This window comes from Mauremys reevesii, linkage group 9 (genome assembly GCF_016161935.1).
Source record: "Mauremys reevesii isolate NIE-2019 linkage group 9, ASM1616193v1, whole genome shotgun sequence".
NCBI classification, from domain to species: domain Eukaryota; kingdom Metazoa; phylum Chordata; order Testudines; family Geoemydidae; genus Mauremys; species Mauremys reevesii.
Window position 1 is genome coordinate 44,251,441 of NC_052631.1, and position 241,238 is coordinate 44,492,678.

Genomic DNA, 241,238 nt, shown 5'->3' on the forward strand with positions numbered 1-241,238 from the left:
GTAATCAATAAACTTATTTTATTGTTTATCTTTACTAGTGAGTTTGCCTGAAGTGTGTGGTAAATCTGCTCAGGTTTGCAAAGGCTAGTGTATAGCCACTTTCCATTGATGAAGTGGTGAACCAGTTAATAAATTTGCACTGCTCGTCTTGAGCTGTGCAAGATGGTATGTTCCTGAGGTACAAGGCTGGGGGCTGGGAGGATTTGGCTAGTGCCTTTCTCTGTGTGATTCATGAGTGACTTTGGAGCATTCATGCAATCTAGCTGGGTGTGGGGCTCCACATGCAGTTGTGCTGAGTGATCGCAGTGCCTGGAGGGGTTTGCTGCTTGTCACTAGCAAGACATTGTGAGAGACAGCCCAGGCTGGAGAGAGTTAAGGGGGCTCAGTGGTCCCACAATCCCAGGCTGTACCCTGGGGATCCTGTCACAAGATAAACTAAAGGTTTCATCTGATATGGTAAATTTTCTATTCCTAAAGTTTCACTGCACACCTATGCATCACTGATTTGACCTCTTCGGATATCCACTTAGAAATAGATTATTGCTTCCTAAAACGAGGTTCCTGTCCTGTTAGCCTTTAACGATATGATTTTATAGTATATAGATACTTGAACCTAGCCCTGTAAGTGTCAGAATTTTACAGAATTTTACAGCCTGGTATTTGATATAGTGTGGTGACCTACAATGATGGAGTATATCATTACAAAAATTCTGTATCATAAATTGTAGCACGATAGTATGGCCTGTAGCCACTTATTACATAAGATGTTAAATTCTAAAAAGACCAAATTACATCCCTGATGCAACTCCACTGAAACTGATAGAATTACATCAGGGATGTAATTTACGGTCACTAGCAAGCCCTAAATCACGTAAACTGCTGCATACAAAGTATAATACATTACATGTTTAGATCTGGTTTATAGGCAAGTATCAAAATATAAAATGCAAACATGTTATGTATACTATGAATAAAAAACCTATTCTTAAATATTTCACTGAAACACATTGTAAATTAGGAAAGGCTAGAAGGCAGTTCAAAGATGAAAGAAAAAGGCGGTGGGCTAATGGCTATATTAATTTTACTATTCCATTTGCAGGGATCTCTATGGCAGAAGTGGTTCTTTGTATAGTGTAGCATGTCAGCAAAAACCCTGGATTAACAAGAAATGGCTCTTTTTGTATGCCCAGCTATTGTTTATTCTCCGTATGATTTCATGCATATTATCATAGTTATACAGCAAATAACAGTGTAACCACAGATTATAGCCAACCTAACATTGCAGGGAAGCAGTAATAGTGAATGAGGACGGGTGGAAGCACTCACTCCTCGTTACACTGGTGTCTGGGATTGTTTGCATGTTGGTGCCGATTGAGTGTTCGGGGGGAGGGATGCAGGGGGGGCTCCTATTGATTAAAATCGGGGTTAAAGCTCGAGGGGGTCTTTTTGCGGGGGAGGGAGGTGGTGGTGACTCGGAGAGGCGCTGCAAGGGGCGGGCAGGCGGGCACTCACGGCGGAGACGGAGGATGCAGCAGGGCAGGGTGCTTTCCCCTGCCCCCGGCGGGCTGGGACTCGGTGCGGGGGCTGCAGAGCTGCCGCGGCAGGCCGGGATCACGTGTGCGGGCTGGCAGCCCGAGCCGGGGCTGACACTACCCGCCGGGGCCGGCTGGGAGCGCGCCGCAGCGGGCGAGCGCTGCCCGCCGCCCAGCCCGCTCCATGGCCTGGCCCTGCATCAGCCGCGTGTGCTGCCTCGCCCGCTTCTGGAGCCAGCTGGACAAGTCCGACCTGGCGGTGCCGCTCACCATCCACAGCTACTCCGACCTCGAGCAGCCCGAGGAGGGGACGAGCCCGGCGCGGGGCGCGGCGGCGGCGGACGGGGGCTCCCGGGCAGGCGGCGGGCAGCTGCCGGCCGGGCCCCCGCCCTCGCAGGCCAACCTGCCCATCAAGCGGTCCTGGAAGGGGGGGAGCCACAAGCGGGGCCCGGCGGCGCCCCCCGGCCCCCAGCCCTTCGCCGCCGAGACCCAGTACCGGCAGGACTTCCGCGCCTGGCCCCTGCAGAGGCGAGACGGGCGCCCCGCCCCGGCCAGGTCCGTGTACGTCCTGCCCGCCGGGGGCAGCGAGCAGCGGCCGGGGGCCGGCAGCAGGCTGAGCGCCGCCCCGCCCGGCGCTGCCACCACCACCACCTCCTACAGGTAAGGTGGGGCGGGGCCAGTGCCCCGGGCTCCCCCCGCCCCCCGCAAGGGGGCTGCAGAACCGCTGTCAGGGAAACATCGGGGGGGCGGGGGATTTGGGGTGCCCGGCTTGAAACCCCTAAGAGCGGCTGTTCAGAAAGGGCTGATGATCATTACAAGGTGGCTCAAATCCGCCACCCGGAATCTCTAGTTGCTCTTGGAAATGTGGCCCTGAAAAATCTCAGGGTTTTTTTAGTAACCTCCCCTCTCCTCTTCTTCCAGGCTTTGCCAGCCCCATCCTGCTGGAACAGGGTGCTGGGGGTGCAGCACCACCCCCTGGCTTGAAGTGGTTCCCATCATATACAGGGTTTACAGTTTGGTTTAATGGCTCTCAGCACCCCCCACTATAAAAATTGTTCGGGCACCCCGGCCAGCCCTGTATTTATTTATTTTGCAGTGCTAATGTGCACTGTCCTGAGGCAGTACAGTATGTGTAGTACGATCATCCAGAACTGCAAGTCAAGTCACTGTGTGTATTTGATTTTGGCTTTTGCCAAAGAATAACAGGAGTAAGAAAAGCACTAGTATAAACAGACGCAGAACTCATAATGCCAGCTACAATTGCAATACCGTAAGTGTTGTACTGTAAAATACAATACCACAGTGAGCATAACCAGGACCCATAGGTACCATCAACAAAATGGTTACACTGAACTACGTTAGGATTATGACATCAATAAATGTTGGAATTGTTTAACTCCTGGGGCTCTGCATTTACTGTGAATTTGGGGGCCACAAGCTGTATCCCCAAAACATTTGTGAAACATGAATATAATTGGCATATGTCTAAAAGGTCACACAAAGTGATATTTAAACTGTTAATAGTTAAGCCAGGAAAGTTCACAATTATTTAAAATGATGTTCCAAACCACCTATATTTACATGATTTTAAATGATTGTTTTATTTTATTTTCCTTTTGTCTTTCCTGAATTATTATAAACATTTATTGACTGGAAACAAGAGATGAAACTGGCTACTTCTGAGTTCTGTTCTACTCTGGAGTTCTCCCTCCATGTCTATCCCTGGGGTATATGAACCTTTAAAAATAACGTAGGTTATTAAATAATGTACCAAGTTCACTAGAATGGCGCTGAGGAACTGTTTCATGGCCTCGAATAATCACAACGTATGGCAGTTTTTAAACATGCCTTTTAGGTATATTGATAGAGCAATTAATCTTATTATAACTGGGTAACAGGTATTTATACATTTTTCACTGTGTTATTTACCCACCAGACATATCGCTTTCTGTTACAACTGATTAGATAAATATGCCATGAAATGCTTTTAAGACAAAAATATTTGAATCCCTTGGAGTGATTATAGTCCAGCTTGTGCATTTATATTGGTTACCTTATCACTCCATACCCTGGAGAGCTGTCACAATATAGATGTGGATATAAAAAAATTGTCTTTAAAAACAACTGTGCAGCAGTTGACCTTAATCATGCATCTTTTCTTGCTTATTAAAAACAGCAAAAAGCCTAGCACATAATCTAGAAAAAAGCCCTGCAAAATGACAATTGTTAATAGACAAAGGCAATTTGAAACAGAACAAAAAGTGCCTTATACCAGCAAACACTATAAAATGACATAAGCAAGGTTGACCAATTAGAAACTCATCCATCTTCAATTTCTGTTTTTTAAAATATCTTTCTGGTTATTCTATCTGATCCCAAAACTAAGGGCATAGTAAGCACTCATTACAATCACAGATTTTGCACTGTTTCCAGTTGTCAGTGCATTTGTACCTTTCACACCATCCTTCCATCTGACTGCTTCATTCTTGTGCAGGGCCCTCAAATAACATCCTCCAAATGCAGAAAAGCGTATACATTTTAAGACTCAGTAGGTAGTCAGGGAGCAAGGGGGATAGACCAACCTGCAAACCAAAACAGCAATATTATAAGAAATCCATGTCTAGGAACTTCATGACAGCTGCAGTGATAAACCACACTGCCCCAAAGCCACAGCTTCTTACTGTAGTAAGAGGCTTGCATCAGTATGAAGACCTGTGAAATGTTTAAGCAGTTCTAGGGTTATCCACTAGACATCAAATGGTACAAACAGACCTACCCATACATTAGCCAGCACATTTATTTTCCAATATAGTCCTACAGCAAGTTTATATATCCTCTTCTTAGTTTTACTCAGGGAAACACTGCTCAGCCTCCATCCTGCTACAATAATTTTCCCTATAGTCTCCAATTGTCATCTGCACAACAACTGATTACATATTAAAGTTACTAGGTATAAGACATTCAGATCATATTAAAGATAGCTACGTGCTTTCGAAGATAAATTATAGGATTCACAGTAAATGACAGTAGGAGAGAGAATGAATGGTTGCTTGACAGCAGAAAGTTTACTAGTTCATGAATGTCTGGTTTTTAAAGCTAACAGGATTGGGCTTCATTAGCTTGGATGGGTTAATGACTAGTGGTCTAGTCTGACTGTTAGACTCTGACTGGGGCAGTGCTTTTTGTCAGTGATTGGTTGTAAAACCAGGGGCGAAGCATGTCCAATTCATAGACAAATAGTGAAATCTCCTTCAAGCTTTGAAATACTCCCCTTTTCTCCCAGTCAGGAGAGTCTGCATGGAATAGAGCAGGGGTGGTCAAACGTGCTGGCACTCTGAGCCACATATGACAATCTTCAGAAGTCTGAGAGCCAAGGCACATCTGCCAGGAGCCGGGGTTAGGGACTGCAGCCCCACTCCTGTTGAAGCCTTGAGCCCCAGCAGGTGCACCCCACAGCGCTGAAAACCCGAGATCCCCCTCCGCACTGGACAGAAGCCCCTACTTCACCACCCCACTGCAAGGCAGAGGTCCTGAACAGCCCCCTCCCAGTCTGGTAGGTGGAGAATGGGTGGGGGACGGCAGGGGAAGGGCTTACAAGCTTCACTTTAACTGTAAGAAAGCTGCATGTGGCTTGCACAGTTTGGCTACCCCTGGAATAGAGGAACCCCTCTGCCATACTGCCCAGCCCCTGATGCTAGGTTATTTTCACCACCATGACTCTCCAGTCTCCTACACCACATACTTTTTATAGTCGGTTGAGGGCAGCTTGGTGGCCTTTTAACTCCTTCCCCGCTATTGTCTTCAGGGCATGGCTGGCAAGCCTCATTTCCCCACTCCTGACCTCCAAGATAGCCAGGTGGTCTCCTGCATTTTCTTCTTTTAGGGAGGATGCTAAGGTCAGGTTTGCTCCATCCTAGTTCATAGGGTTAATTTTCATGGCAGCACCCCCTCACCTGTTTCTCCATCCTGCTATAGTGGATCCAGCCTCCTGCTGGCTGCTCTTACTTCACTGCGCTTTGTAGGCTCCGCTCAGGAAAGCCTGCCTAGCAGCTCAGCCCAGTGGGTGAGGTTACCTCTAGGCGACAGGAAGCCGATGACAGTAGTGTTTCCATAGTGAAGTATGAACGGCTCTGCTGTAGTGACAGTGGGCTGAGTCAGAACACATTCCTTGTTTCTGCTGAATGGGGAAGCAGTTCGGTGACCTGGTCACCTGATGGAGACTGACCTTGCAGATTAGATGGCACTGGACCTTATCTTCCCCCAAAGCGTTCAGGAAAGGTGAGTATTTCCTGCCCAAACATAGACAATGGGAGTGAGGGGGAACTGAGGATCACTAAGCCACCCATAGAAGAGGGGAAGTGAGGGGAAGAGTCAGGGGAGAGTACAGGCCTGGCCTGGGAGGGATCAAAGGAGAGCCACTGACACCTCACAGGGAGGGGCTTGCCCAGGGGAATGGGGAGAAGAGGACTTTCTTCCTAGGCTCAGGGTGGGGTTTGTCTCTTGTCTCATATTTCAAGGATGGGTTCCTGGCAGGGCCTCTCTCTCCTCCTCGGCTTTGAAGATGGGGGTCTCTGAGCAAAGTTCTTCTCTCTCCTTCAGGGGCTGGGGATCTCAGACAGGAATAATCCCACTTCTCCCCCACTCAGAGAATAGGGTCCCTTTCCATAGGTCTCTTCTTTCTCCTCTTCCCTGCAACCCACAGTGAAGACTATTTTGAATCATCCCCATGATAGATGCTCTAGCACAACTCTGTACCAAACCGGGTCAAACTGAAACAGACTTCACAAGGTGAGCACAGATGGCTGCTGTAAAGTGAACAAGACAAAGTCAGTAACCTGCAACCATATTGCCATTGGGAGTGACTGTCAGCTCTCAGAAGCTGAAGGCAGCTGGCTGGGCCTGCTCAGTATTGAGAGAGAAGCCCTCCCAAGGAAAGAAAAGTTGATTTGAACAGATGCTGTAGAAGAGTTCAGATTCAGCTTGTTTTATTCCCTGTACTCAGTGTGCCCTGCATTTTCTGGTTGGTTGATTATTGTAAATTTTGAAATTTTAGTTATTTTTGAAGATTCTGAAACTTTGGCTTCACATTTCAATGGGACTTGTGGAATTTTCACTGTAGATTAGTTTTCATACTTTTTTCAAATACATGACAATAAACCTGAAATATTCTACAGTTTGTTTTGTGTGCACCAGGCTGATGCTACTATTTCATCTCCTGAGGAACTTTACTTGGCAAATTCTGCTTCCATGTCTCTCCCCACATTTTTAGGAGCAGACTCTTACTGAGTACAGAAGGAAATTCAGCACCATACCAACACAGGTTGTATTCTTTTCCTTACAGTATGAACCAAGTCATCCTGACCTATTATTTTGCAGAACAAGTCAACCAATGGAAACAATGATCAATGGAAAGGCCCAATCCAACTCAGACTGACTTCTGTGGGAGTCTTTCCATTGACTTCAGTTGGCACTGAATTAGGTCCCAAATGAACTCAAAATCAAATTGAACTTCCAGCATGTAGCTCAAGCCAGATCAATATAAACCACATATAAAAAGGCAGGAGTGGGACATGCCTCTCTGTGTCTGTTCCCCATCTCATCTATTTAGATTATAAACTCTTTGGAGCAGGGATTATCTCCAGGTAAATATAGTAACGAGCACATGGAGCCTCTTGGTGATACTGGAAGACAAATAATAATCCCCACAACTCATGGGAACTAAATGTTCCATCATCCTAGAGTTGGTACTTATCTGCAAACTAGCATCACAGAGAAGACTCATGCATGGGAGAGCAGGGCTGTGTGGGATCCCAGTATCGGCATATACTGTTGCCTGTTTAAAGTGACCAGCACTGAGCAGGAACTGCCTTTTAATTTTTATATTTTTATCTTCAGAGAAAACAGAAATTATATGCAGAGAAGTAGAGTAATGAAAGGCTAAGCCTGCTGCACCAATCACACATACGTCAGGAATGTCAGGGTTAAAGGCCCGTTGGGTATCTGAACCCCTTCCTTCTAGTGTGGGAGTATTTAGAGTATTCTGTCACTGCACTGTCACACAGAACAGAGCAACAGCACAAGCTCTTCAGCAAATGGGATGGAATAGAATGAAGAGGAAGGGCTTTTCTCTGTAACTATGGATGCACGGGGGTAGCATATTGTTGTACTGACTATACTATTCCCCTGCATTTGAATACTGCTCCTGCAGTATGGTGTAAACAAGGTGAACTGTGGGGGCTGTTTCATGTTAAATAGAACATTTTCTTTTAAGTGGAAAAACACACACTGTGTGATCAAGACAGATACCTGAGAAGCAGCATTAACGTAGCTGGGGTGGGTGGGGAATTTTAGCCTGATCCAGCAATACACATAAGCATATGAATAGTCCCATTATAATCAATGTTTAAAGTTAGCTTTACTTGCTTAAGTCCTCTGCTGGATGGGGCCATAATACTAATAGCACCAAAGTGAGGGCTTCAAAGATGCAAGCTTTCAGGTGCTCTGTTGCAAGGGTTCTCAGACTGTGATCTGGAAAACCTTCCCAGTAGTCTAGGTGCACATGATTTCAGATCACAGCAAGGCACTGGGAGGGCAGATGGCCACAAGAGGATCTTTCTGTTACAAAGTGGTCTGCAGCATGGAAAGGTTGGAGAACTGGATTCTATTTCATGCTGTTGGGAGGAACAGATCCCTTCCCCATTCTGCACACAAAACTATGGCCTGGATTAGCCGTGGGGCGTGGGGATAAAAGAACCATTACAGAAACCAAACAGCAGGGGTCATCCACCCACATAGTCCTTTCATACAATCCACTGAGAAAGGTAATGTAGCTCGCCAGCAGCTAAATCCACTTGCTGATTCAACATCCAACAGTGAATTCAAGGAAACTACCTGGTAACCCATGGGATGATGCTGTTGTGATAAAGGTAACCCTTCCCAACCATTTCTAGATAATATTACATGGCCCCAGTTACGATAGTGTCTGAGTGCCTCACAATACCCATGTGAAGGTGCTCAGATAGTACGGCTCTGAGTGCAGTATAAGAACCTATATGAAATAGATAGGGAAGTGCTATTAGCCCCATTTTACAGATGGGAACTGAGACACAGTGAGGATAAGTGACATGATCTAGGTCACAAAGGATGTCTGTGGCTACACAGGGGCTTGAACTCAGGTCTCCTAAATGTTAGGCTAGTGCCCCAACCACTGGACCATCTTTCCTTTATTGCCATCCATTTTTCTCTTCCTCCCACTATTGTCTTTCTCTGCTATTCCTTTTCCTTCTTTCCCTTCACCTCTCCTTCCCACCTCCTGTATCACTCCTCCTTTCTCTCTAGCCAACCTCTGTTCCTTAGGGTTAGATTTCTTTGAAGATTGCAGCTCTATGCTACAACCACTAGAGGGCACCATGATATTTCTTACTGGAGCTGGACTGACATTCTATCCAGAAGAGGGCAGCGTTTAAGATGCTACCCAGAATCCCTGCATATTATAGGTGGGTTTGCTACCACTGTCTATTATTAAGGTTGCCTGATACCTCCCATTATCAGACACTGTTTTCAGTTGCTTATACTTTGGTTATGGTTGCCAGAGTTTAACCATTTGGGCTGAAATTTTCCATGCTGGGTTTCTGCCTCTGGTTGATTTTTATTTTATTTTTTTTTTTTTTGGAACATGTTAGCCAAACTGGTTCAGCCATTTCTGAGAATGAGGCTAGGGGTAAATACATTGTTTTTTCAATGTTACAAACATTCTGGCAACCTTTTCTTTGGAAAGTGCTAATGCCCCCAATGCTTTGGAACAAGGACTTGAAATTAGGCAGGGAGATGGTCTTACTTTGTCAGGGATGGGCTTTTTGCCAGCCCTGTGAAAATCTGCCCACATTTGGCCCAATTATAAGCCTTTGAAAAGTTGAAGTTCACACATGCTTAGTAGAGAATTGCTAGAGTTTAGCAGCTGAAATCTCTGAAGATTCCCTCCTCACTGAGCATGCTCCAGCCTCTCATAGCTCGTAGGTGTGATCAGACTGCACACAGACTATCCTCATAGACTGACTGAGCATGCTGCAGCCTAGGGCTGGAGGGGCGAAGCCAAACTTTCACTGCAATAGCTGCTCCTATTTGCTCCAGGCTGGGGTGGGGCTGAGCATTGGAACTGAGAGCAGGGAGCCGGATCCCACATGCTGTCAGTAACCCCTGGCTGACATCCTAGCAGTGTGGAGGAGGAAACCATCTGAGTTAAATGCAGAGGGGACAAAAGCTAGGCCTAGGTAGTTGTAAGGTGGACTGGGGGAGTAGCTTGGAACAAGGAGCATGGGGGTGGAGGCTGGGACCAACTGGGTGAGTAGACTAGATCTGGGAGCAGGGGAGGGGAAGATTGGGACTGATAGAGCAAGAAGACTGAAAACCAATGAGGCAGAAGGGACATGAAACAGATGATCTGGGATTATTTGTTTTTTCTTTTCATAGAATATCAGGGTTGGAAGGGACCTCAGGAGGTCATCTAGTCCAACCCCCTGCTCAAAGCAGGACCAATCCCCAGAGAGATTTTTGCCCTAGGTCCCTAAATGGTCCCCTCAAGAATTGAGCTCACAACCCTGGGTTTAGTAGGCCAATGCTCAAACCACTGAGCTATCCCTCCCCCCATCTTTGGGCTTATCTGGGCAAAGAAACTGGGACAAGGTGCTGAGAGAAATGTGGACACTGAGATTGGTTGAGAGCCTCAGGAATGCATGGAGATGGGGAATGTGGGTGTGGACAGGTGATTGGAAGACAGAGAGAGAAAAAGAGACAGATCAGGGAGCAGAGGAAGGACCTGGGACTGGGTTGGCAAAGAGACTGGGGCTGAGATGGGGGTTGGGCTGCAAGGACCTGGGAATGGCTAAGCAATAAGATTGGGAGCAGGAGATAGGGGGAGATTGAGAGTGACTAGGATGGGAATCTGGAGGGTCGAGACTACAATTTACTGGGCAAGGAGACTGGGACTGACTAGGTGAGGAGAATGGGACTGGGACAAGGAGCCAGTGGTGGGGTAGAGACAGGAGTGGGATAGATTGGAGGAGATGGGGTGAAGCTTGTGGGGGAATGGGCAGAAGAACCTGTGCCAACTGGAGCACATTCCCATCCCCAGGTATTGCTTGGGAAAGGAACCCAAGCCAACATATGTGAAACCCCCTGGCAAAGTATCTTCCCCCCTCTAATGCTGGTCCACGTAGAAGATAATCTACTGTTGCTATCAGTTATTCTATTAGCCCCAGAGGCAGGGATATGTGCGGTTGATATGAAGGTTCCAAGCCTGCTGATGAACTGAATATCATCAATATGTTGCCACATGATGGAATTTCTGTTTTTCAGTTTGCCTTTTTAAAAACTTAGCAAATTACACACAAAAAACCCTGTGTTAAAAGAACATTACTAAGGCTGCAAAGACAAACACTCAAAAGTTAGGAAATGCCAAAATTAAGGTACTCTATGAAACCTTAATTTGACCCTCCCTTGTGCATATGCATTCTGATACAGTTAACTCTAATTACACTGTCACATACTGTTTTTTCCACAGGATCCCTGCCTCTTTCAGTGCACTGGAAGGACCTGTTTTGTGGATGCATCAGGGTTGTGTAGTGAAGTGGACAGTTGTCTGTAGGACCCCTACCTCATTTGTTGCAGCAGTTGGAAGATATACACTGAGTGAGGCAGGGGATTTCAGGAAGAGAAAAGAGGGTCTCATGGTTAAGGCAGTTGAATGATGATGCTCTGGAGAACTGGATTCTTTCCCTGCTTCTGCCACAGAATTCCTGTGTGATGTTGGGCAAGTCACTTAAACCAAACTTTTCATAAGTGGTCACTAATTGTGTGTTCCTCATTTTCTTGAGACCCTGGGGACTGATTTGTGGAAGTTCTGAGCACTCAAGAGATGCAACTGAAATAACTGGGAACTCTGCTTTGAACATACAAAGGGCTATATACTACTCTGAAAAATCCCATCCTATATGTCACAGATTGGGCACTCAAAATTAGTGGACACTTTTAATCTCTCTTTGCCTCAGTTCACCATCTGTAAAATGGGGATAATCTCCCCTCACCTCACAGGGGTGTTATGAAAATAATTTAATTAATATTTGTGATGTTACGATAGTGATGAGTGCCATAGAAAAGTCCACAAGGGAATTAATACTTGAGTCATCAGAGCAAGGTTTGAATAGTGTGCAATAAATAAGGTCTGGGGCCACACATTGAACAATGAGCCAAAACCAAAATACTGAATAGCTGTTCATTAAGTGAGCACCATCCATCCTGTGCACTGAATGAGGCAGGGTCCTGGGATTTATGTAAGTCTAGTCCAGGCATAGTCAATTATTTTTCATCAAGGTCCATATTACTTGGTCAGGGTACAGTCAAGGTCCAGACTCCAGAGAAAATAATAAAAAACAATAATAATAAGAAAATAAAAAGATTTCAGGGTCCATTCAAAAGCACCTGACAGGCCGGATTTGGCCCCTGGTCTGCCTGTTGACTACCCCGATCTCCTGTATATCACAGGCAACCCACACCACCCAGCAGCTGCACATTAAACCCAACAGCCAAAATTAGACCCGTGTTACAGCTCACAGGAGACTAGACTATTATGTGTCCCAGGGAGAGAACAGGAGGGACCGAGGTATATCGGTGCCTGACCCTCCCCCACGACAAAGGCAGGGAAGTGATTAAGTGAGCTATAGCCAGATAATCCTGGCAAATGACCGGCACTCCATGCTGCAGAAGAAGGCAAAAAACCCTAAGGTCAGTGCCAATCTGACCTAGGGAAATATTCCTGGTCAACCCCACATAGGACGATCAGTTAGATCCTGACTATGTGAACAAGAACCAGCCACTCAAGCACCTGAGAGAGAGAATGCTTGGTGCCACTTCAGAGTACTGGCCCACTCCACCCAATGTCCCATGACCAGCCTGATGCTTCAGAGGAAGAAGATTTAAAAACTACTTCCTGGGTATACAGCGTGTGGTGGGAGGGACGTCGCTTTCTGACCCCGGTAGGATGACCAGATATCCCGATTTTAAAGGGACAGTTCTGATATGTGGGGCTTTTTCTTATCTAGGCTCCTATTACCCCCCACCACCTGTCCCGATTTTTCACACTTGCTGTCTGGTCACCCTAGACCCCGGCAGGCGGCCAGTTAAAACCCTGAAGCATGAGCTTTTAGGAACATAAGACATAAACCAGAAGTGAGCCCTAGGCTTTTGGGCCCTGCCCCACCATCACAGGCAACTTTGTCATACAATCCCACTCAAACTTTTGAGTGTTCAACTTTGCAATCTTAATAATGGTCTTTTAAAATAGGTTTTTTTGTGTGTAATTAATAGAGATTTTGGCAAGTCTCTTTAAATTTTACAGGTATTTGAATTAGCCTGGAGAGGAGAGCATGTTAGCAAGTCTATAGTTTAGGAGTGCTCCTGGATTTCAGCAGCATCAAGGAGTAACACTTTCTATCATCACCAATGGGCTAGGAGACTGCGTCCAATCCTGACAGACAGCAACCTGACCTCAGTTATACATGCCTTTGTCTACCTCCTGTCTGGACTGTAGCAATGCAGTGTACCTGGACGTGAAACCGTCAGCCTTTAGGAAATGCCAACTAGTACAGAATGTTGCAGCACGTCTCCTAAGCAACACAGGCTACTGCCAGCACATCAATCTCATCCTCTGCTCTCTACACTGACTCCCCACAGAGCGGAAGATCTTGGTCCTTATCTTCAAGATGCTCAATAGCCTGAAGCCAGCATATTACAAAGATCACCTAAACTCCAGAGTGAAGACCATGGTTGCAGCTGTGCTGCTCAGGCACCCTGGAATTTCCTATTCATACCATAAGGCAAAGCTTATCTAAGCAGAAGACGGAGCTCTCTCAGGGACCAGTCTGAGACTGTGGAATTAACTCTCCCCACCAGACATGAAGGACCATCACAGACCTTGCCATCTTCCATTCCAAGTACAAGGCGCACTTCAACCTGCTGTTGCTAATATAAACAAAGACCAGCGTGTACATTTAAAAAACAAACCCTACCAAAACAACCCCCTATACAATTCTTCCTCTGTGGACAAGTTGAGAGAGAATGAACCACAGGTGACAGATTCTAATCATGTCACTTAGTGCTCTGCTGGAAGGCGCTCAGATATTACATTGATGAGGCAGTGTAAGATCCTATGCAGAAGAGAACAGACATATTGCAACTATTTGAGTGTCACATTCTCCCATCTGGTGTGATCTTTTCTCTTTATTCCTTAGTTGAGCAATGCTAATTTTAATGAGACATTTGTGAATGACACCGGTAAATTATTCATGTCAAGTAACCAGTGAAACAAGAACAGTGTACCTGGCATACTACTGAAAACAAATGTAAACTGTGAATGGTGTGATAGGAATGTAATGTGTCAAATCTATGCTTCAGATGCTACAGAAAAGCAAAGTTAAAAAAAAGACAACCCCAGCATCACAATAATAGAATCCATGCATAAAATATTTCAGCGTTTTGTATTTTTTTTAAACCAGCAGTAATATAAAAAATGCTCTGCTCCCAAAAAGAGTGAAAACAAAAATAGTCTTTACATATAGTTTTCACAGCATCAGTTTGTAAACCTTCAGGCAGGACATACAGTAGAGGCACTGTGTCTAAAAGCAGATGTGTAATTATGAATATCTAACATAATATTTCAGTGGATTATTATACCTGATAAAGAAATTTCATGATGCCCTACATTTTGAGCAAATGGTAGAACCTTCCTATGTATGTCACAGCTAAAGCCTGTTTATTATTTCAAAAGCATATGGTGAAATCTTGCAGACTGTTTACTAAAAGTGCACTGGTATGCAGCCACTTCCCAGGGTGACTTTGCTGTGTCAGCTAGTGTTAAAAATTCTGTTGCGTGGCCACTAAATACACTGCTCACAAAGACAAGAAGAGATCATAAGCTATGCAGCAGGTATAGAAGTTGGCAGGTTCTCATCCTGGGAAATCCCTAAATGTGGGGGTTATTGAGTTTTCATTTGACTTCATAATGGTCATCGCTTCCTTACTTGGTTCTCAAATCATTCTGAGTCCAACACACAGCACTGAATTTCCGGTATGACACAGCTCCAAATTCCTGTTCAAATTATGCCCTGGCTGAGTCCTGCTACTCCTTGTGCTAGCAGGCCAGGTTAAGTGAAATGGGATTTGCCAGGTGAGAAAGGTGACAGCTTAGCCTTGGTGACAGCTGATTTCCAAAACTGCCCAGGACACAGTGAAACTAGCTACTAATAATACCACTTATTTGTGGGCTACAGACAGCCTGCTTCCTAGCAGCATTAATGGCTAATCTTGCCTACACATAGGGCCAATCTGACAGCATATACTGTTCTACTGGCTATGGAAGGGTTTGGACCAGATAAGTAAGAGGGCCTAATCTAAGTCAAATATTGAAATACCAATGCAGAGATGATTTCACTCATCCTTGTGCTATATATCACCCCATCTCCCACCCCCATCAGAACTTCATGACAGTAATAGGGGGAAAACGCAAATCCCTTCTTCCAAAAGCAACCACCCCTCTCACGTGGGCTATAGCAGGTCTAGTAGGTGTTAGCACCATAGAGTCCTATGACTCAAGCTGTGGTTGTTCTAGCCAGTAGGTGGCAGTGGTACGCACTAACCAGTTCATTGAAACATTTCTAATCAGGCTTACAATTGGAATTCACACCAAGCCTTATGTAACTACAACAGTTTCTATATACATTATATACGCTAGATCCCTCTCCGCTAGCCCATCTTATTGCCCATTCAGTCACTAGAGTGAGGATCCTTCAAACAGAAGGATCCTATTTGAGGTTTCCTCCCTGGATGTAGGCTTAGTCCATAGAGGGCCTTTCACCCCTTCAAAGTGCATTCAGGGCTTCCCTCCACAGGTAACTCATGTCCTAACACAGTGGCTCTGAAACTTTTTTACTGGTGACCCCTTTCACATAGCAAGCCTCTGACTGTGACCCCCCCCCTTATAAATTAAAAACACTTTTTAAATATATTTAACACCATTATAAATGCTGGAGGCAAAGCGGGATTTCAGGTGGAGGTTGACAGCTCACGCCCCCCCCCATGTAATAATCTTGCGACCCCCCCTGAGGGGGCCCGACCCCCAGTTTGAGAACCCCTGTCCTAACACATCATGACAGTACTAGATGAGTCTTGCAGATTCCCTTCCCACAATGTGTGCTAACCAAATTAAAGGATGAAGAGAGGGATAATTGTGACAGAGCTACAATCTGTCCAGAACTCCTGTTGGATAACCATTTGGAAAAACACCAGACTGGTCTCCTGAAACTCCTTTGTGGAACAACCCTTAATTCCACTGCCTGATAGCAATTCAGCTGTCAAGGAATGGCAGGGAGACTGTGTTACATTTTACAGGTGAATCCAATTATTTTAAATCCTTCCATCAACTCAAGAGCCAGTTTTCTATCCCTAAACGCAAGTTTTTAGCCATGCCTACAAATATGGTTTTGGATCATTTCCATTTATAGAGCTCTGAATACCTCACCCTTACTCCAAAACAACAGAGAGTAAAACTACTGATGTTAAAGCCGCTGTGATTCTAAGGCCCAGATCCTCAGAGGTATTTAGATGCCTAATTCCCATTGAAATCAATGGAAGTTGGGCACCTAAAGGAGGCTCACTGTCTCTGACACTGCTTCCTGCCTCCCCCATTATTGCTGTCACCGGTGTTTACTTTGCAGGTCTGGCTGGTAGTAGCCCCAGAAAGGTTGACACGTTATTAGAAAATACATTTCAGCGTCTCTAGGTGATGAGCTGCACTTTGTGCAGAATGCTGCACCCAGCAAAATTAGATAGTGCAACCATTATTTTGTATTTGTGAATGGCTTGTTTGCCATGGCCCACTGTCAGGGATTCTGAGTGTATGCTGATGAGTTAAACACAAAAGAGTGAAGTGACAACACAGAGTCAGCCGAACTTGGAGAGCACACACACAATACAGGGACTGCTCTCACTACCTCCTTTCAAAAGCACATGGCCAAGTAACCATTTAATGGCCTAACTAAAGCAGGTCAACAATTTTCAAATGTATTTAAAAAAGGAAAAGGAAGGATGCTTCAAAAAGTGTTTGCAAAATGTCCTCCCTTTTTTCCAACCAGCTCTAATCCTAACTAGCGAGGAGGCAGCCTGGTTCCTGGGAGCTGAGCATGCACTGTATGTTATACCCATTCCCCTACCCTTTGTGTGGTGTGTCTATTTCAATTATAAACTCTTGGGGCAGGGACCGTCTACTAGTCTGTGATGGTGCAGTGCCTAGCACAATAGGGCCTGGATCTGAGTTAGGTCCCAGGCACTACATGACTATTAATAATATCCCTACAGATCACAAGAGATCACCTACCATGATGTCAGTGTTTCCAGTTTAACTTAGAAAAAAAACAAAAAACCCTAACAGACTAGAGGCTGCAGGGAGTGTATGTCAACTGTCACATTGCAGTGGCTTAGCCAGTAAATTTCTGCTCTCTTGAGTGTGTCAATTGAACTTTGCTTAAGGAAACCCTGGTCTGGCTTTGCAATCATTCATGCTAGATCCAGGGGCGGCTCTAGACACCAGCGCGCCAAGCAGGCGCTTGGGGCGGCCGTTTCCCGGGGGGGCGGCATTTGGTTCCGGTTGAGCTCCCGCCGGCATGCCTGCGGCAGGTCCACCGGAGCCCGGGACGAGCGGACCTGCCGCAGGCATGACTGCGGCGGGCCCCGTGTTCCCCCGGCGCGGGTTGAGCTCCCGCTGTCAGGCCTGCGGCAGGTCCGCTCGTCCCGGGCTCCGGTCGACCTGCCGCAGGCATGCCGGCGGGAGCTCAACCGGAGCCGCGGGAAGAGGGGACCCGCCGCGGGACCGGGGAAGGGCGGCGCAGCGCTCCGCGCTGCTTGGGGCAGCCCGATTTCTAGAGCCGCCCCTGGCTAGATCAGTTAGTTCTACCGCATGAGAGCTCAGATAATTAGATGTACCAATAAGACAAGAATAGGCTTGGCAGAATTTGATTTTTATTTTTTATAGTTTTGATGGATAATATCCATGGGGCTTTTTAAGCATTTTTTATTTTTATTGATTTAACAATTTTGTGACATCATGGGTTTTAAGAATTTTTTTCTGAGTTTTATCTGATTTAAATGTTCACAGTTGTGGCAAATCATGTGGGTGTCAGATAAATATTTAATAAGAGTAGATGTTGAGTCTAAAAGTTAAAGCTTTATAACCATTAAAATATAAATTGTCAACATCACATATCAAAATATACAAGGTAAATACCCTCAAATGAAATGCTAAAAAGTTCTCAAGCAGCATTTTTTCCACTTTGCTGGTCTGTAAATTTTTATCATCATCTATGGAAATATTTTTTCATTGGTTTGTGTGTATACAGTGAAATCTACATGTAATGACATTTTTACCAATAAAATCTAATCTTTCCAAGCCTAGACATGAGCTACTCTTTTGCAGTACAGTGAAACCAATTATTTTGCAGTACAGGGGAACCAGTTTATCATTGTCACTACACAAGCTTCTATTTCCTGTTTAGGTGGCTGGTATAACAGGTGGCTGCATAGTGGAGAGACATGGATGGAGAAGAACAGACAGGCAAGCAGTGTGAATTAACTTTTATTTTCTTAGCACTGAAGGAAAAGATTCAGATTTAAAGAGCAGGAGTAAATGAAAACTCCTCAGCAATTCTCCTGCTATTTGTTCCACAATCATCATCAGGCCAGGGCCGGCTCCAGCTTTTTTGCCGCCCCAAGCGGCAAAAAAAAAAAAAAAAAAAAGGAAAAAAGAAAAAGCTGATTGAGCTGCCACCGAAAGCAGAGCGATTGACCTGCTGCCGAAGTGCAGCCGAGGACTAGAAGTGGAGCGATTGAGTTGCCGCCGAAGAAGAAGAGAGGGACCGAAGGACCTGCTACTGAATTGCCACCGCAGACTGGGATGTGCCGCCCCAGTAACGGACGGAGGTGCCACCCCTTTCTATTGGCCACCCCAGGCACCTGCTTCCTTCGCTGGTGCCTGGAGCCGGCCCTGCATCAGGCAAAACTATTATTTTATTTTCTAGACATGGTGCTTTCCTAGCACTTGCCTTGTTCTTTTATATACTGCAGTGGAACATTTCCAGTCACTGGAACAGACTGATCACATGTGTTTCATGCAGCTGGGCCTGTCAGTAGGTGGGCTGTTAAAGCATTGCACTCAGCTTGGTTTCAAACAGGACACTGACATCTTGAAATCTAACCTAATGCAAAAAATAAATTACAAAGGTACAACACCTGCTCACCCAAAGCACCCTGCTAATTGGTGTCTTTTTACATCCACATTTGCCTGTTTTTAAAACTGTATTTCTTTTTCCTGTTCCTCTGGGGAAAACCCATACGTACAACCACAGGAAAAACAGCCCCACACATAGCTTTATCAATTGCAAAAAGTACATAAACTGAGAAAAGATAGAAACAATATTTGTACTTAGTCTCTCAGTTCTTCTAATCAGAGTGAATGTTTAGTTGTGTTTTAACCTGCATTGACTGACAGGACAGTAATTGCTAGCACACAAACGTTTGTTTCTCATCATGTTTACTGCTAGGCTGCACAACTAGTAACAAATGTGTGTCCTGGAAGCTGAAAGTCAGACAAAAGGCAGCCAGGGAGGGAAGGAGGGAGGGAATTTTTGGATCAACCACTGTTTGGGACTGGGCCATCTTAAAGCCAGTGGGACCTGTAAGAGAGATTCACCCAGGTCTGATGAAGACCTTTCCCATCAATGTGAGCAAAGGACATAGTCTGAAATCCTGGTTCTAATTACAGAGGAAAACCCCTCTGGAGTCCGATAAGTGTCTGAGCAATAGAAAAGCGCCAGGCATGGGATAGTTATTCTATTTTTGCTCACCTTTCTGATTTGATGGATGAAAACAGAATGTTGCCCACACACCATCACATTTTTTGCTCCTCGGACATTGGCTCAGGTGTACAGACTGAGCGGCACGTTATTTGGTTTCCAGCCAAACTGAGGATACCATGATGTAAAGCCATACTTCTTCAGAGATGCCAAATCAGCAGATCATTTATTATAAAGTAATGAGACAAACTCGATCCTGGAAAGAGGAGTCTCATATACTTATTCAAAGCTGGGAATACACTGAGCCTCTTTTCTCTTCTATGGTGTAATGGCATAGGGCCATCATTAGGCCAGATAGGTTAAGAATCAATGCAATCTGTATCCTTAAGGCAAGTCAGCCTTATGTGAGACAACAGGTTCAAGTACTTGGGAACTATTGTGACATAATTAATGGTTAAGTAAGAGCCCGTTGGTACTTTGCCCAGTATGTCCTATGTTCTCCCCTCTGGCTGCAAAGCTGTACAGAGCTTGAATTCCGCTAGCCCTTCACAACTGTTTGAGATTCCCTAGGGAAAGTTCTGATTTGTTTTGGCTGTTCTTGGCTAATAGCTTTTGTTTACGATACATATTTAAGCTTTCTATAGGGGACCTCTCCAGAGGTAACAAAGCACCAAATACAGACCAGCAACTGTCTAAGGCCTGGTCTACATTGTGGGGGGGTGGGGAGGGAATTGATTTAAGTTATGCAACTTCAGCTACGTGAATAACATAGCTGAAGTCGAAGTACTTAGATCGACTTACTGTGGTGTCTTCACGGTGAGTCGACTGCTGCCGCTCCCCCATCAGGAGTACAGGAGTCGACGGGAGAGCACTCGGGGATCAATTTATCATGTCTAGACTTGACGTGATAAATTGACCCCCGCTGGATCGATCGCTGCCCGCTGATCCAGCGGGTAGTGTAGACATACCCTAACAGGAGAACAGGCCAGCCCAAACACACAGCCAGGTATCATCGAAATATCTGCCACCAGGGCAGTCCTGTTAGGTAACTGGTGCTAGGGCTGTGGAAAAGGGGTGGAGTGGGTAATAGGTGCTAAAACAAGGCAAAAGCCCAAAATCTAGTCATCAAGACCAGACCAGTTGAAATAGATGACATATGCAGTGCACACTAAACTCGGGCTCTGACTCAGGTTTGAGCCCAAGCCCCAGTTCCATCCACACACAAATCAGTGTGACTCAGGTCAGCATGCACTCAGGACCCGGATCCTAGGACCTTACTAGGGCGGTTGGTCAGAGCTTGAGTCTGTATGCAGCTCAAGCCTGACCCAAGTCAAAAGGTCTGCGTAGTGCAGCCTGGATGCATTAGCATGGCTGTGAGATGTGGGTCCAGCAATTGGAAGCCTAAGTTTACAAGACAGTGTGGACACTCAAGCATGGGCTTGGAAACAGAGATTCCACAGACCTAGGCAGGGCCGGCTCCAGGCACCACCTTAGCAAGCAGGTGCTTGGGGCAGCCACTCCGGAGAGGGGCAGCAGGTCCAGCTATTCAGCGGCAATTCGGTGGAGGGTCCCTCACTGCCGGTCCTGCTGAATTGCTGCAGATCGCGATCGTGTCCGTGGCCTTTTTTTTTTTGGCTGCTTGGGGCGACAAAACCCCTAGAGCCGGCCCTGGACCTAGGTATCCCTTCCCTGGGAGGGAGTTGTATACCTCAGGATCCTCTATTGAACAAGACCCACCACTGGTCCTGAACAGACTTAAGAACTCATTGCAGAGTTACCTCCTCTGATAACTGCCAGGCAATGAAATGTAGGATAGCACAGCACTGAAGTACCTTGGACCCTAGGGCTTTATAGCATGCTGAGACTAGGAAAACATGCAGTGTTTTAAGGCTGTGTCTAGATTTAAAAGTCTAGTGTAGACCAGGCAGTGTATATTTTAATCACATGCTTAGCTGAGCAAGATAATCTACACATTCTAAAAACACACCTTTAAATCCTAATCTAGACAAAGCTTTAGCAACGCGTTTTATGTATCAGTATTTTAAACAGCACTTCCCAACTACTATCAAAAGGGCAGTCATGTTGAAAAAAAAGAGTTGGCTGGTTGTGATCAAACCTAGGCTCCCTGCTAAAACACAATCTATTCTCCAAACCTTTGCCGCAGTAGCAGTTAGCGTAGTTTTTGCTTATGACTGTTGTATTGATTTTGATAGAATAAATGGGCCCAGGGAGTCCATGACCATGTCATTGTACAACTTTAAATAGTTCTGCAAGGCTCAGGGTTTTGAGTACAGACATTTTGGCCTGCTTAATATTATGGCAAAAACCACTAGAAAATCCATGCCAAACGTTGGCAATGTATTGAGCAGGACACACAAGGCAAGGGGTGATGAGCAGAATAGTCCATCCTCACATTATTTTATTCACCAATCAGGCTTAATTTATTACCCATCAATTTTTGGTCCGTTGACTTCCAGTTTCCCACTCCTTTGTTTACCAGGCACAGTCTCAGCACAGTCCATGAGTTATATCAGTGGCCCTTTTGGTTTGGGCTAATTCAGTCTGTGTTTCCCATCACTGTTCAATGTTATGTAGTGTTCCAATCACCTATAAGCCTTTAGCTGCCTTTCCACAGTTAGACACACAATTGGGACAGGCCAGTGATCTCCCATTATTACAGCAGGGGACACACAGCAGACTCCCTTAATCCTATCCCCAACAAGCAGACACATTTGGCTACTTCTGCAGCCTCCAGAATGGCTTAACTGAGAGCACTAGTTAACCCTGTGACAAAGGTGCAGAGGCCCACGGTGGAGGGCCAAGTTACTGGATAAGCCAGACACTGATAGCCACTTTTGAACACAGTTGATCACTGCAAGCAAGGTAGGGAAGCCTCTGCACCCATCTTACCAAACACAGCCGTACCCCAGGCTCACATAATCTCTTCCTTCCTCTCCTTCAGTCTTAATGAGCCGAGCTTTCCAACCTCTCAGCCACATGAAAATATCAGCTGAAGCATCAGATAGTCCATAATGGGGAAAGAGGAGGTGCAGCTCTGACACATGAATAGGTAGAACAGTGCACACTGGCAGATGTGACTGACGGCAGCCAAGAGGGGTAAAACCAGATAAAGAAACATTAAGAAAATCATTCACTGAAAGCAAGTGAAACGCCATGGGGCTGAGATCTAGAATCAAGATGTCAAGGCATGAAAAACAACTTTTTGTCCAGGAGGAAATCAGCAAACAGCTCTAAAAGGGAGCATGAAAGCCCCAGCAAGTAGGTGCAGGATGAAACCAGTACAGTCAGAGCTAGTCCATCTAGGGGCTGTTCTATACCCTTCATTGAGCACCAGCTTTCTAAGGAATACAGCATGCAGAGCTGGCCCGAGATGAGTCTACTTTTATTAGGTGTTGGAGTACAAATGGACTTAGCAGATTTGGTTTGATTTAACTGTGTTGGAAATTGTAAGTAGGGTGACCAGATAGCAAGTGTGAAAAATCAGGACAGAGGGGAGTCTTATATAAAATAAAACCCCTAATTTTGAGACATCTAGTCACCCTAATTATAAGCAAGCAGTTCCCAAACTTGCCTTTTGTATTTATTTGCTCTCACACTGAGCAGAGGTGCCTGCTGTCTGTACACTGCATTAATTCTGTATTCTGGGTCCTTCTGTTTTTACCAACTCGTTTCAGGCAGGAATATCGTCCATGGACTGGAGCCAAACCATCAAAGCCCATAAAGACAAAGCAAGGCTTCATTATTCCAGAAGATCATTTTGTGCAAGAGACTAGCTACAGGGCAGATTTTAAGGTAATTATACTTTTTTTTTTTTAAACAAACTCTGGAGGCCTTTTGAAGAGACCCCAAAGAAAATTCCATCCCCCTTACATATTACCAATGCGTTGTGGTTAGAAACCAAGCCATGACTTGAGCAAATGCTCTTCCCTCATTGCACATCAGTCACCTCTACGGTGACCAGACAGCAAATATGAAAAATCTGGACAGGGGTGGGGGGGTAATAAGTCCCTATATAAGAAAAAGACCCAAAATCGGGACTGTCCCTATAAAATCGGGACATCTGGTTATCCTAGTCACCTCTTGTTTTCAGAGAGATCTGGCAGAGGGTCTTCATAACTTTTAATTCAATGCTAAGGACAAGATTTTAAATTACATAGGAGTCAGGAAGTTCAAAATTATGGTTCCCACAGTAATCTCGACTCACACATCTTCTTGGTCCATAGTATTATGTTACTGTATACAACCAATTTAATACCATCTGTACATGTGCAGTGTAGTCAAATTATGCTAACGATGATGTGAATTGCTTTATCTGTTAATGTTAGGGGTTGCTGTGAAGCACATCTAACTCTGAACCTCCTGATTTGTGCATTTAAAATCTCAACCCTAACATTAACACTGCATTGTGTGCACAAACCTATGTTTGTAGGTATGCATGAGAGTGACTGTGGACACTGGGGCCACTACTAAATAAATAAATAGAACTGAGCATCTCTCGACAGAGATAGAGACTTCAGTCTCCAGCAATATCAAGATATCTGTTCTAAGCAGGGAGTGAATATGCAGAGAAGCTGGGATCATAGAAATGTTAGATTCCCTGGGCTTTTTCATCCTGTTTATAAGACACTGTACTATGCTATATAACAAGCTTAAGCTTCCTTGCCGACAAAGCAATTCCAAGGGATGCTGAAAAACCTACAAGCAAACAGTCTCTCTGTTCAGGACTTTTCCTAAGTCTCTCCTTAAATGTGCAAGGCAAACAGCATCCCACCAACTGAGAACAGCTTACATGTGAGCAATACCCTACTTTGCAGCCTTCTGCAATGCTGTAGCGGCAAAGCTGGCCACAAGCTGCACCATCGACCTTGAACTGTAGGTGGACATGGTCTAACAGGCAAGACAGCCTCAACACTGCTGCAAGGCAAACCCACTTGGTCAACTTCGCTCTCTCCCGTTTGCTCTGAGGGGTATGGGAAGGTTTCCTCTGGTTTCTGTGGTGCGGCAAAATGGGAAGGACCAGTGATGCAGACTCATTAAAATGATACATTGTAAGGCTGGAATCCCTCCCATCTCACGGATGGGAGAAGATGAAGTTACTTTTTTCCTGTTCACCAGAAGTCCTCCCTCCACCAAGCCTTGAGCTGAGAGAAGCCCCAACAACTAGAACTAGAATTAAAAGCCAAGGAGCTTGGAAAAAGAAATTTCAAACTTCAGAAATCTGCTCTGTGTTTTATTTCTGGAGGAGGCCCAGATCCATATTTCATCCATTGCTGTTGCATTCAAATACAACCAGCACTGGCCATAAACTTGAGACACTGGCCGTACAGCGACAGCATGTAGAGAAATCTAAACCTGGCAGAGGTGGTAGGGGTGCCAACAAGTAGTGCTGCAGGGCATATATCTATGTCTGCTCTTCTGCTGAGTCCACTGCCACGGGGCATCTGATCATCTTAAACACAAAGTGGACCCGAGCAGATCTCCGCATGGCTCTCTCTCCCTTTCCGCCATTTGAGGAAGAGTTATTTGGCAAGCTAGGTGAAGAAATGGCTGGTGCAACATTGCAGAATCCAGCCCTGGCCACAGAATTGCTCTCCAGCTTTGATTAAAAGTAAATAAATACATATGTTCCTAGCCCTAATCATTGCAAAGAGAGCCTTCCAGCTGGGAACCCAATTAAATAACTGCTGTGGGGTCTCGCTGGTGGTGACAGTCCCATTCATCTCCAGGGGATGTTAACTTAGAAATCAAATGGGGGCAATTTAAATGTCAACACGTAACCATTTCACTGCAGATTATTTTAACAGGAACATACAGCTAATGTGCTTATCTTGTAATCGCAAACTGCCTTTCCCTTCCCCTTCCCCTTCCCCAGCCGCCTAAACGTCCAGCTTGCCTCAGACAACCCCTGCAGTGCAGTTATATGTTTGCAGTACAAAATTCTGTAGGACATTGAAAATGACAAATGTAGGAACAGCATAAAATTGAATTGAATATCAAGTCCACACAAGGGACACAGTACTGCTTGCATTATTCATTTTCATATTTAATTCAAGAGCAGCCTCCAGCCCTTTAAAAACTTACTTGAAGCTGCCACTGAATCTCCAGTCTGTTGCACTGGGGTGCTGCAGAATGAACAGGCATTTCAGCAGAATTTAGGTCAAATTGGACATGGGAGTACAAGGAGCCTGGACTACAGAATCTGTCGGAATAGCAGGCAAATGGTACCACAGGAAGCACTGTCATCACAAGGGGCTGTGCTATCAATGATTGAGCGGAAAAGAGAAGAAAGCATTACAGCTGAGCGCCACAGACTGTTGATTTTCCCTAGCAAGAGCTTAGCAAGAGAGAAGAGAACAGCGCCCAATACGAAGGTGAAGATTTTCAAAGCCACCTGGAGGATTTGGACTTCCAGTTCCCACTAATTAGCTGATTCCATATCCTAATTCTTGCTGAATTAGACCACCTGGTGCTTTGCTGAGAACCAGATTGAAGCTGAAACAATTTACTAACTCCCAAAACATTTAATGGGAAGTTGAGCAGGCTTGAAAATATCTCAGCCTAAAATGTCAAATAAAGTTGTGTTAGCGTCAATCCTGTTCTCGGCAAAGTACAAAGTGTTTCAATACAGCCAATCTTTTTTTGGAAGGGAGAAGCAATGTCTGGGATGTGGTATCAGCAGTAGGACTCAAAGAGATTAAAGGAGAGAGAAAACAAGTGGATGTGGAATCCACAAAACTCTCCAAAGGAATATCAGAGTTGTTTGCCTGGTTTGAGTCTTTCATAAACCAGAGTTCAAACTCATGGTGTGTTTGAATGTTAAACTTTGGCCACAGCTTGTGTGATCCCCACCAGATGTTATTACAAGAGTTGACATTCTTATGGAATGCAAAGATAAAGGGGCATAATTTGCTGAACTGGAGAATTCTGAGCCTGGTGAAAGAAGAGGAAAGAGATGGACAGAGACAGCAGGACTGTAGGTGGGGAAAAGACCAGTTAGAATCTCCCTGCCTGCAAGCATAGGTTATAATACTCAAACAAAGCACAGAGCTGACCAAAATGTTGCAGTGAAACAAAAAAGAACTTCCAGTGCTTCCACATGACCTATGGATGTCGTGGAAGAGACCAGTTACAGACTCAAAACAGCACTTACTCCAATCATAGGCGCCAACTGCGTGGGTGCTCCAGGGCTAGTGCACCATGAAAAAAAATTAGCAGCTGCTTAGTACCCACCAGCAGCCAACTCCCCTGTCCCCCAGTGCCTCTCGCCCACCGGCGGCCACGCTGATCAGCTCCCTCTCCCCCCTCCCCAGCACCTCCTGCCTTCTGCAATCAGCTGTTCCATAGCATGCAGGAGGCACTGGGAGGGAGGGGGAGGAGTGGGGCTGGGGCGCATTTGGGAAAGGGGGCGGAAAGAGGTGGAGGCAGGGTGGGAGTGGGGCCTTGGGGGAAGGGGCAGAGCGGGGATGAGGTCGAGGGTGGAGCAGGAACAGGGTCAAGGGTGGAGCGGGGATGGGAAAAGGCGGGATGGGGTGGGGGCTTAGATGAAGGGGAGGAGTGGGGGCAGGGCCTGAGACCGGGGGGGGGGGTGAGCACCCCCCAGGTAGAGGGGAAGTCAGCATCAATAACTTCCGTCATTGATCTGAGGCAAAGATAAAAGTTGAAACACATATGCATAGAGAGAAACCACCAAAGGCACAGAATATTGACGCTCTCCAGACAGACAGTAATGGCCCTGTCTCCCAGAACAGCAGAGTACAGAGGCTTTTCTATCATACCCAGCAAAGCAAACAGCATTACTGCGAGGAAAGCAATAGGTTGGCATGAAGATGCTGCTTGGAAACAGCTAGATCAGACAGAGTGAAGATACATTTTGAAGTCACTCGTGTTTACTAGGCCATAGATGACCTTTAAAAACCATTCAGGCTTTTCCTTTTGCCCAAGCCCCAGCTGGGTTACACGTGTGTGATTTGGTAACATAAGAACAGCCATACGGGGTCAAACCAATGGGTACATTTAGTCTAGTGGCTTGTGCCAGATGCTTCAGAAAGAATTAACAGAACAGGGCAATTATCGAGTGATTCATCCCATCATCCAGTCTCAGCTTCTGGCAGTGAGAGGTTTAAGGACACCCAGAGAATGGGGTTGCATCCCTGACCATCTTGGCTAACAGTTATAGAATCATAGAAGATTAGGGTTGGAAGAGACCTCAGGAGGTCTTCTAGTCTAATCCCCTGCTCAAAACAGGACCAACCCCAACTAAATCATTGATGGCCCTATCCTCCATGAACTTGTCTAGCTCCTTTTTGAACCCAGTTATACTTTTGACCTTCACAATATCTCCTAGCAATGAGTTCCACAGGTTGTTTTACAATAAAAGACGGTTACTCACCGTAGTAACTGTTGTTCTTCGAGATGTGTTGCTCCTATCCATTCCAGTTAGGTGTGCGCGCCACGCGTGCACGGCTCTCCGGAACATTTTTACCCTAGCATCTCCGGCGGGCCGGCTGGGCGCCCCCTGGAGTGACGCCGCTATGGCGCCTGTTATATACCCCAGCCGGCCCGTCCGCTCCTCAGTTCCTTCTTGCCGGCTACTCTGACAGTGGGGAAGGACGGCGGGTCTGGAATGGATAGGAGCAACACATCTCGAAGAACAACAGTTACTACGGTGAGTAACCGTCTTTTCTTCTTCGAGTGATTGCTCCTATGCATTCCAGTTAGGTGATTCCCAAGCCTTACCTAGGCGGTGGGGTCGGAGTGAGATGTGGCAGAGTGTAAGACTGCGGAGCCGAAGGCTGCATCGTCTCTGGACTGCTGCACCAACGAGTAATGGGAGGCGAAGGTGTGGACAGAAGACCAGGTGGCCGCTCTACAGATGTCCTGGATGGGAACATGGGCCAGGAAGGCGGCCGACGAGGCGTGCGCTCTCGTTGAGTGAGCAGTGAGGCGGCATGGTGGCACGCGAGCAAGCTCGTAGCATGTCCGAATACATGCCGTTACCCAGGAGGAAATCCGCTGGGAGGAGACCGGCTCACCCTTCATGCGGTCGGCGACTGCCACAAACAGCTGGGTCGAACGCCGGAAGGGCTTCGTCCGCTCGATGTAAAAGGCAAGGGCCCTGCGGACGTCCAGGGTGCGAAGCTGTTGCTTCCGAGGGGAGGCGTGCGGCTTCGGGAAGAAGACCGGGAGGAAGATCTCCTGGTTGAGGTGGAAGGCCGACACCACCTTGGGGAGGAAGGCCGGGTGTGGTCGAAGCTGCACCTTGTCTCCGTGGAAGACGGTGTATGGTGGCCCAACCGTTAGAGCACGGAGCTCAGAGACTCATCTCGCTGATGTAATTGCGATGAGGAAGGCCGTCTTCCAGGAGAGGTAGAGCAGAGAGCACGTGGCTAGAGGCTCGAAGGGCGGTCCCATAAGCTTGGCCAGAACGAGGTTCAAATCCCAGGTCGGGGCAGGACGCCGCACCGGCGGGTACAAGTGGTCCAGGCCTTTAAGGAAGCGGGAAACCATCTGGTTGGAGAAGATGGACCGACCTCCCATAGATGGACGAAAAGCGGACACTGCTGCCAGGTGTACTCTCAAGGAGGAGACCGCAAGACCTTGGTCCTTAAGGTACCAGAGGTAGTCGAGGATGGTAGGGACAGGGACTACGAATGGATTGAGTCCTCGTTGATCACACCAGAGTGCGAATCGCTTCCATTTCACAAGGTAAGTGGAGCGAGTGGAAGGCTTTCTGCTCTCTAGCAGGACTTGCTGTACTGCCGCCGAACAGTCCCTCTCTGCGTGGGTCAACCACTCAGGTACCAAGCTGTAAGATGGAGGGACTGCAGGTTCGGATGGCGGAGTCTGCCGAAGTCCTGGGTGATGAGGTCCGGCCATAACGGAAGGGGGATGGGATCCCGAACGGAGAGCTCGAGCAGCAGGGTGTACCAGTGCTGCCTCGGCCAGGCCGGAGCTACGAGTATGACGCGGGCTCTGTCCCTCCGAAGCTTCAGTAGCACTCGGTGCACTAGCGGGAACGGAGGGAAGGCGTAGAGGAGGCGATCCGTCCAGGGGTAAAGGAAGGCGTCCGACAGGGAGCCTGGCGAGCGACCCTGGTACGAGCAAAACAGGTGGCACTTCCTGTTCTCCCTGGAGGCGAATAGGTCTATCTGGGGAAACCCCCACCTCCGGAAGATTGTGTGGACGACATCTGGACGGAGGGACCACTCGTGGGAGAGGAACGACCTGCTGAGATGGTCGGCCAGCGTGTTCTGCACTCCCGGAAGAAAGGATGCTTCCAGGTGAATTGAGTGGGTCACGCAGAAGTCCCACAGGAGCATCGCTTCCTTGCAGAGCGGGGAGGAGCGGGCTCCGCCTTGTTTGTTCACATAAAACATCGCTGTCGTGTTGTCCGTGAACACCGCTACGCATTGGCCTCGCAGACGGGCGTGGAAGGCGTGGCACGCCAAGCGAATTGCCCGCAGCTCCCTGACGCTGATGTGGAGGGAGAGCTCCTGGGGCGACCAAAGGCCCTGGGTGTGTAGGTCGCCCAGGTGTGCCCCCCATCCCAACGCCGAGGCATCTGTTGTCAGTGTCACAGACGGACGAGGAGGGCGGAACGGGACTCCTGCACATACGACCTCTGGGTTCAGCCACCAACTGAGCGAAGCGAGGGTAGGCTTCGTGACCGTGACTACTCCGTCTATGGAGTCGCGGTGTGGGCGGTACACCGACACCAGCCAAGATTGAAATGGGCGAAGGTGCAGTCTCGCGTAGGCGGTGACGAACGTGCACGACGCCATGTGGCCCAGGAGGCGTAGGCAGGACCGAACCGTCGTAGTGGGAAAAGCGTGCAGGTCTCGGATGATGGAGACCATCGTCTGGTGCCGAGCGCGAGGGAGACAGGCCCTGGCCACCGTGGAGTCGAGGACCGCTCCAATAAACTCCACTCTCTGCAATGTAGTCAGTGAGGACTTCTCGGCATTGACGAGAAGGCCCCAGTGCCTGAAAAAGGGAGAGTATCTCAGCAATTTGGTCTGTTACCAATTGGTGGGATGGCCCGCGAACCAGCCAGTCGTCGAGATAAGGGTAGACGTGAACTCGACGACGGCGGAGGTCTGCAGCAACTACTGCCATGCATTTGGTGAAGACCCTCGGCGCGGTGGATAGGCCGAAGGGTAGCACCGCAAACTGGTAGTGCGCACCGTTGACCACAAAACGCAGGTAGCGTCGATGGGGAGGGTAAATAGCGATATGGAAGTATGCGTCCTTCATGTCGAGGGCGGCAAACCAGTCTCCCGGATCCAGGGAGGGAATGATGGTCCCCAAGGTTACCATGCGAAATTTGAGCTTGATCATGTACTTGTTGAGCTCCCGGAGGTCCAGTATGGGTCTGAGGCCTCCTTTCGCCTTGGGGATGAGAAAATAATGGGAATAGAATCCCCTGCCCCGCCTGTCTTGCGGCACCTCCTCTATGGCACCCAACCTCAACAGAGTCTCGACCTCTCGCAAGAGGCATTGCTCGTGAGAGGGGTCCCTGAAGAGGGACGGGGAAGGTGGGTGGGAAGGAGGGGGCGAAATAAACGGAAGGTGGTAACCATACTGGATAGTACGGAGTACCCAGCTGTCCGATGTTATTTGGGACCACACCGGGAGGAAGCGGGAAAGGCGGTTGCAAAACAAAGGGGTTGGATCCTGGGAATAGACTGATGAGCCGTCCTCGGGCGTCCCATCAAAACTGTTGTTTGGGCCCTTGCGGGGCCTTGGACGACGCCTGGGCCTGGTTGCGCCTGCTGCCTGAAGGTCTACGGCGGTTGAGGCCGTTGCGCTGACTATTATAGGGCCTTGACCTGGCCTGGGTAAAAGGCTGGAAGGGCTGCTGTTGGCGGAAGGAGCACCTCTGGGTAGCTGGTGTGTGCATACCCAGAGTGCGGATAGCTACACGACCGTCCTTCAGGGTCTGTATCCTCGAGTCCGTTTTCTCTGAGAACAGGCCGTGAGTCTCAAAGGGCAGGTGTAATCTGGCGAGTCGGGGCTCAACCCTCCTGCAGACCGGAGGGGAGCCACACCGACTCGCTCCTTGTTCCCTCTAAAGGTGGGCGACAAGAGTCCGGGGTTAGCTCAACCCTACGCCTCGGGCCCTCTGGAGCAGGGGCCGGGCGGCAATCAGTCTCGCGAAGGTCGCAGGGGTTCAGACCCTCAGGCAGGGGCTGACCTCAAGGCACACAGTCAATAAGCATACGCCCCGACCCTCGATCAGGGCGGGCAGCAGGACAGCCGTCCTTGGGCCCAGACCCTTCTAGCAGGGGCTGGACAATCGCACGGGCAATGTAAGCCCCGGGCCTCTGGAACAGGAGCGGGGCGACAGCAAAGTCAATATGAGCCCAGGCCTCTGGAGCAGGGGCTGGGCAACAGCAAAGTCAATATGAGCCCAGGCCTCTGGAGCAGGGGCTGGGCGGCAACAGAGTCAATATGAGCCCAGGCCCTGGAGCAGGGGCTGGGCAGCAGCAGAGTCAATATAAGCCCAGGCCTCTGGAGCAGGGGCTGGGCAGCAACAAAGTCAATATAGGCCCAAGCCTCTGGAACAGGGGCTGGGCAGCAACAGAGTCAATATAAGCCCAGGCCTCTGGAGCAGGGGCTGGGCAGCAGCAAAGTCAATATAAGCCCAGGCCTCTGGAGCAGGGGCTGGGCAGCAACAAAGTCAATATGAGCCCAGGCCTCTGGAGCAGGGGCTGGGCAACAGCAAAGTCAATATGAGCCCAGGCCTCTGGAGCAGGGGCTGGGCGGCAACAGAGTCAATATGAGCCCAGGCCCTGGAGCAGGGGCTGGGCAGCAGCAGAATCAATATAAGCCCAGGCCTCTGGAACAGGGCGGGGCAGCAACAAACAGAGGGCTCAGACCCTTAGGCAGGACTGAGCAATAGTTCAGGTAAGCCTAAGCCTGAGCGCTGGGGTGAGGGGGAGACTGCCACCCGTGAATGGGGTGGCAGGGGGAACACAGGCCCGCCCACTCCACTGTGTTCCAGCCCGGGGCCCTATTAGCGGCTCTCATGGCCGCTGGTCGGTGGGGTCCTGACCGAAACACACCGACATGGGCACCTCAATGTCCGTAGCCTGACAGGGGTCGGCTATCCCCGGGCTACACTCCATATCCCCCTCGGGGCCTACCTGCACACTTGTATCCGGTTCGGGCCAGCCAAAGGTCCTTGACTCCTCCGGGTCTGGGCTTGGGGGGAGGTCTGGTAGTGCCTCCGGAAAGTCCGGCCAGGTCTGCTCCGGCGGTTCCTCCAGGAAGCAGGGCCGGGGAAGCCCCGGCGGCTCCTCTTCGGGGGGGGCGCAGGGGCGGTCCGGCGGGTGGTCCCAGTACCTGTCACGGGGCGGCTCGGGCGGCTCCTCCTCCTCGTAGTGGGCGCGGGGAAGCGGAGGCCAGTCTGGGCAGCTGCCTTGGTTGCTAGAAGGCTCCCGGTCAGGAGCTCCCGCCGGCACGTCTGCTCCCGGCGGCTGCTGGCTCCTGACTGAGCTCTGGTGTCTTCCTTTTATACTTCCTGTCCCGCCCCTTGACTTCCGGGGGGCGGGGACAGGAAGTGGTGTCTCAGCCCACTTGGGCGTCTGGCAAGGAGCTCCCTCTGCTGGACCGGAGGGGAGCCACACCGACTCGCTACAGCAGGTCTTGTAGGGTATACTGCACCTCCGGCGGCAAGGTGGAGGACTGTAGCCAGGAGATGCGCCGCATAGTTACTCCAGAGGCCAAGGTTCTGGCCCGAGTCCGCCGAATCCAGAGCAGCCTGGATGGAAGAGCGGGAGGCTGTCCTGCCCTCTTCGACCAGAGCCGAAAACTCTCGGCGGGAAGCCGTCGGGATCAGTTCCGAGTATTTCATGAGGGACACGAAAATGTCAAAGGCGTACCGGGCTAAGAGGGCCAGCTGGTTTGCAATGCGCAGCTGGAGACCCCCCGCCGAATACACCTTGCAGCCCAACAAGTCCATGCGCCTGGCGTCCCTCGACTTTGGCGCTGGGGCTGGCTGTCCATGCCGCTCACGGTCGTTAACAGACTGGACGACCAGTGAGTCCAGAGCGGGGTGAGTGTACAGATACTCGTATCCCGTGGGGGGGACCGAGTATTTACGTTCTACGCCCCTTGCAGTAGGGGGGACGGACGCCGGCGACTGCCAGATGGTCGTGGCATTTTTCTGAATTGTTTTGATAAAAGGCAGGGCCACCCGCGTCGGGGCCTCCGCGCCGATGACGTTGGTCACCGGGTCTTCATCTTCCGGGACCTCCGCCACCGGAAGGTCAATAGCCTTTGCCACCCTGCGGAGAAGGTCCTGGTGGGCCCGCAGGTCAATCGGGGGAGGGTCCACCGTAGCGGCGCCCGCCACCGCCTCATCCGGAGAGGAAGATGAAGACAGAGTCTGTACCACCACCTCTGCCGGAGGCTGCTCAGGGGCTTGGGAGGTTGACGGAAGCACTGCGGGATCCGACGACGGTAGGGTCTCCCCCAGTGGTGTTGGGGGAGGGCGGCTCACCGTGGCCTCTGGTATCCTGCGTTCAGCACCCACTGGGCGCTGGGACAAGGGGAGCCCTTGGGACTCATGGCAGGCCCAGGGGACCCAAAAACCCCACTGTTGGTGTCCAAGGTGTTGGCTCTGGGTGGGAGCCCAGAGATCTGTCTCGCTGTCCGCCTGGGAGACGACCGATGGCTGACGCGAAGGCCAGGGGGGTGCAGAGGCTGGGATCGGTGCCGGGATCGGGACCGACGTGATGGTGACCGTTGCCTGGATCGGGACCGGGTCCGAGGCTTGGAGCGTCGCCCCTCTCTTCCGTCAGGGGTCTGGGGCCGCATCATTGCAGGCTTGCCCAACGACTGAACAGCCCGCACCGGCGGTGCCGGGGGCCGGAGGCTCGGTGCCTTTATGAGCTGAATAAGCTCTCTCGCCGTCACAAATGTTTCAGGGGTGGACGGGAGATGCAGCTTTACCGCGGCTGGCGCCGGGGAGCAGGGAGGTACTGGACTCGACGGCTCTTGAGGTGCCGGAGTCAACGGAACCGTGCACGGCTTGTGCACTACCACAGCCGGTGCCGGAGGTGCCGGAGGTGGCTGGGTAAGCTGTCCCAAAGCTGCAGGTTTAGGAGCCGGGTGCGCCATCTTCCGCTTCCTCTGGGGGGAGAGGGAACGGTGCCGGGACTTCGGTGCTGTCTGCGTCCCTTTAGGAGCCTCGGTACCGGGACGGCTCGGTGCCGCTGGTGCGCTGCGCGCCGAGGATGGTTTCGGCAGTGCTGGGGACGGAGCGGGGGGATGAAGTGCCGCCTCCGTAAGGAGCTGTTTAAGGTGAGAGTCTCGCTCCTTTCTTGTGCGCGGCTTGAATGCCGTGCAAATCGGGCACTTATCTGTCCTGTGCGATTCCCCGAGGCAGCGCAGGCAGGAATCGTGCGGGTCGCCGATGGGCATAGGCCGCTGGCAAGCCGCACAGGGCTTAAACCCCGGTGTCTTGGGCATGAGCCCGCACCGGTTGTGGAAGAAGAGGGGCTAACCCCTTAAATTCCCTACTATACTATTACTACCACAACTATAACAACTAACTTATTCAACTAATCTAACTACTAAACTAAGTGAACCAACTATATACACTAAAGATATGGAGAAACGCTAGGGCTGTGGAGGTGAGAGAGCACTCCACTGTTCCAACTGGCCGTCACGGGCGGTAAGAAGGAACTGAGGAGCGGACGGGCCGGCTGGGGTATATAACAGGCACCATAGCGGCGCCACTCCAGGGGGCGCCCAGCCGGCCCGCCGGAGTTGCTAGGGTAAAAATGTTCCGGAGAGCCGTGCACGCACGGCGCGCACACCTAACTGGAATGCATAGGAGCAATCACTCGAAGAAGAACCTGTACGTAGGATTTAGCTAGGGTTTTCCAGCTGTTGATCTCCACAGTGACTTTGTTTGTGATATTATTCTGTCCACCAGCATTTAAGACTCATCCCCAGAAGAATGTGAAAAAAAAAACAGATCAATAGCTAATTTCCTTTTTTCCATGTCCTGTTCTTATGGCCCTGCTCCTCTTCCTCGCTCCTCCAACAGTTCTGTTAGAGCAATTAGGACCAAACAAAACTTACATAGTTATGCTTGAGGGCAGCTATCGTCTGAACCCTGGGCAGGAGACACAAGTAAAGACAATTCCATTTAAATTCAGTTAGTCTCTTATTATGCTAAGAGACAGGCTCTTCAGCTACTCTGCGTCAGTAGGTACCATCTGTTCACCGCAGTGCTACACTTAGGGTGAAATCCTGGCTACACTGAAGTCAATAGGCATTTTGCTCTGGAGTCATCTCTGCCATCTCTCTCTCAGTTCCTACTTGAAGAGCATACAGAATATTCAGTATAGTTAACTTTTCTTCCTGTGTGCCCAGGTTGCAATACATACAGTACAGTTGCTATTCCATAAAGCACTGAGCTCAGACATTTTTAGAGAGGTTTCTTGTTCGTGTTCTCCAAGCAGTTCAGACTTTGCACCATGCAGATCTCTCCTCCAGTCGCTTACTTTAATCAATCACTAGTCCAGTGATGTATTTGCCTTTATGTTTGTGTGAAACAAATGTTAGCAAGGATTTGTGAAAGGGTCAGCAGTTCTCTCTGTGCACATCGGCTGGGAATCCATTAGCAACCTGCCAGCAAGAATCGCTCAAACATGCTTGTCTTGCTATTGCAGACAGTGCCTCCAGTCCTACCTGCACCTTAACCTTTAACTGTGTTGAAGGACCTAGTTACAACGAAGCAGCCCATCCAAACTGTTCTGGTCTTGCAGTGTGGCTCTGATTGAATGAATTTTTTACAGTGCCCTGGAACTGTGCTATAGAAATGGTTCAGTCTCATCTACAGTTCCAGATCAACGTGTGTCAGGGGCCTGTTGTATGACACAGTCCTCCAACGTGTTTTATTTTAAAGTAGAGAGGAGACCAGAGACATGTGGGCCAAGAACCCCCATGATTACTGTACCCAGAAGTGGTGCTAATGCATATTATTTTCCCCTTTAGATTCCTGAAGCGAAGACCAAGTTTTCCCCCAACCCTTCTGCGGTTTTCCAGGCTCCTTCTCGTATCCTCAACGTGTGAACTTGGATCTGGTTCATGTCCAGGCAGCTTAAATGTGGGTTGTTAGTAAAAATGTCCTGCTATGCAACTTTCATGCAGTGTGTTAAGATCAAAGAGACAATATCAAAAGCAGCTACAGTGAGTAATGATATATACATAATATCTGTGAATACACAAAGCGCGAAGCACTTGATTTGGAACTGGCAAAACAGACTGCAAGGGATGACCTAGTTTTTGTAGAACCAGGCTCATTACTATGCCAGCTGGTATCACATTAGGAGATTGACTTTGGGCAGCAAAGACAGTATTGCAGATAATGCCCCTACACTTAGCTGCATTTGGGGGGGGGGGGGGAGGGGGAAATCTCAAATGGAAATAACTAAAACTAAAGCCAGCGCTATCTAACAGACCTGTCTACAGTAGGTCAGTGAAAGAGCTGGTGAATGACCCAAGCTGACTTTTGAACTTTTTTTTTTTTAAAGTTTGAAGTACACAAGCAAGCATCTCACTAATACACTGGAATACTACAACGAACAGTGTAGCATTCGTGGCTGGCATTGATTTCACTGGTGTTTTCGAAGTTTTTTGGCATGATAATACTCTCTAAACAAATCAGACAAAAAGTCACTGGGGCTTCACGGCTGAAGCTGAATATTTCATAGGTGGAGTTTGAATTTCTGAAGAACAAACAACAATAGCATGAGAGAGAATCAAGAAAGTCCTGACAAAACAACGCCTCAACTTGGCTCTTGGCTGACAGCAAACTCATTAGGTCAGCTCAGATAACTACTGTGGATTGTATGGACCAGAAACTAAAATGTTTATGGATGTAATTTGTAATGGTCATGCTTAAGGTGTATGTATATAGCGTACATAGATTTTGCATAATGGAATCTGAAGATTCTTTAATAAAAGGATATGCTTAGACTTTTATTAAATGTTAACTATTTGCTTATGCAAGATGAAAAATATATTGCCTTGAAATCTTGAATTATTGCCTGTATATTGGTAATGCTAGTGCTAAAAATAACCAGAGATGAATGTTACATGGATACTCTATTTAAAAAAAAAAGTAGAATGTAATTCATACCTTCATTTTTAAAGATGCACCATTTTAAATTTAATTATTCTAAAGATTACCTTTTAAAAAAGATAACTGATGTGGATTTAACTTTTACTCATTCTGTTTTAATAAACCATTTCCTAGTGCTCGTTTATCTAGATTGTGATAAACTTAAGAGTTTTTATCTAAAGGGTTTATGCAATATAATAAATCTATTTCTAATTTAACATTTTTCCTAATTTTCTTCTGAAAATGTCACACAAAAAAGTTATAGTTTGTGTGTTAGAAATTTGTCTATTAGAATGAAAGGAAATGTTACCCTCAAACTTGAACAGTAATCAGTTATTCATTCATCTGTAATGAGAGTAACTTTGATAAAATGGGAAGTTACAGACATTTTCCTCTTAATCTTTTCCCAGCTCAAGTCAAAGGCTGGTTTAATGATCCTTTGGGCTATACAAACACACTCACATTGCTGATCATCTCCGTAAGAGCGATTCTTGAACTGGGGGCTGGTGGACTATATTTGAAATTTATCTAGAAGGTACATTGCATTACATAGGGATTTAAGGGAGCCGCTTCCATTAAAACTGGTACGATTGAGCCACTGAGACTCAACCATGAGTAAAGATAATATGCCCATTAATGTGTGTTTCTTTGGGATGGGGGATGACATTTCTTGAACTCTTCAGATTTTCTGTTGGGACTTATTATTCGATGAATTTGCAGTATTTAACATCAGTACTTGCAGAAAAAAATCGATATTTTATATATATATATATTTGTTAGGGTTTTTTTTTGTGAGAAGAAATCATATTTTTTTCTGGAAACTGATTGAAATATTCCAAACTGCACTAAATGTTTTGCATGTTAAATGTTTCTAAGGAAAAAAAATGTATAGTCTGCTTGATTAATCTGTTTATAAAGTTTTTAAACAGTTCAGTTTCAACAGTTCAGTTAATTTCACTCTTGGATTTTACTATTAGCAAAAAAACTCAACACATACTGCCTACTCAGTTTCTTTTCTTAATTTATTATATTTCTACAAAACAGTTGTTAACAAACTGGTAATTCATGAAGCTTGTATTTTATCAAATGGACTGAAAGTTAACTTAATAAAATGTATTTTGGCTACTGGCTCTTTTTCTAATCTTAATTTTGATGTAAAACATAGCATTGCACATTGACCTTCAACAAAAAGATCTGTAACTATTTTTGTGTAGCTGTGTACTTAGACACACACTGGTCCAGAAGGCAGTCACACTAGGCTGTCTCCTAAATCACTCAAAACAAAGCGAGAAGTCGAAAATAATAGAACTGAGCTGCCTGCCTAGAACAACAACACTGAGTACTAGACTGGTTGAGAGAAGTGGAATCACTCAGTCGATGTTATCATTGTCTTTGGAGGCTGCAGTTTATCATACTGGGAAAGATTAAAAAAAACCCTGCACCACATCTTCAGAACCCCTCAGAAATCCTCAAGGGGAAAAGAAAAAAAAAAAAGCCATCACAACTTACATGGGCAGTGGGAACAAAATCACCACTTTACAAGTCACCCAAGAGCAACCACACTGAACTAGCACTGAGGACAAAAGTTATAATTTCTAGTAAGCAATATTCAGACTTAATTCTCTGCCCTTTTTGTAACTGCATTGAGCTAAAAATTGATCAGATGATTGTAAATGTGTTGTTTGTTTGTTTTTTTAAAAAAACACCTTGGTTAGTTCACACTCAAGTTCAATTATATTCAGGTAACATGTTCCCATGTAATTCAGTTGCTTTAGATATTTTATACCTCACAATATTTACCGGTGAATGAGCACTGGAATACTTGGCAGTTCAAACACTATGGGAATAGTAATAAGTTTAATTTTTTTTGCCAGTTTTGATTACCTTGAAAATTAGCTTTGTTAATGCAAAAGTTGCAGCTGCAGAGTTCAAAGTCAGAAGATGCAGAAGTTAAGATCCCCTGATGTCTGTTAATCTGCCTACCTTGGCCACGGATACTAGTTTATTGCAGATATTTAACACAGCTCTAAAAATACCGCATGTGTACAGCAAGGCCAAGTCCACATGCAGTAGGAAACATCACTTCTGCATTTCTTGACTTATTTTAACTATGCAACTTTTACATCTTATGTATCAAGTTTCTTTGAAAAAAAAGAGAGAGGTGAAAGTCCCACCAACTTGCTATGAGGCACCAGAGAGCAGAGAAGAGGCACCAGAATCCCTAGGTCAGGGACGTACTCAGGACCTGCAGTGTTTGGGGCTGAGGTAGGGGTGTGTGTGTGTGTGTGTGTGTGTGTGTGTGTGTGTGTGTGTGTGTGTGTGTGTGTGTGTGTGTGTGTGTGTGTGTGTGTGTGTGTGTGTGTGTGTGTGTGTGTGTGTGTGTGTGTGTGTGTGTGTGTGTGTGTGTGTGTGTGCGCGCGCGCCACTAGGAGAAGAACCCTGAACAGCCTCGCCTCCCCTCCCCTCTCTCAATGGAACGATGTGTGGGAAAGTCCATGACTAGATCCTCATGGCTTTTTTTCTCTTATGTCTTCTCCTAGGGCTATTTCTGCAGGAGGGCTCAATGTCACTAAGATGTGTACATGCTTAAAACAGACACTAACAAATGTTCCATCCCTCCACTCCCTAGGGTTGCCAACCCTCCAGGATTAGCCTGGAGTCACCAGGAATTAAAGACTAATCTTTAATTAAAGATTATGTCATGTGATGAAACCTCCAGGAATCCATCTCACCAAAACTGACAACCCTACCACCCCCACAAATGAGAGAGCACACGCACAAGCAGTGAATCCTAGCATAGCATCTCAGGATCAATGCAATTCTTCCCTGTGCATTCCCAGCTGATTTTCAATCATTCATAACAATCAACAGCCAACCAATTGTTTCTCAAGCTCAGATGCAGACCCAAGGCCGCTGGCAGAACTATTTACATGTTTCAAGGCTGTAGCATTTGTGTACTAGGTGTGGTGGGTAACAATTCTTTTCAAAAAGGAAAAACATTGAGCTGCAGAATTCGTGGCAGCTTATGAGATTTTCCTCAAATCTACTGGTGAGCTTTTCAGAAAACAACATGTGTGAACTGCAGGATTATCCCTGAGATTGGTTTGCAGCCTCAGCTACAGCTTTGACAGCCAGACTCCTGCTGATAGGGAGAGGGTAGAAGGGGGCCCAGCCAGGGCCACCCCTCTGCCAGAACCTCTCTGAACCCAAAATTGGGCAAGGAAACCCTCCCCCCACTCTGAGGGCACTAGGATCCAGGCAGTGCCCCCCACCATGTGCTTTTGGGGGAGAAGTGCAGAGAGGAGCCAGCCAGAAACTCTCGCTGGCAGGAATAGAAGCAGTGGGAGCCAGGATCTCTGGCCACACGACACTGTTCTCTGTCCTTTGCTGATTGCTCAAGCCTCCTTCCTCCCTGCCTTTTTACCTCAGCTTCACTCCACAGCTGTTCTTCCTCCCTCGCTCTCTCCCCCTTACCTTCCCCTTTAGCAGATCCCCTATTAAGTAACACCCTTCCCCCCACTGCAAATAAATAAAATCACAAAACTAAGTTTGCCACCACCACATTGTTCCCTCTACTTGTGTGTTCGACTCTTCCCCGACCCAGTGTCTGTCTGGTCTAGCTAGGCCATATTGTCTTCTTTCCTTCTACTACCTGGTCAGTCGGTCTGTCTGTATCCAGCTGTTGTCACTTAGACTTGACTCTTTAGGGCTGCCTTTTTGTTCCATTTGGGGTCCTGGCCTGTGGCTCCTAGGCACTGTGAGAATATAAATAATAGTAGATCTAGCCCTCTACACACGCACGCTCCCGCCAGCACCTTGTCCACGCTAACTACAGAGTATCACATTCCCAGTAAGAAAAAAGCTGCTTAGTTTTATCTCACAGACCTTGTGGTCCCACCTGCGTCATGAGAGCACACTACCACATGGGAATTTTACAGTGGTCATTGCTTTATAATGGCGGCCAACACCACCAAACTCTTACATAGGACATACCCACACTGGAACAAGCTCTTGGATATTCTGCTGGGTGAGGCTCACAATACACCTTTGAAAGGCCAAGCCTTTCCATTGACCCCAGGAGCATGCTGAAGGTTCCCCTACTTGTCTTAGCAAGGTTCTTCCAGGTGCACAGTTGCTAATTGCTCTTGGGCTTTACACCTAAGCCCTACCCCACTGAATGGTACATTTTGCTTTGAAGCCATTTGAGGTTCCATGTTCTCACGGGCAGCAGGTGCTGGCTGAGGGTGAGTGTGGAGGGAGACCCCCCCCAGAGCAGCGCACCTCATGGTGCTTAGAATTGTAATGCATACTGATGCCTGTAAACGAGCTGCTGAGAGTTGCCACCTGCTCACAGCCTGAAGCATACTCAACAGCAGAGCTAGTGGGGGACTCCATGGGGTGTCCTTCCAACCTGAGGGAAAGCCCACCAAGGAGGGGGAAAGCCAGGAGAAGAGACCAGAGGCTCTTTGAGAGGGGGCGGACGAAAGGGCAGGAGCAAGGAGAGAGTGGCATGGGGGACAAGGTGGGAGCAGGAGAGGATAAAGAGTGCTGTTTGTAAGAGGAGGGATGCAGGGGAGAGGACAAAAGGGGGCAGCTGTGCTGGTGTTATACATTATGCCACAATATCCAGATTATAAAGTCTTTAACTATAAAACCTGTGATGGTCTTTTCTCTCTGTGAATCATATTGCAAGAGTGGTTTATTTGAGTCACACAATAATATCCCTTAAAAACAGATTTTATAGTTATGACCTATTATAATCCATGCCCTATAGCATGATGTGCAATGAAGCACAGGTGTTCCACATTCTGCTGGCTTGTCACCCAACCTGTCTGGAGGTTGAGAGGTGTATTTCCATTTTGCAACACTGTCTCCACTGTTCTAGTCAGGAAGCCAGAAACATTTGCACTTCTGCATGTCTGAATAGAGACTTTCTTGCATGTTCAGTTGTTTAATTGACTTCTGGTAATTTGATCTGATCACCTAAAAAGTTGAGTAACATTTTAATGATCTTTGATGTAAAAAGGTTTCCTTATAGCTAAATTACTTTCCCTGTGTATTGTATGAGAATTTCTCATTTGATTGGCAACAGGATATGGGGCATATTATAGTTCATATTTTCTCCATATAGGGCACCATTGTCAGGTACGTTCATGGGATCAGTCCAGTTCATGGTTTTAGTGCAAATATCTGTCTAAGAGGAGCCTTGTTTGCTTTCGTAGCGCAGATGGCAAGGACTGAATGTCCAGAGGAACTGAATTGCCCATGTTTGGAGGTGATCCTTCCACATCAAGGAGGCGGCACACTGGAATATGTACACTGCTGGTGCCTTGCTGTACCTGTTCTGTACCAAAACAAAGGACTTATTTCTCAAGGGCTAGCAACCTAGCACCCTTTGCAAGCACCACAGTCACTTTAAGGGGTTGGGGTAAAGCATCAATTAGAAGTCAGCGTAATGATTCCATTGCGATGTCAGGCTCTTGCCACCTGGGATATTCACAGTGTTGTGAATATCACATACAATTGCAGCCAGATGGCTGGTATTTGGGAAAGACCTTCCTTGCTGGAAGGGATGGATGGTAATAATAGAAAATCAGAAAAACGTGATCAATACAAACATGTGGCAAGTGTTTTGCATGAATGCATTTTCCATCTTCTACAACTGAGGGTTTATTTCCTGTAAATATGTTTACAAATATGTCAATCAGCATGTGGGAAGGCTTCAGCGAAAATATTCCTAGTGTGTTAATAACAGAGACTGGTAACCTGACAATTTTGTCCATTTGTTGGTTAGTCTTCCAGGGCCTGATTCTCATTCACACTAAAGACTCTACTGTAAATGAGAATCAGGACTTCAGTACTCTGAAAGACAGTACAAGGCTCTCATCTTCTGAGCTACATAATGATTGACAATTTTTACCATTCCTGTCAAGAAAATTCATAAATATCCTGCTCAAAGCCAGTTTGATTTCTTCCCTTCTCAGTCAACTTTCAGGGCTTGTCTACACTACAGGACTATTTCGAATCTACTTAAGTCAAATTTGTGGATTCGACCTTAATAAGTCGAATTTGTGTATCCATACTAAATACACAAATTCGAAACTATCCCACATTCACAGGGCCAGCTTCTTTTTTTTGGAGCGGTGCACTGTGGAAAACCTATCCTTCCGCCGCCGCCCGCTGCCCATTTTTTTTGTGGGGATTCCAATGCATGCTCCTGTCTTCCTTGAAAGCGCCCGGGAAATCTGTGAGAAACCGGGCGAGGGGCTCGGCAGCACGTGAGAGAGAGTGGCGCAGACCTCTCAAAAAGCAGAGCGCAGTGGGCAGAGATCATGGTGGCAATGGGTCAAGTTCATGGTGTGGAGCGGGACCGCATAGTGCTGCAGGTCTGGGATGACACAGAGTGGCTGCGAAACTTCAGGATGCGTGGGCACTTTCCTTGAACTGTGTGACTTGCTGTCCCCCTGCTGCCAGCGCCAGGACACAAGCGGAGCAGCCCTGACTGTGCAGAAGCGAGTGGCCATAGGAAACTTGCCCGCCAGACAGCTACCGGGTCAGAGCGAACCACTTTGGCGGCGGCAACCAACCGTGGGGGATTGCTGTCCATTCAAGTAGCCCACGCAATGCGTGAGCAGCCATTCGGGATGTCAGGCACCAGGACCCTGCACAAGCATACACCTCAAGGAAAGACCGGGCAGCATATACACCACACAGACTGTCCTGGTGCCTAGTGTGACCAGTCTGTGTGTGCCCTGCAGTGACCCCTTTTAATAATGTAATACACAGTGGGGGTTTGAACTTGGAGTTGGGACTGGTTGATGCTGTAAAGAAAGAGCTTGTACAAATTTACAGCGACGACAGTCTCTACTAATTATCGGTGTGCTGCGTGCGGTGCAGCAGTTCTTCTCGGCCCCCTCGCCCCTCCGTCTTGTCACTTTGGGTGAGGGGGGAGGACTTCTTGGCGTGGAGCGGTTGCAGATGCAGCAGCTCTCTCCTCCTCTCCTGCTGTCTTGAAACATCTACAAGGAGGCGGGCGCGCCGCGCCTCCGTTCCATCTAGACCAAGCAGCGCTGAGCGCAGCGTTTGCTGGCGCCTGCTGCCCCTTCCTCCTCCTCCTCCCAGGTGGCTGCCTGCTGGCACTGGCCTCTCCTCGACTGTCTCTGCTCTGCCTCTGCTCTGCCGCCTCCTGGCCATCAGTTCCTGGAACATGTCGTCCCTTGTCTTTTTTCTTTGTCTTAATCCGAGCCAGCCCTCTGTGAGGGGATGGCGGCAGTCGGGGAGGAGGAGCGAAGTGATGATGTGTGAAAAGTAAAAGATTTCTTGAACACATACATTTGCAAACACAAAACACAGTCTAGTTAGTTTCAGTGAACAAGACCAAAGAGGGAACCAAGTCTCAGGAGATCTAGTCCGAGAGTTGGAAATCGCTCAATACGCTCATTATTGCACTGCATTGCACTGAGAGAGCGATAGGCGAGGCAAGATAGCTGCATCCTTTGCACAAAGTAGTAAGCCTTACAGTTATCAGTTAGTGTAGCTGTGCTGTCCTGTGCTCTGCTCTCTGTGCAATGTGCAAAAAGCAAAAGAGATGAGCTCCCGCCAGCATCTCCCGCCAGTGATGAGAAAAGACCCCTGCTTTTTTCCTCTGAGGCCCTGTTAAGGTGGCTGTTAGCATTCATTTCATTCTTAAAAAAAAAAAAAAAGTAAGAGGGTCATTCTTAAATTAAAAAAAAAGTAAAAGCGGGTAATTCTTAAAAAAAACTTAAAGTAAAACTAAACTCTGTTAAGCAAAGTCAAAGTAAAACTCTGTTAAGCGTAAGTCAAGGGTCATTCTTATGCAGTAAAAGTGCACACCAGTAACAGCACACTAATTCCACTAATTAGATAAAGCACTTCAGCAACAACACCACCCTGAGGCGCAGGCAGGCACAGAGAGGCGAGAGAGAGCAGAGCCCTGCACAGACACCTGCACAGACCCTCCTGCCATGCCTGATGAGCTCCGGTCCCCTCGCGAGGAGGTGATGGCTGGAAGAGCACCAATAGCACCCAACACCCAGCACAATAGCATCAAACCTCTTGCTGAGGCTTTTCCAGCTGCTCTCTGAGAGCTTTTGAAATATCCCAGAGGACTATTGCTCCATTGCTGTTTGTGTAGACCTGCTGTTTGTTTAGTTTTCATATTTAAAAATTTTTATAGTATTTTTATTTTTTTATAAAATCCTGTCTTAAAAAAAAAAAATTTCCTTTTTGTTGTACTTACTTTTGATGATCCCTCCCCTGATTCCTCCCCTGGCGGGGGGGGGGGGACGGTTTGGTAGGGATCTCTGAGGTGATGAAGAGATCCTGGCTGTCTCAGGAGGAGTGGGTCGTCGCTCGCCTCCGCCGCCCTCTTCAAAGACCTTCTCATCTTTCCCCCATCGCACAGGAGAGGGGGAAACTCTACTACACCTCCCTCCCTCGGAGTCGTCACTGGTGGGTGGGGGGTGGTGGCAGACCCACCTAGAATGGCCATGCAGTGCTCAGGCATGCATGTCTGGGGGCTGGGCTCCGGGCGTCGTTTTGCCGCTTGACTTTTTGACCCCTGGTCTTAGTTCTTTCACTTTCTTCGGCACTACGCATCATCATCCTGTATCCTTTGTCTTCTTTGGCTTTAGAGACTTTTCTCGAGGTTTCTGCTCTTGTGTTGCGCAGCTCGCCAGCTCGAGACTCCACGTCACACACAGCACAGCAGATCCGATCCTCCCCTTCCGAGTCCATGCTTGGGATTGCCCGGACTCCTCTGCTGGAGCCTCTGCATCGTTTGCAGGTGCTGGAGGAGCTTCCGATGTGCAACAGACACAGCAGATTCAACCCGCCCAGACAGGAAAATGAATTCAAATTTTTTCGTCATTTCCTGGCTGTGGGCTGGCCAGAAGCTCGGACTGACTGTCAGAGCGCAACAGACAGGTGCACTGTGGGTGTGCTCCCGCTCTGCTTGTTTCTTAGCATCCACACCCATCAGCACAAGAGCTAGCAAGCGCGACTTAGCGCTTAGCGTCCACCCGGGTGGGGGGTGTAAACCAAATCCCTCCAGTTCCTAGTTCAATTCAATGGCTTCCTGGTGGTGTGTTGAGACGTGTTAGTTCATTAAAGTCCTAGTGTAGACCAGGCCTCACTCATTTCTAAGGGCAAATAAGTCTGCTGCTGTTTGCATGGGCACATCAAGGGTAGCTTAAACTTTTTTTGCTCAGTTCCTGGCTCCCTCTTTCAAAAGAATGAAACCTTCATAATAAACCATAAAAAAACCTCAAAGGCAAAAACTACCTTTTGCTTTGGCCAAGTTTAAGAACTTTCAGGTTTTCTGCAGAGCCAACAAAAGATAAAATTCCTGTTTTGCTTCAGGCACAAAACACCTGTTTTATGTGACATGCAGTGCAATGGGGTATGCTGCAGAATGATAGTTTAGAAAAACTGTATTTGGGTGACAGGTGAAAGTCAGACAATGTCATCACAACTAATAAAAGAATTTATTGTAAACTTATGTATATTACACAATTTTACATTATAATACAGAATGTGGAGGATTTAACACTCAACATTTCAAATATGGACAATGGTTGTAAGGAGATCTTTGACTGACATTAAGACTTTTTAAAAAGCCACAGAGCATATAGGGGAATATTCTGAAATATTCCAATTTCTTTCACACTTAACTTGGTTTACCAATTTTTACACCCTCCCCCTTGTTGTGTGACATAACTTTCTTCCCTTCAGTTCTGATGGAACAGATTATCTTCTCATGAAGAAATGTCTCTCTCACCACTCTTGAAAATTCAAAAACCTGTTTGCAAAAATGTCCTGCATTTGGACGACTAAACAAATATTATTGGTAGCTGCTTTGGGTTTCAATGGATAGCTTGTTCTTAGCAAATTTCATGTTGGATTATTCTCCTAGGGGTAACGATATTAACCTGGCTTGCTTAGAAATGAATCAAGAGACTCAATCATTGTAGCTCCTTCAAACTACTACAGAATAGATGCCTTGGTTTAGGGGACTTTTTAGAACTCAAATGCTGAAAATCATGCGGCTCAAGCAGTTGGGGCAAGATTTTGAATGGCAGGTGCCCAAAGATGGGCTCCTACATCCATAGGAGCTGCTGGGTGCTCAGCACTTTTGAAAACCAGGCAACCAATGAATCATTTAGTACTAAGGGACGGAAGTGCATGTGTCGCTCCAGAATACCAGTGCACTGGCTGCCCCAAAGGGCAACTAACTGCCACATAGGGAAGAAGGTTTTATGCAGCCTGGGATGGGACTACAGAGCCTAACTTACAAATTGTGTACAAGTGTATCTAAAAGGTGTAGGTGTAGAGGCTTGACTTCCCTACAGTCTGCAAATCAAACATCAAGGATAAGAGGCTGCCAGGCCCCAACAGGGAAGCTAAGGTAGGGCCTGATATTCCTAAATTAAACTGATTCCTCTCCACTCTCAGCACTGGCCCAGCCCCTGTGCTCTAGCAAGAGTCCCCACAGCAAGAGTACTTCAGACTATTGTAGAGCAAGGGCCAGATTGTGCAGCTGCTCCTCAAGCCAGCGAGTGCTCTCTCAGGCAACTGCCCTTGCTGGGTGCTCACCAGCACAAGTAAGAATTCCACAGCTGGGCCCGAGTGTTTAAAACATCCACGGCAATGCCATCAAAGCTCTTCATCTCAGAGCCCAACTCAAATTCCCTCTCATCAGTCCCATTTTCAATGTTAAGGGCAAACTGAGTAGTACTGTACTCCAGTCCTGGTGATTTCAATGGGACTATCTGCAGATGAAGGTCCTCTTTGCGGTGGGCACCAATGGCCGATTCTGGCCTGAGGAGGACAGTGTCAAGGGTCTATAGTTTAAAAACTAATTTAATTTTATTCTGGTTTGTACCTGCTCCTTGAAAGCCTGAAACCACCTTTTTTCAGCTGAATCACTCTCCCTGGAGCGTGCACATAGTTGTGTTTAACTGCAGAGCTCCTGGTATCAAGTTTATTAATTTTCTAGTGAAGAAAGCACTCAAGTATTAGTTTTGAAATACACCCTATTCCCCAACAAAAGAAGCTTATTTAGCACTTCTAAAATGCTTTACATTTTGAAATTGCAGCACAAATATTAATTAGGCCTCAGAACATCCCTATGAGATAGGTATCCTTATTCCCAATTTTCCATATGGGGAAACTGGGGCACTGAGCAGTGACACAACTTCCTCCAGGCCAAGCAGCAAATGAGTGACCCAGATGGGACCAGAACTCAGGAGTCCCCGGCTCTCAGGCCCTCATTCAACCTATTATGTGGTACTGCCTCAAAAAGACAAGGACTTTGAAAGCCTGGTAAAGTAATAGTCAAATTTTGGGCCCCTCAACATTGACAGCATGTTTACATACCAGGAAGATTTTTATATTGCTGGTTAGACCTTCTTACGTCAATAAGCATTCGCAAGGCTGCAGTGTGCCCTTCAGATGTGGCATCCACAAGGAGGAGAACATGGCAATACCTAAAGCAGGTGAGTGGTGGGACCGGAAGTAAAGGTTCTACCCACAGCCACGGTATCAGATGCTGCCATGTCCAAAGTACCTGTGTTTTCCCCAATCCTGCTGGGCACCTTTCTGCTATACAGAGTTTAAACCAAAGCTTTGTTGCAGTCAGTTCCTCACAATCTGTGCTGATCATGGACTAATGTTCTCCAAAGATTTAAACAAGTATTACAGAGCTAGTGGCTTGCTCTCCAGCTCAGTAATCGGAATTCTTCCAGCAGCCAAGATCAATATTTGCTAGAGAAGCAAAGGATCTTGCCAATTAACGCCCAGAAATCTTGACACAATCCTCCGTGAAATGAGCCACGCATCCAAGTCACTTTACTTTTCCCCTCACATAGGTCACATGCTCAGTTAGTCTCTTTAAATTTGACGTTATTCATTCATCTTGGCCATGCCCCCAACCTACCATCACCGGGATGTCTGAGGTGCTCACTCAGACCCTCCTAAAGGAAGGAAATATTTGTTACCATTCAGTTAGCTGCATGGTTGGTCCTGCTGTGTAACTGGAGCCATGTTCATGGCGTTCAACTATATCTGCACAAGTTGCTCACCACAAGCATCAGCCTCCAAACAAACCAACTTCCAAAGCTGCCTATTGCTTTGCATGTATTCGCAATACTTTGGGAAAATGGTCTCCAATGGCCCCCCAGCTCACAGCAAACCTGTACTGGTCTGTGGATTGCCTCAAAGGGAGCTGTGGCTTTCCATCTTAAAAATACATCACCTCAGCAAGCTATCCAGTCATCAGCTGGAGGAGGCCTATTTTGCTGCCAAGTCTTTTTCAGCTAGCAACTGAACGCAAACTGACAAAGTTCGCTCATCACTTACTGAGTAAACAACACTGCAATCTAACAACTTGATTTGGAACAGAGCATCATTTTGTTGCATTAAGGTGCATCTTTAATTGGAGGTAATGATCTAGTAGCCCAACATTATAAAATGTATATAATAGCGTCCTACAGAGTCAGTGGAATTGTCATTAAATACTTCACTCTTCAATCCATTGTTACTACAGCGTCTTCAGGTTATTTCACTGTTCCTCATTTAATATCCTCATATGTTTGTTTGTGAGGAAATCAAGAAAGGGAATATTACAGATGGCTTGGTGAATATTCATCACTGTGATCTCTCTTGGAATCCTGCAGAGAACAAATCAAAGAAACTATTACAGTATGCAAAAAGCCAACTCTCTCTGAAGTGCCAGGCCAATAAATTGACTAATGGGGGGGAAAGCCAAAAAATGATAATAGTGTTACAGTTACAGAGACAAGGTATGAAAATGCCCTAGCACAAAATGGATGCTATCAGAAAATTTGGAGGAATACTCCTTCGGCATAAGCATATGAAAATTAAAGGGAAGTTCTGAAGTATCAGTTTTGTGGAACAGGCAGTATTTTAATTAAGCCATTTGCTTGCACATATTAAACACTAAGGTCTTGTTTTTCAATTTCAAGTTCTGCTAGAACACCATGAAGATAGGGTGAAGAAGTCCCTAAACAAAAGGAGAATAGCATTTGGATCAGGAGTTACTGTAAGAACGACTTGATTCCTATGCTACTAAGTAGGCTACTGGGGTCTTGTCAGGCCACTGGCAGAGCATTTGTAGGTCAACTCGTTTTGATCAGGGTGGAGAATATTCCACATCTATCCCAGAACCCTGAAGACAGCCGCCTCCCACTTAACTTTCATCTGTAAGTCCTTGCGTTGCAGCAATCCTTCCAAATGGGAACTAGAGAGGACTTAGGAGTCAGTCGCTGCTGCCCCTCACTTGGCTCAAGGGAGGAAAGCAGCACTTTGCTCATTCTCCCTCCCCGACTGACTGAGGATGAATTTGCTGCTTCTACAGAAAACTCGCACCCCTGCCAGCCCAGGAACCATGAGAATGGAATGCAAACCATTGTAAAACTGAAGTGCTTCTGGTGAAAATACTGGGCCAACACTTACAGTCTAAGCTGATCACTTTAAAGTTAGTTTTCAGGTGACTAATAATTTTACATCATCATATGTACTGGTCATCTTTAAAGGAAGACAGCCTTCAACAGAAGTGGGACCCCTTACACAAGCCAGCAACGGAGTGAAGATTTTTGTTCAGTAATTCTTCTAGTAATAAACTATTTATAATTTTATTTTATTAACAAAGGTAATAGACATCCTGCAAAGACCAAAAGTGTGCATGCTATAAGACAAAGGAAAGCGTAGGTCCTCTACGTAGCGGGGAAGGAGAGCTAATAATTGATGACATCAAGAAGGAGGAGGTATTTAATGCCTAAAAAGGTTAATGGTGACTTGTTACTCAACACAATTAATATTAACAACACAGGAGAAGGAACACAAGTCAAAATAGGGAAAGAATAAAGGTTAAAGAATATTTAGATAAGTTAGATGTAGTCAAGTTGGCAGGGCCTGAACAATTCATCCAGGGTACTTAAGGAACACGCTGAAGCAATCTCGGAAGACTTAGCAATGATCTTTGAGAACTCACGGAGGATGGGCGAGGTCCCAAAGGACTGGAAAAGGGCAAATATTGCACCCTTTTTTAAAGATAGGTACTAAGATGATCTGGGTAATTTTAGACCAGTCAGCCTACCTTCAATACTTGGGAAAACACTAACAGAGTTTTAAGGAATAGGCAGCATGGATTTGTCAGAGCAAGTCATACCAAACCAACCTAATTTCCTTCTTTGACAGGATTACTGGCCTAGTGAATAGGGGAAGTGATAGATGTCATGTATCTTGATTTTAGTAAGGCCTTTGTCACAGTCTGACAGGACATTCTCATAAGCAAACTGGGGAAACGTGGTCAAGATGAAATGACTGTAAGGCGGGTGCACGACTGGTTGGAAGACTGTACTAAACGACTAGTTATCAATGGTTCACTGTCAAATTGGGATGGCGTATCTAGTGAGGTCCCTCAGGGATCTGTATGGGTCTGGCACTATTTAATATTTTCATTAATGATTGGATAATGAAGTGGAGAATACACTTATATAAGCTGGGAGGGGTTGCAAGAACTTTGGAGGATGGGATTAGAATTCAAAACCACCTGGACAAATTGGAGAATTGGTCTGAAATCAACAAGATGAAATTCAATAAAGGCAAGTACAAAGTACTACACCTAGGATGGAAAATACCAAATGCACAACTATGAAATGGGGAATAACTGGTGAGACACCAGCACTGCTGAAAAGGATCTCGAAGTTATAGTAGATCACAAATTGAATACGAGTCAACAGTGCGATGCAGTTGCAAAAAAAGCGAATATCATTCTGGGGTATGTTAACAGGAGTGTAATATACAAGACATGGGAGGTAACTGTCCTGCTCTATTTAGCACTGGTGAGGCCTCAGCTGGAATATGTCCAATTCTGGGTACCACACTTCAGGAAAGATGTGGACTAATTGGAAAGAGTCTAGAGGAGAGCAACAAAAATGATAAAAGCTTTAGAAAATCTGACCTCTGAGAAAATTAAAAAAAAAACAAAAAAACCCTGGTCATGTTTAGTCTTGCACAAAGAAGACTGAGGAGGGACCTGGTAGCCTTAAAATATGTTAAGGGCTGTTATACAGAGGATAGCGATCAAATGTTCTCCATGTCCACTGAAGGTAGGACAAGAAGTAATGGGCTTAATCTGCAGCAAGGAAATTTAAGTTAGTTATTAGGAACAACTTCCAAACTGTAAGGGTAGTTAAGCTCTGGAATAGGCTTCCAAGGGAGGTTGTGGAATCCCCATAATTGGAAATCATTCAGAACAGGTTGGACAAACACCTGTCAGGGATGGTGGTCTAGGCTCACCTGGTCCTGCCTCAGCACAGGGGGCTGGACTTGACTTCTCAAGATCCCTTCCAGTCCTACACTTCTGTGATTCTAGACACCGAGGGTTCATTGCTCACAGAGTTTGAATCTTGTGACATTTTAACAAGTTCTTAAAGCAGGTAAAACTTTTGTGTAAATAACAAATGATAAAAGGGAGGTCGGTCACTGTACCTGTTGTGAGGAGCGGTCTGGTACCCAACAGCCAGTGCTTGTCTTAGGACATCATTCACAAGTTGTTCAGTGGCCTAAGACAAAGGCAGTGTTAGGGGATGACATGTGAAAAGACTAAGCAATGGATTTTATTTTTATCTGACTTCAATTTCATTAATAAGCAGCAGCTCAGTCAAAAGTTTGTTTATTTTTTTTAATCTCCAGAATCAGTTAGCTTTTATAAAACTGATCAGCCAAGAGACTATAAACGTTACCAACAACCTGAAAAAGATTCTGTTGTCCTAAGACCAGCAAAGCTCTGCTACAAGTGATTTGTATGAGTCCTAAATATAATACCACTAGGACTCCCCAGTTTCAAGTTGTTAAAGGGCACTGGTGATCAATAGTATATTCTTTGCTTTAGCCGAAGTTGCAAATGACAGATACTGGTATCACACTCTTGTATGAAGAACTACCACTCATTTCAGGTATCCAGCAGCCTAACATTCAGACGGCCTAACACCGCAGCCAAAAAGGGGACAGCAATACTTGGGGAAAAAAATATTTAGCTCTTTTCACACACTAATTAATCCTCAACATCTCTATAGGGTAGGCAGGTAGGTATCTCTCCCTCTCTCTTTTTCTTCTTCTTCCAGATTGGGAAACTCAAAGTGACATGTTCAATGTTACAGAGTGATTCAGTGTCAGAATAGAGGATTAGAGTTTAGGTGTTTCTAGATTATAGTACTGTCTCCAGCCCACCAGACCATAGTTAGGAGGTTTTAAACACATGCAACACTTGATTCTGTGCAAGTCTTCTGAACTGATCATTATTCTGTATTACTGGGTCTAATACAATTACAGAAATGTAATCGCTGTCGGATAATAGCTTACCTTTAAAACCATATCTTCTATTACTGATGCATAAATGTTCTTGTGCAGCTCAACAGGCTGAAAAGAAATCCCTATCTATAAAATAGGAGAGAGAGAGAGAGAGAGAGAGAATTTTTAATCTGACAGATTACTACATCAAATAAAATAACCAATAACAGATAATGCTTTGTTATGGATGACATGACAGTGAACAATGCTTCAGGAATAACCAGTTACAATGAAAAAACAAGCACTGTAAAGTTTTAGTACAATATAATTTCAGGACTTAGATTTGAAAGAATATCCAGTGCAAGTGAAACCTGATCATACAAATGGCTGTGGGGACATATCTAAAACACAGAAAAAGTTAAATCAATTTTGATTTGGGGGCACTCTGGGGAGTAAGTCCCCCTGCCGTTTGTTAAATTTGTACCTATGTTTACTTGACTAGTTTCATGTTCTGCCCCCTTGGTTGTGAAGACTGAATCTGTATTAAATAGTTTTGTTTCAGCCCCTAACATCCCGCCTTTTGTGCTGGCCATGGCTTGCACGTGGTATGCATATGGAGTTCTGCTCAGATACTGGCAAGAAGGAAAAGTTTTACCCTCTTCCCCCTCTGGCAGATGGGACTGGAAGGAGAAAAGCTCTCTCTTCTCCTCCGCTGCTACACAGAGGATCTCCCCTTTCTCCCCAATCTGCTACTATGAAGAAATACATTGCTTGCTCTTCATCAACTAAGCCCCACAGGATCCATCTGGACAAAATACACTATTATAAATATAAGGTAATTACTAGCTCAGTAGCAGTTCATTAGCTTTGTGAATCATGTTTCACTACCTTCTGTGCCATGTCCCTCACAAATTCTGATGCAGGCAGGGAGGCCAAGTAGAATTTCATCTCCTCTTGTTTCTCTTCCTGTTCCTTTTTAATGTTTATTTTCAGTGGCTCAGTAAAGCTGAGGATATCCACTTCCTCATCATTCTCTGGTTCTTGTTTCAGAAACCGCTGCAGCTCCTCCAGTTTTCGGCAGAGTTCTTCACCACTGGTGTAAGAAGATGGGCATTCTAAAAGAGAAGCATTCAGTCTTACTTAAGACACGATGAGAAGAGCACTTAAAAATGGATACATGCCCAAGGTCTAGTGAGACATTCAGGTAATTAAAGGGTACACGTTGGTACTCAACGCTTAAGAACACAAGGCTGAAGAAAGAACAAATATTACCCAAGATTTTTCTCTTTAATGACATCAAATGCAAGTTTACAATACAAAGTGTTTTCACTCACCAGTTCCTGCTAATCATGCCACTTAAAGAGGCTGCACTTTAAATATTACCAGACTAATGTGGATTTACTAGAAGTCTTCCAGCAGTTCTTTTATCAGACTTTTCTACAAACTAGCGGATACTCCCCTCACCGCTTTGAGAAATGGAAATGCCACACAGCTCTGAATACTAATCATGTTGCTGAATGTAACGATCTAATTAAATAAAGGTAAACAGAGGGGCAGATTCTCAATTGGTGTAAATGCGCATAGCTCTATTTTCTCCGCATGAGAATCTAGCCACAGCCCTGCCGAAGAGGACAGTCATTTTTGCACCCTCATTACCATTCCTCTGAACTATCCAGTCCCCTTCCAACATGTATTATTCCCCCTCAGAGCCAGTCCTTAGTAACTGAAAAGGTTGCATAAATTTTTGACCTTTCCTTTTCTACTCATCAGATGCTTTCCAGCCCTACTCAACATTGCTCACAGCTCACTACTGCTTTGATTTTTGTCTGGAGAGATTGGAAGTCATGCACAGTTTCACAGCTGCCTCTCTCTCTCTGGTAAAATCCATATCTTCATTCCATTCTTTAATCCCACTGCCCTTCTACCTCTTAAAAGCCTGACACTTCCAATAAACCCTCAGAAGTATCACAAACGTGTCATTTTGTTAACTGGAGAATATACGCGTTTTCTGAAAGCAATTAGATGTCCAAACTGAACTCAATTCATAACTACATGTGGAACTGACACAAAAAAGCCCCATCATAGGATTGTGGTAAGAAAAACCCTATTTTCCAGCTCAAGCACAACACGTTTCTCTCCATGAGCACAAATTTTACAAAACATCAAGTTGTAGCTGCCAAAGCTGGCTCAACTGTGACCTGCTTCAGAGTGAGGAACAGAACAGTACAACCTTGCTCTTTTATTAGCTCCATGAACGTTACTGATGAATAAGGCTACGTTTTAGTCACAGGTATTTTCAGTAAAAGTCATGGACAGGTCACAAGCAGTAAACAAAAATTCACGGCCATGACCTATCCATGACTTGTACTATATACTCCTAACTAAACCTTGGGCTGGGGGGCCGCGGGTACTCTGGCAGGGGCAGCGCGGGTGCTGAGTTGGTGGCCCAGGACCGGTGTTGGGGGGGAGGGTTGGCAAGGCTGGCTGTCTCCCTACCCAGCTCCACGTGTCCAGCAGCTCCTAGGGAGAGGGAAGGCTGGGGGGCTCCGTGCACTGCCCCGTCACGAGCTCTGGCTCTGCAGCTCACATTGGCTTCAGTTCCTGGCCAATGGGAACTGCAGCCAATGGGAACTGCGGAGGTGGTGCCTTTGGGTGGGACAGTGTGCAGAGCCCCCTGGCCCCTCCTCCTAGGAGCTGCAGGGATATGCTGACCATTTCGAGGGAGCCCCTTCCTCCCCGAGGTAGATGCCACCCCATACCCCAACCCCCTACCCCAGCCCTGAGCCCCCTCCTATACCCAAACTGCCCCAGCAGCGGCTGGCCCCAGGGCTGCCTGATCTGCTCAGGCAGCTCCGGAGCCAGCTGCAGCGGCCGATGCAGAAGTCACGGAAAGTCACGGAATCTGTGACCTCTGTGACAGACATGCAGCCTTACTGATGAGCGAAGACAGGAGTCACAGTGCAAGCATTTACGTGACTAAGATGGGCAGTGGTAGTTTAATTGTGGGACGGCCATGGAGAGATGTTCTGCGGTAAATTACAAATACTGTATGCTGACCTGGTTATTGGGATGTTTACTGTATGAGTGTGTTGATTTAGCTGAACAGCAGGCAGTAAGGAAAAACAAGCAGGATGGGAAGAAGAACTGCTCAAGATACACTCCCCACGCCGCAAAGGCTTGAGGACTGTCACAGGAACAATGGCAGAGCCAGTCTCCGAGGCAGGCAGAGTCAAATATTTTTTGTCAAGATCCAAATTTCTTAGTCAAGATATTGTCAAGGTCCAGACTCTACAGAAATATTTTTCACATCACAACAATAATAAAAGTAAGAGCAAGGAAATAAAAAGATTTTGCGGTCCATTCAAAAGCATCTGTCGGTCCAGATTTGGCCCGCGGTTTGCCAATTGACTACCCCTATTCTGAGGAGTGTCTCGACCTCCTGCTGATCCTACCAAACTGGTTTTGATAAGTACGACCAAAGCCTGGGAGCTGACAAGCACAAAGGAACTGTGGCTGGATTAAAAGGGACTCGCTCTCAAGAGAAGAGGCAGCTGCTGGGGAGTTGTTTCGGGGGATCAGACTGACACGCAGGCTCTGTGGGGGTGTCTGAAGAAGTTAGGCCTGCCCAAGCTACCATCAGGGGATGGTAAGCTGTGAGGTAAGATAGACACATATGGACTCTGAACACTCTCGCTCTCTCTAATGCTGTGCGTCCTACTGTTAAAATAAACAATACGCTGGTTTTGAGAAGGCTGTCCTGGTCACTGTATACCACTAGTCACAGACTCCCAAAGGGAAGAACCATGGTGTCTGATCCCAGTAGGGCCTGCCAGACAAGCACAGCTGATACACAGGATACTGTGGACAGCCTGGTGGCAGAGAGGTGGAAGGCTGATTTCTGTGTAGGTGTAAGCAGTTCCTCTCCCCGAGGCCTCTCCTGAGTTAGGCCAGTTTCATACTCTCACCCTGGGTTTATTTTCCAGCAGCAGAACAGCCTCCCATGCTCTGAACAAATCTCCTTTCAAAGACACAGAGTCTAATTAGGCAAATTAAAACCCTCCATGCAGTTTCTTTAAACCAAGAGAGCTGGCTCTGATATGTGGCGCTTGCAGTCTGCTGAGAGAGAAAAGAGTATAAAGATTTATTAACACTCAATTTCACTATTTGTCTTGCCACCATTGGTTGCATCCTTGCTCTTAATGTCAAATAACGGACTATTGTTTCACTGATTTTTGGACAGCTTCTTCTTCCCTGGCCCACTGTAACTGTGTCTCACTCACTCCATGTTGGAAAAGCATGCTCCATTCTGGAAGGCAGAACCAGTAAGGTCTAACGTCCTCAGACTACTGTCCCAGAATCATGCTGGCCAACAGGAAGTGATCGGAAAGCAAAGATCAATCTGAAGACCCTTCAGTCTCTACTCCCTTTATTCCACAAGCACATCACTTCTGTAACCTGCCTGATCATGAATGAGGCCAGGGGTCTCAGCTGCACTTAGCCAGGCATACCCGATCCAGCACAATGCACTGCCAGGGGCGCAACCCAGGATCAGTCTTTTCACAGATCAATAAAATCGTAAGATCAGAATGGGGAGGAATCAGCTTTAGGGGAGGGATTATTTGAAAATGTTACAAAGGAGCAGCACGGGAAAGAGTGGTATGAAATTCAGAAAAAGGAAATTTTGCTCAGTTGTAAGGAGAAGATTCCTGACAGTGAAATGTGTTCAGCTGTGGAATACTATCCACAATGCAGCGATGGAAGCCCCAGCATTCCCCCACTTTGTCTTAGACTGTAAACTCCTTGGGGGTAGGGACTGTCTTTCACCCTGTGCTGGTACAGGGTCTAGTTCAATGGAATCCTGACATTGGTTGGGGCCTCTCCATGCTATTGTAATGTCAACAACTAGGCTGCACAAAGCATTGAAAACAAACAGCAAGGAACAATTTGGTTGGTAGGAGGAAGGGCCAGATGTACTATTAGGCCTTTCTGATCTCTAATTTCTGCAATTCCAACAGAGTGAAAATAGCTTCAAGAATGTACTGGAGAATAAAGTGGGAAAGAGATGGGGGTTGTTTAACAGGCAACGTCTTTTAGGGGTAAGGGGCACTGGAGCTGGCCTCCCTTAAATGCTCACCTGGCTCGCTGTCTATTTGAGTCAGGACATCTTCTATTGAATCTTCCTCGTTCCTTAGGGCTTCAGGGTCGGGCGGAGTGTAGCCGTGGCATCGACACCAATGCACCACATGCTTGGTTTTCAGGGGGCTGATGTTGTGAAATCTGGGATGCTTCTCTATGATTTCTTGTAGGATTTTTCTCACAGTCATTGCTCGTTGCCACTGTGGGAAATCAAAGTGAGAGCTTTGTTCAGCTGAGGTGTTTTATGTTTGAGTTCTAGGAGACCAAAACACGGCCAAGTGCAGTAATGCAGGGTCCTAAGAACATGGAGACTGCGACTACACCAGGTACTTCCTCATGTCCTGGAAGAATGAGCATGGATTGGTGGGCCTGATTCTGAGTCATTCTGAAGCCTTGGACAGGTAATTTAAACTCTGCTTCTGTTTCCACCATCTGCATCAAACTGAAAGATCCCTACTTCACAGAACTTCAGCCTTCTATTGTTATAAGCAATACCTATAATTACAGTAACTGAAAGCTATTAGAGGGAAATATGTCTCTCTACTATTTTGCAGCTTGTTTAATTTTGTGCACCAGAACCGAACTGCATCTAGTCAGCCTCAGCGTTTCCTATGCAGGTCCTTCACACAGCAACAAGGGAGAAAAATTATGTAAACAATAGGAAAATGCAACTGCAACACCATAAAAATAGCTCCAAAACAATTATACAAAATATTTCTCCACAATGAAATAAGAATCTAGTTGAATAATGGCTCTGCCTGAGGCCAGATCTCACTCAGTCCTTCCACAAAAAGAGTGAACATGACACAGAGCAATTATAATAGAAAGGCAAATGCGGGGATAGGGAATATAGTGAAAATATATTGGGGGGAAATTAGAGACAATATTATGCCACACAATGATATGGAAACAATGTGTAAGAAGGAGGCTATGCAAACACTGTACAGCCCAGCAATTTAAAAATATTCCAAAAAGATTTTAAGTTGAAGCAACTGAAAATTGAACGTTAAGGTTATTTAAATTTAATTTATTCTGCAACAGTAAATTGGGGTACTACATGGAAAGAAGCCAGTGCATATTACTGTGAAACATGCCTCCATTTCCAATATATCAGAGTGCTTTTTGTCATAGCTGAGAACTTCGGAGTGGCTCCAGGTTTCACCATGCAGAATTTTCCCCAGTTTTAATCACCAGTGCTCATCAAACATGTGAAGAGCGGATTACCTCAGCTGCCCTTCGTTTTCCAATATTCCAGCTGTAGTACTGTTCCACTGAACTGGCACGGAAAGAACTGACATCTTCACCTAAAGAGCACACAGTAAAAAAAACTGGAGTTAAATTTTAATAACTATAAAATCTTTGCTGCTGGCAATTTCTGAAAACTTCAAATAGGTTTTTGTTGGATACATTGTGCTTGGTGGGGACAATGGGAAAAATGGGCTCTCTGTGTGCAGTCCCCAAAGCACAAAGAATTCTATTCTCTTACAAAGAGTGGGTGCATTTCTTGTGCACAGCCCATACGATCTTATTTGTACAATCACTCTCTCTTTGTCAAGGTATCACATGTGTCAGCCTAAAAGACGGTTACTCACCATTGTAACTGTTGTTCTTCGAGATGTGTTGCTCCTATCCATTCCATGTAGGTGTGCGCGCCGTGCGTGCACGGCTCTTCGGAACATTTTTACCCTAGCAACTCCGGCGGGCCGGCTAGGCGCCCCCTGGAGTGGCGCCGCTATGGCGCTGGATATATACTCCAGCCGGCCCATCCGCTCCTCAGTTCCTTCTTGCCGGCTACTCCGACAGTGGGGAAGGAGGGCGGGTCTGGAATGGATAGGAGCAACACATCTCGAAGAACAACAGTTACAATGGTGAGTAACCGTCTTTTCTTCTTCGAGTGATTGCTCCTATGCATTCCAGTTAGGTGATTCCCAAGCCTTAACTAGGCGGTGGGGTCGGAGTGAGACGTGGCATAGTGTAAGACTGCTGAGCCGAAGGCTGCATCGTCTCTGGATTGCTGCACCAACGCGTAGTGGGAAGCGAAGGTGTGAACAGAAGACCAGGTGGCCGCTCTACAGATGTCCTGGATGGGGACCTGGGCCAGAAAGGCGGCGGACGAGGCATGTGCTCTCGTAGAGTGACCGGTGAGGTGGCGTGCTGGCACGCGAGCAAGCTCGTAGCATGTCCGGATACATGCCGTCACCCACGAGGAAATCCTTTGGGAGGAGACCGGCTCGCCCTTCATGCGATCAGCAACCGCTACGAACAGCTGGGGCGAACGCTGGAAGGGCTTCGTCCGCTCTATATAAAAAGGCTTCGGGAAGAAGACCGGAAAGAAAATGTCTTGCTTGAGGTGGAAGGCCGACACCACCTTAGGGAGGAAGGCCGGGTGTGGTCGAAGCTGCACCGTGTCCCTATGGAAGACGGTATACGGTGGACCAACCGTTAGGGCACGAAGCTCGGAAACACGTCTCGCTGAGGTTATGGCGACGAGAAAGGCCGTTTTCCATGAGAGGTATAGCAGGGAGCACGTGGCCAAGGGCTCGAAGGGGGCTCCCATAAGCTGGGCTAGAACTAGGTTCAAATCCCAGGACGGGGTAGGACGCCGTATAGGCGGGTACAAGCGATCTAGACCCTTAATGAAATGGGAAAACATCGGATTGGCAAAGATGGATCGATCTCCTACGGCCGGTCAAAAGGCGGACAGGGCCGCTAGGTGTACTTTCAAGGAGGAGACCGCGAGTCCTTGCTCCTTAAGAGACCAGAGGTAGTCCAGGATCGTAGGAATAGGGACCACGAAAGGATTAAGGCCTCTCTGATCGCACCAGAGTGCGAAACGCTTTCATTTCGCGAGGTAGGTCGAGCGAGTGGAAGACTTCCTGCTTTCCATGAGGACTTGTTGCACCACAGCCGAGCAGGCACGCTCCCCATGTGTTAACCACCCAGGTACCAAGCTGTAAGATGGAGGGACTGTAGGTCCGGGTGGCGGAGCCTGCCGAAGTCCTGCGTTATCAGGTCCGGCCACAACGGGAGGGGAATAGGATCCCGTACGGAGAGCTCGAGCAGCAGAGTGTACCAGTGCTGTCTCGGCCAGGCCGGAGCAACAAGTATGAGTCGGGCCTTGTCCCTCCGAAGCTTGAGTAGCACCCGATGTACTAGTGGGAACGGAGGGAAGGCATACAGGAGGTGATCCGTCCAGGAGCAGAGGAATGCGTCTGACAGGGAGCCTTGGGAGCGACTCTGGTAAGAACAGAACTGGTGGCACTTCCTGTTCTCCTTGGAGGCAAACAGGTCTATTCGGGGAAACCCCCATCTTCGGAAAATTGTGTGCACCACATCTGGACGAAGGGACCACTCGTGGGAGAGGAACAACCTGCTGAGATGGTCGGCCAGCATGTTCTGCACTCCTGGAAGAAAGGACGCTACCAGGTGAATCGAGTGGGTTATGCAGAAGTCCCACAGGAGCATCGCTTCCGTGCAAAGCAGGGAGGATTGGGCCCCGCCCTGCTTGTTTACATAAAACATCGCCGCTGTGTTTTCCGTGAACACCGTCACGCAGCGCCCTTGAAGGTGGGCGTGGAAGGTTTGACACGCAAGGCGGATTGCCCGCAGCTCCCTGACATTGATATGTAGGGAGAGCTCTCGGGGCGACCAGAGACCCTGGGTGTGTAGGTCGCCGAGGTGAGCCCCCCACCCCAACTCCGAGGCATCCGTGGTCAGAGTGACGGATGGGCGAGGAGGGCGGAACGGGATTCCTGCACACACGACCTCTGGGTCCAGCCACCAGGTGACTGAGTCGAGGATAGGCTTCGTGACCGTGACTATCATGTCCAGAGGGTCGCGGTGCGGACAGTACACCGACGCCAGCCAAGTTTGAAATGGGCGAAGGTGCAGTCTCGCGAACGTGGTCACGAACGTGCAGGACGCCATGTGCCCCAGGAGGCGCAGGCAGGCCCGAACCGTTGTCGCGGGAAAAGCGTGCAGGTCCCGGATGACAGAGACCATCGTCTGGTGCCGAGGTCGAGGGAGGCAGGCCCTGGCTAAACTGGAGTCCAGGACCGCTCCGATGAACTCCACTCTTTGTGATGGAGTTAATGAGGACTTCTCGGCATTTACGAGAAGGCCCAGGCACCGAAACAGGTTTAGGATTTCGGTCATTTGGTCTGCTACTAGCTGTCGGGATGACCCGCGAACCAGCCAGTCGTTGAGATACGGGTGGACGTGTATGCGACGACGGCGGAAGGCGGCGGCAACTACTGCCATGCACTTGGTGAAGACCCTCGGTGCGGTGGAAAGGCCGAAGGGTAGTACCGCGAACTGGTAGTGCACCTTGTTGACTACGAACCGCAGGAAGCGTCGATGGGAAGGGTAAATCGCGATATGGAAGTACGCGTCCTTTATATCGAGGGCGGCAAACCACTCTCCCGGATCCAGGGAGGGAATAATGGTCCCCAGGGTGACCATGCGAAACTTGAGCTTGAGTAGGTATCTGTTGAGCTCTCGGAGGTCTAGTATAGGTCGGAGACCTCCTTTCGCCTTGGGGATGAGAAAGTATCGGGAGTAAAATCCCCTGCCCCGCATGTTGTGCGGCACCTCCTCTATGGCACCCAGGCTCAACAGAGTCTCGACCTCTTGCAAGAGGAATTGCTCGTGAGAGGGGTCCCTGAGGAGGGACGGGGAAGGTGGGTGGGAGGGAGGGGGCGAAACAAATTGAAGATGGTAACCATACTGGACCGTACGAAGTACCCAGTTGTCCGATGTTATTTGGGACCACGCCGGGAGGAAGTGGGATAGGCGGTCGCGAAATAATGGGGAAGGATCCGAGAAAGAGACTGGTGGGCCGTCCTCGGGCGTCCCATCAAAATGCTTGTTTGGGCCCTTGAGGGGCCTTAGAGGGCGCCTGGTTTTGGTTGCGCCTGTTGCCCGAAGGTCTACGGCGGTTTAGGCTGCCTCTGCGACTATTATACGGCCGTGACCTGGCCTGAGTAAATGGTCGGTATGTCTGTTGCCGGAACGACCTCTGCTGGGTAGCCGGTGTGTGCATACCCAGGGTGCGAATGGCGATGCGACCGTCCTTGAGGGTCTGAATCCGCGAGTCTGTTTTCTCCGAAAAGAGACCCTTAGTATCAAAGGGGAGGTCTTGCAGGGTGTACTGCACCTCGGGCGGCAAGGTGGAGGACTGCAACCAGGAGATCCTCCTCATGGTCACTCCCGAGACCAGAGTTCTGGCTCCTGAGTCCGCCGAGTCCAGAGCGGCCTGGATGGAGGACCGGGAGGCTCTCTTGCCCTTCTCAAGGAGGGCCGAGAACTCCTGTCGGGAGGCTGTTGGGATCAGCTCCGAGAACTTGGACAGGGACACCAAAATGTCATAGGTGTAGCGACCAAGGAGAGCCATCTGGTTGGCAATCTGGAGCTGGAGGCCACCTGCCGAATAGACCTTGCGGCCTAACAGATCCATGCGCCGCGCGTCTTTGGATTTTGGCGCTGGAGCGGGCTGCCCATGTCTCTCCCGGTCATTGACGGACTGCACCACGAGCGAGTCCGGAGTCGGGTGGGTATATAAGTACTCATAGCCGGCGGGAGGAACCGAGTACTTGCGCTCTACGTCACGCGCGGTGGGAGGGACGGACGCCGGTGACTGCCAGATGGTAGTGGCATTCTTTTGTATGGTGTGGATGAAGGGTAGGGCTACCTGCAGGGGAGCCTCTGCTCCAAGCACCCTGGTCACCGGGTCGTCATCCTCCGCGACCTCCGCCATGGGGAGGTCAATAGCCTGCGCTACACGGCGAAGAAGGTCCTGGTGGGCCCGCAAGTCAATCGGAGGGGGGTCCGCTGTAGATGCCCCCGCCACCGCCTCGTCCGGCGAGGAAGACGAGGACAAACCCTGGACCACAGTCTCTGGAGGTGGTTCTTCCAGGGGGTGTGAAGCCGCCTCGGTTAGAGGATACTCGGCCGCTACAGGTGGCGGTGGGGCCTCACCCTGTGATGATGGAGGGGGCCTGCTGAGCGTTGCTTCCGGCACCCTGCATTCGGAGCCCCTGGGGCACGGGGGGGGGAGGGGGGGGAGTCCTTGAGCCTCGTGGTAGGCCCAGGGGGTCCAAAAGCCCCACTGCTGCGGTCCGTGGTCCTGCCCTTGGGGGTCGGCCCGGAGATCTCCACCGCTATCCGCCTGAGAGGCGACCGAGGCTTGGCGAGAAGGCCATGGGGGGGCAGAGGCGCTCATGGACTGCGCCGTCGATGCCGCCGGTCTGTCCCTGGACGGTGCCGGGGATTGGTGCCGGTCGTCACGGTGCCGGGAGCGAGAGCGGGACCATCTACCGTGCCGGTGCCGGGAGGTCGACCGCGATCTCGACCGATGTCGGTGGGAGCGGCTTTGCGAGTCGCGGTGCTGGGAATGGTGCCGGGATCCGGACGTCCTGCGGTACCGACGGCCGGATGACCGGGACTGGGTTCATCTCCGGGAGTGCGACCAGTACCGTGATGCGGAGCGGTACCGGGACTGCGACCGGCGCCGAGAAGGGGAGCGGTACCGAGATGGTGATCGGTGCCGGGACCTGGAACGGCGTGAGGGCGACCGTCTGCGGGATCGGGACCTGGAACGCCATCTATCCCGTATGTCAGGGGAAGGGGGCCGCATCATAGCCGGCTTACCCGCTGACTGAACAGCCCGCACAGGCGGTGCCGGGGGCCGGAGGCACGGTGCCTCTGTGAGCTCGATGAGCTCTCTCGCCGACGAGAAGGTCTTGGGCATTGACGGGAGAGGGAGCTCGACCGCGGTTGGCACCGGGGAGCATGGAGGCACCGGACTCAACGGCTCTCCGGACGCCGGAGTCGACGGGACCGTGCACACCTTGTGCACCACCACAGTCAGTGCTGGAGGAGCCGGCGGAGGCTGGGTGAGCGGTCTCGGTGCAGGAGCCTTAGAGGCCGTCTGCGCCGTCTTCCGTTTCCTCGTCGGAGAGAGGGAATGGTGCCGGGACGCCGGTGCCGGCTGCGGAGGACTGACAGTCTCGGTACCGGACCGGCTCGGGACCGCTGGTGCGCTGCGCGTCGAGGAGGACTTCGGCACCGCTGGGGCCGACGCGGCCGGGCTAAGTGCCACCTCCATAAGGAGCTGCTTCAAGCACGAGTCCCTCTCCTTTCTTGTCCGAGGCTTAAATGCCGAGCAAATTGGGCACTTATCTGGCCGATGGGACTCCCCGAGGCAGCGCAAGCAGGAGTCGTGCGGATCCCCAATCGGCATGTGCCGCTGGCAAGCCGAACAGGGCTTGAATCCCGGTGCCTTGGGCATGGGCCCGCACCCCCCTAATTTCCCTCACTACACTAACTAACTATTTAACCAACTTAACTATACTTAACCAACTATATACACTTATCCAATGGAGAAACACTAGGGTTGTGGAGATGAATGGAGCACTCCACTGTTCCAACTGGCCGTCACGGGCGGTAAGAAGGAACTGAGGAGCGGACGGGCCGGCTGGGGTATATATCCAGCACCATAGCGGCGCCACTCCAGCGGGCGCCCAGCCGGCCCGCCAGAGTTGCTAGGGTAAAAATTTTCCGAAGAGCCGTGCACGCACGGCGCGCACACCTAACTGGAATGCATAGGAGCAATCACTCGAAGAACAACCACCATGTTTTAAATTCCCAAAAGACAAAACATGACTGAAGAAGTTCAGTAGTGCTTTGCTATTGTCAAAAGTACCAGTAATTTCCTTCTGAAAACACTTATTTGGCTAACAATTAGAAATATAAACATTAAATAGAAAAAGAAACAAAGCAAAGGACATCTCAAGAAGTTTTCACTGGCACAAATTTAGGAGGAGGGTATTAACTCCCAATCAGCAGATCCGTGAGTGTTATATAGGACTCCTAAAATAAGAAGCACTGAAAGCTTTACTGCACAACCCACTACCTCCGTTTTGCTCATATTACTGATTTTATTCAGTCTGTCCAAACCAGTCTCCAGCAGCTTCTCCTCACTGAAGTATATTCGTTACTAGGGAAACATCAGTTGCATTTTGTTTCCCAACCACATATATGGGTGGTGTGTGGGTGTGCAATTAAAAAGGATCTTTTCCTGATCAATGACAGATGGAAACGGACTGATGGTTGCCTAAAAGCTGCCATCACTGGTTAGATAAGTACCAATATTCTAGTGTGAACTACCCTATATCTCTCATACACGCAAGACAATGAATGTTAGGCTTGTCTATACTTACGGCTTGATTGGCAGTGCTGCGATCGATGCAGTGGTGTTGATTTAGTGGGGCAGGTGAAGACCCACTAAGTTGAAGACAGAGCGCTCTCCCGTTGACCTCCTGTACTCCAACTCCCCAAGAAACGTAAGGGAAGTCAGCGAGAGCGCATCTCCCATCGACACAACACGGTGTTGACACCGCAGTAAGTCGACCTAAGTTACGTTTACTTCAGTCACGTAATTTACGAAACTGGAGTAGCATAACTTAGGTCGACTTACAGCTGTAGTTTAGACTAGCCCTCAGTAACTGCCAACAGCATTTTGTTGGCAGGACTTGGCTGATTTAGATTCCTAAGTATTTTGCTACCAACACAACCCGAAAGGAAGCTTTCTGGGGCATGGGTTTCACTTCATTCTGTTTTGTGTAATTTTCCCAGCTGCAGAGTGCCATGCATATCTTTGGTGCTATCAGAATAACAAACTGATTGTTTTCATACAGATCTTACTTTTCTCAGCAATTAATGGAACTTTCTTCACTATCGCTGTTAAAAGTTGCTGGACATTCTCCAAATGTTCTATGCTGCAAAGAAAGATCACAGTGAAGAGTAATTACTTTTTAGAAGAGATAAATCAGATCTACAGGATTCTAACATCCTTATCAATTTAAAAAAAAGTCCCACTGAAATCAACAAATGGGGTCTCAATGTGGGCATAAAGTTCCACCCACCAGGATCAGGACTCAAACAGGTCATTGTCTCTTTTTGGTTTGCATCCTGCCGGGATGGAATCTCAGGAATTGGCCTTGCAGTAATGCCTAAGCAATGTCTACTAACAGTACAGGAGCTGTATGACACCATTGCTTCAAATATGTATGATAGCAAGATGCTATTTCTGTAAGTTCTCACAGCAGGAATGTGCTAACACTATTGCAAGTTTTATACTTTATAAAACTCCTCGATGCTGCTGGTCCTCATATCCCTCTTCTACACTGCTTTATTACAAGGAAAGACAAGGGACATCAGGCACATGATGATCAACACCAGGATGTGAGGTACAAACTTAACCGGTAAAATTAAAAACAAAAAAAAACCCCAAACCCCAAACACCTTTCCCTAGTATTTCCTTGAAGTTATTTAAGACCAACTGGTGAAATTCAAAGAGAATATTGGCTTCTGATTGATTTATATATAGGCATCCCTATGGAAGTCTCCACCGGAGTAAGAGTGTACTATGACATTTTAAAAAATGGTAACAGGAAAATTTAAGTTATTGACAGGATTGTGAGCAGAGGAGATATTTCCTACATTCAGGGATTTCTAAGGAAAGTTATTTTGCTGGTAAAGCTCTGGGTGAAGAACTTCCAAAAAGCACTCGTGATGGCATCACATAGAAGTGTTCAGATTCTTCCACAATGTCAAAAGTGTAAATGCTGTTAAGACACAAGGAATCAGATACCACATCCTCAGGCCCACTCCCAACTTAGAATGTGGAAAGATCTCTTGACAATTACAGCAATATGTGAGTAATAACATTCACAACTAGACAAACATACAGAGAGGTAACACATGCACAGAGTTTACAAAAGAAAAAAGTTGAGGGAGGATCAAATTATCCCTTTCCCAATTATTTTCAGCTGTATTCCAAGGACCATAGCCCGGCATTGATCAGAACACGCAACTGCAGTGGGAATTATGAGTGAATAGATGATATGAGATTCAAATGTTTAGCAAATCCTCAAAATGATTAAGCACCATTAAACAACTTCATTTTTAGCTGTTCCGAGTACAAGCCCATTCACAAAATTAGTATTTTAATACTACATCCTGGAGATATGGATGTAACTGAGGTCTGAAAATGAATGTCAACCAACAGACTACCTAGATTATAGTATGCTACAGAATGTATCAGTGTCTGCCAGATTTTAATCACTCGATTCCTCAGCCAGTGTTCTGATATTGTTGTGTACTGTCCTATGACCTGCCCAAAAACTAAACTATATAGTTCTTTAGACAAGAAAGAACAATTACTTGATAACATAATTTCCAAGTTCTGAGCTCTCTTCTGTTTTTACTGCTGCTTGACCATCTTGGGAGACCAGAGAGTTGCAGTTCTGTCCCGCTGAATCAGGCTCCATCTTAACTTCAGAGAAACACAGAACAAATTTTTAAAATGACAGAGTTGTTGATAGTCAGCTGGGCAAACTGATAAAACTCAGCAGAGTGCAGTAAAACTAGTGCTATGCATTTGATCAGACCGGCTCTATTTGGGAGCAGGAGGGAGGGGGGAAAGAATGATTAAAACTGCCTGAAATACCCACATCCACATTCCAAAGACAGGTACTGAACAGGGAATAAAGTCAACCTGTGTGTGTGGATGAGCTCTCCCCACACATCTGGCAATGCAACCCCACCTTGAGTGTGTATTCTACACTTTCAGCACAATCCAACCCTGCCCTGTTGGCAATTCATCATTTATCCAGTGGAGGGAGAGCCACTGAAATAGCTTCACTCCATACCCAAAAACACTTAGTTGTCTTCTTGTAAGAAATATTCATGTCTGGAGCATCAGGTGCTTGTGGGTTTTGTGGAGGATGATCCAATTTCAATTGAACTGCTTGCAAGTGTCCCTTGGCTTTCTGTCAGTTGCAAGGCCTGGGATGGCACAGCCATTGACATTTAGTGCTGCTGCAAAGCACTGCCCAATGATCCCACCACTGAATTACCATTCGTAGGGCAGCGCTCATACTTTGATTAACACACACTGCTATGAATAGTGTAGCACTGCATACGTTTCCACAGTGGTGGGTTGGCACCATGCAAGTTTTACTAACTATGGGAACCTTCCAAAGTATCCTCCTTTAAGTTTTTTTATGCTCTTCTGTACATGTCTGTCCCATGGACTATGCTGAGGGCATAGCGTCTTTGTTCACTTTTCCAACCCCTAGATTCTATTCCTGTAACAACTTAATTGATGGACACAGTAGAAAACAGAATCAAACACAATGGGATTTATTAACGGGGTCAGAACACTTCCATATGGCAGCCATGTTCATTCATGCACAATTGGTTTCTTTGAGAGTGCTACTGACAAGTGATAAATTCATTTTTTTACCTTTAGTGACAGATGCTGTGGAGGAGATGGGTACAACCGTACTGGCTGAAGTTACAGCAGTCGCAGCAGACACTTTGCTGGTAGACAGTGACTGTATCACTGAAGGACAACAGGAAAAAAAAAAAAAAGATTTGTTGCATACTTCTAAATACTCTTCCCAGTTAGTGTGTCACCCTTTTTTTTAGATGGATAGTTTTATTAACCCTGGATAGCAAGTTATATTGTATGTGCAACATGAAAGCTTGGGAACAACTGAAACCCACTACATGCTTTCTTCTTGGGTATTTATAAACCTTGTATTGTTGTATGGCAAGAATGGATGTGCTCTTTGCTATGTCAAACACCATCTAATCCCGCTGCATTTACCTTTGTTCACAGGCATCAGTATAGTCTGAACACCTCCAGGTGCTGTATTTACGCTGAGCTGTTTGATCTGGCTAGGTACTGTCAGCACAGCCTGCTGGGGACTACTAGACTGGTTTGAGTGGATCTTTAACAATCCTAAAAGAAGGGGGAAAGAGACACATTAGATAATGCTTAGTTCAGTCTATCCCCTACTATTTCTCTCCCTTTCTGCACGAAATAAGGTGATATAAGCTAAGCTTTGCTATCCTCTTAGCAAGGCCATGCTCACACTGAATTGTTAAACAAGTTTTTCGTTGAGTTGGATGGCTGCCAACACACTCAGACACATTATATAACTATATTGCACAGGGCTTTGATATTTGTGAGGTAAGATTTAGAAAGAATACAGTAATCTTAAACAGAGACTGAGGTGTTGTGTTAATACTTAGAGTTTTAAAAGAACACGGCCAGATACTCAAAACAAAGGACTCTTGTCAGAATAAGACAAAAAAGTCTTGACTTACATGTTTCCTGAACTTATCCTTAGGGATCTGATAAATGTAACCTGTAAATGAAGTAAACTAGATTCTACCAATATAGCTCCTATTACAGTAGATCTGAGCACATCAGAGTCTTCCTCAAAACATCCCTGTGTGGCAGGGCTGTGCTATTATCACCATTATACAGATGGGGAACTAAGACACAGAGAGACTATGTGACTTGCCCAGGGTCACAGGAAGTTTTGTAGTGAATGGACCTGAACCTGGGTCTCCCCAAGCCCCTTAACAATAAATACTAACTGCCTTGAGAAGCAAAGCTAATAGAAGCATATAGCATATTTACAAGGGAGACTGATTTAAATTATCATTTTAATCATGATTTAAAGTAAGCAAGCAGGAAACCTTGATTTAAATAATTAATTTTAATCTTGTTTTTCATTTGAATTTTCCTAAAGAGAAGTCCATTCTCATTGGTTGGTATAATCATTAAAACATGTTGATTTGTAACTAAGTATAGCTTTTACATTAAAAAGTCGATATTTCTGTCTGCTAACCAGGAGAATACACTATATCTATACATGTTTATTTAAGCAATTCTCTAGCTTAGAACACATTTTTTAACATTAGAAAATGGTGAATGACTCCTTCCTTATTTACTAGATGAGAGTTTTCTTTTTAATTAGGATTTGTGTTGGGCTGCATTTGGATGGTAACTGGAGTTCAACTAAGAATGCACAAAACTGTCAGTTTACATTTTTTTTTTTAAATAAAATGAAACTACCTTAAATGTGCTGGGATGCATAAGAAAAAAATTGTTTCCTGAAATGTTTTGCATTTAGGACTAACTGAATTACGAAAGCAAGGAAATACAAGCCGTAGGTAGTGAACTGATGGTTTGGATACAAACTGTCCTATGTCTGCAGTATCAGTGTTCAAATCTCGTCAGTGTTTTCCCTTTGATACAACCATGTACTTGGACAAATGGGATGCATCTTTGTAAAATGAAAGTAAACTTGGCATCCAAACAGAGATTCCTCACTAACCACTAATGGAAAACTAAAGTCATTACTCTAACCAGAAACACTCAACATGCAAATGACCTAAGAAGTCAAATTTCAAAATTGTTCTTTTTGCAACCTTCTTTCTGTTAATCAAAAAGTCGTTTTACTAAGACAGGTTTTAGAAACCAGAGGAAATTGCTAAATCTACAGTTAATTTTCTGGTAAGAGCTCTGAATTCTACTGTTTACTGTACAAGGTATCTGAAGGAGTTATAGTCCAAGTCAAAATTTTAGTAACAAAAAGGCAGAAAGGAAGTTTATTACCTGATACACCAGCTTTGCCAGAAACAGGGGTTGGTGTAGTCATCAAGGAAGCAACACTAACAACAGTAGAAGTAGCAGTTTTATTAGCTACTGACGAACCAGACTGCCCCTGGTTTATACAAATTTGGTGTTGCTGTCCTGATGTCTTTGCCACAGGACCCACAGTGGAAGATGAACTGGAACCTGCACCATCCACTTGCTATATTAAAGAGAGAGACGTTGCAGTGTCAAATTCCTTTTTATTTTACTGAGCATTTAAAATAATTTGTCATGCTGCTAGAGAGGAGCATTTAAGAGAAATAAAAGCAACTGCATAAATACCTAGCCACAATCTTACTGTCTTTAGGTAACTAACTGCCATGCAAAGCAAAGCTCTTAAAAATATTTCCAAAATATACGCATTTTGGGTCAGTTTCCCTGCAACTGCCCTGGAGTTCTGAGCAGGAATGAAACAGACCATACACATAAGAACTACTGTGCTGCTATTGGAACTTCACAAACAACGTTCTCAGGAACCAAGTCCCCTATTCACACAGGAGGTTTACTTCCTTGTTGAGATGAGTTAGCACAGCAAATAAGTTTACAAGAATCTTGAATATTTCACAGCTACTCAGAACTCTAGAGCAGTGGTTCTCAACCAGGGATATGCGTACCTCTGGAGGTACACAGAGGTCGTCCAGGGGTACATCAACTCATCTAGGTATTTGCACTAGGCACTAGCGAAGTCAGTACAAACTAGAATTTCATGCAGACAATGACCGTATACTGCTCTATACCAGTGCTTCTCAAGCCGCGGGTCATGATTTATTTTATAATTATATGGTAAAAATGAGAAAGTCAGCCATTTTTTCAGTAATAGTGTGGCTGTGACACTTTTGTTATTTTATTTCTGTGTCTGCGAGCTAATAGTTTTTAAGTGAGGTGAAACTTGGAGTACACAAGACAAATCAGCCTCCTGAAAGTGGTACAGTTATCTGGAAAGGTTGAGAACCACTGCTCTAGAGCCATCAATAGAGAAAGGGAAAACATTTTGTCAGTTACATCTTATAGCTGCCTCCACTGGCTCAAATGACAAATAATGGTTTTGTTAATGCTTTATCCACGTCTTAACAACAGCACATTGTTCAGTCAGGTGACTCATTTAAAAAGGGACACTGGTAACTTAGTAGTGGGTAAAGAAATTCAGACAGAAGTGTGATTTGTTCCTTTTGTGATCTTAGGGTTTTGTACTGCCACCATTCACCACAGTAGCTGAGCAGCTTCAGAGTAAAATAGATGGGCAACAGCACTGTCCTTAGCAGACTCCATAGAGTCTCTGGCTCTTCTTCCTTTTGGAGACAAACTTTGGGTGGTCTTGTGAATGTGAGTCTAGCAAAGGTGGAAAGTGCCACCTAAGATTATTATAACTGAAAGATTAGAGGAAAAACATTGCTTTTTCTTTGTGCATTTGACAACACTTTGCCTGTGGCCAGTTTCACACCTTTGTGAAGTTAGTTTGCCTTGCTTGCGTGGATCTTTCACACAGCAAGACAGAAGAGAAATTTTTTTAAAAAAATAGGAAAATGAGATTCAAAACACACACACACACACAGAATACTAAACTACAAAATGGCAGGGGACTTGGCTCAGGGGCAGGTGAAGAGTTACTAAACTTTTTTTTTTTTTTTTTTTTAAGTGACTTGATTGCCAATTGATTATGTCTCTTTCACTAAGCTTGCCAAATATCTCCCTATTCTTTCCCCAGCTAGAGTTATCACTGCCAATTTTTGCTTCAGATTTGATGTTACTGGGGTTCCACCTGCTCAGCTATATCATGTAGTACACAACGGGAATGGGAGTGTAAGGGACGAGTCAATAGAGTGGTTAAAGTTTATTTTCCTGACAGGACTATATTAGGACAGCTTTAAGTGTCCTTCTTAGCACAAGTACTATAATTTCAGCAGGACTGAAAGAAGAATAAAAAAAGAGGTAGAGTACAATTTTCAGAAGCACCTAAGTGATTTAGACGGCTAAGTCTCATTTTCAAAAATGACTCCGGCAGTCAGAAACTTAAATCCCAAAGACTTTTAGTGAGATCTAGGCTCCTAAATGCCTCACTCATTTTTGAAAATAAGGCTTAAGTGTTTTTGAAATTTTTACCAGCAGTGTTTAAATTACATAAATTAGAATATTACTGGCAGTGGACCACAGATACTTGAGAAAGTCCAGAGGGAACCCCAAAACGTTCGGCCATCTCTTTCCCAACACTTTTGGAATTTAAATGCCTTATTTCAGGCTCACTGTGCCACTATGGGATGCCTCTCTTGACAGGCTGCATTGTTATCACTTTACTTAGGGACAAACAAAAGGGTCAAACTTCAAATACTGCCAAATTCACAGGACCATAGACTTTGCAAGCTTCCACCCTCAAGGTGATCTGTTCACAACAGAGTAGAAACCAAAAAGCTCACAGCGAGTCAAGGATGTCAGATGACCAATACTTAAGTAACAGCTTCTGTTTCTTTGTTGCCCTGTTGTAGAGACCTTTAAGCACTTTGCAACTTCCTGTCTCCTCTCACCCACAGTCAGTATGTGTACTTGAAAGGAGAGTAACCCAAAGTCTGACCTTTTTCAGGGCATGCTGCAAGATCCTTCTTTTTGACAAACCCTTTCCATTATGACTGGATTTATTCTATATTTCAAAAATAGATACATTTAACCTATATATCCCTAGAACCTACAAAAGGAAGAGAACAAATCACTTCATATCAGTCTTCTGGGGACCTCAGTATGCAGCTCTAATTTACCTGTGTGGTGCTCAGATACTACAATGATGGGTATTATAGAAAACCCCATGATAGAGAAGAGATAATGATTAGCACTGGAACACTCAAAGGAGAGGCAGTGCAAGTTTTAACAGAAGCTGGATTAGTTACAATGACTTCTGTCCATCTTTGTGCTGTTTTCTTCCTCTTTTGCTGTCCACAGAGAAAATGACAAAATATGCCCAAATGGCAAAAAATCCAATAGAAATTAGTTGAGTTTCCTGTAAAGAATAATATTGGGCAAGGTCACAAGCAGATGTCAGAAAACACAAGAGAGCTAATAACGTTGAATAAAAAAGGTTACTGATGGGAAAAAAACAGCAAAATTATTTCTTTAAGAGTGTATTGGTTAGGAACTAAACATTACAGATCATTATAGACACCTGCATCAACAGAGACCTGAATGTAAAGTTTTTCATCTTTGTACCAACACAAAGTTGGTTAGGCATGTACGTCAGTGCACACGCGTTGACAAAACACCAGGTTTGTTTCTCTTCCCATTAGAGGTCATGAGCAACTGAACTAGGAGGAGTCCACATGCATAGCATACTCCATGCCAAATTCATGCTCTACTCACGCAAGCACACAGACAACGATAATTAGAGCAGAAGTGTCGCCAAGCATCACGCTTGCCCCTTTCCTGTGCACATTTCTTGTATGTATGCGTCTCCTGGACATTTTGCTTTGACTTATAGGTTCCTGTGACCATGTACTAGCAATGCTTCTTCTCACCTGTGAAACTCCATTTGCAGGGAGGGACATGGCTGGGGTCGTGGCCGCAGTGATCACCCCTCCCGAAACTCTCAGCACGGTGGTGCCGGGTTTGGAGAGCTGTGAGGAAGCTGGCACCGATTTCAATGAACCATCTGATATTTTCATCAGCGACGTTTGTCCACCAGGAGCCGCCTTTGAAAGAGTTCAGTTTAAGGGAAAGCATTCCAATGAAGTCATTTTTAAAACATCTGTTTTTTGTACCAGAGCAGCAAAAAATCAGAATATTTCTGAGGGAAGAAGAGGTTTTTGAAGCAAGATCACTAAGCTTAACTTTGAGACAATTGTTTATAAGCTGCTCATTTTCTACATTAGTGTCTACTTTTTCAGAAGTGACCCAGTGATTAGGGGTCTCTCAATTTTTGGGTCCCCGACGTGAGAGACCTTAAAAGGACCTACTTTTCAGGGAGAACCTGAATTTATTTGCACCTGCAATTTAAGTTACTAAGAAGTTTCTGAGCAGGTCAACAATGCAGGAACATGGGACATTTGCTAGACTCAACCTGTGGATCCAAATAAAACAAGGTGCAATGTTGTGTCCAATTATTTGCACTATGCATATGCAGGGGTCACTGTCTGAAAACCTGGCCTAATATTTCACACACAGTACAAGTATGGTTTCTGTTTGTTTGTTTGTTTTTTTAAAAAGGCTAAGCCTAAGGTTGGAGTTTTTTCTTCTAGTTAGATTTTTTTTTTAATAACCAATCTGTTTCAGTGAAAATATGAAATAAATACAAAACCTGTTGCTTGCCTAACTAAATCCAAAGGAGGGCTGAACTTTTTGTAGAAGTGGTTACATTATTTCCCCCCATCACAAGACAATACATATAGTTTGAACAAGATGGTATTTGAAAGTTACCTGGGCAAATAAAGCAGTCTTCTGTCCAGTTATTACTTTTAATGCCTGCTGTCCTTGAGTGGAAGATGCTCCGACTCCTACACTGCCCTGAACAACTGACGCTGGTGTCAACTGCTTTCCAGAATGCTGAGGAGATGGCTGACCAACTAAAAATGTGCCCTGGTCAAAAATAAAAGTTACCTCAGTTAGGTTCTCTGAGTGGAAATCAAATGGTCTGAAAAAAATTGAATTCTGCACCAGTAACATGTCAGTGACAATTGTAACTGCTCTCTGTGATCTGAGATTTTATTTTAAAACAAAGATTTCTTGTCCTTCAGGTTGCACACACTAATCAGATTTGCTACTGTCATTTGGAATTAACAGAAATATGAAAGCCCATATATCTTGTTTGCTGACCTCAAAGGGTCTTAGAGGAAATCTTTGCTCTCCACAGCAGTGAGAGAGAGTACACAGGGCTCAAAGCACTTCCTATCACCAAGATTATTTTTTAAAAAAGCGCATTTTGCAGTTAATTACAGTAGATGTTCTTGCTAGAGGCAGTGCTCTCATCTCACTGTAAAGAGACATTAAGTGACACATCGGAAGTGAGAATCCCAGAAGAAAAGGTCACAAGCCAGGTTCCAATCTGCTCAGACACGTCCACTGTAATTTAATAAGCCTCACATACTTCAGTTTATTCACTGTGACAAATACAATTTGTCAGAATGTTCAGACAGCTGGGCAGAGAGAAAAGGAGTGGGGGGCAGTTTTCCCTTCAGCTCTGAAGCCTAATTAATTCCTCAAAGGCCACATCTAGAGCAGAGTTGAAGCCATTCTAGACCCAACAGCAGCTGGAGACCCCACTCTAACAGACTAGCCTGTGGCCCCCATAGTCCTTCCCCACATACCACAATTCCATAATTGCCACCTCTCACCTGTTTTGTTTGTCCATTCTCTGTTAGCTTTTTTCCATTGTCCTCCCCCCCGCCACCAGCTTTGCTTCCCATGACTCACCCTTGCTTTTTCTCCCCAATACCTTCCTCCTCCATCTTCCCACCTCTAGTGCTCTCCCTGACTACAACTTTTATTATCCCCTAGTGCTCTCTCTTCTCCCTTGGGGCTGCCTCCCTAACCTCTAGCTCTTCTGGTGTGTCCCCCTCAACACCCCCTGCCCCACCTCTGTTTTGGAGGTTGCCTCTACCCCTCCTCTCCCATTTTTGGGGAATATGCTTGCACCCTGCAGTCATTCACTGATGCATGTTCTCTCTCCTCCTCCTACTCCCTTGTACTACAACAACAGTGTTCTCTGCATCATGTAGCAGCCCACAGGGAGCAGCAAGTTGCACCACACAACTCGCAGGGCGGGAGTGGCACAGAACATACCGTCAGCTGCAGCAGACATGAGAAGAGAGTGAGTGGCCAGCAGGGCAGAGAGGTTGGTGTGCAACCCAGAAGGGTCTGGCTCCCCCTTAATTTGAAACTCATCTATTACAGAACCACAGAAACTAGCACAAGGTCTGGTTTTCCCTGGATCAATTAAAATGCTGTACAACTCTGACCTGTGGTGTTTGTTTGAGGATGTAGGACGTGTAGGTGAGATGCTGGGATAAGCCACTACTTGTGCTTTGGGCAGTGGCTGCTGCCGCTGCTGCTCCTCCTCCACCTCCTCCTGCACTTGTAGAAGAGCCTGACTGGAGACCTGTAACAAAGATCAAAACAAATGACTCTGCAGAGTTCGGCATCAGAGGCTGAGCAGCCACACCATTTCAACAGTGAAACTACACAGAAATTCACTTCTTTCCAACGACACCCCATTCCTCTTTTATGCACGTCTGTCCTTAGACGGGTGGGTTCTGTGGTAGCTCTTCAACAGGTACACAGAGGCAGCAGCTGAGGTATCTGTGTGCACATAACTTTAAAGACCTTGTGCAATGCAGGCTGCCATCTGCTTCGTAAGTGAGCAGCAGCTATGCACTAGTTTTCCAATGCAGCGGGCACAGCATGGTTCTGGGGGTGGTATTGTGCTCTCTCACCTCAGCACGCGCTGGGAACAAACTGAAAGGGATCGAGGCTGCTTGTGGGCACACGGAGGTCTTTTTTGTATTGCTCTGCTGTCTCTACAGTCAGAGGCAGATGCAAACCAGCAATTTAATAGCTCTTTCAAAAGCCTCTTATAGATTATGAATATGTGAAATCCTACCAATGACCCTGCATGCTACTGATTTTGCTTTTACAACAGATACACTTCACCAGTGTTTGAATATAATTTCAGAGTCGTTACAGAGCACTCACCAATGATTACTTTGCAAAGAGCGATAATCTAAGGCTGCATTTGGATACTCTTACTAAGCCTACACTGAGAGCAGCGTGAACTCAGTCTTATTTTCAGTCTCTTATCTAGCAACGAAGTGAGCAAAATGGTTACTGTTTTTCCAAAGAATCAGACATTTGCTTTACTTAAGGCCTATGGAGGTTATACTGTCCATTTCCCTGCTAGTGCAGGATTGTGCCCAACCTAGTTCTGAGAGTCCCAAGCAATGGGGCTCCCAGCAATACATCACGGCCCAAAACACCTCAGTTAGGAAGGTCTATTTCAGCATTGACATTTATCTTACTTTTTTTTAATATATATACTTCATCCCACTGTTTCTGGTTATAGCCTCATGTATTGCACTCAAACTCCTCCTCTGCCTTCATGGTGTCAATACCAAAGCTGATCAGAAAATGGGCAAACACTCCTTTGGAAAATTTTGATTTTTTTTTTTTTTGGGTTTCCCAATGAAAATTTGAAAACTATCAAGGAAAACAGGCACTTTTCTGCAAAAAAAATTTCATTTAGTTAAAACCCCTATTTCCATTAAAAAAGTTTTTAACCAGCTCTAGTCAATACCCTTCATAAACTTGTCAAGCTGATCTCCCCCCTCGCCGACACCAGGCTCTCTTAGACATTGCATAGCTAAGATACCCCTATGTCATCCCTTTGAGCTTTCTGTATAATTTGGCCCCTTGAGCTCCTTGGCCATTTTTGTTGCCTGTTGCCAATTCCCTCTAGTTGTTCTCTTTCTGTTAATTTTGTGTTCAAAACTGAAGGGAGTATTCTAGGCAAAACTGTTCCAGAGTCATATACATTATGCAACATCTTTGCATAAGCAGCCTAACAGAGCAATGGGCTTTTCTATAGCAGCCACGAGACACTGCTAACTAATATCTATTTAATCATCAACCTAATACTCTTTGCAGTACTGCATCCCAGCTTGTTCACTATGGCTCTGATCCAAAGCCCACTCAACTGAATGGGAATCTTTCCATCAACTTCACTGGACTTTGGATCAACCCCTATCTGAACATTTGTGTTTTAGATTATTTCCCCCTCAGCCAGAAGAGCCTGCCCTTTTCCAAGATGAATCTTCTTTTTGTTATTTTCTGCTCATGTTTCCAGTTTCTCTCAGTCCCTTTCTAATATTTGTCAATGAGTTTTCACAACTGCTTTCAATTTAATGTCAGCTGCAGGTTTCAGGAATGTGCTGTATACTCCCTTTCCCAGATTACCAATGAAGGGTTAAAACAGCATGCTGACTGGCTGGAATTTTCTTACTTGATCACTATTTGCAGTTATTGCTTTAAAAAAATCTGGGGATCAGGGGATGACTTATATGAAAGAGCTCTCATGGGTCCCCTCACTGAACAGTACCATGCTGACTTTTTTTTTTTTGGGTGAACAAAGAAACTTGTCCTATTACTAACTGCCAAGGTACCAGAATAAAAGGCAAAATGCTTAACACATTAATTACAAAATGATTACATTATTTAACTCATTAGATTTCCCTGCAAGACTAACTAGCATTGTTTGTGGCTCGCAGTATGGCTCCTTGGGGTATCAGAAGCAGTTTTCCTTTTCCTGAAGGGTTCTTGCTGTTGGTGGTAAGGTACAGTTTGGTGCCAGGTGGTAAATTTGCCAAGTTTGCCAGGTTTGTGGCTGGCAACTGCAGCGTAGCCATCACTAGAAATGGAATAAAAAACAGAAAACCATGTTAAAAATTCAGTTTTGCAGAGTAGGATTCATAATAAAACCTGGGCAATTAAAATAAAGTCGGAACAAAACAGTGGCTAACCAAAGAACACTGTGCATAACAATGAGAATGCTGTGCTTGCAGCACTTTATCCAGCTCTAGGCATCTCTTCTGTTGAAGACAGTTTGCATATAAAGTGTTATTTATTACTACACTAGCCTAATTCTAATAAGTTTTTACTACAGATCTCTTAGCATGTTATTTTGACTAGATGTTCCCTCTGATTCTGAAATATAGTTGTGTTTGCAGTAACGCTGGAGCATGACAGAGTTCCAAAATGAATCTAATCTGAATTTTGTAATCCAAGTTGTAAAGCTACTTTACCTGAACCTTGAGATCCACTTTTCTGAACCCCCGCTGAAGTCATCTGAGCCTTCGTTAAAGTTTGCACAGGTTGGGCAACAATTGTTCCACCACCTCCACTCACAATGGCTTTTGCTACTCCTTGGGTTACAACCTGCTTTGGACCAACAGCTTTTGCTACTGAAGAGCTGGATTTTGCCACAAGTATCTGACCACCACTGATAGCCACAGCTTGTTTCACTGTTGACTGTAAAGTAGAACTGACAGGAACCCCAACAACCTGTAATAAATAAGCAACCGATGACACTCTTCAGGCAGGATTTCCCTGGAACAGCACATGAAGAGAACAAACATTCCACCTGGTGGGCTACCCAAGAAGTTGGTATCCATTTCAGGGCATTTCAAAGGTTAAACAAGCTAACAGGTTAGCCATGCTGAAACAATAAACTTAATGTAAGGGGGACTCAAACACATTCAAATGTTACTAAGACCAACACAGTCAGAGATTATTAAAAAAAACTGATCAAACTCACAACCATTCTTGTTCAGTCCACCGGTGAGAAAATGACTGTAAAACCAACCATGATTTCAGAATGACTATTCAAGATTTGAGTGTGACCCACTTATCCAAGGACCCTCGATATTCCCCAACACAGGAAACTGCTTCATTCAGAAAGAACCTGAAGTTTGCCTTAGTGAAGTGCAGAGAGCCATGCGACCCGAGGAGGCACTCAATGCCTACTGGCAAAGGGTTCACTATTATGTCAGTAAACTCCTATCAGGCCGGACAAATTCACGACACCCAACACATTGCTTTCATAGTATTTATCTAAAAAGTGCCTTGTGAGGTATCAAATAAAAGCCAGTGATACCTTGGTCATTGATATTATTGTGAAATGCCTATATTAACACTATAGAAGGAGTTATGTATACCTATTGATATTATGCCTTAAAGTCTGTAACCAAGCAAAGGGAGAACCAGGAGGGAAGATAGTTAGCTCTCTGTCAAATATAAATTAAGTACGGTAAAACTGACAGAATGGAAGCCCAAGCCGCATGTAGCATCAACAGGGAAAAAAAACAGGTTGATGGGAGGGTGGTGGAGAGGAGAATTTGGACTCAACATGGGCGACAGCACACAGGAGAGCAATCAACGGGGGCAAAGTGTCTTATCTGGGGATGCACTTCAAAATGATGCATTTCAAAAGGTTTACTGAACCATGAGAAGAAGGAAAAAGAACCTCTGTTATCCATTTGCTGAAAGAAACCTTTGAGGTAGAGGAGGTTCACAAAGTTCTGGGTGTGATGTGTGATGACTAGAGAAGACAAGCAAAAAAAAAAAAAAGTGAGAGAGACTATTACAGACAAAAGGAAGTTTTAATCTTTTTCTCTCTTATACTTTTTTTTTTTTTTGTTTTTGTTATTTCCCATTTTTTTTTTTTTGCTCATCAATGCTCAATTGATGACACTCCACTCTGCTCTTAAACAACTTCTCTTCTTTTTTATCATAATAAACTGTATTATGTATTATTACAAAGGACCCGATCCTAAGGTGTAACCTTCCAGCAGCTGTTGTGTTTTAATCTCTCTTGGCACATACCTGGCAATTTTACTAGTGTGTCAGGGCGGAAGGGCCAGGCTGGGGGTGGGGCTGGGGTGTTCCAGGGTTCCAGGCTACTGAGTGTTAATCTGCAGGCAAAGGTAAGGCAGGGTTGGCTGGGTTTCTGATGGGTGGTTGGGTTGCGGCTGGACTGAGGAACTGCGTAGGACTGAGAGCACAGTGCATCTCAGGCTCTCTCTGCTCGGGGGTAACATGCTGACCTACGGTTCTGGAGAAACTTAAGATTCAACTGACTCATGAAAATACTCTGGAAACTTTGGCTCCAATGTTGAACTAACAAACAGCCTCAGTTTTATACACAGACAACGCATCCAGGGAAGTATCACATTTGTGCACCTGCCAGACTAGGCAAAAAGGTAGTTTAAAGAACTAACTGATCTGTAAATATTAATGTATATTTACATATGTAAACATATTTTGCATACACTAGTCCATGTGCTTGGCAGGTAGATTGCACTGTATACACCTTAGAGTGGGTAGAAGGCAGGAATTAACCCTTTTGATGTCTGGATTGTTGAGCCATTACACATGGAGCTGCTAAGCTCCAAGCATGCCCCAGCTGCTTTGTTTCTCTCTCACTGACACATCACACTGAAATCTACTGTAGTTCTCATTCCATTGATGCAAAATAAAGTTTCCATTCTGGGCTAGTTTTTCCTGTTTCTCTCTCTTAAACCTTTGCAAAGGAGGAGTAAATAGGAAGAAGGAGGTTGTTCTCTGCAGGCAACAATATGCAACTGTTTCCACCCCCTTAACTTCCCCACATAAGTAAAATTACCTATGAAAAATAAAAGAATAAGAACTACCCCTAGAGCTGGACTTGAACCTGCGGCCTAGCACTCCCTTACATATAGTAGCTCCAGCATTCTAAGGTAGCAGCACAGAGGTAGCTTGTTTCCTATGACTCCCCCAAACTCAATGGCTTTAAGAGAAGCAGCACTGACTGCTACCCCCCAGTTCTGTGCTAGCAGCAGAGTGGAGATGCAACAGTGAAACAACACTGAGTCCAGGCAGTTTAAGACATCAAAACATTCAATACCTTTGATTGGGTGGTCCCCTCTCCTGTGCTCACAATCTGCTTCTGAGGTGACAAAGCTATCATGTGACTCCCCTTCACAGTGACATACTGCTGCCCAGAGGCCTGTGAGGTTGTTCCAGTCACCGGCAGCTGTGGTTGCTGGGGCAGCTCTCCAGGCTCCTGCTTTATTATCACCTTTTCATAAGGAAAACTGGAGTAAACAAACTGCTTTGTGCTTCAAAAGAAATCATCATCTGCAAGCATCGGTCTTCAGAGAGAGGTAGGAGCTTCCAGGCTGAGAGCGACACAGAGGGCCCAAAACTCCCACCGCACAGCCTCTGAACCATTCTGACTTCACTTCCTGTTTTGAGAAATGGGGCGAATACTTTCCAACTTCCCAGGCTTAGTTAGTGTTTGCAAAGTGATGGGAAAGCCATAAGTGCAAAGTGTCATTATTAATATTAACTATGTGTTTGTTCTGCTTGGAAGCTGCAACTATGCATTAGTCTGCTCAGGGCTGAGCAGTACTCTGGGCTTTTAATTCCCCATCCAGGATCCTGTCCCAAATATGGCCTGTACCCCAGACAAAACCCCAACCTTTGATAAGTCCTTTTCTATCCTGCTACATTATGTGAAGGGTGTGCCTTATTCATTTCAGTTACGACCTCTATTACCAGAGGCTCTCAACATCTTGAATGTATTTATCCCCCTAACTGCTATTATCCCGATCTGGGGAATTGAGGCTCAGAGACTGAGTGACTAGGTCAAAATCGTGCAGGAAGTCTTGTGCAGCAGGGCATCATTACACATGGGTTACCTGAGCCCTGAACTAGCATCATAAACACTGTACCACCCTTCCTCTCTCATTGAAATTAACTCATAATTTAAAAGGAATTAAGGTAGTCACTCAGAACTCTGGGATAAACACCTGATTTTGGATGCCAAGGTCAGTAATTAGAAATGGAAATCCTCTTCTATTAGATCATCCTATTCATTCCCCTGTAAGGGGTGGGGAGAGTACTGGCTCACAAGAAGACATATGATACTACAGTTGGTTAAAAAGAAATCTGGACAAGTGACACTTAGGCCTGGTCTACACTAAGGGGGGGGGGGGTGTCGAACTAAGGTACGCAAGTTCAGCTATGCAAATAGCGTAGCTGAACTCGAACTACCTTAGTTCGAAGTACTCACCCGTCCAGACGCCGCGGGATCGAAGTCCGCGGCTCCCCCGTCGACTCCGCCACCGCCGTTTGCGGTGGTGGAGTTCCAGAGTCGACAGGAGCGCGTTCGGAGTTCGATATATCGCGAGAAGTCGAACGCTAGCCGCCGACCCGAATAGTAAGTATAGACGCACCCTTAGGGAAATGCACTTAAATGCCAATATTTGACATTCAGAAATCATGGTAAAGTATTAGTAGGCGGGAAAATAGCCTAGAGTCTCAGACTACCACAGTTTATTTTTAATGTACAGTAGAAACTCAGAGTTATGAACAGCAGAGTTACAAACTGACCAGTCAACCCCACACCTCATCTGGAACTGGAAAGTACGCAATCAGGCGGCAGCCACAGAGACAACAAAAGCAAATACAAGAGAGTATTGGGTTAAATGTAAAACTACTAAAAAAAAAAATATAAAGGGAAAGCAGCATTTTCCTTCTGCATAGTGAAGTTTCAAAGCTGTATTAAATCAATGTTCAGTTGTAAGCTTTTGAAAGAACAACCATAACACTTTGTTCAGAGTTATGAACATTTCATAGTTATGAACAACCTCCATTCCCCAAGGTGTCTGTAGCTCTAAGGTTCCACTGTATTATGCGATAAAAGCACAGCTCTTTAAGATTTCCTAGAATATGGCAGTGGTTCATCAAGGAAAAGGATGAATGAGATGGAAGAATGGAGACAGACAAGGGAAAGAGGGCAGAGGAACAATCGAGCCAACAGAACAGAATGGAAATCAAGACTAATCTGCTGACAGTTGTAAAAGTTTTCATTTCCCTACTCACATAACAAGGGAACTGGCAGTCAGGCCCCAAGAACACTCACTCCCAACAGTACAGTTATATGCACTAGAAAAGTTACATGCTTTGTGATGAAACCGTGTGCAGAGATACTATCAGAGCATGCATCCATGTACAAAGCCAAGAACATAAATCAAATACCTTTGTAAAAGCTCCAAGTCCACCTGTCACAGATTTAGGGCTTTGTGCCTTAGAATGACTCCCAATTGGACAAAGGGGTGGCATGGTTGCAAATAGAGAATCCTCTTGCTATGGATGAATACATATGACACACAATTAGGTGGAACATGCAATATAAAACAAAGTGATGACTTCCTGTATTCACATTACTGATAACCCAGAGTGCCTTGAATTACTTATCTTGTTACTTATTACTTGTTGTAGCCATATTGATCCCAGGATATGAGAGAGACACAGACACAAGGTAGCTAAGGTTTTATGACAGATACTGGTTTTATGGCTCATTTCAACACCAATTTGTAACTCACCCTATTGCCCGTGAACCCTTAAGTACCTACTTCATTTTAAGTGGTCTCCTACAGCATGTGTGAACCCCTTATGCTTAACAATCAGTCCCACCTTGTATTTAGCGTAGTTACCCTCTACAGACCTCAGGAAGAGCTCTGTGAGGCTCCAAAGATTGTCCCTTCCACCAATAGCAGCTGTTCCAGTAAAAGATATTACCTCGGCCACTGGGAGCTGTGGGCAGCCATGCCTGCAGACTGTCAATGTAAACAAACTGTCTCGCGGCCAGCCAGCGGATTACCCTGACAGGCCACGTGCGGCCCGTGGGCCACAGGTTGCCCACCACTGACATAAATACAATGGAATTCTGCCAAACAATATAAGCACCTGCGAACACCAAATCCTTTTTTGTTGTAAGTTATATCATCATCAACTAAAACAATGTTTATTACTGTATGGCAATTAGCTGATAGAAATGGACTGACAGCTACAGTCACAGACATGCTAAGTGTTTTTATAATAAGCCTAGATTTTTCCATTCTTTAAATGTTGTAAATTTAAATTAGGCTAAAACTGGCACACACAATCTAAGAGTTGAGAACACATTTTAAAAGATAAACACTGGAAAACCATTTGCTGATTTAAAGTTGCAAACAAAAAGTTTGGTTTCAGATACATTATTCTTCCCTCTAAGTAAAAAATTCTGATGGCATGCAAGCTTCATAGTAGAACTGGTGGACTTGCAGAAGTAGCAATATTTTCTACCTATATTATGTAAATTATGTATGCCACACATCTAGACCTGCAAAATTTTGTTTCTTTCATTCCAGCTGAGGAGGTTGGTAGATGAATCAAATTCTTTTTTTTTTGGACTCGTTCCATACTCTTAATAAATGTAAATTCTTATTTTCAGTCACTGTGCCAGAGACTATTGAAGAGATGAACAAAAATGCTGAATAGACGATGCTTTGAAATGTTAGGTTCAACTGTTTTAATACAACAGAATTTTTTTCTACCCTTACAAAGTTACATGTTCCCAACCCAGTCGACGAGACACAGATTTACAGGGAACAGACTTCCACTTATTTTTCTAATTAACTTCCGATTCTTAATGATGTCACCTTGAAAATATGTAATTCATTCAATAAGGGTGGTATGCATCTCTGGATCAGCTCTGATTTGTTTGACACTACAGAGAAGTAACTGCTCCAAACCAGTGAAATAAAGAGTTAATCCTTAACCTTGTTAATGGCAGTCATTGTGAACATGCTTACCCCCCCCCCCTTTTTTTTTTAAATAAAGAATAAGGGGTGCAAAAAATCACAATTAAAAAAAGCTGCTCCACGTTTGCTGCTTCAAATATGTAAAAACTTGTTTCCTAAGAGAAGCGATACTCAAGATCACTATAGGACAAGCCTATGGATTGGATCTCTCACTATGATAAAAATAAAAGATGGGAATACATGCTTCATTTTACTCAGTATATCTTGTCATATGTACACATGTGGCAAAATTCCTATACTACAGATTCTCAGACAGAGACCTTGTGGAAAGGAACGTTCTGAACCTCAATTAAAAAAATAAGAGGCTCTTCTCTGTAGACTGAATGGCAATTATCCAGGCAGCCTAAAATCAATTATTCTTGCATGTGCTGAACAGGCTAATGCTGACAAGGCTCCAGCACACCTCAGGCTCCACCAACCATTTTCAAAAGGGGGTGTCACTGATGCCACTAGTCTGCCAAAAATACCCTTCTCTGTAAAGAAAATGGGAAAGATTTTGTCTGAATTAACCCAGCTCCATACCTTTAGAGCTTTCCAGCTGCAAAGCACAGACACTACTCATTCTCAATTTACAGTCAGTGACTCCACATTTGTCTGGGGCAAATATTTTTTTTGTAGATAAAGCTTCCAATGTCGCTAGCTCACTGGTGTTCTTTTTACCTCCCTGTTGTTGACATGAACATTCTTTTGATGGAGGTAGCTGAAAAGCCACTGAATGTCAGCTATTGGCCTGATATGAATGTATCAGTCGTGCAGAAAATTTGGAACTGAGATTTTAAAAATATGCACCTCTTGTTAAATCTGATATTACTACCAACCAAGCCAAAAAAGATCAGTCTTTTATAGAACAGGCTCTTTGAAAAGTATTTTGACAGTACCGATATCTGTGCCCTCCAAGGATTTCCTTATACGCTAACAAAAGACTGGCACTTTTCAGACAAGTACTCACAACTCTAATTAGAGCTGCATGAAATTACACTACCATACCATATAAACAATAGTGTTATGGTGGCTAGACAGAAGAAATGTTCAAATGAACTAATGAGAACATGAAGTTGTCTGGAATCAGCATTTATGATGCTGAAAAAGCCTGCTCCATATGAAGCTATTTCTTTATGGAAACAGACAACCTAACAAGAATGTTACCTTGACAGCGGATGTTACCAAGCTGCTTCCATGGATCTTTGAGACTGGAGAGCCGGCTCCATGAGAGGCTTGAGAGACACTTGTCAGTTTGCTTGTTGGGCTTCCTGGGTATTGGAAGATAAGTTTTATGCAGTGTTGTTGTAGCCATGCTGGTCACAGGATATTAGAGAGAGAGTGGGTGAGGGTAATGTCTTTTATTGGACCAACTTCTGTTGGCAAGAGAGACAAGCTTTCAAGCTTACCCAGGAGCTCAAAGGCTCGTCCCTCTCACTAACAGAAGCTGATCCAACAAAAGATATTACCTCACCCACCATGTCTCTCTACTGGAAGATAAGGGAGATTTCAGCATAAGTGTTCAGTCTTTGGTACCATTAAATAAATACAGCTTTTCATCAAACAAGCAAGACATGTTCAGTGGAGATCAGGATGGGGACAAGTTACATTAGTTTTCTGTTATAGAAGACAACGTATAGTCAAAAACACCACAAACTAAATATCCATTCTTTAAAGGAACAAGACCTCGCTAAACATAATGCTAAAAATCTCATTTCTTCTGCAAGTACTTTTGAATATTAAAAGAGACATTTTTAAAACCTGCTTCTTCCCCGTTTGAACAGTTTACATTTTGTACTACACTCAACAGAATTAGTTTCACTTTCTGATTCTCATTCAAAAAGTACAGTTCTGCAACACGTGGGTTGCACATATAATATCCCTTTCCAGTGTTTATTTATAAACTGTTTGCATTTATATTAAAAACAAAACTATACAGATATTTCTATTGAAGATAGGCTTTGTGAAAGCTGGCTTCTACAAAACCTTTGTTTCAGACCTCACCCGACTTAGTAGTGTCTCTTTGTTTTACCCTCTTTTAAAAAAAATTAAGATATTGGGTGGGAATTTGAAAACCACCTATGTGATTCTGATGTACAAGTCCTCACTGACTTCCAATGGAACTTGTTCCCCTAAGCCACTTCGGTGCTTTTGAAAATTCCACTCACTATCAAATTGCATCGGATTTACCCAACAAGAGAGCTCAAAAACAGAGTTTAAAAGAAATTCAGCTACTGCAAACATACAGTGGTTTCCCACCATTCAGTTTTCTTCCCACACAGTTGTAGGGAGGTGCTCATTGAAAAAATGTGATTTTCTGACCAAAAAAGAGGACACATTTTAATGACGATCTTCCCCCTTTTTCAACTAGGTCTAGTGAAAGACACATACTACATGGATCATTGTAACCAGGATGAACACACTTGTCAGCTCCAAGTGTCATTTTGAGAAGCTACGACAAACACCTATATGTAATTATGTATATGTGTGTTTAGACAGGAAGTTCCTGGCCTGTCTCTAATAATGGACTCACAAGCAGTTGTTTTTCCTCCAACATGTAGGCAAGGGTTTCCAGCTGGCTCCCATTGCCTTCCACCTGTCTCCTGTAATCTGTACTCCCCAGACCGACAGACTGCACCGGTTCCCCTAGCGTCACCTCTGAAGCACTACCGGAATCTAGTTAAATGAGTCTGGGGTGGGCCTAAGGCCAACCAGCTAGAAGCAGCTGAATGAAGGTTCACAGTAGTACAAAGGTTGATTCATCTCCTCTCCAGACCATCTTAATCCAATTGACCTATTGTTTCGATACAGCCAGAGAAATGCATGCTGTAATCTCTAGTACTGGCAGGTCACACTTCTGAGTTAAAGATTGAGGGGTGGGGGAGCACTTTGGTCATGGAAAAGGCACAGCTTCATTTTAAGTGTCCTTGCTTTTTATCAGTGTGTAGCACAGCCTCACATTCCTTGCTCCTCATCTCTGAAATGCGTACACTCCCTGGGGAAAGGAATGTGTGATTTCTATTTGGCCTTGTTTTTTCTGTCATGGCCGAAAGCAAATTCCTTTGACGCTAAAAAGACACATTCTGTACATTAATTATACAAACCAATAATACTGATCTTCCTTTGTAAAAGGCTTTCAGATCTTCACAGATCTAAGTGAAGACAGGCTTGAATGTATAAAACTAACCTGCTACCTTCTACGGATCAAATTACGCACCTGTGCTTGTGGCTGCTGCTCCGACCATCTGTGCCGGCTTGTCCACAATAACATACGGGTTATTAATGACTGAACTAGCAGACCCCAACTTCATGTGTACTGGAGTGGAGGTTGGGGTACGAGGTAGCGGAGATGGGCTTGGGGTTGATATTGGAGAACCTTAAGGAAAAGAGTCCAACACTTCCATCTCAAATTTCATAAGAGCATAAAAATGCAATAATAAAAAAATAACTTGTACTTTGAACATTTAGTTGAAGGTGCACTTCCAGCCTGAGCGGGGTGCCAGGGCTGCAGGGACAGGTAAAGCTGAATGATCCCAGACCTCCCCACTCGCACTGTCAATATGCTCCTGTAGATGAGGGTGAAGTGCTGAACAGCTCCTGGAAGCCATTCGTCTTCCTTCACCTACAGCCCCCCCTTTTATAGCCAACCACAGGAACAGCTCATGAATAAAGGGCTGTAGGCTCAGGCAGTCAACCACTAGGCCAAGCCTCTATTTTATCCCACACTCGGCTCAAACGCAAGAGCCCCTAAGAGCCATTATGGTACCACCATGTGGATTCTTGGTAAATGGAAAGGTGATTAAACTGGGGGTGAGGGAAGGGGAAGACAAAAAACAAAAAAGCAGATGAGTTAAAAGGAGAGCAGAGACAAAAGGACGGAAGAGTGAGAACGTAGACAGAAAAGAGAGGGCAGCCACTGCATCAGGGAACAGAGCAGGGGACTCTGTGTGCGAGAAGGCAATCCTCTAATAATCTGCTCTCTTGGGAGAGAGGGAGGGAGGACTGCCAGCTAACAAGGAGCAGAAACACTCAATCCAGGAAGACCCTGATGATTTACAGCAACTATCACAATCCGAAAGAGTTCGGGGTCTTAGCATGAAAAAATTAGCAGAGCCTAAGAAATGTTTAAACAGGGGAACATCTGGAACAGCAAAGCTTGATATAGAAAAGCTGAAGGGTTTTAAGGTAGGCAAGATGGTTCTGTAACTCTCACCCACTGGAAAGCATCAGTCTCTCACTCATGCGACAAGGAAAAGAAGAGCAGTGGGACAGTACGTTAGGATGATAAGAGCACTTGGCACACATTCAAACGTAAGTTGCTGGTACCCTGGGTACTACTATAAGATGGCACGCACGACTATTGGCAGAAGAGAAAATACAACCACGCACAGGAGAAGTCAAGTTGGGAAGAGATCATCAGTAGCACACAGCTTGGTACCCTGGCTCTTCATTCTGTATCTGAACTTCAGATGAATGTGGGGCTTTACAGGCAAGGCTCCCAGTTTCCCAAGTGACCCAGTAGGGTTGGCCATTAAAGATTTTTGATGCAACAATAAAGGCATTGCATCAGTGAAGAGAATGCACATTATGTTTGGCAGACAAGGGACTAGAGGTGAAAAAAGAGTTAACAGTACAGGCAAATGTAGCATGACCGTGTCTGGCTGAGAAGTTACTAAAGGGAAATCATTTTGCCAACTGCAATCAGATGCTTATCTAAACAAACAGGGAATTACTGTTAAGGGGGAAGGGAGGAAGCAGTTTGACTCTAAGGAGGGGACTTTGTTACTAGGAGAATAACAATTTATATACAAGTTTAAACCCCGTCATTTCCCTGATAACATGAAAGGAAAAAACCTGTGCCCACTTTACCCAGCCCAGTAGTTTGGCAATTTGCAAAGAGAAGAAGCCCTTCTTCCCATGCACATACCCATACATGCAAGATGCATTTCAATATTAATGTTTTGAACTAACAATTTTCATGCCTGAGCCCATTAGCAGTCTTACTAAAGAGTGATCTCAAGTGGGCTGGTAGTATTTATGCCCAGAGAGAGACTAAAACTAGTTCCCATCCTGCTTTTAATCTTGAATTCACAAATTAAACATTTTGTATAGGTTTGTTATTTTTTAAAAGAGGGAATTTTGTTTAGTGCATTACACTGGATCTCCCTATTGCCTAATGTGTAATGTTAGCATGAAAATCGGGAAAGGACACAAAACAAGACCAGCTAGTTCAATCTCATTGTTCAGTATGAAGTATGATACTGAAACTAAATGTACCTGATACAATCTTGCAGCTCATGGTGATGGGCTGGAAGGATTTTCCTGGAGATTCTGCGGGGCTCGGGATCTGACCCTGAGGTACTATTTTGCAACTAGCTGCAATTGGCTGAAAAGCTGAATTTCCATGAGAGCCAAAGGTTACTTTCTGTGTCGCCAATTTGGTGGGAGTCCGTTCTATTGAAGATGGCAGGGAATAAAAAGTGGTATGTCTTTCAGTTTCAGCATTCACAGGGAATCCTGATTAAAATATGGAAAAGAGAAATGTTTCTCAGGCTGACTCATCAAATTCCTTGTTGCATTTCTCTACACAGACAAAAATTAAGATATGACAAACATGTCCACAAATATAAAGCATAAGAAAGTGGGGGTTCGGTTATGATTTTTTGCATTTTCATGTGTTATTTTGCTGGATACATCCTGAACAAAAAATTAAGACCCAGACTAACCATATACTGTTTTACCCAATATGCAGCCCTGCGCATTCGTTTTTGGCATATTTTTCATAAGTCACATTGACTCACCTAAACTATTAAGTTTTGAGTGTCCATAAGACAGATAGATCAATGTAGCTGAGGGGAAGTTTACCCTGAAGAAAAACCCTATCCCTGCATATTTAGGAGTGATTACCTAGGGGAAGGGGCTGACTACCACCCTCTTGTATTAGCCCATAGTCTACTCTGGTGTGGCAGAAGCTGTTTACTGAGGAGCTCAGATACTCATGGATAATGGGCCACTAACCGAGAAGCCAGTGTAGAGGCCCCAGAGGCTGAAAAGTAGGTTTCCTCTTTTCAATTTGTGTTATGGGCTGTCCATTCAGATGTACTTAGTGTCTTTGATCAAGTCTGAAAAATGCTAGTGTACTGATAGTTCAGAGGCCTGCATTTTCCTTTTTTGGTGTGAGACCATCAAAAGCACTCACTGAAACCTTGAACCGTCTCCCCTTCGCCTTCCCCACCCCCCTAACTTGGAACCACTGCCACAGCACACTGCGGGAGCAGATAGCCTGGGTGGAAAGGACGGCTGTGCCACATAAACACAAGCACTCCCACAACTGGAAGAGCTGCACCAGGAGATTTTACCAGAGATGTCAGGGTAAATAAGGCCTCAGAGCTACAGCCACCAGAGCCAAGCCAACGCTCCATATTCTAGCATTTTGTGGGGCATAAATTGCTCCCTCTCACTATACGCTTCTGCGCATCAGAATATAGATGCTAAACAGGAATGCAAAGGGTCTCTCCCTCTTTTCATCCCAGCTAATAAAAATAATTGTCCCACAAGACCATGAAAAAGTAAAATGGCAGCAGGGTCGGCCTTTGTTTTGCTATGCAATCTGAAGACCAGACTGCTGGGCTCAGATGGCCTCAGAATGGTTTGTTGCCCCCAATTCAAATGATTTTAAAATCTCAATTGTTGGAACACTGCAAAGGGCACACATGACAATTAAAGGAAGACACTTAAAAGAATGGAGGATCAGGTGATCTTCAGTGGGATTCCACCTGTCCCTAAAGGAAGGCAGCGAAGGCGAGACAAGATTATGATGATCAACAGATGGCTCAGGCAGTGGTGCTATTAAGAAGGGCTTTGGGATGTTTGACCACTGGGAGGCATTCAGGGACACAGGACTGTCTTCATGGGATGGACTCCACCTGAGTAGGGAGGGAGACAGACTTCTGGGATGGAGGCTGGCACAACTGACTAAAAGAGCTTTAAAACTAGGAATTTGGAGGAGACGGTTGGGAGATGCTCATCTAATCTCCAAGTCTGATTCTAAAACCTGAGTGGGAGGAAAATCAAGTAAAAGAGGATACAGCAATGAAGAAAGGAACAACAGAGGGCAGGAGAATGGATAAGAAGAAAAGACAATGTCAATATCACTGACAGTAACAGTCAGGTAGGCAATACTCGCAGTCAAATGACTATGTCTAAGCAAGCAAAGAATCTGGGAGAAGCCACACAGGAACAACTAAGATGTCTGTACAACAATGCAAGGAGTCTGGGTAACAAAATGGAGGAACTAAAACTGCTGGTGCAGGAAACGAAACTAGGTATTACAGGGATAACAAAAACATGATGAAACAGTATTCATGACTGGAGTTCAGATGTTGAAAGGTATATGCTGATCAGGAAAGACACTGTACATTAATGACGGGGTAGAGTATAAAGCATTTAGAAGTGATGGAATGGGTAAAACTGAATCTTGTTCAAAATCAGCGTGGGGAAGAAAGGCAACAGAGACTCCACCAGGATAGTGCTCAGGGTCTGCTATAGACCCCCAAGATCCGACCTGGATATGGATAGAGACCTCTAATATTTTTAACACAGTAAAATACTAGTGGAATTGTGTGATCATGGGAGACTTTAATTTCCCAGATATAGAGTGGAGGACAAGCACTACTAATAATGGTAGGACTCAGATATTCCTGGATGTGATAGACGACAGATTTCTTCACCAAATAGTCACTGAACCACCAAGAGGTGATGCCATTTTAGATTTAGTATTGGCAGGTAGCGAGGACCTCATAGAAGAGCTGGTTGTATAGGACAGGTTTGGTTCGAGTGATCAGGAGCTGCCTAGTCCAGTTTAAACTAAATGGAAGAAAAAACAAAAATGGTCTGCAACTAATGTCCTTGATTTCAAAAGGGCAAACTAAAAAATTAAGGGAATTAGTTAGGGGAAGTGGACTGGACTGAAGAACTCAAGGATCTAAATGTAGAGGTGGCCTGGAATTACTTTAAGTCTAAGGGCTGGTCTACAGTACAGATGCAAGTCAACCTAAGTTACACTACTTCAGTTACGTAAATTACTGTAACTGAAGTCCACGTAACTTAGGTAGACTTACTGAGGTGCCTACACTGAGCTGTGTTTATGGGAAATGCTCCTGCCGATTTCCCGGGAGCTGGAGTACAGGCATTGACGGGAGAGCGCTCTGCCATTGACTTCACCAGACCCACTAAATCGACACGCTGACGATCTAGCTGTAAGTACAGACAAGGCCAAAGTTGCAGAAACTATCTGGAGCCTGCATCCCAAGCAAGAGGAAAAAATTCATAGGGAAGGGTTGCAGACCAAACTGGATGAACAAGCATCTCAAACAGGTTATTAGGAAAAAGCAGAAAGCTTTCCTTGCTGATCCATTCCTTGTAGGCTCTCTCTTGGGGTATTTCTACACTGCAATTAAAAACCCATAGCTGGCCCATGCCAGCTGACTATGGCATGCAGGGCTCAGGCGCTGTTTAACTGCAGTGCAGACGTTCGGGATCAGGCTGCAGCCTGAACTCTAGGACCCTCGTTCAGACGTTCAGGCTCAGGGAGGGTCCCAGAGTTCTGACTGCAGCCTGAGCCCGAACATCTGCCCCTCAATTAAACAGCCCGAGTCAGCTGGGACAGGCCAGCTGTGGGTGCCTAACTGCAGTGTAGACACACCCTTGGAGGTCAGAAAGTGTACGGAAAAAGGGAGAACTGCCAAAAACCAAGCAGAGTTGGATCTTGAAAATGAAATTAAATACAACATAAAAGGTTCTTTAGCCATATAAATAAAAAGAAAATGAGGAAAGAAGAAGTGGGAGTGCTAAACACGCAGGATGGGTGGAGATTAAAAATAATCGAGATATAGCCCAACACGTAAACAACTACTTTGCCTCAGTTTTACTCAGGGTAATGAAGAGCTTGGGGGCAGTGGCAGGATGGCTAATGGGAACGAGGATACAGAAGCAGAAATTACCACACCCGGAGAGCAAGCCAAACTAGAACACCTTAATGGGACCAAATCAGTGGGCTTGGATAATCTTCATCTACAAATATTAAAGGACCTAACACATGAAATTACAAGCTCAATAGTATCGATTTTCAATGAATCCGTAAATTCAGGAGTCATGCCCTACGGCTAGAGAATTGCAAATATAGTACCTATATTTAAGAAAGGGAAAAAAAGTGATCCAGGAAACTACAGGCCTGTTAGTTTGAACTCAATTGTATACATGGTGTTAGAACAAATTTTGAAAGAAAGTAGTTAAGGACAGAGGTAAATGGTAATTAGGATAAAATACACTATGATTTTACAAAAGGTAGATCGCAGAGAATTCTTTCCCAGGCATCTGGCTGGTGGATCTTGTCCACATGCTCAGAGTCTAACTGATCACCATATTTGGGGTCAGGAAGGAATTCCCCCAGCCCCTAGATTAGATTGGCAGACACTGTGTGGTTCTTTTGCCTTCCTCTGCAGCATGGGGCACGGGTCACTTGCTGGTTTGAACTAGTATAAATGGTGGATTCTCTGTAACTTGAAGTCTTTAAATCAAGATTTGAGGACTTCAGTAACTCAGCCAGAGATTATGAGCCTATTACAGGAGTGGGCGAGTGAGGTTCTCTGGCCTGCAATGGGCGGGAAGGTCAGACTAGATGATCATGATGGTCCCTTCTGGCCTTATAAATCTGAGTCTGAATATAGGGCAAGATCATGGTAGCTTTTGTTATATAACAGAAAATAACTGCTTTAATGGTACAAAAAATTGGTGTTTAAATAAGGCTAAACCATGTTTCAGGAAGAGTGTTTTAATTTAGGCTATTTGGACTATGGAAGTTTCTGTAAGATACACAGAAGTAAAGATTGCTCAACTGTTCAAAGAAAAGGTAGCAGCTATTTTTGAAAGTGCTTGGGACACTTAAAAGACTATCCCAGAGGAACAGCCCCTGAAAGTGGGAATTATGTTCCTGCTCAAGCAGTAACAAAAGTCTAGGTCCTTCCTTTGAAATCTCCTATCAACAGTAACAGAATCATGACTGACACAGAAGGTACAGACAGTGTGGAGGGTACAGCAAAAACTGTTCTATTTAAGCCTAGTGAAGGCATTTGCTTCAAAGGGGGAGGATCTTCTGGCTATGGCTCAGACTGGAAGTTAGGAAATCTGAGTTATATTCCCAGCTCTGACACATTTCCTTGGACAACTCTTTTAACCTCTGTAAAACAAAGATAATAATTCCCTGACTCAAAGGGGTGTAATGCGGCAAAATTAATGTTTGTGAAGTGTTTCAGAATCCCTAGATAGAAGGCCCTAGATCAGTGTTTCTCAAACTGTGGGTTATGACCCCCAGATTGAGGGGAGGTGATAGTACATTTGGGGGGAGAAAAAGAAAACACCACTGAAGCTTGACACGTCCACCCCTCCATAGATGGAGAGGGGCAAATGTCCCAAACCTGGTGGCATTGAATCACCATGCGCTAGGTTGCAACACCAATCAAATTCTGAGACAGAGGGGCGGAGGGCAACATTTGATTGGCACTGTGACCTACCACATGGGGTCGCAATGCCACTTTGGTTTGGACATCAGTCCCCCTGTCTCCATCTACGGAGAAGCGTATGTGCCTAACCTGGCTAGGATGAAACACCGAGAGTGGAGAGCTGGGCCCAGCCCTGCAGGATGGGAGCTGCTGTTGTGGGGGTGAGTGCAGGGTAGGGTCGTTCTCCAACAACCCCCCTCCTTTCTGTAACCACTGGGGGATTGTGTTAACAGAGGTGAGAGCCAAAGGGGATCAAGGGATGAAAAAGTTTGGGAACCACTGCACTAGAGGATGGTCCAGTGGTTAGGCGCTTGCCAGGGAATCAGGAGTATTGATTTCAATTCCCCTCTTCCACCACTGACTTCCTTGGGGACTTTGTGCAAAGTCACTTAGTCTCTCTGCCCCCCAGCTCCGCAAATGTAAAATGGGGATAACATCACTTATTTCACAGGGATGTTGTGAGGATAAAAGTCATTAAAGATGAGAGATGCTCACATACTAAAACTACAGGGGACATATAAATAATGCAGCCTTCCCACTCCCCTAACACCTTCATAGGCAGTCCTTTTCTGCAGTCAACACAATTGCAGATACCAAACAATCCCAGCACTTATAAATGTACATTTATGCCTGAAACACATTTAAACAGGTTGAGATCACCACCTGTCTAAATTACCTGAAATGCACAGATCATAACTGAAAGCACTATTCACCAAGTCACCCTTTCCAAGTGTATGTGCTGCATAAAGCTTTTTCTGTTCCTGAGTTTGGCAGAACGGCCTACTCAATGAACTCAATAAATAATACTTCTCTGAATTCAATTTCTGTCACAAGCCTGTTGCTTCCTCAATACACTTGGCAGCCAGGTGCCAGTCAGATGATTTATGGTCTATTTCAATATTGCTTGAAGTGGGTGTGTAGTAACTTGTAAACAAAAACCCCATTAAAAGTGACAGCCCCAGCATCAGTACTAGCCACATATTCTAAACAAAATTAGAATAGACAAGTACCAGTTTTCTTTACCTTTTTCCACAGAAGCATCTGGAATGGACTCAAGTAACTGTTTAATTGGTGAAGAAGCTTTCACTGGCGCTGGTATACTTAGTGGTAATGGTAAAGACGTGGGGACATCAGAAAGGTCAGATTCAGAAGACTGGGAAAAGAGATAACCCTCGCCAAGAGAATGCCGATGTAGCTCAACATCCACTACCTTCCAGAAAGAGGTGAAAGGATTATGATAAGTTATGCACTTGGCAATTGGCAACCCTAATATCGTGAGTTACGATGCCTTAATTTGATCAAAGCCTGCAAGCCCTCTGCACATGGAACTACCATTGATTTCAAAAGAGGCTGCATGGGCAAATGTCTTGCAGGATCAGGCCTACAACAAAACCTAGAAAAATACAATGATTTGTGATATTAAATATCCACAACAAAATAGCACATATCTACCTCTGCACAGAATTCTGAACAGTAAACATCATCAGGCAAAGTTCCCACAAACTCAGGATCCTGAACAACTAATCCGTGTGATGTCGCATTGAAGTCAGTGGGATTCCACATAGGTGCAGGGATATGTGTTTATCAGATCTCAGTGCAGGATTAAGGGCTAACCTTGTACACTTGGTTTGGAAATCCCTTGAAGCATACACTACAGCATTTGTTAACTCTTCAAAAATGTTCCTCACTATCTTGAGAAAACCCATATTAAAATCTACTTCGCTGAGTGAAAAGCTGAGATCATGCAACCCCACAGAAAATCTTTCGATTTAGTAAAACAGAGGGGAAAAATCAAAATTAGAGATGATAGACTATGATTGAGGTTAAGTGACTTATCCCAAGTCTAAAACAGAATCTTGTCTTTAATCCCACAGTGCTGAACTCTAACCACTAGATTACACTGCCATCTATACTGCAGAAAACAGTCAGCTAAGCACAACAGGAAGGAGTTTACCCAACTATGGCTAAAAGTGAACAAGTCATAAAATCATTGTGAATCAAGAGGATAGTTCATTTGCTGGCCACTGACTTCACTATTCTCTATTTTGACTATTACCTCTAAATTCATTCCTTTCTGTAACTCAATTTTATACTTGTGGGCTAGATTTTCTGTGTGTTGTTTTTATGTTAAGCTCATTCAACTGATCTTCTAACGAATATACACACAGACTATTTATATGTGAAAAGTTTGCTTCTCTTAAAAATATCTGAATGCATTTCTCTTGAAAATAACGAAGATGAAACATCAATGACTTAAGGGAATGAGCACTGCATCAAGCCAAGTCACTTTCCAGAATTGCTTTATCATTTCATGTTGTAATACAAATCTAATCTATGGTTACAAGAAAAGGTAGTTTGCAGGGTTGTTGCAGCTGTTTTGGTTTCAGGATATTAGAGAGACAAGGCGGGTGAGCTGATATCTTTTATTGGACCAATTTCTGTTGGTGAAAGAGACAAGCTTTTTAGCTACACAAAGCTCTTCTTCAGGTTTGGAAAAGGTGCTCGGAGTGTCACAACTAAATAAAAGGTGGAACAGAGTTTGTGGGTTCACTACAAGCATAATAATTTTTTACTTCCTATGCAGCCATTTTTAAAGAGTTTCCATGCTTTTATTATGAAAGGTTAAAACTATGGTACAATTTTACTTGGCTACAGTCACTACAATTCCAGTACTAAACTACTTACTTTGCAAAGTGTTCTGGGACACATAGTCCATGAAAGATTTTCTATAAGAGCAAGCATTTCCATTCTACAGCTCAGTAACTCACCGTTTCTGCACCAAGTGTCTGCAAGCCAGTATAGGTTCTGTCCAACTGTGGAAAACAATTAGATGAGTGAGTACATTACAACATGTTAAAATATTAATATTTTAGCTGAAGTTTACAACTAATCTTTTATGAAATAGTAACACTGCAGCAAGTTCCTAACTAAAATAAACTGTGATTCCGTAGCAGAGCAGTGACATGTCAAATTTACCAAAGCTAGAGAAAACATTTTCTTTGGCAAGTAGCAACATTTGCCCTTTGTAGTGAGCAGAAAAACCATGCCGCTGCAGGGGGAGGGGGGAAGAGGATAAAATCTGTAGGGGGAGGGGAGACTGGTATTCTGCATTAATTAGAATAAATCCTAATTAATTTAAATTAATTACATAAATTAATTTAAGGTACATGTGACTCTAGCCTTAGACAAGTGTCCTTTTTATTCTTTGCATAAACCCAAATAAATATGAAACAATCTCAATTATATGCAGCAGGATCATTAAATGGGATTTTTGTTACTGCTTAGCTAGTTTATCCTCAGGCCAACTAAACCACTGAGGTCACCTTACCCAGTGTCCCATTAGTAGATAAGAGACAGGAAGTTTCAATGAAAACTGACACCTGCCAACAGAAGAACCCGGTAGCAGAGACTGCCTGAGCCATACAAACTTCAGAAGAAGTCATGCTAGCAGACTAAGGCACTGTCTACATTAGTGACATATGCTCTAGCGTGTAAACTCTTAACATATCTACTAGCACAAATCAGTGTTTACACTGATGCCAATCAACTGGTTCATTTACCAGATTAAGCTGCACCACCGTAAATTGCACTTTTCAGCAGTGTAGCAAGTCGTCTAGAGCTAGGTGGAGATGAGATTTTGTTGAAAAGTCAAATCAAGAATATTTTGGACAAAGCCAGAAATATTTCAATTCTGAAATACCACCATGGTGCCTCAAGGGAGTTGTAGTTCAGTTGCTGCAGGCTCCTATTCCCTTCTATAGGCCAGGCTCACTGGCCAGATGACATCTTCCAGAATGCACCAGGGTCTCTCCTCAAGGTAAGGGGAGGCAGTGCATACAGGCAGTCAGGTGGCCAGGATCCACCACCGTGATGCAGTGCAGTTGGGGGGCCCGCCCACAGAGAAGGGGGACATGGGGCAGCCTGTCTACAACTCCCATGTGGTGCAGCAGTGGCAATTCAAAATTGAATTATTTCAATTTTCCAACATGTCAGCGAAAAGTTTCATTTAGTCAAAAAAAATAAACTAACAAATTTTCCATTAAAAACCAGTGTGGATGGAAAGTTTTCAACCAGCCCATATGCCTAAACCATGAGTGTGCATCGATGTAGTTACACTGCTGAGACTTTCCTTAACATAGGCAAGACCCAAGTCAAACTAATAATAGTGCAGTGACAAAGTTCTGAGGACAACTAAAAATAGTGAAAAAGGAAGGGTAATAATTTAATTTTGCTGGGGTTCAACTCAAGTAATTAAAAAGAAAAGAAAAGTAATGGCCATTTTCAGAAGTGCTGTGCACCCATTAATCCTCTGCACTCGAGAGCCTTTGGAAGAGTCAGGCCCATAGGAAACAAATGAAGATTCTGGATTTTCCCTCTTCACCCTTCAGGAACAGGATAAGTCAAATTGTCAGGCTGCAGATCCTTGGTAGCTGCAGGTAAGACCACGGGAAGGAACTAAGTAGAACAACCACTCCTTATGTAGAGAAAGACGCCCCCACTAAAAGCCTAGCAAGTTAAAATTGATGAGATGATAAAAATCCAAAATCACAGGGGAGAGCAGCTAAACACTTCTCTTCTCTGGGCAGAATCAATTCCAACTTCTTAGACACTGGAAGCCCCCAATGGAACGTCACCTCTATACGGCTGATGTCAACTACTTTGCTGTATTTTCCATCTCCATCTCATATGCCCCCTAGTCAGATGTCAGTGGTACGCAAACACAATAGAGGAAGGCCACAAACACAGCACATTCCATAGGTTTAAAGTACCTTCAGATTGTGTATGATATCGATCCTTTTGTTCTGGCTGTCCTTAAAGTGAATCTGAACCCTCACTGGAAATTCTCCCCAGCCTCGTCTGGTTAAATGAAATGGAGGCTCTCTGGAAACAAACAGAAATTCACATTACAGACACCCGCACTACAACTTCCACATTCATCTCTTCAAACAGAATGCTTTCCCGATTGGCTGCTAATTATCCTCAATCCCACTCTCCACCAGAGAGAGAACATGCGGTCTACACAGACAGCCACAGAGACATCTTCACTATGCATGGGGGAAGGTAAAAGAAAATGATGCCAAAATGGTGAGTGCCAGAAGAGAAAGTAGTAGAGTCAGTTCCTTAATAAATAGCTGCATGATGCCAGATGGCCAGTACCAGTGAAAATCAGTACCATTTGACACTGTCACAAGCTGAATTTCCAATGCAGAGTTATCATTCTTTCCCTCCTACAATCTATCTAGTCATAAAAGACATTATTATAGTGTTGGTAGATAAGACCAAAGCAACATTTTGAACACCACCTTCCCTGAATACTTCTGGACCCATACTCTTGCCAGTGCAGGTTTGTCCTTTTATAAGAAACAGGTATGTCCCAGCTGAAGGGATGCATGTTAGAAAGGTTATTATAAAAGAAGAAACTATAGGAATTTATATCAGACTGGGATTTTATTTAATTTATATCAGTCCCTGAGGTTGGGACAGATAGCCAGCCTTGCCCCTCCCACCCCCTTTCAACCCTGACTGCTCAGGAGCAATGCAGTCTCAACATGTATGCAGATTTCCAGGTCACAAATCAATGATGGGAATGAGGGCTGTTAATTTATTAGTAGGGAAGGAATGCAGGGAATGAACAGTGCATGCTATTTGCCCAAACCTCATTTTCACAGCACTCTCACTGAGGGAGTGTGGAAAAAAAAAAAAAAAAGGGGGAAAATAGGTGTCAGATAGTTCTTTCTAAGGGCAGGTCTACACTACAGCTGAGATCGACACTCTGAGATCAATACACTGGCGGGCAATTTAGCAGGTCTAGTAAAGAGTAAGGTAGATGAGAAGAGGAAGGTAAGTTGATGGGAGATTTTCACCCGTCAACCCCCCGTGGTGTAGACCCCATAGTAACTTTACCTAAGTACATTGACTTATTCACGTAACTGGAGTTGCATAGCGTAGGTCGGTAGCGCAGACACAGCCCCACACACGGAGAGAAGGGACAGGGAGAGGTTCAGATCCTATAAAAATCCCATCTACAGTGGTTTCACACCAGTGTTTTAAAATTTGCTTAGACAAGTCCTGCAGAAGGACTAAGGCAAATGTACATCGGAGTTACTTTCCTAATCAGTCTGAATGTGTTATGCCCATAACTTAGTGGCAGAAAGAAGAGTGGAAATCTACGGGGGGGAATCCTGTAGTTTACTTTGTTGACCTCAGTGGGGCAATATTTTTCAACAATGTTTTTGGGGAGGGAATGTTGACACTGCTACATTTGGCACTGTGTTTCTCTAGTGTCAACACAGCCATGTTGTTATTGTAGTCATTCCTCAAAGCATGAGGTTAAACTCAAGATTATGAGTTAGCCAAAGAGCAGGAGAAAAGCATTTGAGAAAAAAGCTCTTTACTGAAACACACAAGTATCTTTAAACAAATGGGAATTCTAAAAACTCTGGCAAAGAAAATGAACTTTTCACATTGGACTGGGTGGGCGAGAACATCTGTTTAGTCTGGCATGCAGCCAAACTTGCAATGAAAGTGATGTAATGAAAATAACAGATACACAAATCCATGCTGCTAATATGAAATACAGCATTTCAAGTTTCTCTCCAATAGAAAAGGCTCTCTTTAATCTGTTAAAACAACTTGGTATGTGTTTTGCAAGACTGCAGCATAACAACTAGCAAGTGCTGACAAACACATTAGCTAGTTAAGCCAAGATAGAAGTTAAGCTAAAATACCAACAATGCAGCCATAAAAAGAAGGTGCTATCTTTCTGAGAATTTCAGTATTTCAATCTTGACAAACTCAAAGACTCAAGTAGTTCTTGATTACCTGACTTCCACCAGGTCGTTAGGTTTGTAACTGGGATGAAGGAAGAACCAGACTTTCTTGACAAAATGATTTATACTGGGTTCTCTCCGAGAGCCTCGTACATACACCATCCATTTATGGGTTGACTGATCGTTCTCCTCTCTCTTGTCAGGAGGAATATACCTGGCAGAAAAAGTAAAAATAAACAAATATATTTACATACACAAAAAATTTTGCTCCCCTCTTTTTGGAAAAGTTTTAGGAACAGTAAAAGGCTAATTTAGGCCTATACTACTGGGCACATTTGGAGCATTTTAACTACATCGTTCAACATTTCATCAAACCTTCCAAACCCCCTCATCCAGAAACAATCTGAATGGCTCTTACGTACATTTATAGTCTTTGCTTTAACTGCACTCCTTGGTATCTCAATATATACATGCTACCCTTTGTGTGAAATAGCTCTTTGTAAATTTCCACCATTTAATCTTTGTTTCCTAATTAGGGGGGTTAATTTTAACCCCTCACTAGTGAAAGAAATTTCCTATCAAATCCTCTTCACACAGTTTTGGAGATGTAAATCACCTTGAAGAATCTTTTTCAAATACCAGATTGGTAAGAGTCAAGCATAATATATACATAAATCTTAACTTATAATAAACTACAGGGCTTGACCCACAAAGTCAAGATCTGGACCCAGATTTCTCGTTGTTTACGGGTGTTTTTAGAACCCATCTTTAATGGTAAGAAAAACAACATCCAACATTCACCACTAATTTGATACTTTCTACTCTGGGGAAAAAAACACCCTGAGTGTAGTGCTGCAGCTGGGGCTGCTGGCCAGAAGTAGAGCTGTTCAAAGTTTTCCAAAATGAAAAGATTTTTTTCATCAAAACTCAGCCTTCAACGTTGAGAAAACATTAAATTTCTTTTTTTAAATTTCCCATTTTTTTTTTTTAATTTCTCCAGAAACACTAGATACAAAAAGAGACTATTGGTGATTCTGCTAAATGAGGTATATTCTCTCCCTTCCCCCATTTTGGGGCTGGTTTCTTCCTTTTTATACTGTCAATTTTTGATTGGTCATTTTATTAACATGGGGGGATTTGCTAATCCAGAATAAAGGAATCTCATTTTTGAAAATTTCGGATTTTGGAAAGAAATATCTAAAATGTTCTGGAAAATGAAAAATGGAATTGTTTTGGAAAACAATGGAATTAAAAAGAAGTTTTGAGTTGTCAAAATTTCTGTGACTGTGTTCATTTTTTTAACTAGCTTTTACCAGAGATGAGCTGCACTAGCAATAGGATGCAAGGGTATTCGCACAGTGCATGCCTGCACTATGCTTAACCACACCCATTTCCAGAACTTTACTGACAAAATTAAGTGGCTTTGTAAGAGTTTTGAAAGAAATGACAATAACCATGAAATTACATTTCCTTAATTTGTCTTCACCTTAATTCAATGACATTTCAAAAAATTACCATACAGCACTATGGTACTAACTAAGCCTGCATCTCTTACCATGATGGGAATCATGTAGTAGCTCAGTGCTACTGTCTTAGTTCAGCTCTATCCTGGCTTCACTGAACCACATCCCATCAAATACTGACTCCTCCCTTCACCAAAGCAGGGTTCTGATCCTGCAACTGGTGCCCTGTGGGGTCTCAGGGGCTTCTCAGGCACATCCTATTGCAGGATCAGGGCCTAGTGCTGCAGGTGGTGGGGCTGGAAGAACTGAATGGATCAAACTAATTTCTAAAAACTTAGTTTTGAAGCAAGTGCAGAATCAATCTCCACAACTGTTATTACGACAAGCACTAGCTCCGGGTCCCACAACAGCTATTGCTCACACCCCACAGCCAATAAGGAGGGACTGGACTAGGAGTGATGGTATAGCTATCATTTGGAGTGTGCCTCAATTTTAGCTGCTTCTTAACTTTAATCCACAATTCAACTCAATGGCTAACAACTAAGACAATTAGTAAGACCTTAGATACTAACTTGGAAACGTTGCCAACCACAATTGTTTTCTTCACATAGAGCCGTGAAGTCTCATCATTTAACAGACCGGCCTTTCGCTGGCCTGTTTTATGAGAGCTTGTAACACCAGAAGTGTCCTGAGGGGCGAAAAAAGCAAAAATCAACTTCGCAAACACACACTTCTTTGGTACTAGAAAGTAAGCTGATGTTTAAAAAAGAAGCCACACAATTAAAACGAGAGACCAATAAAAAAAAAAATTCTAAAACAGACACACTCAAATTGCTAACTGCCCATTTTCAAGTAATTTATGTATACAGCAAATAAACACTATATGGCAAAGCCAGGGTCCAGTTATCGGACATACACAATTGGTCTGGGCCAATATTTTACAATAGCAATTCATTAATTTGGATGGCCACCTCAAGATACCTTAAAGAGATACTTAATTTTCAGAAAGTGCTGAGCACCTGGTGTCTGAAAATCAAGGAGTCTCAACTTGGGCATCCAAAAATCACGAGCTGTTTTTTAAAATCTTAGCCCTGATCTCTAGAACCAAATTCTGCCCCCCACGGCCTCTACAATTACTTCAATGGAAGTGCCAGATATATGTCTGGTGGAAGAATTTGGCCCCACCCCAGTTAGAATGATGGTCAATAACAACAGAGCACCAACATCCAGATAAAGCCAGTGAATATATAGCAATCATCAGGTATAACCATAAACAACCCAAGTGACCTCGTATCAATCTTTTACTAACTGAAGGACAAATCTACATGAGAAGGTAAGATTGTAATCAGGTCCAGGTCCAGTATGTGCTTCAGGGTCATTTGCAAAGAGACTAGAGATACTTTTCTGGACTCTGACTGGCTAAAAAATGTTGCCCTGAGAATATGGTAGGGCAGGGGTTCTCAACCCCTTTCTTTCTGAGGCCCCCCACAACATGTTATAAAAACTCCAGGGCCCAGCAGGGGAGGGAGGACTTGGAGCTTTGGGCCAGGGTGGAGAGCTCAGGCATAGGTGTAGTCTGACTTATTTTGGGTGGGCACAGGCCAGCAAGGATTGAGCAAGTGCCGCATGGCAGGGTATGTGGAGATAGCGCCACTTCCACCCCGACTCACCTCAGGTGACTAACCAGTATTTTTTTTTTGGTGGGGGGGAGGGAGGGAAGCGCAACCAAAATTTATAACTCAAAGGTGAGGTGGCTCAGCTCAAAAAGTTGAAAACAGTTCAGGGTGCAGGGAGAGGGGTAGCTAGGGACTGTGTGTGGGCAGGGGGGTAGCTCAGGGTGCATGGAGAGAGGTAGCCATGGGCTGTGTGTGGGCAGGGGAGTGGCTCAGGGTGCAGGGAGGGGGTAGCTAGGGACTATGTGCGGGCAGGGGGGTAGCTCAGAGTGTAAGGGGGGTCGTGTAGCTAGGGGTTGTGTGCCGGGAGGGCTCTCTTGTGGTCCCTGCTCCCTGAGGGCTCTGCCAACCACAGGTCCTTCACGCCTGTGGCTCTTACTGGCTGCGTGAGCAAAGGGGGCTGGGAGCTGAGGAAGAGCTTCAACCCCCTGCACCAGCAGTAACAGGAGACAAGGGAATGCCGCAGCTGCCTGCTCCATGGCACCCAGCTGTCCCGCACTACCCGGCTCTGGCTTCCTGCCTCCACCTGGCCAGGGGGCAGAGAGAGAAGGAGGTGGAGGTGGAGGTGGAGGTGTGTGTGTGTGGGGGGGGGGGGTGGGAGGTGTGTGGAGCTGCCCAGCACATGCAGTGGTTTTTGGGTTTTTGGGGGACATCCCCGTGCCTCCCAACTCTGCCCATGGTCTCAGAGCTTCTGCTCTGTGGGGAGCACTGAGGTTCCAGCCCCGCTGCTCCTGGCTTCAGCCCTGCAGGAGGTGCTGGGGATCAGACTCTGGGTTTTAGCTGCAAGGTCCCACAGCCCCCCTGAAAGTGCTCGTGGGCTCCCCTGTTGAGAATCGCTGTGTTAGGGTCTTCAGTAATCTGACAAACCACGTCTGCAATAAAAATGGATTCTGTGCTGAGTTTACTGGAGAAGAGACCAGTGAGATCCTGTCATGGAAAGTAAGGGGCTTACTGTAGCCTAATTGGGGCGGGGGGGGGGGGCACTCAGTCACCATCTGGCTACTCTCTGGCAGTCAGTAACTCTCCAAAACAGGGCTGGGGCCCTGCTACTTGACTGGTGGTGCTGGTCTTCCTCCCTGCATGCTCAGCATACTACTCCATTCCACTGGGCATTATTCAACTTCATGTGCGATACAGAATCTGTTATCTCCATCACTGGTTACTGCTACACGCCAAACTGCAGAATTCAATTATCTTCAATGGGTCAACCCATCACTGGTATAGATTAATGAGATTCTGCTATAAAGTAACTACATGGCTCTGATTTTTTTCCTGCTGGAAATGGAGAGACTCTTTACATGACTCTTCTGGTGGATCTGGATCACTTCTATTAGTCTATATGTTGTTAACCCATCATGCCTTGGTTCAGGCAATGCTGTGTAATGATTAGGGCTGTGGAGTGGGAGAGGGGGATACCAGGAATCAAGACTCCTAAGTTTCTTTGCCAGCTATGCAACCAATTCATTGTGAGGCATCGAGCAAGTCTGAGAACTCCCTTCTGTAAAATGGGTGCAGTAATAAGTACTGCCTGCTTTGCAGGCATGGTGTAAGTCTTAGTTCTTATTTGAAAAAGGGCTGCGAGATCCTCAGGTGAAAAGATGCTATAGATTCTTCATAAGCTTAAGTCCAGGAATTTATAAAAGAATTGAACATTTTCCTGGGAACAGGGGTGGGAGTGTGTGTGGGGGGGAACAGATCCCATCCTGCTGGCAGCATTCTGGCTGCAGCCAGAAAGGAAATGGATGGCAAGTTAGGTTAATTAATGATTTCCCAGAGGAGCAGCTGGGTACAGACAAGAAGATTCCCCTTTCTCCAGTGAAGGGTTGTTAACAGGGGCTGTTTACGAGGAATCTGTTTCTCCGGAGAAGGGACTGTTTGCTACTGTTCAGAGAAGAGTTAATTTGTTAACTTGCAACCCCCAGGAGCAAGGGAATTAATTTGTTTCTATTCCTCTGAAGGAAGTGAGCTGACAACTGATCACACTGAAAACAGGGGAACAGTTGGTGCTTGTTATAGGAAAGGGAGCTTTTTTCCCCTTCCCTCCCTTTCTGAGGGAAGGAGATGGTTTTTGCTTTAACACCTTCAGGATGATTTAATCAATGAAGACCCCCTGCCAGAATCATATTATCTGAAGGGGTGCTGAGCAGACCAAACCTCAGATACAGTAGATGAAGTCTTCAGAATTGCTGCAAGTGATGCAATTCCCATAGCAACTAGCAACCAGGCAGCTGCACCACTGACAGACACAACCAAAACAATGAGGGTCCCAGCAACGTGCCAACAGAAAGCCACCGACTGGCAAGACAACTTGGATGCTCACTTGGATACAACACTGCTGGGAGCCACAAACTTCCCCCTCCCTCTCTGGGTTTGTCTTCACTGCACAGTTAACTCAAGTGTTGCCACTAACTTGAGTTCCGTTCACAAACAAACCTCCTAGCTTGAGTTGGGTGGTGCTTTTAAATCAAACTGGCTGACTCCTCTCTGTGCCCCCTGAGCTACCCCTGTGCCTGCACACAGCCCCCAGCTATCCCCTCCCTACTCCCTGAGCCTGCACACAGCCCCCAGCTATCCCCTCCCTACTCCCTGAGCCTGCACACAGCCCCTAGCTATCCCCTCCCTACTCCCTGAGCCTGCACACAGCCCCTAGCTATCCCCCTCCCTACTCCCTGATGAGCCTGCACACAGCCCCTAGCTATCCCCTCCCTACTCCCTGATGAGCCTGCACACAGCCCCTAGCTATCCCCTCCCTACTCCCTGATGAGCCTGCACACAGCCCCTAGCTATCCCCTCCCTACTCCCTGAGCCTGCACAGCCCCTAGCTATCCCCTCCCTACTCCCTGATGAGCCTGCACACAGCCCCGAGCTACCCCCGCCCTACTCCCGGAGCCTGCACACCGCCCCAGCTATCCCCTCCCTACTCCCTGAGCCTGCACACAGCCCCTAGCTATCCCCTCCCTACTCCCTGAGCCTGCACACAGCCCCTAGCTACCCCCTCCCTACTCCCTGATGAGCCTGCACAGCCCCTAGCTATCCCCTCCCTACTCCCTGATGAGCCTGCACACAGCCCCTAGCTATCCCCTCCCTACTCCCTGAGCCTGCACACAGCCCCTAGCTATCCCCTCCCCACTCCCTGAGCCTGCACACAGCCCCTAGCTATCCCCTCCCTACTCCCTGAGCCTGCACACAGCCCCTAGCTATCCCCTCCCTACTCCCTGAGCCTGCACACAGCCCCTAGCTATCCCCTCCCCACTCCCTGAGCCTGCACACAGCCCCTAGCTACCCCCTCCCTACTCCCTGAGCTACCCCTGAGCCTGCACACAGCCCCTAGTTACCACTCTCCCTGCACACTGAGCTGTTTTCAAACTTTTTGAGCTGAGCCCCCCACCTTTGAGTTATAAATTTTGGTTGCAGCCCCACCTCCAACCAAGACTGGTAGGTGGCCTGCTGAGGTGAGTCGGGGGTGGAGGTGGCGCTCTCTCCACATACCCTGCCATGTGGAGCTGGCTCGATCCCCGCTGGCCTGTACCCACCCAAAATAAGAGTCAAACTAGAACCTATGCCTGAGCTCCTCCCCACCCTGGCCCAGAGCTCCCCATTCCCCGCTGGGCTCTGGAGTTTTTATAGCATGTTGTGTGTGTGTGTGGGGGGGGGTATCAGAAAGAAAAAGTTTGCAACCCCCTGCCTTAGAGAACATGTGCTAACTGGATCTGTAGCCTAACTCAGTGGTTCTCAACCTTTCCAGACTACTGTACCCCTTCAAGGAGGCTGATTTGTCTTGCATACCTCAATTAAAAACTACTTGCTTATAAAAATCAGACAAAAATACAAAAGCGTCACAGCAGATTATTACTGAAAAATTGCTGACTTTCCTGTTTTTACCATATAATTATAAAATAAATGTATTTGGAATATGAATATTGTACTTACATTTCAATATGATACTTGAGCCTGTTTTTCACTTGTGAGCCTTGTCTGAAGCCTGAACCCAGGCAGCGGGGCTGAAGCATGTGACTTAGCTTCACGGAGCTCCCTCTGGCATGCAACCCTGGGGCCCCGTGGGTCAATTACCCTGCTTGCCACCCCTTAATGCTAGCCCTGCACTTGTGACCTCCCTTAAACCCATGACTCAACCCCTGAGGAGGCTGTAACCCCCAACTTGAGAAACACCATCTAGATGAGTTGGGTACCCCCTGGAAGATCTTTGAGTACTCCCAGGGGCACATGTACTCTGGTTGAGAACCACTGGTATAACTTATTAGCTGCCAATCTGATCACTCTGTGCAGTTCAAGCGTTATTTCGCAGCGAGGCTGCTCTCACTGGAACTAGATTAACTTGAGAGGCGTTAACTCGAGTTAATTCTGCAGTGAAAACCTATCCTCAGTGAGTCTGCACGATCAGCTAAAGGCAGCAGAACAAGTTGCTGGTGGGACATGGAAGGACCCCCAGGGTATGTCTACACCATGATAAAAAAATCTTCCGTACTGAGTGTCAGAGCTCAGATCAGCTGACACAGGCTCAGAGGGCTCAAGCTGCAGGGCTATAAAATTGCAGTATAGACATTTGGGAAGAAGCCTGGGTCTCGGTGCCAGTCCCAGCATCTACACTGCAAGTTTATAGCCCTGCAGCCTGCCAACCTGAGTCAGCTGACCCAAGCCAGCCACGGGTTTTTATTGCAATATAGACATATTCCCAGAGAGCAGGGTTGAGAAAAATATACTCTTGACCCTGGTCCCCTGCCGACGCTGGCACAGGCCCCCCCAGTAGTTGGGAAGGAATTTCTGGGACCACACACACCTTCTATCTTTCTGCCCACTCCCCTTTTCACAGTTTTACGTTACCCGTCCGGTATTTCTGCTTGGTCTCTGATCCAGGTTGTTTGCCAATCGCTCTTCCATGTCCAGACTGCCATTGTCTTTCTCCAAGAGGAAGTCATTGTGCTGAGATAATGAGTCACTTTCTGAATGGTTAGCAGATGGCGTTTCTGATCCATGATTAGCAGGAGATGAGGATCTGGAAGGCGATTCCAAGAACTTCTTGATTGAAGGATGATTAAAAACCATAGAGTCGCATGTCTTGGCTCCCTGCAATAATAAAGTCCAGGCAGATCTGTTATTTTTTCCAGCTCAAATAAAACTGGGGCTAGGCCAGAAAATAAGAGCAGAGTATCAGCATACAAAAACGAAGAACCAATATTTAATCACAGGTAAAGCATGCACCACAGATACTGAAAAACTGACTACTGCTCAAGGAAAGAGGGCCAAAATAACCTTCTCCAACACTACAGATGCCTTGGTCAAAAATAAATAAATAGATAAATAAATAAATAAAAAATCTGGTCCCTGAACTGAGCACTGCAACGTACCTAGACTACTTTGCAGGATGACATGAAACCAAGGCTGGCTTCTTTAGGCTTGCAGGCATGTACTTTCTCATAACACAGGTGGTAACGTCACACCGTGTATGCTGCTCAATTCCTGTGGTCAGGCAGGGTATTTAAATGCATTAGACTCCTATTCTTCTTACAACTGACATTCTGCAAATGACTAAGAGACAAGCTGCATGCATCAGTGCCCTGCCTGCTCACAGAATGTAATCAGAGGGTCACGAGTCACATGCTTGCTCATGCCTGCAAACCAAACCAGGCATACTAGATCTCATCTTAGACCTACCTTCCTTAACAGGGTCCCTTTATAGGTGACCTGCAAAGGACAACAATGGGTTAATGCCCCTCTTTTGGCTTTTTTATTATATATAAATGCAGCCCAGGAGGTTTTTTTCTGCTTGCATTTAACTTTTAGCATATAAATCTGCCTCATCAAGGAGGTCTCCTTGGAAGAGAGAGAGAACTGGAGTAATAACTTTCTCAGCCCTGAACTGAGGAGGTAGGGGTTTTGAATCTTTGGGGGATGGGATTATCAACAGTACGTGCGGGCAGTGAGGAGCACTTCAGTGTTTCCAAAAAATCCCATGGCTAATAAAGCTCTTTCCTCCCAATTGTTTGTTAGGCAATTGCGTTAAAATAGAATCATAGAATATTAGGTTTGGAAGAGACCTCAGGAGGTCATCTAGTCCAATCCCCTGCTCAAGGCAGGGCCAACACCAACTAAATCATCCCAGCCATGGCTTTGCAAAGCTGGGCCTTAAAAACCTCTAAGGACAGAGATTCCACCACTTCCCTAGGTAACCCATTCCAGTGCTTCACCACCCTCTTAGTGAAATAATGTTTCCTAATATCCAACCTAGATCTCCCCCACTGCAACTTGGGACCATTGCTTCTTGTTCTGTCATCTGCCACCACTGAGAACAGCCGAACTCCATCCTCTTTGGAACCCTCCTTCAGGTAGTTGAAGGCTGCTATCAAATGCCTCCTCACTCTTCTCTTCTGCAGATTAAAACAAGCCCAGTTCCCTCAGCCTCTCCTCATAAGTCATGTGCTCCAGCCCCCTAGTCATTTTCGTTACCCTCCGCTACACTCTCTCCAATTTGTCCACATCCCTTCTGTAGTGGGGAGGGCCAAAACTGGATGTAATACTCCAGATGTAGCCTCACCAGGGCCGAATAGAGGGGAATAATCACTTCCCTCAAACACTCACTAATTAAAACAAACTTTTTAGACAGACAGTCTGGCCATGTTTACACTAGTGAGTTTACAGCGACACAGCTATACCAGTGCAGCTATACTGCTATAAGAGCGTTCGTGTAGCCACTGTATGCCGATGGGAGAGATTTCTCCCGTGGACATAATTAAACCACCTCCAAAGAGCATCAGTAGCTACGTCAGTGGGAGAGATGACTCCTGCCAACAGAGGACTGTCCACACCGGTGCTTCTGTCGGTGTAACTTATGTCACTCCGAAGGGTGTTTTTTTCACATCCCTGATCAACATAAGTTACACAGACAAAAGTGCTAGTGTAGAAATTGCCTCTGACTGGCAATCTCTTCCCCTCCTGAATCCTGAGCTTTGACTTCCATGATTATTTGCGATGTAATAATCCTACTATTTCTCCAGTTACCCATAAAATATTCCATGAAAAACTTTTGGTCTTCTCTGTGCATCAAAAGAGCAAATAACCAAAAACCTGTTTTGTTTGTTCTCCTCTAAGCAAACAGATTATACTAATTTTCAGGAAAAAAAAAAAAGGTCAAGTAAATTACTGAAACCATATTTAATTATAAACTTCAAAACCCATCTGTACTGCAGTAAGTTCACATGGTCAGAAAAACTGGTTTTTGTTTTTAAATTACAGCAGATCAATAATGTTGTAAACACAACTTGCTGGAAGTTCATAGGTATTTAAAAAGTGAACACAATGAATTAAATTACAACAGACTGACACACTTTACTAGACATGAAAGTGAAACTATGGTAGCTGCTGATAAAACCAAACTGGTATCAACCCTTACTTAAAAACATTGCATGGATGGCAAAAAATCTATCAGCCTTGTAAAATTAAAGGAGCTTTGGTTTAGCCAACATGCAAGTTAACGAAACTCAAATTCAATCAGAAATGTACCCGAACTTCAGCACACAGCACAAACTCAAAAGCTGTAGAAAAAACCAGGGACCATAGCTGTACTTTTGTGAAGATTTCTTAAGAATAAGAACAACTTTTGAAGTGAACGTAATATTTCTGAAGCATGTCAGACTCACAGATAGAGAGTTTTTTCCCCCAATTTATCTGATAGAGCAGATACAGAAAGCAGGAGGGGAGCAGTACAAACCCCTTGCTAATGTGCCTTCCCGTGGTACTAGAGGGAGCACTTGAAGATCAGCAGCAGCTCAGTCATTCAGAATAGTCAACACAGAAATCCAGAAAAAACATTCTTCCCATCACCACCAAATTCTCTGTCCATACCAGCTAACCAACATGTGTTTGAAGAGGCAAAAAGCAAGTTAGATTTTAAAAATAAAACTTTAAAAAGCCTCTTGAAAGTGCTAATAGGATACTAGTGTAACAAAAGCAACCCCTGCTGAGTAGAACCATGCATCTGTGTATTCTCTAGGCAGGTAAGGCAAACCCATTGGTTTCCATCCACATGCCTGAAGTTTGACACAGCAGTTCCATTCTTTATTAGAACTCAGATCCAAATATTAGCAATTTAAAGGTGAACTGCAAGTTAAAAACAAAACTTGAGTTAAACCCAGGCACATATCCTGACACTCCAACTTGCTAGACCATAGGGGCACACAGCATGGAAGTAAGTTTTAACTAGCTGTTTCTAAATTCATTTTCTCCCATCTATTACATCTCCTTGGTACTCCCTGGTTCACTGCAGGTATTATTCTGTGAAGCCATAAATACAGTGGGCTCCGTGTGTGAAAGGAAGGATGGTTTTGAATTTAAGGCACTGACTGGGACGCAGGAGATCTGGGTTTTTGTTCCCAAGTCTCCCAGATTCTCTGTGTGACCTTGGATAAATCATTAATCCCTATTCTACCTCAGTTCTCATCTGTAAAATGGGATAATACTGTCCTAGTCTAAAGAGTACTGCACAGATAAATTCATTAATTGTTGCAAAGTCCTATGTACTAATGAGCACTCTAGACAAGACACTAAATTTCAGAAAATAAAACAAGGGTGGTGATGGTTTTTCAGGGAGAGGAGGCAACAGCGTTTCTGGAATAAAATAATTTAACGACGTAGTTAAAATCCGTCTGTGCTGAATGCCCCTGCAGCCTGTTTTGTGTCAGCACAAGTTGTGTGCAATTCAGTTACCACGTTTGTTTTGCAGTTCAGCTTTCAAGCATTTACGATTGTACCACAAAAGCAAAACAGGAAAGCTACACAGCGGCTAAACTATGGAGTCTAACTTTGCAAATATTCTCCAGTCTTATTGTTCCAAAAAAAAGTTTTTACCTCTCCAACTTTAAGGAGACCAGCAGAAGCATAATAGTTAGCCACAATGCAGGCACGAAGCTTATCCATCATCCTCCTTGCCTCAAGAAGGCGCTATAAAAAGAAGAGAAACTGTATTATAAAGTACTGCAATTGCAGCACTTTTCAATACTTCCTGATCCTCTAACTTCTCTCCTTTTAAGAGAGAGACCTTTATACCTGATCTATGACTTCAATCTCATGTTCCTTATTCTTCATTTCAACAGCAAACTGCTCTTTAATAATTGTCTCAATCTTCTGTACAGCAGCATCTCGAGCTGTTCAAAAAAGCACATTAAAATAAAAGAAGTTTTCAGAGGATTTATAGTTCAATCCTAAAGGTTCTACGTGAAAAGAAAATGTTAAAGGAGGAAAAATATAGGTTATAGTAACTGAGCACAACACAATGGAAGAGATCTCGAGCACTGAGTGCCAATTTGTTTTTATTTCTGCACCAGAACATAATTTCTCTTAAAATACGTATATAAGTTGGTTGTATGCACTGAGGTGGGAAACGAGTCATGAGACATTGTTTACTATTAGATCTGAAAAGAAGTAAATATTAAAAGAGAAAAAAATGCCACACACTGCAACATAGCCATTAGAATACAACAGACACATCAATATGCAAACACAATACAGAGAGGATGAAGGGCAGAATCTCTCTCACACACACACACACAAAGGAAGTCTATAGATGGGAAAGGGAAGGCTGTATCCTACTATGATAAACAGCAGGGGTGCCCAACCTTTGGCCCACCAGAACATTTCATAAGGCCCATGGCCTGCTTCAACATAATATATTAACGGCTGATTTATTAGCATTTCTTGTCATGTATATATCATTTTAGTTTACACAAGGAAGCAACAAAAAATGCGATAAAGAATGGGTTTAATAAAAAAAAAGTGTCATGTTTCATATGAGCACAAGCCTGTAAATAATACTCTGCGTTCACAGCTCAGCTGTAGACTAACCAGACCAATTAAACACATACTACTTTAGTGATTTTTGCTATAAAAATTCAGGAAGACACCTTCAGACATGCACAGATTAGCTGTAGTCTGCCACAGATGCAATACTTTTGATTGGCAGGTAAATGCAAATGATGAGCGAAAATGCCTCCAACAAAAACAACGGAAAGTGAACGTTGAATGTCATGTTTTTCAAGGTAAGTGGACCCATCAATTCTTTTTTGTCCTCATCAAGGCACATTATTATGTCTCATTTATAAATAAAGAGTTGCCGAATGGAAGGAATATAACATCAAGAGACACTATGACACAAAACACAGGGAAAAGTATGATGTACAATGAACTGCAAAGATCATGTCTTTGAAAAAAGAGATTGGAAGTTTACAGCAAATGCTAAGAATACAAGAAGAAGAAAATGCAGCAGCAGTGAAGGCAAGCTACCATACTGTGTAAATACTGGGCACTAAAAGTAAATCTTTTTCTGATAGGGAGTTCATAAAAAATTGTATGAATGTGGTTATGGAGGAAATGTGTCCTGACAAAAGGAACCTTATTGAAGCGGTAAGTCTGTCTCACCAGATTTTTACTTGAAAAATAGAAGAGATTGGTGAAGATTTAAAAGAACAGCTCTGTGAGAAAATCCAAAATTGTGAGATTTTTTCAATGACTTTGGATGAAAACAATGACATTATTGATGGTGCTAATTTTCATTCATGGAATAGACAAGGCATTTCAAGTCACTGAGGAGTTTGCGGCGCTCCAGACACTTCATGGGAAAACTACTGGTGAAGACTTGTTTTGGAGATTTGCCCATACTATTAGGGAACTTGGTCTGTCTTGGAATCAACTTGCCGCAATAACAATGGACAGCACTAAGAACATGGTAAGTCACAAGGTTGGACTGATTGACTGAAAGGACAGTGGCATTGCATTGTATTATTCACCATGATGCTCTGTGTGGAAAACTTCTAAACTTGGTGGCCATTGTAAACTCGATTAGAGCACCCGGGTTGAATCACTGCTCATTTCAAACATTCCTGAAGAAAACTGATTCAGAATATGAGGATGTGATGTACTATAATGAGGTACATTGGCTTAATCGTGGAAATGTGCTCAAACTTTTCTTCACCTTGTGGAATGAAATCAGTATTTTCATGAATGAAAAGTCTAAAAATGTATCTGAACTCTCAGATCCAGTGTAGTTGTGGGATTTGGCAACTCTAAAAGATTTAACAAGCCATTTGAATTATCTCAATTTGAAATTGCAAGGTAAAAAAAAGGTTTGTTTCCCATTATACTCAGATGTGAAAGCCTTTCAAGCAAAACGAAAACTCTTGCGACAACACTCAGAGAGAGGAACACTATCTCACTTTCCTTTCTGTGAAAAACTTAGTTGGGATGAAAACATTAGTGTTCCGGTTCCATGCGCCCAAATGGTAAAATTACTGGACCTCCTGGGTGAGAATTTTGAGGCCAGATTTTCTGAATTCATGTCACACACAGGTGATGTTCGACTATTTCAAAATCCTTTTGTTGCTAATGTGGATAATATCCCTGCCGCTCTGCAAATGGAAGTGATTGAACTGCAATTTAACGGACATGGTTCACAAAAAGAAACTGGTGGAGTTTTACTCACTACTGCCCAATGATCAGTTAGAACTATAGTTCACTGTGAAACCAGAGACCCACTCAAACACCTTAAACGCTAGTATGGCATCAGATGCTCGGTATCACAGTAAGACACCCACACGTCAAAGTAATTTAACTTTGGATATAAAGGGCAGGGTAGTCTTTCATTAATGCAAGTCCCAGCACAGCATCATCTAATTTTTGCAAAACCTCAAATACTAAGAGTTACTCTCCTTGAAACTGAAAGTTAGAGACTTCAGCCACAATGGTGACTGAGTCCATCAAGGAAATACGGTGCCCACAAATTGGGCTGTTGTGATCTCCTTACGGGTGCCCTTAACTCCAGCTACATCAGCCCACAACTCAGTTTCTGCAATATGTTACAAATGGAACACGGCACTCTTGCCTGGCTGGAAAATTAAAGTACCTTTCCAGGAAAAGTAACTGGGTTCAAGTTAACTGACTGTAGCTGAAAGTCCAGATCAATCTCTCCTCCGCCCACTCACCCAAACTTCGGATCAGAACATTCAAACTTTGTCTACAATCAAAGCTGCACTAGTTTAAAGTAAATCCATTTAAAACCCAATTTAGTTAAACCAGTGCAAACAAACATTCCTAAACTGACTTCAACTGACACTGATTGCTTACCAAATTAAGCTAAAAATCAATATAATCCAGGTTTAACTAGATTTAGGAGACTGTCCACACAGGGGTTTGCACCAGTTTAATGAAGTAGACCTGACAAGTACATTCAAACTAAATCCCTGCCTCAAGCATGCCCAGTAGTGCACTTTCCCCTAGTCTCACCTCCAAGGCATTACTTATATAGCTGTCAACATTGTCCCCTCTCCCGGCAGCTCAGTTCTGTTTCTCTGCTCCAGCTCCTTAGCTTCCTCATATCCCAGAGACAGTTCTGTTCCCTCTGCTCTATTTCCACTCATCCCCTCTGATCCTCTGCCCTCCCACTAGCAGCTCAGAACTGCTATGCCCGATGCCGCTCAGCCCACTCCACATCCTGTGACATTCTCTCGCCCAGAGAACACTTGAACTTGTCCAGAGCTGCCAGGCAATAGGATTGTTCCCAAACTGAGCATTTTCCATTGTGCTAAATGAAAACCCATTCATCCTGTTGCTTCCTCTCTACTCTCCACTGTATTCTTCCATCCATCCAACTTTCCTCTATTAATTTTACCTTCCCTGTCTGCCTCTTTCTCCCAAGTCTCTCTCCCTTACACTGCTTCTCCAAGTTTCACTTTGTTGGCTTCCCCTGCCCAAAATTATGATCCTTTGTCTCCCCTTCTGCAAGAGTCAGACCTCTAAACATTGGCAACAACCTTCTCTTCCCAGCTATGGTTTGCAACCCAATTACATCCTGTGAGCTTATGCATTGTCTGTCAGCACTGCCTTGTTTCTTTACTTAGGCCTGGTCTACACCTAAAACTTAGGTCCGTCTAGCTACATCACTCAGTGGTGCAAAAAATATACGCCCCTCAGAGATGTAGCATAAGCCCCAGTACAGACAGCACTAAGCCGACAGAAGAATTCTCCCAGATTCTATGCATTCATTATTTGCTTCCTTATTATTTGTAGTCACTGTAACTCTAATATAATGCTAGTTTGTCTGCTCAGCTAATAGAGTTCAATGCCTGCAGTTTTCCATAGGGTACAGTATATGGAGAGTTTTAACTTCCATAAGATTCCATGACGGACAGTTCCTACCTGACTGCTCTGCTGCTTTGTGACGTTTATTTGGATGTGTGACTGAAATCTCCTCATAGTCCGGGTCCTTCTCCTCAATCACTCTCTTGATTCCAGACATGGTAGTTTGACTGCTTCGCTGAGAGGAGAAAAAGAGAATCCCATATGTTATTACCCACACTGACACTCAAACTGACTTAAGGCCTCTAAAGCCACATGATTTAATAGGGGAAGTCTGCCCTACAAATAGTAAGAGAGGAAAGGCTATGTTTTGAATGGCTGTTTCCCTTATTGCTCCTAGTTGTGATTTATCAAACTGCTCAGCTGGTCCCAAAACTCTGCATCATTCCTGTTCCAATTTTGTTACATACTAATATACAAACCAAGAGTGCAGCTCCACCTCCAGATCTGTTTCTCTTTACAAACACAAATACCTTTTAAAAGTAAATTTTATACTGAGATGGCAGGCCAGAAAGCGGACGTTATCTGTCTTGCCACTGAACAGCTACAGCAATGCGAGATAGCTCATCCCTCATCTGGAGGGAACATCTTTACAGGTGAGAGTGGAGCTCGCTTTCCATGCCTTTTTTTTCTTGGCCCCTTTACCAAGACTGCTAACAAAGAAGCCAGTTGTCATGGACTTACAATAGGGACATTTGCCTATTCAGACGTAATCTGAGACGACCAACTTTTCTCCCACAAACTCGTGAGGGATGTTCGCTACCAACTAAAGTGAAGGCACCAAATCCTGTTTCTAGTCCTCTGAATCATCCAATCCCTTATCACTGGAATGTCAGTGTTTAGTGAACATCCAAACTTGTCTGGATTAACTGATTAATACCCAATTCTAGTAAAGCTAGGATTCTCATCAGCATGTTAGTTGTCATCCCCTTTCTTTATCATCTTATTATTAGACAGTAATTTGTTCAACGCAAATTGATTCATTCTTTGGTATCAACAAACTGGGAAAGCATAATTGTGAATCAGCTGAGGTCCAAATAAGCAACAAAGATAAAAAAAAAAAAAGAGCAACACCAGAAGAAAAAGCTAGGAAAGTTATACAGGTATGAGGTGGGTGTGAATTTAAACCACTGCAGATACACAAGTATAACTCTCCAATTTGATACTTTTATTCCAGAATTAGAATGCCTTTTTCCAGTTTCACTTATGTTGCTTTGGATGGGGTTTAAACTAAGCCCCAAAAAGAAATTCTTATTCCAGAATAAGAGAGTTCACAAGGTGAGTTATACTTGTATAACTAGAAAAGTTTCCCATGTAAGCAAGACATTAGAAATCTGAAATTATGTAAGGATTTGCTTTAACATAAAAGTCTGCATTTCTCATTCAATACTCTACAGTAAAAAATGATATGACAGCAAGTATGCTTGTGTCAGCTGTAACTAAGTCTAAAATAAGTGCCCTTTCACAATCAGGTACAGTTGAGAAACATTTTGCACGTGCTTTTATTTTTTACCTTTGAGATATCAGGAATGTAAAGTCTGGTTTCCCCTGCCTTTGCTAGGGAGTGTGGGAGGTGTCCAATGTGGATTTTAAACTCTCTACCCTTTTTCAAGGAGTGGAGTGTTGAATCTCAAACAGCTGTCCTCTTTGTTGCCGCAGTTAAACGGACATTAACAAAAGCCGTTTTAAACAGTCAGAATAAAAGTTATTTTCTTTCAATTCCTCAGCTTTCAACTGTGATTTGTGTAACCACTAGTCTTCCAGGTGCCTTTACAGTTTGCAGGGTAGACAAGACCTGAATTTGAAATGAGAAAGAAAAAAAAATTCTTAGGTGATCTTTATGTGGAAAGAGCGAGGGCCCCACGAGGTTACCCGGACCCCTGGATTTGGGGAGAACGTGGCTATTCGCAAACAGGGTATGACCCTCCCCCACCACTCACGTCTCCCGTTGAGGAGGCAAACGGGCCACCTTTGTGTCTCTGGCTATGGGCTCGCACATCCCCCCAGCTGTACGTACCGCACCCCCCTGCCCGTTCAGGGACCCAGCCTCGGGGGGGGGGGGCGCTAGCTCTGCCGCAGCCCCGGGGCAAGAGGGGGGGCAGGACCGGGGCGCCCCCTGGTGCAGGGCAGCGGCCCGGGAGCTATTGCCCCTGCAGAGCCTGCATGGGGGCAGGGCGCCGGGCAGGCCCCGCCTGCTGCCCCCGAGCCATGCGGCCGCCCCCGCATTGTCCCCGCGCCGCGCTACCCAGCCCCGCGCCGCAGCCTCGCCGCCTACCGCGGTCCGCTGCTCGCCCCGCCCGGCCGCCGGCCCCGAGCGCTCAGCGCGGCCCCCGGCCGCCCCGTGCAGCAGCCGCCGCCGCAGCGAGCGCCGCCATCGGCCCAGCGACCTGCTCGGCTCGGCTCCGGCCGCCCGTCATGGCGAGGGGCGGGAGCCGCGCAGGCGGACGGCGGCGAAGGGGCGGGGCGGCCTCCGCGGGGCGCCAATGGGAGCCGGGGCCGGGCGTAGCTGAGCCGCTGCCAGCCCCAGCTCGCCTGTGGCTCGGGGCAGATCGAGCCCGGCCCCGGCTCTGCCCTGACCCGCTGGGGCCTGGGCCGCAGCCGGGCGTTCCCCAGCGGGGCCGCTGCTCCTGGGTGAGCTTCGGGACGGGTCAGGACAAGCCCCCAGACAGATACCGGCTGGCCGTGGCCAGGGTCGCGTTTGGGACCCAGTTAGGAAGGGCCCTGCAAGGGGTAAGGCGGCTCTGCACAGCGCCTGGAAGGCAAAGCGCCCTTGTCACCACACAGGGAGACTGATTTGAAGGGAACTATCACAGTTTCTCTGTCGGGAGTAAACATCTTGCTGTGTGTGTCAACGAGCCATCGGCAGCCTGGCTTATCCCTTTTTAACTCGACCTCGTGCACTCTGGCTGACCTACTACAACCAAGGGACACACTGATCAAGTGAAATGCTCCTTTAAAAATAACGCATATAGTTTTTTCCCCTCTAAAAGCGATCAATACTGGCATTTGGGGAGAGCAAGAGGAACGCTGCTGGAACAGGCTGGAGGGATTAGGAGACGGGAGGATTTGTTGTTTGTCTGAAAGGCAGAGTGGAAACTAGTAAATATTTTGCTCAGAAAAGGGACCTTTGGCTTATATGCAGGGCTGCCAGCCAGACATCTGATTTTGACCTGTCCCATGTCTAATCCAGCTTTGTATTGTTGGGCTCACACTAGAATCAATGGTGTGCAGTGACAATTGTAGGACTGCTAACTAGGGTGACTAGATGTCCCGATTTTATAGGGACAGTCCTGATTTTTGGGTCTTTTTCTTATATAGGCTCCTATTACCCCCCCACCCCGATTTTTCACACTTGCTGTCTGGTCACCCTACTGCTAACCATCGTCATCCACTGCTTCCGCTGCAACTCTGCTCTCCTGCTCCCCAGCGACAAGCTCAGGGCAGGGGCGGCTCTACCTTTTTGGCCGCCCCAAGCAGTCATGCCCGGGAGGCGCCCCGGAGCCGCGGACCTCCCACGGGCATGACTGCGGAGGGTCCGCTGGTCGCAGGCATGACTGCGGCAGGTCCGCCGGCCCATCCTGCCGCCCCCCCCGAGAAAGGGCCGCCCCACGTGCGTGCTTGCCGCGCTGGGGTCTAGAGCCGGCCCTGGCTCAGGGGATCTGTACTGGTCCTTCTGGGTGCTGCTGGCAGCGGATGGTGCAGTAGGACTGCTAACTGTCCTCGTTGGACATGTAGCTTGGCTGGGGGTTCTGGGAAAGTCTTTCCTGCCCAGCTCCTAGCAACCTCCAGGGCATGGTGTACGGCTCCACCACTTCCCCTGCAACTCTGCTCCTGCTCCCCACCGACAAGCGTGGGGAATCCATTCATGAATCCTGGACAGTAGTAAGGAGCAGTTCAACTATAGGCTGAGCAAGTGCAGAATGGTGGTAGAACATGCCTTTGGACGTTTAAAAGCTAGCTGGCGCTGTTGGTCAGACCTCAGCGCAACCAACATTCCCACTGTTATTGCTGCTTGCTGTGCGCTCCATAATATCTGTGAAAGTAAGGCGGAGATATTTATGGCGGGGTGGGAGGTTGAGGCAAATCGCCTGGCGTCCGATTTTGAGCAGCCAGACACCAGGGCAATTAGAAGAGCACAGCAAGGCGCGCTTGCGCATCAGAGAGGTTTTGAAAACCTGTTTCATGACTGGCCAGGCTTTGGTGTGACAGTTGTGTGTGTTTCTCCTTGAAGCAAATCTGCCCCCTTTGTTGATTTTAATTCCCTGTAAGCCAACCACCCTCCCCCCTTCGAAATAAAGTAATTATTGTTTTGAAAACATGCATACCGGACAAGGTAGCCTGGGTGGAGTGGGGGAGGAGGGAAGGACAAGGCCACATTGCTTATTGTAGCCACACTGAAAATCAAACTGTTTGAACGACAGCCTTCTGTTGCTTGGGCCATCCTCTGGAGTGCAGTGGCTGGGTGTCCAGAACCTCTCCACCCCACAACCGCGTTCTTGGGCGTCTGGGTGAGGAGGCTATGGAACATGGGGAGGAGGGTAGGCAGTTATACAGTGGATGCAGCGGGGGTCTGTGCTCTTGGCTTTCCTGCAGCTCCAACAGACGCTTCATCATGTCCGTTTGCTCCCCCATTAGCCTCAGCATCGCGTCCTGCCTCCGCTCTTAGCGCTCAGTTAATTCTTTCCTGGCCTCTGCCCTGAATGCCTCCACGCATTAAGCTGTGCCTTATCAGTGCGGGACGACTGCATGAGCTCGGAAAACATGTCATCGTGAGTGCATTTTTTTCGCCTTCTAATCTGCAATAAGCTCAGGGACAGACTTGATAGAGGGAGTGTAGAAACATTCTACACTCTACGATTCTGGTGGGACTGCATAGTCACCTGTGCTGCTGAGTTTGCCACATTGACCAAACAGGAAATTAAATTCAAAAGTTCCTGGGGCTTTTCCTGTGTAACTGGCTAGTGCATAAGAGTTCAAAGTGCTGTCCAGAGCGGTCGCAATGGAGCACTCTGGGATAGCTCCCAGAGGCTAATACAGTCGATTTGCATCCGCACTACCCCAAATTCGACCCAGCAAAGTCGATTTTACCGCTACTCCCCTCGCCGGGGAGGAGTACAGAAGTTGATTTTAAGAGCCCTTTAGGGTGACGGAACGGGGTTGGTTTTGTGGATGCATTCATTTTTAAATCATCCTAACGTGGCTAAATTCGACCTAACCCCATAGTGCAGACCAGGCCAAAGAGAAGTCATTTTGCAAAGCTGGTTAAAAGGGTTTAGGACTGACAATATAGGATATGTTTTCTCTAAAAGGATCAGCAGCATAAACTGGAATCATATGAAATTGATTTATTGGGAAGGAGGGGAGACAGATGATACATTTCAGATAAGGATAGTAATTTATGTTTTCTTGTCAAGAGGGAGAGCTGGTTGAGACACCAGGCAGCACAAAGGTTTTCACCATTCTGGAAAATGTATGTATCTATTCCAGAGCTGATCAAGTTAGATGAGGCTTGTTATTTCTGCACTGTGAGTTCTTCCCAAAGAAAAACTTTCTGCTTTCTTCCATGCTGTCCCTCACCCATGGGAGGAGCTCCCTGTAAACATCTGCAAAGCTATTTCATTATCCTTCCAATCCCTCCTTAAACTGTCTTCTGACATGATGCATATAAAAACAGGACAGTGATTAGGCATCCACTGTGCTGTGATGACTGTTTTCCATTATTGACCAGTATTGTCTCATTTTGTAGTACTTGTCTATTTGTTATAACCACTCATTGTGTCTTTAGGGCAGGAATAGTCTCTTTGACCTGGTCTACACTGAGGGAGGGGAGGGGTGGGTGTTGATGTAAGATATGCAACTTCAGCTACGGGAATAGTGTAGCTGAAGTCGACGTATCTTATTTCGACTTACCTCCCGTCCTCATGGCATGGGATCGACGGCCACGGCTCCCCCATCGACTCTGCTTCCGCCTCTTGCCCTGGTGGAGTTCTGGAGTCGACAGGAGCACATTTGGGGATCAATTTATTGCGTCTAGACGAGATGCGATAAATCGATCCCTGATAGATCGATCGTTACCCGCTGATCCGGCGGGTAGTGTGGATGTATCCTTTGTTCTGTGTTTATAGTGCACTACGGGGCCCTGATCCATGATAGGGCCCATCAGTGTAATCACAATGCAAATGAACAAATTTTAACATACATCAGTGGCACATTTTGGTTATTTGGTAGCCTCTTGCCAACATTAAGAATAAATATCTGCACTAAGGAAATGGTATTCACCTCATAATATCGCACGCTGTCTGGAGTGGTTCAAGACTGTGAGTGCCAACCTGAGAGCAGACTGTCAAAAAGCAGGGCAGACACCCCACACTGGTGGTGTGTTCTATAATTAGATTTCACCAACCCAGTAACAAATGTTAACTCCTGGATCACTGTAACAGTTTTACCATGGAGTCACAGGCAGTCCCCTTGGGCACTGCAGACTATCTTGCCACCCAGGCAAGCTGGACATAGTGATAAATGGTCACTTACACAAAAATCACAAAATACTGAGGTTTCTCCCAGTCTCAAGGGACCAGACACTTTCCCAGATCAATTTGTACCTTAGATCTCACACCAGAGACAATGCTGGTAACCAATTCTATAGTAAACGGTTTATTAACTAGGAAAAAGAAATGAGAGAGTTATTTACAGGTTAAAGCAAACAACATATAAGCACAGATGAGTCACAGTCTTATGTTCCAAAAAGTGACAGAGATGTAATAGTCTGTCCACTGAATGTCTTTTAGGGCTAACCCAGGCTGATCCTCAAGAACTCTTCTTTTGTTTCTTAGCTCCAACCCTTGTGAGAGTCCAAACAGCAAAGAGAGAACCATTTCTTCTTGTGAGCATCTATATATGCTCTTCCCCCAGCATCCAAACTGATGGAACGAGAGCGCCTGCCCATAACTTCATGGGTGGATGGGGCAATCAACAAAAGTTTTTGTTCTACAATTGCCATTTAGTCTTGATAGTCCTTCTTGATGGCTGGGATGGGACGGGGAGAACCACTCTTCCTGCCTACGTTCACAAGCTCAGAGGAGGCATTTTTACAATTATAAAGCAAAACGTTCATATTACCTTATAGCATGGGATACAGACTTTACAAGTAAGATTAATGCATGTCACAACTTACAAGCATTTTATAGAGTCTACACACATCTTTACAAGTCTAACGCCTATCTTAAACAATATTAACACAGGTGAGCTGGTCTGGTTTCCAGCTATGAATTTGTCAGTGCTCAGCTAACACCTACAGCCTTGGCAAGAACTGACACCTTGTTTACCAGCATCACAATATAAATATCAAATTAAGTGCATTTAAATTTCCATTTTTGTTTTGGAATTGGGTTTGGTGTTTCTTTTTTAACCAGTGTTTGGAAAATAGAAAAAATACATACATAAAAAGATTCCTTTATAATTACAAAGGGTATTCAGGACCTATTATCCCAAATTAAAAGATACTAATTTTGCATAGTGTTCAGACTTCATTATTTTAAGTCCTTCTTAGCATACATATTGTCCACCATTACTTGGGAAGGGAAGGGAAAGACTAGTAATTATGTAGTACAATAAATATCCTTCAAGACCAGAAAAAGAAAGGAAAAATAATAAATAAGCATATTTGGTTTAGGTATTTTACATATCACATAATTTCAAAGCAACATTTAAATTTTTTTTTTAAAAAACAGTAAATAGTGAAAAGCGCATGATTATTAAAAAACATGATTATTACAAAAAAGTACATAACAGGAAATAAAGTATAAACAGATCAAGATGCAAGACAAAAAACAACTCAGGAAATGAAAGTAAAATCTTATTTCACACACGATAATTTGCACAAAAAGTAGCACTCCTAGCTTGTCTGCAAAGACTTATTAGCAGTGAGTTGCAGCAAACTCATATTACAAAGATTTTTTTTCCTTATAAAATATACTACACTCTGTTTACTGTTTATAGTATTTCACAATATACTAAATGAGAACTTGAATTGTCAAAATAAATCAGCAAGATTAATTTTGCGGTGTCCTTTCTTTCTTTCTTTCTTTCTTTCACTTAGGGCCAGATTCAGATACCAATAATCATGTCAAACAGTACCTTGCTCCACAAATACTCCCATTGACTCCAGAGTAAACTGTTACCCAACAGCATTAAAGGTATGAGAACTGGACCCTTATTTTCTAATTTGCAATGGGGATCAGCAAAGATTCTGCTGTATTATATGATATTTAGGGTCAGATCCTGCAAACCCTGTCATCTCTAATTGGCTTCAGTACCAATAGTCAGGCAAAAAATGTTTTCAGGTTCTGCCGCTCAGGCCCTGATCCCACAATCATTTCTGTGATTAGTGTCAATCAAGGGCAATGGAACAACTCAAATGAACAAATGTTCCCAAGACACGTTTTTTAGTTTATACCCTTTTCCTCAATAATGTTATGAATATGTTTTAGTTTGGTTTTATTTTCTTTCTATTCTCTGCTTAAAGGAAAAGGAGGGGAAAATACGGGGAGCTATTGAAATGATTAATACTGTGAGCCTGCTGTTTTCAAGATTTAATGTGTTCTAAGAACAATTTCCAGATACCTACAAATGTATTTATTTTCATTGTTTTGTAAACAGCAGTCTGCTCTTTCATGTGAGATTACTTCTGTCAGTGCGGAGCTCACTCATTTTCTGAGAGTTTTAATTCATTTTTAATGTCTGGATAAGATTAATTTGGTTCTCACAAATGATGCTGGAAACACTCTGGCCTCATTGTGAAACACTGAGGCGGCAAGTACACTGCTGGCACGGCAAACTTGATGGTTCCCATTACAAAACATTTATTTAAAAATGCTATATACCTGATGGGTAAAATACTTAGTCTCACACATCACTAGCAGGCCTGATTCAGCTCCACAGAAACAAATGGGAATACTTAAATTTTCTCATGTAAGTTTGAATCAGGCCCTTCATCTTGTCAAGGTGTCACCCCCACTCTGAACTTTAGGGTACAGATGTGGGGATCTGCATGAGATAACCCCTAAGCTTATTTATCAGCTTAGATCTAGTAGCTGCCACCACCAAATAGTTTAAACAAATGTTTATGGGAGAGTCATTTGGAAACTCTGTCTTCCCCCCAAATATTTCCCCAGTCTTTACCCCACTTTTCCTGGCAGAATTGAGACTGATTCACCTCCCACCAAATCCTGTTGAGCCCAGATCCAAAAAACCCTTGGATCTTAAGACAAGGAAAAATCAATCAGGTTCTTAAAAGAAGACTTTTAATTAAAGAAAAAGGGTGAAAGGAATACCTCTGTGAGATTAGCATGCAAGCTACTCTCACAGACAACAGATTCAAAACACAGAGGATGTCCCTCTGGGCAAAACCTTAGTTACACAAAGAAATCCAATTTGATTCTCCCTCTATGCAAAAAAGTCACAAGAGAAAATAAACATAATCTACCTACATTCCTTCTCTAAATACTACTTTAAAAAAATGTTAGATGGCTGATTCCTGGATCCTTCACACCGGCACAAACTTTTCTGAACAGACCAAAGACTGATTTCCCTCCTCTCTCTTTGAAAACATCTTGTCTGCACATTGGTTCCTCTGGTCAGGTGTCAGCTAGGCTATGTGAACTTCTTAACCCTTTACAGGTAAAAGAGGAATTAACCCTTTATTGTCTGTTTATGACACATCTGCTCTTGGGTAAGAGCAGCACCAGCATTTAAATTACTCCCATTGCAATATAAATGGTGTCTATTATCAATTCTGCAATAATTGACTTTATTAGTTTTAGATATGTCTTGGACTATACTGAGTATCGGGTCCCAAGCAGTGATGGAATAGTATCTTTGGAAGTACAAGCACTGTACACCCACCTCTTGAAATATATTAAATAAGAGAGGGGAAGGTAATGATGGCTGCTTGGGTCTCAATGGAGTCCAGTAATCTATAAAAATTGTGTTTAGACAAACATCTCATGTTTTTATTTTTCATAGTTTTTCTACCTTCGTTCAACTTTAGTAATATAATCTGCTTACTCCTTAATCCTGAAATCAGCATTCTTAAGGCAACATTTTCCATTTGTGGATGCCCACACTGGAGACATCTTAGTCTGAACCAAACCTATAAGAAGTTTGCAATAAGATGTTAAGGGGTTGGCTACAGATCTCCTCTTACTCACATAGACACAGGGAGTGAGCTGCATTTGCACCTTGGACTCTGAGGGGATGGGGTCTGTGCTGCATTAAGTGGTGTGTGTGTGTGTGTGTGATCTGAGGCTGCATTAAGTGTTCTGTGCTCCTTCCCTTTTACAGAGAGTGTGTGTGCGTGCACGTGTACATTGCAGGGAAAGCCATCGAGACAGAGAGGAGGAGGATTCAGAGGTGCGGGGAACTCACCATCAAACTAAACAATCTGGGAAAACTCTGCCAGGGGGATCTGCAGTTTCCTCCCTCCCCAACCAAGCCTCCACTAGTGGATTCTTCCATGGGCTAAGCACAACACACAAAGCAATATTCAAAAGACAAATGTTTATTAGATACACTGAACTTAATTTTTTTAAAAAAGAATTATGCAAGAAATACATTTAAATAGAACAAGTACATAACATGTTATTGAAATTCTGTGCTACATTACAAAAAGGCATCTTTTTCCACAGCCAACATAAAGTGAAGATCTCTAAAACTGGCTTTGTGCAAGGTAATATTCAGCTGATTCTGGTACATGTTAAGTGGTCTGCACTTTTGTTCAGATCTGATTTGTGCTGTACCAATTTGTTCCTGAAAATGACATTAGCTCTTGGAGGAACAAAATGTTTTAATGTTCTGTACATAAGGAAACTGGCCAACACCCCCTTCCCCCTTCCCCCCACAAAACCCAACAACAACAATGAACTGCTTCCAAAAAGGAAAACACAAAACATAACCCCAGGTGAGGAAAGTATATCTGTTGTTTAGTGGGTGTATTCTCTTTCGCTGGAGAGGTAACGCCTATTAATATGACTCAAAGTTATTATGTGGGTGTGCACTGAAAGGAGAATAGACACTTGTGTCATGTGCTCACTCATATGAAATGAATACCAATACATTGTATTCAAGTCTCTTAGTCTCACTTATTGCCAGGTTGCATTATACAGTTGCTTCATATTACATACTTTGGGGTGGAAGGGGAAGGAAAGGGGGCGGAGCGGGAAATGTGTTGTCCTAAACAAGATATTTCTGACAGAAATTTCAGCCAAGTCCTGAACTAAGATACTAACAAAAAATGCACTGTGCACATTAAGGACAGTTGGCTAAAAACAGCAACATTACTCTCCTTTGTCACAGTGGGAGTTCTGGAAACAGAAAATAGAGAATGGAAAAAGCACACTATTACATCCCCCCAACAATTAAATCCCCCATCACTTTAAAAAAACCCAAAATTTACATATTCTGCATAAATTGATTTAATTGTGCTTTAAATTAATGAATGTAGAGATTACTGTCATTGACAAGGACATTACTGTTCTGGGCAGTAAAACTGACCTTCACAAAATATTCGGGAGGAACAATACAAGCTCATACTGAAAGTAGATGAAATATTAGTGAGTTCAAGGCACAAATATTTTGGCAACTTTAAACACATTCTTTTCTTTGGAACCAGTGGTACAAAAGAAGCTGCAATTACATATCTGCCACCATCACTTAAGTACAGCTACCTACATGCAGCACACAGTGGCTTTACCTATTTATCATTTTTGTAAAAGATCATCATAAGCACTATCATAAAATGATCAGAAAATCTAATCACACACACATAATACATACACACAAATAATTAAAAATATTGACTGAAGCATTATGATATGATAAAGAGGAGAATTTCCTGTAAATAAAACTCTCAGGCAATGTTATCTATGGATACACACTCCTAAATTACCTGGACTCTTGTACATAACATCAGTTATGAAAAACTGCTGCCATGTGTTGTCAGTGCCTTGAGAACTCGTGACTGACAGATCTGGCCTGGAGGGACAGTGGAAGGCTGGCTTCTATTTTTGCAATAGTATTGATTGAATCTAGACATTCAGAAAAAGCTAAGATTGCAGGGAATTTTTACTGAGGCTACCTGAAGGCTAGACTATGTAAAAACAACAACAACAAAACACTTGTATGCAAGATATGTGAATATAATTATTTGGCTCCATGCCAGATATCAAACTTCTTCCTGAAATTATACCTTGCCTAACAGATTCTCTTTCAGTACTTAGGACAGAGACTTTTTAATCAGGCACACCAACAAATTTAATTTGTACCTTCTCATGTGCAAAAGAATAAGTTCAAATGAAAACATCTGCCTTGCTTCTGAGTGACAAAGGATATGTCCACACTACCTGCCGGATCAGCGGGTAGCGATCGATCTATCAGGGATCGATTTATCGCGTCTCGTCTAGACTCGATAAATCAATCCCCGAAGGTGCTCCCCGTCAACTCCGGAACTCCACCAGGGCGAGAGGCGGAAGCGGAGTCGACAGGTGAGCCGTGGCCGTCGATCTCACACTGTGAGGATGGGAGGTAAGTCGAAATAAGATATGTCAACTTCAGCTACGCTATTCTTGTAGCTGAAGTTGCATATCTTACATTGACCCCCACCCCCACCACCCAGTGTAGACCAGGCCAAAGTCTAGCAAGTTTTATAATCTGCTTGAATTGGTGATTGCCACCTTCAACAGTAAAGAAAACGTTGTCCAAATTGAGCAAGTAAGAAAACTGAACCCTCCTGAGCTTCATCACTAGAAGGACCACAAGCATATCAACATGTGCATCTTTTTCTCTGAAGCTGAAGACAACGAGTTGCCAAACATGATGTTGTTTTGTTAAATGAGTCAATATCTGAGATCATGAACTGTAAGAGTGTCTAGAAAGTCCTGGTTACAGCAACCTCAACTATCAAATGAATGCACTGGAATTTATCTGTTACCTCTCCCACCCATCTATTCAGATTCTTTCTATTAATTTTCTTCTGAACTGGAATGAGAATTAGTTTGTAACTCCATCACCTCCCCTTTATGGTAGGGAACAATGAAGGTCCAGTGCACCATCAACACATTGTGGAGGAGGAGAAGAGTCTTAAATAGTAAGAAATTGATTATTTCTCATCTTGTGTCCTGGCACCTTATCAATTTAAGCAGGATAACCTGACTAATCACACAAGATAAGGCAGTGAACTCAGTCTGTCTTCTAGAGAATAGCTAACAATCACCAGTGTCTCCTGCTTTAAAGCACAGATGTCCAAAGTTTCCTCTTTGAACTTCTCCTCTGTGAAGATGAACACTTCCTTTTCCTCCATCATCAGCCTTTCCCTGAAGCTTACAGAGTGTTGAAAACCCTATAAAAATTCTGGGTGAATTAATATAGGAGGAGTCCATATCAACATCTCCTGAATTAAAGGTATCTGTGCACCATGGAGTAAGAATATCAAAACAATTTTTAATGCTGTTGTATTAGCGCATGAGGCAAAAATCAGTAATATGTTGAACTTCCACTGTTAGGAGAGAAAACACAGTGCTTAATCCTTGGATCATATAGGATGCACACACTGCAAGATGAACTATCCAATGGTACAAATGGAAGAGGTCCCACAAGTTCAGCCTACTCTGAAGGCATACGGGGTATGAGCGAACTGACCAGAAAATGAGCAACTACTAGACTCTAGGAAACACGACGTGCTGATGACTATAAAACTGATGTCATGCATGCTGTGTTTAAAAGCAAAAGGTTGTAGACCTCCCTAGGATGCACTACTTAAATTAAATCAAGTTGCAATTAAGTACCAATGTTCTTTTCAGTCAATGCCAAGATTCCGAAAAGTGGAGTGACAAAGCTCATGAACATCAAAACTCAGAAGGAAAACATTTAATCTAGCTTCTTTTAAAGCTATGAGATTTAAGGAAATTACTTTTCTCTGTTAGCTAAATATTAAATAAACACTTCACACTGAGTTTTTAAATGGGTGGAATAGCTAGAAAAGATTTTGCCCTGCTTCCCAAACATAGCTATTTTGAAATTATATCCTTGAGAAGATCTCATTCCCTGGGAGCTAGCACAAGTTGTGACTTTTCATCATGAAGATCTTTTGATTATACTGAAAGGTACTTCTGTATCTTCTCTCAAGGAATGCAAGTAGATTTTTTTGTGTGTCCATCAGGGCATGTAAGATCCAATCAAATGGGTTTGCATGATGGTGAATCTTTGAATCCATCTGTCCCTAACTGAAATGTCTTGGAGAACAAGTGACCCAAGAAAGTGGCTCCATATATAATAGATCCCTCTAGAACATGTTAGATTTTCAATAACAAGTAGTTTTCTTTTACATTTTAAAAATTATTATTTTGACAGAATGGGTGATAACTTCAACTATATATGTACTGAGTCAAAAATATTAAATATTGACTGTTCACTTAAAAAGGAATTACTGCATAAATTACTTCTGCCATTTTAGCTATACTCAACACACTAACTCTTCCATTACTGGTACAGGGTCTAAAAAGCTGCATGCAAAAAAGTTTCTTCTATATCTAAATGTCTGTATTTACTAGTATAGTAAACAGCTACTTTCAAAATTAATATGTAACAGTAATAAGATACATGTAAACAGTTAACATAGAAAAGACAACATTCTAGACTATAAACTGAATCTTCAGACACAAGGAAAGCAATGTGTTTGTATTTACAGAGTCTTATGAACACAAATAAAAAGTAATCACCACACAAATAACATTATAATATATCTACTAAATAAAAAACATTTCAGAACAGATTACTATAACAATCAACAGTCAGTATCTTAATACAAAAAGGAAGGAAGTTGGGGGAAATGGAAATCTATCTTAATATCTTATTTCTAATCAGGTGTTCCTTCCATAATTATGTTTTCACTTACAATGATGGCACAAACTATTTACCATGTTACTACAAAACAGTTACTGTGCAACTACCATTGCTGTCAATGGACCTTATTCACGGGTGCTGGAATTATATTTTCAAAGTCTGGCTTGGTGAACAGGGACCCAAGAAATCCAAAAAACGATTAATTTATCTGATTCACTTTTCTTACACTACTCCATTTCTTCCAATTTAGGTCCACCTGGGTGTATACACTCAGGGACTGATTCACTAGTTACCTCAGTATCTGCATACATTCCTGAGGTTACAGATGAAAAGGCAGAATGCGCAGTTAATGCTCAGTGCTCCTTTATAATGTCACCAGTAACTCGGTACTGAAAATGATGACTCTCTAAATGAGTCATTTCCACGCCAAGAGCCAGAATACCTATTTCATGGGAAAACTTGTGGGAAGGAGATGGAGAAGAAATTCCAAGGAGAACAGATTATGTTCCAGACATGTGGTTTGTTCCTATTCCCTACAGACTGAACAAAGAGTTCAGAACCCATAAATCTCCTGGGTCTGCTAGAGATTAGGGTTGTCCTTGAAGAGGCCCTTTGCGTTCATCTGCTCCAGTACTGTCTGCTTTCCTGGCTGGCAGCTATCCTCAGAATTCCTCATAAAAGAAGTTCAAAGGGAATGGTGTCCCTAGTCTCTGTTTGTCAGAGGATGGAGATGGATGGCAGGAAAGAGATCACTTGATCATTGCCTGTTAGGTTCACTCCCTCTGGGGCACCTGGCATTGGCCACTGTCGGCAGACAGGATGCTGGGCTGGATGGACCCTTGTTCTGACCCAGTATGGCCATTCTTATGTTCTTAAAGTAAGGAGAAACTTCATGGGGATAGAGGATATGGTGTAACTTCCTGCCTTCTGGTGGGAAATTGGTGCAAGGAGCGAGCATCCCTTCCACATGCAAACTCCAAAGCTCTATGTACAGTTTCATGAATTTGTGCCCCAACTATACAAACATATAGTTCTGTTATAGAGATCTAAGCAGGAATGGGAGGAATATCTTCAGCAAGATTTTCAGTTTCATTGAAAAGCAATGGGCCAAAATTTCAGAGGATACTTTGGAAGTCTCTAAGCCTTCAAAACTAAACAAGTTAAAATATACTCCTCACACAGTCACATGGTTAAATGGATGGGTCCCTGGGTAGTGTTCTGGTGAAGTGGGGAAATTTTCAGGTCCACACGTGCCCCCTATAGGGTTTATGGGAGCTCAATAGCACTGGAAAATGTGATTGTCTGAAGAAATCTGTAGAAGCAGAGTTGGCAGATATCCTGGAACTTCGCATAACGAGGTACCACAAAGATCAATTTATAAAACAGCAGAGTTAGGCCTGTAGTCCCTAGCTCTTTCTATCAACACAGAGTTTACACTGTGGAATTCATGAAGTTAGAATATCCCCTTGACTAGGGGTCTATTCATGCAGTAGAATGATGAAAGGTACCTTGCAGTTAGCAAAGAATGATACCAGGAACTAGCAGACTTCAGCTCTACAACTCAAGGAGGTCAGAACTGGGATACAAAACTGCTTCACAGAAGTGTGCCTATGCTGCAAGGGTCATTATTTTTTCATATGCATGTAGTCCAATATTTGTACGACTTATAATAAATTATTAGCAACACTAAGGTCTGTTATTATGAAAACAATAGTTACTGCAACTTTTTGCAGTAGCTCAGAGAACAACCATGATGCCACTCTATTCCCTATCAATTTACAGAGGAACATTATTTCTCAAAGGTTTTAATATTTATTTCCTATGAATCATTGCATTTAAAAAAATCTATAGTAGTGGGTGATCATGAAAAAGTCTATTTGGTAAGCCAAGCAATTTTCTGATAAAAGAACATCATTCTGACAAGGTGAGTGAGATAATATCTTCTATTGGACCAACTTCTTCTGGTGAGAGAGACAAGCTTTTGAACTTACACAGAACTCTTCTTCAGCTCTAAATAATCTCAAAAGCTTGTCTCTCTCACCAACAGAAGTTGGCCCAATAAAAGATATTGCCCTCACCCACTCTGTCTCTCTAATATCCTGGGACCAGCATGGCTACAACAACACTGCATCATGCCTGTTGATCAGAATGATATGCACTCTTTTAAACCAACACATTTTTTGTAGGTCGATTTGGTTAAATATTTTCAATTAACAGACTCTGAAATAACTGAAAAAATAATACAGACATCAGTCCTTAAAATATAGGCACAGCTATTTGTGAAGGCACATTCCCTACACAACATCCCAAATTTTAATTACTGATCACAAAAAAGGGGAAAACTGTGTAAATATTAGTTCACTTCTATCATGCCAGAAATGGCTGAACGGGTCCTGGATATGTTTGTAGATATTTTTTTTTAACCTTTTAATTAACTGAAAACATTTTTTTTAAAAGGCACATGGATATTTAGTTTCATATGACACTGAAGGAAAAGTCAGTTTCCCATTTTATGAATCTTTGAAATTCTGTCCTGTACCAAGGCACTGCATTCTTTCATAAGATTTCCTTTCTTTACAGTTTAAAGCCTTTTTCATTGTATCTATGAATAGTCACACAGCCATGATACGATACTGGCCTGGGCATGGCTGCTACTCCCGTGATGATGCCTGTTGCAGGATCATAACAAAGAATGGTGTCTGTGGCTTCTCCATTTTCTCGTCTTCCACCAAGGATATAGATTTTGCCGTTACACACAGACATGCCACAGTTTTCCTGTTTATCAAATACACAAACAAATACAAGACTACTTACAAAACCCAAACCCTATTCAAGGTTGGAGAGATAGTACAGCATTTTGACTACCAAAAGGAGATAGCTTGGTGCTATATTATTTCCTTCTGGTGCTGCCCACTGGAGAAAGCAGGATACTGCTCCTCTGGTCAACCCGGGGAAGTAGCTGCATGATAATCCTGAAGACTTGGGCTATTCAGGCATCAGGCTATGAGGGGTTGAAGCAGCTAAGTATGGCTGATTCAGACTCTGTACATGAGATATCCAGTGTCTGGGGATAGTACAATCAAAAGCAGCTAACATAAGAAAACGGTGGAGAATGGAGGGATTGAAAGAAGAGAGAAAAGTGGAAAGACTAAATGTAACAAATGTGGACTGGGAACAGGGAGAGAGGTAACAATTAGTGGTTAGAAAAAAGGAAAGACAGAGCCAGGGACAGAGTAAGTAAGAGACAAAGAAAGGAGATGCTGGGTTCTAGAGAAAAAAGGAGGCTAGGAGTTATTTTGTCCTAAAGGCAAGACAGAAAGAGGGAGTCAAAGCGAAAACACTATGCAGAAAATGGTAAAAGGAAGAGATGGAAAGTGGGGAAAAGGGGCAGAAGCAGATCTCTTTGAGGGCATTTCCCCCTCCATTTTACAGTGTTTCATTAGTAGATTTTCAAAAAACATGGTGAAATTTATTGCTATAGGATGACATACAAATAGTATCCCAAGGGGAAGGGCACACACAGAAATTCTGTTCAGAAGGCTCATTCACACATTGCTGTGACACTGCTCTCTGCTGCTTTTAGTTCTACACAGACCAGTTTCATGCTCTGTTTAAAACATTTTCCTACAACATTTTGTAGTTCTAATCAATTTCAAGGCAACAATACTTTGACTAAACAAAAGGATCCAACTGAATTTAGTATAAATACATGTTCGGATGTGTTAAATTGGCGTAGTGGTTTCCAATAAGTAGACTGCCCATTCTAACATATTGGCGCTCACCTGAAGTGTTACTTTTAGATGTTTCATGGTTTGTTTTTAAGTGTCTAGACTATAAAGAGTAAGGATATGATTTTGTCATGGAGGTCATGAATTCTGTGACTTTAACAGAACTCCATGACTTCTTTGGCTTCAGCCCCCACCAGAGCAGCAGGGCTGAAGCAGCTATTTGGCCCTGCTGCAGGCACAGCGCCAGGGCTGGAGCAGTGGCCAGGGTGGACTTCTGGGCTGGAGCAGCCACAGGGGCTGGAGCAGTGGCTGGGTGTGGAACAGAGGCCAGGACTGGGTCCTGGGCTGGAGCAATCGCCTGGGCTAGAGTAGCAGCTAGGGCTGGAGCAGCTGCCCAGACTAGAGCAGTGGCCAGGGCTGGTTCGGCCCCCAGGGGCCAGAGCAGTGGCCAGGGCTGGAGCTGTGGCCGGTGTTGGAAAGTCAAGGACAGGTTGTGGGCTTCCGTGACTTTTTGTTTATTGCCCGTGACCTGTCCATGACTTTTACTAAAAATACCCATGACAAAATCTTAACCTTAATAAATGAAAAGCTAAAACTAGCGAATCTGAGAGATGTAATTTAACAGAGTTTCATATCAAACTCATTTCATATCAAATTATGAATACAAGGAAAATAAAATACATTTTTAGATGTTTCCAAGTATTTTTAGTGTTTATTACCTGTCTGCTGAATGTATTCTGTACATGCATCCAATAATCCTCAACTGGATCATAGCAGTAAATTGCCTTGGTGAGCCCTCCCGCGACATAGATTAGATTGTTTAGAGATACAGCTGTTATGCATCTCTTTGCAATGGGGATAGTTGCACGGAGCAACCAAGAATTAGTATCGGGATCATATGATTGAACCTGAAAACAAGTAAACACATTTTAGGTTTAACACCACAAATGAACAAAAATCAAACTTATTATTTGAGGTACATACAGAAGTTTTGATTCAAAGAGATTAAAGATAACAGTATCTATTTGGAGTGCCTCACAAAAAACCCAAAGTAACTCAAGATATTGCTACGTCAAAAATATACACCTTGTTCCTACTGTACATCTGCAACATTAAAAACAAAAAATATTAAACAGCAGCAACTTACATAATACATTATATAGTATATTACATTCTTTACTTAAATATGCTGTTTCATTAAGAACTTGTATGGCTCTTAACACACAAAGCGAAAGATGATGTGACTACGACAAAGACTATTAATGGCATAACTGTGCTTTATTTAGTTAGCTTTTTCTACTGTGAGATATATACTTTGCATTCAGGCAGTAGGCTGGGCCAGGAGATTTGTAATTCAGTTGAAATATCTCTCTGTATAATTTACATTTTTAGCAGTATTATTAAGATACGCAGAAAGGAAATAAATATAGTTAACTAACCTTGTCAGAGCACGTGTTGTCATCAGGACCTCCACCAATCACAAACAATTTGCCTACACAGCTGGTTATTGCTGGAGAACTCACTGCTTCTTTAAGTGGAGCTACCTCTGTCCATCGATTGGAAAATGAATCGTAACATTCTACACTGCTGAGTCGACTTTGCCCATCATACCCTCCAACTACATACACCTATACAAAACAAAGAGAAAATAGCATCTTCTTTATCTTTATCTCCAGTTTTAATTAAGCAAGTATAGGATTAAACTCATTCAAAGCTTCAGTGCCTCAGTTCTGATTTGCTATATTTTTGAATGCATAGGTTTTCCCCCCAGAAAGCTTCTATGCAGAAGAACAGGAATATTGCCTTTTAAGATTCTGAGCTAAAGAATCTCAAGAGAGCAGCCATACACTGGTATGTGGGGATACTGGAATCAATGGACACCAGAATATATGTTACAAATATGGACATTAGATTTCCTTCTTACTTGAACATGCTCTATAAGAAATCTCTATGATTATCGTCACTGATATTACAAATTATATTCAGAAATAAAAAGAAACTATTTAACTCTTTTCTCATCAACTTTTTACTTCTCTCTTTCCTGTCTAAAATGACATTCTTTACTCTGATTTACCTTTTGGTCACATATTTTCTTACCTGACTGCCTATCACATAAGTTACAGTAAAGAAAAAGAGACTGACAAGTATATTACCATTAGCATATTGACAGATATACTGTCTCTGCTCAATTTGTTCACCTCAGGTCAATCCCAACTTGAAGCAGGTGCTGTAAGAAGCCACATACTACAGTTCCCTGATGAGTGTATATATCGCCATTCACACTCATGAATGAAACCTGTGGGGATTGCTGATCTCATTTATTGTATTTGTATAGAATAATAAAATAGGCCTTTGGAACTGCAGCAAGAATAAGAGTTTCTTTACTGATTTATATTTTGATTTAAATGTTCAATATACATGCAGATTATTAAATAAAAAGGCCCAGATATTCTGCTAAAGTCACAATTAATTTGAGTTAGTGACTGCATAAGTGAAGGATTTGCAGATAAAAGATGTCTAAGGCCCAGTTTTATTTTATGTACCAAATCATTGTTGGACACATGCTTAACCTGTGTGTTTATGAAGAGGTGTAATTGGCTGCTCGGTTGTACCCATAACATTTATCTCCTTTTAGATCTTCCACAATGTACCAGAACAGTGCTCCATGTGTTGTTCATGTCCACTCCAATCAGGTGTATGTGCGCCACATGCTCAGTCATCAGAAAGTTTTCCCTTTTCCCCTGGAGTGGCACCTTCATGGCGCTCAGTATATGATCCTGCCGACCCAGCCCTGCTTGGTTCCTTCTTGCCGGCTACTCCGACAGAGGGGTAGGAGGGTGGGCATTGGAATGGACATGAAAAACACATCTTGAAGAACAACAGTTACGAGAAGGTAAGTAGCCATTTTTTCTCCTTCGAGTGCTTGTTCATGTCAATTCCAATCAGGTGACTCCCAAGCTCCACCCCAGAGGTGGTGTCAGAGTTAAGGGAACACTGACTGGAGCTCCGCTCTGCCGAATGCTGCATAATCTCTGGCGTGCTGGATAATAGCATAATGAGTGGTGAACGTATGCACCAAGGACCACGTTGCTTCCCTGCAAATTTCTTGTATCTGGACCTGGGCCAGGAACACTGTTGACAAGGCCTGTGCCCTCGTCGAATGTGCCGTAAGTGCCAGGGCTGGGACCTTGGCCAGCTTGTAGCATGTGCAGCTGTAAGATGTGATCCAGGAAGATATTCTTTGAGATGAGACCAGGAGTCCTTTCATCCTGTCTGCTCCTGCTACAAAGAGCTGGTTCGATTTCCTGAATGGCTTAGTGCGCTCGATGTAGAATGCTAGTGCTCGCCGAACGTCCAATGGGTATAGCCTCTGCTCTTGACTACTAGCATGAGGCTTAGGATAGAAGACAGGTAGAAAAATGTCTTGGCTAGTATGAAAAAGAGTGACACTACCTTGGGAAGAAAGGCTGGGTAAGGCCTGAGTTGCACCTTATCCTTGTGGAAGATCGTGTAGGGTGGATTGGAGGTAAGAGCCTTTAGCTCTGACACTCACCTAGCTGATGTGATGGCCACCAGGAAGTCTACCTTACACGATGGACAGAGAAGGGAACAAGTCGTTATTGGCTCAAAAGGGGGGCCCATTAATTTGGAGAGGACAAGACTGAGGTTCCACACTGGGACAGGCTGTCTGGTCTGAGGATGTAGGCATTCCAAACACTTGAGAAAACGGCCTACCATGGAGTTAGCAAATACCGATCTGCCAGACGCTCCAGGATCGAAGGCTGAGATAGCAGTGAGATGTACTTTGATGAATGACGGTGCCAGTCCTCGTTGTTTCAGGTACAGAAGGTACTCCAGAATGAGTGGTATAGACTCCTGTAGTGGAGGTGTATGCTGCTGAGGACACCAGCAAGTGAACCTTTTCCACTTAGCTAGATGTGGCTCTAGTAGATGGTTTCCTACTGCGAAGTAGGACCTCCCTTACTGGTTCTGAACACAGAAGCTCCATGGGGTTTAACCATGAAGCTTCCAGGCTGTGAGATGGAGGGACTGGAAGTCCAGGAGGTGAAGGCGACCGTGGTCCTGAGTGATCAGATCGGGATGCAGTGGTAACTCGACTGGAGTGTCCACACACAGTTCCAGGAGTGTGGTGTACCATTGTTTTCAGGGCCATGCTAGGGCCACCAGAATTACGTCCGCTCTGTCCCTGTGGACCTTGAGAAGTACCTTGTGCATGAGAGGGATTGGGCGAAAGGCTTACAACAGGTGGCCTCTCCAGGGAAGCAGAAACGTGTCCATGATTGAGCCAGGACAGTGATGCTGGACGGCGCAGAACATTGGAAACCTCATGTTGTTCCTGGTGGTAAACAGGTCAACCTAGGGAAACCCCTACCCTTGGAAGATGGAGTGTATGACATCCAGACAGATGGACTACTCGTGATTTCGGAACGATCTGCTGAGGTAGTCTGCTAGTTTGTTCTCCACTCCTGGGAGATACGATGCCTCAAGGTAAATGGAATGGACTATGCAGAACTCCCATAGTTGGAGGGCTTCTCGACATAGGGTGGAGGAAGAGGATCCACCCTGCTAGTTGATGTAAAACATGGCAGTGGTGTTGTCCATCATCACCGCCATGCACTGACTTCGTAGCTGGGCCCACAAGGTTTGGCATGCTAACCATACTGCCCTGAGCTTCTTGTTGCTGATAAGAAGGGGAAGCTCCTCCTGTGACCATAGGCCCTGTGTTTGTAGGTCTCCCAAATCCGCACCCCATCTCAGAGCTGACATATCTGTTACAGGGGCCAAGGAGGGCTGGAGGATGTTGAATGGAACTCCCTCGCAGACTGCCCAGGGGTTGAGCCACCACTGGAGGGACTCGAGTACTTGCCCAGGCACCATGACCACTACATCCAGACTGTTGCGTCCTGGGCGGTAGGCCGAAGTGAGCCACGCCTGGAGTGGCCTGAGCCTCAATTTGGCATGGAGAACCACGTAAGTGCAGGCTGCCATGTAGCTGAGGAGACTCAGGCATCTCCATGCTGTGGTGGTCGGGAATTGCCTGAGGCCCTGAATAATGTCTGTCATGACCTGGAATCAGTTCTCTGACAAAAACACTCTTGCCCGTACCGAGTCCAGCAGCGCCCTGATGAACTCTACTCTTTGGGTCAGTGACAAGGTTGACTTGTTCACATTGAGGAGGAGACCCATTCTGTTGAAAGTATATCTGACTAATTCGACTTGAGACTCCATGTGCTCCCTGGTGAGGTCCCTGAACAGCCAGTCGTCGAGGTATGGGTATACCTGCACCTGCCTCCTTCGAAGGAAGGCTGCTATGTTGGACATACACTTGGTGAACACTTGGGGGCTGTTGACAGGCCGAAGGGGAGGACCGCAAACTGATAATGTTTTTGGTCAACCACAAACCAGAGAAATCATCTGTGTGCTGGTCGAATGGCTATGTGAAAATACACATCTTTCATGTTGAGGACAGTGTACTAGTCCCCCGGAGACCATGTGGAACTTCAACTTTATCATTAATTTGTTGAGTCCTCACAGGTCTAGGATGGGTCTGAGACATACTTTGGCTTTGGGGATCAGGAAATAATGGGAACAGAATCCCTTGCCCCTTAGCTCCTGAGGAACCTCCTCCACTGCCCCTGTTGCAATGAGCACTTGCACCTCCTAGATAAGGAGTTGCTCATGTAAAGGGTCCCTGAAGAGAGACAGGGAAGGGAGGTAGGAGGGAGGGGAGGAGCAGAATTGGAGAGAATATCCCACTTCTACCATGCAAAGAACCCAGCAGTCTGATGTTATTTGAGACCATGTACAGTAAAAGTGGGATAGGTGAGTCATAAAAAGAGGGGGAAGGATCCAATGTCATAGTGGATGTGCAGTCCTCGGGCATCCCTTCAAAAGGCCTTTTTAGAGCCAGATGAAGGTTTGCTTATAGCCATGAGTTCCTCCTCATGGCTACTCCTGAGGAAAGGATGCAGGCAGCTGAGCCTGCCGAGTCCAATGAAGCCTGGAGAGAGCTTCACACCACTGCCTTCCCTTCAGCAGTGATAGCCGAGAACTCAGCTATGGAGTCTGGTGGAATCAGCTCCTTATGCTTCAATATGGAGGCCCACGAGTTGAAGTTGTACCTGCTGAGCATAGCTTGCTGGTTAGCTATCCTCAGCAGTAGCCCCCAGTTCTGTAGATTTTCCTGCCAAAAAGGTCCATCCTTTTTGACTCCTTGGATTTAGGGGCCAATTCTTGCTGCCTCGTCTCTCATTCACCACCGATACTACGAGAGAGCATGGTTGCAGGTGAGAGAACAGGTATTCGTATCCCTTGGAGGGAACGGAGTACTTGCGCTCTAGCCCCCTGGCAGTGGGCAGGATTGAGGCAGGGATTTGCCACAGAGTCTTAATATTGCTCTGGATAGTTTTTATTAGTGACAGAGCTACCCTGGATGGTCCCTCTGGTGCAAGGAGGTTGACCTTGGGGACTTCAGGTTTGACCACCTTCTCCTCCTGTAACCCATGTTACAGGCAGTCCTTTGTAGAAGGTCCTGGTAGGCCCTGTGGTCAAATGGGAAAGGGTCCGAGGTTGAAGCTCCCGCCACCACTCCATCTGAAGATGAAGAGATCAGAGGTGGTACAGGATCCTCCTGACCCTCTTACTCCCTGATCTCCTCCTGTTCAGCCTCTGGGGCCTTTGTGGCGACCGTAGCCTGGCCTTGCAATGGGTTGTGCCTCAGAGTTGCCTTGGTTGTGACCTGCGCTGGCTGTGGGGCTTGTGCCAAGGTTGCCTCGGAACCACGGGGCGTAGGCTGAGCTTTGGCTGGGGTGGTCAGTGCTTCAAGGCCACCGAACGGGAGGCCCTGGGCCTGATGTTAAGTCCAGGGGGTCCAAAAAGGCCATTGCGCCAGAGGCTGACACTGGGGTTGCCATGCCTTTGGTGCCTCCCTCCGTTGCTTGTCAGATCTATGCCTGCTGCGACAGGAATAGTATGAGTCACCATCTGAGTTTGAAGACACGGATCTCGACTGAGATGACCATGGTGGTGCCGCATGGTACTGCGCCAGGGACCTGTGCCGATGATGCAGGGGACCGGTGTTGAGATGCCCGGGCCAGGGACCAAAACTGAGAATCCGGCATTGGGAACAGGTGTCGAGGGTCCAGTGCTAAGGGACTGGTGCCGAGAGTCGGTGCCGGTTCTCTCTTGGAGCCGGGGTTCACTGCTGCTCTCTCGTCGGTGCCAGGCAGGAGAGGGAGACCGCCGCATCATGGCCAGCTTGCCTCTAGATGGCGATGGTTGCGGTGACACCGGGGGCTTATCTCTGATCACCAGGGGCTGAGGAGTCATCATCGCTGTTAAGTCTCTGGTGGCTTCAAACATGTCCGGGGTGGAAGGTAATTCCAACTCCTCCACCTGGCACTGCCCATCCCGGGAGTCAGTGTGCACCAGACTCAACAGTCGCCTTGTGGGAACTGAAGTTGATGGAACCCACTCTTGCTGCCTGGATGCCGAGAGCTCCTTCATGGGACGCCCTGGTATCGTGCCTGCAGATCCCGTTGTTTTCTGCATGGGGAACGCCCTCTGTCGGCTTTTCTATGCCGCCCGTATGGCACTGGTGAATGCGAGCGGTGCTGGGTTATCTGTGCATCCTGCAGTGCCGGAGAGCGCTGGTGCCGAAGGTCTCTTAGACTAGAGTCCTTCCTGGGCACTGTGTCATGTACCGATGCCGGGGCGGTCCACAGTAGACTGGGGATGAAGGGCGGATTCCATAAGCAACTGCCTCAATCGAAAATCCTTTTTAGTTCTGGAGTGGAAAGCCCTGCAGATCTTGCACCTTTCTGTCTGGTGTGCCTCCCCCAGACACTTCAGACATGAGTTGTGGGAGTCACTCACTGGCATAGGCTTGCTGCAGGTTCCACAGGGTTTAAAGCCTTGGGCTCGCGGCATGCCCTGGAGCCCAATGCAGGGTGAGGGGGAAGAGGAGGTTTGGGGATTGGGGAAACCCCGCTCCCAAACCTCACTATATATACACTAACAACTAAGACTAACTACAACTAAACTAGGCTAAGCTAACTATATGAAAGAACGCTAAGGGAAGCACTTGCTAAACAAGCGACTGCAGTTCCAACAACTGTCACTGGTGGTAAGAAGGAACTGAGGAGGGGCCTGGTCGGCAGGGTCATATATTGAGCGCCATGAAGGTGTCACTCCAGGGGGCTCCACAGCCAACCCAACGGGAGCTTCTAAGGGAAAACTTTCCGATGACTGTGCATGCTGCGTGCACGCCTGATTGGAATTGACATGAACAAGCACTCGAAGAAGAATCAAAAGTTAGGAAACATCAGTTTAACTTCTATGGACACTGCCAACCTGACTGAGCCCATAATTAATTGGTTATTAAAAGCAATACCAGTTGATGGGGAATGCAGTCTAACTCTAAATAGTTACACCTGGTTTTACATTTAAGTTTTGCTTATATTTGGGAAATGTATTAGCTATAATAAGTAATTAATTATTTCTCTTACTTTACCAAGAAGGACAGCCATTTTATGACGCCATCTGCCTTTGTTTAGGGAAGCAACTCTGATCCAAATGTTAAGCTGAGAGTTATAAATCCACACATCACGGCTGTTAATTCTTCCACCTTTAAAATTATGAAAAAAGACAGAAAAAAACCAATGTATCTTTGACTAAGGAAGTTATTAAATAAGAGATGCTGGATACTGACATATGCCTCTGCAGACGACCACGGAAAATGTCACATCCTATACATCTGATGTAGACTCATCTGTGATTATATAAATTTAAGTAGATAGAGGTTTTCAGATGTTCTTGGTCACTGTGTAGAGGACGTACATCTCTTATGAAGTGTAGTCTCCCAAAACAATAATCTCTTCCAACCGCTTCCCCAAAATACCATGTACCATAATGATCTACACCAGTCTTCTCCCAACCCTCTACAAAGTACAATCTTCCATGATCTATCTCAGATAAGGCACCTATCACTGTGGTATCTTCATGCTATACAAAAATTGGAGAGATCTGTTTCCTAGATGCAGGGCCGGCTCTAGGTTTTTTGCTGCCCCAAGCAAAAAAAATTTTGGCTGCCCCCCCCTGAATTTTTTTTGCTTTTACACGTTTGCACTTTGCAGTTTTGTTTTGACTGTTTACAATTTTAAAAAAAATGAAAACAGAGAATTTGTAGTTAGTGACACAAAACCATTTCCTACTAATGTAATTTTAACATTTAATTTTAACAAAACCCTCCTGCCTGGCCCAACTCTTACCTTGCTGCGGATCTGGCCCAAGGCGGATTCAGCTCCAGTCACCACCGCTCCCAGGGCCAGGGGTTGGGGCTGCTGCTGGATCCCAGCCCCGCTCATCCTTGGTCTTCGCCTTGGCCCTGGCATGAGCTGGGCTCAGCCCGGGCTGCCGCTCTGCTCCCCTCTCCCCTCCCCTGGCAGGAGGTGGCGCAGAGAGGAGGAGGCGGGGAAAAGCCAAGGAAGAACGGCCCACCCGGGCATCATGTCCCTCCCGTCCTCTGCAGCTGGAGCAGGGACGCGCTACCGGCTCCCGCCTGGGCGGTGGCCGCTGCCTGTGGGAGAGCGGCGGGGACAAGCCGAGGAGGAGCGGCCCATCCTCTGCAGCCGGGGAAGGGCCGCGCTACTGGCTCCCGCTGCTCTTCCGCGGTCAGCGGCCACCACCCCCAAGGCGGAGCCGGTAGCACAGCCCTGCCCCGGCTGCAGAGGACAGGCCGCTCCTCAGCTTGTTCACGCCACTCTCCCGCGGTCAGCAGCCACCCCCACTCCCTAGGCAGGATCCGGTAGCGCAACCCTGCCCAGCTGCAGAGGACAGGCTGCTCCTCAGCTTGCAGCAGCGCAAACCAGGGCCGCCCAGAGGATTCAGGGGGCCTGGGGCAAAGCAATTTTGGGTGCCCCTTCCATAAAAAAAAGTTGCAATACTATAGAATACTGTATTCTCGTGGGGGCACTGGGGAAAATTGCCACACTTGCCTCCGCCCCCGGTTGCCCTGGGAAAAATAAACATTTAAAAACCTTCTGCATCTCAGCACAAACCCAGTTTTGAGAATTTCTTTTCAAGTCACCTTTACAAGGTATCACTGGTTCTCAGCATCAGCTAGTGCTAAAAGGCACTAAAGCTCATTAAAAAGGTTGTACAAATATTTTCCGTCAAAACTTTTTTTGGATCGAAAACTAGGGGTTTTTAAAAAGCAGAAAAAAATCACAATGTCTGCTTTCTTTCAAAATTTGTTGTGGTTTTTCTAATTGAAAAAGCTGAAATAATCTGCCAAAACCTGAACATGATTTGGGGTTTCAGAAGTGTGTGGCCAAATATTTGCTGCTTGCTGTGTTTGATTGTTTAAAGGAACAATAAAAAAATTCTGCTTAAAAAAAATCCAAACCTTTTTTAATTTTCATGGAGTTACAGGGCTTGCCTCCTTGATCTTCTCTGGCAAAAGCACACACAACAGACAGACAAAGACTTTCCTCCCTCCCAGATTTGAAAGTATCTTGTCTCCTTACTGGTCCTGTTGGTCAGGTGTCAGCTAAGTTATGTGATCTTCTTAACCCTTTACAGGCAAAAGAGGAATTCACCCTTAACTGTATGTTTATGACACACTCTAAAAGCTTATCAGATGTCACTGCTCAATCTGACGGGGGCCCTAGTAAGCCAAAGTTCTTCCAGCCCTTCTGGAAGGGTTTTGTCTTTGGTCAGAAGGACGTGTCTGCCTGCTGAATCAAAAGAAGGCCCTGAGTCAGTTTAAATGTGGACTTTTTATGCCAAACATCCTTTCTTAGTCAGTTGGTCTCTGGAAAACCTAGTTTGAACCGGTTTATGCAAGCGTCCCCAGGCATGGTACCTCTCTGGAGGTCTTTACAACCTGAGTGATTCACCTTAAATCACCATCCACTGCTTTTAGTTCCTGAAGGAGCTGTGATATCATTCCCCCTCACTCTTTTCCACTGCCCCAAGTTGCATACAGTCCCTGGCCCACAGTGATACATACACCATTCATAAGCTTAATACAGTCTGTATCCCCAGAGATACTGCACGAGGTTGCATCATATGTCCTAACAACCTATTATGATATTAGTTTCTTTTGTAGCTGCATTGTATTGTTGACACATTCACTTTGTGATTCACTATAATCCTTTCCAGCGGTACTACTGCCTAGCTAGTTATTCCCTATTTTGTAGTTATGCATTTGATTTTTCATTCCTAAGTGTAGTAATTTGTACTTGTTTTTACTGAATTTCATCCGCTGATTTCAGACCAATCCTCCAATTTATCAAGGGCATTTCAAATTCTAATCCTGTCCTCCAAAGTGCTTTCAACCCCTCCCAGCCTGGTGTCATCTGGAAATTGCCTAAGTGAACTTTCGACTCCATTATCCAATTGATTTATGAAAATATTGAATAGTGCTGGACCCCGTGGGACTGCTGGACACATTTACCACTTTGAAAGTGTATCATTGATAACTGTCCTCCAACCAGTTTTTCACCCACTATTTCCCTACCTGCACATGACTGAGTGGTAGAAGGCAGGCCAAGCACATACTTGGCTAAAATAATGTAGAAATATCTTGTGGTTAATCTGAAAAGCAGAAATACACTATTTTTCTTCTTTGCCCAAGGAGTGACTCAGTGATAGGTCAGAAGGAGGAATGAGCTCATCCCATCCAGCAAAAGCAATAGTTTCAGCCGGATATCTAGGCACTGGGACAGGGGCTGGGTGAGAAGCTGAGGGTTAAGGTAAGCAAGCTATATTTAGCAGGTGCCCCCTATGAGACTGAACTCAGGCCAGTGGGCCATTCAGGCTAGGCACAAGGAGCATACAGAAGCCTGTGTGGTTACAACTAAAGCTGGGTGATTTTTTTTGTTCAATCAAAACAACATTTAAGAAAAAATGTGCAGAAAAATGTTGTTTCATTCAACTTTTCCACTTAAATTAAAGTCTTTAAAAATAGTTTTCATTGAGCTTTTCCTCTCTTAGCCTTTCCTTCTCCTCGCCTCCTTTTCCCTCTCGGGGCGGGGAGAGAAAAAGGTAAAGAGGGAGAAAAAGAAGGCAGGGTAGAGGGGTAACAACAAATTGAAAACCTTGGAGGCTTTTTTGGTTCTTGTTTCACCAAGCAAAAAAACAAAAAACAAACAAACAAATAAAAACCCTGCTAAACGTTTCAAATGAAATGAGATGAGATTTTTTTAGAATCCCTGACCCATCCTGCTCCTTGTGCCAGGGGCGGCTCTACGAATTCCGCCGCCCCAAGCAGGGTGGCGCCCCGTGCCGCTTGCGCAGCCGGGCGCTGGTCCCGCGCCTCCATGGGACCTCCCGCAGACGTGCCGCTGGTCCCGCGCCTACGGTGGAGCTTCTGCAGGCATGCCTGTGGGAGGTCCACATGAGCCGCGGGACCAGAGCACCCGCCGCAGTTATGCCTGTGGGAGGTCCGGTCGTCCCGCGGCTCCGTTGGACCTCCCACAGGCATGACTGCAGAAGGTCCGCCGGATCCGCCTGCCGCCCTGCCGGCAAAAGGCTGCCCCAAGCGCGTGCTTGGCGCACTGGGGTCTGGAGCCAGCCCTGCCTTGTGCCCTGACAACCACCTCCCCAAGACCCCCCCACTCCAACCCCCCCTTCCCTGGCCCCTGACCGCCCCCCCCACAGAACCTCTGCCCTCCACAGAACCTCTGCCCCTCCCTGCCCCTGAGTGTCCCTGGGACTCCCTGCCCCTTAGCCAACCCCCCGGCCCTGGCTGCTTACCCCCGGCTCACCGTGCGCCTCGAGAAGCGGCCCTGCACAGCGCTGCAGCCACATGGCTCCGGAGGGGGCTGAGCTCTTCCCCGCTCAGAGCTGCGTGGTAAGGGGAGGAGCCGCTCGGCTCGGAGCTCGCAGCCCCGCCCCCTGACCACGCGGCCCTGAGCGGGGCGGAGCTCAGCCCCCCCCCCCCCGAGCCAGGCGGCTGCAGCGCGGGTTAGGACGCGCTGAGGCACTAGGCGTGAACAAGCGGAGGCAGGGCCGCGCTACCGGGACCCGCCGCTCTTCCGCGGTAAGGAGCCATCCCTCTCCCCCAAGCGGAGCCGGTAGCGCGGCCCTGCCCCGGCTGCAGAGGATGGGCTGCTCCTGATTGGCTTGTTCACGCCGCTCTCGCGGTCAGTGGCTACCCCCCCGTCCTAAGCGAGAGCTGGTAGCGCGGCCCTGCCCTGGCTGCAGGGGATGGCCGCTCCTCAGCTCGCAGCGGCGGGATGAGCTGGGACCGTGCTGCTTGTTTAGCTGGTGCCTAGAGCCGCCCCTGCCTAGATGACAATTTTCAAAGCCTCCTGTTTCTGATGTGCATGTTTGTTTGCTCTTGCCTTCTATTAGCTAGTTGTTGGTTGTTCCTTAGAAGATGTCACTGCTGGAGAAAAGTCTAATCAAAGAGGCAAGGCTTGCATTTTAATCTAAATAACCACTTTCCTACACTTTAAGACAACAGATCCTTTGTTAATTATAACTTAGACTGAAAGAATTCTAATAAATCTCTCAAAGATAATTAATACTAAAAAGTAATGTTTTTCTCTTAATTGTTAAGTCAGTATTGAGAAGGATATTATCAGCTATTTTTGACACTGGATCGCATTCTGTTGTCTCATAAAACATTACATTTCAACAAGGCAGTTGTTCAGAAGTAAACTGAGAGGTAGACTCAGCAAACATCATTATCGGATGTATTAGCAGGAGTACTGTAAGCAAGACACGAGAAGTAATTCTTCCACTCTACTCCATGCTGATTAGACCTCAAATGGAGTATTGTGTCCAGTTCTTGGAGACACATTTCAGGAAAGATGTGGACAAATTGGAGAAAGTTCAGAGAAGAGGAACAAAAATGATTAAAGGTCTAGAAACATGATCTATGAGGGAAGACTGAAAAAATTGGGTTTGTTTAGTCTGGAAAAGAGAAGACTGAGAGGGGACATGATAACAGTTTTCAAGTACATAAAAGGTTGTTACAAGGAGGAGGGAGAAGAATTGCTCTTCTTAACCTCTGAGGATAGGACAAGAAGCAATGGGCTTAAGTTGCAGCAAGGGAGGTTGTAGAATCTCCATCACTGTAGATTTTTAAGAGCAGGTTAGACAAACACCTGTCAGAGATGGTCTAGATAATATTTAGTCCTGCCATGAGTTCAGGGGACTGGACTAGGTGACCTCTTGAGGTCCCTTCCAGTTCTATGATTCTAAGAATTGCTAATATTAATTAATATTTTCAAACACGAAAATACACGAGAAATACATCCCATTGTGCAAACCTTTCAGAATAATATGCTGAGCAAATGGTTTTTTAATGTTGGGAAATATTTCAACGACTTTTTCCACACTCTTTAGACTTCTTTGAGCACCACTGCATGGATGAGCCATTGGAAAGGAAATCTCTAAGATTTATATGCTATGAGGCATGTACATAACACTGGCTATTTTCCTCTACATGGTTCATGCATATGTCCCCCTCTTGGTTCCACTGTCTGTCTGCCGAAATGAGAAAGATATTTTACATTTGGGAAGATAGTCATTTTGAGGCAGGGTGGATAAAAATCAATGATTTTAAAAAAATTGATTTTTTTTATTTAAATCGGATTTTTTTTTATAAAATGCTTTTTGAGGAAAAAAAACTATTGAAAGATAGTTTTAATTAAGATACATTATAGCTCAAAGATATCTCATCATGGAACAGGGATTATAAATTCTAATTCTATAATATGAGACAATATAGTCCTGTAATGTTTAAGAAATACTTTGTAAATGAGTTCCAATAGTTCATGGATTAGGGACCCAATTTTATGGGGTTCCATGGACTTCTGTATAGATTATTTAGGTTAATTTTTCTATCTACCCAATGGGACTCAATGCTCAGTCTAGAAGATACCATGAGAGATGCTTAGTTTTGCAGTTCTCAAACTGTGGATTTGTGTCTCCACAGATAACATGCTTGTTAACAGCAAAAATGTTTTAAAATAAAATAAATAAATAATATATAGAGGTCAGAAAAAACAGACCTCAACCCTATTGTCCCTCTGCAAATTTGTGTACACAGAGTCAATCCCTTACCTTTCTCTAAAAGTGAAAAGTTTCAAAAAGTTCGATGAATAGAAGGTTGTTGGGTGCAGAATAGATCTGGACAAGAAGAAGTCTGGAGATAAATGTGAAAAGGGAGGGACAGGCAGTAGAAACAAAAGTGAAACTGTTTGAGCAGCATATTCCAGAAGTCTTGAGTTCTTTCTGAGTGTAGCCTTCACTGATTTGAGATCTACCATACCATTCTCTCATTAGAAGGGAAAACCTATAATGGAAACAGGCTGTAAAAGAGACCCAGTTTGGGAATATTTTAATGAAGTTCCTCTACCTGTGGGTAAGACAGGCATGTGTGCAAAATGCAAACAGCGCAACAAAGAAATGCAAGGCCTGGTTGCCCGAATCAAACAACATCATGAGAAGTGTTCCTTCTCAGGAGGAAGCTGAGCTGAAGATGATGAAAGCAACATGTCTGAACACGCAGGATCTTCAGGTTGGTATACTTTTTTGTTTCATACTTCTTTCTTAAGGACTGCCTGTCTTCTTTCTGGACTATTCTTGAATTCTCATGTTTGAGCAAAAAATATAGTTGTTACTCTATGGTGCTATCATTTTAGATGCAGTTGTGATAAAAAAATAAATAACTGAAATAGGCAGATCTTCCTTTTATAATTTTACCTTTAAAGTAGTACTGAGTGTCAGTGAATGCAATGAGTAATACTAAATGAGCAGTATGGTAATAATAATTAAATAACTGCATTGACTTATTTTGTTTAGGAGAATCTATCCTCAACATACAGGATTCTGAAGACTATCCATCTTCAAGATCACCATCATTTTCTATAGTTTCAGAATTATCTGCCACTGATAGTGTTTCAGTCACATCATGTATGTCACATAGCCACAGTATATCACCTGTAGCAAAAAGAAGAAAAAAAACTCCATCATGCAGAAACAACCATACATAAGTTTGTGATAAGAACCAGCAGATTACAAAAAGAGGTAATTGATGAAAAAATTGCCTGGTTTGTTTATGCAACAAACTCTCCTTTCCGTATGATTGAGAACCCACACCTCATTAACATGGCTCAGTCATTAAGACCAAGATACAGTCCACCCAACAGAGCAGATGTCGCAAGCAAATTGCTGAATAAAGTGTATGAAAGAGAAATTAAACAGTGTGCAAAAGGTCTAGAGGGTGAAATTGTTAACCTGAGTCTTGATGGGTGGAACAATGTCCACAATGATCCTGTTGTATGTGCTTGTGTGACAACAGAAGAAGGGAATGTCTTCCTTTCAGAAACAATTGATACATCAGGAAATGCACACACAGCAGAATACTTACAAGAAGTAGCAGTAAAAGCTATAACAAACTGAAAAAAAAAATTCAAATGTCTAGTACACAGCTTTGGTCACAGACAATGCTGCAAATGTATCCAAGATGAGAAGAAATTTAGATGAGACTGAAGAGAGTCCCAAGATAATAACATATGGTTGCAGTGCTCATTTGATGCATCTCCTAGCCAAAGACTTCAGTGTTCCAGAAATAAGGGCTAATTTGAAATTGCAAAATACTTCCGAAACAACCACTTTACAGCAGCTGCTCTGAAAAAAGTGGGAGGAACCAAGCTAACTCTCCCATAAGACGTGTGATGGAACTCAGTAATGGACTGTTTTGAGCACTGTATCAAGAACTGGCCTAATCTGATGACAGTTTGTGAACAAAATAATGAAAAAATAGATGTCACTGTCACAGCCAAAGTTCTCAACATTGGGCTTAAGAGAAATGTTGAACACATACTGAGTACCCTGAAGCCTATTTCTGTAGCCTTGAACAAAATGCAGAGAAATAGCATTTCTGGCGCTGTTGAAATTTGGAAGGAACTGAGTGAGATCTTAAAAAGAGAAATATGCAATGACAGAGTTAAATTACAAGCATTCAAAAAACAAATGGGACAAGCACTATCTTCAGCTCATTTTCTTGCGAATATTCTCAATACTCAGTACCACGGTCAAACCTTAACAACTGAAGAAGAGGAGTTGGCTATGACATATACATCCAGCAATCATAATGCCATAATGCCAACTATAATAAACTTCAGAGATAAGAGTGAACCATTCAAGAAATATATGTTTGTGATTATTTTTTAAAGAAAGTCACACCAGTGAACTGGTGGAAGTCACTAAAACACTTGGATTCAGAGACTGTTGAAGTGATAATCTCACTTTTAACAGCAGTAGCTTCTTCTGCTGGAGTACAAAGAATATTTTCTTCCTTTGGACTAATTCATTCCAAACTGATAAATCGTTTGGGACCTGAAAAAGCAGGAAAGCTTGTTTTTCTTTTCCAGATAATGAACAAACAAGAAAATGAAGGTGAAGATGACTGAGTTAGCTGCAGAAGTCAATATTTTAAGTTGCTGACCTGGCTGACATAATCGATTTCAATGTTTTTTAAAAAAAAAATTCATTTAACTATTTTAGTTAAACAATTTTAACAAAAACAAACCTGATCTTAAAAAACTTGAATGTTTAACTAAATTCAAAAATTCATATGCTTGTTTTGTTAAATATTATATGTTTGCTGTTGAAGAAAAAAATCCAGAATACAAAACATTGTTGTTTTAGTTAAATGAAACAATTTAAATGTCTGTCTGGGGACATTCCCCTCCTAATAAGCATTGAAAGAAAATCCTCCAAATATTAATGATTAACCTGTTGAATTGGAGATCGTTCACCTCCCAGTGACTTCATAAATATCTGCTTCAATAACCTTTGGTAAATGAAATAACCAATCATTTTCTGATATAGCTGTAAAACTAATCTGAAAAGTTTTCAAAATAAATCACCTTAAAAATGTATAGTGTGTACCTTCTAAAAATGAAATCTACATCTATCTCTGAGTTCTGAAGAATATGTATTAAAGTTATAAAAACCAACAAGAATGCACTTTTATGTAGAAATCCATTAAATCGAGTCTTCCTGACTAGTGATTTAAATCATGATTTAAATCAAATTGATTTAAATCAAATCCACTCTCCTTTGAGGTAACAAACAAATGTAATGGGGGAGATAGATAGTTCCAGGACAGGAGTTAGTATCCAGCTGAGTCTGTTACTATTGGTCCAGATGACTGACATGGACCCAAACAACTATTTTTTTTGATCTAAACGTGAGAGGTGCTGAGCATCTACAACTGCCACTGACTTCAGTGGGAGATGCAGGTGCTCAGCACCTCCAGGTCAGGATTTAAGAAGGGTGAGGTATTTGCCTCTACTCTACATTTCTATGCTGAAAAAAGGTTTGATCTGTTTTCACTGCAGAACCTGAGCACTAATATTTAAAAGCTGCATACTTAACCAGTATGGAGGAGGACATATTGGATTGTGGGTCAGTTCATACAGTCATTTAACTCTAAGCTCTACTCATATCAATATTATATCCCCAGACCTCCTTGATGAAACTTCAGCCATGGCTGTAATTATTAATGATTAAAAACAAAACAATAAGAAAAAATATTTGTGGCTATCCAATATAGGCATAGGGTTTATGCTCAACACATACTGAGGGAGATGATTTAGTAAGCAACACATAGGCTAGAGGGGGTGAAATTCGTGAAATTTTGATTCCAGCAGCTTCTGGAAGTTCAAAGAGCAAAAATCTCCTAAAGTACTGTAAATTATCCAAGGATGTTCCCTCTGTCATCACGATACTTAAGCTTCCTGGAATTATTTACCTGAAACAAGAATATCATTCCGTAAAGCACACACTGCATATTCAGACTTGGTAAATTCTGGGAGCTTAGCCAGTGACTTCCATTCTCCTGTCACAGGATCGTAGCATTCAGTGTATGGCAGATTAAACCCCCCAACTCGTTCACAGCCTCCGACAATGACTATCACCTCAGAATAACCAGTTGATCTAAAAGAATGAAAACAGAAAGACAAAATAGATGTTTATTAAAGCATATGTAGCAAACAATATCAGCTTGAAAAAACAAGGTCATACAGTTTTAAAATTTGAAAATCTATTATTTAATGTTATTCTGACTTCTACAGCAATAATTATTTCCTTACAAAATGATTAAGGGTTTCACTGTATTTCCAGCTGTCCCATTGTGTGCCAGGTAACCAGGCCAATAAGTAACCTTTTTTTTAAATAAAGGGTGGAGTTCTATTGCATGATTGCTCCATGAAAAAAATCAAAATTTTAAAAAGCCCTTAAACTTTAAGATTGTTTTCTTCCTCTGACTGAAAATGGAGAAATATCAGAGGTAAAGCTGAAGCCATGCGTAAGAAATTTATATATGCAGTTCTGGAAGTTTCAGATAAAATCCATCATACTGAAAACAGTCTTCTGCAAAGTTACAAATCTCACAAAGACTCCTGTGACAGTTTGCATCACATTAATATTTCACAAATTTAGAACTAAATATCTTCCAAGTGTTACAGAAAATTTCTTTTAAAAAAAGTTTAAGACTTATGGATCAGACAAAAACTTTGTTAGACAAGACATATGGTTGCAAATATGTATCAGTAACGTGAAAGAGGGTACAGTGATGGAGGAAAACTTCAAAGAAGATTGAAATAATAAAACCAAGTACCAAAGCCAGCAAATTCAAAGTTAATGTTACACTTATCCAAAAAAAACAAAATAAAACCCAGTATCAAATCCAAACATTTGAAAATATGGAAACCAGAGTTAAAGAAACTTAGACATTAACTCTTCTCCATATTCCTGCTCACTTTCCACTCAAATTCAGAAGAAAACCTGGTATCTTCAGATTATACTTCTATAGTTATAATATAAGCTACATATCTCACTACAATATCTCATTCAATATATGAATGTATAGAAAGGACCAACCAGCTACTATATATGAGCCTAACAAATCATTAGTCCCTCCCTCAAATTCACTTTTGCTCATGAGCCACCTATAAAAACCTCTTTCCATTTAAGCTTCTCTAGTTTAGGGAAATTTGCACCCATGTAATTACATCAATGCACTGGTGTAACTAACCATATCAAACCAGATATCAAATGCACTCTATCTTTCAAAGAGCATGTCGATACACTGTACACCAGTGGTTCTCAAACTGGGGCTGCCGCTTGTTTAGGGAAAGCCCCTGGTGGGCCAGGCTGGTTTGTTTACCTGCCCCGTCCGCAGGTTTGGCTGATCGCGGCTCCCACTGGCCACGGTTCACAGCTCCAAGCCAATGGGGGCTGCAGGAAGCGGTGCGGGCCAAGGGATGTGCTGATCACCCTTCTCACAGCCCCCATTGGCCTGGAGCGGCGAACTGTGGCCAGTGGGAGCTGCGATCAGCCGAACCTGCAGACGCAGCAGGTAAACAAACCAGCCTGGCCCACCAGGGACTTTCCCTGAACAAGCGGCGGCCCTAGTTTGAGAACCATTGGTATACACTATTTTAACTACAAATAATTCCATAAGAGCAGGTATCTTATTTACTATGACCCAATCCTGCAAAAAATCACATTACCTTGTGTCTATAACAACTGCCCGATCTGTCATCAACTTTGTTTATAAATGATAAAAGTGCTGTAGGCCTTTATTCAAAACCATACTTTTTTCACACCACAAGTAAAAACTAGCTGATTATTACTGTTCTCTCGTTAAACATGTAAGTCCTTTTTACTCTAAATATTTTAGAAAAAGTAACGTCAATGATAAATGTGAATGTGCTAGGAAATATCACAATATAAATACTTGTCTTAAGAACTATGTTTACACACTTAGGTCATTTGATAAAATGTTCTCAGTTACTCTCTCATAGCTAGTCAAAAAACCCAAAGAAAACTTCCCTTCAGCTGCTCCAACCTTGAAGTGATGTCAGGTCCTGCTTTTTATCTATTTAATGTTTAATGTTTAGTTATCTCATCTTTTTTTTTGAGGAACTAATCTTGGAATGATATCTCTCAAGGGAGAGAGGGAAGGAACATTATGAGTCAAGGAAGCACTGTTCAGAAAAATAAATCGGTTTCTTTCAACAGCAAGTAATTTGTCTCTCTTACTTTTTCCCCTACAGGCAATCCCAAGTGTATGTACCAAAGATACCTACAAAGGACAAGGTTTGGCTATTGATATTTTTAAAGACTACAATCAAGGCCTTCTGCCAAATGAGGAGCTTGTTGTGCATGATTAAGGCTACATTTTAGTCACAGATATTTTTAGTAAGTCATGGACAGGTCACGGGCAGTAAACAAAAATTCACAGCCCGTGACCTGTCCATGACTTCTACTATATACCCCTGATTAAACCTTGGGCAGTGGCCTGGAGGTGCCATGGGTGCCTGAGGAGGGAAGGGGGCGGTCTCGGGGCACTGAAGATGCTGTGGGGGGGTGCGGGCAGCAGCGTGCGGCCCAGGACCCTCATGGGTGCTGGGGAGGGCATGAGCAGCGGTGTGTGGCCTGGGACCCCACTGGTGCTGGGGGGGCCCGGGCAACGGCACACAGCCCAGGACCCCCGCTGGTGCTGATGTGGGGTGGTGTTGGCAGGGTCAGCAGGCTCCCTACCTAGCGCCACACCTCCCAGAGCCCGCCCGCCTCACCCTGTCCCATGCCCCGACCCCGTGCTCCCCTCCCAAACCCAAACTCCTGTTGCTGCTGGGGGATGGGGCTGTGGTGGCCTGAGACTGCCCCAGCAGCAGCCGGTGCAACTAGCGCAGGGGCACCAACCACTGCAGAAGTCACGGAAGGTCACGGAATCAGTGACTTCTGTGACAAACTGGCAGCCTTATGCATGATTGCCAATCTTTTTTAAATTAAGAAATAAATGAGCCAATATCCGTGGATCAAAAATACTGCCTGAGAGTGATGATGCATAGTTTTGCTCTCACTGAAAGAGAATTAATTTACTAAAATATTTTAAATCCAGTTCTGGATTTAAAAATAAACAAACCACACCTCTGGACGGTCACGTATGTGGCGATTAAGGCGTGCTCTACACTAGAAATTTAGGTCAACATAACTACGTCACTTAGGGGTATGAAAAATCCACACCCCTGGGTGGCGCAGCTAAGCCAACCTAAGTCCCCGGACTTTTGTACACTTGAAATGCTACAGTGGCACAGCTGTACCACTGCAGCTTTGCTGCTGCATCATGCTGATGGAAGAACCCCTCCCATTGGCATAGGTAATCCATCTCCCTGAGAGGCAGGACCTAGGTTGATAGAAGAATTCTTCCATCAACCTAGCACTATCTACACTGGGGGTTAGTTTGGCGTAATGGTGCTGCTCAGGAGTATAGATTTTTCACACTCCCAAGCAATGTAGTTAAGCTGTCTTAATTATCTAGTGCAGCCTAGGCTAGGTCGATGGAAGAATTCTTCTGTTGACCTAGCTACCACCTCTCAAAGAGGTGGATTACCTACATCAAAAGGACAATGCCTCCTGTTGGCATATACAGTCTCAACACTGAAGTGCTGCAGCTGTGCCACTGTAGCATTTCAAGTGCAGACAAGCCCCAAGAGGCAGTACCTAGGTTGACAGAAAAATTTGTTCATTGACCTAACGCTGTCTACACTAGGTGTTAAATCAGCTTAACCACACTACACATAGGAGTGGAATTTTTCACACCCAAATCCACTCCTGAGCTACACAGTTAAGACAACCTAATTTTCTAGTGTAGACCAGACCTTAGAATTTTTTGCACTTGGGACAGTGTGCCGTCAATAAAGATAACAGAGATAAAGTTAAAAGATAAAGAGGCAGGCACAAAATACAAGTAGGCATAGGCTATTAACAGCAACAGTTAACTATTGAAATAAAATGCAAATTGAGGTCAGTAGAGCTGTGGTTCTCAAACTGTGGCCTATGGAGATGACATGGAAGATGGTCCATGAGATCTCTCTGTCATTACATTGTCCCCAAAATAGAAAAAAAACAGAAAATCACATTACTAAAGTAACATTAAATCCAGTACTTTCACAAAAGAAATAAAAAATCAGATTTCTGGTGTACTTCAGACAGGAAACTATACAGCTCTCATGACATTATTTGAGGAAACTGAATGGAACAATATAGACCAACAAATGGCTGCCTGGGTAGAAGTCCTTTAATCAGTTCAAAGAATATCTGTCCAAAAAAATTAAAAATTTCCACAGACAGAAATTCTGAAGGCTTTTGAAAAAAATCAATAATTTTGTCTGTAAAAGCATCCACCATATTTGAATGCTGCATAAAAAAATAATAGCCAGCGGTGCAGTAGTTACATAAAAAGTAAATCACTTAAGAGGAAAAAATTAGTGAATGCTTACATTTAAAAAAAATAGTTGAGAAGAACTGGTTGAAATGGATAAACATAATAATAACCAATTAAAAGTACATCTTGATGTATTTTCATTAGACAGGTCTAGTGGGTCTGTGCACTGAAATAAGCAACAACTGTAAGCCAGTCTAAAGATATTCAAAGCTTATGGTATGCAATTCATATTTTGTTTTAAATACACAGGAGTCCATCCACTAGAACAGGGATGGGCAAACTTCTTTGGCCGGAGGGTCGCATCTGGGTATGGAAATTGTATGGCGGGCCATGAATACCTGGTGGGGGAGGTGGACTCTATGGGGTGTAGCATGGCAGGGGGTGCTCTATAAGGGATGTTACCAAGATGGGGGAGAAGGGACTCATGGGGTGTGGTGTGTGGGGGAGGCTCTACAGGGGTGGTACTGGGGACTCCTAGGGGCCCTGCCGGCAGTGGCACCAAGGCGGCCATACCAGGCACCGCCATGGGCGAAGGCACCCTAGCTGGGACAGGTGGGACTGTAGGAGACTGGGAGGGAATTTGGCATTCTGCCACCTGGGGCAGGGTTCCAATCCCGGAAACAGCACAGTGAAGTTGCGCCTGTGCAGTGCGGCTCTGCGTGCTTGAAGATGGTTCTCATCAAGGGACTTGTGAGCTCCTGGCGGGAGCTTGAGGGATGGATAAAAATGTCTGATGGGCCAGAAGCAGCCCGAGGGCTGTAGTTTGCCCACCCGTGCACTAGAACCACATGACCACTAGATGTCACTGTGAAGCTTAATGGAGATATGAGAGACGACCTCAAGATGTCAGTGCAACTGTATTCAGTTATCTGGCTCCCACATCCCCACTTTGTTCTACAATGAAAGCTTAGGGCAGGAACAGTCAATAGGCAGACCACAGGCCAAATCCTGACCATGAGAGGCTTTTGAATGGAATCCAAAATCTTTATTTACTTATTATTATCATCATTATTGTAGTTATTTTTATTATTTTTCTTCCTTGGAGTCTGGACCTTGACTATACCTTCACAAAGAAATTTGGGCCTTGACAAAAAATAATTGACCACCTCTGGCATAGGGTCATAAGGGACAAGAAGGGAGGATCAACAACTGTCAACTCAAGTTTTAAACGTGCAGTGACAGACAATTTTTACTTGCTTCAAATGAACTCAGACCAGAATCCCACTGTTTTTGAACAGCTAGTCAGAAACCAGTTAAGTATAGAAACATACTGATACATATGCACACACAATCCCAAGAACAATTCCCAAGAAAAGTTTCAGTAGAAACATTAATGTTGGTATACAGAACTTTCAGTCGGTTCTATGCTTTTTCTTCACTAACAAAGCTTACATAAAAGCAAAGCAGGAGAAAGAAGAGGCAGCAATACATGGCACACAGGGAGGGAATGGGTAAAGGAGCTACCAAACCCCCATTTTAGAAGAAATGAAAGGGGAAAGCATGGAGGAGGCAGGGAGGAATCTGGTAACTGTTACAAAACTTTATCAATTTTTGCAACAGAATCAAATGACAAGGAACTATCCCTTGAATTTAATAACAGATTGCATTCATGATTCAGTGTTTAGTTTCTTCTTAAGTTTAGTAACAAAAACCCTGCTCAGAAAATGTCTCTGTTAAACATAAGCAGAGGGGTGGAGGTGGGTGTCTCCTTTTTCAGTTAATTCTCTAGTGCAGCATTACAGCTAGCCAACTAATCTTCTCAAGTACCTATGTTATGTTTGGCAGAATTTCCAGGGTTAAATATCTTAGTTTTCCTTCTTTACCATTCTTTCAAGAATGTAATATTTTTAGCAATTACCTGGGAAGGAAGGTATATTGCAGAATCCAAAAGAAATATCCATAACCAACAGTTACCAAAATACCACCCTTGGCATTTTTTCTCATTTCCTACTGTAGCTTACAGTAGCAATTTCCAGTTGTATTATGGGATAATAAGAAGTCATGTTTTAGGATTTTAAAAAACGGGTTACAATATTTAAACCTAAAATATTTTCTGTAGCTACTATGTAATTCTGTAAATATATACATTTGTTTTGTTATTTCATCTCTAAATCTGTTATACAATTCTAGACCTGTATTTCTAGTCCTGTAAAGTGTTTTATTAAACCTGTAAAATGTTTTGTGGTGTAACAGTGGGATTTTCAAAAGCAGTCGCTGTTGCCCTAACTGAAAAATGCCATCCAACTCCTTAATAAGAGTACAATACATTATTATTTTACACTGTAAAAATTAAATAATTATGAAATGTAGTGGATTAATGGCTGCACTGTAATGAGCTGGAATGAAAGCTGCTGCAAGTGGCTTAACTGGGCAACTAGTGCAAAGGGCTGAGAATCTCATCCTGCCAAAATCTACACTTGTGAGTAACTTACTGACATCAGTGTCCTTCCTATTGAATTCTAGGGGACTACTCATATCAGTAAAGTTACATATATGTGTGAATAAGATTACGCAAAGGCCTACTTAAAGTTAAGCATGTGAGGTGACCAGGCTTTTGTGTGTGGATAAGGCAGTAAAAATGCAGAACTCAGTAACACAAAATAATAGACACTTGCAATTTTTTTTTCACTATGACACAGTCTTGGTTACAGTTCATATCTACTAGATAAACAGGTAAAAAATGTTCTTCTAGGGCATATCAGAAAAACAGTAAAAAATCCTCTCACCTGCGTGGTCTAGTTCTTGGGGACATCATTTCATTTCCAAGTATGTGGTATCTTCTTGCTTCATGCAGCAGCTGATAACACTCTGGAGAATTCTGAATCAGCTGTTCCACTTCCACTGTCTGTACAAAATAGTTAGGATGTAATAAAGGGAGTCTCACATGTGTTAGAAGTTCCTGTAACACTGGCCTTCTCAGATCAACAGCACGGTAAACCCAGCGCATAACTGCTTCAAAAACCATCTCTTCTTTACTGATCACCAACTCATCACTACAAATATAATCAATGAGCTCATCTTTCCCAAGCTCGAGAAATTCTTCATGCTGAGAAACATCCTCAAATGTCTGCAGTGCAAAATTTCTGCATTTGGTGAAGAGTGTCTTTAGTGAGTGTGTATCAGCAAAACGCTGGATTCCCAGGCAGTTACAAGGATCCAGCTGCTCTTCCAGGAACTTGGCACAAGCATCACGTAGAACACTAATTTGAAAGAGACTTGAGGTTTCAAAGATATATTGCACATTCTCTGTAGTGATTTTCACCTTGCCAGTATACACGTACTGTAAAAAGCAATCCATAGCTTCAGCAAAAATGCCATTGATCTCCACCAACATTTCTCTGCTTTCTCTGTGATCATTGCAAAACATAGCTCTGAAGTAGCTACTGCAGGCTGAGAGAACAGCTCGATGACAGGGAAACTCTCTTCCTTCCACACAGATAATTACATCTGTGAACAAGCGGCTGTCTCTAAACTCATTGAAGATCTGGAGTATGCTTTCAGCATGGGATGATCCTGACGAGAAGTCAAAAAACTCATGACCTGATAAGGACTTTGGGTCCATTTCAAAAACTTTACGTTTGGTTGCAGGGGAATCACGGACCCCGCTATCCTCTCTATTCAGTCTGCGGCCCAGTATTAGTACCATTGTTACATCCGTTGACTATAGAATCATTGAGAAAAGATTTCTGAGTGTCTTCTTTACAGTGCTATGGCTAGAAGAATTAAAACATTTTAGTACCCAACCAATCAATTCTGACAGTTAATGCAATGAAAGAATTATGAAATTTATGAAACTTACATAATACAAAACAAATAGCCTGATCAGTCTAAAATCAGTGTAACTTACACTACTCTAGTAAACGTCAAAAGTTATTATTTGGCAAATGAATGTGACATCATGCAATGCAATGAAATATATCCTACTGTAATGCATACACACAAAGGACTGAATTAAGGTTGCTGTGAGAACCATAATTATGAATACCCTAGCCTTTGTTTAATTGAAGTATCACCTTTATATCAAGCTTAAAAATGTCAAAAGGCTAAATCCTAAAATCCTTACTCAAGCAAATCTCTCGGCTGATATCAGCAGGAGTTTGCTCGAGGAAAGACCTCAGGATTTTGCTATACAGATTTTTAAACTGCTTCTTACTATGTGTTTGCCCAGCCCCTAGCACAATGTAAGTCTGATCTCAGGGTCTCCAGGTGCTCCTGTAATACCACTAATAAAAGTAATATTAAAGAAGACTGAAAATTTTAAACTAGAACAATTGTAGAGGGAGGCTACAAACCACATCTCAGTCTTCATTATACATCAGTACCCTAATGCAATCTCTGGAGTTTAATTATTTTGTTCATCCCAGTGACCATTCCTGATCAGCAAAAGCAAATGTCTTAGCTCTTTCTCCTTATCAGCAAAACAATCAATTAATCAATATGCTATGGTGAAATTAAAAATTAATACAGGTTACTAATATGCATTTGAAAAAAAATACTTAAAATTCATGTTGAAGCATAATGTAGATACCACAGAAAAAAGGCAACCGCATGAATAAATATCAAATTAAAAATTATGTATATTTGTGAGAAAACCATTATGCAAGGAAATGAATAAGGAGTCTTTGCATCTGGAAGTAAGAAGTGGGGGCTACCTAGTGAGTTAAAGGAGAATTTCTGTTTTCTGACAGTAGTTAACTCCTATCTAAAATTTAAAAGCAAAGACTATAGTCGAAGGCATTATATCATCATCAATATATACAGCTCTCTCACTCATACACAAACTATGTTGAAAGAACATTATTAAGATTGAAAAGTCAAACAGTCAAAGGTTAGGAAATGAATTAAGGTTGCCTGTGAATATAATACAATTAATTTGCCTAGACATAGCCTGGTGAAGGTATATATGATAATCATCCCCATAAGCATAGCTCAGCTGGTATATCTTTTGATTCCTGATTTTTAAAACCAACTGGATTAAAGCCCTACAAAAAAAACCTGGGAAGCACTCCTGCACTAACTTCCATAATTCTAAGTGCATGGATTCATTTTTAAACTTCAAGGAGGATGTGTCTCAAATTATTTTAAAACTTGTGCAAAAGATTCTTTTTTAAAAAAGATTCTAAGAGATTACGTCCATTTCCTCTCATTCTCCATGTACAGAGACAGTAAATGCTGTTTCTAACACTAATTTTATTTCCTGACTGCCCAGCATCTTCAGAGCTGCATATTACTGGACCAAAGTCTGGCTACACCATCTCTTAACATAGAACAAAATGAACCATACTTTTTTTTAAACAGGCTTTTTATAAAGCCTCTTTAGAAGGCTCTATTCTTGACTGTATTCTGTAGTACAGTTTCCTCACTCAGACAATTTTAAAAAGGAACACTATAAATATACCAAACGTCATACTGTTGCTTTTTACATAGGGCTCAATTCTATTTCAGACACAATTTAATGAAAACATTTAGAAAATATTTACAAGGTAGAAAACACTTTTTATAAAGTCATATGAAGCCTACAAAATAATTATCCTTAATTTGGATTAACACATGGATTACATGTCAATTTATTGCCTAAAGAATACTGTTGCATTCGATGTAACATTTTCAATAAAGCCTGCTAAAGCACCCAGTTAATATTGTGTCACTTGATATTCTAATCTGTATCTCTATACTCTATCCAATTTATTTTGCAACAGTTTTACCCAGTAGCGACATCTCCTGGGCCAGATGAGAATATTAAACACCAGCTATACTGCTTTCTAAGGAACTCAAATATGAAACTGCAGAACTACTAACTGTGGTATGTAACCTATTGCTTAAATCAGCATCTGTACCAGTTGACTGAGGATAGCCAATGTAACACTGATTTTTTTAAAAAGGTTCTAGAGGCAAACCTGGCAATTACAGTCCAATAAGCCTAACTTCAGTACCAGGCAAACTGGTTGAAACTATAACAAAGAACAGAATTATCAGATGCATAGATGAAAGTGATTTGTTGGGGAAGAGTCAATATGACTTTTGTAAAGTGAAATCATGGCCCACCAATCTACGAGGATTCTTTGAGGGGGGTCAACAAACATGTAGACAAGGATGATCCAGTTGATATAGTGTACCTGAACTTTCAGAAAGCCTTTGACAAGATCCCTCTCCGAAGGCTCTTAAGCAAAGTAAGCAGTTAAGGGATAAGAGGGAAGCTCCTCATGTATTAGTTAGGTTAAAAGACAGGTAACAAAGGGTTGCAATAAATGGTCAGTTTTCACAGTGGAGAGAGGTAAAAAGTGGGGTCCCCCAATGATCTGTACTGGGACCAGTGCTTTTCAACATATTCATAAATCAAGGGGTGGCCAACCTGAGCCTGAGAAGCAGCCAGAATTTATCAATGTACATTGCCAAAGAGCCACAGTAATATGTCAGCAGCCCCCCACCAGCCTCCCCACCCCGCTCCCAGCGCCTCCCACCCACAGGCAGCCCTGCCAGTCAGCACCTCCCCCTCCCTCCCCACACTTCCCGATAAGTGAAGGCGTGGCAGGCTCAGGGGAGGGGGCAGGAAGGGGTGGAGTGGGGGCAGGGCCTGTGGCAGAGCCAGGAGTTGAGCAGTGAGCACCTCCTGGCACATTGGAAAGTCGGCGGCTGTAGCTCCAGCCCTGGAGTTGGTGCCTATACAAGGAGCCGCATATTAACTTCTGAAGAGCTGCATGTGGCTCCGAAGCCACAGGTTGGCCACTCCTGTTCATAAATGATCCGGACAATGGGGTAAACATTGCGGTGGCAAGGTTTGCAGACAATGCAAAATTATTCAAGATAGTTAAATCCAAAGCTGACTGCGAAGAGTTACAAAGGGATCTCAAAAAACTGGATGACTGGACACTGGATTTATGGCTAAGGCTGCAAGTTTGTCATGGAAGTCAGGGATTCCGTGACCTCCGTGACTTCTGCAGCGGCCGGTGCACCTGACTCAGGGGCAGCTCAGGCAGCCCCTGTGCCAGTTGTACCAGCTGCTGCTGGGGCACTGCCCCCTCCCCCCCCCCCGCAGTAGCAGAGTTTAGGTGTGGGAGGGAGGGATATGGGACAGGGTGAAGTGGGCTCTGGGCGGGGCTTACCTGGGGGGCTCCCTGGAAGTGGCAACATCCCCCTCACTCAAGTGGTAGGCAGAGGCATGGCCAGGCAGCTCTGCACACTGCCTCTGCCTGCAGGCACCGCCCCCACAGCTCCTACTGGCCACGGTTCCCAGCCAATGGGAGCCGCAAAGCCAGCGCTCTGGGTGGAGGCAGTGCGCAAACGCCCCCTCCAGAACCAGCGGGGGTTCCAGGCTGTGTGCCACCAACTGCCCTCCCCCAGAACACAGGCTATCCTCCCTCAGCACCTGCCACACCCTCAGGCAGCCCCTCTCCCCATTTTAGTCACGGGTATTTTTAGTAAAAGTCATGGACAAGTCACGGACCACGAATTTTTGCTTACTGCCTGTGACCTGTCCGTGACTTTTACTAAAAAATAAAAGTGACTAAAACGTAGCCTTATTTAGGGCTTATTACAACAATCTGTAACCCACTAGCCCCCTTTTGATCCTATGACAGTGTTTTAACAGGCCACTGTACCTTGAATGGTCCCTTACAGCATGTGCTAACTACTTATGCTAAACAATCTTTTCCACCTTACATTTAGTTTGGACACTCGGAGTACCTTTCCCAGACCTGAAGAAGAGCTCTGTGTGGCTTGAAAGCTTGTCTCTCTCACCAACAGAAATTGATCCAATAAAAGATATTACTTCACTCACCTTGTCTTTCTAATATCCTGGCACTGACATGGCTACAACTACACTGCATACATGGGTAACCAAATGTCAGATGAAATTGAATATTGATAAAGTACTGTGAATTGGAAAACATAATCCCAACTATACTTACAAAATTATGGGGTCTAAATAGCTGCTAGCACTCAAGAAAGATCTTGGAATCACTGTGGATAGTTCTCCGAAAAAATCTGCTCAAAGGACAGCAGCAGTCAAAAAAGCTAAGAGAATATTAGGAACCATTAGGAAATGGATAGATAATAAGATAGAAAATACCATAATGCCACTATATAAATCCATGGTATGCCCACACCTGGAATACTGTATGCAGTTCTGGTTGCCCTAGCTCAAAAAAGATATATTAGAATTGTAAAAATTACAGAGAAGGGCAACAAAAATGATTAGGGATAACGGAACTGCTTTCAGATGAGGAGAGATTAAAAAGACAGTGTTCATCTGAGAAAGGAGATGACTAAAGGGAGAGAACATGATACAAGTCTATAAAATCATGAATAGTGTGCAGAAAGTGAGTAAGGAAATGTTATTTACTTCCTCACATAACACAAGAATCGGGGTCACCTGATGAAATTACTAGGCAGCAGGTTTATAACAAACAAAAAGGAAGTACTTCTACACACATCACATAGTCAACTTGTGGAATGTTGTGAACGTTAAAAGGATAACTAGGTTAAAAAAATTAGGTAAGTTCATGGAGGATCAATGGCTATTAGCCAAGATAGTCAGGGATACTACTCTGTAGTTTGAGTGTCCTTAAATCTCTGACTGCCAGAAGCTGGGACTAGATGACAGGGATGGATCACTTGCTAAATTGCCCTGTTCTGTTCATTGCCTCTAAAGCATCTGGCACCAGCCACTGTCAGATGACAGGATACTGGGCTAAAAGGACCATTGGTCTGATCCAGTATGGTTATTCTTATTTATTATATTGAGGGCCTAACCCTGCCACGTTTACTCATATTGATACTAATTGTACAGTAAATTCAGGCTACTCAGCATGAGAAAGTGTGGCAGAATTGGGATTTATATCAGCAGTAAAAAAGGAAAGTGCAACTGTGAGAATATAACTATAACCCTAAAGGCCTGATTTTGATCTAACTGATGTAAATCAGAAGTAACTTCAATGAAGCTGGTGGAGTTATACCCAGGTAAAACTAGCATGTAAACAGAATCATGGCCTTAGTATATAGCATAACAGGGCAAAATTCTGTTCATCTTATTCCCATGAGCAATCTTATTCACATAAGTAAAGAAAGCAGGATTTGGTTCTTACTAAACTGACAAATTTAAATTTTAGCATGCAACATACAGTGCAATTCATAATACTTGTTAATTGCTTAATAAGGGTCATTGTGTTTTCAAGCCATATACCTAAACCAATAGTTCTCAAACTTCATTGCACCGCAACCCCCTTCTGACACCAAAAATTACTACACAACCCCAGGAATGGGGACCGAAGCAACCCACTTTGGGGTCCCAAGCCACAGTTTGAGAACCTCTAACCTAAACTGTAAGATCCTTGAGGAAGGGAACGTGTGTCTTCTATACTTTGTACAGGGATGAGGACAAAAGTCAGCAATCAATTAGTAAAATAATAAAGTAATTAATATTAAAATACAGCTTCATAAAAGTGCATGATAATTTAAATGAATGCTCTCAAGAGCTACCAGTCTTCTTTCATTTCTTTAAAGTACCATGCACTTTTATGAAGCTTTAGTTTATTATTTATCACGTTATTATTACCAACAAAGTATATCACACAAATGATACCAAAGGGGGAAAGAAATGAGGGAGAAAAGCAAATTACAACAAACCAATAGTAGAATTCACTGCTTTTAAACGTATTAGATTGCAATCCTTGTCCTGCTGAATTAAAAGGCTATATTTCCACTAACTGCAATGGGAACAGGAATTAGTTCCTAGAATTTATACGTACTGTCCTTTCTATGGCCTTGCATATCAAATGTTATTCCACTCGCCGAGGTGGAGTACCAGGGGCGCTCTAGCCGCGGAGTCAGAGCGCTCGACGTGCCTTGCCATTGTGGATGCGTCATGAGTTAGAGTGCACCGGGCTGCTTTAATGCACTCTAACTCGCAAGTATAGCCATGCCCTTAGATTGCCCTAGCTACATCGTTCAGGGGTGTGAAAAATTCCCACATCTGAGTGCCGAAGTTAAAGATGACCTAACCCCTGATGTATATGCAGCTAGGTCCACTGACCTAGCTATGCTGCTCAGAGAGGTGGACTAACTGCAGTGACAGTAAAAAGGCCCTTCCATCACTGTAGTGCCAGTAGTGTAGACATGGCTTAAGAGTGACCACACTATTCCTGAATATCTCCATGTGTACACAAACCCTAAGAGTTCAATTTCAGGTTTTCTGCCACATATTTAACTAAAGCTAAAGAGAGAGAAATGAAAAATCCTGCAAAGAGTAAAGTTTCTAAGGAACCCCTACATCTCTAAAATGACATAATACATAGAAGAAAAATAATGGCAAAACCTTGTGTAAATCTTTATTTACATGGAGATTAACAGGTAACTGGACTACTTGTGAGAGTAAGGAAGACTTGCATGCGGAAGGTTTGGCGAGACTGGCCCTTAAATCAGCACAAAGAAGGTATGTTCATTTATTGAGTCAGAAAGAACAATCCATTTTTCCCATTGACAAGCTTTGAGGTCACTTTAATATTTAGGCCCTGATCCTGCAATGAGCTATGTGTAGGCAAACCCCTGAGCCAGGCAGAGCTCACTGGAGAACCAAGATCATAAATTTTCACTGTTCCAGTACAGCAGTCTTTCATGTCACTTTTATAATCCTGTGTTATGAAGTGCACTATATATCAACTGTAAAACACTGCTTTGGTGTATAAGATTTGTGTAGTGAGTTCATTTTTTTTAAACCACATTTTTACCTATAATTTGGATACACTTAAAATTATATGAAAGGAAAAGTTTGACAGATGTGACATGCCAATTTTAATTACAGAAGCACAAAAGGTAAGAAAGTTGCTCCCTACCATAATCTTAATTTCTTGTATTGCACAAGGGGATCTAAACCCTTGAAAAACCCAGCTACTTCATAATTAAAAAAAAGTTTTAATTAAGCTGAGCCAACGGTTAACTGAAAAAGGAAAAAAGCTGTTCCAACTTCTTTTTATCTATTCATCTTTGGTATTCATATAGTACCAATCACTGTTGTAGCTGGCATTTTTCTGGTGGCCCTACCATTTTCTGTAAAAAATAAACACTGTAAATGTTTAGCCTTACAGTTGTGAAGAAAACTTTTGGAATGTAAACCACTGTGCTTCTCTTTTCCTGAGTCTGCAGACAACCTGAACCAATAGAGTGGAGAGATGTGAATTTCCCCATCCATCTAAACTCTTTGGGGCAGGGACTATCTCAAATAGCTCCCCCATAAGTTTCAATTTCATCACATTAGCACATGTTAAAGTCTATGCTGTCTAAGGGCTATGCGACACATGGCCTGACTTAGGAACAACTGTTCCTGAATAACTCCATGGGGTAGGCCTGATCTATACTACAAATTTACGCCAGCATAATTATACTGGCTAGGAGTGTAAAAAATCATAACCCTTAGCCAATATAGCTATGCTGGGAAAAAAACCAGTCTGACTCTTTCTTCTATTTTCACCTGTCTCTATTATATTGTGAGTATGTCAGCAGGGACTGCTTTATTCTTTATGTGTTTTCCATATATTAATGCTTATTAGGGCTGTCGATTAATCACAGTTAACTCACACAATTAAATAGTGATTAATCACAGTTTTAATCACACTGTTAAACAACAGAATACCAATTGAAAATTATTAAGTATTTTGGATGTTTTTCTACATTTTCAAATATTTGATTTCAATTTGCAACACAAAATACAAAGTGTACAGTGCTCCCTTTATATTTTTTACATCATCTGAAAATGAGAATAGGTGTTCACATGGCACTGTGGTAGTCGGCATTGCTAGGTATTTACGTGCCAGATATGCTAAACATTTGTAAGCGCCTTCATGCTTTGGCCACCATTCCAGAGGACATGCTTCCATGCCGATGACGTTTGATAAATAAATAATACTTTAATTAAGTTTGTGACTGAACTCCTTTGGGGAGAACTGTATGTCTCCTGTTCTATTTTACCTGCATTCTGTCATATATTTCATGTCATAGCAGTCTCAGATGATGACCCAGTCAGCACATGTTCGTTTTAAGAACACTTTCACAGCAGATTTGACAAAATGCAAAGAAGGTACCAATGTGAGATTTCTAAAGGTAGCTACAGCACTTGACACAAGATTTAAGAATCTGAAGTGCCTTCCAAAATCTGAGAGGAATGAGGTGTGGAGCATGCTTTCAGAAGTCTTAAAAGAGCAACACTCCGATGTGGAAATTACAGAACCCGAACCACCAAAAAAGAAAATCAACCTTCTGCTGGTGGCATCTGACTCAGATGAGGAAAATGAACATGCGTCGGTCCGCTCTGCTTTGGATCGTTAACGAGCAGAACCCATCATCAGCATTGACTATTGTCTTGTGGAATGGTGGTTGAAGCATAAAGGGACATATGAATTTTTAGCGCATCTGGCCGGTAAATATCTTTTGACACTGGCTACAACAGTGCCATGCGAACGACTGTTCTCACTTTCAGGTGACACCGTAAACAAGAAGCGGGCAGCATTATCTCTTGCAAATGTAAACAAATGTGCTTGTCTGTAGCAATTGACTGAACAAGAAGTAAGACTGAGTGGACTTGTAGGTTGTAAGTATTACATTGTTTTATTTTTGAGTGCAGGTTTTTTTGGTACATAATTCTACATTTGTAAGTTCAACTTTCCTGATAAAGAGATTGCATTACAGTACTTGTATGAGGTGAATTGAAAAATACTATTTCTATTATCATTTTTACCGTGCAAATATTTGTACTAAAAAATAAAGTGAGCACTGTACACTTTGTATTCTGCGTTGTAATTGAAATCAGTATATGAAAATGTAGAAAATATCCAAAAATATTTAAATAAATGGTATTCTATTAACAGAGCAATTAATCGTGATTTATTTTTTTAATCGCTTGACAGCTCTAACGATTATCCTTGGATTTATTTGGATAATTCAAGTTTTTATGTGTGGCCCACCAATCTCATAATAATTTCAAGTAGCCACCTGACTAAAGAACCTGTGATTAGTGACTTGTGTAATCCACACCCCAAATTAATGAAAGACTATGGTCAGTATACCTCTACTGGCAAACCCATCTAGTGTACATGCAGCTTGCCCTGGCAGAAATTGCATTTGTCAGAATAGCTTATACTGGTTTCCTGAGCAAAATAAGATACATGGGCAAAAGCACTTTTATGCCAGTATAACTGCATCTACACTAGGGCTTTTGCCAGCATAGAAATGTCATAAGAAAAAGATCACACCCTTACCAACATTAATACGTTGACAAAAATTGCTAATATAAACCTGGCCCGGAGCCTTGTCTTTACCAGGAAAACAGGTGTTTTTTTATCACGTTACTAACACATGGTAAAACCAAACAAAATCCAAATCCATAGTCTGGCTTCACTGTAGGAGTTTTGGAATGTGTGTAGTACTAGGTGTTATTTAACCTTTTCTAACAACACACCTTTAATCCTCGTCAAGACAAAGCTATGCATTTATATAGCACTGTCCTAGTGCAATGACCTTGGGTGGGGCTCTACTGTAATACAAATAAATAAATAAATAAATACCCATGTTTATGCTGAAGCCTAATAACTGCATTTTAATTCTCATTCTAATTATTTTAATGATTATTTTAACAAACATATCCAGTGGATGTGCTTTATTCCACATTGTTGGACATCATAAATCAAATACGGAAAAGACAGTTCATCTAGTCTAGTGGTCCCCAATGTGGTGCCTGTGGGCGCCATGGCGCCCATCGGGGCATTTATGTGTGCCCGCCTAGTGCCCAGCAGGGGAGAGAAGCTGCGGCCCCATGCCTGCCAGGGACAGAGAACTCTGGGGCTGCAGGCACCGGAGTTCTCGGTTCCCGGCAGGTGCGGGGCCCACCTAGTGCCCAGCAGAGAAGAGAATCTGGGGCCCCGCACCTGCTGGGGACAGAGTATTCCAGGGCTGCGAGCACCAGTGTTTTCTGTCCTCGCGGCTATTCTCCGGCTTCTCTCTTCTCTCTGGATTCATATATTATGTAATATTAAATATTTTTTTTGTATTATTTAATGTACAAATACAAAATAAGCCTTGTAAAATTGTTGGCGCCCGCCAAGCTCTTCTGAAAACATGAATGTGCTATTGGTCATAAAAAGGTTGGGGACCACTGATCTAGTTCATCCTTCTGACCAAAATAGGATTGTTCCCTTGAGTATATTCTCTAACTTTTGTTCAGTCTACTTTTAAAAAGTGATGTATAAAAGGGGGAAAATATTTCTTTTTTTTGTTTCTGTGTGACATAAGAAAGGTCTAAAAAGTTTTAGGGATTTTTAAGAGTTTTTTCTGCTTGTTATTTTACACTAGAAATTCAGGTCTTGCATGCTCTTGAAATCTGTGACTGAAGAACTGATGTGCAGTACACTAAAACCACTCCTAATGCCTTAATTCAATGGGATTTCCTTATGTCACATTTCATTTAAATCAGTGGGAGTTTTGAGCGTGTAACAATGGCAAGATTAGTTTTATACTTACGTTTATACACCTGCATATTTCTCTGTTAAAAATATCCCATAGAAACAAAGAAATAGAAAAAAGATGCATTGTACCATCAAGGCCGTAAAAATAATGGACAAAAGCCAAGAAATTGAAGGCTGATATTGTCCTCAATTTACACTGTTGACTTTTTCCTGTTTACAGCCACTTGAGTAAATGGCAGAGCGTGGGTTACTGGCTTTTGTCTGATTGCATCACAGCCCTAACATTATTCAAATACAGATTTTGCATACGTTATAAATGTATGTCCTGAAACTTGTGTGCTTTCACCAGGAAGGATTCTGTTTATACTTTGTGCCCTGAGGGCTAACTGCATATTAGCACAGTTATAATCCAAGAGTGTTTCAAAGTTGTTGTTCCCCGCCCCCTCTCCCCATACACACACAAGAATGAAATAGTAAAAAATGCTACAAAAGGTTGCAACATAAAGGCTTACTGAGGTCAATGGGAGTTTTGCCTAAGGGAGTTTCTAGTATTTACAAGGAGCTGGTTAACTGGCGGCCTGCTACCTGGAATCACAACACAGGGGCGCTTGCAGGGCCGCAGGGGGAGACCCAGCAGGCACAGCTGCCCCGGCCCCCATACTTGAGACGGCCTCCACACCTGGCACTTCCCGGCATGGCCCGCACCGCGCTGAGCCGGGTCGGTCCCTCCCGGGGCCCGCATTACACAACTACTCTAGGCGGGGGGTGGAAGCTGGACGACATCACCCTACAGCCTGGCCCGCCCGTCCCCTTCCGGCGGCGAACCAAGGGGATGGGGGGGGAGACACGCCTCAGACTGGCGCCAGAGAGGATAACCATCCCGACCTCCACCGGCCACCGCCAGGTGTGCGCATGCGCGTTACTACAACGGGCTCACTCAAGGCACCACCAGCATCATAGACTGCCACGTGTGCGCACGCGCGCGCCCTCCAGCTCACCTTCACCCGGTGCAGCCTTAGAGACAAGCCATCTCCCCGTCCGAATAGTTCTGCCCAATCAGACCGAGGCAGCACCAAAGTCCCGCCTCCTGCTCCCTTTTTATCCAATCGTCAGTACCCTTAATCCCCCCCGCCCCACACACACAAACCGTTGTTATTAAAAGGAGGAGAACAAGGAAGGAAAGGTCCAAATTACTAAATACCCGGGGGGGGGGGGCAGCGTCACCCTTTCCCTGCGTTGTGGTTTGCCCCAGTCCACATACTGGGACCCCACCAAGGGGAGGGGAAGAAAGAACGTTACTGCCCTCGGCGGCCCCGGAGGGGTTAATGTGATGGGGGGACAGCGCCCCTCCCCCCCGGGATTGGTCAACCTCAACGAACTCCCCCACCGTTACCGGCCGCTGTCCCGCCGCCACCGACACATCCAGCACACGGGGCCCCCGGCACGGAGCCCGGCTCTCTGAGGCCCCGCGCCCCCTCAGCAAGCCCAGCCTGCGCCCCGTCCCCGCCAAGCTGGAGACCGGATGCTCCGGGAGGGGAACTTGACACCCACCTGTGGAGAAGCGGGGCGGGCGGGGAACGTTACTAGGCGCCCAGGGAACGGCAGGCTCAGCCTCCCGCTCCCTCGGCCATGAGCTGCGGGGCTAGGGGGCTGTTACGGCAGCGGGCGGGTGAGGCTCTGTGGCCTGCCATGGGCAGCAGGTCAGACAAGATGAGCAGGATGGTCCCTGCCCCGGGCTGCTTTACACCCGTCCCCGCTGGCAGCAGGCAGCCTGGTGTGCTGTGACACCGCTCCTGGCCCCATCCCCTGGAGCCCCCCTGCCGCCGTGATTCCTGACAGCTACGCACAGACACCCGGTACCTCTCAGTCCTGCCTCCCGCAGATTCGCTGGTGCTGCGAACTGGGGCAGCTGCTTGTGCTCTTGCTCTGCCTTTTTTGTTTTAGGTCTGTCTCTCTAGCTCCAGCTCAACTCAAAACAAAGGAGACCCTGAGAAACATGTGACCTGCCAAAGCCAAAACACATGATGTCAGTGACACGCCAGCCAGTGGGAGCACAGCGGCTGAAGTACTTGGGAGATGTAGTTCAAAGAGACCACAGCGATGCAAACATCCGTGTCACGTCGTTTGCCTGCCCGTTTTAGTCCATGGTCAGAGTTGAAGTTGGCCCTTGATAGTTGCTAATGGTTTAAAATACCAACTTCCCAAAAATAATTGCACCACTAATCTAAAATATAGATACACCCAGGCATTTGTTGGCATGTATAATTTACACATGAATTTTCTGAATGGAACCAGAACTGACTAGCCAACTGTAGTGAAAATTAAAAGGTAATAATTGGAGATATACCAATCTCCTAGAACTGGAAGGGACCTTGAAAGGTCATTGAGTCTAGCTGCCTGCCTTCACTAGCAGGACCAATTTTTGCCCCAATCTCTAAGTGGACTCTTCAAGGATTGAACTCACAACGCTGGGTTTAACAGGCCAATGCTCAAACCACTGAGCTATTCATCCCCCCTTAAGTCCTTAGCTGTAACTTGAGGTAATATTTTCAGAAGGCCACTTCCAAAAATGAGCCCACAATCTCTGTGAGTGCAACCATCAGTGCTCACAAAAGTTCTGATTTATGCCCTTGGGCCCTTTTTCATTTATTCCAGTTTTTAACATCTGGAGGAGACGAGAGCTTCAGTAATTTGGCTTTTTCTGTCCGTTAAAAGGCAACTGACTGTTTAGGACATTATATATTGAGAAATGATAAATATGTGAAATTTTTAAACTAGATATCTTGTTCGATAGTCAGTGTTTCAATACTAATTTCGTTGAAAGAAGAAAAAACTAGTGAAGAGGAAATTAGAAGCAGAACAGGCAAGAAGAAAATGAGAGGCTCAGTGAAAAATATTCTCCAACACCAACTGATATACAGTATAGCAGCCTTACAAATTATCATGTAATTTTAGCGGCCTAAATCCAAAATCTACTCAACTCCCTTTATCAAGAAGAGTATAATGAAAAAAACCAACAACTTATATTTTACTCTTTTTACCAAAAAAATGAACCTTCACCCTGAGTGAGTATAATTTTGCAATCTGACAGTACAATATCTTTCAAATTAAAGCACTGTTTTATCTTCAGCTGTTGCATTTTGTATCTGGTGCTTCTGTGTCCCCCAAAATCTACTAATGTATTTTTGGGGCCTACCCAATATATATTAGGAAAGTACACAACTGACTAATGAATATGACAATGTCTGTGCAACACTGGTCTCATAAATAGGCCCCAAATAGGAAATAGTTAGAAAAGAAAAAAGAGAGGATCCTTACTTCATCTACTCCAGCTACAATATCCCCCAATTAATCTCTGTTCTCCTATATACATAGTGTTGTCAGTAGGCACCATTTAATTGTGTTTAACACAAATGTCAGGATTTTTCCTACTTGCTCACTTCAGGAAAAGCTGTAATTTTGGCAAGATTGGCTCCAAGGACTGTATGAGAACAACACTGCTCTGATAACGCTGGATTTCTAAGGCACTTGAGTGCATAGCTAGTTCACTGCATGAGGAAAACAGGGGCCAAGATGTCACTTAGACTCTCCCTCCTACTCTGTAGAGATGGGGAGAAGAGGAAATAGTATAATTCCTGGTCATATTTAGGTAGTAGTTTCTCTGCATGCCCAGCTCTTCACAATCTGCCATGTCCTCACCTGCTACCAGTGCTAGTGAACCAGTCACAGAGAAGGAGGCAGCAGTACAAGGAAATTTAGACCTACAAACAGCTCACTTCTCTGCAGGTTGAAGAAAGCAGTAATGAGTCAAGGTGTTATAATAATTGGGCCTACAAATTTACTTTAATTATGAGCTCAACTGTAAAAGTATTTAAAAGTTCATGAAATGTCACAATAACCTACGATCGTAAATGTTGATGGGAAAAGGTACAAAAAGGAGACAGGAAAACTAAATAGGTCTAAACTGAAAGGCCTGCTGATCAGTTCAAAGACTGTTAAAATCATGCTTGATGCAAACAGAAGATGTGGAACCAGAAATCAGTGAACCAAAACTGGTGTGTCAGAAACAAGGCTTAATTGGTGGACAAAATAATGAGGGAATGGGCTATCCACCAATCATTCCCTTTTTGTGTTCTTAAACAAAGAGACTTGGGTGGGGGGGGGAGTATAAGAAGAACAGACAGAGACTACTGTTCTGTTCATTCCCTCTGGGGCACTTGGCACTGACCACTGTCAGAAGACAGAATACTGGGCTAGATGGACCTCTGCTCTGACCCAGTACGGCCGTTCTTATGATTTACAGTGCTTTGTTCACTTAGCTGCCCTTGTCTTGAAAGATACCTCAGTTGATCGTAGGAAATGTTTCCTTCTCACAAAGTTGTTGATCAAGGTGAGGAAGTGTCTGGGGATTGTTCAAGATATATTGGCCTCTCAATGGCTCATTTTTTCCCCAGATACTTCCACTTTCCATTGTTTCTCTCTGCTCTTTGACTCTCTCCTTCTAGTCTCCATGGTGCTGCTCAACTTTGGCTCTCTAAATATTAATGGTTGCTGGGGCCATAAAAGGGCACAACTCTTTGAATTTCTAAGACAAAAATGGGCTGATCTGGTCTTTTTGCAAGAGACCCTCTCAGACCCTGATAATCAGGGAAACTGGTTGAAGGAATGGAAAGGGGACATTTTCTTGAGCCATGACTCTAATGTCACTACTGTGGTAGCTGTTCTCTTTTCCTGGGGTGCAGGGGCGTAGATCCTGTCTGTAAAGAAGTTTGTGCAGGGCCGGTTCCTCTAGCTGGGGAGACATACTGGCATTGTTGTTTTTAATCTTTTTACTGTGTATGTCCCTACTGTGGGATGAGATTGTCTCTCTTTCTGCAGACACTTGCCCATTCCATGCTTGGCTGTGAACCAGTAGTATTGTCCTGGGAGGTGATTTCAGTTGCACCGTAGATTATGTTTTAGATAGGAACCATGATGAGCCATACCCTCAGGCAGCCAGGGAAGTGTATTGTCTCTGCAGACCTTTGGGCTAGTAGATGTTTGGAGGTTCTCTCACCTCACTGCTAGGCAGTACTCTGGGCTGAAGGCTACTCCCAAACACATCTCAGATGCTAGATTGGATCACTTTTATACCATGAAGGACAGTGTGAATATGTTTGTTTGGTCCTCGGTGTCTCCCACTCACTTGTCTGATCAGTGTATTTCTCCCTCTTCCTGCCTGTGCTTCTCAATGGTGCTTTAACAGCAAATTATTAAAGGACTTGAATTTCACCCAGATATTCACTATGGTTTGGGAGCTTGGCGGCAGCAAAAGCCCCTATATGAATCCTTAAGATAGCAATGGGGTGTCGAGATGGTCCAGATCCAACTGTTCTGACAGCAGCATATCTAGGCCTCCACATGGTCCTTGCATCAGGCCACGAGTGCCCTGGAATGAGATATCTTGGACCTTCATGGCAACCTTGTAGATGGTGACCTTGGTACAGATTCACCAAACTCTAAATGAGATGTACAGTCCCCTGAGATAGTTGTTGGAAGAGAAGATGCAGGGGGCCCTGAGATGGGCCCTTTTTATCCAGCTATAGGAATCTCATGTTCCCAGAAGGTTTATTTTTCAGGAGAAAAAAGACAACGGACCATCAGCAGATCTCTTGTCTTTGGCTGCTAGATGGTCATTTGATGACTGACCCTGCTGAGGTCCATAAAGCAACTGTTTCCTTTTACAGTACTCTCTATTCGCCTGAAACCTATGACATGCTGGCACCAGAAGAGCTGCATCAGGGGTTACCAATCTAACTGGTGAGATGCAGTGGTGCCTTGATCCCCACTGTCACTACAGGAGCTCTCTGTTGCAGTCCAACAGCTCTCTATAGGCAAGGCCCCAGATATTGATGGGCTGCCATCTGAATTCTACAAACATTTCTGACATCTTATTGGTCCTGACTTTTTTCCACTGGTGCTGGAATGTATCCAGGAGAAAGAGCTCCCTTTCAGTTGCCCCAGAGCAGTGATTTCTCTGTTGCACAGAAAAGAGAACCTCTATGATTTACAGAATTGGAGACCTATTTTCCCTTCTCCTCTCTGATAATAAGACTATATCCAGGGCCGTAGCCAATTGGCTGAAGGACTACCTGGACTCTTTGGTACACTCTGATCAAATATATACTATTTCTAATAGCTGTATTTTTGATAATTTGTTCTTAATTAATGATGTTTTTATTGTTAGCAAACTTTCTAATCTGGATGTAGGGCTTGTTTTAGAGGACCAGGAGAAGGTCTTTTATAGAGTTAACCATAGTTATTTTTTTAACAATGTTAGAAGCTAGTGTTCATGTCATATTTTTTATTTTACCATAACTTTTTTAGTGTCTTAAGGATTGATGGGGGTCTTAGCTGCTGCTCCCCAGTCTGCAGGGGCATATGTAAAGGTGCCCTCTGTCTGGGAAGTTATATGCCCGGTGTCTGGAGCCATTCCTGCACCTTCTTAGAAGTTGTTTGACTGGCTTGAGCTATGCCAGGGATGTTGATTTCCTGGTGTATCTGTTGGCCTGTGTAGACGATGTCTCAGTTTTCATCATGTCTGAAGGTGACATGCAGGTGCTTTGTGCTTGTTCACAAATATACGAACAAGTGTCCTCTGCTTGAATTACCTGGAGTAAGAGTAATTTGATTTTATGGGGCTCTTGGCTAGGAAGGAGTCCCCAACTGCTGTCCCAACAATTACAATGGGGCACCTCTGGGATTAAGGTGTTGGGGATTTTGTTTTGATCTGAACAATACATGGGAAGGGGCTGAGGAGAAGATGCAGAGCTACCTGGAGAAATAGCACTGGCTCCTTCCTGGACTCTCTTTTCGGGGATGTGTTTTGGTTGCTAACAGCCTTGAGACCTCCCCCAGGTCTCCTGGACCAGATTCAGAAGCACATGAATCACTTTTTTTGGAATGGTTACCACTGCTTGCGCCCTGCTTTGCTGTTCCTGCCACTAGATGCGGGTAGCCAGGGGCTCATTGACCTAGTCAGCAGGGTGGTGGCTTTTCACCTGCGGTCTGTTCAGCGGCTTCTATACTCTGATTCCCTTGCCCTCTCTCTCCTCCACTGTGCTAGGGGGATGGGTTTTGACCTTTATTTGCTTTTGTTGGCATTTGGTCAAGTACAGAGTCTAGATTTGCCTCCATTCTTTTTTTAGCCTGTGGCTCTTGGAAGAGACGCTGTTTTTAATCCATTTTTCCCCCTCTGAAGCTCTTTCCTCCAGGAGCCTGCTTTTTCTGCCTTTACTCCAGGTGGCTTGACAAAGCTGTCCCACCTGATTGTTTCATATGGGTCATGCTGGAAACTGGCAGTAGCTTTTGCTTTTCAGACCAGAATCCAGTCTGTGTGGTTTTTGGATAGGGTTCTCACTGAATTCCAGGCAGCACTCCCTCAGTGGGCTGCTCTGGTATTTGCAGGGAGTTTTTGCAAGGACTGTCCTTTTGTGGGGAATCCTCTGTTCCACTCTCTGTTTCCCCTTGCATACAGGAGATCCTTGTGCAGCCAGGCAGATTGTTGACCTGGAAGTGTTTGCATGGGTGGCAAGTTTGTAGAAATTTTGGCGGTGCCCAGAACCCGCCCCCCCAACTCCGCCTCCACCTGCCTAAGGCTCTGGGTGGGGGGAGGAGGTCTGGGGTGCAGGAGGGGTGCAGGCTTTGGAATGGAGTTTGAGTGCTGGGTGCAGGCTCCGGCCTGAGGCAGGCAGGGGCTGGGTGTGCAGGAGGGGGTGAGGGGTGCAGGCTTTGGGAGGGAGTTTGGGGCTGGGAAAGGGTGCAGAGGGAGGGGGTGCAGGCTCTGGGAGGGAGTTTGGGGATAGGGAGTGCAGAGCTGGGGCAGAGGATTAAGGTGCAGGGGGCTGAGGCTGAGGATGAGGGATTCATAATGCAGGAGGGGGCTCAGGGCTAGGGCAGAGGGTTGGGGTGAGGGCTGTGGATGAGGGGTTCATGATGCAGGAGGGGGCTCAGGGCTAGGGCAGAGGGTTGGGGTGCAAGGGGATGAGGGCTCTGGCTGGGGCCAGGGAGTTTATGCCGCCGGGGGGGGGGGGGCGCTCAGGGCTGGGGCAGAGGACTAGGGTGCAGGGGGGGATGAGGGCTCTGGCTCAGGCTGAGGGGTTTGGGGCACTGGAGAGGCTCAGGGCTAGGGCGGAAGGGCAGGGTAAGGGCAGCCTACCCTGCCATTAGGGAATGGGGGACGCTAGGACCCTAGGACAGCAGTTCTGCCAGGAGCCTCTCTGCATAGGAATGTGCTACACGGGCAGCACAAGCAGGTACACTCAGGAGAAGCATGTGCTGCTTTCTTTCAGGCAGGGATGCAGTGTGGGGGGCAGGGGCGGGGGAGATGCGTAGGGGAGTGGGGGCCCTAAATATTCCTGGTGCCCAAGCACCACAAAAGTATATAACCTGCCGCCTATGTTTGGTAAATGTTCTTTTTGTAGCTATGACCAAGCAGCAGCTCTATGGTGTGCGTGCAAGGTACAGCATTATGCCATCATCTGTGATCTCCTCCATACAACCTGGAGGATGGCTCTGTCCCTGAGTGATTCTATGGCCCTGGCTTGAAGGATGCTGTAATAAACCTCCTTTATCTAAGCATGCTGGTGACTTGCAGTGGAGGGTCCTGCACAGCATTGTAACAAGCAATTGTTTTGTGAACCATATCACCCCTGAGTGTCTGCACAGTGCCCTTTCTGTTCAGTTTCAGACCCAGTGTTTCATTTTTTCCTTCATTGCCCACATTTGATTCCTCTTGTTGATTTTTTGCAGCAGCTTTTCAGCAGTCTGTTTGTTCTGGGAGCGAGATACAATGCTTGCATTCGGCTGGTTTCCTGCCTGGCTAACTTTCTGCTGGATCAGGCAAAACTAGTTATTCTGAAATCTTACCACAACAGAGTGACTGAGGTAGAGGGGTGCGACGTGCTAAGGCTGTTTCACGCACTGAGGGTGGCCTGGCTATGAATTCATTGCCCTTTTTATAAATTGACTTATAAGCTGGACACTTTTCAGTTGATTTGACATCTGAGTCAGTAAGCTGAGTGATGCTAGTGCTTAAGTGACTCATGTTCAATGTTTGCTTAAGATGTGTTTTGTTTTATTTCATTCATATCTTTCTTTATATATATATTGTGATTTTATAATATTTTAAAATAGTTTTCAATGTGATTTTATGTGAATAATGGTGACTTTCATGTCATCTGTCGTTACACCCCCACCCACCCGTGTCAGAAATTACTGCTTGTCCTGCAGTAAATATCTTGTTGGGTCGCTATTACCTGCTGTTAGCCTTTATTATTGCATGACCCAGCTTGTTTGGCATTTCTCAAGCTGTCCATAGCATTTCTCTCAAAATAAGTATTTTTATGTTACCTAAGAAGTTGAAGTCAATGAGTAATTATTAATCATTTTCTATAATGCTTCATTAATTATTATTTTTCAAAGATCTAAGTAGGTGCTAAGCATGTAGGCCAATATTTTCAGAAGGGACCACTGATTTTGTGGCTGGCCAACTTGAGACATCTGGACATAACAAAAATCAAAGCACATTAATGATACTCCTTTAGCAATTTTTTTGGTTAATTATTGAAACTTGGGTTGCAAGTCAGGAAATTCAGACTTGAAATTAGACGGTTTCTTTCTAACCATCAGGGTGGAGTACTGGAACAGTCTACCCTGGAAAAGGGGGGGTAAGGACCCCCACGACTTTAAGATTAAGCTAGATGATTCAATACTTACCTACTTTTGCACAACAGCATAATTGGTTGACTTATACAATAATAAATAGGTAATTCCAAATCAAACAAAATTCCCAACCTGACCCAGTTTGAGGGTACAGAAATGCATTGAAGTAATGGGTTTTTAAGCACCTGCTTTGCTGAATTGGGGCCTTGATCTGAATGATTTCTGGGTCCAAAATATTTCCAAAGAAAATAATGCTCTGCTACCCTCAGCTCCCTTCAAAATACAGGGCCAGATCCTAGTCATTTTTGGACTCTACTCTTGAATAAAGCTTTGTAATATGAAGAAAGGGAAGAAAATAGCAGCTACACTGATCCTAGAAAAACACATTTAACAAAAGTGGGAATTTTGCAGGCTCAAATGCTGTAGTTAAGTCAATGCACTTTGCTGCTTTTAATATACAGAATTTGTATTTTACTGTCTGATTCTACTCCTTCCTCAGATCTATCCAATACAAAAGCAGCCTCATTAAGCAGAAAAAGTGTAAAAATAAGATTAGAGAGACAGTATGGATTTCTGACAAAAACCACTACTTTGTGCTAACACATTGTTCACTGCATGACTTTTCTACTATAAATCTGATCACTATGTTGCTAAGTCTTTAGAAGGCAATGGAAAATAAAATATCATCATTAGGTTTCATTGAAGTCCTTGGCTGTTTAAGCTATAGAATATGAACTGGTGTACAGGTGAGAGGAGTTTTTAGTAGTTTTAGAAGGATAGGGGAAGTGAAATGAGGAACAGGTCATTACTGTAGACAGGAAGCAATAAAAAGGCAAATAAATGGCTGTGTTATGTTTTCTCTCTTTAGATGGCTCTAGTTATATTTGTTATTTCCACAAAAATTTTTGAACAAAATATAAAAAAAATCTAATGGTGCCCACCTCTTCTCCAATGAGGAAGGGTAAACAGGGTGGGAATCTGTCAGCCTAGATAAAATTCTCAGGCTTTTCAATCTCTCATTGTAGACAGCTATCATGGAAACAGAACGTCCCCTAGAAGACTTGCTTTTTTAAAAAAAGCTCTCTTACTTTTCAATGGGAAAAAAAAGGGTGATATTACTTTTTTTAAAAATCACTTTAAGTTAGGAGGAGCATTTTTATAGCATTTTTTAAGTATGGTGGACACAGATTAGAAGTGATGAGCCCTCAGAAATTACAAGCATTTTCAAGCCTCTCATGATTTTTCTGTCATCATTCTTTCTGGAATGAAGCTCCTCCAAATCACACCTCGTCAGAAACACCTCTGATCGCTTCAGAGCATCAGCAACACTCAACATAGCCAGCTGGCCCTGGTGACTCCTGTACTCCTGGAGAGATCTTAAATTTAAAAGTTCAGAGTACTTGCAGACTTCCTAAACCCCATAGTCTTTCCTTGACTTCTGCAGCCATCCTAGTGTTCCTGTTTACCTCCCTACGGGCTTCTTAAATCCACAAGATCTGGTATAGTCTTTAGTGGAGTCCCCATCAGGACCATAGCTCCTACTGACCTACTAAGGTTCTGTTGAGAACCTGTGGACTTCTGAAGGTCCACAGGGAAGCCAAGGTGGGAGGGAGGCAGAACAGGAATTAAGCCGTGCACTTGTGGGAAGGCATTCTCCTATATTGTATGAAATCCTATAGCTTGTGTTATGCAGGAGGTCAGACTAGATGATCTTGGTCTCTTCTGGCCTTGGAATCTATGAATCTATAATATCCATAGAATAAAAGCCTACATTTATGCTCAATTTAGGTTACTCTAATTAAATTAAAACATAAATAATGCCTTACAATCTGAGAAATATAAAGTTAAGGAATTCTCAAATAATTTTCTATGTCCAGAAATATTTCAACCTTTCAGGAATTCTACCTTTATTTTTTGTATCAGTACACGTCCTTTAATGATACTAACTACTGAATTACAATATATTCCCAACCTGATCAACAATAAGTCAGAATTATGTATCAAGATAGAAATTTCTATTATTTTGATAATTGGTAAGATTTAAATTTCCACAGTGTATCCCCCACGTAGAATAATATAAAAATGAGTATGTATCATATATATATATATTAGGGCTGTCAATTAATCACAGTTAACTCGTACGATTAACTCAAAAAATTGTGATTAATCACACTGTTAAACAATAGAATACCAATTGAAATTTATTAAACATTTTTGGATGTTTTCTACATTTTCAGAAATAGTGATTTCAATTACAACACAGAATACAAAGTGTACAGTGCTCACTTTATTTATTTTTTAGTACAAATATTTGCACTGAACAACAGAAATGCTATTTTTTAATTCAACTATTACAAGTACTGTAGTGCAATCTCTTTATCATGAAAGTTGAACTTACAAATGTAGAATTATGTACAAAAAATAACTGCATTCAAAAATAAAACAATGTAAAATGTTAGCGCCTACAAGTCCACTCAGTCCTACTTCAGTCGCTCAGACAAAAGTTTGGTTACAATTTGCAGGAGATAATGCTGCCTGCTTGCTTACAATGTCACCTGAAAGTGAGAACAGGCATTCGCATGGCACGTTTGTAGCTGGCATTGCAAGGTATTTACGTGTCAGATATGCTAAACATTTGTAAGCCCCTTCATTCTTCGGCCACCATTCCAGAGGACATGCTTCCATGCTGATGATGCTCGTTCAAAAAATAATGCGTTAATTACATTTGTGACTGAACTCCTTGGGGGAGAACTGTATGTCTCCTGTTCTGTTTTACCTGCATTCTGCCATATATTTCATGTCATAGCAGTCTCAGATGATGACCCAGTCAGCACGTTCATTTTAAGAACACTTTCACAGCAGATTTGACAAAATGCAAAGATGGTGCCAATGTGAGATTTCTAAAAATAGCTACAGCACTCAACCCAAGATTTAACAGTCAGAAGTGCCATTCGAAATCTGAGAGGGATGAGGTGTGGAGCATGCTTTCAGAAGTCTTAAAAGAGCAACACTCCGATGTGGAAATTACAGAACCCAAACCACCAAAAAAGAAAATCAACCTTCTGCTGGTAGCATCTGACTCTCATGAGGAAAATGAACATGCGTCGGTCCGCTCTGCTTTGGATCGTTAACAAGCAGAACCCATCATCAGCATTGACTATTGTCTTGTGGAATGGTGGTTGAAGCATAAAGGGACATATGAATTTTTAGCGCATCTGGCACGTAAATATCTTGCAGCACCGGCTATAACTGTGCCCTGTGAACGCCTGTTCTCACTTTCAGGTGACACTGTAAACAAGAAGTGGGCAGCATTATCTCCTGCAAATTGTAAACAAACTTGTTTGTCTGAGAGATTGGCTAAGATAGGACTGAGTGGACTTGCAGGCTCTAAAATTTTAGATTGCATTAAAAAATAAAACAGTTTTTTGGTACATAATTCTACATTTGTAAGTTCAACTTTCATGATAAAGAGATTGCACTATAGTACTTGTATGAGGTGAATTGAAAAATACTATTTCTTCTGTTTTTTTACAGTGCAAATAATTGTAATAAAAATATAAAGTAAGCACTGTATACTTTGTATTCTGTGTTGTAATTTAAATTATTTGAAAATGTAGAAAATGTCAAAAATATCCAAATAAATGGTATTCTATTATTGTTTTAACAGTGTGATTAGTCACAATTAATTTTTTTAATCACTTGACAGCCCTAATTTTTATTTATATATAGTAGTTTAATTATGGTACTTTCATATACCTAAAGTTTTTGATAAATGTAAGTTGCAAAATACTGCATTTACTCCATCCTTTGTTGCACTGTTTTCTTAGTGAAGAGTCAGAGTTAAGGTTATAGGCTCAAACCCACAAAGGTATTTCAGGATTTAATGGAAATTAGGAGCCATAGATACTATGGATGCATGATTATATTCCAGTAATGAGCGCATGAGGAGCAACAATGTAACCCAAGGTCAAGTCCCAGAGTGATAGATTCCTTGCAAAAGGGGGACAAAAACAAAGGAGACACTCTTCAGCAAACACACTTATTTTGCAATAGGTTATTATAAACTTTCTGGAACTTGTTTCTTTTTGGAAGTTGTATAACCAAAACACCCCAAATCCACAATTATCCAAGAATGATAATCTGTTTTCATTGTATTAAGTTATGATTATTTGTATTTTCATAGTGCCTAGGAGACCCTGTCACTGGACCCTTCTGTTCACTGTCAAGTTGAAGGTCTTTAATGCATAATGTAGTGCTTAATAAAATAGCTCTACAGGTAAAAATAAAATGAAATAAGTCATAAGTAGAGAATCAGACACACACTAATTAAAAACAGCAGTTCTACCAAGAATTATCTGTTTATTGTTTTAAATATCTTAGGCTTCATGGCTGGACACGCACCCCTTCCCCTCTTTGCTCCTGTACTTCCCTCCCCCCAATAATCACACTGCTGCAGCTTTCAACAGCCAATCACCACAGTTACACAGCTTGCAGTTTTCACTCTCTATTAAATCAAAAAGGGAAGCCAGAAGCATTAAATAGCCAAATATTTGATTGTCCACGTTAAAAAAAAAAGATGGCAAAGCGCATTAATATCTGGAGAGCTGGTCTCCTTGTTTCTCAGAGAATGAGGCTGGAATTATGTATGCGTTAACTAGCACCACAAGTTAACTTCACTCCTACTGGGGACAGCAATTAAATATAATTAATGATGATGAAATTGTAAGTTATCATTACAAGGGTCTGAGTTAGAATTTCATTACTTTATAACAAAAGTTTCCATCAGCAGGCAACGACAGATCCAGCATTTCTGTGACACCATTTGAGCCTGTGGTCACATCTCTGGGCCAAATGAACCCCCCAAATCAAAGCAACATACAGGCAAAACTTCTGAGTTTCACTTTTGATGTGAAGTCATCTGTCAGGTAGGTTTGCTCAGAACTACCTGAGGTTTACAAACAGTAATGAAACTTAAAACCCAGCACAGGATTGATCTGCAGGTCTGCCATGAAATCTGAAACTGGGTTTGTTTCCTGTTGTTTGGGGTTCCATTGCCAACACTTCACACAGCTGTTTATCACACAGTAAAAAAGATTCACAAATTGAAGTTTCAGTTTTATTAGTGTAACCCTTCTGCCAGGCCGAATTGATAGCAGCAAGGGCCGAGTTCAGTACATAGGGGTCCCCTTCCTACAACGTAATGCAAAACCAGCTTGAGCCCCCACCCAGTGATCTGTGAAAAATCTTACACACACCCTGGGCGCCTCAAAGAGGCAATACTTCCCCTCTCGCAAGCACAGAGTCTCCGTGTAGCAAAAAATGTTTAACAACATAAGATAAATGACATCAGCATTAAATTGGGAAAACACCTCAACTAGAGTTCATAGACCAAACCATGAGCAAAAACCCACCCCAGGAAATTGGGCTGTGTCCTTTCCTTTGGGTTCTTGAGTCCAGCAACCCAAGAATCACCCACAGTCCCAAAAGTCCCACAACCCAAAAGTCTCTGTCCCGGGTCAGTGCAGCCCCAGAGTTCAAGAGTCTATCTGCAGGGTTTTACCGCCCCCAGCCTGGGTGGAAAGGGGGCCCCAGGGTATTAAGGGGCACCTTACGTGGTCCAGGGCCAACTGCCCTGCCTCTCCATGGGGTTCTGCTTCTGCCTTCACCACAAATTGCTCCACTCTACCAGCCACTCCACTCTGCTCCTCCAGCCGTCCCTGCAAACTGCTCAGCTCCGCTTGCTCCACAGGCCACTCCAACCGTCCCACAAACTGCTCAGCTCTGCCAGCTGCTCTGCTCCACCAGCATCCCGTGATCCACTCTAGCTGTCCCCACAAACTGCTTCGCTCTGCTATATAGCTTCAGGCTCCCCCACTAGTTAGCACAGCACTCAGCAATCTCAGCCCTTAGTAACTTTAGCGCTTTAGTGATTTCAGCTCTTAGTGATTTCAGCTCACAGTAGGGGAGCCCCAGTGCTGGTGCACCATTAGCCCAAAGTGAATTCAGCTCAATAGCCTATAACTAGATACTTAAGGGAATCAAAATTAGCTCTGACATTCAACAGTGGAGAGAGAAGATTCAATTGGTATTTCAGGCTCTCACACAGGGTCAGGTCCACAGATATCTATCCCCCAGCCTCTCCCAATTCACTGGGTTTTGGAACCCATGTCCCTAGTCTAGTGAGTGCTACTTAGTTGATGGTGAGACCCTCTGTCATAAAACAATTTCATAGTCCCTCATTCACATAATCAGGATAACACTTTATTCCTCCTGCCCCAATAACAGAGAAATTGGGGATCCCACAGCTGTCAAAGTGTCCATTTTGGGCTGCCGTGGGCTCATGCTAGGCAGGGTGGGTGTGCCTATGCAAACAAGATCAGCCCCTGACATTTTTTTCCACACTTGCCATAATTCGCCACCAGATGTCATGGTAGAGCTCATCCTGACTCTGCTTAAATTAGTATCCCTTCCCCTCATTTACATCATACTCCCTCTTGAAATGTCAAACCTTCAACCTGGAACTATGGTACTGCTGTGCCCTTTTAACTCTCCAGCCTGGGCTCTCTCTCACAATGCTTTGCTACTGACAAACAGCAAACCCCTCCAGGCACTGTTATCACTCAGGACAACTGCATGTGAAGCCCCACACCTAGCTAGATTGTACAAATGCTCCCTGAGCCACTAACATACACAGAAAAAGGCACCAGCAAATCTCCCAAACCACAAGCCTTGCACGCCTGGAATATACCATTTTGCTCTGCTCAAAAACCTGACCAGTGGAAATTTATTACCCCATCTGCCCCTCCCTCAATGTGGAAAGGAGGCACACTAGCTTTTGTAAACTTAGCTGAGATTTCCCTGCACTTCAAGCAAAACACATGGTTTTAGATAAAATATAAAACAGATTTATTAACTACAGAAAGATAGATTTTAAGTGGTAGGCACAAAAGGTTAGAGATAGTTACCAAAGAAAATAAAAGGTAAGTGCACAATCTAAATCTTAAACCTTATTACACTAAGCAGTATTTAGATCAAGCAGTTTTTCCTCACCCCACTGGATGTTGCAGGTAGGTTATAGTTCTTAATACACAGGCTTCCCCTTTAAGCCTGGTACCAGCCTCCTCAGTTTGTCTTTGTCTTCCCAGTGTTCTTGCTGCTTCCAGCGTAGGTATGGGGAGCGGGGTAAAAAGGCCAAAGCATGATGTGACTGTCCCCTATTTTATATCCTCAGTCTATGTGCTGTGGCAAAGTACCTTCTCAGTCTCCCCAGCCTCTGCTGTTTTTAGCCCTGGGGAGACAGGCTTGGGCAATTGCAGTCCCCCTTAGGACTCAGGGGAAGTCTGTTCCCTGTCTTCCCACCAGCCTTATTTAAAGTATTTTTTTTCCTGCCTTGTGGGAGAGTGTACTGCTGCTCCTCCTGGGGAGGCTTGCTACTCCTGGCAGCCAGGCTCCTTCTCTCTCTCTGCTTTCCCCCTCTTTCCTCCCAGGAAGGGGTTTAAAAAGGTCTCAGGCAGCCCCAAGTTGGAATCACCTGGTCCTAATTACCTTCAGGTAGCTCCCCCTCAGCTGATTCTAATTTGCTACCTTGGTAACCCTTTCTCAGCTGAACCTGATTGACCTGTAATTGTCTTTCAGTTGATAAGGAGGAGGGCCTTTTAACCCTCTGGGACTGACTCCTACCGCCCCCCTTACAACTGTCTGTCCTGAGTTTATCACAGTGTCTGGAAAATACTAGCCCAGACATGTCCTGGTGGGCTTTGATTAGGGTGACCATCCGTCCCATTTTTAATGGGACAGTCCCGTATTTAAGCCCTATTGCAGGTGTACCGCTTTTTTTTAAAAAAACAGGCGAACTCTCCCGTATTTTCTGCTCCCCCTCCTGGTCAGCCAGTGGTCAGTCAGTGCAGCCCCAACTATGACTTGTTTGTGGCTGGCACTAACCATGGGGCTGAAGCTGGAGATGTGGGACTGAAGCCCCAATCCCTGGCACCTGCCACGGGGCTGTATCCAGAGCCGCAGGGAAGCTGAAGCCTCCAGTTCATGGAGCCCGCTCCAGGGCTGAAGCCTTGATTCCCGAAACCCGCTCCAGAGCTGAAGCCCTGATTCCCAGCACCTGCCGCAGGACTGAAGCCGGAACCATGGGGCGGGGGTGGGGACTGAAGCCCTGATTCCCAGCACCTACCACAGGGTTGAAGCCAGAGCTTGGCGGGGTGGGACTGAAGCCCTGATTTCTAGTGCCCACCGTGGGGCTGAATGCCTGAGCCCTGGAAACCTCCATGAGGCTGAAGGCAGGAGCTGCAGGGCTGAATCTTGGATTTCCGGTGCTCTCCATGGCACAGAAGCCCCCTGAACCTATGGGCAGAGGTGGGGGGCACCGGGAATGTTGCCACCCCAAACTGCAGTGCACATGAAGGCGTATCCTGGGGCAGTGATGAGCTGCCAAATTTTTAACAACCGGTTCCCTCCTCCCTCCAAAATTTTAACAACGGGTTCCCTCCTTCCCCCTCCTCCGGGGGGGGGGTCGTGCCCCATCCAACCCCTCATGTTCCTTGACACACACACTCCGAGACCCCTGACCCATCCCCCCCTTCCCTGTCCCCTGACTGCCCCTTGCCGCCACCCAAACCCTCCTCTCATTCTCAATGGCCCCCCAGAACCCCTACCCCATACAACTACCCCTTCTCTCTGTCCCTGAGTGCCCCCACCACCTCATCCAACCCTGCTCTTTCCTGACTGCTCCCCGGGACCCTTGCCCCCATTCAATCCCCTGTTCCCTGCCCTCTGACTTCCCTGACCCCTATCCACCCCCAACAACCCACCCCCTCCCTGCCCCCTTACCACACTGCCTGGGGACCGGGTCCACTCTGCCAGGACCACGACCGGCGCCGCGGGGCCCAACTCCCCGAGCCCGGCCGGACCAGAGCAGGCACCGCTCGGCGGCAGCCGCTCGGCCCGACTCCCCGGGCCGGCACCGGGGCCGAGCCGCTCGGCGGCAGCCGCTCGGCCCGACTCCCCGGGCCGGCACCGGGGCCGAGCCGCTCGGCGGCAGCCGCGGGGCCCGACTCCCCGGGCCGGCACCGGGGCCGAGCCGCTCGGCGGCAGCCGCGGGGCCCGACTCCCCGGGCCGGCACCGGGGCCGAGCCGCTCGGCGGCAGCCGCGGGGCCCGACTTCCCGGGCCGGCACCGGGCCGAGCCGCTGGCGGCAGCCGCGGGCCCGACTCCCGGGCGGCACGGGGCCGAGCCGCTCGGCGGCAGCCGCGGGCCCGACTTCGGGCCGGCACCGGGGCCCAGCCGCTCGGCGTCAGCCGCGGGGCCCGACTCCCCGGGCCGGCACCGGGGCCCAGCCGCTCGGCGGCAGCCGCGGGGCCCGACTCCCCGGGCCGGCACCGGGGCCGAGCCGCTCGGCGGCAGCCGTGGGGCCCGACTCCCCAGGCCGGCGCTGGGCTGGAGGGAGCCGCAGTCTGGGACCGGGAGCTGCTGAGCCAGCCGCACCTCCCCTCCCCCTCCGCGCCCCAGCTTACCTGCCTCCATATTGCTTGTTCAGGCTTCCCGCGAACATCTGATTCGCGGGAAGCAGGGGAGGGGGAGGAGAAGGGGGCGGAGCAGGAGAGGAGCGGGAAGTGAGTTTGGGCCGGAACTTTTGTTAAATTTAGCAGCCCTTAACAACTGGTTCTAAAATGGCTGCTAAATTTAACAACGGGTTTGCGCGAACCCGTGCGAACCGGCTGCAGCTCACCCCTGTCCTGGGGGTAGCTCCCCACACCTCCTTCTCTCTCTGCCCTCTGGCCAGTTCAGAGGCAGGAAGCTGGAGCCGGGCAGTGTGGGGCAACTGCTCCTGTGGCTGGTGCCATGGAGCAGGCAGCCATGGTGTTCCCTCCTCTCCTGCTGGCTGCTCCTCAGCTCCCAGCCCCCTTTTCTCACGCAGCCGGTCAGAGCTGTAGGGGTGGGGCTGGCAGAGCCCTCAGGGAACAGGGACTGCTCCACACAGCCCCTAGCTACCCCTCACTTCACCCTGAGCTACCCCCTGGCCATACACAGCCCCTAGCTTCCTCCCTGCCTGCGCACAGCCCCTAGCTACCCCCTCACTTCACCCTGAGCTACCCCTGCCCATACACAGCCCCCAACTACCCCTCACTTCACCCTGAGCTACCCCCTGCTCATACACAGCCCTAGCTCCCCCCTCACTTCACCCTGAGCTATCCCCATGCCTACACACAGCCCCCAGCTACCCCCTCCCTGCACCCTGACCTGTTTTCAAACTTTTTGAGCTGAAGCCCCGCCACCTTTGAGTTATAATTTTTGGTTGTGCCTCCCTCCTGCCACAACCAAGACAGGCTGGGTGGCCTCCTGAGGTGAGTCCGGGGGTGAAGGTGGCACTTCCTCAGCGGATCTGCCATGTGGAGCTGGCTTGAGCCCTGCTGGCCCCTGGCCCCCCAAAATAGAAGTCATACTACATCTATGCCTGAGGCCACCCCCCCACCCGGACCCCTGAGGCCCCACCTTTCCCTGCTGGGCTCTGGAGTTTTAATAGCATGTTGTGTGGGGGGGTACTACATAGTTCTGATTAATTGCTGTTGAATACGAGCAATTTTACAAGGTGTCCCATATTCAGCATAGGGAAATATGGTCACCCAGCTTTGCTGAGTCACAGGGTTGAGCAATCCTCCGTTGTGTTATGCTTGGGCAGCCCTATTACAGTATTTTAAATCCCTTGTTTACAACTCCCCTGCTGATTAATGGCCACTTAGCATCCTCCTGGGAGTGGATCACTACCTAGCAGTGGAGATTCTCAAACTTAACAACATATTTTAGTAACAACCATACAGCAAAATCTCATAACTTCATACACACTAACAATATAGATATTTGGACAGAACAATGGGTGTCAGCAGATCATGACCTTCCATATGATATCTTATATGCCATGCTTTGTATGAAATATAATTATATGACGGGGTGAATATGGGGGTTCCAGGGTGCTGCTACGAGGTAGAGTGGCACACACATAAGTTTGCTCAGAACTGGCTGAGGTTTACAAACAGTAATTAAACTTAAAACTCAGCACAGGATTGATCTGCAGCTCTGCCATAAAATCTGAAACCGGGTGCATTTCCTGTGGTTTGGGGTTCAGTTGTATCAGCATCCCTTCCCCTCATTTACATCACACTCCCTCTTGAAATGTCAGACCTTCATATATTTCATCACAAACTGCAAGCACCTCCATTTACAGCTTTTTACACATACCGTCTTTTATTCATCTGAATAGGGTGACGAGACATCCCGTTTTTAATGGGACAGTCCCATATTTAAGCCCTCCTGCAGGTGTCCTGACTTTTTCTTAAAAACAGGCCAATCGTCCCATACTTTCTGTCTCCCCCTGCCATCAGGACTGATGGGTACTGCTTCTGGCTGGACTCCTGCTTGCCAGCCGCCCTACCACCAGCAGTGAGTGAGGGTGTCCAGTGGCCGATGATGGGGGTACGTGTAGAAGGCTGATGGTGGGGCAGAGATAGGGTGACCAGATGTCCCAATAAAATTGGGACCATCCCTGGCCAAGAGAAGCCGAGCCCTGCATGTACCAAAGCCCCGCACAGCACAGGCACAGGACAGGGCAGCCTCTCTGCCCCTCAGCTAAGCTCTGGAGTGGCGGTGGGGGGGAACATCTTGGGCGGTGGGGGGACAGGAGAAGCTGAGCCACATCTCTGGCCAAGTTTGCTGAAGCCCCTGCAGTCAGGTTCCCTGGGCCCTGGTGCACAATGCATCCCTAGGGTTTCACCCCTTCCTGCCCGTGATGTAGCCAGGGGACAGGAGGTGGCTGGGTTATGTCGGTGGTCAGCAGCAGCCTGGAGGCGTTAGCTGCCTTTTGACATGTGTGGGCAGGAAGGGACAAGCTGCTTCCAGCCACAGGGGACGGGGGGAAGTGGGGAAAGAGATGAGCTCTGCAAAGACATGAGCCAGGTCATCCCTTCCCCCTCCTCCTCCCCTGCTGCTGGAAGCAGCTCCCATCCCTCCCCTCCCGCACACTGACGAAAGGCTGCTGCTGACCACATTCTGGTGTGAACCCTGGCAGAAATCTGGAGAGGGGGCCATGTGACCCTGCATGCTCCCCTCAACGTGTTGTCTCAGGAAGACGTGGCGCCAGGTACCAGGAGAGGCGGGTCTGTCCCAGGGGCCCAGCCAGGCATGGAGGATGGAGAGCGCCGGGTGGGGGTGGGGGTTGTATGTGTTACCTCTCCCTGTGTAAAACCTAAAGCCTTAAAGATAAAAAGGAAAATTAAAAAAATCCAACTATGTCGTATTTATTTTTAACAGGGGCTCAGCCAACTTGATGTTAATTTGAACATTTGCACTACATAGAATCAGAAGATTGATTGCCGTTGAACTCACATGAATATGAGTAATTTTACCAGGTGTCCTGTATTGAGCATAGGGAAATATGGTCACCCTACATCTGAAGAGCTGCAATCCTTGTTCTGGTGAGCATGGTCAACTCAGTCACTAAACAGGTGGCAAAGCTGTACTTACTTTCCTTATTGGAGCTGTCTTTCTGACATTTCACTCTTGGGGCCAGAACCAGACTTCAATGAAAGTTTGAGGTGCACAAGGAATACAAAATCAAATCATTCTTGAGGACAACAGTCCTCTTTTTCCCTCAGTGTGGCCTCAAGGTTTTTAAGGCCTGGCTTGACAAAGCCCTGGCTGGGATGATTTAGTTGGGGATTGGTCCTGCTCTGAGCAGGGAGTTGGACTAGATGACCTCCTGAGGTCCCTTTCAACCCTGATATTCTATGATCCTCTGAACTCTTCCTGTCCACTTACAGAGATCAGAGATGTCATTTATTTGGAGGAAGAACTATTCACACATAAGTGGCCATGCTCCAGCAACTGGGAGAGAAACAGTTGCTTTCACATCTAAATAGATGCCATGGCAGCTGGCACTAGACCAGCATCTAGGGTTGCCAGTTTTGGTTGGATGGCTTCCTGGAGGTTTCATCACATAACATAATCTTTAATTAAAGATTAATCTTTAATTCCTGGACCCTTCAAGACAATCCTGGAGAGCTGGCAACCCTACAAGTGTCCGGGACAGCTTGTTATTTATGTATTTAAATAAATTAAAGCAGGAGGGAGCCTGATATTAAAGAGAGAGCCTGTTTGTGACTCACATAGTGCAGAAATTGTTTGAAGAGCCACCTTTATGTTGAGGACTAGTTTAAAACAAAAGATGGCTGCACTCTTTTTAAAAAAGTAGCCCTCACTTTAAGGGTCTCATTTCTCTTCCTGTTTGCAAGTAGAAGGCCCACACAATTAGCCTCTCATATCACAGGGGATGGCGACTGCACCGCTGCTCCTTCTCTTTTAAAGACCCAGTGCCCTAAAAGACCCAGGGAAGGGGAGAATCTATGTCTCCTCCTCAAGAATCTGTAGCAAGTCAAAGGAATAGAGAAAAGAACCTCCTCCTCTCAGGAGAAGGGACAGACCACTCTGTGGTGAAGGCTGGTAGTAGGGACATCTGCTATCATATATTTGGCCTACGTTTCTTACTACTGTTTCCCTGATCTACCTCTGCATACCCATGTTCTTTCCACCCACTTGTTGCATCTTCTCATAGATGGTAAACTCTTCAAACCCTCAGTAAAAGACTTTGACTGTACAGAACTCAACACAATGGTCCTGGTTCTGAATGTGGCTTCTGGGAGCTATGTGCTACAAGTAAAGCAATTAATAATGCTCTTCTGCTTCTTTAAATGTGAAAACAATATATTTTATTTCTATAGCAGCATTTCTCCTCACCCAAAGTGCTCTGAGTGCCATACAACTGAATAAAACACTGTGCAATAAGAACCTCTTAAAATACAAGCATAAACAAACAGATGGGAAAGAAAGGGAATATAGGTAGGGCTGGCAATGCTAATTTATACGTTTTAAAAAAGATTGTGTCCTTTTCAAAAGTGAGGAGGAGGGGCCAAAATGAAGTGCAATTTGAGGCAGAGCGAGTTAGGGCCCACACCAACAAAAGCACAATTGCCTGACAACTTCAGACAATGACCAGAGGAATGGTGCAGATACTATCTCAATATAAGGCTCAAGGATTGGGTCATAAAATGGACAGCGACTCCAGGCTAGAAAGAATAAACTCTGAAAGGACACCAAGATGACTCAGACAAGCCAATTTACTAGTAGTTTGTATAAAACTAGGTCCACAAGTTTCAGGTGTAATTTTAAAAAACAATTCCCCTACAAAAATCGTATCAGTTTCCCCCTGGTTAAAATGGAGACTTCCTATTTTCAGTTAGTGAATGTTGGGTCAAACCTACCGAAAACACAGGCAAGGAACTCAGCAGTTCTCCAGTACTGACTGGATCATCTCAGTTTCCACCAAATTAACAGGTTCATTTAAATGGCAATTAGTTAATTCATGAGAAAAGAAGGACTGCAGCCAGAGCAAGTTACGAAGGCAAAAAAGGACAGCTCTTTTTGGAAGCCATTACTAGAAAGTAAGCACAGAAAGAATGGGCAGGATTAAGGAATATATCACTGTAGTAGTCTAGGATCACATAACAGGGTCTCATTCATTGAAATTACTGGTGGTCTGTTAAACCATTAATAACCAGCCTGTTTTAAAGAGATAAAAGCAAAACCAAGTATCTGGATGGCTTCAGATATCTTTGATTATTTTGTTCATTAATCTACAGTCATCTGAAAATACAGCATTTGCCCCTCATCTCTGTATTACTGCCTGATGATACTAGTGCCCATGCAAGTAATGACAAAGCATGAACAACCAATCACTTAATTTGGTGTGAGTCTTTCCTCATGGACCAAGGGATTCTGGCACTATTAAGCACTTCTATAAAGGCAGACTCTTACCGTGATGAGGAAATAGAGGAGAGCTGCTTGGTAGAAAAGATAAGATTTGTAACCGTTAAGATACAGCACACATGTTGGCACAGACAGAGATAAGAATGGTATGGAGATACCAATCAAAGTTAGTGCAATTCACCATGGCCGAAGCTGCTAGGGCCTTCCCTGTGTCACCCATAATGGTTGGTGAGCTAGTAACATCACTGTTCTCCACTGACATAGCTATGGCATGGTTTTATTTTGTAGTGTTAATGGGGACCCTAACCCAAAGGTTGTATTCACTGTTGCTCATCCTGGCAATTTAACTACAAGTCTTGCAATGTTTGTTTTTTTTTCTTAAAGCTCCAGCTCCTGGGCTCAGGTGCTTACATGAGAATCTCAGCTTTCATTTTAAAAGAAAATAAAGTTTCTAGCCCTCATGGTATAGCGAAAAGCATGAAAATGGGAATCCTAAAGGGAAATAAAAAGAATCTAACATTTATTATGGTTAAAATATCATGATTTTTAAACATGATTTTTATGGGACTGACTCATGATTTTTGAACACGTGGAGCTGGCAATACTGCGTATTAGTGACACGGATGGGGCCTAAGAGGAGAGGAATTCATAGCTACAAGAAGTAGCAACACCAACAGCTGCATTTCTGCTCTGAGATCATGAAGGAGCAAATAAAGAATGAGTAGAATTATGCAGAAATGACAGATAATGAATGCAGCAGAGAGGGGAGAAGAGGGGGGAGATTTCTGGCATCTTTTCTCTCCACCCTTGCAGCCTGCACAAGGGCCACCCAAAGTCTAGCCCTGTCTCAGCACTATTGTTCATTTCTCTCCATTTGTAAAGTCAGGCTCCTTTAATACCAGGGGTCCAATTCTACAGACCTTGTTGGCAGGAGAGAGAAAAACAACTAATGCATTTTGGAAACCTAAAAATGCTCTAAAATGCCATTTCTGTAAATAACATTGTCACAGATTCAAGGTGTGCTTATCAAGCCTAGAAACAAGTGTCATATCCCATTGAAATGGAGGATTTCCCAGTTCCCCATGGCTATAAAGTTCCTATTTAAGATTTTTCAAAGCCAATGACAGGATTTAGCCACCCAGCTCCCATTAGTTTCAATTAGATTTTGTGGCTAAATCCTCCAGCTAGCTTTCAAAATCTTTCACTCTGTTCCTAGTCCTTGGATCTTAAACCTGTGAAAATCTAAGGCCTAATATTGCCTGTCCTGCATCTCAGAGCAGTAATTTTGGGGGGAATCTATTCCACATTGGAGAGGAAAGAACAAAACATCTCTTTAGAGTCTGTTTAAAAAGGCTCAGAGGTTTGGAATTTTAGTGGTAACTCAGGCAGAGATGGATTGGTGGACAGAGTGCAGGTCAGGCAATCAAAGCAATGCAGTTCAGTTTCAATTAAAAGCACAGAATGTTTAAAAAGCAGATTTTTAATAGCAGAAGTCTTACAAACATAGTAGGTTTCTCAATGTATCACCCTTACCAGTCTTCATCTCCTTGTTCATGAAGGCCTCCAAAGAGAAATGACATTCTTAAAGTTCTTCCCATTAAGGATTCTAATGTCTAAGCATCTTCAGAACTTCTCTTCAGAACTGGACAAAAAAGTGGGCGGAAAAAATCCAAACATTTTTGAAATAGTTTCCATTTTGCAGGGTTCAAAACTAAACATTTTTTTCTCCAAAAATTTTCAAAAAACTTTCCCATTTTAATTCTCCCCCTTCCTGGCACCAATACAATGAATTATGTAGAGGGTTGGGTTTTTCATTTTCTAAGTTTGCTACTGTTTGTGACACTTCCTTAACTTTGGAAAAGCTTAAGTAGCAGAAGGAAAAATGGAAGAAATAAAAAACAACCAAAAAATCCTGGATATCGCTCACTTTATTGTATTCAGTGGCAAAAAGGGAAGGTTTTCCCTTTCCCAACCAACTCTATCTTTGACCTTAGCACAGACTTTGGATAGAAGGACAAGTGAAGAGCTCAGAGGGGATCTGTGTAGCAGTGAGTCTTCTGACTCTTTTCTTCCTCAGCTTGCTCCTATCCTGCCCCAAACCCCTTGTGCCCTGTGGGGCACAGAGTTACATACAGTTCAGCTGCTGGTGTGCACCCCATAATCCTCTCCTCTCCTGAGGGGAAGCCACATCCATGTTGCTGTCAGGTACTACAGAGGGAGGAAGAGAATTTGTCTCTTACTTGGTAGCTCAAAATAAAATAATTCTCAATGAGACTCTCCTATTGCTAGAGGAAATTAGTAAACTTCTGGTATATTTACTGAATCAGAGAATGTATTAAATGATGATGACTCTTCAAAAGAGCATCTGGAAAAAGGAAACTAACTCTGGTACTGGGTAACTTTTCAAACCTTCCTCCACTTTGGAAAAGCTACTGTGGCAAAAGAGAAAAGGAAGTAGAAAACCCCCTAGACAGCATTCATCCTATTGCATTCAGTGACAGAAAGGAATAAAGAAAAAAAAAGGAAACAAGGAGGAGGAAGGTGAAAAAACAAAACACTACAATTTCAAAAATTAGAAATTTCAAAATTCAAAATTTCAAATTCTAAAATATTTTGGTTTTGACAAAAGAATTAAAAAAGTTAAAAAAAAAACAAAACAAAAAACTCCCAACAACAAAGCTTTTCAGAAAAGTTTTCAGTTTTGGAAAAAAGTCTTTTTTTCAATCAAAAAATACTGTAAATGAAACAATTCAGCCAACTTTACTTATTTGGTTCTTGTTCCCTCTTGGCTGGACTTCTGGGCTTCTCTGGTGTCCCTGATATGCTAAAGCAAGAAGACACACTGAATGTATTAATCTGCTCCATCAGTTGCCTGACAGCTTGACTAAGACTGGGACTCTAGGATGTAGTGATTTAATGCTCAACTAGTTCCATGCTCAAAATGAATCCAAGTATCTATCATTCCTGCATTATCCTAGGGGCGGATTTAGCCTCCCAATTCAGTGGGTGCACGTCTCCACTTTCTTGCCTTGCCGAGGGGGAACCAACCACCTGCAGCAGTAGCCTACGCCATGACACAGCATCCCTAATCCCAGCCCAGTCAGGAGGGGAGGCCCCGGGGAAGGAGAGGTGCTGGAGACTGAACTTGCCCTGCATTCACTCCACAGCTATGCCTCCTGTCCTGTGGGGCTGGACCTAGTTCCTCACTCCAGGTGTTGTGTCTGGTGCACAGGGCCAAAACACCACTCACTCAAATTTGGCCCAGCCAGCCGTCCGTCATAATGGAGGGGCAGCTCGGCCAAGCCTGGGATGGGAGCCCCATAGAAGTGCACCCTCTGCACATTGGTTAAACCGGGCCTGATTTCTGTGGGTGCAATTGTACCTATGGACCCCCAGTAAAACTGCCACTGTATTATCTCCCGTGTGAATCTGAAAAGGAAAAAAATACTTTGGGTGTCTATGTACCTAGAAGATAGTGTAGTGTGAATACTTCCTTTTGGAGGGGTTGAGGGGCAGTTCTTTTGGCAGTCCTTTAATGAATGATGGTTTGAAACCAATAGCGCTATTTATTGTGAAATAACAACACTCTGTGTGTGTATCTATATATACAGTTATTGGTATTACTGTAGCAAGTGTGAACCCCAGTCATGGACCAAGACCCCCTTGTGCTAGCTGCTGTACTAACACAGAACCAAAAGAGGGTCCCTGCCCCAAGGAGCTTGCAATCTGGGTATAAGCCAGGAGACAATAGGTGTGTATAGTAAGGCAGATGAGGGAACACAATGAAACAACAATGTGTGTGTGTGAGCTCTCCAAGTACTTTACAAAATATTAAGCCTCAATAGCTAGGTATTATACCCAGGTTACAGATGGAGAAACTGAGGCACAGACAGGTTAACTAACTTGCTCAAGATCTAATGGCATGTTAGTGGTAGGGTCGGGAATAGAATCTACAAGTCTCAAGTTCCAATTCTTTTCTTTACTTCCTTTTGTAGATTTATCATCATTATGCAGAGATTTGAGTTGTGTCTCTAATCCAAGGGTATGAGTCTATAGTGAAGGAGGACAGCTGAATAACAATTTAAAAGTTGTATCACAAAGAAATTAATCAGCTATTCCGTGGACCACCCCCACAGCTTCATAACAGCAAAATATAAAGTGAGGAATTTCCAAAGTGAAAAAACACTGGGTAACCCTTTATTGAGATTTTCTTGTGTTTTATGGCCAGCTCTTCAGTCAGCCCAGTTCCATTGATTTATTTAGATTGATAAAAATGCTAAAAAAAAGCACCTATCCAGGGGCTGAGGAGGGAGCACCACACAGCTCCACTCCGTTCCCAGCTCTGCTCTGGCTCTGCCCCCAGCTGCGGCCCTGGCTCCCAGCCCTGTGCCCGGCCCTCCCCCAGTCACAGCCCCCAACTGGTCAGGCCATGGCCCTGTACCTGGCCCCGCACCTAGCCCCGGCTCCAGCCTGGGCCACTGCTCTGTTTCCAGGCCCAGACCCACTCCCAGCTGAGACCCCAACCTCAGCCCCCTTACCTCTGTCCATGCCCTCCCCCCGGAGCAGCAGCCCTGCTTCCAGTCCTGCTTTGGGGGGGCATGGACAGGGGCAAGAGGGGGCGCGACCCTGCAAAGTGTGGGGACCACTGCTTTAGACACTCTCGATATAGTTTAAAAATCCATCCTAAGTGCAGCCATTTAAGATAATCTACCATAGCTCTCCCTCAGAGAGTTCCTTACCCCTACAACTGCAGTTCTCCCCCTCAGCCCCCATTTTCAGATAGCTGAAGGGAAAAAAAAGAGATAAGACACAATTTACCTTAAAGATCATCAGATATGGGCTATTTGACACTGTCCATTGACTTTGAGAGAGCGATGCCAATTTACATCGACTGAGGATCTAGCCCCATATATCTCTTGTTTATTCAAATACTTCTTCACATAGAAACTAAAAATGAAATATTGCTGATGTGCAGCATCTATTACCTAACGAGGGGCAGCAGTACCCATCAGTTGGTATTTTTGAATATGTGAGTATAAAGTAAACACGTTATAAATGGCAGCTCAGGTGTTAGCATTTAAAATGATAAACTGTATAATTGTAAAAGTGAGAATTAATGTCTGACAACAGAAGTTTCACACTGGCAGCACTCACTGCCTGTGGATGGTACCTGGTATCCATAAATTGCACCTTTCATTTTGGATAAGTAGATCTGGATAATAATAATAAAGGGGCAGTTTCAGGATGGGAGAGAGGTCTTCCCAATCACCTGTAATCTTCTCACATTCAGAAGCATCTTAAGTCTTTTCTAAGCATGTTGATACTGCCTGAAATTCACAGACACCCCCCCAGCCTTTGTTTGTGTTAACAGGATGAGAAAGTACAAGGCTTCCTGTTATGTGTGTGTGACAGCTGTAGATAAGCGGAGAGCCCTGGACAGGAAATCCGCTTAACTTCGGCAGTGTAACTCATCTGAAGCTTAGGAACTCTTTTAGAGAGAAGCCCCAATGGAATGACACTGTGCTGGTTTAAACATGGGGGACATGGTAGAGAAAAGTTCTGAAGAACCTCTGGTCTCTTTGGACAATGAGTGCTCCAGGAAGATGGGGGAACTTGTGGAAGTCTCAAGCGGTGACAAGGTTAAGTTTGATGACACTGGGCTCTCTATGGTGCTTCAGAATGGCCTGGAGAACCTCAGGCTGGAAAACTCTCTCACAGACGTCATCCTGTGTGTGGACAGGATGGAATTCTCTTGCCACCGTGTGGTCCTTGCTGCAGCAAGCAATTATTTCAGGTAAGGCAGTTTTAAAAACAAAAGCCTTTTTTACTCAGTACATTTAGTCTGGGAATTTCTAAGGAGCCTAACGTTGGGTGCCCAGCTCCTACACTTTCAGTGGGTTTTGGACCCCTAACTCCTTTACCTCCTTTGATAGTTTAAATTAGGAAAGCAACAGTGTCAAACACTGGATTTTTATGTATCAACATTTGTCACGTCTACTTGAGACAAACGGAAGGAAAACAGTTGGCGGGTGAAGCAATGGAAGAATAAAATCTTAGCCAAATATTCTGAGCATTGTTGTTGATTACCCCTCATTGAATGCATCTGTGTATCAGGCAAAGAGGAAGATTCACTTCAATCATGGGATAGTTTTATTTTAGTGTGACTTCATTTCTGGAAGTTGTCTTCCCCCCGCCCCACTACTATGAGGTAGAGCACACATTCTGTAAACCCGCTGAGAAGGAAAGAGGATGCGTGTCCTATTTCCTGTCTTTCCCAGGATTATTGTAAAATCAGTTGAGAGATGGGAACCCCCTGTATGGAAGAATTTTTAAAAGACCCAAAGACTCCACCTTCAGTTCTTTTAAAACCACAGAGAACTGCCCACTTTATGCTACTCACTGGAAGGAACAAAATTGAGACTTGTGGAGAAACACAGTATTGGTTATCACACATTTTCCATCATCAGTTAGACCTTTACATTTGCATGGCTGGGAACTTTTTTTTTTTTTAAACTGTTGAGATGGCCTCTTGACTGACTACAATGGAAACTGGAGGCAAACAAATCTGTGATCATTTGTGATATAAGTAGGAAGTGCCAGTTTCATGGAGGTTAGTAAATTTTACTCACAGAGATCACAAGAGAAGTGCTATTTTAGGCATCTGATACTAAAGATAATACAAAATAATATTTACATGTGAAACTCATGCAGCTAAAAGCAGTGCCCCAGTGTTTCTCAAAGTAGTGCCATATGGAAAAGGGAAGAGAAACAAACAATTAAAATATGAATTAAAATAATGTAACTGAAAAAATGGTTAACTGTTAAAAAAGTATTATGTGTTATCGGGGGATTACAGGTCCCTCCAGCCAGAGTGAGCCTCAGTGCAACACGAGTGGCTGTCAGCATAGCACACAGCTGATTGCTGTCAGCCAGTCACCTGCTGTTGGCAGAGGACTTTGGGAGGATGAAATGCCCCTTGGGTCTATGATGCCTCCTCAGCCCTTTGGGACATGTCACAAAGATGACTCAATAAAAAGAGGGTGGATACTGGCTGGGTGCTGTCATGTTAACAGCAATGACAAATACCCCAAGAAACTAAAAGCCTATGAGACCTTGTTGATGTATCTCACAAGGGTTCACTGGATGCTGCATGTCTGCAGAGAGCAAATAGATTCAAGAATTATTCCTGTGCTGGGATTTCACTGATTTGTCATGCTGAATTGGGGTCTTTAGGTCTGTACAGGGCCTAGCACATTTTGGGTGCTAACATAATATAAATAATTAATAGTAAATTCACACTTTAAACAGGGTTTGAGCAGAGGCCAGGCAGAGGTATCAACCTTTAGTCCTTCCTCAGTTATTATTGAAGAGCAGACATAACATAATGCTTCTGATGGAGTCCTGTATCCTGAAACATGCCTTAATTCTTCACTTCTGCTGCGCAAAGTTAATGATGCAAAGAGGGCACCAAATCAGAAGAGCAGCATTTTACACCTGATTTGCACATGGCAGTGAAGAAACAGGTCCACAGAGGTTAAGGTCAGCATTTTCAGAAGCACCCTGTAGTTGGGGAAGCCCAAAATTTGGCAAGGTTTTCAAACATGGGTGCTTAATCTTACACTTGCAAGTCCAAATTTAGGCACCTAAGTGGCTTGATATTCAAAATTGCTGGGCACACTGCAGCTCCCATTTCCTGGGTATCTAAATTTGGACTTGGAAGCCTTACTTTAGACACCCATTTTTGAAAATCTGAGTCCGAAGCAGTGGCGTGCCATCCATGTCTGCCAAGTATGCCCTGCATTCCCAACCAGGAGTGCATTGTCTCACGGGTGGCCTGCAGGATGCTTCTGTCTGGCCCCCATAGAAGACACAATTTTGTAGAACAAAATGGCATCCTCTGCATCACATGACCTAGCATGCGTCGTATTCATGTGAAGTCACGCCGCATGGAGGATGCCATTTTGGACAGCCTCAGGCATGCAAGTGAGTTGCTCCATGCCTTACTGTTGCTGTCACGGCATGTCCCTAGTCCTAAAGCTCCATTTATTTCTGAGCGGGGCTCAGCACCTCTGAAAGTCAGGCCTCTGGTAGCTCACTGGGTTGGGCACCTGAAAAGAGAAGCATCCCTCCTTAGTGGCCACTTCTGAAAATTTTGGACTAAGTGACTTCTCCAAGGATACAGAAAATCAGGGCCATGGTGGGGATTAGAATCCAGGCATTCACACTTTAAACCATGTGCTCAACCAATGAAAGCTCCACTTCTCCTGCATGTGTACATCTGCAATATCTATGCATGCACACAGATGTATAAATACCTACAATCATCCCCCCACGTAATTATGAGGCAAATCCTGAGGTATATGTTAGCCCTTCAATCCCGCAAAGGGGAGTTCTGCACCATCCTGACCCATCCTGAAGAGCCTGAAGACAATGGCATGGAAGGGGGTGAGGAGCAGGAGCTCCGCACCTGGAACCTCCAAAGCAGACAGGAAGCTCAAACTATCTACGGATCCTGAACTTCTTCTCCTCATCTCTACCCAGGCCCAGTGGAAGTTACTGCCCTGGGGGTACAATGGACCCTGCAAGTGTTGGGGAGGCAGAGTTGCCTGGGGATATATCTCCCATCTGTCAGTCAAGTGGGAAGAGACTGGCCACAGTAGGGGTGCTATAGGAAAGGCCAGGACTCCTTTTTGTTACATCCCTTCCTCCCCCACTCTCCCCATAACCTTCAGGGAGGAGTGATGTGGTGTTGCCCAGTGCCTTTCAGCTCAGGGTCTCAGCACACATCACACACAGTGAACAAGTCTCCTGCCCGCCTCCCTCATGAGGCAGATGAGGGAAGTATTACCACCACCATTTTAAAGATTAGAGGACAGGTACAGAAAGGTTCAGCAACTTGTCTAAGATCAGTGAGTCAGTGTCACAGCTGGGGCAAGAATCCAAAAGCAAGGTCCTGAACTCACCTATGGGAGTGGAAAGCCCCTGTAACTCCACTGAGTTACTCCAGTTTCATGATGATGATGTACGTGAGATCAGAGCTGCGCCTCCCCTGACCATCAGTGCCCACTTACCACAAGACCGCAGTCACAGATCTATGAGATAAAGGAGTGAGGGCACAGAACAGCTGCATCCTAGGACAACAGACAGTTTCTCACTCACATGAGAAGCATTTCCACCACCCACACTTGCAGTATGTGCCCTTTAATTCTTTACCTTTTTGTACAGAACTCCTCTCTCTGGAGTGTATGCCGGCTGCTTTTGTTCTCAAATGCCTGCCTGCCTGCCTGCAACACCCCAGATTTAGTCTCATCAGAGTGCAGCACCCCACTATGGCAAGACAGAGTGAAAAATATAGATGTAATGAGGGCCTAATTCCTGCTCCTGTGGTTGTTAATGGCTGTTTTGCCATTTACTTTAATGTGAGAAAGATTGGCATAGTAGAAATCAGTGAACAGAAAAATGCTAAATAGCTGTGATGTCAGTGCAGTGAAAATGAGAATGTGGCCATTCCTTAAAATATCATATCTGCCCAAGCCTTCTGCTCAAAGGCTGTGTCTTCCCTACCATACACAGCAGGATAACTAACGTGGGTTGGCTACCTTGCTGTAAAATCCCAGTGGAGACAAGGTGCAGGTCGCTTTTACTGCAGTGTAGCTAGGAGAGGTCAACAGCATAGGCCCTGCCTGTGGCTCACTTCACCTAGGTATTTTGAGGTAAAAACTACAGTGCCTTGCATCCACTAGGGTTTTACAGAGTGATAGCTAATCTTTGTTTGTTATGCCCCCGGAAACACACACCTTTTCAGGCCATGAAGACTTTGGCCCTCAAGACAATTATTCACTTCTCATGACACACTGTCCTCCTAACATTGCACCATATGCAGGGCCGGCTCCAGGCACCAGCTCATCAAGCAGGTGCTTGGGACAGCCACTCTGGAGCAGGGCGGGGCTTTCAGGTATTCGGGGGCAATTTGGCAGAGTGTCCCTCACTCCCGCTGGGAGCGAAGGACCTCCCACTGAATTGCCGCAGATCGCAATCGCAGCTTTTTTTTTTTTTTTTTTTTTTGGCTGCTTGGGGCGGCAAAACCCCTGGAGCCAGCCCTGACCATATGTAGTCCTCACTAATCTAGAAAGATTTGGCATTCAGGGTTAACAGCAGATAGAATTACATTTGAGACTCACACATGTTTTCCTCTGGCTCTAGTCGAAAGCAGAGTCAGGTACTTCTAATCTTATTGTTGTGATTGCATCTTCTTTGGAATCTGGCACATGGCCTCTAAGTGATATCTGAACTCAGTGACCAAGATCAAGATGATCAGCAGGTATTTAAAGTCCATAAACCAGAATTACATGGGAGTGAGAAACTATTCACCAGTAGTAAATTCACCTTACAGAAGAAAACTGCTGGAAGAGAGGATCAAAAATAAAAGATGGATTAAAAAATTAAAGGAAGATAAATGTGCATGATCATCAAACAGCGATGAGGAAGCAAAGTGCATCTAGATGGCTCTTAGGTAATTCTGTGGTTTATATCCCTCACAAAATACTCTGTTAGGATTAAGATTGTGCAAGTGTCTTTCCCTTCAAAAACAACATCAACGACCTAAGGAAACTGCCATTTAAGGCAATAACAACAACCAAGCCAACCACAATTCAGATTCATTACCACCCACATACCCTTATATCCCAACACACAGACTTTTCAACTCCACAACAAACTCCGTGATTGGGATTTGCTTCCTGAGGGGTAAGAGTATATGTGTTTGGAACTATATGATGGGAAGTTAGAGAGAGGCAGAGGTTGTGAATGAGACTGGGGTTTAGTGCTGGAGAGTGAGGCTGATTACAGCAGCTATCAATGGGGCTCCCACCTGACACCTGCTGCCCATTGAGTCCTCACCTCTAGTGCAGAGGCCAGTTCACTGGCCCAATGATAAACCTGTCTCCTTAGTTCCATGGGCCCACCTCCATCCCCCAGCCCTTTAACTCGATGCCTGTCCCTCTCCCAGAGATGGAAAATGATGAAGTTCCTTGTGTCCTCTCCTCCTGGACCAGGCACAATTTAGCCCTTGATGTTTGTGAAGTGTTTTGGTAAATGTAGATAAAGTATTATCATCATTATTACCATTATGATTTAACAGATCTATTCTGTCTATTTCATTTAACCTTCTGATGCACTGCAGGCCATTATTTTAAGAAGTTTACTCCTGAATCAAGTGTCTATTTAAAAAAAGCTTCAGTCTATTTCTGCAGACTGTATGTTTTACATTTTACAGAATAGACAGTGTGACCCTTTAGCAGCTCTATGCTTTTATCATCAGATAGTCTCTGAACTGGGCTCCATTGTATAATAACCATGCAAATATATATTTTAAAATCTAGCACTACAATGGTATGGAAGTAATTGACAAAGAATTTTCTTTGTAATTTTGCTACAATATTAATTGTGTAAATACAAAGCAATCAGAAGGGTCCTGCACTGATAGAGCATATTGATGCTGGTAGGTTCAAACCTGGTAGCTATATTTTTTCAGAATGCGTAGTCCTTCTTGGGTAACCAATGTACAGCTCTTGTTTCAGGGCCATGTTCTGCAATGATTTAAAAGAGAAGTATGAAGAAAAAATCATAATTCAAGGAGTTGATGCAAAAACCATGCAGATGCTGTTGGACTACACTTATACAAGCCAGGTGCTGATCACAAAGCAAAATGTACAGAAAGTCTTAGAAGCCGCCAGCCTTTTTCAGGTTAGTGAAAAAGCACCTTCAGCACATAGACTAATGGAAACACATTGTTTCAGTCATTGCTGCCAGAAGGATACAATTCAGCACACATGATCAAATTGCTACATGCTTCTTTAATTTGTCATACCCATTAGAGATCTTCAGCTTCATATTCATTTGTATCATGGTCACATCTAGGAGCCCCAGCTATGGACCAGGACCCCATTGTGCTGGGCGCTGTACAAATACAGAACAAAAAGACAGACCCTGTCCCAAAGAGCTTCAGACATGTGCTGCCTGAAAGCTCATGGTATTATACCCTTAGTGGGACTACATTCTAATCATAATGCAGGCAGATCTATAAATGGGCTACATTATTCAGCAGGTCAGTCTAGAATGATCATAATGGTCCCTTCTGTCCTTAAAATCTATGAATCTCACAAATATAAAGCTCTGTGCACTGAGATTAACCAATTACTTTAGAATAATAGAAGCTGATATTTACAGTACTCTGGAGAGGTGTGCTTGTTAGGAAAATACCTCCACACAGCAAAAAGTAATTTAATTTTAATAAAAGGCAATTTTACTTCTCGTCCCTTTCTCTCTTCCCTCCAACCCCATGGCCTGAGTGGAATGGCCCATGAATGTTTTCAGCATTCCAGTATTGCAAACCCCCAGCATTACAAAATCAGAACATTTTTTTTTTAAATGCTGGGCTATTTTTCTTCTTTTTTTTTGCTCTGTCAGGATCAGTTTTCAGGCTTTACTCTGAAACCTCGAGGGCAAGACACTTTTTTTAAAATGAAAGTTGAAAATCGAGGTTTGGATGTAGTCACCTGACTACATCCGCTGGGGCTTTAAGTAAAACACGAAATATCCTGAGACTCGTGGTAAAATCCTGAGAATTGATAACACTGTAGTACCCTCAGTTCCCAACTAGAATGTTTAACTGATAGTATCGGTCCTGGCACTGGCCTTTATAAGAAATTCTACTCTATCCTGCAAACCTGCTGTAGCACTACTGCACACTGATGGGTTCTGGACCATTACTGGAGAATATTCCAGTTCTTTATGAGGGTTAACACAATGTGTTGCACAACATGCCACTTTTTTGTCTCTCTTTTGGTGTGGTCCAAGCCCCCCCAACAACCTCTTCGCTCTCCAAGTCTGTCTCAGGCCCTACCCCTTATCTCACCGCAACCTATAGGACTATGAGCAGCTGGTGGTTTTATCTGCATGTTGCTGTCAGAGCCTCAGCTGCCCCTCTATGCTGTGATAGAAAGCTCCTTGTCACCCAATCTCATTGAGCACTGATCTTAGGGCCCCTGCCAGCCTCTTCCCACCCTCACTGTACCCAGCATGCATCACACCTCTCTGTTAGAAGGGCTGAGAGCAGATGTCCTTTCTGCTCCCAACAGAACAGCTAAGTGGTGGTCAGGGAGCTGCCAGAGAAGCTTCTGCTGTGCAGAAGCAAAGAAAACAACCTTGTCACTGAGGGCAGAGGTGGCTGAGGGTGGTCCTCATCCTCACTACCCTAGGTGTCCACTTAGCCTTGGGGAACTACAGTGTCCCCAAGAAAGTGGAAATCGATGTTTTGTGGGATTTTTTTTTAAATTAAGGCTTAAGTGAAGGTGCAAAATCCAGATGGCATGGTTCGGAGCAATGGGGAGGGGGCAATCCTGCTTCAAATAATTTTGACCTGTTGAAGATTTATAGTTTTCTCCATTCCGTATGTGTGATTTGCTTTCCCCATATGCACCATACACTTCTGCAACCTTCTGTCAATGGATGCAACCACACAGTATACTTAACAGTGCTCTCCACCCACTCATGAGCCTTTTAGGACCAAAATATAGACCATCCTATTGACATCACTTCTGTGCACTTGTGAGCATATGTACGTTACACTTAATAGGCTACGTATAAATAGACTGAGCATAGTTCAGTGGTTAGCCCACAGGCTGGGGAGTCAGGAGTTCTAGGTTCTTTCCCAGCTGTATGAGTGACTTGATGAGTAATCTTGGGCAAGTCACTTATCCTCTTTGTACGTCGTTTTCTCCCATCTATAAAATGGGGATAATACTTATCTGCCTTATGGGAGGCAGAAAGCAGGGGAGGCTGTGAGGATTAATTAGTATTTGCAAAGTGCTTTGAGATCTTCGGAGGAAAGCACTACTATAAGAGGAAAGTATTAGTATTAATAGACAGTGATAGCCCAATGGAGAAATTCAATAGCACTGGGACAGACAAGGTAACATTGAAGCTACAGAGCTCTAGAGTGGTGGCACAGCAGACTGCTGACATTTTTAGAACAAAAGCTGTAGCAACAACCACAGTATTTTGATTTTTAATGTAGCCCTGTTCATTAGTCAGTTGCGTTTCTCTAATCTCTTGACCACATGTAAATGCAAAACAGGAACCAGATATCTGTGACCAATGCCTGTCATTTTTCAACTTTAGTAAACAGTCTACATATGTCAACAGGATACAGGTCTGCCCAGAAATTCTACCCTGATTACTTAAATAAATCTAAATACGATTGCATTTAATTGTGGGTTTACTGTGTTTCACTTCTCTTTCTCCTTCAATTACAGTTATACAACGCTCCCTACAATGGAGAACAATAAAGTTAAAATGGCCAATCATTGCCATTAAATAGAAAAAAAATGAGGATACTACTTTTAATTATTCATAACATCTCCTTTTATTTGTCTTTTCTGCACTTCATTCTTTACTAGAACAATGTTAAATACCAGGGTGCTACTCCCCTTTTCAATCAGCAATGCAAGAAAAAGCAAAGCATGAGGGGTTACTTGCAATCACTTGTGCTCAGAAAGGGTTGTCCATTTGTTGAGCTAATCACCCGGAGACTAATCTTGCTCACATCATAGTCAGTGGATATGGGGATTACAGGATTGGGGCCCTAATGTAATGGTAATTAGCAAAAGTCAAAATGCATCCATCATAGCAATTCTGATGCTTTATTTCTGGAATCATTCTTTTGATTTAAAGGGACAATGTCAAGAAGAAAATTGTATTTCTGTCTGATGTTTTTTAAATCTGTTGCAATGACAACACTAAGAGGTTAGTGTTTTCCTCAGGGCATCTACTCGGTGCATTTGACAGCCTATTTTGTAAGTCAAGGTCACTGTTTTGCTGATGTTTAGTCTTGCTTCCCGTCTCATCCACCAGCAAGATGACATCATGCTCACTCTGGCCTGAGAAGGGAGCTCCCTTGCACAGTGCTGGGGGAGCTCACAAGCTTGCTCTTCCATGGACCTAGCAAGACCTCCCCACGACTAAGATTATTGGACAAAAGTTTCCCTGCAAAGGCAGCAATGGTGGGAGTACTAATGTAAGCAGGGAGTTGGTAGCCACTGAAATGCCTGCAGCCCTGGGAGACTCGACTGCACTAACTCTCCAACTGGCAGAGAGGAACTGGTGGCAGCATTGGTGGGGAATTTCTCACAGAAGTCTAGTGTAAACACAGCCCAAGTGGAGGTTTTACCAGTAAGAAGGAGCAGAGCTGCTACCATTTCTGAGCTTAGGATCAGGAAGGTGACTCCTTTTCTTGGGACCCCTGCGAGGAGCAACAGGAGTCAGGGAAGGTGGTGACTGGGAGAACCCCCTTCTTTACTTCCCAGACCTCTGCTTGTGGCTGGACAGCAATGGAGCCCTCTTTATTCTTGGATGGGGCCAGGACGCAATTACAATTTTTTGGTGGGAGGGGAGGCTGAGGAGACATGCTCTTCTTTCCCAAGCCTTCTGCAAAGGGAGCAACAGGAGTTTGGGAGTGGGACAGTGCAAGACAAATGTTTCCACTCCCTAAGACTGTGAAGATCCTAGAAGGAACTCAGAGCTGGTCTACACTGAAAATGTACACTGAAAAATCCACACCCCTGAGAGACGCAGCCTAACCCCCGGTGTAGACAGCGCTAGGTTGATAGAAGAATTCTTCTGTCGACATAGTTACCACCTCTCAGGGAGGTGGATTCACTACAACAACGGGAGAACCCCTCCCGTCACTGTGGTGTCTACACTGAGCTGTGCCTCTGTAGCGTTTTAGGTATAGACATGCCCTCAGTGATGGTGGCGCTGCTGTTGGTCAGGCAGGCACAAATGTGCTGGGGAAGGTGGGGACCTGAGGAACATCTGCTAGTGTTGCTCTTTGGCCCCATCTATTTTTCCCTCCCTGAAAAGTCCCTTCAGAACATCAGCAAGGAAGCAGAGAAACCCCGACATATTTTTTAAAATTAAAAAAAAATCAGGGCATATTATTTAAAGGGCGCTCTCTTGGAAACAGGAATTTATTTTTAATTAATCAATTTAAAACTCTTCAATTTGACAGTGTCCCTTTAAATTACAATGATTCTTGCATGGTTAAAACAGAGCTGAAGCCAGGTAGGAGAGGAAGCCCATATGAAAGCACTGCTGTAAAACAAACAGCAGTTTCTGAATAATGGGTCAGATGGTGGTAAATAAGGAAGTGTTATTTACTCCTCATAACAGAAGAACTAGGGGTCACCAAATGAAATTAATAGGCAGCAGGTTTAAAGCAAATAAAAGGAAGTATTTCTTCACACAACGCACAGTTAACCTATGGAACTCTTTGCCAGAGGATATTGTAAAGGCCAAGACTATAATAGGGGTTCAAAAAAGAACTAGGTACATTCATGGAGGATTGGTCCATCAATGGTTATTAGCCAGGATGGGCAGGATGGTGTCCCTCGCCTGTTTGCCAGAAGCTGGGAATGGGTGACAGGACATGGATCACTTGATGATTACCTTTTCTGTTCATTCTTCTGGGGCACCTGGCATTTGCCACTGTCAGAAGACAGGATACTGGGCTAGATGAACCTTTGGTCTGACCCAGTATGGCCATTCTTATGTTTTTATGTACTCCATGGGCGTAACTGAGATCAGAATCTGTCCCACTGCAGACTTTTTTAATGCCTCATGAAACACTGTCAAATAAAGTCCAAAGACTGTATGGCTTCCTCCACCTAGATATGGTCTGTAGTCCCAAGAGATGTTTAATTTGATGGCCTCATCACCAAACCACCACAAAAGTGACAGAACTGGATCAGCAGGGGGTGTGTTACTCTCACAGGGGTTCCATCTATCTCCCCCCCCATGACTCAGAGGCCCTATTTATATCCTTCTCCTATGCCACTACCAATGCCTGGAATTCTCTCCCTCTCCCTGTGACCACCTTCTGTCCATTTAAATCTCCCTCCAAACTCACATGGGCCTGGATTTTCAGAGGTGGTGAGCACCAGCAGTTTCCACCAGCTTTAACTGGAGTTGTCCGCACTCAGTACTTCAGAACACTAGTCTCTAAAGCATCCATTTTTGTATCTCATCGGTCCAAGCTGTGTTGTCTGCACCTGATTTAAATCATTAGCTGCTCACCAAGCATACTCACCAAGTAAATAAACAATGATAAGGGCAGGAAGGATGATCTAATGGATAGGGCCCTGGACTGGCACTCATGCGACTCAGGTTTAATTCCTGGGTGAGCCACAGACTCCCTGTGTGACCTTGGGCAAGTCACTTAATGAACTCTGTGCCTCAGTTCCCCATCCACAATATGGATAAATACTTTCCTACATCACAAAAGTGTTGTGGGAATAAACTCCACTCATGACTATTAGGTGCCCAAATTCTGTGGTACTAAGGGCCATATTTGCTACCTTTGATTATCCTCCTTAAAAGTCTCTTTTGTTATGATGCCTACAAAAAATCTGGACATTGGTTAGGCTGCCAGTGCGTTGCCTGAGATCACTGCTTGTCATACTGTATTGTCTCATTCTTTCCTTGTGCTCATCAGTCTGTATGTAACTGTATATTATCTAGTGTTTTATACTCAGGCTGCAAGCTTTTGAGGGCAAGAATCTCTCTTTGTTTTGTGTTTGTCCAATGTCTATCACAAGTGGGGCCTGGCCCTTAACTGGGGCTCTCCACGCTACCACAATACAAATATATAACAACTGCACAGTACCTTACATGCTCCTTGTGTCTGTAGTTTCTGCGGATGGTGGATGCTTGTGCCAGTTTCCTCACTGAAGCCCTCCATCCGGAAAACTGTGTTGGGATTCTGAGGCTGGCCGACACTCATTCTCTGGAGAAGCTGAAGCAGCAAGTTCAGAGCTACATTATCCAGAACTTCGCTCAAGTGCTGCACTGTGAGGAATTTCTGGAGATCCCCGCTGACATTCTCTACAACACGCTAAAGAGCGATGACCTCTATGTCACCGACGAGGCACAGGTTTTTGAGACTGTTATGAACTGGGTTAGATACAAAGAATCTGAACGGTTTCCTCTCCTACCCTACGTTCTTGAGAACGTCCGACTACCCCTTCTGGACCCTTGGTATTTTGTAGAGACAGTTGAAGCCGATCAACTCATTAGACAGTGTCCTGATGTCTTCCCTCTGCTTCAAGAAGCAAGAATGTACCATCTGTCAGGCAATGAAGTAAGTAACAAATGAAAATACTTAGTAAACGGGGGGGGGGGCTGAACCAATTCTAATTAAGGAATATTTCAGATTGACAGACACAGAACTCAGCATGAATTTTGGAGGTGAAAAAAGATATTTACAAGATAGGTTCACAAATTAGTACTTCTGAAAAATAAGATAATCATGATCAGTTACCCTGGAGATTTAACTGTGAAATCTGAGAGGTTTCCAGACAGCTTATTTTAACATAAAAGCATTTAAGAAAATGTTCATGAATCTCTGAAAGGAGAGAGAGAACCCCTCACACGCAATTCTGTCTAATATCAAACTAAGGTTAATCAATATTCCTTGATGTGTTCCCTGGTAAAAAGGCAAATCAAAGGTAGTACTTTGGACATTACTTTCTTATTTAAAATCATCTATAACATCAAATACTGCTAAGCATTCCAGTGGGTCACTTAGGGTAAGCAGTACCATACCTGCATAAACAGTTATCTATGTCTACTTTCCCTTCTAAAATATACTCACTTTGCAGTTGTACTGTTGAGCCCAAAGGTTCAATTGTCAATAAAATTGTTATGGGTTTGATGCAGGAATTCCGGGGTGAAATGATCTGGTCTGGGTTATGCAGCAGGTCATACTGGATGATGATAATGCTCCCCTCTGGCCTTAGAATGTAGGAGCTATTAAAATATAAGAGAGGAGGAACAGCCTGACTGGAGATACATATGAGCTGGGTTTGTTAAAGCATCCCGGGTTCTTGAGATGTGTATGACCGTCTGCACAGGCCTTCACTCATATCCTCCATCCAGACAGCACCTCTTGAGTATGTTATTCTTCACATACCCTCCTAAATAACGGTTGTGTGATGTTATGGATGTAGTCTGACTCATGTGCTCCACCTCAAAGATGGCTTTGTTTAGTGTTGGGTGACGTGATTCCCATTCATAGCGTGCTGTACTCTGCCTGTATACTTGGGATGGGGGCCATATGAATCAAGTAATGATTCTGGTAACTTTTAAAAAACCTGCTGCTGTACGTGTGTGTGCTGTATACCCTTCTGCTGATCAGAGCGTGTAGCACATCTGCTCAAGCAGTGCTAGCTGTCTTTATAGTACAAAAAAGGCTCAAGTGCAGGGCCGCTATTCAAATTTGCTCTGAACTGATCCTGGTTCCATGCATAGGGCCAGCTAGACAAAGGCATTCAAGAATTTCAGTGTGGGTGTGAGAAGGTGCAGTGTCTGCCTTTATTAGTTATCAGGGAACCTTTTAGGAAAGGAAAAACTTGCTGTGAAAAACACAGGTTTGATCTCAGGGACAGAATCCTGAACAGAAGTCTGTATAGCCTATTCATTAGTACAGGACCCTGTGACATACGCGTGTGCCTAACCTGCAATCCACAGTCCCATACCCTGTTCCAGCCCATCTCAGCCCAGGTGTAACAGGCAAAGGTGGAAATGGAATTCCCTAATTGATCCCTTTCCCACATGGAAAGTTATGCTTCAGTCCTAGTGCCTGGCCTACAAAAGAGGGTCATCAGATGTCAAAATTTCACAGCTGAGAATGAGAGACCATGTGCTTGTGCTTCCCCACAGCCTGAGGAGTGCCAGGAGAGGGCAGCAGGATGTCTGAGGTCTGCATAGATAATGGTGGAACCCTGTCTTTGGAGGGGAAGGGGCTAGATAGGCTCCCTGGTGAGGAGCCTGCATAGGGCATCACAAAACACAGGCAAGCCCTGACTCCAAATGTGCTTAGCAATTTAGGCCAGCCAGCAGGTGACCCAGTGGCAGTGCTTTGTACTGCCTTGCTAGAGACCTGGGTTCAGTCTTCAGTCCCAGTGCTTGGTTGTCTGAACCAGCGGTCGATGGCAGTGCAGTTGGGCCAGTGGGGTTGTGCAAAGAGAGTGCCACCCATCACACAACAGGTATTTCCCTGGATGCTGAAGGGGCAGAATGTGTGTCCAATGCTGATGGCTGAGACAAAGGACTGCGAGGCTGGCAGAGGGGTTAAAATAGGGATTATGAGGCATCTGCAGAGCTCTGAGACTTGCTGACAGTTTAGTAAGTATACTGAGCAAACACAGAAAGGAATTTTACATCTGCATGACCCTGCTTTTTAATTTAGATCATTTATGCCAGTTTATAGAAACACACCATAAGTTAGTTTTAAAAGTCAAAGAAAAACATCTAATGCTGCTTGACAGGGCAGAAATTTCAAATAAATGGTAAATTCCTGTATGCTATAAAAAGCTTTCCTTGAAATTTCCACTGCATTCATTCCAATATGACTAATGGTGTATCTACTAGGAGCAAAGGATGTCATGCCACCTGCACTTCAGTGAGACGCAGCTTATCAGTAACACCTCTGAACTTAGAATCGTGACTAACTCCCCTTGTAAATATTCTCCTAGGAACAGCACAGGACTTTGACACTTTTATTGTCAACATAGAAACAGTTTGCTAAAACCAGTCTCACTCTGCGACTGCAACACAGCATTTTAGATTTGTAGAGAAGCAGAGTGGTTGAGTGGTCAGAGCTCTAGCCTAGGACTTGGGAGCATACTTCCTGTGTGACCTTGGGCAAGTCATTTGGTCTTTCTGTGCCTCAGTTCTCCACCTGTAAATTAAGGATAATAGTACACTCCTACCTCACAGAAGTGTTGAGAGAATAGATACTTTAAAGACTGGGAGGTGCTCAAATACCACAGTGATAGGGGCCATATAACATCCTAAGACAGGCACTGACTTTCATTTTTTCCGGTGGGTGCTCCACCCCTGCTCTGCCCTGATGCCCTGCCCCCACTCCAGGCCCCACCTTCTCTCCACCACTTCCTGCCCCCACTCTGTCCCCTCCCCTAAGGCTCCACCCTCACTCCGCCTCTTCCTGCCCTCTCCCCGCAAATCCTGCCGGTCCCTGAACAGCTGATAGACGGGTTGCCAAACAGCTATGGCTGGTGGGTGCTGAGCACCCACTATTTTTTTCCATGGTTGCTCCAGAACACCCTTGGAATCAGCACCTATGGGAAGACAGCTGTTCTCCTGGGGCTGATTAATATCGTGTGAGAGGAGATTCTTTCCAATGTACTATAGGCAAAACTTGGCCAAAGAACTGAACCAATGGGAGGTAAATTAGGGAGCTACTCACACAATAGGGTATAATGCTGTTTTTAACCACACGAGACACATCCTGAGTATTCATTCTATATTTCTTGTGTCTAGATTATTTCAGAAAGAACCAAGCCCCGGATGCATGAGTTCCAGTCTGAAGTGTTTATGATCATAGGTGGTTGCACAAAAGATGAAAAATTTGTCGCTGAAGTAACTTGCCTGGATCCTTTGAGGCGGAGCCGTTTGGAGGTGGCAAAATTACCAATCACAGAACAGGAAACGGAGAGCGAGAATAAAAAATGGGTGGAGTTTGCATGTATTACGCTAAAAAATGAAGTCTACATATCAGGTAAGGAGCAAGAGAAGAGAACACAGGAGTCTCATAAACAAGGCAGGGGAAATAGGTACAGCTTTTATGAAGACCAGCAGCTCTCAACATGTCCAGATGACTGTACCCCTTTCAGGAGGCTGATTTGTCTTGTGTACCCCAAATTTCACTTCACTTAAAAACTACTTGCTTACAAAATCAGATATACAAATACAAAAGTGTCACAGCCAGACTGTTACTGAAAAATTGCTGACTCTCTCATTTTTACCATATTGGTATAAAAAAATCAATTGGAATATAAACGTACTTACATTTTAGTGTATAGTATATAGAGCAGTATTAACAAGTCATTGTCTGTATGAAATTTTAGTTTGTACTGACTTCGCTAGTGCTTTTTATGTAGCCTGTTGTAAAATTAGGCAAATATCTAGATGAGTTGATGTAGCCCCTGGAAGACCTCTGCATACCCCCAGGGGTACACGTGCCCCTGGTTGAGAACCACTGATGTAGAACATATACTATGCTTTGTAAATTGACATAAACAGCTAGTGTTAGAGCATTTCAGCCATTGCCTTTGCCATGGTTGAGGGACAGACTCCTGAGAAGCACTGGGCTGAGTAGCAGCAGTGCTGAGCCTCTTAGAATATTAACATGGGTTCAGTTTTCAAACAAATGCACAACTATATTTGCATGGATTGATGTGCATGCCCAGTGTTGGCACACCAAAGTGTCAGGAATGATAGTTACAGAAAGGCCTCTTACAGCTGCATATGCAGCATACAATCAACAGTAGCTACCACAAAGCTTTTCTGGAAGACCCCAATAGGAGTTCTGCACAAATAAGCAACAGTCGATAATTTGCAAACAGTAATGGTAATTGTATTACTTGGGATTGAAAATCCTATTTTCAGGAGCACTTCAATAGTGCAGAAGGTGGGACTTTAAAAAACAACCATTTACTGAAAGCAAAGTTAATCGCCATTACCACCGTGAAGCCCAAGAGTCCGTGGACAAGGCAGCAGTGTGAATGTGCGATTGTGGATCACAGTTTGAATGGATTCAGAAGAGAAATTTAACTTCTATAAATACCAGCTCCATATAAACCCATATGAAGACAAGGAAGACGCTGGCTTGCTTAGGGGATTGGCAATGGAATACAGAACCTTTTATTTCAAACTCACAAGTTCAAAGGCAGGTCAGATTGGTAGTGACTCATAACCAGCTGACAGCTGTTTTGATGACCTATTGGAAATGAATTTGGTGATTTCATCCCGTTTCCTAGAGGAAAGGTGCCCACTGGTTCAAAGCCACCCTCGCAACTGCCATGACCTAGTTGCCAGTCCAAGCGGAGAGGTTACAGAGTGAATGGAGGCTACAGGTTTTCCCAATGTGGGATGAAGGGTGGGGCTATTCAGGGAAGCTTGCCCAGCCAATGTCCTGGTGCTGTGGGTAGGAGACATCATTCTGCAGAGTTCTCAATCAGGCACCTTTCCCAAACACAACCTTTACTTCAAAAATGAGTGAAGTAGAACAGGGGGAGGGGGAAGTCAAATGGGAACATTCTGCCTAGAAGATGAAGCTGGTCTAAAATATCTCCCACTGCAGTCTGTGTTTAGGACTACATGGATTTTAACAAGCTCGCTCCAACTTAGTCTTTATTAAATCTCCTTGTTCTGGGGCCAGGATTCATTCTCCTTCACTCCCCATTAGTTTAAGGAAAGGAAGTTCAATTTTCATCCTACCATTACATTCTGCTCTTTATTTCTTTAGAGCTTCTTCCTTTGTTCAGTAGTCCTTAGCGGGGGCATCAAAGCCAACATTCCAACTGGGAATGTTTAACAAACACCCCCCCCCCCAAATCCTATGCACCTGTCGCACTCCGAGAGCTCATTACTGCCTGCCTTTAATCTCGCAATCTGTCTCCTTAGCCCCAGGCCTTCTGCACAGGGGCGGCTCTACAAATCACGCTGCCCCAAGCAGCGCGGAGCGCTGCACCGCCCTTCCCCGGTCCCGCGGCGGTCTCTCTCGCGGCTCTCTTCTGAGAGCTGCTGCGGCATGCCCCGGCAGGTCCACACCGCGGGGGACGGGACCACCTGCGGCTGCGCGCTCAGCGAGAGCCGGCGAGCGCGCGCGGGACGCGCCGACGACCGCTGGTCGCGGTCGCGCGTTTCCCGGCGGCTCCGTCCGCGGCGGAGCTCTCTCACTCGGCCAAGCCGCCACCGCCCGAGCCACCCCCCTGCCGCCTGCTTGCGCGCGCGGGGCGCTGAGCCCTGCCTGCTTCTGCACCCTGTCGTCTGTGGCTGCTTCTCCCATTCTTTCTATCCCCTTTAGCTGCTCTGCCTCTAGACATGCCTAGACATGCCCTGCTTTGTAAGAACTGCTTACTTTGATCAGCCTGGCACTCTAACTAGCATCCCTCCTCCCCTTCATCTACTCACTTCCTTGATCTCTTCACCCCTTTGGTCCCCTCCAATCTGCTTTTCACTCTTTCCACTCCAACAAAGCTGCACTGGCCAAGGTTATTAATTGTTTTTTCCTAGCTAAATCAAAGGGGGGCACTTATCTATGCTTATTCTTCCTGATTAGCCTGCTGTCTCTGACACTGTTTATCACTTTCTACTTCTCTATTTTCTTCCTTCTCTTGGGCTCTATGACGTGGTTCTTTTCTACCTTGCTATCCACTCCTTCAGTATCTCTGCGTCCTCATCCCTCTACCTGCTGGTTTCCCTCAGGGTACTGTTGGAAGTCTCAGTCTCCTCATTTACTGCAGTTACTGCTCTTAATGAAGAGAGAATATTAATGCACAACTTCCCATAAAGCTTAGGACAAGGCATTTAAATACCTCCAGTTCTCTCAAAAATCTCACCCTCCCCCATGATGTAGACAGAATTCAAAAGCATGGTTTAGTTCAGATTCCTGTCAGGGCTATTGTCTAATGCAGGAGAGAACACACTGTAATGTAAATGGGAAGGTTGCGACAATATGTGGTTGGAACACCTGCTGTCTCTAAACGTTACTGCAGATAAGAATGCTGACATTCTGCATTCATACACTTCACCTGTTTGAGTGCAAATAAAACAACATATATATATGTGAAAAATTCATAGACACAAAGGCATTACCAATGAATCTTCCTAGCATGCTAATTATCTCCTATTCAATCTGTTATTTGGCCCAGAGATGAGCTCCATCAGTTTGCAGTGATCTGGCTGTGGTACAGCATACAAATGAGTGCAGACAATTCTGTAATGGAATATGAATCCTCCTTGCAATATAGTAACTGGTGAAGTGTTTTGCGTAGCTGGACTGTAGGTTATGCAGTGAAGCTTCTCAGACTGTGCAGTGGGTTTCACACTCAACTAGTTCTGTTCGTATTCCGGTTATGAATAAAAATGACACAGAAACTAACGTACTGGCAAAAATGCTGCAAAGTTTTTGAATGAGTGAGACTCATTTGCAAACCTATTCTGGGGATTAAACTATTGGGCCTGATTCTGATCTCCTGATGTAAATAAGGAGCAATTTCACTGAAATCAATCTACGCCTAATACTGCTGAAGCCTGGGCTCTGAGACCCTCCCCTCTTGCCAGGTTTCAGAGCCTGGGCTACGTCTACACTCCTATCTGTAGTCCTGAAATGCGAGTCCGAGTTACTTGGCCTGAGCTCTGGGGCTCGCTGCTGTAGGTTAGTTATTTTTTTTGCAGCATAGCCGGCCCCAGAGTCAGATGAAGAGAAATGAGATCACAGCCAGGCCCCGTTCAAGTTCAAGAAACAATGGACCCAATGCTGAATTTTTCACTCTGAAAAAACTCCTGGGCAGACTTCAGTGGGAGAGTTTCATGGGACAGGAGTACAGGATCAGGTGCCATGTTTGTACTTTGGAAGTCAGTGGACCAGCTGGCTAGATCGTCCCTATGTAATAGCAGCTCCACCCGTGCAAAGCTGGTTTATCCTTCCCCAGCAGGACCTTCCCGGCCCAGGGGGATTCTCAAGTGGCTGAAGGACTATGTGATACAGAGCCTTAATTTTTATCATGTTTGTTTATTCACCAATTCTCAACAAAAACAAGGGGATATGATTGTTCTCTATAAATATGTTAAGGGGGTAAATAGCAGGGAAAGTGAAGAGTTATTTAAGCCAAAAGAAAGTGTTGGCACAAGAGCAAATGGACATAAACTTGACATCAACAAATTCAGGGTAAAAATTAGAGGAAGTTTTCTAACCGTCACAGGGGTGAGGTTCTGGAGCAGCCTCCAAGTGGGAGTTGTAAACAACTTAATTAGTTTTAAGAGAGCTGGAGACAGTTATGAATGCAATTGTATGACAGAGTTGCTTCAGATGGTGGGGCGGGGGCTTGCTTCTGGTTTATGTCTTATGCTCCTAAAGCTCATGCTTCAGGGTTTCAGCTGGCTCCTTGAAAGTAGTCAGGAAGGCCCCCCACCCTCTTCCCATTTATTATGCTTCCCCCCCCCAACCTCCTTCCTCTGAAGCATCAGTGATGGCCATGGATGGAGATGGGACATAGGATGGTGAGGGCCAGGTTTCTGAGCTGGTACCAACCATTCTCTCTCTCAGGTGCTTGGCTGGCTGGTTCTTGCTCACATGCTCAGGGGCTAACTGATTGCCATATTTAGGGTGGGGAAGGGAATTTCCTCCAGGTCAGATTGGCAATGACGTTGTGGGTTTTTTGCCTTCCTCTGCAACGTGTTGGTGTGGGCCACTTGCCAGGATTATCTGGCTATGGCTCACTTAATAAATTTCCTGCCACTGAGGGTGCACATTGGTCCCTGTTCTATGCCTGTGGCACATAATAGTCTAGTCTCCTGTGGGTCTCACTTGAGTTGGATTTAGTATGTGGGTGCTGGGGGGTCTTGGTGGCCTGCAATATACAGGAGGCCAGACTAGGTGATCTGGTGGTCCCTTCTGGCTTTAAACTCTATGTCTAACATTCTACAATCAGCAACAGGTCTCATTCCTGAGATTCGTCTGCACATCATTACAAGCAATAGGCCACTGATTGTATATTAAAGTTACAAATGCAAAAAGTGGTAGGACAGCTGAAGCATGAATAGTGATTCATGTATGGGAAAGAGATGGCTTGTAAAATAACCCCCAGGAATTTCTCTGCCCTCTCCAAAGTATAGCAATGCAAATTTAACTAGATGAGCTTCAAGCATGCAAGTTGTCTTCCTCTAAAGCAAATACTATTGTGTTGGAGATGTGATTCCAGAGGAAATGCCATGAACAAATGGTTTTTGTTTCTCGTATGACAAATAGAACATACTAGAGGTTCTAAGCAAATTCAGGTCCTGCCAATTATGTCATTTACATGTACTGTGTACCTTGCAGGTGGGAAAGAAACACAACATGATGTCTGGAAATACAATTCCTCCATCAACAAATGGATCCAAATTGAATATTTAAACATCGGGCGATGGAGGCACAAAATGGCTGTGCTAGGTGGCAAAGTGTTCGTGGTTGGAGGTTTTGATGGCGTACAGAGAATCAACAGCGTAGAAACATACGATCCTTTCCATAACTGCTGGTCAGAGGTAAAATACAGCCAAACTCTTCTGTTTCATGCAACTCTAATGAAACAAATTGAAATCAGGGAATTTTGTTAGGTATTTACTGTACCTCAAAATAAATGAGCTAAATTCTAGTATATACACACACATCAATCTATTAGTTGTGCATTCAAGTTGAAAATGCAGACTTCAAGGGAAGGAGGATCAAAGGGAGAATCAGTTCTGCCATCCTGACTCCTGCTGAACAGTTTCTTATTCTACAATCATTTCCTTGAAGTCAATGGGATTACTCCCAGAATAAAATAATGCTCAGAAGGCATCAAGATGGCAGAATTAGCTCTAAGTCTGTGGAAGACACCAAGCAGGTGTAAAGGAAACTACTAACTGGTTAGCTCTAGACAGGTACATGCAGACCAGCATCTCATGCATTTCAACACGAGTGTAAAACAGGCTTGGGGATTAGAAATAATCTCAGAGGATAAACATTATATGGGTCAACTAAGGAGACATTGGAACAAGGAGGAGTTGCTGGCAGTGGTGAAATGCAGACCCAGGAAACCAATAGCAGGAAGGTGCATTACAGCTGCACTATGCAGTGTAAGTTTGAGAGAGAGACCAGAAGCTGCAAGGTATTCAGTTGTTTTTATGTATGACTTGCTGGGGACCTCCGTATTTGACTATGTGGAAAATTACTACTGCTTTGCATTATTATGCTGCTTTCATCTGAGAATCTCAGAGCACTTTACAAATGTAAAGGACCTGATTGTGTTAAAGCCATGGCTTATGCTGGAGAGGGGAAAGGAGCACACTGCATTGTAGCGGGAGCCACCCAGAGGAATTCTGGCCGACTCATTTAGAATTCCTTTTGGGCTCCCCAGGGAGCACACATTGTAGCCGCAGCTCTGCCACCCTTTCAACGGATGCCGGATGTGCATCCCCTACAGCAGCCCACATCTGCTGAGTGGGCACCAAGCCCTCTTTTGAGTCAGGGTCAGAGCCTTTGCTCATCTATGGGCTTGTGCCTGACCCTTGCAGAGAGATGCAAAGGTAGCGGAAGGCTCCTTACATGCTCCTATACTCCCTGCCCCTCATTTTTGCACCCACACAGGATGGACAGCATGGAGGTTTGGTTAAACACTGAGATGGTGGTAAGAGTCCAAAGAGACAAGGAGGGCCAGTGGGTTTAGCTGACTAGAAAGGGAGTCAGATCTGTGGCTACTTAGGAAAGCAAAGATGGATAACAGGACAGGACTAAAATTTCCAGGATGATAAAGATGAGGGTAGATATAACCCAGGGTAAAGCCAAAGCACTCAGAAGACAAAAGGAAAAGCAAATTTGTGCTGGGCCTTTCAACACAGAACATCTTGTGCAGCCCAAGCGGCTCTGACCAAGCCCATGCTGAAATAGAGGATCTGTGGGATGAGAGTTTGCAAGAGGTCCCCTTAGATAGAGTGACCACTTCACTTATGTAAATGTACACTGCCCTAAAAGTAGTGGTTGCACTTGATTGTGGGTAGTTGGTAGGGTGGGGTTGTATTTTAGGCCTGTATCTCAAAGGGCCAGAACAGATGCTAAACTTCCTTGAAAAAGAAACTGCTGTAAATGTCAATTCCATTTATCCTCAGAAATGGTCACTTGTTCTACTTTTCTTCTTTCATGCTACTCCTTACGGGATGAAAGAAAAATGTTTTCTATTTAAGGAAAGCTGTGCGTGCTCAGGTTTTGCTGTTCATACCATTACTATATTTGAGGAGGTGAATTGACAGGCCCAGTAAATCACACCCAACCACTTCCCACACAAATTGGGAACTGGCCAGTTGTGTAACCTGGCTCTTTTGCGCAATGAAAACACAGGCAATCAGGTTATTTCATGTGATAGCTGGCCTCCTGAAACTGCTGATGCTCCACTCTAGGTCAAAGAGAGCTGAGGGTAAGGCTGGGCTAATGGCTTGAAGCCCACAGGCTAAACTGAACTCAGCATGACAAATTCAAGCTTGATGAAATCAAAGCAGTTACCTTGCACCACAGTAGCCTGCATCCATGGGCGGTGAGTATCATAGGCTGGGGGAGGCTGTGCCTCCCCAAACAGCCAGGCATGGCCCCACCCACACTTGCCCCCAGACCCTTCTCTGCAGCTCTCCCTATGCGGTGGCCCCGGCTCAGGCTGGGGCTGTGCAGCCAGGAGGGCCGGGGCCGCGCCATCCGCCCTCCTGGCGCTCCAGGGCTGGGAGGGTGCTAGCCTGGGGCAGAGGCTGGCAGCCGTGGTGGGGAGTTCTGGGCTCTGGCAGGGCTGGGGATGGAAGGGGTGGGGCTGGGGAGTAGCCTTCCCTAGCTGGCAGTTCATGTGCTGCCCATGCCTGCATTGCATCATCATCACAGTCTGACATGAGTAGCTCTGCTCTCCGGAAGTATGTTCCCCTGCTGCTTCCGCATGCAGCTAAGCTCTTCTCCAGCCACCAACTTTCCATTCCCAGTGCATGGGGCTAGTACGACACTGCACTGAGGAGGAGGATGCAACAGTTTCAACCTCTGAAAACAATTACCTTACACATACTGCACCGACTGAATAGTCCCTCTAGCTAGGGTACCTATGGAGTTCACTCATTTTCTAACAGGTTTAAAAGGAAAATGTTTAGTGATGTCAGGGTACGTCTACACTACGGGACTATTCCGAATTTGCATAAACCGGTTTTGTAAAACAGATTGTATAAAATCGAGTGCGCGCGGCCACACTAAACACATTAAATCGGTGGTGTGCGTCCACGGTCCGAGGCTAGCATCGACTTCTGGAGCGTTGCACTGTGGGTAGCTATTCCGTAGCTATCCCATAGTTCCCGCAGCCTCCCCCGCCCCTTGGAATTTCCGGGTTGAGATCCCAGTGCCTGATGGGGCAATAATCATTGTCGCGGGTGGTTCTGGGTAAATGTCGTCAGTCACTCCTTCCTCTGGGAAAGCAACGGCAGACAAGCATTTCGCGGCTTTTTTCCCTGGATTGCCCTGGCAGATGCCATAGCATGGCAATCATGGAGCCTGTTTTGCCTTTTGTGACTGTCACCGTATGTGTACTAGATGCCGCTGACAGAGGCGATTCAGCAGCGCTACACAGCAGCATGCTTTTGCTTTTGCATGACAGCAGAGATGGTTACCAGCCATACTATACCATCTACCATACCATAAATTGGTAATAAGATGGGCATGGTTACCAGTCCTTTTGCACTGCGCCATCTGTTGCTGTCATAAGTGCCCCTGGCTGCTCTTAGCCAGGGGCGCAAAAGCCAAAATTGGGAATGACTCCCTGAGTCAATCCCTCCTTTTTGGTATCTAAAAATAGAATCAGTCCTGCCTAGAATATGGGCAAGTGTACTAGAGAACCACTGTATCAGAGAGCGCAGCTGCTCTGTGTCAGATCCTGCAGAAATTATGAGCTGTATGCTATTCACAGGGGATGTGCCTGCAACAACCCCACCTGTTGATTCCGTTCTTCCCCCAGCCTTCCTGGGCTACTGTAGCATTGTCCCCACCACTTGTGTGATGAAGTAATAAAGAATGCAGGAATAAGACACCTGACTTGTTAGTGAGAAATGAGTGGAAGGCAGCCTCCAGCTGCTATGATAGTCCAGACAGGACAGTAAGGAGTGTGGAGCAGAGGAGCCCAGCATCCCTCTGCTAGTCCAGGGGCAATTGAATCTTTTTTTTACACATGAAGGGTGGGGGCTGACAGAGCTCAGCCCCCTGTTGCTATGACGACGATGGTTATCAGCCATACTGTACCATCTACCAGGAAAAATTAGGGCCAGGCACCCTTGATCGACCTCACCGATGCTAGTACGCATGGTTACCAGTCCTTTTGCACTGCCCCATGTGCCAATAGCCTGATGATGACGATGGGTATCAATCTTATTGTACCATCAGCCACCCATGGCGTGGCGGGAGCAAGGATGTTGGTGTTGAGTGCTGCAGCATCGTGTCTATCTGCAGCATTCAGTAAAGATAGGGTGACATGTAAAAGAGTCAAGAGAGGATCGTTTTCCCTTTCACTTCTGGGGGTGGGTGGGGGGGTGCGTAAATTGCCGAGCTATGCCCTGACCCACCGCGGACACTGTGTTTGACCCTAGAAGCATTTGGAGCTCAGCCAAGAATGCAAATATTTTTCGGAGACTGCAAGAACTGTGGGATAGCTTGAGTCCTCCAGGCCATGAGCGTCCATTTGATTCTTTGGCTTTCTGTTACGCTTGTCACGCAGCAGTGAGCTGAGTCCCTGCTACGGCGTCTGTCTGGAGATTTTTTTAAAATGATTTTGAATTTTGTCTTCCGTAACGGAGCGCTGATAGAACAGATTTGCCTGCCCTTACAGCAATCACATCCGCATGGTCCATGTGGGAGCTCTTTCTTTATTTTGATTTTTAACTGCCTCGCCACACGTGCTGATCGGAGCTCCACGCTGGGCAAACAGGAAATATTCAAAAGTTCGCGGGGCTTTTCCTGTCTACCTGGCCACTACATACGAGTTCAGATTGCTGTCCAGAGCGGTCAGTGGTGCACTGTGGGATACCACCCGGAGGCCAATACCGTCGATCTGCGGCCACACTAACCCTAATCCGATATGGTAATACCGATACTAGCGCTACTCCTCTCGTTAGGGAGGAGTACAGAAACCGGTTTAAAGAGCCCTTTATATCGATATAAAGGGCCTCTTAGTGTGGACGGGTGTGGCGTTAAATCGGTTTAACGCTCCTAAAACCGGTTTAAACGCGTAGTGTAGACCAGGCCTCAGTTTAAAACAAGAGCACAATAATCCACGCAGACAGCTACAGTATTTCTATTCAGGCGAGCAGAGGAAATTCTCCTGCCATTGCACATGGTACATTATGTAACTGGAGATGCACCTATAGGGCTCCTTTTACAAACTGCACCTCTCCGACTCAGCATGGGCCACAACTCCCCAGGGGGAGGACAGGTGATGTGTCCACTATTGCCCTGTCTCAGGGGTTCCCCTTTCATAGACTGTATCTACAGCAGGAACTGGATGCTGATACATCCCAGGAAATAAATTGGACTGAGGATGGGCCCAGCCGCTACAGTAGGGATGTGCCAGATCAGTGCATCTCCAGCTGCTTAGCCATGCTCCTCTGCTCCCTCCCCACCACAATGGGGCAGCATGTCCACGCACCACTGCAATGCAATCCCAAATGCTGAAGCTGCACGTTATTGACTTTGGCACCCTAACTTTTCATATCTGAACAAAGTATACCCTTTGCAAAAGGGACACCATCAAGGCTGACGGGCCTAAAATCAGACCTCTCTCTTTTGCCTTAGATTTTAGGCAAAGCATGTGCTCATCAGGACACCCCTCCCATTCTGTTTGCTCCCGCTCCATTCCTGCTAACACACAAGGTCTTGGCCAGGGCCGGCTCTAGTGTTTTTGCCACCCCAAGCAGCAAAAAAAAAAAAAAAAAAAAAAACAAAGCTGCGTTCACGATCGGCAGCAGCTCTACCGCCCTTTCTTCTACAGCGGCAATGCAGCAGCAGGTCCTTTGCTCCGACAGGCAGTGACGGCTCCGCCGCCCAATTGCCGCCGAACGGCCACATGTGCCGCCCTTCTCTTCATTGGCTGCCCCAGGCACCTGCTTGCTACGCTGGTGCCTGGAGCCGGCCCTGGTCTTGGCACTGCAATTCCACTCCCCATGGTGATATTGTTTTAAAGTTGTTAGCTTCTTAATACACTGGGAGGGAATGGAATGTTTCAGACCCAATCAGGACCCCAGCCAGAGCTAGTGGCCCAAAGGTCAGGCTTCCAGGGAGTGCCCTAGTTGGCGCCAGTAGCGTAGCTAGAAGGGGAGTGGGGAAGCAGCTGCTCTCCCACTGAGCACAAGCGGCGCCTTTTCAATTTCTTGGCGTCTTTTTAATTTTTACTCTCCCGGCAGCGCTTTTACTGACAGGGCGGCACTACGGGTCTTCGGCGGCACTTCAAGCTCCCTGTTGCCCGTCTTCTCTCTAACAGCAGTACAGACATGCACTCAGTGGCGTGAGTTCCTCTCAGGGGGAATGCATGGCAGCTTCTAGGAACAGCAATGAATGGCAGGCTCTTCCAAGAGAATACAGAGCAATGCATGACTATTTACATTCAAAAGAAAAGAAATCACCAGTCTATGTGACATGAAATCCAAATGACTATTCAGTGGGTTGTTAATGATTTGTTTTTTCAATGGTGACACAGGCAGCTCCCCTCATGGTCAACGTGAGCTCCTTTGCCGCAGCCAGCTACAAGAAGAAGCTCTATGTGATTGGGGGAGGACCCAATGGAAAACTGGCTACGGACAAAACGCAGTGTTATGACCCAGCTATGAACAACTGGAGCTTGAAATCACCCATGCCAGTTGAAGCAAAATGCATCAATGCTGTGAGTTTCCGTGACCACATCTATGTTGTGGGTAGGTAAAGCAGTGACGTTCTTTCTTCTCTAGACTGAGTGCAGCTTATTTTTGACTAATTCCTGGAACCCTACAGAGAAGCATAATGAAACGATCATTACCCTGTGCTCTTCTTTAAAGATTCTAGGTGAGGGATGGGAACCCAGAACACTCAGACACTGTCATGCCTACTCTAGTCTACAGTTCAATATAGATGCAGACAGTTGGTTATGGGAAATGTATTGCACAGGAGGTGCATGGTGGGTTGTGAATTTTGCTATGGACTTCAATGGGATCAGAGCCAGGAGGACCCAGTGCTCCAGCTCCCATCACAAGATTACATTCAGGGCTGATTACATTAATTAGCAGATTTGCAATGTAAGTTGAAAGAGGATCAGCTAAACTGTATATGGTCCTTAAATGTCAGTGGGAACACTCCAAACTCATATTGCAACTTCACTAGCAGCCAAAGACTTCAGTATGCAGACATCTAGGCATATCTATAGGAAGAGGGGTTACTGCAGAGCACGGACCAGTCTCCTGTGCCAGCAGTGCCACTGCACGTGATGAGGAAGTGCTGCTGCATCTAGTACATGGCAGAGATGTCCCCTTTGGAGCAAAGCCAGTAGAGGATGGGGGAGCCATCAGTGGAACACAGAGAAGCAGGAGGGTAGGAAAGAGGGATATTTAAAAAAAAAATTGCTTTTCTGCGCAGACTCCAGCTACCTCTCCTAGCATGGGTATGCAGGGCAGAGTGCTACTGATTCAGGGTGAAATTCGCCCGATGCAGAGGCCTAGCACAAGGCCTGCGGCATCACTGCAGCCCTATTTTGTGGCCTTAAGTAGGATTTCAGAGGTGAATATAGAGCCTTGGGCTGCCCCTATGGACTGGTATGCAATTCACCCTCTCTGAAGAGGATGGGTGAGCGAGAGACAGCAGGTCTCCTTGTGCCTCTGAGTTAAAATTCAACACCAACAAGTAGTGTAGGATCTTGCCCACAAACCAATTGTTTCAACCTGCTATAGCATGCTAATCACATCACAGAAAGTCCCCAAAGTACCACAGGCTCTGAAGTGAGAAACCATGCGACAGATCAACCCCCCTGCCCTCCCTAGCTTTTGTGGAAGATTGGCTAAATAAGAAAAGCAGCAAGTCAGAATATTTCCACTTACAACGCTCCCCCACTAACCTTCCACAGCACCAATTAAATCAGAAACCCAGTACAGTTTTCATTTGGGACAGACATCAGCCCAACACAGAGGGTTTGGGAGGCACATTGTCTGTTAGGCTTATTTTGTCACAACTGAAATCATGTTGTCATACAATAGAACTGTTTATAAATATCTCTCCCACCCCTTTCCCTACATGAAGGGTTCAGGACATTGCAGGGCAATAAAACCAAGCCTCTCAGGTCTGCCTACCACTTCTAAATACAGCAGTTCTGGAGAAAGTGCACCGTTACTGAAAACGGCAAGGCAGGAAGCCCAGTGCCTTTTAAATGTAATGGTACCATTGTCTTGAGAGGAAATAGGGCTCATGGGCCTGCCTTGGATACTTGGAGATTAGATGTCAGAATCCTTTCAAAAAGACGTTGAAAAATGAGAAAGGGTTCAGAAAAGAGTTACAGGAATGATTAGAAGTCTGGAAAACCTGCCTTACATTGACAGTCTAGTGCAGCTCAATCTGTTTAGTTTCTTCCAGAGAAGGTTAAGAGGTGACTTGATCATGGTCTATCAAATACCTACAAGAAGGAAGAGATTTCTGATAGTACACAGCTTGTTAATTTAGCAGAAAAAGGTGTAACAAGATCCAGGTGGTTGGAAGCTGAAGTTAGAGTAATTCTGACTAGAAATAAGACAATTTTATTTTATTTATTTATTTTAAATTGCGAGGGTAATTAACCATTAGTACAACTTTCCTAGGGACATGATAGATTCTTCACTGGCCTGTGTTATGCAGGTCAGACTGGATGATCGCAATGGTCCCTTAAAATTGATAGAGATATGAAAAATAAGTGGCCCTTTGTAGGTCTTTCAGAGCAGTCTTGTTTTGACTTTACCTTGGGGGTAAAGTGTTCTGATAAGTGTCAGTGATGAAACCCTGTTGAAATGTCTTATTTGGCTAGGAACTAGAGCAGGGATTGGCAACCTTTCAGAAGTGGTGTGCCGAGTCTTCATTTATTCACTCTGATTTAAGGCTTTGCGTGCCAGTCATACATTGCAATGTTTTTAGAAAGTCTCTTTCTGTAAGTCTATAATATATAACTAAACTATTGTTGTATATAAAGCAAATAAGGTTTCAAAATGTTTAAGAAGCTTCATTTAAAATTAAATTAAAATGCAGAGCCCCCCCCCCTCCCGACCGGTGGCCAGGACCTGGGCAGTGTGAGTGCCACTGAAAATAAGCGTGCGTGCCGCTTTCGGCACGTGTGCTATAGGTTGCCTACCCCTGAACTAGAGGAATGAATGGCAGTAGCAAACCAATTTCTGTTCCTGTTGCAGGCGGAGCAATGAAAGCACTGTACTCGTACAGTCCACTTCAAGACACGTGGTGCCTAGTGACTCAGTTCACTCATGAGAGAGCAAGTTGTGGGATTTCCCCTTGCAACAACAAGTTGTTCATCACAGGGGGCCGGGATGAGAAGAACGAAGTCATCGCCACGGTGCTGTGCTGGGACCCCGAGATCCAGAGGTTAACAGAGGAGTGTGTCCTACCTCGTGGGGTGTCCCATCATGGCAGCGTCACCCTCAGGAAGTCCTACACACACATCCGCAGAATAGTGCCTGGAGCGGTTTCCGTGTGACTCTGGGAGAGAAAAAGAGAACCACGGATGATATCCAAATACCTCAGTTCCCCTAAGGAGACAATGGCCAAGTAGACTGCGTTGAAAAGATAATTTTAAATGTAAGAGTGTTGGGTGGAACCATTGCTACTAGGGTCCTTTCAGGAAATAGCTGTACATGTGCTTGGCCTCCTTGAAATCAGGAGGAATTCTCATTTTCTCTGTACAGGACATGCCTTAAATTATCTTAATTCCTTACCCACCCAAAAGATAATGGGATAATCTGGAGTTTACTCTTGATTTACAGAACCTACAGTCATACAAGGAAACATGATTGGTAGGTGTGTGTCTGCCTCTTATTCTACTGCAGGTAGGATAGTCATGCCAAATTTCAGCCCACCCCTGGCCTGATGTTGCTATATTATTTATTACTATTATTTTCAGACTACTGGACTTGCAGCATCACCCAAAGAAAAGGAGAAGTTGTGCATGGAATGGAAGAGTTGCATCATTAGCAAAACTCATGTGGCTTCCTCTTAAGTTACACTTCTTTTCGACAGATGGCACGTTACATGTAGCCAAAGGATGTCATTTTAAAAAAGGTATCATCCTTTCATTTCACATCACCCAGAAAATCCAATCCAGCTGACATCCCTGGCTGACAATCCCAGCTGAGATACCAAAGACACAATGAACAGATCCTAATTCTCTCACCTCTACATATGGACAAATTCTAATTTGATTCCATTGTAAGTTCATAGTAACTATTTTCCAATAAAAGCCACAACAATGTATTTTGCCTCTGGATTTGTTTACTCTTCTAGCTAAAAAACAAACAAACAAAAAAACCCACCTACAAAATTAGAAAGTACATAAAAAACTGACCACAAACAACCCAGAATGACAACTAATAAACAAACCTTGCAAGGATAACAGTAACAACAATGATCCCATCAGGTAGAAGGACACAGGACGGAACAGGTATTTCTACCTGGTGGTATGGACTGTGTTTAAAGAGTGCAAGATACCATTTGATCCTCCCCTGCCAGTGTTTAAAGACAGAATTGATCAGATTCAATCTAAATCCTTGTTTCTGTTCAGTGATTGCTAGAGCTGAAGTCACTAATAAGCTGGTCTAGGGGGTTGAACCTTAGACTTGGTGCAGTGAGTGTTGTGATAAAAGAATGCAGAGGATGTAGCAGATGAAGCAGCAGTGAGTTTCTCCACTCTTCACTAAGAGCTGAAATCACTAAGAACTGGGCTCAGCGGCAGAACGCCAGAGAATAGCATTACCACTAAGGCAGAAGCTGCAGAGACGACAGTGACAGTGGTGGGCATTGGCAGAGGCATTGCTCACCTCTTGCTTTCAGGGGTGGGTGGTGAACCCCCATGATGGCACTCCTGAATTCTGGGACTTCGCTGACCTCGGACAACCCACTGGGATTGTGGTGCAGTGAAGGGAAAGGGGAGTGGCATGTTAAGGAGATGTTCGTCCGTCAGACTTTCACACTGCAAAGTGGGAAACTGAGACAAAAGACCACTGCCCAAGCTAGTGTGGGGCAGGTGTTTACTTATTGTTTGCATAATTTTGAATCATTGTCAGGATGTTTTCCCAAATTGATGCTGTGTTCCCTCTCCTTTTAATAAAAGTTTTTTTTTTATACACAGACTCATTGCTGGTGAGTAGGGAAATATTGCCTGTTTGAGGTGCCCAGGGATGGTGCTTAGATTTCCCAGATTTCTGGCTGGGGGCTCAAGACAGTACTATCTTGTAAGGTTAAGAGAAACCCCTAGATATTGAACCTGGCCCTCGCTGCCCCACCCCACCTGGCAGAAGGATTATATCGGTAATTCACTCACCCCCTCAACAGAGTTTAGATTTATTAAACTTCAAGGCTTACACCTTTCTAGGCCCATCATTTCTCCAAGGACACTGAACGCGGATGGCATTCAACGGGAAGTTGGTTGCTTTTCATGGGCTATTGTTTTTGATCCAGAGGTTACTGGCCAGGCAGGCTGGCTGTGTTTAATTCTGTTTGGGGGCATTATCCCTGTTTTTTCTATTTAAATATACTGCACAGCATCAAGAGTTGCAGGCCCCAAAGGACAGTCTGTTTTAGGGATGGAGCACTGCATGGGGAGGAAGCAAGATTATATACCCAGATAAAAAGTTATGTTAATATCATTGAATGCAAAACAATTCCCCCTTGTCTTTGTTTACCTTCCACTCTGTTGTCCTCTCTTGCAAAATCACCCCCAACTTTGTTCTGAGTGCTCTGTTTCTTCTCCTTGCAAATGTCCTGGTCTTCCCACACTCTGCCTCCCAAATGCCACTAGTGCTGTTTGCTCACAGCATCACCTAAGCAGGAAGAGAAAGAAATGCACCAGCCGGACTGAGTGAATGCTTCCTTTCTCCTTGCAGGTCGCAGAGCAGGGGGAGTAGAAGGGGTAGGCAGTGGGACTTAGCTGGAGAGACACTGAGAGGGGGCAGACCCTGCTGGCAGGGACAGTGGCATTGTTCCCCTTTCCAACTGGCTGGAAGCTAGGGGACAGGAACCATCTCCTCAACTCCTGGCTTCCCCTACGATTGCACTCATAGGTATGACTTTAACTTCTAAATGAATGGGCAAATATTTGCAACATGTTAACATTGGGATTCTGGCTGCTCCAAAGTGGATCGTTCCCTCCAATGTAGTCCCCCACCCCCGTACA

At 44.7% G+C, this 241,238-nt stretch overlaps 3 protein-coding genes and 3 long non-coding RNA genes across 14 annotated transcripts; 4 read left to right on the forward strand and 2 right to left on the reverse strand.

The window, feature by feature from the left end:
- Nucleotides 1–2,035: 2,035 nt before the first annotated feature.
- LOC120371446 lies at nucleotides 2,036–37,618 on the forward strand. Its single transcript, XR_005584357.1, has 3 exons — nucleotides 2,036–2,192; nucleotides 23,122–23,239; nucleotides 36,458–37,618. It is a non-coding gene; the product is annotated as an uncharacterized LOC120371446 (long non-coding RNA).
- Nucleotides 37,619–49,996: 12,378 nt separating this feature from the next.
- Nucleotides 49,997–123,716, reverse strand: YEATS2 (YEATS domain containing 2). 3 transcript variants are annotated; one of them, XM_039486893.1, is made up of 32 exons: nucleotides 123,585–123,716; nucleotides 122,823–123,104; nucleotides 121,370–121,487; nucleotides 117,230–117,327; nucleotides 117,032–117,124; nucleotides 113,012–113,254; nucleotides 107,069–107,184; nucleotides 105,086–105,247; nucleotides 103,033–103,144; nucleotides 101,032–101,076; nucleotides 99,287–99,473; nucleotides 92,982–93,158; nucleotides 90,922–91,080; nucleotides 88,872–88,975; nucleotides 86,119–86,226; nucleotides 83,981–84,154; nucleotides 81,342–81,600; nucleotides 80,786–80,947; nucleotides 78,507–78,646; nucleotides 76,969–77,127; nucleotides 76,071–76,244; nucleotides 72,535–72,733; nucleotides 70,732–70,866; nucleotides 70,366–70,464; nucleotides 69,282–69,393; nucleotides 67,761–67,834; nucleotides 60,282–60,361; nucleotides 59,056–59,257; nucleotides 54,810–55,036; nucleotides 53,994–54,068; nucleotides 53,121–53,194; nucleotides 49,997–50,275 (listed from the first exon to the last, which is right to left on the reverse strand). In XM_039486893.1, exons 3-32 carry the CDS (start codon nucleotides 121,467–121,469, stop codon nucleotides 50,167–50,169), a joined length of 4,158 nt encoding a protein of 1,385 aa, XP_039342827.1. In that variant the 5' UTR covers nucleotides 121,470–121,487; nucleotides 122,823–123,104; nucleotides 123,585–123,716; the 3' UTR covers nucleotides 49,997–50,166. The 3 variants fall into 3 exon arrangements, with proteins under 3 accessions (XP_039342827.1, XP_039342826.1, XP_039342829.1); XM_039486892.1 differs by having other exon boundaries at nucleotides 92,982–93,221; XM_039486895.1 differs by lacking the exon at nucleotides 92,982–93,158.
- On the forward strand, nucleotides 84,091–100,348 carry LOC120371281. Its single transcript, XR_005584249.1, has 3 exons — nucleotides 84,091–84,239; nucleotides 99,299–99,486; nucleotides 100,138–100,348. It is a non-coding gene; the product is annotated as an uncharacterized LOC120371281 (long non-coding RNA).
- A 2,260-nt stretch (nucleotides 123,717–125,976) lies between the features above and the next one.
- LOC120371282 lies at nucleotides 125,977–131,914 on the forward strand. The gene is made up of 3 exons (XR_005584250.1): nucleotides 125,977–126,078; nucleotides 129,408–129,504; nucleotides 131,651–131,914. It is a non-coding gene; the product is annotated as an uncharacterized LOC120371282 (long non-coding RNA).
- On the reverse strand, nucleotides 131,852–179,662 carry KLHL24 (kelch like family member 24). Of its 4 annotated transcripts, none has more exons than XM_039486896.1 (7): nucleotides 179,524–179,662; nucleotides 165,940–166,926; nucleotides 158,732–158,916; nucleotides 148,461–148,579; nucleotides 141,372–141,560; nucleotides 140,652–140,840; nucleotides 131,852–138,979 (listed from the first exon to the last, which is right to left on the reverse strand). In XM_039486896.1, the coding sequence occupies exons 2-7, from the start codon at nucleotides 166,857–166,859 to the stop codon at nucleotides 138,779–138,781; spliced, it is 1,803 nt and encodes a 600-aa protein (XP_039342830.1). In that variant the 5' UTR covers nucleotides 166,860–166,926; nucleotides 179,524–179,662; the 3' UTR covers nucleotides 131,852–138,778. The 4 variants fall into 4 exon arrangements, with proteins under 4 accessions (XP_039342830.1, XP_039342833.1, XP_039342831.1 ...); XM_039486899.1 differs by lacking the exon at nucleotides 179,524–179,662 and adding an exon at nucleotides 179,215–179,272; XM_039486897.1 differs by lacking the exon at nucleotides 179,524–179,662 and adding an exon at nucleotides 178,662–178,721.
- A 27,999-nt stretch (nucleotides 179,663–207,661) lies between these two features.
- KLHL6 (kelch like family member 6) lies at nucleotides 207,662–240,119 on the forward strand. Of its 4 annotated transcripts, none has more exons than XM_039489147.1 (7): nucleotides 207,662–207,982; nucleotides 213,756–213,933; nucleotides 219,935–220,384; nucleotides 223,588–223,825; nucleotides 229,154–229,356; nucleotides 235,551–235,764; nucleotides 238,246–240,119. In XM_039489147.1, exons 1-7 carry the CDS (start codon nucleotides 207,723–207,725, stop codon nucleotides 238,545–238,547), a joined length of 1,845 nt encoding a protein of 614 aa, XP_039345081.1. In that variant the 5' UTR covers nucleotides 207,662–207,722; the 3' UTR covers nucleotides 238,548–240,119. The 4 variants fall into 4 exon arrangements, with proteins under 4 accessions (XP_039345081.1, XP_039345084.1, XP_039345082.1 ...); XM_039489150.1 differs by having other exon boundaries at nucleotides 235,551–235,733; nucleotides 238,971–240,119; XM_039489148.1 differs by having other exon boundaries at nucleotides 213,768–213,933.
- The last annotated feature ends 1,119 nt before the right edge of the window (nucleotides 240,120–241,238 follow it).

Excerpts from the sequence above, each read along its gene's own strand:
- YEATS2 (XM_039486892.1), bottom strand. The coding sequence starts at position 121,469 with ATGTCTGGAATCAAGAGAGTGATTGAGGAGAAGGACCCGGACTATGAG. Across the intron at positions 84,155-86,118 it reads GACTTGGAGCTTTTACAAAG|GTGATAATAAAGCAGGAGCC; the intron begins GTATTTGATTTA and ends CCTTATGAAAAG. Across the intron at positions 81,601-83,980 it reads AGGGGACCACCCAATCAAAG|GTTGTTGGGGTTCCTGTCAG; the intron begins GTATTGAATGTT and ends TATTTATTACAG.
- KLHL24 (XM_039486896.1), bottom strand. The coding sequence starts at position 166,859 with ATGGTACTAATACTGGGCCGCAGACTGAATAGAGAGGATAGCGGGGTC. Across the intron at positions 141,561-148,460 it reads TGGCTGTCCTTCTTGGTAAA|GTGTATGTAGTTGGAGGGTA; the intron begins GTAAGAGAAATA and ends TGTTTTGTATAG. Across the intron at positions 138,980-140,651 it reads AGAATACATTCAGCAGACAG|GAAAACTGTGGCATGTCTGT; the intron begins GTAATAAACACT and ends TTTGATAAACAG.
- KLHL6 (XM_039489147.1), top strand. The coding sequence starts at position 207,723 with ATGGGGGACATGGTAGAGAAAAGTTCTGAAGAACCTCTGGTCTCTTTG. Across the intron at positions 207,983-213,755 it reads GCAGCAAGCAATTATTTCAG|CTCTTGTTTCAGGGCCATGT; the intron begins GTAAGGCAGTTT and ends ACCAATGTACAG. Across the intron at positions 220,385-223,587 it reads ACCATCTGTCAGGCAATGAA|ATTATTTCAGAAAGAACCAA; the intron begins GTAAGTAACAAA and ends TCTTGTGTCTAG.